Consider the following 288,358-nt stretch of genomic DNA (forward strand, 5'->3'; position numbering starts at 1 on the left):
GAACCTCAGGAGAGAAGGACCAGCAGAGGCCGGCAATGTGCCCTCCTATGTGACAGTGTCCCAGATGCTGGTGGCCTTTCTTAGGAAAAGGTATCATTCTGTTGATGCTTTAATTTAGACATTTTCATGGCCTTAGAACTGTAAATTTGTGAGGTAATAAATTCCCATTGTAAAAGCCAACCCATTTCTGGTTTGTTACATTCTGGAAGCTTTAGCAAACTGAAATAAGAATAATATAAACTACTCATTGATAATAAAACATACAAAATCAAGAAAATATCAGCTACAATAAAATTAAAATCTTTAATTTAAACTTTTCAATTTCAATCCCAGTGCCATGCAGTGGATTATCTTTGCTTCAGAATTAGTTGTAGTAACTTGTAAATTACAAGGCTCATCTGTTGAAATATTTAGGTAAAGAGCAAAATACAAGTTTGGGTTACATTTTGCTATTTTTTTGTTCCCTTTGGATTTGACACATTCTAAATCTGAATATCCATGATCCAAAATAATAAGAGCCTTCTCACATCTGCCCAAACCCTTTCTATACCACATTAAAATATACAAATTCTAAGCATTATGTTTGCATGGACTTCAGGTTTTCAATACTTACTCATGAAATGTAGGAGAAAATAATGTCATAATAAATTTTACCTGTTGTTAATCACTTATGAGAAATAAACTCTGATAACGTTTTTCCTTTTCCTGTTTCTGTATCAAATTGGGGTTTCAGTTTAACAATGAAATTTTAGTGCAGTATATTATGTATACTGTGTTTAAAATGTTAAAACAACTACATACATATATAGTAAATGTATGAAAATATACATGGGGATGACAAATAGTTCAAATTAGTTAACTCAGCTGAAAGAGGAAAAAATGGAGGTGATTGGAGAGGAACCCTAAAAGCACTATGACTAATGTTTTCTTAAAATAATAAATAGAGTAAATATGATACTGTATTTAGATCAGCACAGCTAAGTTGTGGGTATCTGAGTGTTAATTCTATTATTCTTCACTTGATGTTTCAAATATTTCAAAATAAAATTGCCCTTTACCTGGCAATAGGATCCATAAAGAATCCACATTTTAATCTACCACAGAAAGCAAGTGGCCTTTATGGAGAAAATTTTTATTTATACTAAATGATATAATGATGATCTGAACAAATGAAGAGAAATAAGTTTCTGGAAAAGGGAAAAGGTAACATTTTAAGCATGTCGCTTCTCCCCAATATGTCTATAAATTCAATTCATTTCCCAAACAAAATCTATTCATAACACCTGGGAGAACATGGCAAATTTCTATCCTAAAATGTATTTGGAAAACAAAGTTTCAACGAAAAGAAAAGTAAAGATATAATGAAAAGATACAGAAATAGAATCAATGCTTGTTTTTTGTTCATGCAAGTACAAAACAAAGTAATTAGAAGACAATACTCCTAGACAGATATGAGTATGGGAATTTTTGTTGCCACATTTGCAGAATCCTCCCTCCCTTCTTATCAATCCATTTTCTGAACACTTGTGCATAGGTTGTATACACTGCGCTCCTGAACACTTAATACATATATTTAGATGTAGTTAAATGATATCAATGCTATATTGGAGAAAAGAGCTAATTAAATGGAGAAAAATAAATTTGAATGCTTCCCTGATATTATATGCAGAAATACATTCCAAATTACCATATCTCCAAATGAAAAGCATCTAATAATACAAATTTGGCAAAGCTGTGGGGAAACACACTTACTCTGCGGGAAGGGGGTAAATTGCTACAGCCATTTCAGAGAGTAATTTAGCAGCGCTATGGAAATAACCTTTATGTGCTTTCTGACTCAGCAGAAACACTCTTTGGCACATACCCCATTCCCATGCAGATCAGTATGGAAACATGGATAATAAATGCTCAATTTAGCTGTTTTTTTCCCCCACAAAATGCTCATTTTTAGAGTGAGACACATCAAATGGTGAAAGCAAGATGAAAGGGAACAAGCAAGAAGAGATAAATAAGCCAATGAAAATAAACTGGAGATGAAGGAGGGTGGTGTTTTTCATTACGTCTAATTAATTTTGTTTATATAATTTCACTTGGCTCTTTTATAAAGTGCATCCAGTAGTAGACTCTTAAAACAACCAGATATGCAAATATCAATGATACTGAATTATAGAATTTATACTTAATGAATTTTGTAGCACTTAAACAGAAACTAAGTAATGACAGAAACTTAAAACGTGGTCCCAATTTCTACTTCTGTGAAAAGATCTTAAAACAATATAAAAGTAAATGAAAACAATATATACGAGTAAAGATTACTCTAAAAATATTTGTGTTGGGTGGGGTGCACAGGTAGTTCAGTGGTTAGAATGCCCGTCTTCCAAGAGGGAAACAGGGGTTCGATTCCCAGATCATGCACCCCACCTCCCAAAAAATAAATAATGTTGGGTCCATGGGTGGTTCAGTAGTAGAACGCTTGCCTTCCACGTGGGAGACCACGAGTTCGATTCCCAGACCATGCACCCTGCCCCCTGCCCCTCTCCCAGATCCCCCAAAACAAACAAAAAAATCAGTGTAACCAGTCAAATGTGGGATTCTCCACCTGATGCAGATAACAGCCAATCCATGACACTGGGGTTTCAAATAAGAGGAGTTTAGGGCAAGTGAAGCAAGGAGAACAGGTAGCTTATGGGCCTATAGTCTGTCTCCCCAAACTGCAGTAACTCTGATACTTTTATAATATCTAAAGATAGGCAGTTCGTGATAATGAGTGTAATGGCTTGAAATGACAAATTAGATAATTACTGGAGCATGTGAAGATTGATTACATGTCTTGTCACAGAACCTACGTAAGAAAATGGTGGCCTTAATATGATGATGGGCATGATTTCTAGTATTATAATATAGTATGGGTCACTTTATAGGTTAATATGTAAGCTACTATGCATGTTAAGTGGGCCAATTTTGGTTAGGTCTTCTTCATCTAGTAAAATCACTTAGGAATTGGAGTAGGTTTTTTCTGGGCTGACTCAAGTTCCTTCATTAATAAACATTAAGTGGTTATCTTTCTGGTCATAAGACTTCAGAGTTGTAAAACAGGCCAAGGGGGGACCTGTGGGGCCAGTCATGATGTTTTTACAATCAAAGACAAAGGTTATGTAGTTAGACAATCATTATCAAAGATCAAGGTATCTGGGTTACAATTCAGTGAGTTTCAGTAATTTCAAGTATTTCTTTTTTGGCTATTTTGCAATATACTAGAAAATAAGAGAAAGGCATCTATATAGTGATTTGGTCATCATGATTGTTAACTCTTAATTTCTTGCTTATATTAACCTAAAGAATATTTAATAGACATAGAGCTTGCAATTACAATGGTAATTTTGCTTTTGCTTTCCTAGGTTTTTATATTTCTGTGGTTTAAAAGGAAAAAGTGAAAATTGTACAATTTAAAGCAGGTTGATGCTTGCTCTCTGGTCTTCTGTCTCCATGCCATGTTTTAAAACTGAAATTACTATATAAGTGAAGAACTTTTATCTAAATTTTAAAAACATCCAAAATATTACTTCCTTCAGGACTAGTTAGTTAGCTGTTTCATGGTATCAAATGCCTAAGGGAAATAATTTTTTAACTAAAAGACTAGGTAAAGGGCGGGCCACGGTGGCTCAGCAGGTAAGAGTGCTTGCCTGCCATGCCCAAGGACCCGGGTTCGATTCCTGGTGCCTGCCCATGTTAAAAAAAAAAAAAAAAAAAAAAAAAGACTAGGTAAAGATTAATGGTTGCCATTTCATAGCTCATTATCCTGAAATGCTCCCCTTCAAGGGCATAAAATGTCCATTGGTTCATATAAATACTATTAAAGTAAGGTGCTATTCCCAGAAAACATTAGTCCGTGCTGTTTTCTTTGAAGGGCGTCTTGATTTCAAAATGAATTTCTTGCTTTATAAAAATAAAAGCCAGTTTGTGTTGCTGAAAATAATTATCACCCTATAATATTTAACAAAAGCACCACTTTTTAAGGGACAATAGATCCAGTTAACCTCATAATATCAACCATGAAGATTTATATAGTAAATGGGTCATTTTGCATGCAATAAATTTCTTCCTAATTTAATTCCTAAGCACAAGTTTTATATTGCTAAGCACAAATATGTTTTATTTCTGGTTCTACTGGAAATATTTGCAAAATATATTCTACACTTTATTCCTTAAACAGAATATGTTCAACTCATTACTTTGGAGACTACTTTATTATTTTTAATGCTTTCTTTTTGTGTGTGGCATGGGCAGGCTTTGGGAACCAAACCCAGGTCTCCAACATGGCAGGTGAGAATTCTGCCACTGAGCCACCATTGCTCCGCCCTGATTACTTTATTATTAATGTGCTTTATACATTTTTGAGGTTTGTTTTCATGACTTGACCTTATTTTCCCTCTCTCTCATGTTGCTACATATCAGAACTAGAACCAGCATGCCTAGTATTAGCAACAACTCTATATTTTCTAAATACTGCTCTGCTCTTAAATTATAAAACCAATATGATGAATTTTTTTTCCAAAGCAATGATATATGATTAGGGGATATTAGGGTTTCTGCTGTGAATAAATTATATGTCTGTTTATCAAGAAATTTTGTGAAATGTTCTAAGGCAGCTCAGAGGTATTTTTTATTGTGTCTACCTTATTGAATATGTCCTAGCTGACTGATAAGTATGTATAGGTGGATTCTGCAAAATCTGATTCTACAATTGAGAGGGATAACTTCTAAATGGAATAACATAATGACCTTGTCAAATATCTAAAGAAGTAAAGTAATAGCTGACATGGCATTTTATTGATGTTTTATTCACTATTCCCACTGAAAAAATTAAACAGAGACAACAATCTAAGTATGTACATAGTATATGGAGATCAGAGACCTAAAAGCTTAAGTTGACATTTATGAAGTTCAATCGACCATGGACCCCATCCTTAAGGAGACTGCATCAGTGGGAGATATTAATGTAAACATAATAAAATATATAATATTCTAAGTATTAAGATAGATAGATATTGACTAGCATGAAAGTTTTTGAAGAGAAACACTCTAACTGCCTGGAAGATTTAGGAATGACTTCAGACAGAAAGTGGCATTTCAGTTGGGTCTATACACCTAAAAGAAAGGCATGAACAGGCAGAGGTCATCTTGTGAGCCAAAGCAAGGCAGGAAAGAGCTCTCTTGTTTGAAAGGTAGCACTTTGGGAAGGCTCACTGGACAAGACACTAGAATGTGGTGCTACAAGAAAGGGTAGAGTCAACTTTTGAAGGCAACCAACTCTTGACCATCTGCTGATCTTGGGACAATGCTCCATTTTACACTGGGGCATAAGACTTTTATTTATAGTTTCACTGTGATTTCATATTTTTTCACAACTCTGAGCCCTTTGGTAAATTTACCAAATAAATAATCATAACTACAATTATACAGATCACTTTTACCCAGTGTTGATTCCATGAAAATCTACCAACTGCTAATTTGAATTAATTTTTTTAAAAATCATTTACCAAATATTTTATCTATAAAGATTTCATTTACAAACATTTATAGCCCTCATAATATAGACCAGTCATTGTTAAGGGCTAGGAATAGAGCAGTGAGAAAACAAAAGGGCCCTCATAGAGTTTACATTTTATACACAGGGAAAGACAAACAATGCAAATAAGCCAATAAACAAATAAATAGGTAATATAATGTTGATTATTAATAATTACTGCAAAGAAAAAGGAAGTTAAGAGGATAGGGATGATGGAAGTATAGTCATTAGGGAAGTCAGGAAAGCATTCTCTGAGGAGGTTAATATTTGAGCAGAGACTTGAATAAGGAAACACGAGCATTCTAGAATGAGGGGGATGAGTACGAAACATGGAGGGAGGCACATGCTTTCTGTAAAGAATGATAAGGTCAGTGTGGCTAGAGAGGAGCGAGCAAGACAAATGAGATGAGGGAGATAGACAGTGTCCAGGTAAATGTGGAGCCTTTGTCTGGTTGTAGAATGAACTGGGAAGAATATTTCTCTTGGTAAATTTTTATTTTTATATAATTTTCAACTAATAAAAAAGATGTAAAATAGTACATGGAATTCCTGTATAACTTTACCAGGATTTACTAACTGTATACTTTTGACCCCATTGTAAATGTGGTACATCTAGTTATGCACACACACACACACACACACACACACACTTTTTCCTGAATTATTTGAAAGTAGGAGATTTCCTACTCATTTACTCCTAAATATTTCATTGTATTTTTTCTACAAATTTGGTTATGTATCTTCCTTTTTCTTTTCTTATTTCCACAATTGTTTTGATTGTTTTAGATACCTTTCATTTCTATATACATGTTTTTAATCATCTTTAAAACTTCCACTTTATATAAAACAGTCTGATGAGATCATTACTGGCATTTGGTTAAATCTCTCTGCAGTTTTGTGGAAGTTGACATATAGGTAAGGGTGAATCTCCAATACTTCAACATGGTGTACATCTCTATTTATTTAGCTGTGTGTTAGGTCCCACAGCAATTTTGTTAAAAGTTTTCCTATGGGGGAACATAAAGCTTTACTCAGCTGGTTGAGATCGAAATGCCCTTAAAAGTTTTGTCTTTGGATTTCCTGGAAGATGGCGGCTTAGTAAGACGCGCGGATCTTAGTTTCTTCTCCAGGACAGCTACTAGGGGAGTAGAAACGATACAGAAAGCGCCCAAAGCCACAACAGAGATAAAAAAGACAGCGTACCCCATCCTGGAACAGCTGGCTGGCTGAGAGAAGCAGCTCGGGTGAGATCGCCGAGGTGTGCGGGCTTCACCAGGCGGGGCGGCAAGCGGCCGGAGTTACTCCCTTCCCCCTTCCCGGGCCGGCTGGGAGAATTGGAGAGGCGGTCCCCTGAAACCAAGGCGGCTGGCGCCCACACCACGTGCGGCCCCCCGGACCAACTGAGAGAATTGGATCGGAAACCCCCAGGCCGCGGAGAACGGTGACGGGTGGGGGAGGCCCCTTCCAATCCCGTGACTCCCGGGGAACGTGCACTCTCTCGGGCGGGCCACTGCCGTTGGCGCCCTCCCGCCACGTTTGTCGCCCAGGGCCGACTAGGAAATTCGGACGGGCTCTTTCCCGGGCTGCGGCGACCAGCAACCCTCCCTGCGTTCAGACCCCGGGCCGGCTCAAGCCGCTTTGGCTAGTGAACCCCCCGGACGGCAAGAGTTTTCCAAAGTTTAAGGTCCCACAGCACCTTTTACTGGTGGGACCCGCAGACAAACGTGTGCCACGAGCGCCACCTACTGGGCAGGATAAGAAAAACAGAACCCAGAGATTTCACAAAAAATCTTCCAAACTTTTGGATCCAATACCCAGGGAAATCTGTCTAAATGCGCAGACGCCAACAGAAGATAACGGATCACGCTCAAATAATTGAAAATATGGCCCAGTCAAAGGAACAAACCAATAGTTCAAATGAGATACAGGAGCTGAGACAACTAATGCTAAATATATGAACAGAAATGGAAAACCTCTTCAAAAACCAAATTGATAAATTGAGGGAGGACATGAAGAAGACATGGGCTGAACATAAAGAAGAAATAGAAAAACTGAAAAAACAAATCACAGAACTTATGGAAGTGAAGGACAAAGTAGAAAAGATAGAAAAAACAATGGATACCTACAATGATAGATTCAAAGAGACAGAAGATAGAATTAGTGATTTGGAGGATGGAACATCTGAATTCCAAAAAGAAACAGAAACTATCGGGAAAAGAATGGAAAAATTTGAACAGGGTATCAGGGAACTCAAGGACAATATGAACCGCACAAATATACGTGTTGTGGGTGTCCCAGCAGGAGAAGAGAAGGGAAAAGGAGGAGAAAAACTAATGGAAGAAATTTTCACTGAAAATTTCCCAACTCTTATGAAAGACCTAAAATTACAGATCCAAGAAGTGCAGCGTACCCCAAAGAGATTAGACCCAAATAGGCATTCTCCGAGACACTTACTAGTTAGAATGTCAGAGGTCAAAGAGAAAGAGAGGATCTTGAAAGCAGCAAGAGAAAAACAATCCATCACATACAAGGGAAACCCAATAAGACTATGTGTAGATTTCTCAGCAGAAACCATGGAGGCTAGAAGACAGTGGGATGATATATTTAAATTACTAAAAGAGAAAAACTGCCAACCAAGACTCCTATATCCAGCAAAATTGTCCTTCAAAAATGAGGGAGAAATTAAAACATTCTCAGACAAAAAGTCACTGAGAGAATTTGTGACCAAGAGACCAGCTCTGCAAGAAATACTAAAGGGAACACTACAGTCAGATACAAAAAGACAGAAGAGAGAGGTATGGAGAAGAGTGTAGAAAGAAGGAAAGTCAGATATGATATATATAATACAAAAGGCAAAATGGCAGAGGAAAATATTATCCAAACAGTAATAACACTAAATGTTAATGGACTGAATTCCCCAATCAAAAGACATAGATTGGCAGAATGGATTAAAAAACAGGATCCTTCTATATGCTGTCTACAGGAAACACATCTTAGACCCAAAGATAAACATAGGTTGAAAGTGAAAGGTTGGGAAAAGATATTTCATGCAAATAACAACCAGAAAATAGCAGGAGTGGCTATACTAATATCCAACAAGTTAGACTTCAAATGTAAAACAGTTAAAAGAGACAAAGAAGGACACTATATACTAATAAAAGGAACAATTAAACAAGAAGACATAACAATCATAAATATTTATGCACCGAACCAGAATGCCCCAAAATACGTGAGGAATACACTGCAAACACTGAAAAGGGAAATAGACACAAATACCATAATAGTTGGAGACTTCAATTCCCCACTCTCATCAACGGACAGAACATCTAGACAGAGGATCAATAAAGAAATAGAGAATCTGAATATTACTATAAATGAGCTTGACTTAACAGACATTTATAGGACATTACATCCCACAACAGCAGGATACACCTTTTTCTCAAGTGCTCATGGATCATTCTCAAAGATAGACCATATGCTGGGTCACAAAGCAAGTCTTAACAAATTTAAAAAGATTGAAATCATACACAACACTTTCTCGGATCATAAAGGAATGAAGTTGGAAATCAATAATAGGCGGACTGCCAGAAAATTCACAAATATGTGGAGACTCAACAACACACTCTTAAACAACGAATGGGTCAAAGAAGAAATTGCAAGAGAAATTAGTAAATACCTCGAGGCAAATGAAAATGAAAACACAACATATCAAAACTTATGGGATGCAGCAAAGGCAGTGCTAAGAGGGAAATTTATTGCCCTAAATGCCTATATCAGAAAAGAAGAAAAGGCAAAAATGCAGGAATTAACTGTCCACTTGGAAGAACTGGAGAAAGAACAGCAAACTAATCCCAAAGCAAGCAAAAGGAAAGAAATAACAAAGATTAGAGCAGAAATAAATGAAATTGAAAATATGAAAACAGTAGAGAAAATCAATAAGACCAGAAGTTGGTTCTATGAGAGAATCAATAAGATTGATGGGCCCCTATCAAGATTGACAAAAAGAAGAAGAGAGAGGATGCAAATAAATAAGATCAGAAATGGAAGAGGAGACATAACTACTGACCTCACAGAAATAAAGGAGGTAATAACAGGATACTATGAACAACTTTACGCTAATAAATACAACAATTTAGATGAAATGGACGGGTTCCTGGAAAGACATGAACAACCAACTTTGACTCAAGAAGACATAGATGACCTCAACAAACCAATCACAAGTAAAGAAATCGAATTAGTCATTCAAAAGCTTCCTAAAAAGAAAAGTCCAGGACCAGATGGCTTCACATGTGAATTCTACCAAACGTTCCAAAAAGAATTAGTACCAATTCTCCTCAAACTCTTCAAAAATCGAAGTGGAGGGAAAACTGCCTAATTCATTCTATGAAGCCAACATCACCCTCATACCAAAACCAGGCAAAGATATTACAAAAAAAGAAAACTACAGACCAATCTCTCTAATGAATACAGATGCAAAAATTCTCAATAAAATTCTAGCAAATCGTATCCAACAACACATTAAAAGAATTATACATCATGACCAAGTAGGATTCATCCCAGGTATGCAAGGATGGTTCAACATAAGAAAATCAATTAATGTAATACACCATATCAACAAATCAAAGCAGAAAAATCACATGATCATCTCAATTGATGCAGAGAAGGCATTCGACAAGATTCAACATCCTTTCCTGTTGAAAACACTTCAAAAGATAGGAATACAAGGGAACTTCCTTAAAATGATAAAGGGAATATATGAAAAACCCACAGCTAATATCATCCTCAATGGGGAAAAATTGAAAACTTTCCCCCTAAGATCAGGAACAAGACAAGGATGTCCACTATCACCACTATTATTCAACATCGTGTTAGAGGTTCTAGCCAGAGCAATTAGACAAGAAAAAGAAATACAAGGCATCAAAATTGGAAAGGAAGAAGTAAAACTATCACTGTTTGCAGACGATATGATACTATATGTCGAAAACCCGGAAAAATCCACAACAAAACTACTAGAGCTAGTAAATGAGTACAGCAAAGTAGCAGGTTACAAGATCAACATTCAAAAATCTGTAGCATTTCTATACACTAATAATGAACAAGCTGAGGGGGAAATCAAGAAACGAATTCCATTTACAATTGCAACTAAAAGAATAAAATACCTAGGAATAAATTTAACTAAAGAGACAAAAAACCTATATAAAGAAAACTACAAAAAACTGCTAAAAGAAATCACAGAAGACCTAAATAGATGGAAGGGCATACCGTGTTCATGGATTGGAAGACTAAATATAGTTAAGATGTCAATCCTACCTAAATTGATTTACAGATTCAATGCAATACCAATCAAAATCCCAACAACTTATTTTTCAGAAATAGAAAAACCAATAAGCAAATTTATCTGGAAGGGCAGGGTGCCCCGAATTGCTAAAAGCATCTTGAGGAAAAAAAACGAAGCTGGAGGTCTCGCGCTGCCTGACTTTAAGGCATATTATGAAGCTACAGTGGTCAAAACAGCATGGTATTGGCATAAAGATAGATATATCGACCAATGGAATCGAATAGAGTGCTCAGATATAGACCCTCTCATCTATGGACATTTGATCTTTGGTAAGGCAGTCAAGCCAACTCACCTGGGACAGAGCAGTCTCTTCAATAAATGGTGCCTAGAGAACTGGATATCCATATGCAAAAGAATGAAAGAAGAACCATCTCTCACACCCTATACAAAAGTTAACTCAAAATGGATCAAAGATCTAAACATTAGGTCTAAGACCATAAAACAGTTAGAGGAAAATGTTGGGAGATATCTTATGGATCTTACAACTGGAGGCGGTTTTATGGACCTTAAACCTAAAGCAAGAGCACTGAAGAAGGAAATAAATAAATGGGAACTCCTCAAAATTAAACACTTTTGTGCATCAAAGAACTTCATCAAGAAAGTAGAAAGACAGCCTTCACAATGGGAGACAATATTTGGAAATGACATATCAGATAAAGGTCTAGTATCCAGAATTTATAAAGAGATTGTTCATCTCAACAACAAAAAGACAGCCAACCCAATTACAAAATGGGAAAAAGACTTGAACAGACACCTATCAGAAGAGGAAATACAAATGGCCAAAAGGCACATGAAGAGATGCTCAATGTCCCTGGCCATTAGAGAAATGCAAATCAAAACCACAATGAGATATCATCTCACACCCACCAGAATGGCCATTATCAACAAAACAGAAAATGACAAGTGCTGGAGAGGATGCGGAGAAAGAGGCACATTTATCCACTGTTGGTGGGAATGTCAAATGGTGCAACCACTGTGGAAGGCAGTTTGGCGGTTCCTCAAAAAGCTGAATATAGAATTGCCATACGACCCAGCAATACCATTGCTGGGAATATACTCAAAGGACTTAAGGGCAAAGACACAAACGGACATTTGCACACCAATGTTTATAGCAGCGTTATTTACAATTGCAAAGAGATGGAAACAGCCGAAATCTCCATCAACAGAAGAGTGGCTAAACAAACTCTGGTATATACATACGATGGAATACTATGCAGCTTTAAGACAGGATAAACTTATGAAGCATGTATTAACATGGATGGACCTAGAGAACATTATGCTGAGGGAGTCTAGCCAAAAACAAAAGGATAAATACTGTATGGTCCCACTGATGTGAACAGACATTCGAGAATAAATTTGGAATATGTCCTTGATAACAGAGTCCAGCAGGAGGTAGAAACAGGGTAAGATAATGGCCAATTGGAGTTGAAGGGATACAGATGGTGTAACAGGACTAGATACAAAAACTCAAAAATGGACAGCACAATAATACCTAATTGTAAAGTAATCATGTTAAAACACTGAATGAAGCTGCATCTGAGCTATAGGTTTTTGTTTTGTTTTGTTTCGTTTTGTTTTGATTTTACTATTATTACTTTTATTTTTTTCTCTATATTAACATTCTATATCTTTTTCGCTTATGTTGCTAGTTCTTCTAAACCAATGCATATGTACTAAGAAATGATGATCATGCATCTATGTGATGATGTTAAGAATTAATGATTGCATATGTAGAATGGTATGCTCTCTAAATGTTGGGTTAATTTCTTTTTTCCATTAATTAAAAAAAAAAAAGAGAGAAGGGATAATTGGAGCTGAAGGGATACAGACTGTACAATGGGACTGGATATAAAGACTCAGAAATGGACAGCACAATACTACCCAATTGTAATGCAATTATGTTAAAACACTGAATGAAGCTGCATGTGAAGTATAGGTTTTTTGTTTTTTGGTTTTTTTTCTTTTTTTTTTCTTTCTATTATTGTTTTAATTCTTATTCTGTTGTCTTTTTATTTCTTTTTCTAAATCGATGCAAATGTACTAAGAAATGATGAATATGCAACTATGTGATGTTATTAAGAATTACTGATGTACATGCAGATTGGAATGATTTCTAATTGTTTTGTTAATTCTTTTTTTAATTAATAAAAAAATGATAAAAAAAAGTTTTCCTATGTACTTCATTGATTTTTTATCCTATTTTAGATGAATATTCTTATTTTCATTTTCCACTGTTTGCTGCTAGAATAAAGAAATGTAATTGAGTTTTGCATATTGACTTTGTGTTACAACCTTGATAAATTCAATTAATCATTCTATTTTCATTATTTTTAGGTTTCTTAGCATTTTCCTACATTAACAATCATGCTATCTGTAAATAAAACAGATTTACTTTTTCCTTTGCAGTCTTTATGTTTTTATTTTCTTATTATACTAAATAGGAACCCAAGAAAAATGTTGAATAGAAATGGAAAGGTTGGACTTTGCTGTCTTGTTCTCCTTCTGAGGTTAGGTGTTCAGTCTTTCATGCCTGTCAATCATGCTACCTTTTAACCAGGCTGAGAAAGTTTCCTGCAATTTCTTTCTATTTTTTGTTTGCTATGAAATTTTATCAGAACTAGACCTTGAACTTTATCAAAAGCTTTTTCTGTATTTATTGAGATTATTTTATGGGTTTTAATCTGCTAATATTATTAATGATATTGTTTGATTTTCAAATGTTAAAACAATCTTACACTTCTGGAATAAAACCCACTTGGTCAAAATTGTCCTTTTTATATATTATTGAAATTAATTTTGCCAATATTTTGCAAGGATTTTTATATCTATGTTCATGAGGAATATTTTTCTGCAATTCTTCTTTTCTTGCAATGTTTTTGTTAGGTTTGGTTTCAGAGAAATGCTGTCTTTATTAAATAAGAAAATAAGTATTCATCCTGTTTTCAGAAAATATTTGCATAGCATTAGTGTTTTTTTCTTAAATGTTTGACATAATTCACCTAGAAGATGTTTTGTGACTAGGATTTACTTATGGGAACTTTTAAAAGATAAATTTAGTTTCATTACTAATTATAGATTTTTTTTAGATTTTATAGTTCAGTGTGTCAAATTTGATATTGGTGCTTTTCTGTTAGAATACTTCATTATTATTCTGTTGATGTTCACAAGATCTGTAGGGTTACCCTCTCAGTCCTGATATTGATAGTTGGTGTTTTCACTCTTTATTGGTTTATTTCTCTAGTGTTTTATCAAGTGTATTAGTTTGCTAAAGCTGACAGAATGAAATATACCAGAACTGGAATGGCTTTTAAAATTAAGGCACCAACAGGAGGTTACCTTCACTCGAGAAAGGCTGATGCTCTCTGGAACACCTCTGTCAACCATGAAGGCATGCGGTTGGCATGTCCTAGGCCCTTGCTCCTGGGCTCTGTTGTTTTCAGGCTCTGTTCATGTGGAGTTTCTCGCTTTGCTTCTCTGGGTCTGGTTTTCATCTCTTCAAATGGGAAGGCACATGGCAATGTCTGCTGGTCTCTGCCCATGTCTAGGCATCTGCTCTCTCTGTCAACACTCCAAGCATCTCCAATTGTTTGTGTCTCTGTCAGCTCTGAGGTTACTGTTCTCTAAGCATCTGCATCTGAGGTTTCTCCAGAATGTTTCCTCTTTTAAAGGACCCTTGTAAACTAATCAAGACCCACCTTGAATGGGCAGAGTCATATCACCATCTAATCAAAAGGTCAGACCCACAATTGGGAAAAGCCACATTTCCACAGAAATAATCTAACCAAAAGTACTGATTCAAGCTTAAAAAACGGCTGCCCCCAAATTGGATCATGAAAAAGATGACTTTTCCGGGGTACATAACAGTTTTAACTAACACATCACGTTTATAAATCTATTTTTAGAACAGACTATTGGTTTTCTGAATTTTTTCTATTTTAACTCATTTCCTGTTTCATCATATCTACTTTTCATTATTTCCTTCCATTTACTTATTTTGGATTTAATTTGATCATTATTTTTTCATTTCTTAAGGTGCAACTCAAGATTTTTTATTTTTAAATGCTTTTGTGATATAAGTAAAGCTATAAATTTCTTTGCCAGCTGTGCAAAAGAGGGTGCTTTCAGGCAAAAACTATATAAATGTGACTCTTACCTTGAAAGTGTCCCATGACTGTTCCCAAGGGGGCTAGGGTAGGTGCCACCCACTAAGCTCCAATATGTGGATGCCCCATCCACTGGACATCAGGCCATGGGTGTCAAGCACTTCTCAACCTGCTTGTGTCATCCCAGCCCTCCCCCTGGTGGCCCTCACTGCCTATCATCCCCTCCTGTGGAGGGCACAATGAGATAAAAAGCGCAATAATGTCCTCACAGTGGCAAGAAAGGAGAGTCCAAAATGGTATGTCCTTGTCTCTGCTTCTGGGGTCAATCCTCATTTTGATGGGTGTAAGGGTGGGCACGCAGCAAAGCCTGGGATCCTCCACCACCCTGGTCCTGTAGGTTAGAAATCAGGATAAACCATATTTCCCTTTGAAGAGACTGTTGAGTTCAGTTTTCAGAGGGCCCAAGTAAGGCAGACAGGGCATCCAGTAAGAGAGTTATCAGGGTATAGGTGTCAAATCTCCTTTATCAGGTGGCCATTAAAGTTTTCCATAATGCCAGCAGCCTATAGGTTATGGAGGATACAGAAAGTCCATTTAATTTCATGGATCTGTGCCCACCATTGTGTAGATTGTACAGTAAAGTGGGTTCCTAGGTCAGAGGAGCTGTTATTTGGATACCTGATGGGGTGGCAAAGCCATTTTCCCAGTTGCCCCATGCACATACTGCATCTGTATCATGAAGTAGAAAGTCAAGGCCATAGCCTGAATGGGTACCTGCCACTACCAAGGAACAGGACATTCCTTAAGATGGTGGGAGAGGGTTGATACAATCCCCTTGCTATGTGTGGACCCGTGCAGCCCTTCTGAAAAGGGCCCCAAATTCTCTTTTGGGGCTCTGGTTTGTAATTGACATCTTTCTTATTGGCATATAGCAGATTTGGCCTCTTTTAATTAAAGAGGTACTCCGTGTTCCTGGGCCCATCAGTTCGTGGTGTCAGAATTTCTATGTGCAGTTCAATGGTGGATCCATCCAGCAGCGGAAGCATCCATGGGAAACCCAGCTATTCCACAGATTTCACCATGTGTAAGCTCATTGTCCTCATCCTCCAGACAGAGTTCAGGCTATGCCTACCTCCCTGGAAGATCTCCAGCCTTGTCAAGTACAAAAAAAAGCAGCTCAGTGTATCCATTATTGGCTAGGTCATTCCAATGTTGTTCATCTTGATATGGGCATGTGAATCAACATGGGCAATGAATATGATGCCTTTCCATGGTAATTGCTTCACATACTGGAGAAACTTTAATTTTCCAGTCCTGTTCCCTGAATGAACTGATCAGACTGCTAAGCCATTGGCAACCGCCCCATGAATTAGTAAATTATACACTTGGGGGCTTGGGTCTCAGTGATCCAGGACCAAGAGGACTGCTTGCAATTCAGCCCATTGGGCACCTCCAGTACCAGAGATGCTAGATAATCTGCCTGAGGAAAGAGAGGCAATGGCTATAGCCCAGTGGCTATTGCTTGGCTGATCCGTCAGTGAACCAGCACTGAGCATCTGGAAGGACATCCTTGAGTTGAGATCCCCAGGATGCCAGTGCAGGGATGATGGGGCTTTCACCTGATGTTGCAAAAAAAATCATAACTGGGGGAATTTCCTCCACTCACCCTTGCAGGTGCATCACTCCCTAGGGGCCTGGGCGAGCACAATCCTGAATATACCACTTCCATTTGATATTGTTTTGTGGCTAGATACTGCCTGGGTGAGTGGTCTGATTGCTCAGAACCCAGGATATGATAGGAATTTCTGGCCTCAGAAGGACTTGAGAGTTCTCTGTGATCCACTCTGCTTCATCAAGGGCCAAAAGTCATGCCTTAAGCTGACACAGAAAGGGGAAGCAGCACTGGGATGTGACTAGGAACCTCTTTGGCCAGAAGTCCAAGCATCTGCAAAATCCTGTTGCTCCCTCCTTCTGCCAGAGAAACTAGTCTGTGTGGGTCTGGGTAGCACAAATGTGTCACTTAAAAGGAAACAGAGGCTCTAAAGGCCATATAAGCAGGGTGGTTGAAAAAGCCACTGTTACCTTCTGTAGAACCTACTCTTTCTCTAACCACCAGTGGAAAGTACCTGCTTTCAAGTACCTGAAATACAGGTGCCAGGAGGATTCTAAGATGAGGCCAGTATGCAAATAACACAACATCTGGGACCATGGGTTTCAAAGGGGGCACTTCATAGTCTATAGTTAGCTGCCATGTCCAATCACCTTTTCAACTGGTCACACTGCACTATTATATGCAGAGATGGAAGAGCTGAATATACCTGCAGATAGAAGGTCCTTTAAGAGTTCAGCAATGTCCTCTTCCCCGTGAAGTAAATGGTACTTCCACTGATGGACATTGTGGCGAGGAGTTGGGAGCACTGGGGATGCATGACCAGACACTCACCAAATGTGATATGGCCAGAATTGTTGCAATAGGACAGTGCATCACCACAGTCACTGCTGGGAGGTACAGCAGTACAGGATATTAACTCCTACAATGAATTCCCAAGAGGAAACGTGTCCATAGAAGCAGGAAGGGCCCAACAGTACCAAGCCACAGGGTGACAGTAACCTCCTGTCCCCATATCTATGTCCTTTCCTACATTATTTGCCATCCTCTCCCAGAATGATAATAGTTTAGGCACAGCATAGGCACCTGTATCCAAAAGAACCATGAAGTTTTGTTCACTGCACCCAAATAGCACTCATACTATGACTTTGGTCCCTTGTTAGGGTATGTATTTTTAATTTAATCTGGTCTGGGCAGAGTGAGCCCTGTAGGGGTGAGACAACTCAGCTGGGCCAAACGGAGAGGGGGAAGATCTGCAAACTCTGCTTCTTCATCCACCACATGGTCCTCAGTTCCACCACAGGGGGCCCTATGGTGGTTTGAAGCTGTTCTGTACCCCAGAAAAGGCCATGCTCTTTTTTTCAGTTCCTGTGGGTGCAGCCCTGTGGTAGGCTCTTTGGTTAGGTTATTTCAATTGATATGTGACCCACCCTATTCAAGGTGGGCCTTGGTCCTTTTTTTGGAATCCTTTATGAGAAGGATAAAAAAAAAAAAGAAAAATCCCAGAAGCTCACAAAGAAAAACCCTAGAGAAGCTAGGAGATGACCCACAGAAGCTCAGAGAGGAAATCACTGGAACCAGAAGCTAAAGCAATGAAACCTGGGAGTGACGAACCAGCAGACACTAGCCATGTGCCTTCCTGTGTTAATCAGGGTTCTCTGGAGAAACAGAACCAACAGGAGATATCTGTAAATATGAGATTTATAAGAGCATCTCATGCAATTGTTAGGACATAATAGTCCCAAATCTGTAGGGCAGGCTGTGAGCTGGCATCTCCAAAGAAGGTCCTCAACCAACTCCCAGGAGAGGCTTACTGGCTGAAGTGGAAAAAGAGATTCTCTCTTCTGAATTCTCCTTAAAAGCCTTTGGGTGATTAGATTAAGCATAACTCATTGCAGAAGACACTCCCCTTAGCTGACTGCATCCAACTTGCTCAGATTTAAGTCCCCATAGCAACAGATAGGTCAGTGCTTGCTTGACCAGACAGCTGGGCACCATCACTTGGCCAAGATGACATGTGAACTTGACCATCACCCTTCCCATTTGACAGAGGTGTCCTAGATGCCAAGAGCCTGTCTTCAGAATCAAGGTATTACCTTGTTGATGCCTTGACTTGGATATTTTCATGGTCTAAGAGCTGTAAATTATATGTTAATAAATCCTTGTTGTAAAAGCCAATCCATTTCTGATGTATTACATTCTGGTAGCTTTAGAAAACCAAAACAGGCCCCAAGTGGCACAAGCAGCCCACAGCCTGTCCCCTGGTTCCAACAGCCTGTTGTATTAGTGGACATGTGCCCATTGCTGATGAGCCTGAGCTTCCCTGCCAGTCACCACAGCAGCCACGCCTTTTAGTATCAGAGCCCTTTTCCCAAATAGGGAGGGCACAAAAATCTTGCTTAATTGCAGGTCCTAGAGGAAGTACTAATATGAGAAATAAAATCAACTTGTTGCTCCACTCAGGAGGCCCCTTTCTAATAAAATCATCAATAACCCACTGTAAAATGCGAAGAAATGGGAATCTTACAGGGTGGGGGTGGGGGGCTAAATCCCTCTGGCCAGGGTAGAATATTCATAAGCCAATATCCAATTGTCACAGTGAAATTACAGTTTCCTCCTTGTGACCCCCTGTATTTTAGGAGGGATTCTGGAGAGTCAACCAGAGTGTGGGGAATGCTCATCTGACTCCATTTAGGACCCAGTCAAACAAAGATCCTTGTTCCCTGCATCCTCCTGTCTCAGTTTTAGCTACCCAAGAGTCCACTGGAAGATGGGGTTGGGCACAAGATGGCTGAGACTTCTTTACTCAGCCTGGTTAGCAAGGACACTCAAGTTCCAGACAGCCATGATAGGAAGTCCTCTCCTGTCTTCTAGCTTTATCCACCTTTCATATTCCATATCACCTTCTCCATAAAAGCCCACACTGCTATTTTTTTTTACCTCTAGTTCCCCATCTTCAGCTCTAACAGTATCTTATATAACAACCAATCTCACACTAACCTCAGAATCAGTCTCGGGTACCCCAATTTGCCAACTACCTGGCATTCATGGAGGGATTTTCAAAATCCCATTTATCATTTCCTATTCCCCAGAAAGCAGAAATAGCATGCCCTTGGTCTCCCAGCTGTGGGTGGGTACCTCTACTCATGCTGATAGGGCAGGGGTGGCCCCAAATCTCTGAGCCCCATGCTACCCAAGACACTGTTGTACAAAAGTTACACAAGAGTGATGAATACAACCAATAAATTAGCCCACTCCACATATCCCGGTGCACCCTGCTCATTGCACCTAAATCTGTGGAGGAAGTTACTGCAATGGTGCATGTGGGCATCCAAGTTCAGGGTACAACAGAAACTTTCTGCAAATGATCTCTTTATTGTACAGAATAGAGTCCAGAAAGGGCAAATCTACTTGCCACTTAGGTAGTACAAATAGTCCAAAAGAGCAGGAGGAGAAATCCCATCATGGCCTATTTCTCAGGTTGTCAGAAAACTCTCCATCAGAGTTGATAGATGGCAGCTCTGCATGCCCCCACTTAGGGTTGGAGAAGAGAGACAAATCTATGCTGTTGAATGTGGCTTTTATCTACCTCAGGGATAGGGAAAAGGCCACTGTTCTGATAAGCATCTGGGGCTACCTTCCCCAGTTTTAGGTTTAAGTTCTGGTAGGGCTATTCATTAGGCTTCACAGCTTCTATTATGTGAATGGAACATAATAGGAGGCAGGGCTAGGGGAGCAGAAGTGCAGAGGCCAGCCATGCAGCCTGTTTGTGACTTCCCCAGAGAAGGAAGTGGGATTGGTGAGGTCTGACAGTGGCCACTTAACAGGTGTCTGTGACTTCCCTAACAGTTTTTATTCTTCTGTGATGCTACTCAAGTTTCATTGCACATTTCCTCAAACAAGGTAGGCTTTTCTAAATATAACATTAAAAAATAAAGAAAGAAAAGCTAACCTTTTATTGCAACAGTTCTCAAGTTGAAGAGCTTTCCTCTGATCTATAGAGAAAGGCAAGCCCTTCAAAGTGTTCATGCTTGTTAAGAATCGAAGAGAATGCTTCCAAACGAAAAGGTACAGGGATAAAATCAAAGTTATATCAGTATACTTCTGCCCCAGTCTTTCAATATCTTAGAATCACTCTTCTCTCCATGATAATTTCTGATATTTGGAGCTCTTCAAAAATGGAAATGCCTATCTTTTAAAGTAGAGTCTAGAGAAGACAGGGAAAAATGCTGTGTAAGGAATTCTTGCTCTGGGAGCATTTGAATCTGCTGGTGGATGGAGCACATGTCCTGTACTCTGCCACAGACCAGGGGTTCTGCACTCCTTAAGACAAAAAGCAGGTAGGATTGAAGCCTCAGCTCAAAACAACTGAAGGAGAAAAGGCAGCAAAGAAACTATCAGCTCTCACCACACTGTCAGCGGAGAGTGGTACAATATTCTGAGTACTGAGTTACCTTCAGCATTAGTCTCTCAGGCGGCCAGTTCTGCTACCCATCTGTATTGATTAGCATCAGAAGAATTTTCCCCTTAAACCTCAAACAATATTTTCTAAGGAGTGTGACTGATGTGCCTGGAGAAGATACCTGGCTTGGATATTTTAACAGAAAAAGAATCAGAATAAAGACTGTGGCAACTCTGGATCTCAACCTGAAGGGTGGAGGAGAAAATGAAGAAAATAAAAGGCCATTATGGTTTAGGCAATTGCAGTGACTTCCTAAACAGGGATGAAGTTAGCAACCCCATAAAATAAAGTCCTCATATCCCATAGAGACACGTATCAATGTTTCTCTAAAGAGGCTAAAGCTAGGCTCATAAAACTAAGATCAGTCTCCACAAAGAGTGAAGATGGGTTCTTATTCTGGCTGAGAAAATACACTTTCAATACTGAACCACTACAAGAAACAAACAACTGATAATTATCAAATATTGTCATTGAACTGGACCAAGAAATGAAGGAGCCAGGTTAATTATCAAAACTAAATAATTAAAAACATATTTTATAGAGGAAAAACAATATAATTTAGCATAATTGTAGTGTTACATTTATGGATAATGTATTTTGAAAAATGCATGAATTAAAAATTGAACATTCAAAATTCTTGATATATTTGAAAATACATTTGTATATATGCGTGTCTATGAAAAACAGAATGGACAAGGTGAAGATTATAAGCTAGAAGACTGAGAAAGTAAATTTTCCCTGAAATCAAACAAAAGAATAAAGCAAAGAGAGAGAATATATGTGTATTACATATATACACATATGTCCAGTACTAATATTCATTTATTAGGGGTTTTAGCCAAAAAACAACAGAAAAAGAGAAGTGAGTAGAAACACAATCAAATAACTAAATTATTCAAAAGCTCAAAATTAATGACTAAGACCTATATCAGATGAGTGAAAATAGACTCAGATTCAGAAACGTCCTAGCCCTGTCCACTCCCATCTCTCAAGAAGTGATGCAAGTGAGCTAGAAGATAGGGATAAGGCATTCAGATCAGGGCAAGAGAGGTGAAGTTATAGCTCAGGAAAAGGGAAGTCAGACTGGGTGGCCTTAGAAGGAAAAAATAAGCTACTGCAAATAAGCCAAGAAAAGAGTCTCCCATGGAAAGTGGTTATACAATCACCCTCTAAGGACAAGTTACGTGCTCCCTTCTCTTGTTTTTCTAGGGGTTTAGCGCAGCAACAACCTGGAATAAAGATACCTTCATGCAGCTGACCCAGAGCAATATGCAGTAGGGAACCTGACTAACAGCTGGATCTGTCACCTGACCCCTTGCTTTCTCTCTCGCTTCTTTGCCAAGCCCAGAGTGCATGTGAGGAGATGATCTTCCCTGCCTCATGTTTGAACTGATACCAGAAAGTCCCTGTGACAAGGATAATGGCACAGCTGTTGGCTGGGCATTTGCATTAGTTAGGGTTCTCTAGAGAAACAGAATCAACAGGGAACACTTGCAAATATAAAATTTATGAAAGTGTCTCACGTGACCGTAGGAACGCAGAGTCCAAAATCCACAGGGCAGGCTGTGAAACCGACAACTCCGATGGATGGCCTGGATGAACTCCACAGGAGAGGCTCACCAGCCGAAGCAGGAATGGGACCTGTCTCCTCTGAGTCCTCCTTAAAAGGCTTCCCATGATTACATTTAGCTTCACTAATTGCAGAAGACACTCCCCTTTGGCTGATTACAAATGGAATCAGCTGTGGATGTAGCTGACGTGATCATGACCTAATCCTATGAAATGTCCTCATTGCAACAGACAGGACAGTGCTTGCCCAATCAGATAAACAGGTACCACAACTTGGCCAAGTTGACACCTGTCCCTAACCATGACAGTCCACCCCTTGTCAACTTGGCACCTATATATATATATATCACCTTAGACCATACTTAATTTCCAAATGAAAACAAATAAGCACACATTTTGTTGTTTTACCTGACAATACTCAACTGTCCTGCATATAAATGGAAACACACTAAATCTCTCCAGAATAGGGTGCAAATCCTTGGGCAACATTCATTCTTAAACTTGATATCTTACAACTCAAATAGTATAACATGAACAAAACAGCATTACAGTCCTCGTTTCTGTAACTGATCACGTGGTCGAAGTTCATATTTATCACTACCTTCTTCCACTACCCATTCCATGTTCCCTTTCCCCTCAGCAAGCACTTCAGCTGGCTGTGGTTCTTTTCCTGGTGGGGTGACCCAAACCTTCATTCCTGAAGTTTCAGAGCCATTAGTAGTCCTGCCTGGATTGTGTTGTTGCAGTTTTCCATTGATGTTAATCACAGGGCATGGTAGTACTAATAGACGCCCCAGGGGATCTCCTATATTCCAAGAAAACTCTTCTTTACCTCCATTATGTAGTTGCAGTCCTACTTCCTTCTGATAGTCAGGGTCAATTACCCCAGAGAATAATGTAATCCCCTTCTTGGTGTGTTGATCCAGAGGCATAAGTAGCCCAAAGTGACCAGGTGGCAATCTTAACTTCCAGTTCAGTGGTATCACTGTTGTTTCTCCTGGAGGAAGCACACCCCGTTTTGGAACTAAAACCTGTAGACCAGCAGAACTCAGGGTAGCAGGACAGGAAGCAAAAATTTTCCTAGCGGATCACTAGGGGTAATAGTGAGTGGCACCACACCCATTTTCACCCCTTGGTTCCTGGACCCATGGATCCTGGCTATGGGAGAAACAGCACCATACAGCGGACGCTGATTCAGAGCATACACAGCTTCCTGGAGAACATTGCCCCAGCCTTTCAAGTTTTTGCCACCTAGTTGGCACCATAATTGAGTTTTCAAAAGGCCATCCCACTGTTCTATCAATCCAGCTGCTTCTGGATGATGGGGAACATGATAAGACCAGAGAATTCCATGAGCATGTGCCCATTCCCGCACTTCATTTGCTGTGAAGTGTGTTCCTTGATCAGAAGCAATGCTATGTGTAATACCATGACGATGGATAAGGTATTCTGTAAGCCCACAGATGGTAGTTTTGGCAGAAGCATTGCGTTCAGGGAAAGCAAACCCATATCCAGAGTATGTGTCTATTCCAGTTAGAACAAATCGCTGCCCCTTCCATGAAGGGAGTGGTCCAATGTAATCAACCTGCCACCATGTAGCTGGCTGGTCACCTCGAGGAATGGTGCCATATCGGGGGCTGAGTGTGGGTCTCTGCTGCTGGCAGATTGGGCACTCAGCAGTGGCTGTAGCCAGGTCAACCTTGGTGAATGGAAGTCCATGTTGCTGAACCCATGCATAACCTCCATCCCTACCACCATGACCACTTTGTTCATGAGCCCATTAGGCAATGACAGGAGTTTCTGGGGAAAGAGGCTGACTGGTATCCACAGAACGGGTCTTCTTATCCACTTGATTACTAAAAGCTTCCTCTGCTGAAGTCACCCTCTGGTGTGCATTCACATGGGACACAAATATCTTCATGTTTGTAGCCCACTCAGAAAGGTCTATCCACATACTTCTTCCCCAGACCTCTGTGTCACCAATTTTCCAATTATGGTCTTTCCAAGTCCCTGACCATCCAGCCAAACCATTAGCAACAGCCCATGAGTCAGTATACAAGCGCTCCTCCGGCCAGTTTTCCTTCCAAGCAAAATGAACAACCAGGTACACTGCTCAAAGTTCTGCCCACTGGGAGGATTCCCCCTCACCACTGTCCTTCAAGGACACCCCAGAAAGGGGTTGTAATGCTGCAGCTGTCCACTTTTGGGTGGTACCTGCATATCGTGCTGAACCATCTGTAAACCAGGCCCGAGTTTTCTCTTCCTCATTCACTGTAAGGAACTCCCCAAGAGGCCATAGATCTGGTCTGGGAAAGAGAAGGTAATGTGGCAGCAGGAGTGGAAACCATGGGCATTTGTGCCACTTCTTCATGTAACTTACTTGTACCTTCAGGACCTGCTCTGGCTCTATCTTCTATATACCATTTCCATTTTACAATGGAGTGCTGCTGTGCACGCCCAACTTTATGGCTTGGTGGGTCAGACAACACCCAACTCATGATAGGCAACTCAGGTCTCATGGTAACTTGGTGGCCCATGGTTAAGTGTTCAGTCTCTACTAAGGCCCAGTAGCAGGCCAAAAGCTGTTTCTCAAAAGGAGAGTAGTTATCTGCAGCAGATGGTAATGCTTTGCTCCAAAATCCTAAGGGTCTGCATTGTGATTCTCCTATAGGGGCCTGCCAAAGGCTCCAGACAGCATCTCTATTTGCCACTGACACTTCCAGCACCATTGGATCTGCTGGATCATACAGCCCAAGTGGCAGAGCAGCTTGTACAGCAGCCTGGACCTGTTGCAGAGCCTCCTCTTGTTCAGGTCCCCACTCAAAATTAGCAGCTTTTCTGGTCACTCAATAAATGGGCTGGAGTAGCACACCCAAATGAGGAATATGTTGTCGCCAAAATCCAAAAAGACCAAATAGGCATTGTGCCTCTTTTTTGGTTGTGGGAGGGACCAGATGCAGCAATTTATCATTCACCTTAGAAGGGATATCTTGACATGCCCCACACCACTGGACACCTAGAAATTTTACTGAGGTGGAAGTCCCCTGTATTTTTGTTGGATTTATCTCCCATCCTCTGACATGCAAATGCCTTACCAGTAAATCTAGAGTAGTTGCTACTTCTTGCTCACTAGTTCCAATCAACATGACATCATCAATATAATGGACCAGTGTGATGTCTTGTGGGAGGCAGAAACGATCAAGGTCTCTGTGAACAAGATTATGACATAGGGCTGGAGAGTTGATATACCCCTGAGGTAGGACAGTGAAAGTATATTGCTGACATTGCCAGCTGAAAGCAAACTGTTTCTGGTGGTCCTTACTAATAGCTATTGAGAAAAAAGCATTTGCCAGGTCAATAGCTGCATACCAGGTACCAGGGGATGTACTGATTTGCTCAAGCAATGATACTACATGTGGAACAGCAGCTGCAATTGGAGTTACCACCTGGTTGAGTTTACGATAATCCACTGTCATTCTCCAGGACCCATCTGTTTTCTGCAGAGGCCAAATAGGAGAGTTGAATGGGGATGTGGTGGGAATCACCACCCCTGCATCTTTCAAGTCCTTAAGAGTGGCAGTTATCTCTGCAATCCCTCCAGGAATACAGTATTGCTTCTGATTTACTATTTTGCTTGGTAGGGGCAGTTCTAGTGGCTTCCACTTGGCCTTTCCCACCATAATAGCCCTCACTGCATGAGTTAGAGAACCAATGTGGGGATTCTGCCAGTTGCTCAGTATGTCTATGCCAATTATACATTCTGGAACTGGGGAAATAACTACAGGATGGGTCCGGGGGCCCACTGGACCCACTGTGAGATGGACCTGAGCTAAAACCCCATTGATCACCTGGCCTCCATTAGCCCCCACTCTGACTGGTGGTCCAGAGTGACGTTTTGGGTCCCCTGGAATTAATGTCACTTCTGAACCAGTGTCTAATAATCCCTGAAATATCTGATCATTTCCTTTCCCCCAATGCACAGTTACCCTGGTAAAAGGCCATCAGTCTCCTTGGGGAAGACTTAGAGGAAGGTTAACAGTATAAATTTGTGGCAGTGTAACAGGTTTCTCCCCCATAGTACCTGGCCTCCCCTTCATTCAAGGGGCTCAGGGTCTGTAAACTGTTTCAAATCTGGAAATTGATTAAGGGGCCGTGACTCTGTGTTTTTGTAATTCAGGTTAGACTTCTGTTCCCTTGACCTAGAACTCTTTTGTTTATACAGCTCCAACAAGAATTTAGTAGACTGCCCTTCTATTGTATTTCTAGGCACCCCATGATTTACTAGCCAATGCCACAAATCTCTGCGTGTCATATAATTTTGATGCCTCCTTTGAGTTTGTTGTCTATTATAATACCCGCGTCTACCCTGTCTTTGGTGATTAAGTGCTGCCACCTGGCTTCTGCCAACTCGGGATCCCGTCATCCCCATTGTGTTTAAGGATTCCAGCTCAGTGACAGCAGTTCCTACAGTAATATCTGACCTACAGAGAAGTGCAACCACAGAGCTCTTGAGGGATGATGGTGTTAGTCTCACAAACTTATTTCTCACTGTTCTGGTAAAAGGTGCATCCTCTGGACATTCCTGGGGTGTAAGAGCAGGCTTTGCATGATAAATCCACTCTAACATTCCAATCTCTCTAAGCCTCTGGATCCCCTCATCTACATTATACCAGGGCAGTTCTGGCATTTCAACCTCAGGTAATGTTGGCCACCTTTTGATCCATGTTTCAACCAACCACCCAAACAAGCTGTTAACACCTTTTCTAACTACTCGAGCTATAACATTGAATGCAGAATCTCTGCTTAGTGGGCCCATATCAATAAATTCAGCCTGATCCAGCCTTATATTCCTCCCACACTCTTAAAATCCATTGCCACACATATTCCCCTGATTTCTGTCTATATAAATTGGAAAACTCACACAGTTCTTTTGGAGTATAACGTACCTCCTCATGTGTGATACTTTGTACCTCACCTTTAGGGGCCTGTTGGGACTTTAGTCTAGTTATAGGTCTAGAAGAAATGAGGGGTGGTGGGGGTGGGTCATGAAAAGAATTAGAAATATCTTCCAAGCCATTTGCTTCAGTGCCTTCATTTGCAGTTTCATCTGGTGAAACAGGATTAATAACTCTAGGGCTAATCCCTTCAGGAGGAGGTTGGGTGGCCAGTTCCTCAAGGCAGGCTGGAGGTGGGGTGGCTATGTCCTCAGGGAAGACTATTACAGGGTTATCTAGAGAAGGCTCAGCATGGTCTAGGGTTTCAACCTCACCCCCAACATCATTATCAATCCATATGTCACCATCCCATTTTTCAGGGTCCCACTCCTTTCCAATCAACGCCCTCACTTTAACGGCAGACACCATGCAAGACTGAGATTTCAGTTTACGTTGTAAAGTTGCTACTCTAACAATAAGATTCTGAGTCTGATTTTCAGAGATCTCAAGTCTACGGCTATAGGAAATAAGATTTTCCTTCAGGATACTCATAGAAACTTCTACATCTGTCAGACGGCGCTTAAGCTTCTCGTTTGAAGCCTTAAGCCCATCCCTTTCACCCCTTAATGTAGACAGTGTATCTAACAACAACCAACCAACATCTCTATAACTCTTATTTCTACAAAACTCTGTAAAGGTGTCAAAAACATTATCCCCCAGAGTCTGGCTTCATACAAGCGAAACATTAGGAGAATCGAATGATGATATTTTGACTATCTCCTTTGCCAACTCACTCCATGGATTGGGAGTGTCATTCTGATTACAGGAATCAGAGTCCTTAGTGTCTCTGAGTCCAGTCAGAGTAGAAAACCATTCATAAAAACCCATTTTTAAGATTCTGTTCCTTAAGAACCACTCCTGGCACCAAGATGTATTAGTTAGGGTTCTCTAGAGAAACAGAATCAACAGGGAACACTTGTAAATATAAAATTTATGAAAGTGTCTCACGTGACCGTAGGAACACAGAGTCCAAAATCCACAGGGCAGGCTGTGAAGCCGATGACTCCGATGGATGGCCTGGATGAACTCCACAGGAGAGGCTCACCAGCCAAAGCAGGAATGGAACCTGCCTCCTCTGAGTCCTCCCTAAAAGGCTTCCCATGATTACATTTAGCTTCACTAATTGCAGAAGACACTCCCCTTTGGCTGATTACAAATGGAATCAGCTGTGGATGTAGCTGACGTGATCATGATCTAATCCTATGAAATGTCCTCATTGCAACAGACAGGACAGTGCTTGCCCAATCAGATAAACAGGTACCACAACTTGGCCAAGTTGACACCTGTCCCTAATCATGACAGCATTCTTCTTCTGAAACCTGTCGAGATGCAACAACTCTTGATGCAATGAAACTGGCAAATGGCTTAACAATCTTTCTAATTTGTTCACCAGGGAAAATGTGATGTACAATCTGTCAGCCACCTTGGCTGGCATTGCTGAGTTCACAGGACAAACCCTTCAGACTCAGCAAACAATACTCTGTAGTCATAGTAGGGACTGATAATCGCATTGCCTTAGACTTCCTCCTAGCCCAACAAGGAGCTGGATATGCTATTGCTAATGTCCTGCCACACATGGGTTACTACCTCAGGGGAGGGAAACAAGAGGTAAATAAAGTCTCATGGCAAGTTCAATGGCCGCAGAGTGTACAAACAGATTCTATGTGGGACTTCTTCAACTGTCCCCTAGGGAGCAAGGAAGTGATGGATGCAACCATTACTTCAGATAGGCCTGATCACCCTGCTTGGAGTAATAGTATGCATAAGTGAAGCTCTCCTAATGTGCTGCAGCTCCTGGTGTTCCCAAACTTTTACTGTCAACATTATTGAAGGTGACAGGCCAACAATCCCAACCTTTCTCCACCTCAGTGTCTGAGAAGGGAGATGGGCTTATATTGAGGAAGATAATGCAGAGGGGCAGGTAGGCTAGGTCTGGTCGAAAGGTCGAGGGGTGGGCTGTTGGGTTAGTGGCAGATATCTGTTAGGGGCCATCGCCCAGACCTCACCTACCACTCCCCCTTCTTCTCTTGCAAAGTCACAAGCACAGGCTAAGGGGCTGTCCTCTAGCCTTATACTCCTCCACCTTCATTTCTATTGCATGCCATTCCACAACCTGGGAGAGCTAAGTCTAATGAACAGGCCCTGCCAGATCTTGAACCTGGAAACCGGGAATAAGCAGTCCCAGATACTCATCAGAAGAGGATTTCTCAGCAGCAGGACTCCCTGTCCCCAAGGCAATAAAGGCCACAATCAACAGTACAGATGTATCTCTTTTCTCTGGTGTTACATATGGAGCTACCATCTACTGACCTTGACCTGAAACAGTTTTCTGCAACCCCAGGGGATTGGCCATGATGGGACTTCTTCTGCTGCACTTTGGACTGTGTAACTGGCAAGTGATTCACCCTTTCTTGACCCATTATTCTGTATAATAAAGAGATCATTTGCTGAATTATTTCTATTGTGCCCTGACCCTATGTCCCCACAATGTACTGTTGTAGCAACTTGCTCCATACACTACTTATGCACATTTAAAACCAGATGCTTCCAAACTACACAATGTCTAGCAATCAACCTATACAAGAATGTATCTAACTTAGAGGTCAATCCTAGACTTTGCCTTCAATGAGTGAACATCTACCAGAAATTAATTTGTGCAATACAATGGTATTTTCCCCTCAAAATAGTAGGTATGCATGATTCAATGGAAATTTGTACCACCATGGGACACAAATTTCCTACAGGAAAACTTTTGTTAAATAAGTAAGAATTTTAAGCTAGACTTAAATTCTCAAACCCAGAGTACAGCTGTCTGAAAGAATGAGTTAGAGAACGGAGAAATTCTGATACCTAGTCTACACGATTCTCTGTCACTGGATGTTAGAAGGCTGTAGGCGCTATAAGGATCATATATGAGATAATCACAGGTAGGGGAGGTATAGGCCCCAGTAGCTTTTTAAATCTTCCTGGGTGCCTCATACACAGTCTCTCTCACCTCCTATCCTGCCCTGCAGACAAGATGGGCCAGCTCTGTCTTTCTCCATTTTAACCTGTTTTTTGATCTCTTTATTGTTTAGGCAACATATTCAGTAAATGCATAAATGTTCCATTGAGGTTTTTTCTTTACACAAAATCTGTACCTGTTTCCAGTACCTTCTTCTGCCAAAGGATATTTAATTATTCAAATTGAATAATTAATAAATATGTGACATATGTATATTTGATTTCCAGTTTACCGCCACTCATTGAGTTTGGAATGTATCCATTTCTCATCAGTGGTCCCTGAGCTGGCTCATTTCAAACTTTGTGAGCATGAAGTGACTAAAGTATATCTTCTTTGATTTATTCCTGCTGGGGTTTTGGTGAGGCACTACAAAGAAATGTCATAGCTTCAACACTTCTTTCTATCAAAGGGAGAAAAAAGAAGATCACCTTTAAGAGAACTACAAAGCGCTGGAAACAGATAGCAAAGCCTCCTGACAGCAAGATTTTATAGTTTATTCATAGACTAAAGAAATGTAGAAGTTGAGATACCTTTTGAATAGCAATTTAGTTTCTTAAATTTTTTTCCTTAATGTCTATCTTTGTGCATGTAAGCACTCACTCAAGGAAACTGCCAGCATGAAGTCTAAGGAATTCACGTTTTAAAAATATTAATGGAACAATCCTAGAACAAATTATTCAGGACTATAATGTAGAATTTTTCTTCACAGAATAACTACTAAGCAGTATTAAATATAATAATGATCTTAATAGTATTTTTAATTTTATTGTCTAAAATATCACATATATATGCTAATGAAATATAATTTTTTCTGGTTTTTTGGACAAGGTAATAATACTTAACTATCCCCAACAGATAAGAATATTATATTACTTTACAAAAGCAATTTAGGGAAATTTATCACATTCACTTATTAAACCATACCAAGTATTCAGCTTCATTTTTTTTAATGAAGTAAAAATTGGCTTTGCTGTGCTGATCAAAGACTGAAATGGAGGAAGACTGGGAAAATTACCAGTGATTGCCATAGAATAGAGAATGGACAAATAGGATACTGTTCAGCAGAACTAAATTTCACTAAATAAAGTATTTAAAAATGAGGGTGTTGAATATTCAATTATTCAAAGTCTAAGTTTAATTGCTTAGACTTTCTGTGATTTCACTTCAAGTACTCTGATAACTATTTACAAATTATTGTAATCTGGCATAGTTGTGGTTTTTTTTGCAGTAAAACAACTCAATATTTCAGAATATCATGTTTTTGTAACTGTTAATACATATTTATTAGGCACCTGGTTCCTCACTGGTTCTAAATATAACTTAAAAAGCATATTATTTTCTGTTTATTCACATTTTTTGTTTATCATTTAGTTGCATTTAACATAGCTCAAAGAATTATTCATAATAATTTTAAAAATACAAACTATGGGATTAATAAATGATATCTAGATATCTGGAGGCCAATTTAACTAAATGTCAAAATAAAAGGAAACTAACAATGTGAAATATAAATCTCAGGGTAGAAAGTTATAGATGAACAGGTATATAACATTGCCACAATAAGTGGAATACTTTCAATAAAACACTCTTACCATTTGTTTCATGTAAATATGATGCATACACACATGCATGTGTATATAACCACAGAGCTGAGTTAAACTACTACAATTTGTATTATTTGCAATCATAAGATAATTTAAATTGAGAAATAATGCCACTTTAATTAAAAGATTTTAGATTAGAAATAACTAGACATTTGAGCAGTTATTTTTAAATGTTTGCAGTATGCCATTGAGATGCCAAATGTGCACTAAACAATTTCTTGTTTCCAAATTAAGTAAAACAAAGATGTATGCCTTATCCTCTATAAAGACATAATATATAAGTTTTATTGTCTGTACCTTAGTAAATTACCTATATCTTTACATGGCTATACCTTAAAAAAATCGAAGTATTAGGTTTTAAGTCAGAATTACTCCATTATCAGTAACAAACTAATATTCAACTTTTTTTTTGCCAAAGTTATAAAATAATTAGTTTCAACATTTAAAAAATTCAGACCAAATTCTATTTCTGCTTTGTTCTGTGTATCTTTGAATAGTAAGAGAAGATTTAAACTTTAAAAATGTTGTTTAAGAAGCAATAGATATGTCAAACAATAGCTTACTTGTATATTTCATTTACATTTTGATGAGATTTTATGGTAAGAGTAGTCAATCAAATGGCTAGGCTTCTCCACCAGCTTGTATGTTGGAATGCCAAGGGGCTAGCCTGATTTATATTTCAGCCCTCTACAGTATTGCCAAATCTCACAGGTATGTTAAATCCATTTAGTTCAATTATCAGATAATTCTTTAATATAATACTGTGCTCTTTGAATAGCAAAGTATATTTTGAAAGAATTTCTTAATTATGTCTGAAATGAGTGCCATGTTCTCTGGTCTAAGCAAAAATTTGATTCTGGAGTATTTGTGAAGTAAAAATAACTAAAGTTAGAATCTCTGAAGGCAGCAATCATTGTTTACTATGACCAATTACTTCTCTTTAATGCCATTAAGGATAAAGTATTTGGTTCCCGCATTGACCACAGAGATGTCTTTAAAATGGGAAGGGTAAACAGGATTTTAGGAAATGATGATAGGAGGAAGGTAATTTGAAATGGAAGGAAATACAGAGAATAGCATTTTTTAAAACAATACCTTTAGGAAACAGCTGGATTGAGAGCTATAGAAACATAATTACAATTTCTTGAACTTCCGAAAAATTAAATATATACAAGTATAAGTACCAAATTTCCATAAGCTGATATCTAAGTAATTAGCCACTAAATTACAAAATAGCATTAAAAATAATTGCTGTTACCTTTTAGTCAACCAAGATAATGGCATAAAATGCTCTAGGTGCTGTTCTCCCACAGAATCTTTGAACAACAGGCAAAAACTAGCATAGCAATCTTCCTCAATACTCTGGAAAAGAGTAAAAGTGTTGTAGTAACTGAGTGAGTGCTGAATCAAGAAAATATAGCTTTAAAAATAGAAGATGTTCATGGTGACTTTGCTGACTCTTCCCCTACTCCCTCTCCAGTGTGGGGTGTAGGTTCTTGGCCCTATTGTGAAGGGAGTAGAGTAACCTTTAAGGGGTGTCTATATGCCAGTGTGAATCTATTCCATAACAGCCTGAAATCCTGAACCATGATGGTCACATCTGGCTCTCCCTCCCAAAACTTGCTCTGCAGGCAGAAGCAGCTTGTGGACAGTTAAAGCAGTATAAGAAACAGTTAAAGCAAAGACAATCAACTTCAGGACATAAAACAGAGCACACAGGATGAGGAGAAATCTATTTCAAAGGGAGGGGATATTTTGGTTTCTGTAAATGGGGCAATTCCCCATTCCTAAGGCCATAAGTAAATACAACTCCAGGACAAGACTTAGCCTCAGAAAAGAAAAAAGATGACCTGCGTTTCACGATTGTCTTGGGCTGATCTTCTTGATAAGAGAGTGACAGTCTAAAGGAGAACACCAATGTGAAGCCAATTTTCAAAGCCTAGGAAAGTGGTTTTTGCTTTTCTACATTTGTTTTTGTTAATTCCTGACACTCAAGGATGTCTCTGTCTATCACACTACTAGCTTGAAAAAATGGTATGAACAAACAGCTCAGGAACTAAATCTCAGTGTTAACACACTAAGACATTAAAACGTACAGTGTGGAAAAAAAAAACATGACAGGACAAACCAAGAAACAGAAAACGATAGCCCATCCAAGGGAACAGGATACAAATTCAGAAATCATCAATGAAGAAAACCAGACTTTGGACATAATAGAAAAAGACTTAAAAATAAAAAACTTCAATATGCTTAAGGAGATAAAGTGAAAAAACAGAAAAAGAACTAAAGGATATCAGGAAAATGATGAATAAATGATATAAGAATCATAATGAAGAGAGAAATTTTTAAAAGGAAGCAAACAGTTATGGTAGAGTTGAAGACCACAATAACAGAAATTGAAAAATGCCCTGGAGGGTTTTGAGAGCAGATTGAACTTGGCAGAAGAAAACCCCCAGGAACCTGAAGACAAGATAATTGAAATGATCCAGGCTGAGAAGAAACAGAAAAAAGAATGAAAAAAACATAGATGAAGAGATCTGTGCGACACTATCAAATACACCAATTCATGCATTATAGGAGTTCTAGAAGAAGTAAAAGAGAAAAGGACAGAAAGAATATTCAAAAGAAACAGTGGCATAAAACATCCTGAATTTAATTAAAGAATTGAATATATGCATTCAAGAATCCCAACAAACCCCAAACAATATAAACTCAAAGAGAACCAGGCACCAACACATAGTAGTTTAACTGTTAAATCCCAAGGACAAAGATAGAGTTCTGAAAGCCGTAAGACAAAAGCGACATATTTGGTACAAGGGAGCCCCAATATGATTAAGTGTCTATTTTCTTATCAGAAAGCAGGGAGGAAAAAAAAACCCACCATCACCACCACCAACAGAAAAACAGTGGGGAAAAAAATTCAAGATGCTGAAAGAAAACAATTGTCAACTAAGAATTTTGTATCTAATGAGACAGTCTTTTGAAAAATGAGGGATAATTGAAGATATTCCCAGATAAACAAAAATTGAAGGAGTTCCTCACCACCAGACCTGCTCTATAAGAGATGCTAAGGGCAGTCAGTAAGATTTCGAGGAAAGGATACTAGACAGTGGATTGAGCCATTATAAGGAAATAAACACCTTCAATAAAGGTAACCATTTGGGTAATTATATATGCCAAGAGTACTGTATTGTATCTTTTTGCATGTAACTCCACTTTGTATCTTAGTGTTTCTAAAATGCAAATGCATAAAAAGTAATGATAAATATATGGTTTTGGGTATACAATGTATAAAGATATAACTTGCGAAAAGAAAACAAAAATGTAGGGAAATTGAAGGGTGGAAGAATAAAGTATGTGTCTACTATTAAACTTAAGTTGGTGTCAAATAAAAAATGATTGATAAAGCTTGAGGCTGTTAAATTTAATCCCTATGGTAACCACAAAGACAATATCTGAAATACACATAAAAAAGGAACTGAGAAGGGACTCAAAATATTACACTACAGAAAATCAAATAAATATGAAAGTAGGGACTTCCGGAGAAGATGGCGGCTTAGTAAGATGCGCGGGTCTTAGTTCCTCCTCCAGAAAAGCAACTAAAGAAACAGAAACAATATGAAACAGCTCCCGGAGTCACGACAGAGACCAAAAAGACAGCGTACCCCATTCTGGAACGGCTGAATGGGCAGGGAGAATCCGCTGCGGTGAGATACCCAAGGGGCGCGCGTTATCCCGGCCGGGGCGGCTGGCGACTGGGGTCCCCTCCACACACGTGGCTCCCCGGTCTGACTGGGAACGTTGGATAGCGGGGCCCTCCCCTCACGCTTGGCGTTTCGGGCCAGCTGGGCAATTAGGACCGGCACTCTCCCAAGCCGCGGCGGCCAGCGACCCCCGCCTCCACGCGCGGTTTCCCGGCCGACTGCCGTGCAGACAGACGAGCGCCACCTACTGGGCAGGAAAAGAAAAACAGAGCCCAGAGATTTCACAGAAAAAGCTTTCAACCAGCTGGGTCCCACACCCAGGGAAATCTGATCAAATGCCCAGACACCAGCAGAAAATAATGGATGACGCTCAGAAAATTGAAGATATGGCCCAGTCAAAGGAACAAACCAATAGTTCAAATGAGATACAGGAGCTGAGACAACTAATGCTGAATATACGAACAGAAATGGAAAAACTCTTCAAAAACCAAATCAATAAATTGAGGGAGGACATGAAGAAGACATGGGCTGAACAAAAAGAAGAAATAGAAAATCTGAAAAAACAAATCACAGAACTTATGGGAGTGAAGGACAAAGAAGAAAAAATGGAAAAAAACAATGGATACCTACAATGGTAGATCTAAAGAGACAGAAGTTACAATTAGTGAACTGGAGGATGGAACATCTGAATTCCAAAAAGAAACAGAAACTATAGGGAAAAGAATGGAAAAACTTGAGCAGGGGATCAGGGAACTGAATGACAATATGAAGCGCACAAATATACGTGTTGTGGGTGTCCCAGAAGGAGAAGAGAAGGGAAAAGGAGGAGAAAAACTAATGGAAGAAATTATCACTGAAAATTTCCCAACTCTTATGAAAGACCTAAATTTGCAGATCCAAGAAGTGCAGCGCACCCCAAAGAGAATAGACCCAAATAGGCGTTCTCCAAGACACTTACTAGTTAGAATGTCAGAGGTCAAAGAGAAAGAGAGGATCTTGAAAGCAGCAAGAGAAAAACAATCTGTCACATACAAGGGAAACCCAATAAGACTATGTGTAGATTTCTCAGCAGAAACCATGGAAGCTAGAAGACAGTGGGATGATATATTTAAATTACTAAAAGAGAAAAACTGCCAACCAAGACTCCTATATCCAGCAAAATTGTCCTTCAAAAATGAAGGAGAAATTAAAACATTTATAGACAAAAAGTCACTGAGAGAATTTGTGACCAAGAGACCAGCTCTGCAAGAAATACTAAAGGAAGCACTAGAGTCAGATACGAAAAGACAGAAGAGAGAGGTATGGAGTAAAGTGTAGAAAGAAGGAAAATCAGATATGATATATATAATACAAAAGCCAAAATGGTAGAGGAAAATATTATCCAAACAGTAATAATACCAAAAGTTAATGGACTGAATTTCCCAATCAAAAGACATAGAATGGCAGAATGGATTACGACCCAGCAATACCACTGCTAAGTATCTACTCAAAGGGCTTAAGGGCAAAGACACAGACGGACATTTGCACACCAGTGTTTATAGCAGCATTATCTACAATTGCAAAGAGATGGAAACAGCCAAAATGTCCATCGGCAGACGGGTGGCTAAACAAACTGTGGCGTATACCTACGATGGAATATTATGCAGCTTTAAGACAGACTAAACTTATGAAGCATGTAATAACATGGATGGACCTAGAGAACATTATGCTGAGTGAGTCTAGCCCAAAACTAAAGGACAAATACTGTAAGGTCCCACTGATGTGAACCGACATTCAAGAATCAGCTTGGAATATATCATTGGTAACAGAGACCAGCAGGAGTTAGAAACAGGGTAAGATAATGGGTAATTGGAGCTGAAGGGATACAGACTGTGCAACAGGACTAGATACAAAAACTCAAAAATGGACAGCACAATAATACCTAAGTGTAATGTAACTAGGTTGGAACACTGAATGAAGCTGCACCTGAAATATGGTTTTTTGTTTGTTTGTTTGTGTGTTTGTATCTTTTGTTTTTGTTTTTTTTCTTTTTCCTTTTTATATATATATACATTATTAGTATTATTATTTTAATTCTCTTCTCTATATTGACATTCTATATCTTTTTCTGCTGTTTTGCTAGTTCTTTTCCTAAATCGATGCAAATGTACTAAGAAATGATGATCATACATCTATGTGATGATACTAAGAATTACTGAGTGCATTTGTAGAATGTAATGATTTCTAAATGTTGTGTTAATTTCTTTTCTTTTTTTTGATTAATAAAAAAAATTAAAAAAAAAAAAAGGACTTAAGGGCAAAGACACAAATGGACATTTTCACACCGATGTTTATAGCAGCGTTATTTACAATTGCAAAGAGATGGAAACAGCCGAAATCCCCATCAACAGAAGAGTGGCTAAACAAACTGTGGTATATACATACGATGGAATACTATGCAGCTTTAAGACAGGATAAACTTATGAAGCATGTAATAACATGGATGGACCTAGAGAACATTATGCTGAGTGAGTCTAGCCAAAAACTAAAGGACAAATACTGTATGGTCCCACTGATGTGAACAGACATTCGAGAATAAATTTGGAATATGTCCTTGATAACAGAGTCCAGCAGGAGGTAGAAACAGGATAAGATAATGGCCAATTGGAGTTGAAGGGATACAGACGGTGTAACAGGACTAGATACAAAAACTCAAAAATGGACAGCACAATAATACCTAATTGTAAAGTAATCATGTTAAAACACTGAATGAAGCTGCATCTGAGCTATAGGTTTTTGTTTTGTTTTGATTTTACTATTATTACTTTTATTTTTTTCTCTATATTAACATTCTATATCTTTCTCGGTTATGTTGCTAGTTCTTCTAAACCAATGCAAATGTACTAAGAAATGATGATCATGCATCTATGTGATGATGTTAAGAATTAATGATTGCATATGTAGAATAGTATGATCTCTAAAGGTTGGGTTAATTTCTTTTTTTCTGTTAATTAAAAAAAAAAAAAGAGAAGGGATAATTGGAGCTGAAGGGATACAGACTGTACAACGGGACTGGATATAAAAACTCAGAAATGGACAGCACAATACTACCCAATTGTAATGCAATTATGTTAAAACACTGAATGAAGCTGCATGTGAGGTAAGGTTTTTTGTTTTTGTTTTTTTTGTTTTTTTTCTTTCTATTATTGTTTTAATTCTTATTCTGTTGTCTTTTTATTTCTTTTTCTAAATCGATGCAAATGTACTAAGAAATGATGAATATGCAACTATGTGATGTTATTAAGAATTACTGATTGTACATGTAGATTGGGATGATTTCTAATTGTTTTGTTAATTCTTTTTTTAATTAATAAAAAAAATATGAAAGTAGACTTTAACAGAATAATTGAGGAGCAAAAGAGGTATAAGACTTACAAAGATATTATAGAAAAATAATAGAAGAAAGCCCTGCATTCAGTGATTACTATTTTTGTAAATGGATTAAACTCTCTAGTCAAAAGGCAGTGATTAGCAGAATGGATAAAAAAGTATAACCTAACTATATGATGATTAGAACAAATTCACCTTAAATTTTAAGGCCCAACTAGGTTGAAAGGGAAAAGATGGGGGAAAAAACACATGCCATGCAAATAGTACTCAAAAGAGAGCTAGGGTAGCAATACTAATATCAGATAAAATATACTTTAAGTCAAAAACTGTTACAAGGGACAAAGAAGGCCACCGTATGCTAATAAAGGGGTCAATTCAACAAGAAGACCAAATGATAAATATATATATGCACCTAATAAGAGAGCCCCAAAGTATATGAAGCAATATTGACAGATATGAAGGGAGAAATATATGATTCTACATTAGTATCGGAGATTTCAGTACCCCACTTTTTAATAATGGATAAAAAATCAAAACAAAAGCTCAATCAGGAAATAGAAGACTTGAATGATACTATAAACCAACTAGACTCAGTTAACATATATAGATCACTTCACTTAGCAACAATAGAAAATATATCAATCATTCTCCAGGTTGGACCATATGTTAGGTGACAAAACAAATCTCAATAAATTTGAAAATATTGAAATAATAAAATGTATCTTCTCCAAGCACAATGGAATGAAGTTAAAATTCAATAAGAGAGAGAACTGTAAAGTTCACATATATGTAGAAATTATACCACACGCTCTTAAAAAATAAACCACAAGGGAAATTAGGAAATTATCTTGAAGTTGAATGAAAAGAAAAACACAATACACAACTATTCATGGATTGCAGCAAAGGCAATGCTGAGAGAAAAGGTCATAGCTCTAAATGCTTACATTAAAAAAGAACAATCTCAAATCTGAGACATAAACTCACAATGGGAAGATGTAGCAAAAGAAAAGTAAACTAAATCCAAAGCAAGCACAAGAAAAGAAATGACAAAGATTAGAGAAGAAATAAGTGAAATAGATAATAAAATCAATAGAGAGAATCAACAAAACAAAAAGTTGGTTATTTGAAAAGATCAATGCAACTGACAAGCCCTTAGCTAGATAGAATATTAAATAAAGAAAGAAGATAAAAATCACTAAAATCAGAAATGAAAGGGGGGACATTATTATCCATCCCAAGGAAATAAAAAAGATTATTAGAGGATACTATGAACAACTATACACCCACAAATTAGAAAATTTTGATGAAATGGACAAATTCCTAGAAACACTAAAATTACCTATACTACTCAAGAAGAAAACACGGATCTCACCAGACCAATAACAAGTAGAGAGACTGATTCCATCATCAAAAACCTTCTAACAAGAAAATCCCAGGACCAAATCTCTTCACTGCTGAAGTTTACCAAATGTCCCAAGGAAAGTGAACACCAATCCTGCTCAAACTCTTCCAAAAAATTGAAAAGGAAGGAGTATTTCTTACCTCATTTTATGAGGCCAACATCCCTGTAATACCAAAGCCACATAAGGATACCACAAGAAAAGAAAATTACAGACCAACATCCCTTATGAAGATAGATGCAAAAATCATCAACAAAATGCTACCAAACTGATTCCAACAGCAGATAAAAAAAATTATATGCAATAATCAAGTGGGATTTATACCACATATGCTAAGGGTGATTCAGCATAAGAAAATTAATAAATGTAATACACCACATTAATAGAATGAATGAAAAAACACTTGTCATCTCAACTGATGCAGAGAAGATATTTGACAAAATCCAGCAAACTTTTTGATAAAAACATTCAGAAAACCAAGATTAGAAGGAAATTCCCTCCAAATGTTAAAGGGCATATATGAAAAACCCACAGCTATTATATACTCATGTGAAAGACCGAAAGCTTTCCCTTTAAGTTCAGGAAAGAGACAAGGATGCCCACTGTCAACACTGTTATTCAACAATTTACTGGAAGTTCTAGCCAGAGCAATTAGGCTAGAAAGATAATTTAAAGACATTTAATAATAAAAGGAGGACTAAAACTTTCCCTGTTTGCAAGTGATATTATCATGTACATGGAAAACCCTTAAAAATTGCCACAAAATTCTTGGAATGAAGACACAAATTAGACTAATTGGTGGGATATTAAAGATCAACACATAATATTCAGTAGTGTTTCTATATGCTAAAATAAGCAATCTGAAGAGGAAATCAAGAAAGAAATCCATTTACAATGGTAACTAAAAGAGTCATGACTCTCCCAATAAACTTAACCAAGGATATAAAGGAATTGTACATTAAAAAAGAGCATTGCTAAAAGAAATAAAAGAAGACATAAATAAATGGAAAGACATTGCATGTTCATGGATTGAAAGACAAAATATTGTTAAGATGTCAATTTTACCCAAAGCAATTGATAGACGCAATGTAATCCCAATCAAAATTCCAATGGCCTTCTTTGCAGAAATGGAAAATCCAATCATAAAATGTATAGGAGAGGGTAAGGAGCCCCAACAGCCAAAACTATCTAGAAAAAGAATAAATTTGGTATTACTGATTTTAATACTTATTATAAAGCTACAACAGTCAAAAAAAACAAGGTACTGGAATAAGGACAGACTTACAGGCTAATGGAATAAAAATGAGAGTTCAGAAATGAAACTTCACATCTATGAGCAATTGAATTTTGACAAGGGTACCAAGGCCACTCAACTGTGAAATAATAGCCTTTTCAACAAATGGTTCTGGGAAAATTGGATATCCATATGCAAAAGAATGAAGCAGGCTTCTACTGCATACCATATACAGAAATGAACTCAAAATGCATCAAAGACCTAAATATAAGAACCATAACTATAAAACACCTAGAAGAAAACATAGGAAAGTATCTTCTGGACCTTGTTTAAACCATGATTTCTTAGGCTTTATGACAAGGGTACCAAGGCCACTCAACTGTGAAATAATAGTCTTTTCAACAAATGGTTCTGGGAAAATTGGATATCCATATGCAAAAGAATGAAGCAGGCTTCTACTGCATACCATATACAGAAATGAACTCAAAATGCATCAAAGACCTAAATATAAGAACCATAACTATAAAACACCTAGAAAAAAACATAGGAAAGTATCTTCTGGACCTTGTTTAAACCATGATTTCTTAGGCTTTATGACAAAAGCATGAGGACCAAAAGAAATTGTTACATGGGACTTCATCTTAAAAACTTAAAAACTCTTGGCATCCAAGGACTTTATCATGAAAGTAAAATGACAACCTGCCTAATGAGAGAAATATTTGGAAAGCACATATCCAATAAGGGCTTAATATCCAAAATATATAAGGAAATCCTTCAACTCAACAATAAAATGACAAATATCCCAATTTAAAAAAAGGGCAGGGGGCTGTAAGGGTAGTTTAGTGGTAGAATTCTCGCCTGCCATGTGGGAGGCCTGGGTTCAATCCTCAGTCCATGCATTTCCCAAAAACAAACAAGCAAAATAACAACGACTCAACAAATGATGCTGCAACAATGGAACACTCACGTGGAAAAATAATGAAATGTGACCCCGCCGTACAGAATATGAAAAAAAAGGGCAAAACACTTGAATAGACATTTCTCTAGAGAAAATCCACAAATGGACAATAAGCCCATGCAAAGATGTTCAACATCATTAGCCATTAGAGAAATGCAAATCAAACCATAATGTGTATTTCACAGTCACTGGAATTGCCACTATTAAAAAAATGGGAAATAAATGTTGGAAATGATATAGAGAAACAGAAATAGTCATTGCTGATGGGAACCTAAAATGATGTAGGCACTGTTGAAAACATTTTGTCAGTTCCTCAGCAATTTAAGTATAGAATTACCATTTTCCTGAGCAATCCCACTTTTATTTTGGTGTACACCCAAATAATTGAAAGCAGAGACTCAAACAGATATGTGTACAATGGTGTTCATAGTGGCATTATTACAACTTCCAAAAAACAGAAGCAACACAAGTGTCCATCACATAGATAAATGGGTAAACAAAATATTGCACATGTATGCAATAGAACATTATTGTTCTTATTATTCAACCATAAAAAGAATGAAGTTCTGATACATGCCACAACATAGATGATCCTTGAAGACACGTTACATGAAATAAGCCAGATGAAAAAGGACGAATATCATATGATCTCATTGATACGTGATAATTGGAATAAGCAAATTCATAGAATCAAAAGCTAGAATACAGGTTACCAGAGGATAAGGTGCGGATACAAAATGGTGAGCTAAACACTTAAATGGTACAGAGCTTTTTCTTGTGGTGATAGAAAACTTTTGGTAAGGGATGGTGGTGATAGCAGCACAATATTGTGAATATAATTTATACCACTGAATTATATATTTGAATTATATATTGACGGTTAAGAGGGGGATATCTCTGGTTTTATATATGTTACTAGGGTGTTTTTTCTTAAACCATAGGGCTATACAACACAGTGAATACTAATTTTAAAAAAAGAGACTGAAGTTAATAGTATAATTATAATAATATTGTTTCATCAATTGTAACATAGATACTACTCTAATGGAAATGTTAATAATTGGGAAAACTCTTTGTATGAGGGGGCTATATAGAAACCTGTATTTTTTTCATTATTTTTCTGTAAACTTACATCTTCTCTATTAAATTATTTTTAGATAATTGGTATTAATATACACTGAAAAAGTATTGTTGAGCCCATTATATGCTTAGTGCTGAGGAAGACAAAATAATACTACTATGACATTTACCACAATTTCTGCCCTCAAGGAATTTGAAGTCAAATTTTTAAGAAATCCTGGAGCATTGAATGGAATTCTTATTGTGAGAAGGCAGAGATAACAAAAATTACCAAGAACAAAAAAAAAGTAACATAAAAGTTCAGAGTTGGTAACTGTGCTATAAAGCAGGCTATCACATGTAAATTGTTAAAAAAAAAAAAAAGACAACATGTATTAGAATCTTGAAACTCATTATTTTAAACCAGTAATTTTAGGACTTTATTTCAATGATATTATTGGGTGTGCTGTGAAAGGTTTATGTTCTAAGAGGCTTCCTAATATTATATATATATATATAATCTAAAGATTAAGCATTCTAAGTGTCAAATAGATTACCTAAGTATAGGAAAATCTTGGAAAGAAACATTACCTATTAAAATTACATTTCAAATATATCATCTTCTCCAGGTTCCCCTCCACTTCTACAGAGTTCCTTTTCACCCTACCAAATAAATACAAAATAAAGACATTTACTAAGTATACAATTCTCTGAGAATAGAACTATGGCTTCCAGAGTGTTCCCTCTGACTATTACTATCCTTATATTTGGCTTCAGAGTGGACTTTCTCATATTTTCTACCTCTGGCTCCTTCTACTAAAGTTTATTCTAGAAACCCAGCAAAAACTTGGAGAGTTTATCTTCTTGAGTACTCCCAAGTTTTCCCACACAAATGATGATAGTGATGGTATTCTGTCCAACCAGGGTGAGATTCTTTTTTTTTTTTTTTTTTAAAGAGGGAGGAAGGGAAGGAAAGAAAGACAGAGAAGGAAGGAAGGGAGGAAGAAAGGGAAACATCTTTAAACATTTTCTTTATTTTTATTATATTTTGTTTGTTTGTTTGTTTTTTTACATGGGCTGGGGCCGGGAATCGAACCGGGGTCCTCCGGCATAGCAGGCAAGCACTCTTGCCCGCTGAGCCACCGCGGCCCGCCCCCAACCAGGGTGAGATTCTTATAGGTTGCAAAAAGTCTTTCATCTTCCAAAACTTTTACATAATTGCCCATATGTCTTCCAAATTGCCTTTATCTATTTATGTGTTCTGCATATTGCTCACTATACTATCGGTGCCAAAATGAGAAATCAACAATTTTTATAATAAGTTCACAGTATATGTAACACTATTGCAACTAACCAAAGATATCTATTATGGACATATGCAGTCAGTGGTCTCTTCTAGTGCAAGGATTAAATACGATTAAGCAAAGCAAATCTGGTCCTGATCTATCACAGCGGAAAGTTTAAAGGGATAGATGTTGAAGCTTGTGAGTAAACTCAACAGAGAGACATAGTCATACCAGTACACTGAATGGCCTAATATCAAAAGACATCTTGATTCTGGATCTTCGAAGAAGTTGGGGAGCTCATTCTTACCCATGTCTTCTTTTATAGAACATATAGCATTAAAAGTAATTTAAACATGATGTGTAATTTTTCTTTGTGTAACAAAGAAAGTAAAGTGTAAACAAGAAAGTAAAGGAAGTGAAAACACTCTTAAGTACTGAATATATCTAGAGGTCTAGAAGTGTGTGTGTGTGAGAGAGAGAGAGAGAGAGAGAGAGAGAGAGAGAGAGAGAGAGAACAGACAGACAAACAGACATTGCAACACCCAGAGAATCTGGGTCATTTTACTAGTAAACACCATAGGAAGAAAAAAATCTCCATTTATATACAAGAAACCACAACGGTTTGGGAAAATTCATAGGGGGATACACAGTAGTAATTGTGGCAAAGGTGAGTCAAGCATGAAAAGATTTAAGTAGCCAATCATTGTTTTGTGAAAATTCTAGTGTTTCAACATAGCAACAAATAACATCTGGCAAGCTCTGTCTTCCTCAGCTCACTCCTGTCTGCCTGGCATGGGCCCCCATTCGTGGTAGCCAAAGGCACAAGGCAACTACCTCAACACTGGCACCAGCAGAAGCAAGTGGTTTGATTGTACCATTCTCTCCTAAGAATGTCCAGGGATTTTGGCCTTGTCATCCACAATAAAGAGAGAGATTGTTGTCTCGCACAACATTTAGGGACCTGCGCAAACTTTCCCTGGAGTTCTCTACCTTATAATGGAGGAAGGAGAGCACAGAAGCAGAGAGGGCTCCTCACTGTGTGTCTGGGACACACTAGCCATTCTTTGGGCATTGACCTATGGAGTGTTAAGCTCAGGCTTCATTGGAGGTAGCAGTGGTGCACAGTTCTCTCACTGTTTCTATACCAGTGGTGGGTATTCAGCATCAAAGCATCAATCTGACTTCCCTATCATCCAGCAAACTCCAAAGACTCAAACGTTATTTTGTAAATACATGTTTGTGCACTGTGGAATTCTTTGGATATGAAAAATAGAGAATCATACAAAAAAAATGACAGCCTGCTGGAAATCATAGGCATGGATCTGAACTCTGCAATCTTGCCTTTGTACTCGTAGGCATCTAATGCCTCCCACATACTAAAAACATATATAATTATCTTTCCCACCAGACAGTCATTTCTTGAGTAGGATTATTAAGTTGTATTCATATTTGGGCTCCCAGATTTTCATTATATTCATGAACACATAATATATCCAAAGTTTCTTTCTTTAAAAAAGAGATTTTTCAGTGAGTTAGAGCATAAGGCCCAGAACTGAAATGCTTTCTTTCAGTAGCCAAGTAGATAACATAAATGTTTGAATCTATGGGTTTAATACAAGATGGAATGGTAAGAACTAGCAACTTAGAAAGGGCATGCCATATCTATTGATATATAACAGAGTGCCCCAAAACTTAATGGGATGAACAGTAATTACTTAAATAAATGCTTCTCTGGCTTGTCAGTGTGGTCTGAGATTAAGCTGGTTGGTTGTTGTGCTGGTATATTCTGAGCTCACTCATGAAGCCAGAATCTCCAGGCAGTTTAGCTGGGAGCTGTAGTCCCCAGAGGACCTCATGCATAAGTATGGCTGTTTACTGGAGCAAAGGGGCGACTGGGTCATTTTTCTTCACTACATAATAGACAGCTGGATTTCAAAAGCAACAAGAGTGAGCAGGTATCCCTCACACATCTTGCCTTATGTTTGTTGATTACACATTGGCTAAAGCAAGTAGACCTCAATTTTGTGACAGAAGAAACTGCAAATGTTCTGGCTATTATTTTCACTCTATGACAAAAGAAAATTCAAATTTTTAAATTTTCTGTAAACTAAAACATTCTTCTGTCCAAACAAGCCACATTTATGACTAAAGTCAGCTTCTGTCCACCACTATACCCTTGCTCTAAATGACCATAATTTTTCAAAGAAACATTAAATTGAGAAAATTTTCTCTTTCCAATTTATAGTTCTCTTGCTATATATTGAATTATGAACGTACTTTTTTCCATGGCCTCTTTTGTACTTCAGTAACAAAATTCCTTAAATGGCATCTGAGATGCTCATTCCTTATTACAAATTCTGTACTATGAGGCCTGTCATTATGGAAGTTTTCCTTTCATAGTGCCATGCATTTAATGGCACCAGAAAATGTGACTAAAAGTCTCCCTCCCACAGTTATTCTCCAATGTCTTTTTTTGCCTTATTAAAATGTACAAGTCAAACTCTTTTGATTTCTAATAATTATTAATAATTAACAGTTCTGTCAATTAGAAAAAAACATTTGTTTGGTCCCAAGCAGATGTACACCTGGTAAAAATGAATGACATATCACATAATTAGGTATCTTTATGACCCTCTATAGAAAAAAAAAATGTGCTACATTCAGGATACATTCCAAGGTTTGTTTTTGGTTTTGGTTTTTTTTAGTGTGTTTGCAATTTCAAAGAACAATACCAAATATCCTTGCATGATTTAATAGATTCTATGAACTATTATGTTAGTTGACTATTACATTCATCTCATGTTATATCAACATATAAAACTACGATGACATTTCAAATCCTGCATCAATGAGGAGGGAATGAAAATGAAAATGATAGATTCAATAACCTATGTTTTCTTTTTTAAAAGATGAGCTGCTACGCTGTCATTTATTTAAAAAGATCCCTGTGGCATATACACTGTTTTAATTTGAAATTTAATTAAACTTGACAAGCAGGGATATTTAATAGGTTTTCAGTGAAACTGTGATCAATGTCTTAAATTTCTAGAACATGCAGCACAACCTGTTTTTTAATATACAGGACATGCAAACACCTGGAGAAAATAACCTGTGCATCTCCCTCAGTCCATAAATCCCAATTTTTGAAATGTTGTCATATATCATTATTCACAAATAAGAAAATACATACAAGAAATAATAATGTTTAATAAAACATTAAATGAATGCTCTCTTTCTGAAAAGGATCTATATCAAATAGAACCATACAGATAACTGAAGGACTCCCAAGTAGTGGCATTGATAACTAAGTATCAGGGCAACTAAGAGGGGCTGTAGATTTTAGGTATATTTTATTCTGTCTTTAAATAGACTCAAGGACCAACTCAACTGAAGAGAAACAGGCCCCAACTGGGCACTGCTGGCGAGGAAAGCTGCCTGCTGCTCTGCAAGGGCCAACTACCAAGATAGTCATTGCGAAGTAAACCGTATCCTCCTGGAATACAATTTTTAACACTGTATATTTATTTCTCCTTTCCAAAAGGTGTTCTAACTCAAGACTTCTTTTAGAAAAATAAAAAAATGGAGAATAATTTAAACTGATCCTACAGAATGAGCAAGGTATTATTACCTCAAATAAAAGGCTTGAATGATAAACATAAAAAGACTACTATAAATGTGATATATCTTGTTCTCTAGGTTTATTCCACTTATTAGAGTGTTACCTTTCAATGGAGATAGACTTTCATAGTGTTTCTGTCCTAGAACTGAGTTTCATTTTCTTTGGTCTTTATGTTCTAGATTCTTCTCTATATCCCATGCTCTCCCATGGGACGTTATTACTTCTTTGCATCAGAATTAATAACCATAGCTTCTCAGCCTCATATCTGCAGTAATTCATAAATCAGGCTACAGTTTTCAATGGCTTTCTCTAACCCAAACACAAAGATTTAACCAAGGGTAGTTTTGTGTGTGTTTTCCCTATGCTGCTATGTAAATGTTCAGAGTGGTAGAATTATTGAAGATACAGTTTTGTTTACTCCTTAACAAAGCCAATGCACTTTATCTGTGAATGCTTACTTCAAAATATCTCTTATTGTTGCTGTTTGAGGGGAAGGGTGTTTACAGATGTTTTCTGGCTTTGATGTAGAAAATTATATTTATATGCAGTGTGTTAAAGTATAATTATTCTCATTAATGCTTCTTCCCCCACCTTCAAAGGCGGGAGTGTATGCATGTGTGTTTATGTGTGGAGAAGACAGGTCTGTTTTTTTTTACCTTTTTAAATGTTAATCAGGAAAAAAAGAAAGAAGGACAGTAAGCCACAAAGAAAAGATAAATTGATTTGTATAAAAAGGGCAAGGTGGTATCCAAGAAAAAAAAAAGGAAGGGACTGAAAGGTAGGAAAACTGAGCAAGAAAAGATGTGAGGAGATATATTATAGGAGCTTCTAGGAAGCTGTCACAGTTTGGATTCCCCTAAAAACTGACCTTTAGACTGAATTAGTGTTCCAGAGATTTGTTAGTGAGTGTTCTTGGGATAGACACCTGTGGAAGACAAGAAAAGAGGCAAGTTTCAGCAAAGGTTGAAATTCAAAGATTGACCCCCGCCAATTCTCTGGGGAATTCTGGAAGCTGGAAGGAGTGCTCTGAGCTGTCTTGGCTGGGGTGATGAGGTCACAGTCACACCTTTATAGCACTAGCTGAGAAGACATGGGATGTCTTGGGAAGATGGCATGACCTTGGTCTCTTAAAGCCAGGAAACTCCAGTAGGGGGTTGGCAACTTAGCGCTCCCTGCTGATAGAGCCCCCAGCAGGTGAGGAAATAAGTTTTCCATTCCTGAAGAGGAATCTGGGTGATGGGTGCAGCACAGGGTCCTCCAGAAGAAAGGCAGTGAGAGGACATTTGAGCAGCTGCTGAGTGGAACAGGACAGAAGGTGAGACGTTCAGAGATAGAGAAAGAAACCAGTGAAGCTCATAATCCTCTGCACTGTTAGGGAGGTCACAGCCAATCTGTACCAGTGCTCATCACCAGACCTCACTTACCTCCACCTCCTTCTCTGAGGAAATCACCAGCACACATGAAGGGGACATCCTCCCGGCTTCTGCTTCTCTACAACTTGGGGGAGACATTACATCTAGCAAAAAGGCCCAGCCAGAATTTAAACCCAGAAATTGGGAAGCAGCCCCCATTGCTAATAAAAGTAGGAATTCTCAGTATCCTACTGAGACCCCCTTAGTACTCCACGACCGGTGGATAAAAATCACCCACAAACAGCATATATTTGTCTCCTATGCAGAAAGGGCATGTAGGGCTGCCATCTGAGCCCAGCCTGGAGCAGTGTTGTACCACCCTGGGAGACCAGCTCCTTTGGACTCTACGCTGTGTAAGTGACAAAGAGATTTGCCCTTTCTAAGACCTTTATACTGTGCAAGTGATAGAGGGATCATTTGCTAAAAGTTTCTGTTGTGTTCTCAATGTTGTAGCAACTTGCTCCCCATACATCTCAGGAGATTTCACTGTGGGTTTATGCTTCCTTTCTATGGCTTTTCAAAGCATGGTTCCTTTTTTCAAGATCTACTGAATAAGCACCCAATTGGATCCTCAATGTTTTTGACCATCCTTCCCCTAGAGTCTGAGAATCGTTAACTTAAATATAAATGCATCAGCATACAGTTATGCATGTTGTATATCCACACTTTAATTACCTTCATCTTGATATTTCACCACCTCTAAATAAACCTTCATATTCAACATACTTCTAAGATTCTAGCCACATATTTTTTTTTAACATGGGCAGGCACCGGGAATCGAACCTGGGTCCTCTGGCATGGCAGGCAAGCATTCTTGCCTGCTGAGCCACTGTGGCCCACCCTCTAGCCACATTTTGAAAGTAAATCTGAAGCATGACTATGAAGAGGTAGCTCTGAAGAGAGACTGAGAAAACTAGAATTAGATTTCTAGATTGCCTACACCAAAATTACAGATTTAAAATTTACTGGCAGCATGATCTTGTGAAAATTTCTTAACCTCTTTATAATTTGATTTTCTCATTGGTATAATAGGGATAGCTACTTATTTCATGGGGTTGTTATGAGAATGGAATTAGTTAATATATTAGTTCTGTGCCTAGAACAGTGCTTGGCACATAATCAATGCTATAGAGATATTTGTTATTCCTACTATTATCATAGTCCATTCACATCAGCTGCAGAATCAGTTTCTAATGCCTCTTTTCTTATCTGTTAAACTAAGACTTGACAAATACATAATTAAATTATGCATTACTTTTTCCAAACCTAAAATTACTAAATTGATCAGCTTGAGTTTTAATTCTTCCTTTATTTCCAATTTTTATTAGTTAAAATCCAACATACTTAGGGTAAATTCCCTAATGCATAACATCTGTCCTACACAGAACTTTTCAATGGTTCTTAGTTTCCTGTAGAATAAAATCCAGACTGCTCTATTTTAATATTCAAGTTTTCCATATTGTTTCTTAACCTAAATTTACACCTCTAGTACCACTATCTACTTTCATTTAGCTTACAATTGAAGGGGTACTTCTTTTCCAGTATGCCATTTTCTTCCCTTTCTTTTGCTTTTCTCTTCCCTTTATCTTTTTTACATATTCTTCATGGCCCCAATCCTGTTTATTCTTAATAACTCACTTCCAAATTGTACCTTCTCCAGAAATCCTTCTCATTTTCTGATAACAAAAAGTCTCTCTGATCTCCAAAATCGTTTAAGTAAAGTGAAATATTTTAGTTACATTTATAACCTTCCACCTGGCACTGTGGTAATAAGCATGTCTTCTTTTTCTTTCCTGAATTTGGAAGATGCTTAAAGGGAAGTAATACAAACCTCGAGAAACCACGTGGAGAGTGAAGAAGTGCAACACTGCAGAACAGACACTGTTTCCTTTGTACCTCCTGTTTCTCTCATCATCTCACCACCCATCAGAAGTTTGCCTTGGAATTCTGCATGCTAATCTAGGTTTGCTTTGTTGTCTCATCAGCAACTATGCTCTGATCCATGCCCTCCACACTTACTTGGATATTCTCTAAATATCCATGTCCGTTTCAAACAAGTATCACAAAAGTGAGAATGTGGGTGATAGGAAGGCTTGGTACTCTATGAAGTATTTATATAAAAGAGTAGCTTGTCTTTCCTCTCTGCCTTCTAATGGTAGGGGAAGAATGCATCCTATTTTACCTTCTCATTCTGCCTTGGCCATGCTCAATTTTCTTGGCATTAATGGTTTAGTATCCCTGAGAATTCATTCTCAATTAAAACAAAGTAGTTCCATGGAGAGAACATTTTTTGGCAATAAGTAGCCACTGAGAATAGTAATTTCGGGCCTATGAAGAAATAAATAGTTGTGGACATACACAAATACTGTATAGAGCCATGCACATGGACATCTACATGGCTGTCTGTGTGCTTTATGTGACACCTAGAAAGGAGATTGTACATGCAGGTCCACACGCAGATCTATCTGTGTGCAGTGTTTTAGTGTTTTCTTTACATCTGTGGTGCTGACCGATCATGGCCTAACGCTTTTTCTTTTTCAAGTATACCTCCTTCTTGAATTTGCCTTGTGTTTCTCTCTGTATTTCTCCCTGAATCCCTTACTTAGCAGCCTCCAGTTTTAACCCAGTTAATCAATGATGAGTATCAATTTCCCAAGTGAAGTGATTCAAACTCTCTTATGTAAAGTTTCAAATGTGTCTCCTTTTAAAAATACATGTACTCCAGGGTGTCACAAACTTTGCCATGCATTTATCAATTTTCCAGTGCCTCTTGAGAAACTCAATTTCATAAAACAGCATGTCTGCCATCAATAACATGTTCCGCCCAACAGGAATTTCACCAATTCTCTTATGTGGAAAATAGGAGTAATATAAAAGTAATGGTACTGTAAGCAGCAGGAAAATAATTAGCAAGAACAAAAATTAATTTTGAATAGTAAATTAATTAGATAAAATTCATTTAAATTATTTTACTCATTACCAATCTATGCAACTGAATCACTCTAATGGTCATATTTGAAATAAAAATGACATTAATAATTTGAACTACAGAAGGCTATGGGAAAATTGCTAGCATGCTGATTGAAAAGTAAAGAAAAATGTATTTTATCACCTCAATTTAAAAAGAATTAAATAAATTAGCTTTTTAAATTATAATTTGCTTATGACATGTGCACTGACATAACAGCTGCCATTTTATAGTGCTTTCCATAAAGTATCATTTTATATCTCATTTGATCATCAAAATAATCCTGTGAGATAAGTTTTATTGTTCTTACTTTAAATGAGGAAACTGGGATTTTGAGAAATTGAGTGATTTGAGATAAAGTAAATATCACAGAATTGACTTTTAAAGGCCTTTAAAAGATTATCAGCTATTCAAACATAAGACAAATCACAGACGTGAAAGGGGAATGTCTGCTTAGAGTAAATGGGTAATAAAGTATTTATTTGAAAAGGAAAAGTGATCCAAGTTTTTGAATAACACGTATAAGGCAGTGGGCTAGATGTCTCAGATTTCTATTTTGTTCTTGAAGAGGGAGTAAATAATGTAACTTTGGTAGCAGAATTACTACCTTAATTTCTTTTCCTTTCAGAAATATTAATTTGAAAATTAAAATTAAATTATATACAGGTACTGTTACTACTTTAAAAATATGGATCCACTCTACTTTTTCTTGACAGTGAAAATTTTCTTTCACTGAATTTTGTATATAACCATGCCAGTAATTTTTTTTAAATAAAAAATTTCAGCACAGAAAAGTAATGGATTAATATACATTAATATTTTTGAAAAAATAAAAGACAAAAAACATGTTTTCCAAAAGAGTGGACTCCACAAGGTTTAGAGAATGAGTTGAATACAGAATGACAGAATTAAAGTGGCCGGAGTTCTCTTTCTTTGCCTATACCATAACTGTGCTATCATTGTTTATTTCAAAATCTACTACTCAGAAACCATAAAGGCTGGAGATCTGTGCTTTCTTAACTAAAGTGGAGCAGTTTGGAAACTTACAAATGTGCTTTCAAAGCAAATGCACGTAGCTGCGCCTGTGTGTCAGGGGTCAGCTGTATAACTCAAAGTTCTCTAAATTAACTTCCTCATTAATTAAAAGGACAAAAAATTAAAATGTGTTAGATTGGAGCTTCATATATTTTTATATCATTAAAATCAGCAGTAACTATAGCAATTATTGGAAAGATTTTCAGGAAGGAATATTTTATTATTAGTGTTTTTTCAAACTTCTGGTGCATGGAGGAAAAACAACAACAACAAAAAACAGACTGACTGACTTTTAATCAATTGCATTGTTTTAAAATTATCTATAGACAGTTCACCCCTTGATCACCTTTGGTGCCTACTTTTCCCACTACCTAGGTCACTTGGTATGTCATTGATACGCAGTTTTAAAAGAAAGCTGTTAACAGAATAAAATGTCATGTAAAGATAAAGAATAGAATTTTCTTAATAATAACTAAAATTTATTGAGAGCTTATTGAGTGTGAAGCAGGGACAGGTTTTATGTGGCACGAAGCATATACCATTAAGAAAAATAGTACAAAATTTAAAATACAAAAGAAGGTATACAGGGTGGGCCACAGTGGCTCAGCAGGCAGAGTTCTCACCTGCCACGCTGGCGACCCAGGTTCGATTCCCGGTGCCTGCTCATGCGAAAAAAAAAAAAGGTATACAAATGAAACTCCAATGAATTGCACAATTTAAAAGGTGAGAATTACCACATAAAATGCCCCAAATTTAAAAACATACACAAAATGTTTTATTAATTTACTGCCTGACATGATCAATCATACTTCCCCTATACCTTCCTTGATTGCCTCTTTATGACAAACAATTTTTTAATATTTTCTATAGAGAAAATAGAAAGAGAATTCAAACTTTTCTTTGTTTGATAAAAAAATCTAGTTGTTGATAGTTTGTCTTATTTCAGTTTTTTTCTGCTATGAATTTGTTACAGAGAATTCCATGTGTTTTTGAACAGTTACTACTCTTAAATATTCTTTGCATTGACCATAACTCATTACCCAAGTCCTTTGAAGGGACTTTTGCAAGTGAGGAGCCTCTGAATCTTACCTTCATTCATTTCATAGTAAATTTACCTTGGCCACCATGCTTAACTAGTTTTTATTTAAATGCAATTTTATTGAGATATATTCACATCATACAATCCATCCAAAGTATACAATCAGTGGCTTACAGTATCATCACATAATTGTTCATTCATCGCCACAGCCAATTTTAGAACATTTTCATTACTCCAAAGAAAGAAGTAAAAATGAAAAAGAAAACTGAAAACATCCACACCCTTATTTCACCCTAGTATTGATCCCTAATATTGATGTGGTATATTCGTTACTGTTGATGCATTCATTCTAGCTCATGACAGAACTTTTATTTTCACCCAATTTAAAAGAAAAGCAACAAAGCAAACCAGTGGAAACTTCTGGGGAAGATATGGAATAGAAGGCTGCAGTGCTCACTCCTCCTCCAAGAACAAGTGGATGTTTCAGAAACCGTCTGAAACACCAGTTCTGGAGCTACAAAGCCTAAGGGAGCACTGTACAGCATCCAGGGAAAAGTGGGACAAAGAAGCTGAGAAACTGCAGTAAGAAACTACAATAAAATTGTTCAGTGGCAACTGCTGGTGCCCATACCCCCTTCTTGAGGCTGGCTTAGATTGCTGGGTCTTGGCTCTTTCAGCCTCCCCCAGAAAAGGGAAGTCTGCATCAGAATGAGCTGCAAGCAATGCATATTCAAAGAAGCAAGGCCTACCTAGTGCTGTGGGGAAAAGTTTGTTGAAGAGTACCATCTGCTGGGCATGCCGGAAAAGTGCAGTTTCAGGGAGCCATCAAAAAGACTCACTGGTATCTTTCCTGGCCATCTCCACAGGGCTTATTGGAATGCATCTGAGCCCCCTTCTGGTTCCTTGGCCTTGTTCTGAATGGGAAAAACTGCCTTGGAAAGTCTTCTCTGGGGTGACCTTCCTTCCGGAATGTGCCCCTCAGCAAAAGTAGCTAGAGGTAATGAAAGAAGAGGGAAAAAGTATGCAGGCAAAATGAAAACAAACAGAACAGATCAAGCTTCCCAGAAAAGGAAGCTTTCCCCTGGGGATGAAACAATTGTGCAAATGGAGCAATCTTAAAAATTGTACCACATACTGAGGGCAAGAATCAGATGAAGAAGAGCTGAAAAAATATGATCAATCAAACATGAGCAGTTCTAGACGTCCAGAATAAGGTGAACCAAGTGTCAAAGAAGAACGTCCACACAAAGCCAATCAACAATAAAAAACCTCGGTGAGAGAGAAGCAGGCTTTCAGAGTGACAAGCCATACTAAGAAAGCCAGTGAAAGAAACAAATTAAAACTTTGGAGGAAACACAGAATTTGGAACAACTAATCAAAGATGTTCATCAACAAAGCTGTTGATATTAAAAATACAACAGAAGCATACAATAGCAGATTTGAATAGACAGAAGAAAGTATCCATGAATAGAAAAGAGGACACTCAAACCCTCAAGGACAGTAGGACACAGAGAAGAGAATGGGAAAGATTGAGCAAGGAATTGAGTGACAGCAAAGAGTCCACAAACATAGACGCCCTGGATGACCCAAAAGGAGAAGAGAAGGGAAGAAGGGCAGAAAGAATATTTGAGAAATAATGGCCTGAAATCTCCCAGCTCTTATGAAAAACGTAAATGTACACATCCAAGAAGTACACCATACTCCAAGCAGAATAAAGTACCAATAGACCTGCTCTGAGACACATATTAATCAGAATGTCAATGACAAAGATAAAGAGAGAGTACTGAGCACAGCAAGAGAAAAGTGATTCATCACACACAAGGGAACAGTAATAAGATTAATTTCCAGTTTCTCGTCAGAAACCATGGAGGCAAAAAGGCAGTCATGTGATATATTTAAGTTTCTGAAAGAGGAAAACTGCCAGGAAGAATTCTTTATCTGGCAAAATTGTACTTCAAAAATGAGGATAGTTTAAAATATTTAGATAAACAGAAACTTAAAGAGACCATCAACAAGAGACCAAAAAAACCTAAAAGGAGTTCTGTAGCTTGAAAAGAAAAGACAGAGAATTCTCACCTGCCATGCCGGAGACCCAGGTTCGATTCCCAGCCCATGTACTTCCCAAACAAACCAACAAAAAATTTTCAACAAATGGTGCTGCAATCATGGGGGATATCACATGGAAAAAGAATGAAATGTGAGCCCACCATACAGCATACAAAAAAAAAAGTAAGAAAAGACAGGATAGAGAAGCCTGCAGGAGAGTATAGAAGATTATCAGTAAGAGTCTCTAAAAATGTATAAAAGAGAAACAAAATAAGATATGACATATAAAAATCAAAAGGATAAAATAGATGAAGTAAATACAGTCTTTACAGTAATAACATTGAATGTTAATGGATTAAGCTCCCCAATCAAAAGATGCATATTGGCAATATGGATAAAAAAGTATGAATCATTTATATGCTGCCTGCATGAGGCTCAGCTTAGACCCAAGGACACAAATAGGTTGAAGGTGAAAGGTTGGAAAAAGGCATCCCATGTAAGCAGTAACCAAAAAAGAGCTGGGGTAGCTATACTAATATCAGGCAAAATAGACTTTAAATGCAAAACTGTTATAAGAGACAAAGAAAGGCACTATATATTAATAAAAGGGAAAATCCACCAAAAAGAAATAACAATCATAAATATTTATGCACCTAACCATGGTGTCCCAAAATATTTGCGGCAAACACTGACAAAATTGGAAGGGAGAAATAGACATCTCTATAATAATAGAGACTTCAATAAACCATTTTTGTCACTAAATAGAACATGTAGATAGAAGATCAATAAAGAAACAGAGAACTTAAATATGATAAATGAACTAGACCTAACAGACATATATGAACACTGGACCCCAAAACAGCAAAATGTACATTCTCCTCATGTGCCCATGGATAATTCTCCATGATAGACCACATGTTGAGTCACAAAACAAGGCTCAATAAATTTGAAAAGATTGGAATTATACAAAGCACTTTCTGCAATCATAATGGAATAAAGCTGGAGGTTAGCAACAGGTAGAGAACTGAAAAATTCATAGATAAATGGAGGATAAAAAGTACCCTTAAAAAATCAGTGGGTCAAAGAAGAAATTGCAAGAGAAATCAATAGATTTCTCAAGATAAAATGAGAACACAGCATATTGAAACTTACGGGAATTGCCGTGAAGGCAATTCTGAAAGGGAAATTTACACCCTAAATGCCTACATTAAAAAAGAAGAAAGAGCTAAAATCAAAGACCTAACTGTACACTGGAGAAGCTAGGAAAAGAACAGCAACTAATCCTAAAGGAAGCAGAAGGAAAGAAATGATAAAGATTAAAGCAGATTTAAATGAAAGTGTGAAGAAAAAACAATACAGAGAATTAACAATTCTAAAAGGGATCTGAATTGGAAAGGAAAAAGTAAAACTTTCACTATCTGCAGAGGACATGATCTTATATATTGAAGTCCCAAAAATATACAACAAAGCTACTAGAGCTAATAAATGGGTTCAGTAAAATGGTGGGATACAAGATCAGGATCAACATGCAAAATCAGTAGTGTTCCCATACACTAGTAAAGAACAATCTGAGGAGGAAAACAATAAAAATGCCATTTATAATAGCACATAATGAAATATTAGAAATAAATCTAAGCAAGGACTCACACACACACACACACACACACACACACACACACATACACACACACACACACAATTCCTAAAAGAAATCAAAGAAGATATAAATGAATGGAATAACATTCTGCATTTATGGATTGGAAGACTAAATATTGTTGAAATGACAATTCTACCCAAATTGATTTACAGATTCAATGCAATGCCAATCAAAATTGCAACAGCCTCTGATTAGTTAGGGTTCTCTAGAGAAACAGAATCAACAGAGAACCCTCGCAAATACAAGATTTATGAAAGTGTCTCACTTGACCGCAGGAATGCAGAGTCCAGAATCTGCAGGGCAGGCTGTGAAGCCAACGACTCCAATGGAGGGTCTGGACAAACTCCACATGAGAGGCTCACTACCTGAATCAGGAATAGAGCCTGTCTCTTCTGAATCCTCCTTAAAAGGCTTCCTGTGATTAGATTAAGCATCACTCATTGCAGAAGACACTCCCCTTTGGCTGTTTACAAATGGAATCAGCTGTGGATGCAGCTGACGTGATCATGATCTAATTCTTTGAAATGTCCTTATTGCAACAGACAGGCCAGCACTTGCCCGACCAGACAGGTACCACAGCTTGGCCAAGTTGACACATGAACCTGACCATGACAGCCTCCTTTCCAGAAATGGACATGCCAATTATCAAATTAATTTGAAAAGTTAAGGGGCCTGAATAGCCAAAATATTATGAAGAATGAAGTTGGAGAACCCATGCTTCCTAATGTAAAGCATATTTCAAAGTTACAGTTGTCAAAACAGCATGGTACAGGCTAAAGATGTATTTACCAGTGGGATTGAATTGAAAATTTAGAAACAGAACTTCACATCTATGGCCAGTTGATATTCAATAAGGCTAAAAAAATCCATTCAACTGTGATAGCATAATCCTTTCAACAAATGCTGTTAGGAGATTGAGATATCCATATGCAAAAAATGATAAAAAGCCACACATTTTATGCACAAATTAACTCAAAATGGGTTGAAGACCTAAATATAAGATCCAGGATCGTTACATTTCTAGAAGAAAATGTAGGGAAGCATCTTCAATATCTTGTGGCAGGCAGTGATTTCTTAGACTTGACACCCAAAGCACAAGCAGTGAAAAAAGGCACAGATAAATGGGACTTCCTCAAAATTAAAAATTTTCATGTTTCAAAGGAGTTTGTCAAGAAAGTAAAAAGGCAACCTAATCTATGGGAGAAAAATTTGGAAACCACATATCCAAAAGGCATTTAATATCCAAAATATATTAAGACCCCACATCTCAACAATACAAAGACAAATAATCCAATTTAAAAAATAGGCAAAAGAGGGCGGGCCACAGTGGCTCAGCAGGCAGTGTTCTGGTGTGCCATGCCAGAGACCTGGGTTCGATTCCCACTGCCTGCCCATGCAAATAAAAATTAAGCAAAAGAGTTGAAAAGACCCTTTTCCAAAGAAGAAATACAAATATCTCAAAAAAAGCACATAAAAAAATGCTCAACATCACTAACTATTAGGTAAACACAAACCAAAACCACAATGAGATTGTTTCATGCTTACTAGAATGGCCACTCTTAAAAACAGACAAACAAAAAACAGAAAGCTTCAAGCATCGGACAGGATGTGGAGAAACTGGAACGTTTATTGGTAGGAATGTACAATGGTGCAGGCATTGTGGCAGTTCCTCAGGAAGCTAAGTATATAATTACCATATGATCTGGCAACCCCTTTGCTAGGTATATACACAGAAGAACTGAATGTAGGGACTCAGACATTGCCACACCAATGTGGCATCACTCAATGTGGCATTAAATATGGAAGCATCCTAAGTGTCCATCAACCAATGAATGTATAAAAAATGTGGCATATATATAATCATTTCCATCATTTATATATATATATATAAGTGATGGAAATGATTGAATAGTATTTATCAGTAAGAAGGAATGGAATCCTGATACATGTGACAACAATGCTGAACCTTGAAGGCATGTTGAGTTAAGTAAGCCAGACACAGTAGGACAAATATTATATGATCTCATGAAAATGAACTAAATATAATAAGCAAACTCAGTCTAAATATAGAATATAGGTTATCAGGCAATAGAATTGGGGTAGAGGAAGGGGAACTAGTGTTTACTTTGTATAGAATTTATATTTCGGTTGATGGCAAATGTTTGGAAATGGATAGTGGTGATACCATCACATTTTTTGTGAGTGTATTCAACAGCAATGAATTATGTTAGAGAATTGTTAGGTCAGGGGAATGGGGAAGGGCACTGCAGCTTGAGCTGCGGAGACTGTGTCACCCCTCCCAACATGACTTCCGGAACTAATGAACTGCCCCTTCCGGACGTCACCTGACCTCCATCCTTAAAATCTGCCCATGCCAAAGCCCACACTGGGCTCACCTCTCTCCATCTTGGGTTTGGTGAGCTCTTCCCGGGAGTGCAGAAATAAACCCACCCACTTTAAATTTCCTGGTCTACCTTCCTTCTTTCTCACCCTTTTCCCTCCTAAATGTTTCATCTTGGTGCTGAAACCAGGGAGAGGAGGGCAGGTGCTGCCCACCTGGCCAGGGGTGCCCTGGCTTCCTCTTGGCTCCTTCTTCTACATAGCCAATGGCAAGGGATCCTTCAGCCCACCGCTGCATCCATCACGGATTGGGTAAGTCCCTTCCCTCCTAGCCCTGCTGTTGAGTCTCACCGTTCTGAGACAGCCTGTCCATAAATTACTCCCCCAAAACAGTGAATTTACATCAGGTTCTCTTCCAAGGGCTGAGGTGAATGGGGACACCCACAAGCCTCACTCCCTTTCCTGGGACTTGAAAAGTTGTGGGGATGCCCCACTTCTTGTTTCCCTCCCAAATTCAGGTCCAGGACCTGAAAGGGCCTCAAACCAGGGTGAGATGTCCCGAGGAGATGAGCCCCCACTCGTAAGAGCTCCAAGGACTCTCTCAGGGAATTGGGATGCCAACACCCCTGGGCCAGTCCTTTGTCCTTTGAGACCCATCAGTATGGGCAATATGTGCTCAAAGACCAAATCTTATACTCCTCTGGGTTGTCTTCTGACAAACCTATCCACACTGGATTTACTTCCAGACATCCGGCCAAAACGCCTCACTTACTTTTGTAAAAAGGCTTGGCCCTAATATCAATTGGATAACAATTCTTATTGGTCTGAGGATGGGACTTTCGATTTTAATATCCTTACAAACCTCCCGAGCTTTTCCTAGAGGAATGACAAATGGGCCAAAATTCCTTATGTCCAGGCCTTTTTTCTTCTGTGCTCTTGCCCCTCCCTTTGTACTTCTTGCTCTATGGCTCAGGTTCTTCTAGCCAGAGAAACCCCCAAATCCCCACTTCTACACAAACAATCCAATGCAATTTCCTCCTTTTCTGACCCCCTCGATTTATCTTCCTTTAAATGACCAGGGCCACCACTGCATTTAGGGAAATTATCCTCTTCTCCCCCACTCTACCCTTCTCTCCCTCTGGCAGCGGTTCCGCCACCATCTAGCCCTCCTCTTTCCTCTTCTCCGCCGGCAGCAGTCCAGCTGCCATCTTGCCCTCCTCTTCCTCCTTCTACACTGGTGGCTCTCCCACCACCATCTTGTTCTTCACCTCCTCCTTCTGCTCCTGCAGCACCTCAGCTGCCATCTTATTCGTCACTTCCTCCTTCCACCTCAGGAGCATTCCAGCCACCATCTTACCCTTCTCTCTCTCCTTCTGCACTGGCAGTGCTCCAACCACTATCTTGTCCTCCTCTTTCCCTTTCTGCTCTAGTGGCTCCCCAGCTGCCATCTTATCCTTCCCTACCTCCTTCTATTCCAGTGACTCTCCAACCACCACCATACCCTCTTCTCCCTTCACTGGCTCCTCTTCCACCGCCTACTCTTTCACCATCCCAGCAGCCCTGCCATCCTCACCTGTAAGCTCCCATACCTGCTCAACAAGTACTTTACTCTGCCCCCTCAGGGACGTTACAGGACCCAAAGGGCTAATTCGAATACACACTCCCTTTTCCTTGGCCAATCTCTCACACATCGAAAAATGGTTGGGCTCCTTCTCCAATGACTCAACAACCTATACTAAAGAATTCCAATATCTGGCTAATGCCTATGACCTCATCTGGCATGACATTCATTTAATCTGCTCTTCTTCACTAACTACCAATGAAATGGACTGCATTTTCAATGCGGCCAGGACTCATGCTAACCAGGTGCATATAACCAACCACACCATGCCAGTGGGAGCCGAGGCAGTACAAGATCAAGAGCCAGGGTAGGACTATCAGATTGACACCCTAGTGGGGAGAAACGGATGGATTAGGTGATACAAGATGCTTACATGGCTCATAGCCGGCATGCAGAAAGCTTCCCACAAAGTGGTAAACTTTCATAAGCTAAGGGAAATTACTCAAGGTCCTGAAAAAAACCCTGCTGCTTTTCTAAACCAGCTCACAGAAGCCCTCTCCCAACATACCCGCCTAGACCCTGACTCAGAAGCTGGTAAAACCGTCTTAGCCACACATTTTATATCTCAGTCAGTTCCAGATATAAGGCGCAAACTTAGAAAAATTGAGGACGATCCTCAGGCCCCTATTCATGACCTGGTAAACATGGCCTTTAAAATTTTTAATACTCGTGATGAATTGGAGAGGGCAGAGAAGGAATAACGGGACCACCAAAGGGTGAACTTACAAACCCAATCCCTGATTGCAACCCTGCGGCCCACTTCAACTGACAAGAAGCCGGCTATGACTAATCCACCACCAGGAAAGTCCTTCAAATGTGGCCTCAATGGACACTGGTCCCGCCAGTGCCCCAATCTTTGACTGCCCAAGGGACCATGCCCCCTCTGTGGGGAAAAGGGACATTGGAAAAGTGACTGCCCCATGGCACCTGGCCGTGGAGGGGCCGTTCTTCCAACCCCTGACCCACTGCTGGCAGTCGTGGGCCTGGCCACTGATGACTGATGATGCTGACCTCAGCAACCCTGATCAACCTCGTCAAGCCCAGGGTAATAATCAAGGTAGCGGGTAAGTCCACCTCCTTTTTAGTGTACACAGGGGCTACCTTCTCTGTCCTCCCCTCCTACTCAGGTCAATTTCTTCCTTTCCAGGTCACGGTTATGGACAGATGGCCGTCCTTCATGCCCCTTAACTACTGGACCACTTACATGTTTAATAGAAGGCTACCCCATTACACACTCTTTCTTAGTCATACCTTCTTGCTCCACTGCACTACTGGGGCGAGACCTTCTAGCCAAATTAGGGGCCTCACTACACTGGATACAAAAACCTCAAATGACTTTACTATTACTCTTACATGTGGCCTCCACTTCCACTCGGGATTCCACCCCTTCGGCTCTTCCCCACCACCTCACCTAGTAAACCCGGAAGTATGGAATACCTCAACTCCCCTAACAGCTTCCCATCATAAACCAGTTCTCATCCAACTAAAAGATCCATCCTCATTTCCATCTCGGCCACAATTTCCCATCTCCATAACCCATCGGAAAGGACTCCAACCCATCATTAACCGGCTCAAGGGGAAGGGACTTCTCATACCCACCAACTCGCCATGTAACACCCCTATCTTGCCTGTCAAAAAACCTGATGGACTAACCATTTAGTCCAAGATCTCAGACTAATTAATGAGACTGTCATTCCCATCCACCCAGTAGTTCCCAATCCATATACTCTTCTCTCACACATACCTCCTCACACTGCTCATTATTCTGTCCTGGACCTTAAAGATGCCTTCTTCACAATCCCTCTAGACCCTGCCTGTTAAAATTTATTTGCCTTTACCTGGGAAGAACCAGACTCTTCAGTGGCCCAACAGCTTACATGGATGGTATTACCTCAGGGGTTTCATGATAGCCCCCATATCTTTGGCCAAGCCCTAGCCAGGGACCTAATAGAGTGCAATCTAACTCCCAGTATCATTCTCCAATATGTAGATGACCCGTTAATTTGCAGCCCTTCTGAAAAAACTTCCACAAAGGCTACAGCCACCCTATTGAATTTTTTAGCTGACAAAGGATATTGAGTCTCACCCGCCAAAGCTCAACTTTCTTCCTCCACCGTCACCTACCTAGGGCTCCACCTCACTCCTACATCCCGACACCTAACAGGAGACAGACAGCAAGCCCTCCGAGAACTCCAACCTCCAGAAAATGCTGAACAAATTTTGTCCTTCCTAGGTTTTGTGGGGTTCTTCCGACACTGGGTCCCTGACTTTTCCCTCCTAGTGAAGCCTCTTTATGATGCAGCCAAGGTGACGCCCGTGGGACCCCTAGATGACCCCTCTACTGTAGCCAAAACTTTCTTGGTTCTCCATGACACCTTACTTCAATCACCTCCACTCACTCTCCCAAATTCTAACAAACCCTTCTTCCTTTTCAACAATGAAAAGCAAGGAATAGTGGTGGGAGTCTTAACCCAACCTCTGAGACCAATTTATAATCCATCTCTCTAAACAGATGGACCCCACCACCCTTGGATGGTTTCCCTGTCTCCGAGCACTGGCTGCAGTTGCTACCCTCATGCATGAAGCTCTTAAACTTACTCTGGGTAGGCCTCTCCAAGTCCTGTCAACACATCGTCTACAAGACCTCTTATCCCATAAATCTCTCTCTCTCTGCTCACCCCTTCCTGTCTCCAGGAATTTCATTTGCTCTTCCTGGAAAACTCAGATGTCATACTCTCTGTCTTGCCTACCCTCAACCCTGCTACTCTCCTCCCTCATCATCCCCTATCAAGCCCCTCTCCACAGCCCACTCACCTTTGCACCAAAATCATGGAAGAGCTCTCCTCCCCATGCCAGGGCCTCTCAGACATGCCACTGTTGCAAGCAGATCTCACCCTTTTTATAGATGACAGCTCAATTATAGACCAACAGGGATGGCGCAGGGCTTCATACACTATAGTTTCTCTCACCGAAATACTTGAAGCTGTATGGCTCCCAGAGGGAACCACATCCCAAAGAGCTGAACTAATTGCTCTCACTAGAGCCTTACACCTAGCCAAAAACAAAGCCACCAATATTACACGGACTCCAAATATGTTTTCCTAATCACACACTGCCACTCAGCCACCTGGAAGGAGCGAGGGTTCCTTGCCACCAAAGGCTCACCTGTAATTAATGTGAAGCTTATCCAACACTTGCTTCAAGCACTTCTATTGCCCTCACAGGTGGCCATCATCCATTGCAAAGGGCACCAAACAGATAACTCTGATATCACCCACAGAAATAACTGGGCCAGTGCTGTCGCGAGAACTGACCAAAGAACCCTCACCTTTAAACCCTCCAGCACTGACTCTTTTCTTTACTCTTCCTTCCCTCCAACCTGCCTACTCTTCTAGGGAACGTGAAAACCTCCTTGTACAGGGAGGCTGCACTGCACCGGAGGGCTGGATCTTCCTCAATAACAAGGTGGCTCTTCCAACCAAACAGGCCCCCAATATTCTTTCTCAAGTACACTTGTCACTTCATATCGGACCCAGGGCCCTCACATGGTTCCTCCAGCCCTTATTCCATCACCCATCCTTTACTCAACTCATAACGTCGGTCTGCTCCTTCTGTCCCACTTGCCAAAGAACAAACCCGCAAGGAGGGTTGTGCCCCACTTTCCCAACCCATCAACTGAGGGGCCACCTTCCAGGGCAGGACTGACAAATTGATTTCACACACATGCCCACTCACAAAAAATTACAATACCTACTAACTATAATTGACACCTTAACAGTCTGGATAGAAGCTTTCCCTACTACACGGGAAACTGCTGATGTGGTGGCTGACATCCTCCTGAAACAAATCATTCCCCACTTTGGACTACCCAACTCCATCCAATCCAATAATGGCCCAGCCTTTATTTCTCAGGTGGCCCAGCAGACCTCATCGGCCTTAGGAATAGAATGGAAACTACATGTTCCTTACTGACCCCAATAGAACAAGCTAACGGTCTTATTAAGACATGATTAACCAAGTTAGCCATTGAACTACAACAATCCTGGGTTGACCTCCCTCCTCTGGCCCTTGCCCAACTACATGCTACTCCATGGGCACCTACTTTCTTAAGTCCTTTTGAGCTAATGTATGACCGCCCATTCCTACTCAATCACCACTTGCCAGTGCAGCCTCCCCCTTTGGGCTCTTACCATATCTCATTAATCAGGCATTTGCTGTGGGAACATGACAATTGATACCTGCCACAACCAGGAAAACTAATCCCGCTGATCCTCCCCACAGTCTCCAGCCAGGAGATGAAATACTCCTTAAACTGCTTCTGCCCGGACCACTCCAACCATGGTGGACTGGCCCACACACAATGATTCTCACCACTCCTATACAGTAAAACTATGAGGCAACTCCTCTTAGCATCACCTGTCATGGGTCAAACTATAAAACAGGACGAGAACCCTACACTTGTCACCCCCTGGGGCCCATTTGTGTCCACATCACTTGCACTATTCATTCTCCTATCCCCATTGAGGGCACATCCTACATATGGAACAAAATATTCAGAATGTAAACAAACTAAAAGAGGATCTCGGCCACAAAAACAAGGAACCAACTCTGCCTTAGACTGGTTTTCTTCTCCCCTAGCAACATGGCTCCTCCCATTACTAGGTCCAGTTATCCTAATCTGTCTCTTTTTTCTCCTAGCTCCCTGTCTCCTCAACTTCCTTCAGGGATGCATGAAGGAACTGTCACAGGTAGCAGTCAACCAAATGCTCCTGCATCATTACCACTGCCTACCCTCCTCACCAGATTCCTATAGCTAACCTCCTCCCTCTACTGACCATGACAACTCCAGCCTATCATCCCACATCACCCCAGTACAGCAGGAAGTAGCCAGAAGAATCTTGATACCCTATTATCACAAAAAGGCTGGAATGTTAAGTTGGGGGAACGGGGAAGGGCACTGCAACTTGAGCTGAGGAGACTGTGTCACCCCTCCCAACATGACTTCTGGAACTAATGAACTGCCCCTTCCAGACATCACCTGACCTCCATCCTTAAAAGCTGCTCATGCCAAAGCCTGCACGCAGACTCACCTCTCTCCATCTTGGGTTTGGTGAGCTCTGCCTGGGAGCACAGAAATAAACCTGCCCACTTTAAATTTCCTGGTCTACCTTCCTTCATGTCATTGAAAGGGGAAGTTTTGGGCCATGTATGTTATCATAAGAGGTGTTAGAAGAGAAAACATTGGATTGTAGAAGAGAGTGAACCCTATTGTGAAATGATGGGCTGTGGTTAATAGTACAAATATAACAATGTTCTTTCATGAATTATAATTAATGTAGAACACTATTACAAGGTGTTAATAATCAGGTGGTACACAGGAAAAACTATACCTAATGCAAACTTTGGACTATGATTAACTAATATTTTAATATTCTTTCAGCAATTGTAACAAAGGTATCTCACTAATGCAGTGTCAATAAGAGGGGAACATTGTTTTTTTACATGACTTTCCTGTAAACCTACAATCTCTCATTAAAAATAATAGTAATAATTTTTAAAAAAACATTATGCTAAGTGAAAGAAATAAGACGCAAAATACTACGTGTTGCATGGTTCCATTGATATAAAATGTAAATACAAATACATTTATAGAGATAATTAGATTAGTGGTTATGTAGGGTGGAAATATAAGGATTGAGAAGTAACTAAAAATTGGAATATAAATTGTAAGCTTTACAGCAATGCTAAAGTTCTTAACTTGATAACTGTACATAAGATATTTACATATGTGAACACCTTTGTTCTTAGAACATGTTCATAAAAGTCTTACATTTACAAGGAGCATAATGTATACAACTTATTCTCAAGGGCTAAGAAAATAGCTAGCTAGCTAGACAGATAGATGATAGATATATAGATTAGTTTAGACAGATAAATAAAATGTGGCAAAATGGTAATATCAGTGTATCTGTGTATCTGAAGTGTATGTTGGAGTTCTCTGTATGGGTTTTGTATTATTTTTAAAAATAAAAATTTAAGAGACAAATATAAACCACAGCAACCACAAAGACACATTAATAGATATGCCTACAATCACTGTGACTAGCTAATAATTACACAGGAAAAGAAAGGCAAATGAACATAAAGTTTATTTCTGTATTAAAAAAATATAAGGAATTCAGCTCTAATTGGTTACATTGAAGAGAGTTTATGAAACAACAGAAACAAACCATTATAACCAGGAAAGCTGTATTTTGCTATTTGCATTCAGGAACATGTTTTAGTGTTTCCTACATTTCCATGAAAAAGGTAAATATGCTTACTTGCCAAATAAATGATATATCCTAAAGGATTTTTGTATCTTGATTAGGAAACACATATAGAGAAACTGAACAGGAAGTCCCACCCATCCTGCTCTCCCCAAATGAAAATAAATCTTTGAACATGAAATATAAACTACTAAACATTTGCCAAGAAAAGGAATAAGTTCATTTTTCAGTTTTCCTTTTTTTCTTTTACAGGAATAACTAATATCTTTGAAGAGAGTTAGAGAATACAGAGAGGCCAATAAGTAAAAAAAAGCTAAGTTAAATTGTCCAGAAAGAAACTACACACAGATGCTACTTGAGCAAAAACTGGAGAAGCAGGCAGGATTTCAAGAGCTTCTGACATTTTAATATTGTTTCCCTCAGAGATATGAACTCTATTTTGCAAGAATACTAAATTTGTATATATGCATTATAAATATAATGCTTTTGGAGCTAGAGTATAATAGGTTAGAGCCCAAGCTTAAAGCCAAGCTCTAACATTTTGTCACTGCATCCTCTTTGGGCAAGCTACTTTATCTCTCCTTAAGATACAATTATTCCTTTTATTATTTTTTTTTTTTTACTTTTTTTTTTTCACATGGGCAGGCACCAGGAATCGAACCCGGGTCCTCTGGCATGGCAGGCAAGCATTCTTGTCTGCTGAGCCACCATGGCCCATCCATCCCTTTTATTAAGATAAAGTTATGGGGCCAAGTGATCCCATTAGTACCCAGGAGTGCCTAGAACTGAACAAGCAGAGTGAACAGTACTGTATATTATATGTAGTTAACATTGCTATTTTTTATTTGATTTTGCAAATTTCTCTCTGGTTTTATGTTATCTTAACAATTAAGAAAAACAAGCTATTTTACATCACTGGTAATGTTTTGACACTAAGTTTAATGGAATAGTGGTCTTTAAATATATATATTCCTGGTCATTCCATAAAATTAAAGTAAAAATTTTTATTGATTGATTATATTAACTGAAGCAAAAACAGATGTGACTTGAAAAATAACAAATTTAGACAATATAAGAATACACACAAATAATTGGGAACTCTCAAAATTATAGTCAGTTAATCAGCACATATCTATTAAATACCTACTAGGTGCCAGCTTCCATTCTAACTGTAAGAATGGTGAACAAGATATTTAAGAATCTCATAATTGATTCTAAGTCACCGTCTAAATATATGAGATAATTTGGCATTGATTGTAATAATTTTGTAAATTTTTGCTCTTAAATTATTTTAAAGTGGTATGTTGTGTTTAGATTATGAATGTTAAAAAATATTTGTTTTTCTTGACTAAACTACACAGATGTTATTTATTATTTTTAAATAAACACCTGGATTTAATTTGCTAACTTTTAAGGATTTTTACAAACTTTATATATGAGACTTGTCATAGAATGAATTATCTTGTAATTCTATTATGCAATTTCCTTCAATAAGCTGCCTTTATTTTTTTCTAAGCATACAAATAAATCATGCTCATTAATACAACATCAATTTCTATTCAAAAGAATAAGGAATAAAGTTGAAATCATAATACCTTAAGGCAAAAGCATTAACTTTTTAATGGCTATTATTTAATTTATCCCTTCATGCACATGTAAACATACACACACATCCCTGTAAGATGATATAACTTTAAAAAAAACTATACAAATATATTTTTTACATGAATGGGATAATTTAGTTCTAACCAATACAATAAGACTATACGAAAAAAAACCCTCAGAAATATAATAAAGAACCATTTTCAAGTTATTGTTTACCTAAAAAAATCAACCAAAATATAAAAATAAAAACATTAAAATAAATAATAGAGTTCAGGAAGTTAGCTAGGTCCCAGATTAACCTCCCTCCCTCCCCTTTTTTTCTTCCTTCCTTCATTACTTCATTTTCTTTCTTCCTTCTCTTTCTGTATACACATGTGCACATACACACATTATATACACATTCCTATATTCCACAATAAACTGAAGGGATATTTAAAAAAAGAGGAGAGACCTGATTAAGAGATGAGACATATCATGTTCCTAGATATGATACCAATGCTGTACAGAAGTTAATTCTATATATAAATTTCATTTCTAATCAAAACATCAACAGGATTTCATTTTTACAGAAAAAAATATTCTACAACTCATCTGGAGGAATAAATAAGAACAGACAAGAAAAAAATGTTTTCATGTAGAACAATTAATAGGTATTTTCTGTACAACTTGTCAGCTATAACAACTAATCTTAAACAGATATTAAGTTTGCTTTCTGTGTAGAAACAAATAATTAAGTGTTAAGTATAGAGGCAGATCCAGGGAATCTATTACATGTTAAAGATGACATTTCAAATCATGAAGTATTAAAAATATATAGTGGTCAAGTACCTTTAACAAAGTATAAACTTACTTTAAACAAAAAAGTTTAGACTTGTACTTCATTCCATAAATTCCAAATAATATTAAATAATTAACTGGAAAGAAAAACTATAAAAACCTGTAATTGTTTTAAAAGTGAGGAATAATCTAGTTTTCATCAAAAAAGTTAAGTGGTTTAATGATATTCTAAGTTTTTAGCATCTAGGACACACAGGCACAAACCACAGAGAAGGGTTGCCTGTTGGGCAATGACCAATCAGCATGGAGAGCACAATATACAACCAAATATGGCCCTATTGCTCTCACTAGCTGACATGAAAAACAAAACAAAACAAAGCAAAACAGAAAAGATCTATTAATATAAAGGAATGTTCAGTAATGTTCTTATACACAACCAATGACCTAACTGAGGAGTCAGTTAAGGAAAAAATTCCATTCAAAATAGAAACTAAAAGTCTCAAATACTTAGGAAAGAACTCAATTAGGGATGTAAAGGATTTCCACACAGAAAACAACATAACATTGGTAAATGAAATCAAGGAACATCTAAATAGTTGGAAAGACATTCCCTGCTCATGGATAGGAAGGTAAAATATAATTAAGATGTCAATTCTCACCAAACTGATCTACAGATTCCACATAGTACCAATGAAAACTTCAACAACCTCTTTTGAACACTTGGAAAAGCTAGTTACAAAATTCATCTGGAAAGGAAAGAAACCCCGAATAGCTAAAAGTATCCTAAAAAAGAAGAACAAAGTGGGAAGATAAACACTTTCTGACTTTAAAATTTATTATAGAGTCACACTGGTCAAAACAGAATGGTACTGACACAAGCATAAAAGTATTGAACAATGGAATTAAATTGAGAGTGCAAAAATAGACCACCAAATCTATGGTCAACTGAATTTTGACAAGGCCCCAAATCCACTGAACTGGGACAAAACAGTCCTTTCAATAAATGGGCATGGAAGAACTGGATATCAATAGCCAAAAGAATGAAACAAGATCCCTCTCTTATACCCTATACAAAAATTAGCTCAAAATAGATCAAACACCTAAATATAGCACCATATAGCTTCTAGAAGAAAATGTAGGGAAACATCTTCAAGACCTAGTAATAAGAGGCAGCTTCTTAAACTTTACACCCAAAGCACAAGCAACAAAAGAAAAAACAGATAAATAGGAACTTCTCAAAATCAAATGGTTCTGCACCTCTAAAGACTTTCTCAAAAAGGTGAAGAGGCAGCCAACTCAATGGGAGAAAATATTTGGAAATCACACATCAAACAAAGGCTTGATATCCTGTATATATAAAGAAATCATATAACTCATCAACAAAAGAACAAACAACCCAATTATAAAATGGGCTGAAGATATGAATAGGCCTTTTTCTGAAGAGGAAATACAGATGGCTCAAAAGCATATGAAGAGCCCGTGAGAACTCGTGCATCAAGTCGAAGGACTTCCACTGCAAAAAAAAAAAAAAAAAAAAAAAAAAAGCATATGAAGAGATGCTCATTATCATTGGCTATAAGGGAACTGCAGATCAAGATTACAATGAGATACCACCTCACACCTATAAGAATGGCTGCTATTAAGCAAACAGGATACTATCAATGTTGGAGAGGATGTGGAGAAATTGGCACACTTATACACTGCTGGTGGAGATGTATAATGGCACAGCCACTATAGAAGACAGTTTGGTGGTCCCTAAGGGAACAAAATATCGAGTTGCCCTATGACCCAGCAATAGCACTACTTGATATATACCAAGAAGAGCTGAAAGCAGTGACACAAACAGACATTTGTACACCAATGTTCATGGCAGCATTATTCACGATTACCAAAAGATGGAAAAAATCTAAATGTCCATCACATCAACAGACAAGTGGATTAACAAAATGTGGTATATACATATGATGGAATATTATGCAGCAATAAGATAAAATGACATCCTGAAGCATATGACAAGATGGTTGAGCATTGAGGACATAACGCTGAGTGAAATAAGTAAGACACAAAAGAATAAATACTGCATGCCTCCACTTTTATACATAGATACATAGAACCTAAGGATGGGTGAATGGATAGCTAATGAGGTTGAACTCCAATGTAAGGGAATAGATGGAAGTGAAGGCAGTTTTCTAGTGGGTATATAAGTAATAGGAACATGTTGAAGGTGAACAAGATTGAAGGGGCATATAGACCTATATGTCCCACTGATTAACACTAGAAGTATAAATCAGTTTTTTCAAGAACTACTTCAAAGGTATGATTCGTGTATAAAGAGTGTTTAATTCCAGGGTACGGGGGAAAAACTGCTATTGCATGCTATGGGCTATGTTTAACAGGAAAACATCAGCAGTACCACAGCAATAGCAGAGGTAAATGATAGGGAGATGGACAAGAGTAAAGGGGAGGTTTAGATTTCCTACTTGGTGAGGGTGTGTTTTTTGGTTATCTTTCTCTTGGGAACAATGAAATTATCTAAAATTGAAAGTATTGATGGACTGTGGACTTTGGGCATTATACATGATGCCTAATGAATGCAGGTGGCTGAAAGATGCACTAACTGAGAAGTAGATTGGTGAATGATAGTGTATATATATGATCAGACATTGTACTGTTAAAAAAAAAAAGGAATGAAGTTGTGAGGCATACAGTGATGGGAATGAACCTGTGGGGCATTTGGTGAGGCAAAACAAGCCAGAAACAAAAGAACAATTATTGTATGGTATCCTTGAGAAAATGCCTATAAGAAAACGGGCCTAGATTGTAAGCTCTTATAGCAGACACATAGTCCACATGGTCATTACTATTTCTGGATTTTGAAAGGCTGTTTTATATATCTATAGCCTGGTATTTAGAGAAAGAATGAAGCCAATCAGGTCAGGATTAAGATAATTCAGAACACAGGGGTAAAGAAAGAAGACAGTGTCTACATTTTAGAGCTGCACCTACTCTTTGAGACAAAAGGAAGAAAGGTTTATTTTGTCTAGAATCTAAATTTTCTGTAGCTCACAATCTAACTCAACCTGTCTAGATAGCTCATTTGAACAACTGAAATACAGGGTTCCAGGAATAAGAATGAGGGCCTTTAATCCTGTATAGTTTAGTGTAATGCCTAGATACATCCCAGAGTATATCAAGCATATAATCAAAAGGTATTGGCAAGGTCTCTCGAGGGATAGGAGACAAAACATGGAACTATTAAACTTTACTATCGGGGAATCCTCTGATACTGTGTCAAACATTGGAGACACCCAAATCAATAGGCCAAGCCCTTCATCTTGAGGCTTACTCTTGTGGTGCTTATGTATATAGCAGAAAAGCTTAGCTTACCTATAGGTATGCCTAAGAGTTACTTCCAGAGGACATCTTTTGTTGCTCAAATGTGGCCTCACTGTCTCTAAGCCCAAATCTTTAAGTGAAACCATTGCCGTCCCCACTATATGGGACATGACATCCAGGGGTAAAGGTTTCCTGGTGACATGGGAGATGACTCCCTGGGATGAGTCTGGCCCCAGCACCATGGGATCAACAATTCCATCCAGACCAAAAGGTGGAAAAGAAGTGCAACTAATAAAGTATCAGTGGCAAAGAGAATTCAAATAGAGTTGAGAGGCTACTCTGGAGGTCACTCTTAGGCAAACTTCAGTTAGACATTGCTACCTATCATAACGTGCCAAACCCCAACCAAAACAATTGCAGCCAATCCAAAAGAACACCTAGGGCTATACATAAGATTCTACGATGATTTCATGCATGAGGGTAACTTTCCAGAAACCAATAACCTCCAGATGGGTTCCTGGATCAGATAAGTCCTGAAACTTAGAGGGCCCAGCCTCTCCAGAACATCAGCTAGTTCCATCTCCCTACCCCATATTATTGAACATCCCCTTCCAACATGAAAGAGTTAGAATAGCCATAGCCCAGATACCCCTAAAGAGTTGGATAGAAAGATCAAGGGTGATGGTTGAGTTATACAGAGAAGGTAGGTTTCAACAAATGAATATGATTGCTGAGCATTTGATTGATGTTTCTTTTAGTCTCTAGTATCTTAGAGCAGCTAGAAGTAAAAACCTAAAATCGTGAAATTGTAACCCATAACAAACTCTGAAATCTGTTCCACAACTAATTGCTGTGCTGTGCTTTGAAATTTATTGTTTTTTTTGTATGTATGTTATATATCACAAAAAAAGAAAAAAAGTGATTATGATGATTAAAAAAACATATTGATTCCTCTAGTCTCCTATATTCAGGAGCAGATAGAAGGAAAAATCTGAGAGGATGGTATGGTAGCCCATGACAAACTCTGGGATCTCTCCTGTAACTACTTGTAGAGGAGTACTCTGAAAATTATTTTTTTTTCTTTCTTTGCTTTGTATATATGTTATAATATACAATTAAAAAGTTTAAAAAATATTAATGAGTTCTATGCACTAAGTATCATTGTTTACATGAACCACTGTCCTCTTTCAGGACCAAATCAAGAGACCATGAAAGGCTGTTAAAGGAGCCAATCCAAATGACAGATGCTGTGCTCTGCCAAGACCATTGTGCTCTTTTGCTCTCCATGGTTTATGTTCAAATAAATTCAGATAATAGTGGATATAGCTAAGCTTTACTTGTGAGTAAAGTTTAAATTTATGTCAGACTCTGTTCTTCAAATCATTAATCTAGAAAAATATATAGTATAAATGAGAAGGAAATCAATTAAAATTGACAAGTGGATAATGCAAGGCATCTCAAATACACTTTTGAAGAAATGTGTATAAATAATGTGTTGGTGGATGGTGGTGAAGAGAACAGTCATGGTAGATACCAAAATTTTGAGTATCTCATACCAAGGGAATGAGATAACTGTGCTAGCATAGTAAAGTTTCCAAAAACTTTCCTTAGAAGATTCTAAAAAGCTAATGGTAGATAGGATCATGGTGTTGAGTTGGAGTGAGTAGGAGTAGATAATAAAGGTCACTTTTAACTGTAAGACTTTAATGGCATGTTTGCATCTGACATTGCTTTTTTATTTTCAAATATAATTATGATCACCAGTTTGAATTATTTTTTTTAACTTCATTCTCCCGGCCTTTTTCTTAACACATTATTTTTGGTTTAAACCTATCATATAATACTTCAAAAAGATCATCTTTTATTATAGTTCTCTCTGTATGCTGTATGTCACTATCTCTCCATTAGACTTCTAATATTATAATGCTAGAGATCATGTCTTATTCACCTCTCTACCTGTAATATTACCTGGGAAATGAATCCTCATCTATAAATTCGAAAGTTTAACAAGCTGCCTGAATAATCAATATTCTTACCTGTCAAGTAAATTTTCCTTCACTTTGAAAGTTTTAGTTTTCTTTGCTCCAATTTTCAGGCAAACAGGGATAAAGCAAATACAAGAAACACATAGTAAATTCAAATTCATATTTTGATATTTTTAAATGTATCCAATCAAAAAATGTTCTATAATAATAAGTTGTTGGTAACAGTACATATTGGGGCCATTCTGATAGCACACTTATGAAACTCAAAGGGATCCTTTAGGAACTACATATTCTTGGATTATTTTAATAGTTGTATAATATTGAAACAGTTAAATTAAATTATGTAATTATATCCTTTTGACCATATTGCTTGTAAAAGTTAAATTAAAAATAAAAGAATTTAAGTTAAAAGTAATCCAAACCACCAGCTAGCCAACTTTTCACAAACAAACAAATAAAAAGTAACTTTTGTCATTTTGGCACCTTCTATGTAAGTGCCAATTCAGGCTGAGACTGAATTTCAGCTATGCGATGAAATGTTCTCATAATATTTTCCAGGTAATCTATCTTTCATAGGGGCTTCCAGTTGCAAGATACAGTGCAGAGATGTGGTGTAATGGAAAGAGAAAAGACCCTGGCTGCCCTGAAATGCAGACCATGCCACTGACTAACTGAGAAAGACTGACTCTATGATCCTACTGGGGACAAGACTAGAACAGAATACCCAGACTTTCCAAATCAATGGCCATATAGTTATAATCATTTTTAAAACTGTGATAAGGGACTTTCAGGCAGAAATACTTATCCAGAAGCAATATTTTAATCAAAATCGTTTTGTTACTTCCCATTCATAGCTTGTGGTACCATTTAATTTGCCTCTTATAAATGCTAGTGTCTGGCATAATAAACCTGGAATTCCTTTAATGCCACTGATAGCTTCAGCCGGGCCGCGCGACCGGTACACTGGGTGGGTTTGGGGCGAGCTCGCGGGAATTAACCTGGGTAAGCTGAAGCCGGCGCTTTCCCCAGCCGGCGGTCACGAGCTAAGTCTTCACTGAGGCCAGATACAGGTTAAAGCTTTATTGATACACTCCGGGATGGGCCACCTGGGAACCCGAGGAGTGAGATGTCTGGGGTCCAAAGACCCCGGGGCTCGGACGACCCAGAGCGGGGTAAGCGTGGGGCTTAAGTACTCTCGGGGAGGGGTGGAGTCTTGGGCGCACACGTCAGGAAGGGACAGCCAATCACACAAGGCAGGAGGCAGTTGCTAGGCTGAGGGCTTAGGTTAGGTATAGAGGAGTGAAGAGAATAACAGGAAGGCTTGCGGTTTAGTGGTGAGCTACGGAAATGGGCGGTCTACAACAAGAGGGGGAAGGGGGGAACAGAGAGGGGGGTTACAGGTACGGAGGGCAGAGAGTGAATGTAGAGAGGGAGAGAAGGATTAAAAAATTTTAAGCATGGCTAGGCTCCAGTCCCTGAGAAATATGCCACACTTTAACATTTTCATAGAGAAGTCAATTTATTGACCAATCAATTATGGATACTATTGAGCAGTGGACTAGGCTCAAGGACTTAAATATAAAGGTCCTTTAGAATATTATAAACAAAGTTCTCTCTTAATTCTTTTATAAAATTTGCACTAGTTCTGAAAATTTGAAAATGAATATGACAAAAAAAGGTTAGCAATGCTCTTCTCACTGATATGATTGAGGCAGTTATGCAGAAATTTCAGATTTTTAGAATGTTTATGAAATATAGTGCAAGACACAGACAGCAAGCCACAGTTTTTTCATCTTTAAAGTGAAGGGTTATACTACATATGACTACCAAATTTTTGACACCAGATGTTATGGTTTTTCAAAGATTAAAATTTTTAAAAAGTGGAAAACCTGGGCGGGCCATGGTGGCTCAGCAGGCAGAGTTCTCGCCTGCCATGCTGGAGACCTGGGTTCGATTCCTGGTGCCTGCCCATGCAAAAAAAAAAAACAAAAACAAAAAGTGGAAAACCTAATTCTCTTTATCTACTTTCTAGATAATGATGATAGCTATTATATAATGTTTTTATACTACCATCTGACAATGATATAGACTGTTTTCTATATTCTTAAGCCAAACCATAAATTTCTCTGTCAATATAAAGTTTCTCCCACAGATAATCAGAGCAAAAAGGCCTAGCTAGCAGTTTAGTGTAAGAATTAAATTAAATATAATGTGAACGGAGCTCCAGGACTCAGTCCTTCCACCAAAACAATTATTATACAACAGGCAGGAACTCTCTGAAAGAACTAGTTTGAAGCTCTGGAGGCCAAAAGAACACTGTACAGCATGCAGGAAATAGCAGGAGGAAGAGGTTGATTAATTAAAGAGCAGTGAATTGCTCTCTCCATGTGGCAGCTACTTGTGCCCAGCATCATCCTAACTCTTGTGTCAGGCTTCTGTGGAGTCCAATCCCTGACTAATTGCTGGTAAGAGAAATGGACATGGAAATCCTCTTCCCCAAGAACAAGGGTGGACAAGGCTGATCTCTGAATAAGGTTTTAGATTAGCGAATTTGGATTACTGGGCTCTGGCACAGAGGGAAGTTATTGTTTCAACTTGCCCTGGACAAAGGCAGTGGTAGCCACTGTTCCAACCCTCCCTCAAGAGGGGTGGTGATGGAGACTTAAAGATGCGTTCTCAGAGCTGTGGGGACAATTAGCTGAAGGGCTGTATTTGCTAGCAGGGCAGGAAAACTCATCTTCAGGAAGTCACTGGAGAAGCTTCTGAGCCCTTCCTGAACCCCTCCTCAGGGCACATTGGAACCAGTCTATAACCCCTTTGTAAGTTCCTGGACCTGTTCTGTCTGGAAAAGACTGACTTAGGAAAATATTCTCCACTGTGCCCTCCTCCCAGAATTTGCCCTCCAGGTAAAAGTAGCTTGAGACAATAAAAGAATATAAAAAATTACTGAAGCAGAGAGTCTGGGGGAAAAAAGGCCTGCCAGCATCATACACTTGGGAAAGAGAGGTGTACTTTCAGGGGAGCAGGAGAACTGTAAACAAGGTAACTTCAAAACAACAAATAAGCAAAAACCCAGGACCAGACAATGGTCCAGAAAAGACAGGGAAAACCCTGCATACTGCATTTGACTTGGGCAGACATTCTTGACAGGGGGGCTGAAGCTCAAGGAAATCGCTATCTTCTCATCAGCTGATTACAAAAGCAAGAAACAGACATCCCAGGGAAGAAATTCTAGAGTTAACAATTTAAAATATTATAATATACAGTGTACAAGAAAATAGTACAAGAGAGGCAAGGAAAAAGGAAATGGTGGCCCATTCAAAGGAAGAGGATAAAAATCCATTGAACATCAACAAAGGAGATGGGAATGTGGACATACTGAACAAAGTCTTTAAAAAATGGTCTTAAAAATGGTGAAGGAGATAAGGAAATTTCAGGGAATGAGCTAAAGAATATCAGGAAAACAATGAAAATCTCAGTAAAGAGATAAAAATTTGAAAAGGAATCAAACAGAACTACTGGAGTTGAAGACTACAAGAGTTGAAATGAAAACTACCCAGAAGGATTTCAAGAGCAGATTGGAACTGGTAGAAGAAAGAATCAGTGAACTTAAAGACAAGACTCTTGAAATAAGTCAGGTTGATGAACAAAAATAAAAAAAGAAATATTAAAAACAAAAATAGCCTGAAGACACCTCTGGGACACCATTAAGCACACCAATATATGCATCATGGGAATCCCAGAATGAGAGGAAAAAGAGAAAGGGGCAGAAGGAATAGTCAAAGAAATAATAATAGAGAATTTCTAAGACTTAGCAAAAGACATGAATATATACTTCCAAAAAGTTTAGAGAATTGCGAACAGGATAAACATGAAGAAAAATACACTCTATATATACTGATTACATGACCAAATGCAAAAGACAAAGAGAATGTTTTTAAAGCTGCAAGAGAAAAGCAACATGTTACAAAAGAGTCCCATTAGATTTGAGTACTGATTTTTCATCAGAAAATATAGAGGCAAAAAGGCAGTAGGTTGAAATAATTATAGTACTGAAAGAAAACAAAAATAATAATAATTTTATAACTGGTGAGACACTCTTTCAAGAATGAGGGAGAGACCTTCTCAGATTTAAAAAAAAAAAAAAAAAAAGCTGGGGAGCTCATCACTGGACCTGCCCTATAAGCAATGCTATAGGAATTTCTCTGTCCTAAAAGGAAAGGATAGTAGACAGTGGTTCAAAGAAATATTAAGAAATAAAGACCTGTAGTAAAGGTAACCATGTGAGTAATTCTAAATGCCCAGTATTATTGTATTGTATTATTTTGTATGTAACTATGCTTCTTACTCTCTATAGGTGCTAAAATGCAAATACATAAAAATTAATGATAAATATATGCTTTTGGATATACAATATTGAAAGATATAAGTGCTAACAAGTGCAAAAAAAATGGTAGGGGAACAGAGGAGTAAAGGAAAAGTTTATATGCATGATCTAAAAGTGAAGTTGGTATCAAACTAAATATGCTTGTTATATTAAATTTTAACACCATGTCAAACACAAGAAAAATAGATGAAAAATATATCTAGATATAAGTGAGAAGGCAGTCGGTATGGTACAAAACAAAAAGTCAAACAAATATAAAGTAGCATTTATGGAAGTGAAAGGCAAAAAATATATCACTGGCAAATAGTAAAATGGCAGAAGAATGTCATGTGTTATCAGTAGTGACTTTAAATGTAAATGTAATAAACTTTCCAGTCAAAAGGAAGAGATTGGAAAAAGCATGATCCAATCCTACATTGTCTTCAAGAGACTCCACTTAAAGTCAAAGATACAAGTCAGTTGAGGGTGAAAGCATGGAAAAAAATGCACCATGCAAGTAGTAAACAAAAGAGACCTGGGGTGGCTATACTAAATCAGATAAAATGGACTTTAGGTAAAAAACAATCATGAAGGACAAGAATGGTCATTATATGCTGATAAAGAGGATGATTCAACAGGAAGATGTATCAATAATAAATATAAATGCATCTAAGAGCAATGTTAAAAATATATGAACAAATGCAGACACATTTGAAGGAAGAAACTGACAGTTCTACATTAATTGGAGGAGAGCTTAACACAACACTCTCTATGGATAGGACATCAGCAAGAAGATCAATGTGTAAGTACAGGACTTGAATGATGCACTAAGCCAACTAGCCATGACATACATATAGAACACTATACCCAATGTAAACATGAGGCACACTCTTCTCAAGTGCCCATGGATTTTTTTCTTCAGAATAGATCATAAGTTGGGTCACAAAACAAGTTTCTATAAACCCAAAAATATTGAAATCATACAATGTATAGTCTCCAACCACAACAAAATGAAGGTAGAAATCAATAACAGGGAAAAAATGGACAAGTATGTGGAAATTGAACAACATACTCTTAAAAAATGGGTTAAAGAGAAATAAGTAACTTTTATTAACAAATATTTAGATAGACTGACAAAAAAGAGAGAGAATTTTACAGAGGAATTGTAGCAATCATTCCAAGAAGATTTAAATACAATTCTCCTCAAACTCTTCCAGAAAATTGAAGAGGGAATACTCCCTAATTGATTCTATTAGGCCAACATCAACCTCATGCTAAAGCTGTATAAAGATATCACAAGAAAAGAAAACTATACATAAATAAATCTTAGTAATATAGATTTAAAAATCCTCAATAAAATGCTAGCAAACCAAATCCAAAGCATATTAAAAGAATTATATACCATGATCTAGTGGGATTTATTGTTGGTAAGCAAGGGTGGCTCAACATAAGAAAATCAATTAATGTAATACACCATGTTATCAGAATGAAGGAAGAAAAAAAAACATGATCATCTTAATTGATAATGAAAGGGCATTTGAGAAAATATAGCATCCCTTCAGGTAAAAATATGCCAAACTTTAGGGATAAAAGGAACTTCCTCAAGATGTGTATTAGTCAGGGTTCTCTAGAGAAACAGAATCAACAGGGAACACACACAAATATAAAATTTATAAAGGTGTCTCATGTGACCGTGGGAATGAAGAGTCCAAAATCCTCAGGGCAGGCTGTGAAGCCGATGATTCCGATGGAGGGTCTGGATGAACTCCACAGGAGAGGCTCGCCAGGCGAAGCAGTAAGAGCCATCTGTTCTGAATCCTCCTTAAAAGGCTTCCAGTGTTTGGATTAACATTACTCATTGCAGAAGTTACTCCCCTTTGGCTGATTCCAAATGGAATCAGCTGTGGATCCAGCTGACATGATCATGATTTAATTCTATGAAATGTCCTCATTGCAACAGACAGGCCAGCACTTGCCCAACCAGACAAACAGGTACTACAACTTGGGCAAGTTGACACATAAACCTGACCATGAAAAGATGATAATGGGCAAATATGAAAAGCTCACAACTAACATCCTACTTAATGGGGAAAGACTGAAAGCTTTTCCACTAAGATCAGTAAAAAAAACAAACAAGAATGCCTGCTGGCACCAATGTAACTTTCCCTATTTGCAGATGATATGAAGAAAGTTCTGGAAAATCCACAACAAATTTCATAGAGCTAATAAATGAATTCAGCAAAGTGGTGGGGTGGAAGACCAACACTCAAGAATCAGCACTGTTTTGGAAAGACTGGAAGTGCCTAAATGGTTAATAAATGTTCCAACCCTTCATTGCTTTAAATCCATTTAAGGACAAAGCCAGTGTTCATGGACTTTAACCAAACCAAGAATACCATTTCCTGAATTTACTCTTTCACTGTGTTTGATGTAGTTGAAAGTTGTTTTTCCTCAAAGGTATTTAACAAGTCCACCAAGTCACAGGCAAAATTCCAGATTCTGACTGAGTTTCTACCTTTGGAGTTATGCTGCTATTTTTACCTTTCAGCTTGGGAGAAATGGGAGAAGTACCTCTGAATATTTACTTTGCAAGAAAAGGAAAAGCTATGGTTATAACTTTATTAGAAACCATTAGCTTCTATCAACTTCTGTAGTTAAGGATTACAGAAATAGACTTTGATGATGAGAAAACAAACTGTTAAACAACAAAAAGGTCACATGTATGATAACTTGAGATAAATGTATTCCAGCATGGAAAAAATTAAGTGTTTCTATACACAAGCAATGAACAACCAGAAGAAGAAATCAATAAAAGAATTCCATTCACAATAGCAACTAAAGGAATCAAATATCTAGGAATGAATTTAACAAAGGATTTAAATACTTGTACACAGTAAACTATAAAACATTGCTATAAGAGGGCAGTGTGATGGTGGCTCAGGGGCAGAATTCTCACCTGTCATGCCAGAGACCTGGGTTTGATTCCCCGTGCCTGCCCATGCAAAAAAAAAAAAAAAAAAAAAAAGTTGCTATAAGAAATCAAAGAACCAAATCAATGAAAAGACATTCTAGATTCACAAATTGGAAACCTAAATATTGTTAAGATGTCTACACTACTGGTTTTTGTTTGCTACAGCTGCCAGAATCGCAATATACCAGAAATGCATTGGCTTTTATAAAGGGGATTTATTTAGTTACAAGTTTACAGTTCTAAGGCCATTTAATATCCAAACTAAGCCATCTAGACAGAGATACCTTGACTCCAAAGAAAGGCCTGGATGGCATCTGGGTTTCCTCTATCACGTGGGAAGTTATGTGGTTGGTGTCTGCTTGTCCTATCTTAGTGTCATGGTTAGGGACAGGTGTCAACTTGGCCAAGTTGTGGTACCTGTTCATCTGATTGGGCAAGCGCTGGCCTGTCTGTTGCAATGAGGACATTTCATAGGATTAGGTCATGATCACGTCAGCTACATCCACAGCTGATTCCATTTGTAATCAGCCAAAGGGGAGTGTCTTCTGCAATTAGTGATGCTAAATCCAATCATGGGAAGCCTTTTAAGGAGGACTCAGAGGAGACAGGTTTCATTCCTGCTTTGGCTGGTGAGCCTCTCCTGTGGAGTTCATCCAGGCCATCCATCGGAGTCATCGGCTTCGGAGCCTGCCCTGTGGATTTTGGACTCTGCGTTCCTACGGTCACGTGAGACACTTTCATAAATTTTATATTTGCAAGTGTTCCCTGTTGATTCTGTTTCTCTAGAGAACCCTAACTAATACACTTAGTATCACATGGGAAGGTACATGGTAACATCTGCTGAGCTCCTCTCATGGCTTCTGGTTTCAAATGGCTCTCACAGATACTATGGGTCCTTCTGGCATTTCCCTTTACATCTCCAAACATATGTTTCTGAGCCTTCTCCCTCCATGACCTCTCTTAAAGACTCCAAAAAACTAATTAAGATCCACCTTGAATGGGCAGAGTCACATTTCTACCTAATCAAAGGTCCCATCCACAATTGAGTGTATTTCATCTCCATGGAAGTAATTTATCAAAACATCACACACACACCCAAAAATCACACCCACAATTGGGTGTGTCACATCTCCATGGGAACAACTTAATTAAGAGGTCCCACCCTATGATATTTAATCATGGTTAAAGAACACGGCTGCCCCCACAAGATTGGGTTAGTTGATACATAACAGTTTCAAACCAGCACACTACCCAAAACAATTTATAGATTCAATGCAATCCCAAACAAAATTCCAATAAACTTCTTTGCAGAGATGGAAAAGACAACCATCAATCCTTATATGGAAATGTAAAGGCCTCAAATAACTAAAGCCACCTGGATAAAAACATTAAATTGGAGGATTTGCTTTCTGATCTTAAAATAAATTACAGAGCCACACTAATCAAAATAACATAGTACTGGCACAAGGAGAGACATTAGACAAATGGATGAATTGAGAACTCAAAACTAACCCTCACATTTATGGCAAGTTGATTTTTGACAAGGAACAAAGATTACTCCATTGGAAAAAAACAGTCTTTTCAACAAATGGGGATGGGAAAACTCAATTTACATTTGCAAAAAAGAAGAAGGTGGACTCCTACCTTAAACCATTTGCAAAAATCAACTCAGAACGGATCAAGGACCTTAATATAAGAGCTTGAACTATATTAAGTCCAAGAAGTAAAAGTAGGGAAACATCTTCAATAACTTGTGTTAGGCAATTGACTCTTAGATTTTACACCCAAAGTACAATCAACAAAAGAAAACAAAATAGATAAATGGGACCTCATCAAAATTAGAACCTCTTGAGCCTTGAAGGACTTCATCATGAAAATAATATGGCAATCTATATAACAGGAGAAGATATTTGGAAACTGCATATCCTAGATAGGTTTGATATTCAAAATATGTAAAGAAATCCTTTATCTTAACCACAAAAGGAAAAAAATCCAAATTAAAAATGGGCAAAAGACATGAATAGGCATCTCTCCAAAAGAAGATATACAAATGACCAGAAAGCATGAAAGATGTTCAATATCCTTAGCCATTAGGGAAATGCAAATCAAAACTATGAGATATCATTTCACACCCTTAGTGTGAATGAAGTCCTGATACATGTGATGAAATGGACGTACCTTAAAGATATCATGTTGTGTGAAATAAGCCAGACAGGAAAGATCAAATATTATGTGATCCTACTGTTTTGAAACAATTAGTATATAAAAAAAAAAAACATGGAGTCAGAATCTAGAATATAGGTTACAAGATGGGGATAGGGAATGGGAGGTTGAGGCTTAAAATATATAGGGTTCCTATTTAGAATAATGGAAATATTTAGATAATAGATGGTGGTCATGGTAGCACAATATTGCAAATGCAGTTAACTGAAATATATAGCTCAATATGATTAAAAGGAGAAATGTTAGATTGTATATATGTAACAGAACAAAAATTAAAAAAACAAATCCATGGAAATACACTACACATACAGGGAACCCTAACTGAAACCATGGAACTTAATTAATACTACAACTATTATAATGTGCTATTATTGATTGTAACAAAAGTTCTATACCAATGCAAGGTGTTGGTGGTGGGGTGGTGTAAGGAAATCCTGTATGTTATGCATAATTGTTCTGAAAACCCACAACTTATATAATAAGAATTTTTTAAATTAAAAATATTAAGCTATGTGTCATGACACCATTTCCTAGCCAAAATGAACACTAGCCAAAATGAAACAAAAAGTCATTTAAAATCAGGCATAGAACATATGCAGTTGGGGGACAATCCCAAATGTATAATGAACTCATAATTTATCACCTAGTGTTTGCTTTGCAAACATAATTTATCACCTAGTGTTTGCCAGTCAATTTCCTCAGTGTAGTTAGTCACTGACCTTGGAAACATAGGTTGTCTTCCATAATTTACATCAAGCATCTTCCCTCATCAGTCCACTACACTGTTGTTCTTACCATAACTTGGCTTAATTCAAGCCAACTTCTTAATGTGGGAGATAGAAACAGTTTTTTTTATCTTAAATATAAGAAGATTTACTGTAACGTGGAGAGATGGAAGTGGGAGGAGGCCACACAATAAATGGGAAGTTTGAAGAACTGGTTAGAAAAATGGGAAGAATCCAAGGGAATCTCTTGAGGGTTATGCAGCATCTTAGAAACAATCACATAGTAGATGGTCAGCCTGGATGTTGTGCCCCCACTGCCATAATAATGACCTGGAATACTGTAAGCATTGAGTGAACCAGCGGCTCAGAAAGAGAAACTAGCCTCTTCAACAACAATATGTCATTGATATAATGAAATGTGATTTTCTGGAAGGAAGACAAGAAGGTATTAGGAAGAAAATGAGAAGTTGTATTGCAGGAAAAAAACCCATATCCACTATACCTAATTTGTATACCCAGCTCTGCTTTATATCCTGCAATTTAGGTCATTCATTTAACCACACAACATTTATATATTAAATTTGCTTGTCATCAGCTGTATGGTTTAACATGTTTTTGCTTATATCAAGTTACAAAATGAGAAAGCACTTTGTAATATTTTTTTAGTAATATAAATTTTAGAAACTTAATTTCTGACAAAAATTTGCCAATAAAAAATCATATATGTCAAACTTTTGGATAATTGCAAGCTGATTTCTCTGTAGACAAAACATTTGTTATCCAAAAACGAAAAAGGGGCAGAGCCCAGATGTCTAGATTGGTCCTATTGCATTCTTGCACAGAGTAAATTGCCAAGAAGTTAGTATACAGGACAGGTAAATTTTGGTGAATTAGGAAATGCATTAGGCCTTGCCCATGGAAGACATCCATAGAAGGGTGTCTGAATTGGGCTTCACCAAAAGAAACTGAGAAAACAAAACAAATGTAGTGTTTATATGAGCAAGGGGGTCACCAATTTTTTTGATTGTTTGGTCTTAGAATCAAGGCATGAACTTTTTTTTTTGCATTTTTGATCTCCCAATGTTATTTGAATTGCTTTCTACTAGAAAATTTACTGAATTTATTGAAGCTCAAAATGGGTTTCTGGTGAAGATTTTACATCTATATTTTCCAGTTCTCCTGGAACCTTTTGACCATCTTAGTTTATTGAAATAATTAGCTTTCCCATGGAACCCCTGGTTTCTTTTAGCACTTAAAAATACTTCTAGGGAATGAGGTAAGACTTGGGATCTCCCTTCCATAGCTAGAATAAACAGCTTTTATAGTAAGATACCAGACCAGAGAGCTTCTCTTTGTGGTAGTCCAGTGTCTGTAGTTCAAATAGCATCAAAGTGAGGAGAGGCCTCAGAAAATCTCTAGGTATAGGATTTTGTGCCTTAGAAGTGGTACCTCTTTGCTTTTTCATACTTTTTGCATCTGAAGAAGTTATAGTTTACTGGTCTCTTCTCAAATGTATGATACTTATTTACATAATCTTAGAAACTTTTCAACCCTGTCCCCTTATTATTGAGGAGTGTCTCTTCCCTAGTTTGTTCTTGAATTGTTCCTACTTAATGGGAGCATATAAACCAACTAGCTCTGACAGCAATAGCATGTCAAAGAGTCACTGCATTCATACTATTGCATGGGGTACAGACCAAGCTCAGTCCAAGTAATTTAAGACCTGAAATTCACTAATCAAAGGAATTCCAGGAGTTGACATTTAAGAAGGTCACTTTCTCTGAACTAATTCATTGACTCAAATATAAAGTTTAAAAATCAGCTTTAATGGTTTTTGAATGGGAAAAAATGTTAATTTTCTGATCAAAGGGAAATGGAATAGAGAGAAGTCATATCAAACTCTCTTCATGTGCCAACTTGGAAAAATCATTAAATTCACAAGAATTATTCCAAGTTATAAATCTACGTTTCTGAGCCTAAATAGTATTTGTTAGATTTAAATAAAATTTAATTCATTATAATTCTTCTTTATCTTGTGTTTTTTCTTATTATTTGCCCTTGATAAAAAGACAACTTGTAGGGGATATGATTGAAATGTTTACAATATTTATAAGCAATTGATTTTCCTGTATTACCACTATTTTTATAGAAAAGAGCATTCAAAATGTATATGAATAGTACCCAGAACTGAATAGAGTCCATTTTAATTTATATATATATTAAATCATCTCTAATCATTTGAATAATTGTTTTCAAAATTTAAGTCACAAACTTTGAGAGTACATATTTTGGTGGTTTGGTTGCTTTGTTATTTTTAGAACTCATACTGATGCCTACTCAAGGTCCAAGAAGTATAATGCTTCATTTAGAATTGATCACTAAAGATGAATTGTTGGTTTCTATCCTTCCTGAAAGACCTCAGCAATACTATGTGGAATATTGAAGGCACATAATAGAAAATAAAACTTATGATTCTGATAAGAAAAATTTCCACTGTAATACTTTTCCATATTGCTATACCATTTTAATAATAATTTTATTAAGGAAAAGGGAAAAGATTGAAAAGCCAGTTTGCCATAAATAAAAGAATATTAATCATGACACACTTCTCTCACCAATATTTAACTTAGGTAACTGAGAAAAATTTCTAAACTTCTTAATATCTTCATAGTTTATAAATTTTAAGAAGTTGTGTCAGAGTTCAAGACATACACCTTACTAAATGATTTTATGACCACATATTGGTCCATTAGCCTATATCCCACAGGGTCTTACTGTAAGAATTTGAGAGTTTTGCCGCGCAAAGGAGGACTCCAAGAGACGTTCTCTCATGCAACATGCAAGGGGTTTATTTACCACACATGCGTGGGGCTCACTGAACACGCAGGAACAGAGAGCCCCGAACCTGGGTTTTGGGAAGCCTTTTGAGGGCCAGGATAAGGGTGTGGGGTTTGAGGGTTGAACATTAGTTACAGGTTCTGCTTTATGCAGGAAGTAGATAACGAACATTTTGCAAGAAGCAGGTAACAAACATTTTTTGCGCATGAGTCATGGGAGCTGCTTCTTGCAAGAAGCAGCTGTCTTGTGCAAAACTCCCTTACTCAACCTTCTCAGTTGCATTCTTAGATAAACTTTCTCCGGGCAGTTACAACCTTGCATAACCAAGGCAGCAGAAAACCTTGCATAACAAAGGCAGCAGATAACCGCCCCTGGGAAGTCCCGGGTTGTTTTAGCCTGATGGGGCCCATAACTCTTTTCTTTATAAAATCCTTCTTTACATAAGAAAAGTTAGCTACTGTTAAGTTTTATAAAATCCTTCTTTACATTACTGTTTCTTCAGCTAGATCCCTCCATTTCCCAAACTTGTATCTATGCACATTAAAAATCTCAAAAAGCTTTCTTGATATCTGTAACATTAAACAAGGAAACTACTCTCCAACTTGGAGGCAAATCTCCATTTCTAAAAAGATTTATTTCCTAATAAAAGATAATATGGAGAGGATTTTGGGGAGATGGTAGAATAGAAAGCCCTGAGAATCAGTCCCTCCACCAAAATAACTTTTGAACTGGAAGTAACTATCTAAATCAATCACTTTGAAATTCTGGACTCTAGGGGAACATTATACAACATTCAGAGAGAAGGAGGAAAAAGACACTGATAAATTGTGGTAAAGACCATTGAGTTTCACCCTCCCTGCAGCAGCTAGCATTTCCCTTTTCCCAGCCACATAGCAGGCAGCAGTGAAGACTGGAGCTCTGGCTGAGCCCCTCACTCAGCTTTCTGGTGCCAAAGTGGGACATAAAGAATCAGTTCTCCAAAGTCCAGGGATGTGTGGTCTGATTCCAGATTTCTACCTTTGATCAGCTACTTCAGATCACCAGGGGATGGTTTTGAAGATGGAGATTGTTCCAACTCCCTGTGGCAAAGGTGGCAGAAGAATCTTTAAGACAGTAACCTTCCTCAAAACTATGGAGTTAAGAAATCACAGCTTCAAAAGCCATAAACGAAGCTCCTAGAGCCCTTGCTGGTCACTCTCCCTCCCTCTGAAATACAGTGTGGAGGTGGCCAGTGATCCTTTTACAGGTCCCTGGTTCTATACCTGAGGGAACAGAGTGGCCCCCATATGCATATTGAGGTGAGTTTCTTCTGAGCGTAGAGAAGCTGCTTGAAGATATCTAGTACTTTTGTGAGAAACAATTAAGTTGAAATGGCCTGGGGCAAATGATTGCTTAATTAAATCACTGGAAAGAGCATGCAGGAAAGGGAGGAGTTCTGTTTAAAGGGAGCACAGAGGTTGTCCACTCAAATGCCTGTGGACAGAAGACAGGAAAATCCTGGGGTCTCAAGTTAACACTGTCTCAGGAGAAGAAGCAGGCTCCCCAGCTCAAGCTCCACACAGGCTCAGATAAAATACAGAAGATAATACAATATCCATTCACCTCAGACAGATTTGGTCCATTGAGGTCTAAGCTCTGAAGGAGATGACCTGCTAAAGTAGAGACAATTTGCAAAGAGAATGAAAGGTGCTTTTTGCATTCCTTTGTTTTTATTAGATTCTAGCATTCAAGAAAACCTGTAACAAGACTATCTGGATACAATTAAAGGGACATCCAGGAATGAATCCTAAAGTGAACACTTTAAAATATTAAAATGTACAGTGTGCCAAAAAGATTACAAGACAAACAAAGAAACAGAGAATGATGGCCCATCCAAAGGAACAAGACGAAAAAATCTAGTATCCATCAATGAAGAGAAGCAGACTTAGACTTTCTGGACAGAGACTTTAAAATAATTATCCTCAATATGCTAAAGGAGATAAAGGAAAACACAAACAGATAACTAAAGGATATAAGGAAAACAAAGAATGAATCTCTCCAGAGAAATACTAGAGTTGAAATAAAAAATACTATAGACAGTTGGATTAGAGTATAGAGTAGATTGGAGATGGCAGAAGAAAGAATTGATGAGCCTGAAAACAAGACAACTGAAATAATTCAGACTGAGGTACAGAAAGATAAAAGAATAAAAAAGGATGATCAGAGCCTAACAGTCCTATGGAACAACATGAAAGCAGACTGGTATATGTATTATGGGAGTTGCAGAAGGGAAAAAAAGAGAGAAAAGTGTCAGAAAAAATATAAAAAGAAATAATGAAACAAAACTTTGCATATTTAAAGAAAGACATGAACATGCACATTAGAGAAGCCCAATAAACCCAAAACAGAATAAATCCAAAGGGAACTGCACCCAGACACATAGTAACAAAAATTTCCAATGCAAAGGACAGGGAAGTTGTTCTAGTTTGCTAGCTGCCAGAATGCAATATACCAGAAACAGAACGGCTTTTAAAAAGAAAAATTTAATGAGTTGCTAATCTACAATCTAAGGCTGAGAAAATGTCCCAAAAGATACCCTGGTTCAAGAAGTCCAATGAAGTTCAGGGTTTCTCTTTCAAGTGGACACATGGTGAACACAGTCAGAGTTTCTCTCTCATCTAGAAGAGCACATGGTGAACACGGTGTCATCTGCTAGAACAATACACATAATGTATCATATAATAATCATACTGTCAGATGTAAAGGACAAGGAGAGATTTCTGAAATCTGAAAGAGAAAGCAATGTGTCATGTTAGATTAGAATGAGTGGTGACTTTTCATCCAAAAACATAGAGCAAAGAAGACAGAGGGTTGAAATATTAAAACTGCTGAAAGAAAACAACTTGTTAAGAGAGAATTTTATATCTAGCAAGACTTTATTACTAGCTGTGTTGGTTTGAAGATGTATTTACCCCAGAAAAACACACCCCTAAATATAATCCATTTCTGTGGTGTTAACCCATTGTAAGTAGGAATTTCTGATGAGGTTACTTCAGTTAAGACGTGCCCCACCTCAGTCAGGATATGTCTTAATTCTTTACTGGAGTCTCTTTTTAAATGCAGTGAATACAAAGGAAGGGAAAGTCATGGAAGCAATAAGCTGAAATCAATGAAATATGCAAGAGAAGGAAGAGACCAGCAGATGCCATCATGTGCCTTGCCATGTGGCAGAGGATCCAAGGATCCCCAGCAGCCAATCTTCAGGAAGAAGACATCACCTTGATAATGCCTTGATTTGAACATTTTTCTTGATTCCAACTATAAGTAAATAAATTCTTCTTGTTTAAGATGAAGTAATTCATGGTATTTTGCTTAGTGCAGCCTAGAAAATTAAAACAAAGAATGGGATACTGCCAATGCAAATACCAAAAATGTAGAAACAGCTTTAGAACTGGGTATAGATTTAGACTGGGAGAATTGTGAGGTGCTTTTTGATAGAAAAGGTCTAGATTGCTTTCACAAGACTCTTAGCAGAGATATGGACACTAAATGTACTTCTGATGAAGCTTTAGAAGAAAATGATCAATGTGTTATTTAAAACTGGAAGAAAGCAGACCCTTATTTTAACACAGGAGAGAACCTGGAACAACTGAGTTCTGATGTCAAATGGAAGTTGGATTCGAGAGCAATGAACTTGGAAATTTAGCTTGGAAATCTACTCAGCTAAATGTAGAATGTGCAGCCTGGTTTCTCCTTGCAGCTTATTACAAAATGTGAGGAAAGGGACAAGCTGAAATAGAACTTCTAGACCAAATAAACCAGAAATTGATGGTTTGGAAAATCCTGAGCTTCCTGTGAGTTCCCAAAGAATAGTGCTGCATGTGGGGATTGAATCAAACATGGATCCTCTCATGCATTTCAGTGCAAGCCAGAATTTGCAGTTATCCATGAAGGATTTGTGGTAGGTTCTTTTTTTCTGTTGATTTGGAGCCCTGTGTACTACGTGTGAAACTGATGAGTTTTTGTGAGATCTGTATGAACAGAATCACTACCTCCCTGGACTAAAAAGGAGAGATTGGAGGAATAGTCACTTCAAGGTCAGGTCCATGGAAGATAAAGTCTGACTGAAGACATCATTTTGGGCCAAGAGAACAGGCCAACCCATGTGTTTGGAAAGGATGGGTCAGCACCTGTTCTTAAATATGGTGGGCCTTCCACCCCATTCAGGAAGAGGGCTAACACTCTAGTGTTCTCAGATGTTGATGCTTGTTCCCTGGGGACTGCAGAGAATCTGTCTGCTTTCCAGCATTCCAAGAGGGTTGAGCCTGTACCGTTGAGATTGCATAATCTGGCAATCACCTTAATGCTCTTTCAAGGCTCTAGTAAACTAATCAAGACCTATCTTGAATGAGTCGGAGTCACAACTCCATGGCAATAATTTAGTCAAAAGTTCCATTCTACAACATTGGATCAGGATTAAGAGAACATGGCTTTTCTGGAGTACATAACAATTTCAAACTAGTCCAATCTTTTTGATGTCTTGATTTGGACATTTTCCTGGACTCTACCCTAAGTGGATAAATTCCCTTAGTTTAAGATGAAGTATTTGATGCTATTTTCTTGGAGCAACCTAGGAAACTAAAACACTAGCTATTAGGGAAATGCATATTAAATCCACAATGAAATACCACTTAAACTCTCTAGAATTGCTACTGCTGAAAAAACAAACCATAGGTGTTGGTGAAAATATAGAGGAAGGGGAACACTCATTCATTGTTGGTGGGAACATAAAGTGGTGCAGCTGCTGTGGAAAACAGTTTGATGATTTTTCAAAAAGGTAAATATAGACTTAACATATGGCCCAGCCATCTCATGTCTAATTATATATCCCAAAAGATTTGAAAGCATGGACTTGAACAAATATTTGCACATCAATGTTCATAGAAGCATTATTTATAATTGCCAAAAGATGTAAACAACCTATGTACCCATCAACTGTTGAATGCAGAAACAAAATGTAGCATATAGCTACAATGGAATATTATTCAGCTGTAATAGGGAATGAATTTCTGATACATGTTATAACATGGATAAACCTTGAGGACTTCATGTTGAGTAAAATAATCCAGATACAAAAGGATAAATATTGTATGATCACATTGTCATGAAATAACTGGAATAAGTAAACTCACAGTGTCAGAATCTATAATATAGGCTACCAGGGTCAAGGGAGGAGTAGAACATGGGAATTAATGCCTCAACTGTACAGATTTTCTACTTGGATTGATCATAAAGTCTTGGTAGTAAATGCCAGTAATAGTAGCACAGCATTGTGAACATAATTAACAGCACTGAATTATACATATGAATGTAGTTAAGAGGAAATTTAAGGTTAAATGTATGTGCTTAGAATAAAAATTTTATAAACATCAACATAGAAGTGTACAATACAGTGAACCTGTCTAAACAATGGACCATAGTTAATAGTATAATTATAAAGTGTTTTTTCATGAATTTTAGCAAATGTAACGTGCTAATGCAATGTGTTATAGGTTGTTATATGGGAACTCTGTATTTTATGCATGATTTTTCTGTAAACTTAAAAAGCAAAACAAAACCAAACAAACAATAGAGGATAACCTGAACTGCTGTTTAGCCATTCAGAAAGATTTTTCAATAGCAATCCTATTTTTTATGGAAACTTTGAATGAGCCTAAATGACTGAGTTGATTTACATATATTTTGCATTGTTTCCTAACAATCTATTTTTTTTCCTGAATTTTTGTTTCTCATGCAATTTAAGGATGACTTGATAGGTATCCTATTTTAGAAGTTTTTGAAAGGGAACAGTTAGAATACATTGCTGAATATATGGCAAACTAAAAGTCGGAAAAACTTTATTTGATTAGACACTGTAGTTATCAAATATTACAAAAGTCATTTAGAAGTATTAAGAGAGGCAAGTGTTCCATTCTTGGATCAAGTGTGGAGAAGGATATAGGAAAAGGGCAAAAGATAGTTTTCTATTTGATGTGATTCCAGAAATAGCAATATTTCATCTTATATTCCTACTATGACTTCCTAAAGTACTATACTGAGAAAGAATTGGAGGCTAGGGAGTCAATAGAAAGGAAAATAGCATGTCTATTAGCAAGGTCTCTCTTCTAAATAAGTAGGTGACCTGGCAGCATGTGAGGCAGGTATTTTCATACCTAATTCAGACAACTTCTTGCCTGAAGAAACGGGGGGGGGGGGGAGGGTCTTTAAAGGCTCTATGTGATTTTGCGTTTTATATGCCAAGTTCCAACTAATCTGAGAATTATGTTTACTCAAACACATATAACTAAAAAACAAGTTATCAAACCCATACCTTCTAAAATACACCAGAGGGGAGCTTATATCCATGGTTAAAACCTGAAAGTTTTGCAACAACAAAGAATGCTGAAGGATTGACTAAAATTTGTAGTTATGTTAGCTAATTTATTCACATAAATGCCCTATGACTCTAGGCAAGCCAAGTTTCATATATGGTAATTGGCTTAATTTAAAATAAAAAAATTTATCCTCTCTTTCAAAATTCCAACTGTTATATTTATAAAAGCATTTTTAAGTTTTTATGCAGAACATTTGTTCTGCAAGACAGTAAAAGAGTATATGTAAAAAAGAAAAATATGTTTCTCCAAAATCCCCATGCAATGTTGCGAATTCTCTTGGTCCTATATCTTGCTCCAGCTTTTGCTGATGGGATCACTTATAAACAGCCTTCAATCAGCTTCATGCGACTGAAATCAGACAGTTCCTCACCCTGACCTCAAATGATGGATTTATCACTTCCTGACTGACTAATTCTACAATGCCAAGAATGACGAGGCATTAACACCCATGCAGCCACCATTGGCCAACTGTTGCCCAGACAGTTAGGAAACGCAATTCATAAGGCTTCTCAGAATGCTCTAGTGTGAATGAGCACTAGTATCCTATAATATATTTTAGAATATATATTTGCCTCAGACTCTACTTTGAGAGATAATTAGTTAAGACAGTTGTAATGAGGAGTGGTGCGAGAAATTGGATACCCAGGATGAGATTTGGAGGTGGATGAAGATCACATTTCTAGGTTTATGTGAGTGGTGATAACCACTGACATGAAGTAACATCATGATTATGAGATTCTCACTTATAGCGAGATAAGGTGCCCATGGAATATGAAGCAGTAGTGTACAGAGTCACCTTGAGATTTAAACAGTGTGGGGACTGGGGTCATTATCCAATTTTTAACTGCTTTAGAATCTTTGAAAGGATAAAATGACAAGTGAAGATAAGATATTATCAACTCAAGGCATATTGTGTAAACTTATGTATTTACAGTGCTATGGTGTTTAAGGACACCCATATGCCCTTTAATCACAGGTCACACTATGCTAAAAATCAGATATATGGTCTGAGTATAAAGATTGGAGAGCTACAAATGTATGGATTTACTGCTTCTACAGGTTTTCTCTTTTAAGGTCAATATTTCGATAGGAAAAGAGTAAGACTCTGAGTTCTGAGGTGAGAAATTTGCATGGACAATTCTGAGAAATTCAAAACCATATATTTAAATGAACCCCTTACTTTGTGGAATTTTAGGAGCGGCTTCCTACCTTACCAGAGGATAACAGTCTTACCTTGTTTGGAGACATTAAATACATCTCACCTGGAGCAGATGCCTCACCAGATGCTATTGTTCTATTCAATATCTGCATTTCCACAAACTTTATTGTCTACAGACCATTAATTAAGATCAAGGGTGAGTACAAACTTAGCAGGAAGATTTGGGTCACGGTCCAGATGGGGATAGCAACTCCCGTCCTAATGGAAATGCAGGACCTAGCTAATGTATACTGGCAAGAACGAGAGGAAACATATTTGGTTATAACTTGAAGTACTGAACCAGAAAGGGCAGAACATGAGACTGGAAATGGAAGAATTTTATTAACTTGTGAAAACTGACCCTTGATTCAGGGTTCAGTGACCTGGCAAGGACACTGGGAACCAATTCTAATACCATGCTGGGATCATTCTTTTGAAGTTTGCACACAAAGAGAGAGGAGAGTAAATGTGGTAAAGATGCCAATATTGCATTGGCAGAGTACTGATGTAGTCAGAAGGCTCAGAGAGGTGGACATTTAAGAACAGATTTGTTATGAAAGAGCAGAGGAGCATCTATGTGATGTTACTAAGGCAACAAGGAATGCATTGATGGTATGTTGTGTTGTTGAGGGGGGCGGAGGGGATGGTACACAGACATCTTTGTAAAGCTCAGTGGTGAATTCCTGTTCAGACTGGAGTAAGCAGATGGAACTGGGCATCTCTTTCAAAGAATTCCAGGATGGCAGAGGCCAGGTGGCAGTGCTTAACCATCAGAGACAAAATAGACATAATTAGACTAATGGGCAGCATGTTCAGAGTAGCAATCAGGGTTCCTTGGCTCTCAGAGGTCAGTGGGACTGATTGAGACATCACGGTGTTCCAAGCACAGCTTGCAGTGTTCTTATTAACTTGCAGTAACGAGAAAAAATATGCTTTCAAACAGAAACCTGATAGCCACTACAATTGGATATGATAGTTTTTAATCCAGGTTCCAGATATAAATTACTCCAAAGATCCAATATCTATTGATTTAAGGGCACTCTAGGTTCCCTTAAGGAAGGACACTGCAGTTATACCAGTAGCATATAGGATAAACATTCTCTTAGCTTTTCCACAAAGGAATTATTATCTTTGACCATTTACAGAGAAAATGGGTTTTTGAAGACTGTAGAATACAGAATCTAAGCTGACATTCACAAAATGCTATTTTAGACGCCTCTTTAAGTGGGCATGATGGAAGCCAGTCGAACTTGTTTTGATACAAGTTCATCTCAATACTTAGTCCAAAGTGTCCCTAGACTTACCATTATTTTCCTGGTCTCTGAATTCATGCCTCATAACATCTGACAGAACCTTCACAAGAATTCCCAGACCAGTGAAGTAAAAATCATTACAGAAAGAAAGACCAGGAAGTCCCACCTCCGCTAGAGACCCAATCTGGTTAATTTACAACCATACTTTTTTAAGAGATGAAACTGCAGAAATTAAGGCTATATTCAAATTCTTAAAGAATGCAGGTGTAATGGTACTCAGTATCCCCATTTGATTCACTGCTGTGGCACCTCAACATCCAAACATATGCTGGTACATGATGGTGGGTTTCCATAATTTAACTGAGTGGTAACCTCAAGCTCAGCTGCCAAGCTAGGTGTGATAACTACTATTTTAGTCCTTTATAAAAGAACTCCAATAAAAGGATTAAGACTATTCCTGAATGGGGTGGGTCACACCTTAACTGAAGTAGCCTCATCAAAAGATCCTACTTACAATGGGTCCACCACACCCACAGGAATTGATAAACATTAAGAACATACTTTCCTGGGTTATATAGAGTTTCAAACCACCAAACTCCAACATCTGAACCCTCCCCAAAAATGTTCCTTCCATCTGAAAATACGTTTATTCCATCTCAATATTCCAAAAGACTTCAGTCATTTCAGAAAAATGCTAACAAGGTACAAAGTCTCATAAAAATCAGCCCACATTCTCAACTCTACAAATGCCCCACCCATCCACTCACTGACCCCCATCATAGCCGACAAGGATGCAGCCTTTGATGGCACAGTAGAAGGTCGTGTGACCAAGGAGAAGTACAAAATATGGAAAAAGAATACTCCTTTTCCTTATGATTTGGTCATGATCCATGCTCCAGAGTGGCCCAACCTCACTGAACAGTGGCTTCCAGATGTAACAGACAAGAATGAAAAGATTTCCACATTCATCACCTTGTTCTGGGGACACACATACATTGGATGAACAGAGCCATCTTGTAATAGTCAGTGTGCTGCAACCGAATAATGATGCTCAGTATGATGCATCAGACTATAACAGAGAGAAAGGAGAATTTAGAGGTTTGGTCTCAGTTAGTGGAGATAACTGAGTGGAAACAGAAGTCAAGATCATCCATGAAGGAGAAGTGAACAGGACCTACTACATGATCCAGAACCTTTGCATCATTGCAATAAAGACTCCATCCAGTGATGCTCTTGTTTTTGACTACATGAAACACCCTTCTAAACAAGAAGGTAGTACAACCCAGACTTGTGTCTCTATGGCCATCAAAAGGAAGGCTATGGGTATTCTTGGAACCCAAATTTCAGTGATTGAGCACTTATTTAAGGCTTCAGATGACCATACCATTTGCTTATGGGACATCAGTGCCATTCCAAAAGGAGGGGAAGTGATGGATAAGAAGACATCTTTACAGGGCACACAGCTATAGTAGATGTTTCCTGGCATTTGCTTCATGAGTTTCCATTTGGGTCAGTTGCTGATGATCAGAAAATTACAATTTGGAATTCTTGTTCAAACAGTATTTCCAAACCAAGCCATTCAGTTTATGCTCACACTGCTGAAGTGAACTGCCTCTCTTCCAATCCTTATAGTGAGTTCATTCTTGCCACAGGATCAGCTGACAAGACTGTTGCCTTGTGGGATCTCAGAAATCTGAAATTCAAGTTTCATTCCTTGAATTACATAAGGATGAAATATTCCAGTTTCAGTGGTCACCTCACAATGAAACTATTTTGGCTTCCAGTGGTACTCATCATTGGCTGAATGTCTGGGATTTAATTAAATTTGGAGAGGAATAATCTCCAGAAGATACAGAAGGTAGGCCACCAGAGTTGTTGTTTATTCACCGTGGTAATAATGCCACGATACCTGATTTATTTTAGATTCCCAATGAACCTTGGGTAAGTTGTTCCGTATCAGAAGACAATATTCTGCAAGTGTGGCAGATAGCAGAGAACATCCTGTGTAATGATGAAGACCCTGAAGAAAGTGTGGATCCAGAAGGACAAGGATCCTATATGTTGACACTTGTGGCTTTAAACTCCCCCTTTTTTTCTTTCAATGCTGAGACTGATTTAATACTGGTTTTGAGATGCAAATTTACTTGTCTATCCCTCTGTAGTTTACTATCACCGATGCTACTAGCTCAGCCATTGGATGTTTTCTAAATACCAGCTGGGGGACTTGATTCAGCAAAGCCACAAAGATATTTAAATTTTCTTCAGAAATTTTCTAGAATCAAACCGTGGTCTGAAGTAGACAGAGAAAGGGGAATATATGTGCATGGTAATTTTTCTTTTTATGCTATATTCCCAAGTTTTTCAGATTCCATAATGTTAGAGTAGATAAGCAATAGAGCCACTTTGGGAGGCATCTGAGCCATGAAGTATAATACTGCAAGATGTGTTTATTCAGAAAATAGGGGAGACATTCAAGTCATATAGATTACTACTCTAAGTTAGTTATACCTGACTTTCAAGGATGCACATTTTCCTATGTAGAACAATCTTCTCTCAGTTAAGTCACAACTTTATTTTACACGTTCCTCTTTCCCATATATTTTTACTTATTAGAGCATTTCTTGAGCAAAAATCTTTCCTTTCTGTGAAATGGCTTTTTTTTTTAAACTTGGGACCATCTGGTTGTAAAGACACGTTTTTTACCCTGCAGTTATATTACAGGTAGACTGCCAGTTAAACTAAGAATGACTCAGTAGCTCATATTTGTTTGTAAAATTAAATTAATTCTGGATAAGAATTTGCTTTTTTTTTTAGGACTTAGGCCTTCACCACTAGTTTGGTATCATCATCCCTTTGAGTGACCTGTTTCACCAACAGGCCTATTATTCTCTGTGACTAACAGTGTAAGTGCTTATAATGGAATAAATTACTTTTCTACATTAAAAAATCTGTTACAGGGTGGTCTGTTCTGGGGCACAATTCCCTTCAATGTGTGGAACTATGAGACCTGAGAGAACAAATTATCTCTTTCCAGCATACAAAGGAGGGACAGTAATAGGATAAACAGTTCCATCCCCAGAAAGAGAAAGTGGAAGGAAAACAGGGGCACAGGTCCCAAACAATTGCAAAGCCCTGCAGAGCATACTCCTTTAGATTTCAAGTTCTGACAGTCAGCTATAGAATAGAGTTTTACACTCCAGGCCTGAAGAAGCAGCAGCCCAATCCTTTCCAGGCAGCCATACTCTCCCTGAATACTTGCTGAAGGTTCTACCCTCATCAAGCATCACCATGGGGGGCAGGCTGTAGGCTCCACCCTCATCAAACACTGGGTGGCGGCCAAGCTCTTCACAATTCCCCAGGCATCTGAGAAAACTGGGGTTGTAAGACTCTTCCTGAACAGTATATAAAGGCCCCCCTTCTTCAACGCCATGGTATACTCGCCCTTTCTACACACATGGGTTGGGGCTTGCTCTCTTGACCTAAGAAGATGTGTTTACTCCAGACCTCAGTTTCCATGGTAAATGCCTTTTGAGTCATTTTTCCTTCTATCTGTCCCTTTTCAGTCCAGGCTGGCAGCAGTTCCTTACATACAGGTCTCACAAAAAAAAAACTTGTCATTTTCACATAGGTGTCCAAGCCCTCAGGCAAAAAGCTTTCCACAGATCCTTTCTAGATAACTGCATTTCCAATCCTCACTTGCATTGAAATGGCTGACTTGTTCTATACTCAGAATTTTCCGCCCAACAAATTCTGGTTTCTTTGTGGCCAGGAGTTCAATTTTCAGATTATCCCTTTCCTCTCACATTCTACTGTAAGGTACATGGAGAAATCAGGCAATATTTTCCACATTTAATTTGGAAATCTCAGCTAAATATCCAATCTTGTCACTTTCAAATCCGGCTTCTATCTGATATCAGGACTCAATTTTGCCAAGTTCTCTGCCACTTCAAGATAAGGGTCACCTTCCTTCTAGTTTGCGATGCCACATTCATCATTTTTGTCTAAGGCCTCATCAGAAGTACCTTTAGCTTGATGTTGAGAAAATTGCCCAAATCAAGGCATAATGAGGATGATGCACTCTTCCTGAAGAATGGCTGCTGTCAATCCTGGACTTCTCTGTCACATGGCAAGGCACATGGTGGCATCTGTTGGTCTCTCCTTTCTCTTCCTGGTCTTATTGATTTCAATTTCTTGCTACTGTGGGGTGCACGAGCTCATTCCTTCCCTCCCTCCCTCTGCATCCATCTCATTTATAAAGGACCCCATAAGAGGATTCAGACCCATCCTGAATGATATGGGTCACACCATAACTGAAATAGCCTCATCAAAAGATCCTACTTACAATGGCTCCACATCCAGAGAAAGAAATTAACTTTAAGAAAAAGTTTTTCTAGGGTACATATAGTTTCAATACACCATGACTACTAAAACAGATCAACATAGTCTGGGCACTTTAATTTGGAGAATGCATTCATCATAATCTCTATCACAAAAAGATCAAAACCATTCACTCTTTCGTAGGAAAGACAGAGGGCCTTATCCAGTATGCCCAGAGCAGGTTGGCTGTCCTGCTCTCTGTTCTTATATAGTGCAGAACCCTTCTTCATCTTAACATTCAGCAGAACAGAACACTAGTTCTTCATTCAATCGGGTAACTATAGCAATATCAGATACAATAGATTTTTAAACAGAATATCACCAAAGGTAAGAAGGATATTTCATAATAACAGTACTAATACATCAATATGTATTAATACATAGACAACTAATAAAAAAGCTTCAAAATATGTAGAATTTTAGGGAGATCTAAACTCTTTCAGCAATTGATGAAGTTATCTCCGACATAAGGAAAGGCATTGATAATATGAACTACACTACCAATCATCTTGGCCTAACAAGTATCTGCAGAACACTAAGAACTAGAACTGATGAAAATGCATTCATTGCAAGTGAACACGGTATGTTCAAAAGAATAGACGTGCTATGAAATAAAACAAGCTTCAAAAAATGTCGAAAGAAATCATACGGAGAACATTCTAAGACCACAATAAAATTAAAGTAAAAAAATAATACTAGAAGATATCTAATAGAGCCCCTAATGTTTGGAAATTAAATGACACACCTTCAAACAATCTATGGGTCAAAGAAGACATCACAAGGAAAATCAGGAAATATTTCTACAAATGATAATGAAATACAATATATACAACTACATATATCAAACATTGTTGGATACAACTAAAGCAGTGCTTGGAGGGAAATTTAAAACTATTATGTTCATATTTGAAAAGTACAAAGGCCCCAAATCAATGACCTAATGATCCACCTCTAGAAGCTGGAAAAAAGAAATTAGTTGAAGGAACAAAGAAATGGAGGTTAGATCAGAAATCAATGAACTATGTGACAGACAAAAAAATTGAAAAAAATTATGTTAAAATTTGATTCTTAGAAATGATCAGCAAAATTGACAAAATATCTAGCAGATCAATGAAGAGATAAAATGAGAGAACACAATTAACTATAGGTGTGAAAAAGTGGTTATTATGACAGATCATAAAGACATTGAAGGAATGATATGAGAAGGGCATGAATAATTTTATAGCCATAAATTTGAAAACTTAGATGAATTGGAAATTTTTTTGAAAACTAACATTAAATCTGATACATGATTAAACAGAAAAGATGAATATCCCAAAATCTATTTTAAAAATTGATTTCCTTATCAAAACGTTTTACATAAAGAAAATAGAAGAACCCGGTGATTTCACTGGTTAATTCTATGAAATATCTAAGGGAAAAATAATGGTAATTGTATATAAACTCATTCATGAAAGAGACAAAAGGAAGCATTTTCCAAATCTTTTTTTTTTTTTTTTCCATTACATAGGCAGGCACCAGAACCGAACCCGGGTCTCCAGCATGGCAGGTGAGAACTCTGCCACTGAGTCATCATAGCTCACCCTCCAAATTATTTTGAAGCCAGCAAAACTCATACCAAAATGTGACAATGATATCACAAAAAAATTAAATTACAGACCCAAATCCCTCGTGAGCATAGATGTAAAACACTTAATTGAATATTACCAAATAGATTACAGTGATATATTACAAAGATAATGTGTCATGAAGAAGTAGGGTTTATCCCAGGAATGCGAAGTTGATTAAACATTTGAAATTATCAGCTGCAATAATAAATCATTTTTAGTAAACAATGGAGCAAACCATATATTTACCTCAACATATGTAGGGAAAAAATGAAAAAATTTCAACAGCATTTCACAATACTCTTAGCAACTGGTGAAATAACTACCCCAAAATAAGGAAAGAACTTTTTCACTTTGATAAAGAGATGTAGCAAGAAACAAACAAAAAACAAATCCCTATAGCTAATATCATACTCACAGTGAAATAATGAATGCTTCCAAGTGAAGGCTGGGATCAAGATAAGACTGCCAATTCCTGCCACTTCTATTGAATATTTTACCAGAATTTCTAGCTATTAAACTAAGATGGCTAGAACAAGAAAAAGGGGATTAAAAAATATGGAGATCTTATATGAATAAGTAAAATGTTCTCTCTCTGTAAATTAAATGCTTGTTTATTTAAAAACCCTAAGAAATATGCAAAATAACTCCTAGAACTAATAAATTCATTTAGGAAGGTTATTGAATGTATATAGCAAATATATTTAAATATATAATTAAAATCAGACAAAATTTATTTATTTATACACTAGCAGCAAATTATTAAAAATTAATAAGTTGAATTCATTTGCAATGGGATAAAATGTATAAAACACTTAGCAAATGAGTTTAACCAAAAAAATGTGCAATATTTCTGCACTGAAAAGCACAAAATATTATAGGGAGAAATTCAAGAAAATACAAGTAAATGGAGAGATATACCTGTTCATGTATTGGAATAATCTATATTGTTAAAAATATGAATTTCCTACAAATTGATATGTAGATTTAGATGCCATCCCAATCAAAATCTAAGTATGTTTTTTATGTAGAAGTTAGGAAGCTGATTCTAAAATTTATGTGGAAATGTAAAGAACTTAGTGTACTCAAAGCAACCTTAATAAAGAAGATTGCTATAAAGCTATAATAATTGAGAAAAGTAGTATGGCATAAAAATCAACAGATGAATCAATGAGATGGAACAGATAAACCATAAATAGACCCATATAACTGTATGGCTATTTGACTGTCAATAAAGTAATAAAACAATCTAATGAAAAAATGAGAAGCTATTCAACAAATGGTATCAGATACTGGATATACGTATCAAAAAAATGCACCTTGACCTTTAACTCACACAATACACAAAAATTAAATAAAGAGAGATCATAGACTTAAATATCATAGTTAAAACCATAAATCTATTAAAAGAAAATATACTAAACTATCTTCATTGCCTGAATAACATAAAATAATAGCTATAGGGGCGGGCCGCGGTGGCTCAGCGGGCAAAGTGCTTGCCTGCCATGCCGGAGGACCTCGGTTCGATTCCCGGCCCCAGCCCATGTAAAAAACAAAAAACAAACAAACAAAATACACTAAAAACAAGAAGTTGTTTCCCTTTCTTCCTCCCTTCCTTCCTTCCATCCTTCCTTCCTTCTCTCTGTCTTTCCTTCCCTTCCTCCCTTTCTCTTAAAAAAAAAAAAAAATTAAAAAAAAAAAAAAATAATAGCTATAAAAGACAAAAAAAGATAAATTAGACTTTATCAAAATTAAAGTCATCTGTTCTCCTTAAAACAACATCAAGAAAATAAGTAGATGAACCATAAATGGAAGAAAGTATTCACAATACATATATTTCAAAATAAACTGCTATTCATGATATATCAAGAACTCTTACAGTTAATGATAAAAAAAGATGAATACAAAATAAAGGGCAAACGACACAAGCAATCATTTCACAAAAGATGTATAGAGCTGGCCAATATATACATGAAAAAGTATATCTTTAGGCTTCAGGGACAAGCATTTTTAAATTGAAATGTGAATCCATTACATAACCACAACCATCAGAGTAAGGGGTCAGTCGTCTCTAGTAATGAGGAGTCGGGAGAAAGTAATGGGGATGGTCTTAGCCTGAAAGAGCAAGGATTTTCTCTTGGAAGATAGGGAGAACAACAGTCTGGAAATAATTGTGGGGAGCTAGATGACTAGATGACACTAATCAACATCATAGATTCTGAGTTACAAGGAAAGTGAAAGATTAAACAGGCAGGTACAAGTTGAAGATATACAGGAGTATGCTGATCACGGAACAGCAGTTTTAAAGCATGTCATAGAGTTTGGTAAGTATTATAGAGTGTGGGATTGTTTCAGAATTCAGAGTTGTAGTTAACAGATGACCAGAAAGTTCTTGGATGAGGGATCCTAACCATGGTAAGTTTAGAACTGGCACCAAGCCTGCGTGCTGACTGTCCAGCTGCCATCTCCCTACTAGCAGCTAAAGTTGCAGAGGTTTCCAATCTGGACAATGAACTTCTCAAAAATGAGTAAGAATTATTTATAAATATGCACTGTTGTTCTATAAAATTATATACCTTTGATGCTAAATAAGATTAGTCATTCAACATTTAAAAAACTAAATTTAAAAGAAAGGAACAGATTTGGAAAATAAATAAATCATCAAAAATGAACCAAGTTAACAATCAAAAGTGCATATAATTTTGAAGATGAACCTTAGAAATGAGAATAATTTATCAGATATTTCAAATGCCAATGAAATGTTTGTACTATATTTAGTATTAAACATTTCCCTAATTCTCTCTTATTTAATTAAAATATTCTGGCCTCAATAGACATATATCAAGTAAAATGTTCAGTATGGATAAAATTGCAGTGGCTAACACATGGTTTACTATAATAGCTACACAGATTTTTACTTTAAAATTATACACCATAAGAAAAATTACTATTAGCTTAATTATATTTAGATCAGAACTTTATGTAGACTTAGATTAAATCAAGTAATAAACTGCAATTTTGCTATTGACACTTCAGTATTCTTCATTATTTATTTCTTTTAGACACTAAATTTATACTTAACCTTATTGATGTTAATAATGAACGATTTTGGTCTCTGCTATAGGAAATTAACTAATTATGGTGTTTTATGTTTCAGTAAGGCAAAATGATGTTAACCACAGTCCAATATTCCTCATAACTCTTAAGTTTGAAGGTTTTTTATGTTTTAACATAATAATTTTTGAAAAGTAGATTTAAGGTTGAACTTACAATAAACATATCTTATGGTTTGCCATTCAGTCTGGATTCATGCATGCTTTCCTAGTGTCCCACTGGTTAGTACCATCTTTCACTCTAAATGTGTCCAAAATATATGACAAATTATCTATACCCCAGGTAAAATACTAAGGATACTTAAGGTTGAAACTAAAATACATACATGGACTTTTGAAATAAAAATAATCTTTCCTAAGCTGCCACTGTCCCCTTTGTGTCTGCCTCAAACATGCACCTGTGGTCAAACCACTGTGGGCTGCAACTGCAATAGACTCGGGTCATGAAGAGAGAAGGATGAGGCAAAAGAGACAGAAATCCTCTTTGGAAAATGAGTATGGGAAGCACAGGACTTCTTAGTGTGACCCCAAAGAAGAGGGACAAAGACAATCAGCAGAAGAGAAGGATAAGCAAAAATGCTATACACATCAGGAGAGGTTCAAAATAACTGCTAACAAGCAGGGAGGTAATAAGCACACTATTCATTACATTCTTTTTTCATCTAGAGGAGGATGGGAAATATTTTAACCTCCTACAATGAATCCAATTTATTCTTATTATTTCGATTATTATACTGTGTAAAATGATAAAATTGCCTGCATAATAACCATTTGCCTCCCATTCAAATATTTTACCTCCAAATTTTAAACTAAGTTCATCCTTAAAATGTAATTGTAAATATTGCAGCATCGATAGCAGAATTATGATGCATTTCTTGATTTAATCTTAAAAGTCTACATAAAACTTTGACCTTAATAAAATTCAGCTAAAAGTAATTTTTTCTTATAGTGTATTATTTTAAAATCAAAATCTGTGTTTTGACTTCACCAGGCACCCACAGTAGCCTGCCTCAGGGTCAGGGGGTAGGCACTGGTCACTGCAAGAAGTTCTCTGTGTGTGGTTAAAACAAGTCTGCTGGTTCCCTGTTCCCCACAAAGAAGCTTCCAGATGCAGGACTGAGAGATAACTGCCCAGCTGGCTGTGGAGGTGGGAGTATGTGAATGTGCCACTATTCCAGCATCTGCTCCAGCCAGCACATAACTGTTGGTCCCAGGTGCAGTCACGATTGAATAAGCTCACCCTGTCCTCTCAGTCATAATTTATCTATATTTTTTCCATTGAGGTCCTGCCTATTTAATGCAGAAGTCCCTCTCTGGCCACTCATACCCTAGAATCACTGTTCTGGTTGTTTTTTTGCCTTTTCTCTAGTTAGTCCCTGGCAGAAAAATTAACTCTGCCTATCCTATTCCACTCTCTTCTCAGAAGTTTGATTTTCATTCATTTTTATAGCTGGATGATATCCCTTTGTATCTATAACCACATTTTGTTTATCCATTCATCAGTTGATGGACATACGGGCTGCCTCTATCTTTTGGTAATTGTGAATAATGCTCCTATGAACATCAGTGCACAAATATCTGTTCTAGTCCATGCTTTCAATTTTGGTGGCTATATACCTAGTAGAGGGATTTACTATCTTAAAGATGTTTAGTCTCCCAATCCATGAATGCAGAATGTCCTTCCATTTATTTAAATATTCTTTGATTTCTTTTAGCAATGTTTCATAGTTTTCTATGTATAAGTCCTTTACATCCTTGGTTAGATTTATTCCTAGATATTTGATTCTCTCAGTTGCTATTTTAAATGGCATTTTTTCTTGATTTCTTCATCAGAAATCCTTACTAGTGCATTGAAACACTTCCGATTTTTGTGTATTGATTTTTTATCTGCCTCTTTGCTGAACTTGTTTATTAGCTTGGGTAGTTTTGCTGCAGATTTTGGGGGACTTTCTACATATAGGATCATGTCCTCTGCAACTAGTGAAAATTTTACTTCTTCCTTTCCAATGTAGTTGTCTTTTATTTTTTTTCTTGCCTAGCTGCTCTAGCTAGAACTTCTAGCACAACATTGAATAACAATGGTGACAAAATTACATTCTTGTACTTTTCAAGATTTTATAGGAAAAGCTTTCAGTCTTAGCTATGGGTTTTTCATATATGCCTTTCATCATGATGAGAAACTTTCTTCACATTTTTCTAAGTGCTTTTTATCAAGAAAAGAGGCTTAATTTTGTCAAATGCTTCTTCTGCACCAGTCAAGATGTTCATGTTGTTTTTCCAGTGAATTTGTTAATTTATATGCAATAATTCATTTTGTGTTGAACCACCTTGCATACCTGGGATAAAACGTACTTCATTGTTGTCTATAATTCTTTTAATGTGCTATTGGATTCAATTTGCAAGCATTTTGTTGAGGATTTTTACATCTGCAGTCATTAGAAATATTGCTTTGTAATTTTCCTTTCTTGTGGCAACTTTATCTGGCTTTAAATTAGGATGATATTGGCTTTATAGAATGAGTTAGTACTCTCTCCTCTTGATGTTTTTGAAGATTTTGATCAGGATTGTATTAATTCTTGGATGACTGGTAGAATTCACCCATGGAGCTATCTGGTCCTAATCTTTTCTTTGTTGGGAAATGTTTGATAACTGATTCAATCTCCTTATTTATAATTGATCTGCTGAGATCTTCTATTTCTTCTAGAATCAATATAGCTTATTCATGTGTTTCTAGGAAATTGCAAATTTCAAATAAGTTGTCTTATTTGTTGGCACACAGCTGTTCATAGCATCCTCTTATGATCCTTTTGTTTCTTCTCTCTTTTTACCTTGTCAGTTCAGCTAAGGGTTTGTCAATTTTATTGATCCTCTCATAGAACCAACTTCTAGATTTGTAAATTGTGTATAGTTTTTTTTCTCAATTCCATTTATTTCTGCTCTAAATTTTATTTCTTTCCTTCTGCTTGCTTTTTGTTTAGTTTGTTATTTTTCTACTTCCTCCAGGTATGCAGTCAATTCTTTGATTTTACCTCTTCTTTTTTTTCTAACGTAGGTATTTAGGATTATATATTTCCCTCTCAGTACTGCCCTCACTGCATCCCATAAGTTTTAATACGTTGTGCTTAAGTTTCCTTTTATCTCAAGATATTTGTTGATTTCTCTTGCAGTTTCTTCTTTGATCCACTGATTGTTTAAGAGGGTTTAACCTCAACTGTTTGTTCATTTTCCAGTTCTCCACCTGTTATTTATTTCAAACTTCATTGCATTATGATCAGAGAAAGTGCTAAGTATAATTTCAACCTTTTAAAATTTATTGAGCCTTGTTTTGTCACCCAACATTTGTTGTGTTCTGGAGAATGATCCATGGGCACTTGAAAAGAATGTGCATCTGATGTTTTGGGGTGTGATGTTCTGTATCTGTCTGTTAGGTCTAGTTCATTTATCAATTATTTAGGCTCTCTGTTTCGTTATTCATCCTCTAGTTGTTCTATTTATTGATGAGAGTGGTGTATTAAAGTCTCCAGCTATTGTTGTAGAGGTGTTTCTTTTTTCCTTAAGTTTTGCCAGTGTTCACCTCGGTATTTTGGGACACTCTAGTTAAGTGCATATAATGTATGATTGTTATTTCTTCATGGTGGATTTTTCCTTTTATTAATATATAGTGTCCTGCTTTTTTCCTTATAATAGATTTTCCTTTAAAGTCTATCTTATCCCTTATGAGTGTAGCTACCTCAGCTCTTTGTTTACTATTTGCATGGAATATGTTTTTCCATTCTTTCACTTTCAATCTGTTTGTTACTTTGGGTCCTAGGTGAGTCTCGTATAAACAACATATAGTTGGACATGATTTTAATCCATCCTGACAATCTGTATCTTTTGATTCAGTAGTTTAATCAATTAACATTGAATTTTATTACTGTAAAGGTATTATTTAGTTCAGCCATTTTTTTTTCTTTTTCTTTTCTTTTTTTTTTTTTTTTTTCACGTGGGTAGTCACCGGGAATTGAACCCAGGTCTCCGGCATGGCAGGCGAGAACTCTGCATGCTGAGCCACCATGGCCCACCCAGTTCAGCCATTTTTTCCTTTGATTTTCATAGGTCATACCTTTTCTGTCCCTTTCCTTTATTGTATATCCTTTTCTGCATAATTGATCTTTTGTGATGTCTCTGACTGATCATTTCTCATTATTCTTTCTATGTGTGTGTGTATTTTGGGGGGGGATGTGGGGGAGAAGTGCAGGGTCTGAGAATCAAACCCGTGTCTCCAGCATGGCAGGCAAGAATTGTACCCCTGAGCTACCCTTGCACCACCCTCTATGTATTTTTAAAATACTTTCTTTACGGTTACCTTGGGGTTTTAGTACATAACCTACATTACATACTAGTAATTTGAAAAGATACCAACTTTGGCAGCAGTAGCATATGTATTCTCTGCATGTTTCCTCTCTTTATGTTTTTTTGTTCCAGATTGCCTGCTTAGATTTTCTGCCTTTCTCATTTCAATTGTATTCCAACTCCTTTAAGAATTAAAAAGTAATTTGTATATTAAGGATGCAATACCATTGGGTTTTGTATTTACCCTTTTATTTACCTTTTCCAAAGTTCTTAGCTCCTTCACAATTCCCCAAACCACCGTCTCCTGTCTTTTCCTTTCTAATGAAGAATTCTTTTTAATAATTCTTGAAGGGCAGATTTTTTTTTTTTTTTTTTACAACTCTCTCACTCAGTTTCTATGTATCTGTGAAAATTTAAAACTCCCCCTCATTTTTGAAGGACATTTCTGCCAGATAAAGAATTTGGGGTTGGCAGGTTTTTTTCTTTCAGTATCTTAAATATATCATAACACTGCCTCCTTGCCTCCATAGTTGCTGATAAGAAATTGGCAATTAGTCTTTTTGAGGATCGTTTGTATGGGACGACTCAGTTTCTCCTGTCACTTTCAGAATTCTCTCTTTCTTTGGCATTTGACATTTTGAGTAGTATGTGTCTCAGATTATATCTTAAGATCATTCTGTTTGGAGTACCCTGCACCCCTTGGACATGTATATCTATTTTTATATAAGAGATGGGAAATTTTTAACCATCAGTTCTTCAGATATTTGTTCTGCCCCCTTCCCCATCTCTTCTCTATTGCAATATCAATTTGCATATGTCTGTGACCCTCATTCTGTCACTCACACTCCTCAGACACCTCAGCTTTTTCTGTTCTTTTCTCTGTACTTCTAAGTGTATAATTTCAATTGTCCTGTCTTCTAGTTTACTGAGTCTTTCTTCTGCTTGTCCAGATCTGCTGTTGTAGGCCTCTAGGATATTTTTAATCTCCTTTCATCCCCATAATTTATGTTTCTTTTTTATACTTTAAATGTTCATACATTGTCTTCTTAATATCCTTTTGCTCTGTATACATATTTTCCTTCATCTTCTTAAATCGATTTAGGAGATTTCTTTGAACTTCTTTTATTAGCTGTTCCAAATTCTGCATCTCATCTGAAGTTTTAATTTGTTTCTTTGACTGAGCCGTAGCTTTCTTTTTCTTAGTATGGCTTGTGAATTTTTTTCTGATGTCTGGAAATTTGATTATCTTGATCAGTTCATTCTGAAGGTCAGCTTCTCCGTCTTGTCTAGGGCTTTACTGCTGATGACTTCTTGCTAAGGATCTTCTTTGAAGACTGGTCGAACTTACTCTGTAACGTTAGAGTGGCCCATGATTTACTGTTCAGATTTTCTTAGCTCGTCTTCATCTGATTCTTGCCCTGGGTATGCAGTAACATTTTTAAGTTTGATACTTTTGTGCAATTGTTTCACATCCAGGAGAAATCTTCCTTTCCTCTGTTCCTTCTCAGAGAATCTTTATCTGTTTTATTTGTTTTTGTGCAGAATTTTCTACCCAGCTCCTATGATTTGTTTAAATTCTATCCTTCACTCAGTACCCCCTTTTCCTTACAATTTTCAGTCCTAGGTCCCCATCCTGTCTTGCAGCAGTTCAGTTATATCCCCTCCTTTTTTTTCTGTGAGGATTTTCTCTCTCCAGTTTCTTCCCCTTTACGGTATTCTGCTCAGGGAACCCAGACGGTTTCAATCCAGAAAAGTGAGTCAACCCCAAAATGTTCATTTTGTGTTTAGATAGTCCAAACAATAGAAACTGGACTGAGTGTTTGCAACTCTTGCCAATGATTATGCCATAGTCTCTGTGACCCCCATCCCCAGGGGCCCTTTGCTATGCAACGTGCCTCCAAGGCTTAGGTTCTGCCCTGGGTCTCTGCAGACTTGGGTCCCTATACCTGGATATGAGCGGGGTTCTAACTCTCTGCTGTGAGTGGCTCGACAGTCTGCATTCATAGCAGGAGACACCTGGCCCATGCTCAGCCTCTGTGCAACTCCCATTTTGCATAAGACTGAGTGAGGGGAGGGGTCCAGACTGGAAGGACCAGTATGAAAAATTCTTGCCTAATCCTGGAGATTATTTTTCTTTTTCTTTGATCCTGCTCTTACAGAGTTCTCCAGGCTCTACCATCCTCCACAGTTCTAATCATTAAGTGGGATTTGCCCTTTTATTTGTTGATTCTTAAGGGAGACGTTTCCCAGAGATGTGTTATGCCACCATATGGATGTCACCATCTATTCATACATTTTGAAAGAATACCAGTATAATCCGCTAAAAATCTTTTAGTATAATCTATCAGAAATCATTAATATTAGCTATCCACCATTTCTATCTCAGATACATCAATACTCACAGCACGAAATCGATTTTCAAGGTGCCTGTAAAATAAATTAGTAATTTATATTGTGATTTGAGCTTAATATTTTCTTTTCTCTAAAGTTCACATTACGACGTTCCTTTTTTTTTTTTTTTTAACATGGGCAGGCACTGGGAATCGAACCTGGGTCTCCGGCATGGCAGACGAGAACCCTGCCACTGAGCCACCATGGCCCACCCACAAAGTTACTTTCAATTTTCCTTAAAATTTATTTTGTCATTTCTTGTAGAAAGTCAGAAGTATAAATTAAAGGACCTAAGATTTTGTTTGCATGTGTATTTTTTGCTCATAATATTTACCCTGGTATCAAACTGAGGTGGTATGCTTATATCATCTCATTAGTTTCTCACAATACTGATTATCATTATTTTCTCCATACTTGCAAATAAGAAAATTGATATTTTGAAAGGATAAATAAGGGTCCCAAAGTTAAATATATAGTGAATGGCAAAACCAGAATTTAAACTAGTTCTTCCTTTCATATCCTTGTGGACCTTTTCATTATAGGAATGTAGGTGGAAAACTAAAAAACAGCTAAAATATCTGTTAAAGACTGGTCAATAAATTATGGCATGGCATTAATAGGATAAAGGATTATGCAGCTATTAAAACATGAGATTGGCAAAAGACAGAGAAAGAGAGAAAGAGAGAAAAAGGTAGGAAGATAATACTAGAAGCTGATAACATTGATTATTTCTAGGAAGAGGATTGGGGAAGACTGCGAGTGTCAGGCAAAGAGAAAGTTTCTATTTTTTTATTGTATATATATAATATAGATTTGTATTTTATATGTGCATTATTATATATCTACTAGTTCTTTAATACTGCATGAATTATTTTTATAATCTATGCCATCTTTACATTTTAGTATTAAAAAGAAAAAAGAAACTTCATATATACTCAAGACATGTCTGTTGGCTCCCCAACCTTTCCTTTCTCCACTGAAACACAGTGCATCTAAATGCTGTTCTACCTCTTAATAAGCTATAAACAGTTCATACAAGGAAAGAAAAATCATTCTGTTAATTTCACCTGACAGCTGGCTCCAGGTGTGACAGCAATCAGGCTGGCCAGTAGACTTTCCTGACAACACATTATCAAATGGAAAATGGTTCTTCTGCAATTTCGGTGACTCATTCCTTCAACTTGGCCATAGTGTCACTTGTGCTTGAACTGTCCCAATAAAAGAGACATCTATTTTCTTTTCATTTGACTCTAAATAAATAAATGTCATGAAATTAAAAATCAATCATTATGATTTCTGGAAGATGATATTCTTGTCTGTCTCTTATTAGTTGCTGTGGTTATGATAAATATCCTTATTTCTAATGGGAAAGATTTGACTGCATAGGCTATGTGCCTCACCAAAATCAGACTGTATTGCTGTATCACATCCTGATTCCAATTCCAAGTAAATGCTAAATGCTCTGACATAATAATTGGATTAGGAATTCAACTTGCTTTGGTCTTTGGTTCAGAGAAAGTCAATTCAACACACTTGAAAGAAATCTTTCTAGGCACAGAAGAAACAGATCAGGTTAAATTGTTTCAGAGAAGGAACTTAGTCTAATGTGAACAACAGCAGAATTTTAGCTATTAAGTGATTACACAGTATTACCAGTGACTTTGCAAAATGACCATGCTCCAATTATAGAAAGACATGGTTTTACATGCAGGTATAATGTAGATCTAGGAAATTAATATTTAAAATATCTTACAAATTGTATTGTGCTGGTTGTGATCAGCCCAGGTATTAAACTTCTAGCTTCTTTTCTACCCACATGCCCATACACTCACAAGCTAATCTGCTCAGTGCTGCTGGGGAGAGGGCAGACTCAGTGCCCAAGACATGTTCCTTCCCTTGAACTTCTGCTCAGAAGCACCTATTTGCTCTCCTACCTGATGGAATGCTGGATTACGTAGAAACGTAAAAAACCCCTTTTCCTCCCAGACTTTTGAACACAGTCACTCTCAGAAAAGTTTTCTTTTTCTTTTCCCCTTTCCCTAATGCATGAGTGCAAATCACACCACTGCACCCATGAGAGGAAAAAGACAGCGTGCGAGAACGTCTATGTTTTATTATTACTCTAACCACTTTAGTTACAAATCTCAACTCATTTTAAGAGAAACATGAACATTTTATTTTTACAGTAATTGCTACCAAATGTACTCTGTTTAACCATTATTCATGTTGAGTATTTAGCTTCTTTAAAAATAGTTCTAATTCTAAAACTTCACAATCATGTTCTATAGAAAAATCTTCTTTTCCATTAAATATTAGTTCTAATTATTTAAAAATGCAATTCCATTCCATTGAAGTGTCGTCTTCTACCCAGAGAAAGTTAGCATGGTGACTGGTGTGTGAGCTAGTAGCTAGGAGGGTTGCATCTGCTTTTTTGTCCCTTAATTCCCTGCACTTATCCTCTGTGGTTGGAGGGGAGAAGATGGGAAAAGGACATAAACATTGACTTCCATCATGGTCTACAGCAAGGCTTCAATCCCTTTTCTCTTGGTCACACTCTGCTGATCTAACCTCATGCCCTTTTTCTCAGGGTGGGCATATATTCACATCAAGAGACAATGTCAAAGAACTTCCACCTTTAACTGGCCAGTGTGAACTCCGTGATATTCATTTGGCAACTCCTAACTTTGAATCCAGGTTATTCCTTGAATTTGTTGGTTTCTGTTTTCAAATGATAGGCATCTTTGGCTCCCCACATTCCCCAATATAATCTGTCACTATGGTCCCAAAATCTAGGTACTGGGGCCACAGAAGGCCTTATTCTATAAGATAGTCCTTGCCCCAATAGACCTTGTGATTAGAAAATTCTTACTTTGAGATCAATATCCAGAGCACTCCTTCTTGGTCATAACCTTACACAATGTTTATGATAATTGAATCTCCCAAAGAGTCAAGATAGAAAATAAATTTAAATCCTAATTTTTGTTTAATATTACTACAATCTTCATGCTATAAGCCATAAACCAAGACACCTTATTCATAGATGAATTTATGTAAATGTGTAGCACATAAGGTCACGTCAATCACATTCCCTAACTGCACACTTCTTATAAGTCCAGCATAACTTATGTTATGTATTCATCCTTTTGTTTAATTCTGAGTGACAGCAATTTAAGGATTTCTTTAAAGAACACCCAGCTCTGAGTCTTTAAATATAAGTAGGATAAAATTCAGAAACTCTTATTCCCCCCTTGAGAAATGTCATAGAAAATGCTAGGTGGAGTGTTAATAGTGTATTTACCTGAAAGTTCTTTTTTATATACTTGTAATCATTCGAATGGCAAAAATGTCTGATTTTATGACTTTTAGCACCCAGCTGTTAGTTTTCAATTTTTTAATTGGACTGGAGATATTTATTTCACTATTGTTGATACAAAAATTAGATTTTATATATTACTTATACTATATTCACTTTGTTGGCAATTTAATGCTGCCACCATAAGATTTTCTACGCTTTTGCAGTCTAAACACATAGGCTTCTCATAAGAAAAACTTATAGGCTGCTAATATTCTATTATGTTGTGTTATGCTATATTGTGCTATTGCATATTATGTTCCATCATGCAACAATATTTGATTATAAGAAGCTAGAAAGCTGTATTGTAGGATACACATATTTTTAAGTTAAGATAAAATATATTTTATAAGACTAATTATCATTATTTAATATTATTATGAGTATTTTCAGAAGTATTAGTAAAGCATTTCTTTCTAAATTACCTCTTGGGCTGTCAAATGTGACATGAAAAGCTTCATGGCTTCCTATCTCAGCAACTGTGGCTTATCTGCTTTTTTAACTAAGATTTAATATTATAGACTCTTAGAACTAACTAAGTTAGTTTTAACTTTTACTTTCCCTCCAGGGAATATAGTGTAAGAAAAATCTTTTACCCTAATATATAAAAGAAGAAATAAGTCAAGCAAAAGACAAAGGCATTTAATTAAAATCTTACATTAAAGAGTTCTAGAAATGTTAATAAGATCTGAATTAAAAAGTACCCTTTGCATTTAGTGACGGTAAGACTTGGGTAATTCTATTTTGGGGGAGGGTTCAAAGTAGAGGGCAGATGATAATAACATATGAAAAATGTTACAGGGAATATGAATAAAGTTACATAAATCTTTCAAGAAGTGATAAGAAAGTCCATACCTAGAGAAAATCGGAAGGAACCAGAAGAGAGGAAGAAGTTGAAGATACAGTGAAGGAAAGAGATGATTTGAGAAATCTGAGTCCCTGAAAAGAAAGAAGGGAGACAGATTGAAAGGACAGATGGAGGTTTAGGGCCACTATTGTAACCATATGGGAAAAGAAAAGATGGGTGCTGTGGATCAAGTTGTCTTATGATGATGTGTCATGTGAACACAAGCTCAGAAATAACAGAAACTTTCAAAACAAAAACAGAAACAAAGCAAAAGACTGCTTTGCTAGTTAGCTAGCATGAAAGGTCCAAAAGAGCAGGGGAAGAAATCTCATCACGGCCTGTCTCCCAGGGCATTAGCTACCCAGCTTAGGGTCAATAGATGGCAGCACTACAGGCCCACTTTGCCCAGGAGAGGAGAGACATTAGCCAAGAGCAGGGTATTTATACAGCTCAGGAAGGGAAGGGTAGGGGCCTTGCCATGGAGAGTTCCCAACCTGAAAAACAGTTGGGGCTGCTTGTTCTAGGGTTTCCCAGTTTTGCTCAGGCTTTTTCATCAGACCCGCCGTCCCCTCTGGACAGATAAACTGAAACATGTGCACAATGTGTTGAAAAGGAGATGGGTATAGGCTGGGACTGAGAGATGACCACAAGGTGTGTCCCTGACTTCACCTGCAGATACAGATAAATTTTTGTGGGTAGGTTTGGTGATAAAAAGCTGAGAAGGTTTCCCACCACCGTAAAATAAAAGGCAAAATTATTTGCTAAGACTGGTGGGAAAGCAGGAGGTCAGAGGTTTAAGGATTGTTGGCCTCTTGGAAGAATAGGAAAGTGCTAACCGAGGAAATATTACGGAATTTGAAGCTAGCATTGAGAGCTCAGACCAGACTATAACCCTATAGTGGTGATGATACACGAGGTCAGATGATTTTCCATGTTGTGGCTTTGTTACCGGGAGGTGGGGCCTGAACAGATGCTGAGTTAGATTCCATAAAAATGTAGTTGAGTGATGAATTCCAATTCTGACTTAGAGAGGTAAATGGATAAGCAGGACCTGACAAATGAATGAAGCTTAAGCTTCAGAACCCCCTTCCCTTGCACAGGCCACTTCTAAGGCCTTGCAAAGAACCCTAGCAATTTTGTATTTGCAAAATTTATAAATTTATACTATTTTTCTTAAAGGGGGCCCTGAAAATTGTTCACAATTATCACAACCCACAATCAGAGTGTAACCTCAAGAGAAGACGACAGTAGTAATAGGTTGGGGGCGGGGGGAGGGAGTCTGTGAAGTGGACTTTCTGATGAGAATAAAGTAGAATGATAGAATTTTGTGCTTGGGAAGTGGGGTGAGTGAAATCATAATTACACAGTGAACTATTTAAGGCAAACTTTAGATATTTGCCCCCGTTCTGTCCTCAGAATATTTTTTCAATTTATCATAATAAATAAGTTCACTGGATCTTTTTTTTTTTAATTTTTCAAACAGATAAATATTTATGGTAAACAGTGACCTCAAAATAAAATTCCATTTTGGATTTACTTTGAGGAAGATACTTATATTCATTGAAGGACCAAGATACTTCTCATTTCCTGTAATAAGAGCCATATAGCTACTGTGTTTCCTTGTTTTGGTTCTCAAGTTTAAAACTAAACTTGAAGCCCAAAAAACAATAACCTTAAAACATGAACATGTATTATTCATATTTCCCCTTTATTTTTTAATATTTGTATTCTTGTTGTTTTTTGTTGTTGTTATTATTTTAACATGGGCAGGCACTGGAAATCTGACCTGGGTTTCCAGCATCACGGGCAAGAATTCTGCCACTAAGCCACCATCACACTGCTTATTTTGACACTTTTGCAAAAGGATTTAAACTATCAGTAGACAAAAGAATAGCTAAATGAGCATATAAAGAAACATAGTTAATCTCAATAAGCAACACATCTTTAGTGTTCATATAAATGAATTATGCTAAGTAAGCTAATTCACTAAATGAATTTAAGTGAAATTTTACAGAGCTAAAAAATTTTTCTTCAGTAAATGTAAATATTTTTGACAGTTAATCAGAGCAAATAGTCATTTACAGCAAATTAGGGAAAGGAACCCTAGCTAGGAATACTGCTTAATTGGTATTAATGCATAGATAATATAATATCATTAGTGCTCCTACTGTTTTGACTTCTTGGCTAACAAAATCAAGCTATTATTCCAAATAAAGTGAGAAGCATTTTTCAATTAAGCCATGACTTTATGGAGATTTACATTAGCAAGAAACCCTTTCATGGGGAAGGAGACTGGAAGAGAATTCATGTGACTTACTGCTCACTCTGCATTTAACTTTCTTCTGAGTTAACTTTCATTTAACTAATCAATTTTTCAATTTGCAGCATCCATTCAATCCTTCATTCAAAACTTCAGTTCACAGATTTTTGTGGGTTTTTTTAAAAATCAAAATTAGTATTATAAGAAAATGCTCAGTGATAATCTTCCTGTCTATTTTAAATGCAACATATCACAAAATAAAAATTTCAGAATTTTTTCTAGGACAAAATTCTGCTGTATATAATTGATGATGAATGCAGAATATATAAAGTTTTCTAGTGAAAACTGATAGGGTCAGTTTTTTGTGATTGAAATTTTATCCTTTATTTCTTCAAGATTATTTATGTCAGAAATAACTTCCTATTGAATGAATACTATAGAAAAAATATGTTCTCCTTTAGGTTTTGGAGACTGGCAGACAAAGTAATTTTTGCCTACACAGTTTTCTGTGTATGTTCTTTGACATTCTGCCTATTGAATTCAAAGAAATCTTTCTTTAAAAAAGTATAGTTAAAAATAACAGTTATAAATATGTGATTAAATGAACTGAATCGAAGTTAACTGTGCATATTTTAATTTTTATATCTTTTTTGGTCAATAAGGTATCTGCAATTTGACATTTACTCCTGTGTGAAAGGGTTAGTGTAGGCTGTCAGCCTCATGAGATATTCTATTGGCAGGTATTGGTATACTTTTTTAGAAAATGCAAATCAAATCATGTTATTCTCTTGTCTAAAAGTTTTTCATGACCTTCCATGGCTTAAAGGATAAAGGCCAGATTCCTTGCCAAGGCATATAAAGCTTGATCACAGCCTTTCTACCTAGCAAGCAATTTCCCTGGCCATTTCCCCTTTTATGGCTTCCCTGCACTTTGAATTCCTTTTTTGAAAATCCACTAAGCATAGTCAAATTTCCCAGCCTTAGTACACACTGCCCCTACTGCCTGTAAATGGCCCACCCCACTTTTGGCTATCTGGTGAGCTGCTAAACTTCACAGTTCCAGCTCTGTCACTTCCTCTGAGACAACTTGTTGAACTTGTAGAAGCAGAGTTAATCACTTTTTCCTTATGTCCTCTTAACACTTCATAGTTTCCTCTTGTGTGTCTATCTTTCTCATCGCTTTGGAAGCTGCTGCATTGTCACGGAGTCACATCTTGGATATATTTAACTCTAGATAGTACAGTTAGCACACAACCTACTTGTGACATTCAAACTTACTGTCTCACAAAAATCTATGAATTTACATTAAGATTACAGAGACTTAATATTCAGCAGAATGGAGGAAACCCTTGGGTGATGTGAATCAGGTGTTGGCTGCTCAGTACGTGGCCTACCCCCAAATGTTCTATACTATTGTGTATAGTAATGATTCTCCCACAAGACGAAATACAAAGTTCATTTCCCATTGGAGTTTGCAGTAGGCAGTGCCTGGTGGTAATGCCTCTTACGCCAAGCTTGTGAGACAAGGACATCAGGAGAGAAGCAGATGATTGCAGAAGCAACAGTAGTGGCATGGAGGTAGCCTTAGCAGAAGAGGTAAGAGCTGCCTCTGCGGTGGCAGCTAGAGAAGGAATAAAGGTAGTTTGGCTTCTATAGACAAGATTCTAAAGCACTGGATGTGGGTCTAAAAGGACAACTGAGAAACTTATAAGGTTACTTATAAGGCATTTTTATTCATGACAGAAGCAACCCTTTCAAAATACATAGTCTCAGCCATTTATAAAATAATAACAGCTTAGACTTAATAAAAAAAAAGCTGAAAGAGTTCATAGCTATATGGTCCAATTCATTCTTCTGACATATAAGAAACCTAAATTCTAGGGAAATTATATAATTTGCTCAAGGTCACACAGCTACTGAAAAAGCTAGGCTAAAAGCCAGGTCTGTACTTTCGTACGATATTTTATGGTGCCATGATGTTTTCCAAGTAATTTCTTACCCATTTTTAAATTTTCAGTATGATTTGAGAGTCTTTGGGTTTTTTCTACTTAAAAAGAGCCCCTTTTTAGAATAGAGATGATATAAGAGCTTCATAAATGTCATATATAAACACTATCATTAAAGATAGTCAAAGTGTAGTTTTGATATTTAAATAAGCAGAAATACAGAATGCATAGAATAATATACACCCATATTGAAATAATTATAAAACTTTGATAATACATTTCCTGGAATCCTATTATATATTAATTCATTCCACAGATGTTTTTCTCAAAAATCTCTTCATTTCCTGTACACTTACAGTTTTTAAAATAAATATTTGGTCAGTTTATAACACAGGCATCAGATCGACTTGGTAACAATCAACTCCAAATAAACTTCATTCATGGTATTTATTTGGAATCAAATTTTTCACACAAGTTATGAAAGTTCAAAAATTATGAGTTAGTGGAATTTACATACCTCTTTTTTTATTTAACCCAGTCTGGATTTAGTAAGCCAAACATTTCCCCCATGTCTAAATATTATCTAATATCTATATATTATCCATTATCTAATGATCTGGAAACTTTAAAAGAATTTTGATGGGGCCTCTTCAGCCAAAACCACCATCACAGAGAGAACTAAAATTCTCCCATAGTGGGAGTTGTTAGGAAGCTCCCAGTTTCCTTGCCCAATATAGTTCCATTCCATCAGCAGCTCAATTGTAGCATCCAGCCATTACACAGCTTTACTGAATTGCCTTCTTATGAAACATCTTTTCTAAAGTTTGAATAGGTGCTTTCTATTTCTAAACACTTTCTCTTTTTGTTCTTATTTCCAATAAGAGTTGAAATATTTTACATTCCAAAGGTCTTCGTTTGCAACAAAATAGGCAAAACTGTTTAGACTGTGTAGACTTCTGCTTAAATGCAAAGAATTGTGAAAATAGTTTATGATCAAATTCTACAGGAAAAATTCAAGTCAACTAGACAATACGAAATTGGTAAATGTGAATTTAAATTCCAGAGGCTATTATTAAAAAGAAGTATGAAAAAAGAAATAAATAAAGATGAAAGTTGAAGACCATCAGAGCTAAGTTTAAGTAAACTCTTCCACAAAGCCTCTCATTGTAAGCAATGAAACCATGGAACTATATAATTTATAATACTAATGTATTTTATACACAGTAGGATTAATTCTAAAGTTTCTGCTTCTAGCTAAAGGAGTGCAAAAACTTGAGACGTTGGTTTGTCTAGATGCATCTTTTCCCTTAGTACTTTGCACCATTTACCTAGTTTTATTTCTTAATAGTTGTAGAAAGTGTCTCCGCCTTTGTATAAGTTAGGGTGATATTAGCTGCAGAAATAGAAAGCCCAAATTTAGCAGCTTTTAAGTAAGGTAACCTATTGCCTCTTTCAACAACAGCAACAAAACAGAAGTAGCTCCAGAGATGGTTTATTAGTAGTTCAGTGACATCATCATAGACTCAGATGTTTGTCTGTCTGGGATCTGTGTGCCTTTCCAGGAAATCTGGAATTGGCCTGAGCTGTTTTACCAAAAACAGGACTGCACCTCCATTGCACAAAACCTTAATCAAAGCATGACACATACTGATGAATAGTGTTGCTTTGTGACCACAGATCTAAGATGTTTCAGGTAGTTTTCTAGCAGCTTGTCAGCACTGTTTATACAAAACAGTCAGATTGATGATGTGCACCTGGTCTTGAGAGAGATGATGTGCACAGAGACTCCCAGAGGCTCTGCCACTGGGGCTGGCTCTGTAGCAAGGATATGCTTAGGTGATCAGAGTACACGAAATCCTGGCTCAGATTCTTATTTTGAACACTGGTTTTGAGAGGTTCCATGTACATGTCAAGTAGTTCCTGATCCAAGAGAAAGCATATGGTAAGGTCCTTACAGAAAAAGCAAAATTGCATTTTGCACCTGGTCTCTCTGGAAACCTTGTGTGAGGTTGATTTTAATGCTAGTGTTCTATTGTATCCTTTTCCTGCAATATAAATATTGTCATTTTGGGTCCTGTGACTCAGGGCTGGACTAGGGCGAGGCATCTAAATCACCTAGGGGGCAAAATTTAAGATCTTCTCAGAATCCTGCAAGTACAGAATATCTCCTTACATTTTGTAGACATCTCACCCACATCCAGCCTCCCTGTGAATATTTTTTGTAAATCATGTCTTGTATAACTGTCACCATTTACGATCAGCTTCACGCTCAGACTAGTTTCTATTTTCACAAGATGCTACGGAGAGCCGAGGCTCCATGTTTCATGTTCCTATACAGCAGGAGAGGAAAACTTTACACCTCCAGTGAACTATAAATCCTTAACTCCCTTAATTTGGACATATTATCCAAAATACTAGGAAATGTCAAGCCCTGGTGGGTTCACTAACCAGGATGACAACGTAGACCTCTGTTAGGGTCTATGTCTGGAAACAAAAACAGACAAAATCCAAAATTACTTTAAGAAGAAGAGAGGAGGTTTGTGGTAGCTTGAGCAGCCAAAAGTGTCCACTATAACTTTTTACTGGCACAACTGTTAGCTTAAAAGGAGGTGGAGAAGTTCAGCTTATGTGTCAAATGCCACATACTTCAAACTCAAGTTAATGCTCTATATTTCATGTCATGACTGAGCTTATAGACTTAATTAAGTAAATAAAAGTTTTCCTAAGAAACCTTTCCACATCCAAGAAAAATATATACCATTTATATAATGATAGATTGTTATCAAAATGTGGTAGCTAATAACACAGTCTAAGGCAAATAATTTGAATTATTGGCACCAATGTTTGCTGAGATTACTGATGCAATTATCATTTTTTCTTCCACTATTTCACAGAACAGGATAAATTACATACTTCAATATTATTAATTTCCTGTTGTAGACATGCTTTGTTACATGGTTTTAAAATTATAGCTAAAATTTAATCTAAAGATTTATTAAAGATAAAATTATTCCCATTAAAATCTTACTCATTGGGTTGAAGCTGCTTCAGATTTATACACTGCATGATAAGGACACAATTCAAAATTTTCACAAAACTTTAAAAAATTATATGCTTCACCAGCTACTGTTCAGTTCAATTATTATTTGAGTTTTACATTGTGTTGGAGAACTACAAAAATGTCATCATGGCTATGACATACATACAATATAGAAGGTGAGAGGGTATTTTCACAAATAACTAACAATACAGGATAGAATGTTATAGGTTTATAAAACAAGAAGAAAGTGGGGTGCAAGGGTAGTTCCGTGGTAGAATTCTCACCTGCCATACAGGAGACCCAGGTTCAATTCCCGGTCCATGCACTTTCCAAAAAAACAAACAACAGCCAAACAAACAAAAATTCAAGAAAAGGTGCTACAATAACAGGATACACACATGGAAAAGTAATGGAATGTGATCCCCCCATACAGTATACAAAAAAAATAAAAACAATAAGAAAGTAAAAACATACAAGAAAAATGTAGCGAGAGATTGCCTACAAAATATACAGGGTTTAGCAAAAGAACCATTCATATAACTTAGAAATCCTTGTTAAAATCTTCAAATAAATATATTTTAAAAATTTTTCACTACGTAAGTAGATACATGTACACACTAACAAATCAAATGTGCAGAGGAGGATTGTATATTTGAAAGTGATTAAAATGGGAAATTTTGGGTTGTATAGATGTTACCAGAGTAAACTAACAACCACAGAACTGCACAACTCAGAGTGAGCCCTAACATGTAAATTATGGACTATAGTTATTAGATACTAAAATAATACTTCCTCAATTGTAACAGAGCTACCACATTAATGAAAACGTTAATAGAGAAAGTTGTGGGGGCGGGTAAGTAGGAACTCAGTACTTGCTGCATGAGTTTTCTATAAACCTGTAACTCCCAAAGAAGAAAAAAATTCAGAGATACTCAGGATATAGAAAAATAAGCTACCCTACCCCTTATCAACCCTATTCCCACTTTTTAGACTTTCTGTTTTGGCCATTTGTTAAAATTTGGGGTGATTATAGCTAACACTCTACATATTTTTTTTTACTTCATTTTTTATAAAGACATGCCTTTTGGTTTGAAGAGTACTTATTTTACTTGCATTAGACTTCTTTCCACCACCTATTCCCTGTTATGCAGAGTATTTGAAAAGTATTTTTTATTTTGGATCTTTTGTTTACTATTACAAAAATTTTAAATCCTCTGCTTAAATCTCTAGTGACTCTCTAATGAATCTCTTGGATTCATTACCAACTTCTCATATTGTACCATAAGATTAGACTCATCCCTTTCCTTCATCTTCCTTTTTCATCTTTGCCTGTGCTTTTGTCAGGATACTATCACTTCCACATTCTGTCTTGTTTTCATGCCTTGTCAATAATTTAACTTTAAAAAGTGAAAGCCAGTAGGTAACATTTGAAATACATCATTACATAAACATATAAATATTCACCACCTCTCCAAGTTTTATTCCACGATTACATTTTTTTCTCCTCTATGATCTGTCACGACTCAGCACCACCTAAATCTGAGAGTTTCTAATGTTAAGTTTGAATAGAGTGTTTTCTCTCTCATTCAACGGTTTAAAATCATGTTTCATTTCACTGTGCTTCATATTTGAACTATAACTTTCTTATATAGCGCTTTCTTCCTCGTTGAGTTTCTAATTGACTTTCTCCCTTGCATTATGTGACCTTTACCATACCCCTAAATTTCAATCATTTAATTTACATGATGTATTCTGGAGATTCTTTCTATTTGATCCTCAGTGGCCTGCTGTTCCGACCTGCATGGGCCACTTCGCACCCCCTGTATAACCTTCAGCTGAGCACTTCTTCTGGCCCTCCCTGGTTTCCTGTTTCTGATTCCCCCATAACTTCCTTACCAATGATACGTCATAGAAGAAGCATGTGGGAAATTTACTTGCAAACTCCCTACACAGTCTGAAATCATCTTTATTCTACTTCCACATTTTCTTGGGTTTGGTTGGGTAAAAATTCTGTGTGCTAGCTGAATTTTCCTTAGAAATGTAAATTTATCATACCCTTGCTTTCCCACCTCCAACCTGAATTATGAAATGGTAAGGACAAACAAAGAGATTGTGTCTCAATTCCAGGAGCCATAGAAAAAAAATCACAAATGATATCATAAAACCATATTGGGAAATAGTAGCTAGATCATGACTATATTTAGAAATGTGGCCCAGAGGTGAAAAAAATCAAAATTACCTGGCTATAATTCAAAAATAAATCTATTAAAGAAAGAATTTCTGGATTTAAAGGATGCTGCCATGTGGATATCTTCTAACAAAGATAATGAATTATCCAAATACATTTTTGTATTAGTGTGGAGAGGTATAAAATAGCTCTCAATTTCATCAGGATCTTTGGTATATATATAGCTCTGTTTTCATGGACATATGATAAAAAGTTTATCCAACCCATTTGGTCATTATTTATGTTGAAAGATTATTCTACTCTCCTTCCAGCTTTTGAAAATGTATTGTAATTAAATATAGATTCTTCAGACAATCTATAAAAATTCCAGTTACAGATTTATAATTGCTTAGAGAAATTTCACGTGCTACTTTTTAAATTTTGTTGAAATTTCACATCAGTTCTAGAATATATGCTTCTTCTTGAAGAATATATTTAGAACTGAAGATAGTGACTGTATAATGGTAATTGTTTAAGCCAGGTGTTGTAGAAAGATATTGGAAATTAATCCAACAAAAAGCTCTACCAAGATCTATATGTACCTCAGGGTTCAAATTCAGACTGCTTCTATTTTATCCTGGCTTTTTGTTTAATAGTCTAAAATTTGTGCCAAATCACCAAAGTGTACTTTTAACTGTGATTAAGAGAAGCAAGCTAATTTTAATTTCTCCTTTAGGACACATGCAATCTTCAAATTGCTTTAACAAAATCCTTATTATGTAATCTTTTGGACTCTTTCTTTTTTTGTTTCTATGAATTTATAGCTATTTTTACTTTTTTATTTTTACAAGATGGAAACAATTGAAAACTAATGATTGCCTTGACTCTATCATTTATTAATTGCTACTTGTCCAATTCCAAAATGGAACAGTTTTCAAATTATTTTGAGACTGAGTCATATCAATTTACCATTTCATTGACATTTATTTCACTTTATTTTCACACTTGTTAGATATTTTTAAAAGAGCATGTTAAAATATTACTTGTCTGAGGTACATGCATCAGGACTGAGGCTGTCACTCATTAAGTAATTAAGTAATGGCAATACAAACGCTATTTGTTTCTAAAGCAGCCTGCAAGTACCCTCCTATTATACTTTGGCAATAAGACTAACTGGCTTCCTTCTATAACGATTTAATATGTATTTGGATTTTTAACTGCTGCTATGTGTCAGATTCTAATTATTGACAAATTACTTTTTCTCAATTAATCTAATAAGGTTTTCCTAATTATTTTCCATTGATTTGTTTAAAACATTTTCTGAGAGTCCAATAAATATTATAGCACATTAATTGATTTTACTAGAAGAAATTGTATGTAACTTGTATTATCTTTCCAAATGGATCTTCAAGAATTATAAGTTCAACATAGCTTAACACACAGTTTCAGCAATTATTTTCTAAAATTCTCAGCAATAGCTTTCTTACCTTAGTTTCTTTCTATATCACCTTGTCCAGTAAACCCCATCCTTGAATGGATCTATCAGTATAGTGCTGAAAAGTACTGTTTTAGGGGGACACAAATTGTCTTCAGCCTGAGCTGTATTCACTTCTCTACCTGGCAATGCTTGTGGTTGTCTCTAGTCAAATCCTGCTTCCATTCCTTCAGTAACTATCCTTAACTCCCAACTTGTCCTCACACACCCAATTCACAACCTCTCTTCTCTCAAATATCAGTGTATTCTTACACAGAGCCAAAGTGGGTCATCAAGTTAGCATCCTGCTAACTATGAGATGTAGTTTGATTGGCACGTGCTCTTCCTCATTTCAGGAGGAAAAGTGACTACCCACCTGATCCGAGCCAGTACGTCTTCATGACTTCTCATTATTCCACCTGACACTTTGCATACTTCAAGGCCTATAACTTTTCTTTTCCAGTCTCTTTCCCTTGAACACGTAAACTTTAGAGCCTTGGTTCTCAACAGAAGTCTCTCCTGGAATGCGTGCCTTCCTGAGGCTTGTTACACAAGGTTATCTTACAGGTGCCTTTTTTGTTTTAGGATCAGAGCTCAACATCACCCATTGAATTAAAACCTGCATTTAACAGGTTTTAATTCCTGTTAACTCCTGCTATTCATATTCACGTTAATGTTTGAGAAGTAATGACTTAGGAGAGTGGTTCTCAGCACAGGCCTCACATTAGAATGCTTTATAATTGCTTCTAAAATTTGTGTCAATGCCCAGACTCCTTGCCACGCTACTTAAATCAGAGTATCAGCAAATGGTGGGCCCCACACATTGTTTTCATTCGTTTTCCTTCCTCCCCTCCCTCACTCCATCTGACCATTTATTCCTTCCTTCATTCGTCCCTTTTAAAGGGACGCTAAAGCCAAACCAGCATGGAGAACAATTAGATGACTGATGATGGTCATATATGCAGGGTTTCTACTCTGCTATTTACAATTTATGCTACCTGCATGATTTACTTAATGTGTCTGGTTTTAACCACTCTCTTAGTTTCTGGCTGCGATGGCAAATACCACACAGGAGTGGGCCTAAACCATGGGCATTTTTTGGCTCCAAGTTTCAGAGGCTGGAAGGCTTGCTTGGTAGCATTCTGGCTGGCTGGCAATCTTTGGACTCCTTGGCTTTCCTACCACATAGCAGTGGATTCCTGCTGACTTCTGGCTTCCAGCTTCTCCCTGTGGCTTACTCTTTATAAGGTCTCCAGTATTAGGACAAAGACTTACGCTTTAACAGCTGGCCACCCCTTAACTAAAAGCAACATCTTCAAAATATCCTAGCTACAAAGGGCTCACACCCTTGGCATTAAGAACATGTCTTTTTTCTGGGATACATAATTCAATCTACCATACCTGTCTTGTAATTAAACTGGAATGATAATATCTTTGGTCTACGCATAGTGCTTACAGTAGTATGTCATAGAAACTGACTCAGAAAATGGTAACTGTAATTATTAAAATTATACTGGGCTTATTTATTATTTATATTTGGTATATCTAAATAAGAATGGTTCCTGTTTTCTTCAGACTTCAAGGCTTTTATCAATTTAATTTGGTTCCAAGACTCCAAAACATGACTTGGATTGAAAGGCTGATCTTTTGGTTTTTTTATACTTTTTTTTAACATCAGAGAACATATTGTGGTTCTCTGGTAATCTTAGAAAAAGTCCTTCTCTTCCATTTATTAAAGGCTTCCAACAACTCCTGTTCAGTTTTCTGAGATATAGGACTTTGTCTATCCCCCACCCCTCGTTTTTTTCTGATAAAATAATTATAGTTACATATCACATATCTTTTGCTGGTGCATAATTGAGATTGTTATGCAGTTTTATACTTCTCCACACAATTATCAAAATGTATTTGGATAATATCCTCTCTTTTGTTTGACGATAGCTAAAAGGCTATATCCTTTAACTTGGGAATTTTCCATTTATATACTTATAGCATTGTTTGATTTTCTGACACCCCAACCCCCAGTCCAGGCCATACTTCTAAATATAGTCATGTACCTGCTACCTTTTATGCTTTTAATGTTATTTTCTATGGCTACGGAGAATTGAGAAACAATCTATTTCCACTGTCTTTAAGAGTACTCAGGAAAAAAGGATTCAGAGAAGTAACAAAGGAGAAGGAGGGGTCGCAACAGAGAAGGTAGGATTTAACAAATGAGTATAACTGCTGAATCATTATATTCAATTTCTTTTAGTCTCTAGTGGTTTGGAAAAACCTGAAATTGTGGAACTGCAACCCATACCAAAGTTGGAAATCTGTTCTATAGCTACCTGTTAAAATGTACTTGGAAATTTATTGCTTTTTTGTATATATGTTATATTTCACAATAAAAAGGTTAAAAAAAGAATACTCGGGAAAAAGAAGAGTAAAGCTCTAAGAAGCTCTAAAACTTGCTGTTTAAACACTGTAAGTCATTGGTTCCCCTGGTTATAACTTAACACTGTTAATGTGGCAATATATCATGCAGTTTCTCAGATTTCCCATCTGTTATGTTCCTTTCCCTGGGGACCACTCTATTTATCAACAGTTGTGTGGCATAGCTACCCAAATGAACATTCAATATACTCTCTGCACTGAGAAGCTTCCCTGGTGCATTTTGCACGTTCTCCCATATGCCCACCCCTGTGTGACCTAGCTCTGTTATCCAGGGTGTCTACTCCATGTCGTCACTAAAATGTTAAAAGTGCAAAGACTTTCTCATCTCAATCATGTATCTGAAAATTGTACTCAAATCAAGTTTGCATTTTTCCCCACCTCTGCTTTCTGCTCTGATTCAGCATATTGGTTCCAGAAAATCTGCATTAATCTACTTATAAAGAGAACTTGAGCCACTACAGTAAGTCTTTTGAAAACGCTGCAAGAGTTAGAAGAGCTACACAACATCTCATCTCTGAATGACTACTAATAGTTGGTGACATTATAGACATTATATGATAGGAATGCACCCACAATGCTGTGGGGACGTTCTAGAAAAAATAGGTAGTTTCATCCAGAGAGAAGATGATGTCAAGAAAAGGATATGAATATCAAAGTAAAAGTGTGAAAGAAAAGGAAAAAAGTAAAGGTAATATGGTACTGAGAAGGCCCTATTATCCAACATTATTAAACTGATAGATGCTTAGCAGAAACCCACTGAAAACCGAAGAATTTGAACAACCTCAAACATAGGCCTCAGTCGGTACTTTCACTTGGGAATTGGCAAATGGCTAGTTGCATATCAAGCAAAAGAGCTTCTATTCTATAGCTGAAAGTAATATGATTTTATAATAAGTTAACTATTAGCTTTCATGCCTCAAAGGCAGATACTTTGACAGGTGACAAAAAGTTAAAATTGTCAAAGCATTATCCCCACGCCTTTCATGTTCCAACCAAAAAATTAAAAAGTCAGAAATTCTACTGTTAGAGGTTCAGTATTCTAAATCAAATGTTCTGAAGAAGTTTCATGGGATTGATAAGCTTTAAGTTTTCTTTAGAAAATTTTCAAGTAATTTGTCAGGTCCCCACTTTCTCCTGAACTGTTGCAAAGAATTCCACCACAAAGGGCCGTGGTTGGGCAGCAGCACCCTCTGTCCTCCATGAATGAATTGTAAATGGCACCGAAATTTCCCCCTCACATTGGGTCTCACTCTCAACAAGTGCCAGCCAATTACATTATATTTTCGGGGAGTAGATAACAGACAGGGAGAATCAGAAAAGGATGATCCAAAGTGATTCTGAAAGTTACAAAACCAGAACAATTTGTCTTGAACATGCAGATTATAGCATCAATTTTTAATACAAACCATATGTCCAGACAGAAAAAGAAGGTTGTGGTTTTCTTTTAATTGCTTTTAAGCAGACTCAAAATCTGAAATAGATCTGTGGAATCAACAGCAGACATACTGCCAATTTTATTATAAACATACCTCCAACAACTTGCAAGTAACTTTTTCAGATAAACTTTTTTTCCTTTTAAAATATGAAACATTTACTTACAAAAGTGTGTGTACCTAATATATATTCTCTTTTTCTTTTAGAAAACACCAATAAAATGAACACATGTTTTTTAATCATCCTAGTTAGGAAATAAGAGTTTTACTAAATGACTTTAAGCTGCCCCTCTTTGATCATATCATTTCTCCCCAACCCACGAGAGAATTTTATATTAATTATTTACTTTCCTTAGTTGTTTATTAAAAATGTATGAACTTCTAGGCAATATAATTTCTGCATATTTTTGTTCTTTACACCAGTGAAATCCGAAAAATGTGCTGTTTGCTGAATTTTTTTTTTTGCTTCAGTTTTCCTAAATTCAACCAACTGATGCATACAGCTGCAGTTGAGTCTTCTTCACTGATCTATATTATTCCACTGTACAGATGTAGCATGGTTTCTTTATTCTTCTGTATATCAACATTTGTTTCAATAGTTGTTGCTATTAAAACAATGCTGCTATGCCTTTGTCCTGATTCAAGTGTATGAAATTTCCTGTGGAGAATATTTATGAATTAGAATGGACTAGGCTATGTCGGGATAATAGACAACCCCACAAACGCTAGTTACAGGTTACGAAAACTTATCTCTCATTTACACCGAATATCCAACATGGGTTGGAAGAAGCACTTCGTTCGTTGTCACTCAGACACTTGTGCTGACCAATGTTTCATAACTGCTGAGACCAGGAAAGGAAACCTGGTAAATGATAAGCTGGCTCTTACGGTTTCTTCCTTGACAACACATCACTCTGCTCACATTTCATTGGCCAACGTAAGTCACTCAGTCATACCTAACTTTAAAGAAGGTGGGCAAGCGTAATCTTACTATATCCTTGAAGAAGAACCAGAAACGTTGTTTAAACGTTGACTAATGGTTACCATATACTCTTACCAATAGAAGCACTGGATCATTTAACAAGGGCATGTTTAACTTGATTAGGTAAAATACGTTTCTAAAAAGACCAATTTATCCAAGAATTAGGCGAGCATGCCCCTCGTTGCACAACCTTGCCAATATTTTGCATTGATGTCTTAATTTTCTCAATTGTGACTCAATTATATATATATTTTTCTGAGTTTTAATTTTGATTTCACAAAATTCTAATGTGGTTGAGTGTCTTTTCATATTTTATGAGTCGGTTTTGTCTCTTTTGCTGCCAAATGCATTTTGCCATTTTTCCATTTGGATTTTATATTTTTGTAAAGAATCTTATGAAAGGTTTAAAAATCATAAAATTAAATATATTCAGACATGTAGATTATAGCATTCTGTCTCATAAAATAGAGCATATCTCTTCAGTCTTGAAATGATTTTTGTCTTTTTCTTGAATATATATTCTCAGTTCAGTTGCTTCATTCTACATTTTCCTTTTGCACGTATATGAAAATTTATTTCAGAACGCAGTCCTCTTTCATAGTTTTCCTTTGTACTTTTTGTTTGTTTTTGCTTTTTCATTTTTTAAATTTTTATTAATAAAACCAATCACATACAATATGAACATTCTTATTTTTTCATCACATAGTTGTATATTCATCATGATTATTTCTTAGAACATTTGCACCAATTCAGAAAAAGAAATAAAGATAAAACAGAAAAAAAATTCATACATATCATACCTCTTACCCCTCCCTTTCATTGATCATTAGCATTTCAATCTACTAAATTTATTTTAACATTTATTCCCCCCTATTTTTTATTTATTTTTAATCCATATGTTTAACTCATCTGTCCATAACGTAGATAAAAGAAGCATCAGACACAATGTTTTCACAATCACACAGTCGCATTGTGAAAGCTATATCATTATACAATCACATTCAAGAAACATGGCTACCGGAACACAGCTCTACATTTTCAGGCAGTTCCCTCCAGCCTCTCTGTTATGCCTTAACTAGAAGGGTGATAGCTATTTAATGAGTAAGAATAACCTCCAAGATAACCTCTCGACTCTGTTTGAATTCTCTCAGCCATTGACACTTTATTTTGTCTCATTTCTCTCTTCCCCCTTTCAGTTGAAAAGGTTTTTTCAATCCCTTGGTGCTGAGTCCCAGCTCATTCTAGGATTTCTGTCCCATGTTGCCAGGAAGGTCCACACACCTGGGAGTCATGTCCCATGTCGAGTGGGGAAGGGCAGTGAGTTTGCTTGTCATGTTGGCTGAGAGGGAAAGGTCACATCTGAGCAACAAAAGAAGTTCTCTTGGGGGTGACTCTTAGGCCTAATTTTAAGTAGGCTTAGCCTATCCTTTGCAGGACTAAGCTTAATATGAAATAACCCCCAAATTGGGGGCTCCACCTATTGCTTTGGTTGCCCCACTGCTTGTGAGAATATCAAGAATTCTCCACTTGGGGAAGTTGAGTTTTCCCCCTTTCTCCCCATTCCCCCAAGGGGGGTATGCAAATACTTTTTCATTCACTGTTCAAATCACTCAGCGATTTATCGGGGCACCACTCTGGACAAACCTACAAAATCTCATGCCTACTCAAGGTTCCATGAAGTTATGGTGTTCAATTAAGCTTTCCACATAAGTTATTTTAGGAAACGCACTAGTAGAAATATAAATTTTGTGTCAAATAAACATTTTTTGCTTTAGTCTCACACATAAGTTTTAAAATATGAATTACCATCTATTTTCAACACCCTGCATTATTCACATTCCTTTGTTCTTCCTCATGCAAAACCATTTTTAAATTTGTACATTTAGTTACTACCATTATACACTCTAGGCATTCCTAGGTTATACCATCTCAGTCTTTATCATATATCTTTCCTTCTGATTTCATTTGTCCCCCCAGGCCTCCTCCCTCTATCATTCTCACATTCAGCTTCATTCAGTGTTCTAACAGTTTTGTATTACAGTTAGGTAATATTGTGCTATCCATTTCTGAATTTTTACAATCAGTCCCGTTGCACAGTCTGTATCCCTTCAGTTCCAGTTACCCAATATCTACCCTATTCTCTATCTCCTGATGGTCTCTGTTCTTAACTGAAATTATCCAAGTTCATTCACTAATGTTAGTTCATATCATGAGACCATACAGAATTTGTCCTTTTGTTTCTGGCTAATCTTACTCAGCATAATGTGCTTAAGGTCCATCCATGTTGTTACATACTTCATAATTTTATTCTGTCTTACAGCTGCATAATAGAGGAAATCTGTGTAAGGCACTTGAAATATAATAGTGAACAAAATGGAAAACACTCCACACTTCCTACCCTCACAGAATTTGTGTTTGGTGAAACTGGCCAAAAATCAAGTAGGAAATATATGATGGAGCAGATGCAAAAAAAGAAGTGCTATAGAGAAAATTAATTATGGGGAAAGAGAATACAGATTTCTTGAGTGGGGTGGTAGGCAGTGTAATTTACATAGGGTCATTGTCAATAAGATAATTTCAAGAAAAAATCTCAAGAAGGTGAGGGAGTGAGGTATAGGGGATTGATAGAACAGCATTCCAGGCAAATGGGACACATCTGACATACTCAAGATGATAACGTGACTGGAGCTGTGCAGAGGCTGTGAGGTTAAGAGAATTAGAACTGATGCTGAAGAGATAACAGAGGAACAAAGGTTGGAGAAAGTTGAAATAATTCACACAGAAATCCTCAATTCTACCAGATTTAACACCCCCCTTTCTTTTTATAATAGTTACAAAAACAATCAGAATTGTTGTTGGCAACTCAGATACTAAAATAGTGAAGGTCATTTCTTAAATTACCAAACAGAACTAAGTGTAATCACTAAAACAAATGCTAGTGGCATTTCTGGAACATTCAGGATGTATTACAACTATAGGAAAATACCTCAACTATATGTAACTAGAATTAGTTTCTAAGCTCAAAAACATAAACAATTCTTTCTCTTTTATGAAATTATTATTGCATTTAAAAGCTGAGGAGGGAACAGGGCAACTTACTGTTCAGGAACAATCCACAGATTGTAGGACTTCTGGAATCCCTAGCTCTTGGTCATTAAATTTGAGTGGAAGCTGCCCACCCTTCTCCCTCTCTTCATTATAATAATCAAAACTGCCCCATACTTTTCCAGAATTTCCCCAAGAGGGCAGTCAGTGCCAAAGGTATAGTACATTGAAAGACATTTGAGCTTGTGGCTGATCTATCTTAATAGGATTGTTCTCCTTGCTGAGTCGAGAATAGACTGTAGCAAGATGAAAAGAGAAGCAAAGATGGGGTCTGAGGCCACTGCAGTGATCCAAGTAGGACATGATCATCATTTGGACCAGATAATAGAAATAAATGGGCTGAGAAGTGACTGCAGTTTAGATATATTGAACATAGAGTTGGCAGAGCTTGCTGATAAATTACATGATAAGAATAGGAGGATGAGAGGAGACAAATAATATCTGTTTATCCTAAGACAACAGAAAGGATAGATGTTATCATTTGCCAACAAAGAGGAGTCTTCAGCATGATTGATGCATGGGGTTTTATGTTCTGTATATTTTAGCCATTGCAAAATAGGCATAGTTTTCATTCTTTTCACTGTTTTGTTCCATATGGCAATGTTTGATAATAATATTCACATCCTAGTATAATTACAACTGGCAATTATCAGTGGGTTATTGCAGCACTGTCTGGCTTTCAAATGTTTGCATGTAAAACAATTTTTTATTTAAATGATCAGGATCAATTAAAACTTTTTTTCTATCTCCACTTAGGTATCTTATTTCTGATACCTAGAAGCAAAAGTCAGCTTCTAAAAGTTTAGTTCCATCTGTTCCCTGATATTTGGAGATTAGTAACCCCTGGCATCAGAAGAAACTATAACAGCTGTGATTTTGCTTTTGGTATGCTTGTTATACTATCAAGATTCCAAAATCCTAGGGTATCACAATGTCTCTCAAGGCCAAATTCATTTAAACCAAAGTCAGTAGAATATTCCCTGGAAATTTGGAGAAATAGTAGTTTAGGACCACATTATCCAGTCTTCTGAGCATCATCCTTAGTTCGTGACTTTTGGATATTGACATTAATTTCACAGTTAAATTAGAAAGTCTCAAACCAAATAATGACAGCAAAAGTAAATTTAATAAATAGGAATAACAACAATAAATCAGATGCTTTACAAAAATTTCCTTTTTCCTGATGGGTGTAAGGCAGGCATGAAATTCATTCCTTACACCCGTATATCCCTATAGCACATCTGCTCCATGCCACTGCCCATTTGCTTACTGGTAAATTCAGTCAAAATCATGTTTTATGGACTCTCGTCTCTTCCTGGCTTTTAGAAAGTTTGTAATACCTGGTTTTGAGTTCACAACAAATGTTGCTTTTCTAAATTCACATAACTTATTGAAGTAGGGTGTTTATATCTCTACCATGTCAAGTTTGAGCACAAAAATGTCTTGTTGTGACTCCCAGTGCTTTTGATGGTCTGTCCTGCCCCCGCTATTTGCCCACCCCAGCCAATATTCTCCTGACACTCATTCTGAGGGCTTATAATCTAAGAGCTCATGCGACAGAGGCCATGAGTAGACAATTTCATCAAAATATCACCCATTCTTTCAAACTACTGTGAATGTCGTTTATCTCTCACAGCCTGGATCTATTCTTTTTTTTTTTTCTTTTCTTAACATGGACAGGCTCCAGCAATAGAACCCAGGTCTCTGGCTGGATCGATTCTTTTTTAAAAACAAATTCTGGCAGAAGCTCTTTTCTGAAGGTAGTACAACGGTATTTTGAATTTATTTTTAAATTCTTAAGTACAAATGTGAAACTATCTTCTGGGATTGGGAAAGACCTATCACCACTTTTTTTTATTCCTTTGCAGCAACACCAAAACAAAGTTAACTGCCTTCTCACTGGTAGATGTTCTTACAATGCAGAGGAAAAGTAAAAATGTTTTACCAAAAGTTTTATTTCAAAATATTTCCCTCCTGTTTGGAAGCATGCTATATGCTACATTTTCTTGAGTGCGTTATCTATGAGTAGGGTTTTGATGACATATTATATAGTTGTCATAACTATGAGTATTTCAATTCCTCTTTTTGATGTGAATTCTTTAATTGTGAAGCCATTAACACTAAAGAGTCACTTTAGAAAAAGTAGAATCAACTATTTCTATGAAACCAAGAAATAAATATTGGGTGCTAGTGGCCTGCTTTAAAAGCTCAGACAAAAGTGATGAATGGAGTCTTCTACATATTTAGATTTCAAAATGCTAATAAAGTTCCGAGACTCTCAATAAACATGCTTCATCATAATGTAAGACTCTTTCAAGTAATCAGTAAAGGACATGAATACCACAAAATCAAAAGCAAACAACTTATATATGTTATAAATTATTTACTGCCAGCCATTAGGACAGGCTTTAATATAGTGACACTATTTGTCACACAAATGGAAGTGTATTATGTAAATGCAGAATATGGGTTGCTACTGTGAAAAACTGCATGACATATGGCTCTGGTTACAAGTACTTTACAAGTTAATTGGAGAGATAAAAATTTCTAGAAATATGTAATTCGAGGCAGCATGTGTATGTGCATGTGTATCATGTAAGTGGTACAAATTCTGTACATAGAAGCATACGCAGGAAGAATCAATTCTGGCTCGAGTGATCAGAGAAAATATCTCAGACAAAATATGCATTACCTAAATACTGAACGATTGAATTTTATTTTTAAAAAATTGGTGATTAAAATTAATGTCATGTTGAGAAATGTCATTAACCCTTCCAGGACAGAATTCCTGTGTTTTTAAAACCTATGGTCCTATTTATAAATAAGCTGAAATTAAATACCCTGCTTTCCCAAGACTGAGGGATTTGTCTGACTTTCCATGCTAAAACCAGGACAGTCCTAAGCAAACTGGAAATGTTGTTCAATATAGCTGAAATAGGTTTTTCCTACCTTCTACCTTTTCCCTAAATATTATTCCCATTTCTGCCTGCCTTCTAAACTTATTTTATAATTGCTTCAGAATAAGTCTGAAACTTCATATCTTGCCTATTTGTAAGCAGGGACAAAGTCAAAAGTGGTTTTGTTTCCACTTTTTTTTTTAAAGAAAATTAAGGACATTAGAAATTATAAAGACAGAAGTCCAGAATAGAGAAGGAATAATCATGGAAGTTCTGAAAGTGGATCAATAAGAGGCAATCTTGGCCTTCAAGATTCTTTTCTGGACAATGGAGGAAAGGAGGTTATTACTATTATTTAACAGATTTTTTTGGATAAAGAGATGCATTAAACAGAATGCAGAGACTATATAAATGAGCAATCTCTCAATTTAGTTGAAATCTTATGGTTTTCCATTTTATTTTCTTCAGAATGCCTTCTTTTCTTTTAGTTCGGGAGATGAAAGGGATAGGTCAAGTTGATTTATAAAGTTTTCTCTAATACTGCATAAAGTCAAGCTCCTTGTTTTCTCTGGAGCATTTTTTTCTATATTCTCCTTCATTAAACTCTTTCTTAACACCCAAACTGCAATCCATTTTTCTTTCTGTACTTTTCTGCACTTGCTTTCCCAGCGTCCTTCCTTTGATCTTGCTCTATATCCATCTGCCAAAGCTTGGTGTGCCCCAAAGGTTTAATGTTGTAATTTTCCCACTTACTCATCCTGACTCATTCCCACCATCACTTTGAGCAAAAAATGCCAACTCATATTTTTGCTTCTCATCAAATATTTGTTTAGTTACATTAACAATAACAGAATTATAAATGTCATTTATCATCTTGATAAGATGATATTTACAGATTTTGTTCCCATACATTCTAGACAGAAAAATAATTGGGCATTTCTGAAAATGACTATTTTATTTCTTCCTGATAGGCAATAAACAATCACTATTAATTTGATCTGTAGCAATACCTGCATGATAAATATCCAAAATATTCTACCCTCTTAAATCTATAGTTTTAGTAATTTGTTTTTCTTCATTCAAATGCTTCAAAGTTCTCATTTCATACTTTTTTTAAAGTGTTATGTAAAGAATAAAATTGTACATGTGGCTATCACTGTTGTTTTAAAGAGTTAAAAAATGAGACCAAGCAATTAAATAACTAGCTACAGGTTATGCAGTTTGTTAATACAAAGCCAGGACTAGATTTTTATGTTTTCTTCCACCTCTTCATCTGGCTGCCATCTTTTCTCCTGCCCTTCCCTTATCTTTAGATTCTATCCTTCTCTTTCTTTTCCTCATGTTCTCTCCAGGATAACCTTGCTCACTCTCATGACTTTAAACACCTTCTTTATGCTTATGATTCTGAGAGCCATCTTCATCCCAACGCTGTGTACTGAGCTCCAAACCCTCATATCCAGTTGACCACTGGACGCTCCACTTGGATCCCACAGACTGTCAAAACCAGAGCCTCCCTATCCTCAAAGGAGGGGAAAAAAACCTCAAGACATAAGGTTAATAAAGTTACCTTTTTATTGCTAAACCCTACTTCCCAGTATGAAAAAACATATTTTTTCTATGTGTTATTCTCTACTTAGAAGTACCACAAAAAATAAAGTGTTTTTAAATTTTCTTCCTTGTGGCTTCAATAAGAGCCTAAAATATAGCCACCAGTAAAAAAGAACAACCATTGTATTAAAATAATCTAGACCAGGATTCATTCGTTTTGCAAATAATTTTTAAGTTATTACCAAATCCCAAGAAAGTAGTGCTACTGCACTGGTAAGCAAATGAGACAGGAATGTGCAGTAGATGGATGAAGGGCCCTGCCAACAAAAATAAATAAACAAACTCTTTTCATTTCCTCTGTCACCAAACTCTTTCTCCTTTGAACTAAATCTCAGTGAATGACCCATAATATATATTGCCCAAGCCAGAAACCATTATATAATTCTCAACTCCTCCCCTTCCCTCACCTCTCATGTACAATTAAATTATGTCTTATTTTCTCCAATTCCTTAAAATCTTAAACACATCTGCTCCTTTTCATCAGCTCTTCTTCATTTTAGAATTTTTTCTCTTGCTTCCTGATATTTGCACAGGACATTCCCTGAAGGGGAAAATACACAACTGGCTATCCATGTAATTTAATATCATTATCCTTTGGTTTAAAGTTAGAAATAACTTTTAAACTGAGGGTTAACCTGGGTTAGTTCCCTCTCCATAAATTCCATCACTATTGCACCTGCTCCTATCACGGCACTTATAGTGCTGGACAGTCAGCCTGTTTACTTGTCTAACCCTTCATTCATCTACTGCACATTCCTGTCTCATTTGCTTACCAGTGCAGTAGCACTACTTTCTTGGGATTTGGTAATAACTTAAAAATTATTTGCAAAACGAATGAATCCTGGTCTAGATTATTTTAATACAATGGTTGTTCTTTTTTACTGGTGGCTATATTTTAGGCTCTTATTGAAGCCACAAGGAAGAAAATTTAAAAACACTTTATTTTTTGTGGTACTTCTAAGTAGAGAATAACACATAGAAAAAATATGTTTTTTCATACTGGGAAGTAGGGTTTAGCAATAAAAAGGTAACTTTATTAACCTTATGTCTTGAGGTTTTTTTCCCCTCCTTTGATTTGAAGAGCAAATTGAGGGATATAAACTAGCAAAAGTATCTCAGTACATATTATCAGTTCTGCCACTTTTAATTTATTTATGGTTTTGGAAAATTGATGCTCAAGAAGAATGAAGACATTTAACAACATTAATGCACAGTTATAAATAATATTTGTGGATAACAGGAATGGCAACTCAAAGTAAAATGTGAAGACTATAAATTATTTTTAAAATTCTTATACTAAATAATAATGAGATGAAAGTGACATACCCAGCCTGAAGAGTGGTTGCCTACTATATTTAAACCTATTTGCAATTCTGGCAGGCCAAACAGTCAAGGAGTTATGGATGAATCTTTTACAGAAGAGATCAGCAATCTGATCCCTAATGGACAGAGAGACAAGAAACTTCAGAGAAAACTCAAGTCAGATTTCTTCTGGCTTGTCTTAGCATTAAGAGCAATAATAACATGTTAACTCTAAGTAGTAAATGCATAGGATAAAATTCAAGATACAGAAGTATAATCCTGAAGTGTTTTAGAGGTTGATTAGATGTGGAAAATATACTTTTAAAATGAATATCCTGCTCTAAACATATTCTCAATATCAGGCAATATATAATATTTTAATATTTGAGATTTTATTAAGGATTTAATATATAAATATTAAATTTATATATATTAAATAAATATATTTAATTTAATATATAAATATATTAATAAAATTTTATTTATATAAATATATAAATAAAATTTAATATATAAATATTAAATTTATATATATTAAATAAATATATTAAATATTTATTTATTTCTGATTAAATAAAGTATATTTTATCAGAAATAAATGGGTCACCCATTTTACTAGGTGGGGCATCTGCCAGGAAGTAGGAGTGGGGGTTTGGGAAAAAGTCTATGTCTTAGAAAAGGTAGCAAAATCAGAGTGGAAATAAATATTAATATTTTCTCTTGCTTTTTCTTTCATCTTCCTACAAAACTTTCTTCAATAAGGCAACAATTAAAAGATACTAAGAAAGAGATGTGAAAGGCAGTACCCACATAGTAAGACATTTATCAATGATTCCTACATAAAAAAAAAACAACACATGTTCAAATTAAAGCATAATTAAAATGCTTTTTGGGGGGGGGTGGCGGGACCTTTCTAAAGATTAAGAAGAAGACATTAACAATGTATGTGTCTGTTAAATGCTTGTCCCAGGTAATACAGATTGACATTTAAAATGTCATTCTGCTGTTGATTCAGATCCCACCCAGAATCCCAGGATATTTTTTTCAGGGCTCAGCACCAAGATGCCAGCCAGAGGGGACATCTTGCCTAAGTACTAAATCTCTGACTGGTCATCCCCAGTGGCCCATTTTGGTTTCAAATTGTTGAGGATAATTCAGGAAACTGCCAAATAATTCTCAGACGTATATGGGTATGGCAATTCCTCCTTTATCTGCCACTTCACCTAACTGATGGCAGGAGTCCTTTTGAAGACTCTTACCACCCCTCCCAGCACCACTCTGGTAGCCTTGTACCCATTTCCTGATTGCTTATGGCAACTGGGAGATGTTACAGGGTCAAAAATTCTTACTAGTTCCTCTATTTTCAAAACTAAAAGTACTTACCCCCATGATACAACAAAAGGATGTAATGATTTGTGTATGTTTGTAGAATGGGGGGATACTTGTATGAATTCTGGAGAGATCATAATTGAGAATCACTATTCTAACACGCAAAAGCTATGTTTTATTCACATCAGCAGTTGAAAAGCCTATTTTAAGCTGATTGGCCTGGAGAAAGTTATATATAAGGTGTATATAGTTGACTTACAAATATTAAAATTTATATTCATAAATATCACAGGTGTTAACCTCATTCTTTCCCATGATACTAATCTCTAAACAGACCTTCTTTCTAATATGTGGGTGTTTGTATTTCTGAAATATAATACGATCAATTTATGAGGCCATATAAATAGTTTAAAAATTGATGAAATTCCATGAAAGCATTCAATAGTCCTTCCATATCCACTGCCATTTAATAAATAGGTGCCATTTATGAAACTTCCAGAGCTAGACTTTGGTTTGGATAGCTAATAGCCAAGCCCCATCTCAAGAAAATACTAAAAGACCACAGTACAATGAACAAGGTAATTCATTTTCTTTAGTCATCAATCACAGGTTAAGATGAAAGAAATAAATCTAAATTCTGAACAAAAGAGAAAAAAGAATATAGGAAACATAGGGGCAGTGCCCCAGACTCGAAAACTTGGCTTATGAACAGTCTGTTCAAAATGTTTCTGTCCATTATCTTATTTCTCAATTCCTGGTTCCCAACAGAGCTGCCACAAACATGTACACACAAGAACACAAATGATGCTTGTCCACTCTCCCTGCTTACACTTTTGAGCCTCTGAGGATGATAGAAGTAAAATGGAGGAACCTATATCTTGTTGACCAGAGGGTTAGACAGCATACTTCCTACATAGAGAATTTTGAAATAAATGTATTCAAGTTGTCATTTGAGAGTTAAATTATAAATCAACACAAGAGCACCTAGATGTACCAAGCAGCAAGATTGAAACTATCCAAATACTAAAGGAATAAAATATCAAACACAAAATGGTCACAATGAAAGCCATGACAAAGTAGTGTTACCAATGCCTTGCAAGTCCATTCACGTCAATTCGATTATCTTGTGATGACATATTTACCCCTTTCCTGAGATATGTATTAGGACATTTGAGCTTGCAGCTATTAAACAATTAAATCACAGCACTCACTATTATTGCCCTCATTTCAGGCTTACCAAGCAAGTGTCTGAGAACTTTGCTTTGCTTCCTAGTTACCTTCTTACCTCCTAAAGAGGCAGCTCAAGCCCTCATTAACACTGGAGCCTGCTGACAGTGACATTTCTCATTTTAATTTACTATACTGGAATCCTTATTCAGATAGTTCACTATTTTGTGGTTGAATTTCCCTCAAACAAATAATTGTGGTATACTAGCAAAACGGCATTTCTGGGCATGCTTGGCTGAGGCCAGGCATAGGATTAGGTAAATATCATTTTATTTCATCTCTCAAAATCTAGGCTTTCCAGGAAATCTCTGGTCTCTCAGAGTACCTATCTTTGAAATTTCAAAAATCACTACACTTTGTGGACTTGTTGTGTATATTAAGTGTATTATGTACGAAACCAACCTAGCCCAGTGCATTTCTATACTGTTCATGTAAAATTACTTCTGATTCTGAAATTCAGAGATCGGTCCACAACCAATTTAATATTGTAGCATGATGGTAGCATTACTACTTCAATTGGGGAAATATAATGTACAAGCTAAAGCTGAGTAGGCTGTCAGTCAGTTGTGATTTCAATGGAATACACTTTCCTTGAATATAAAAGTAAACAGAGAAGAATTTTGGGAAAGATGGCAGAGTAGAGACTCCAGGGTTCAGTCCTTCCACCAAAACCACTGTTAAACAGGCAAAAAAAATCTGCCTGAAACAACTATTTTGAAATCCCAGAGGCCAGAAGAACACTGCATAGCATCCAGAGGAAGAACTGATAAGTTACCATAAAGAACCATAAATTTCTCTTCCTGTGCAAGGCAGCAGCTGACACCCAGCCGGCACCCATCCTGCATCCTCATGGCATGCAGACACAGCGTCAAGTTCCTGATGAGCTTGTTGGAACAGAAAGGGACATAAAAATCCTCTTCTCCCGGAATGGGGTTGGGCATGGCCAATTGCTGATCATGTGTTTGGATTAGCGAATTTTGTTTCCTGGGTACTGGCTGTGAGGACAGCTGTTGTTTCAACCCTGCCCTGACAAAGGTGGCTCTGACCACTGTTTCATCCCTCCCTGGACAGGGGTGGAAGCAGTAGAGATTTAAAGATACAGTGCTTCCTCAAGGCCACAGGGAACGGTTAGCTGAAGGGCTGCATTTGTTGGGTAGGCCAGGAAGGCTCAACTTTGGGGAGCTGTTGCAGAAGAATTTAGCATCCTTCCTGATTCCCTCCCCAGGGCACTTTCAAGCCGGTCTGCACCCCCATCATAGGTATCTGGCCCTGGGTTGGCTAGAAAAGATGGACTTGGGAAAGTTCTATTCAGGGTGACCCTCCTCCCAGAATTTGCCCTCCAAGAAAAACAAGGTGAGACAACAAAAGAAATGTAGAACACTATACAGTCAGAGAGTGTGGCACAAATGCTTGCTGTTCTAGTTTGCTAGCTGCCAGAATGCAATGTACCAGAAACAAAATGGCTCTTAAAAGGGGGAATTTAATAAATTGCTAGTTTATAGTTCTAAGGCTGAGAAAATGTCCCAATTAAAACAAGTCTATAGAAATGCCCAATCTAAGGCATCCAGGGAAAGATACCTTGGTTCATGAAGGCTGATGAAGTTCAGGGTTTCTCTCTCAAGTAGAAGGGCACATGGCAAACACAGTGAGAGTTTCTCTCTCATCTGGAAGGGCACATGGTGAACACAGTGTCATCTGCCAACTTCTTCTCCTGGCTTCCTGTTTCATGAAGCATCCTAGGAGGCATTTTCCTTCTTCATCTCCAAAAGTCACTGGCTGATGGACTCTGCTTCTCATGGCTATGTCATTCTTCTCTGCTCTCTCTGAATCTCTTCATCCTCCAAAACATTTCCTCTTTTATAGGACTCCAGAGACTTCTCAAGACCCACCCAAATGGGTGGAGACATGTCGTAACCTAATCCAGTTTAACAACCACTCTTGATTAAATCACATCTCCAGGGAGATGATCTGATTACAGTTTCAAACACACAGTATTGAATAGGGATTATTCTGCCTTTATGAAATGGAATTTAGATTAAAACATGGTTTTTCTAGGGGACATACATCCTTTCAAACCAGCACACTTGCTCACTTCAAATACCTGGGAGAGAGAAGTCTGTCTTCTGGGAAGACGAAAGGATAGCCAAACTCTAGTGAAAGGAGAACTACAAAACAACTAACAAGAGGGAGAGGATGGTGGCTCAGCGGCAGAATTCTTGCCTCCCATGCTGGAGACATGGGTTCAAGTCCCAGTGCCTGCCCATGCAAAAACAAAAACAAAAACAACTAATAAGAAAAAGCCTGAAACAAGATAGAGGTACAGAAAGACAAGGAAAACCCATCTACCTGATAGGAGGGCTGAAGCTCAAGAGAATCTGTGTCTTATCTACAGTCTCTTACAAAAACAAGAAAAAATCACCCCAGGGAATGAATTTCAGAGTTAACATTTTAAAATATCACAATGTACAGTATGTATCAAAAGAGCACAAGATAAAGAAATAGGAAATGATGGCCCATCCAAAAAAAAGTAGATAAAAATCTAAAATACATCAATGAAGAGATGAGAATGTAGACACACAAAACAAAGCCTTTAAAAAATGATCTTAAAAATGCTCAAGGAGATGAAGAGAAGTACAGAGAAAGAACTAAAGGATATCAGGAAAACAATGAACTTGCAACATGAGAATCTTAGTAAAGATGCAAATTTTGCAAAGGAATCAAACAGAACTACTGGAGTCTAAGGCCACAATAAGTGAAATAAAAAATGCCCAGGAGGGCAGTGCAATGGTGGCTCAGTGGAAGAATTCTTGCCCATATGCTGGAGACCCAGGTTTGATTCCTGGTTCCCGCTCATGTCAAAAAAAAAAAAAATACCCAGAAGTTTCAAGAGCAAATTGAAGCTGGCAGAAGAAAGGATCAGTGAACTTGAAGAAAAGACACTTGAAATGAGTCAGGCTGAGGAGCACAAAGAAAATAGAATTTTTAAAAGTGAAAATAGATTAAGGCATCTATGAGATATCAAGTGCACCAATATATGCTTTATGGGAGTCACAGAAGGAGATGAAAGAGAGAAAGGAGCAGAGGAATGTTCAAAGAAATAATAACTCAGAACTTCCCAAACTTAGCAAAGGATGTGAATATGCACATCCAAGAAGCTGAGAGAACACCAAACAGGAAAAATGAAAAGAAATACACTCCTTCATATACTGATTACACTATTTTACCCATTTTTTTCTTTTATCCATGATGGAGTCCCAATTGGATTGAGTGCCAGTTTCTCATTGGAAACCATGGAGGAAAGGTGGTAGTGGGTTTAAATATTTAAAGTGCTGAAGGAAAAAAAAAAAAACTGCCCACCAAGAATGTTATATACAGTGAGACATTTTCAAAAATGAGGGAGAAATGAAGATATTCTCTGATCAATAAAAGCTGAGAGAGTTTATCACTAGAACTGCAATGCTAAAAAGAATTCCTCAGGTGGAAAGAAAAGGACACTAGACAGGGTTCAAAGAAGCATAAAGAAATAAGGACCTGCAGTAAGGGTAACCATTTGGATCAATATAAATGCCAGTATTATTGTGTTGTATTCTACTGTATTGTATGCATTGCATTGCATTGTATTGTGTTGTTTGGTATGTAATTACTATAGGTACTAAAGTGCAAATGATAAAAATTAATAATAAATCTAGGTATCTGGACAAACAATGCACAAAGACATAAGTAGTAAGAAGTACAAAAAAATGTGGGACAGAAATTTATAGGAAAAGGATACATGCATGCTATTGAATGTAAGTTGATATCAAGCCAAATATGACTGTTATATATTTAGGATGTTAAATTTTAATCCCATCATAATCACAAGGAAAACAGATGAAAAATATCCAGATAGAAATGGGAAAGCAGTCAATATGGTACAACATAAAAATATATATATATAAAAGAAATGAAGGACAATAAAGGTATAAGACTTAAAAAGGCTAAATAGCAAAATGGCAGAAGCCCTGTATCATCAATAGTAACTTTAAATGTAAATGGATTAAACTCTCTAGTCAAGAGACATAGATTGGCAGAATGGATTTCAAGAACCAGGGATAAAGTTTATAAAGGACTTACCTTAAAGTTAAAGGTTGAGGGTGAAAAGGATGGAAAAACATATACCACACCAGTTAGCAAAAGACTGCTGGGGCAGCTGTGCTGGTTTGAAGCTGTTATGTATCCCCAGAAAAGACCATGTTCTTTTAATCTATTCCTGTGAGTATAGACATATTGTGGGTGGGACATTTTATTAGGTTGTTTCAATTGAGATGAGACTCACCCAATTCAAGATGGGTTTTAATCCTTTACTGGACTCCTTCATGAGGACAAAAGAAATAGCCAAGAGAGCTCAGAGAGAAATACAGGGAGAGAAACACCCAGAGAAGTTCAGAGGGAGCTCCCAGAGACAAAGTATCAGTGGACACCAGAGTGTGCCTTCCCATGTGTCAGAGGAACCCTGGATGCCAGCAGCCTTTCTTCAGGGTCCAGATATCATCTTATCATCAAAATGACACCTTAATTGGGACATTTTCATGGTCTTAGAACTGTAAATTGTAAGTTAATAAATCCTCATTGTTAAAAGCCAGTTCATTTCTGGCATATTGCATTTCAGCATCTTTAGCAGACAAACAATAGCTATACCATTATTGGATAAAATAGACTTTAAGTCAAAAACAGTTTTGAGGACAAAGATGTTTATTATATACTGATAAAGGGTACAATTCAAGAGGAAGCTATAGCAATTATAAATATATGTACTCATAACAGAAGGGCCCAAAATATATGAAGCAAACATTGACAGATTTGAAGGGAAAAATTGGCAGCTCTACATTAATAGTAGGATGCTTCAGTGCATCAATTATAATGGAAAGAAGATCTAGTTAAAAGATCAATAATGGAGTACAGGTCTTGAATGATATACTAAACCAGCAAGACCTGACAGACACATATAGAACATGCATCCAATGAAAACAGAACATACATTACACTCAAGTGCTCACAGATTATTCTCTAGGGTAGACAATATGTTGTGTCACCAAAAAAAAAAACTCAATAAATTCAAAAATATTGAAATCATACAATGCATATACTCAGACCACAATGGAATGAACCTAGAAATCAATAACTGGGCAATAAATAGAAAAGTCACAAATACATAGAAATTAAACCACATACTCTTAAGCAACTAGTGGATTAAAGAAGAAATCTGAAGCAGGAGGTACATGGGTAGTTTCATGATAGAATTCTGGCCTGCCCTGCGGGAGACCTGGGTTCCAAGCAAAACAAACAAAAACTGAACAACCAAACAAAAATTCAACAAATAATGTTGCAATAACAGAATACTCACATAGAGAAATAATGAAATATGACCACACCATACCGCATACAAAAAAAAAGGAAATTAGGAAATATCTTGAGGCAAATGAAAATAAAAATACAACATACCAAAACTGATAGGATGCACAGTGAAGGTAGTACTAAGAGGGAAATTTATAGCTCTAAATGCTTACATTAATAAAGAAGAGATGCTTCAGAGACCTAATCTCTAAACTGGAAGTACTAGAAATAGAATATCAAACTAAACCAAAAGTGAGCAAAAGGAAGGAGGTAAAGGTCAGAGTAAAGATAAATGAAATCGAGAATAAAAGAAAATAGAGAGAATAAACAAAAACAAAAATTGCTTTTTTCAAAAGATTAACAAGAGTTCGATTCCCGGTGCCTGCCCACGTAAAAAAAAAAAAAAAGATTAACAATTTCTGCAATCCTTTAACTAAACTACCAAAGGAAAAAATTAAAAACTAGAGGATACAAATAAGGAAAATCAGAAACGAAAAGGGGGGACATTACTACCCATACTGCTGAAATGAAAAGGACTATAAGAAGATTCTATGAACAACCTATGCTAATACATTATGCAGATAAGAACAAATTGTTAGAAACATGCAAACTACCTATATTGACTCAAAAAGAAAAAACAAATTCAACAAACTGATTACTAGTAAAGGAATTGAGTCGGTCATCAAAAGCCTCCCAACATAGGGACCAAATGGCTTTACAGGGGGATTATGCCAAACATCCCAAGAAGACAACTCCAATTCTGCTCAAACTCTTCCAAAAAATGGAAGAGCAGGTAACACTGCATGACTCATTCTAAGGCCAACATCACCCTAAAAACAAAGCCAGATAAAAATAACACAAGAAAGGAAAACTGCAGACCAGTATATCTTATGACTACAGATGTAAAAATCCTCAACAAAATGCTCAGAAACCAATTCAAAGCATATTAAATAATTATATACCATGATCACATGGGGTTTATCTCTGGTGTGCAAGGTTGGGTCAACATAAGAAAATCATTTAATATAATACACCACATTAACAGAATGAAAGGGGGAGAAACACATGACTATCTCAAATGATGCAGAAAAGGTATTTGAAAAAATATGTCTTACTTGATAGAAAACACTTGGAACACTGGCAATAGAAGCAAACTTCCTCAACATGAAAAGGGCATATATGAAAAGTCCATCACTAACATACTCAAAGGTGAAGACTAAAAGTGCTTTCACTAAGATCAGGAAAAAACAAGGTTGCCCATTGTCACCACTGTGATTCAACAGGGTACTGGAAGTTCTTGACAGAGCAATTAGGCAAATAATAATAATAAAAATAAAATTAAACACATCCAGATCAGAAAGGAAGAAGTGAAACTTTCTATATTTGCAGATAATACGATCCTATAAACAAAAAATCTACAAATATGCTTTTATTTTAAATTCCATGTAACTCATGAATTCACACAGAATGCTGTTGTGGATTTTTGATGCACTCTTTTACTTGCATGCCTATATGGCTACAATTCAGTCATGACTCAGCAAATGGAGTTATATCCCAATCATCTAGGCTAGTTCCTACGAAATGATTGCTATTATTTGATTTGTGATATATTAACTATTTCTCACTCTCTTACAGATTATATTCATCAAAATGAAACATTTTGGCATCAGCACCAGACATGGCACAACTGCATTATTAACAATATCTCAATCACTTTCCTAAGTCTAGGAAATATGATGCAAGTCCTGATTTGTAGCATTTGCTAATGTTCATGCTATAACATGGCTTATTTCAAAATATCAAGGAGGCAGTACTGAAAGTGGAGTTGGGAAGTGATATGTTATACCATACCACCACAGTTTTTCTATCATATAGTTAAAGCAGATGTCAATAATCTCAAGGGCATATATAATCACAATCAGTTTCATTGAATACCTTTTGCTTATTCTGAAAAACATCCTAAAGTGATTTTTTCCTAGATTATGTAGGTGCTAATTTTTCTCACTCATGCTGAATTAAAAATTTAATTACTGTGCACTTACATTTGACTAAGAGTTTAGTTGGGGAGAAGATTCTAGCCTCAAATCATTTCCACTATAAAGTTGAGGTTATTACACCACTGACTTCTCTTATTATATCATTGTTCTAGTTTGCTAGCTGCCGAATGCAATATACCAGAAACGGAATGGCTTTTAACAAGGGGAATTTAATGAGTTGCTAGTTTACAGTTCTAAGGCTGAGAAAATGTCCCAATTAAAACAAGTCTATAGAAATGTCCAATCAAAGGCATCCAGGGAAAGATACTTTGGTTCAAGAAAGCTGATGAAGTTCAGGGTTTCTCTCTCAAGTGAGAAGGCACATGGCAAACACAGACAGAGCTTCTCTCTCAGTTGGAAGGGCACATGGCAAACACGGCATCATCTCATAGCTTTCTCTCCTGGCTTCCGGTTTCATGAAGCTCCCCAGGAGACATTTTCCTTCCTCATTTCCAAAGGTCGGTGGGTCGTGGACTCTCTGCTTAGTGGTGCTGCAGCATTCTCTGCTCTCTCTGAATCTCTCATTCTCCAAAATATTTCCTCTTTTATAAGACTCCAATAAACCAATCATGATCCACTCAAATGGGTGGAGATATGTCATCCCTTAATCCAGTTTAACAACCACTCTTGACTAAATCACATCAACCAGGGATATGATCTCATTACAGTTTCAAATATACAATATTGAATAGGGATTATTCTACCTTTATGAAATGGGATTTATATTAAAACATGGCTTTTCTTAGGGGGCACACTTCCTTTTAAACCAGCACAATCACCCTGTTCTCTTTTTTCACCAAGAAGTCCAATATTCGAGAATTTCCTTTTTTTTTCCTCAGGAGGTGTTTTTCACTCCATGGAAACATCTCAGAAATTTTTCTTCGTCATTGGCTTTCTTGTATTTTATTAAAATGTATAACCTATTTTATTTTTATCTACATGTGTGTATGATTAGTTTCATTATTTTCTCTTAGTGCTAATAATGGTTTTATTCTTTTTGGTGAGGGAATCTTCATTTTAAAATTATTTTTATCTCATTATTCTCTCCTGATATTCCTATTTAACAAATTTTAGAGCTACTGGATTTATTCTCACTGCTGAATTATTGGTCTTACTTTTGTTTTATATTTTTTGTCCTATATTCTGGGGCTATCTTTGTCTTTGTTTTCACTCTAGAGGGGGATTTCTGCTATTCTATGCAGAAATCAGTAAGACTGGGGATGCAAGAATAGTCTGGGTTTTGATGTTCTTAAACACTGTAATTCTAGGTGTCACTTATATGCCTAAATTCTGTTTTCTGCATTTTTTTATTCTAGCAGTAATATTATTTCCATGTATTCAATTCATTTTCTTAGATTATTCCTTTAATTGCAACATTATTACTGCAATGTTATTGGCTCTTCTATTGCACATCATGGCCAATATTTTCTTAGTGTCATATCTCTGAGAATATCAATTATCTTAAAATGATATTTCTGAAAAAAATAAAAAGGTTACTTCTGAGTTATTTAGTTTTCCATCTTGTTCTATTTTCACTCAAGCTTTTGTGTTTCCTTGGTTTGGTAGTACTAAGTTACTCATGTATATCTATAAATGTTGTACCAGGTTAAGAAAACTTTGGATTTCTTTGCTGTTGTACATGGCTCTGCTCATACATGGAAAGGCTCTATAACCTAGCCAAGTTGACACATAAAATTACCAACACAACTTGTAGGCTGAAAACTACAAAATGATGAGAAGAAATTGTTTTTAAAAGAAAATATAAATAAATGGAGATATGTACTGGGTTCATGGGTTGAAAGACTGAACATATTAAAAATTTCAATTCTCCCAAACTTTTATAACAGCTTTGTATGCAATTCCTATCAAAATCTCAGCAAGACTTTTGAACTTATACAATCTGAGAATATCTAAACCAATTTTGAAAAAGAAAAAGAAAATGGGAGTAAGCAGTATACTTTATTTCAAAATATATTATATAGCTGTAATAACGAAGAATGTGGTTTTGGTGGAAATATAGACACAGATCAATGGCACAGAATAGGGAACCCAGAAATAGGCCAACATAAATATGTCCAAACATTTTTGACAAAGGTGCAGAACCAGTTCAGTGGAGAAGAGATAGCCATTATAGCCATTTGAACAAGTAGTGCTGCAGCAAGTGGACAAAAAAAAAAAAAAAAAAAAAAAAAAGGAATTCTGACCTAAGTTTCATAACTTATAAAGAAATTAAATCAAAATGAATTACAGATTTAAATGTAAAAATTGAAAGTATCAAACTTTTAGATACTCAACACTTGAAAAAATTTTCAGGATCTAGGGCTAGTCAAAGAAGTTCTTAGACTTGACACCACCAGCAGGATCCATAAAAGAAAGGATAAATTAGGTTTCATCAAAATGAAAACCTTTTACCCTATAAAAGAACCTGTTAAAAATATGAAAACACAAGCTGCAGACTAGGAATACATATAAAAAGAACTCTTAAAACTCTACAGAATAAAGATATAATTAATTAAAACAACCCAATTAGAAAGTGAGCAAGAGACATGAAAAAACACATCACCAAAGAATATATACAGATGGTAAATAAGCATCTGAAAAGATACACAACATCATTAGTCACTAGTGAAATGGAAAATAAATCCCCAATGAAATATCATACTTATAATGGGTAATTTTTTTTTTAAGTGACAATACTAAATGCTGGTAAGGATGTAGAGAAACCCAGTTTAGCCATATTTTCCTGGTAGGAAAGTAAAATGGTACAACAACTTTGGAAAACAGTTTGGTTGCTTCTTAGAAAATTAATCATGCAACTATCATACAACCTAACGTTTGCACTCCTGGGCACTTATCCCAGCAAAATGGAAACTGGTGCACATGTAAGTCTGCACACAGATATTTAGAGAAGCTTTATTTATAATAGTCAAAAACTGCACACATAAAAAAATACAAAACGAAAAAACAGATATCCTTCAATCAACAAGTGAATGATGAAACAAAATGTAGTACACTGAAACATGAGTCACTTATCTGCCTAAATTCTGTTTTCTGCATTTTTTTTATTCTAGCAGTAATATTATTTCCATGTATTCAATCCATTTTCTTAGATTATTCCTTTAATTGCAACATTATTACTGCAATGTTATTGGCTCTTATATTGCACATAATGGCTGGTTATATCGCAATACAATATTTTCTTACTGTTATATCTCTGAGAATATTATCTTAAAATGATATTTCTGAAAAAAAATGGTTACTTCTGAGTTATTTAGTTTTCCATCTAAAGTGGTTTCAGTTTTTATGACTGAGTGGTTTCAGTCATAAAAAGTGGTGAACTATTGAAACATAAATTTCTGGTGAATTATTCAGAATAAAAAAAGCCAATCCTAAAAGATTATGCAATGCCGGATTCTGTTTATATCACATATATGAAATAAAAAATGATAGAATTGGATAATAGATTAATAGTTATCAGGGGATGAGGAGGAAGTGGGAGGGAGAAAAGTGGTATGGCTATAAAATAGCAACATGAGGGCTGCTTATGGTAATGGAAGTGTTCTCTATTGACTTTCAATATCAATATCCTGTGATCTAGTTTTATGATCCACTTTCTCAAGATGTGTCCATTGAGGGAAACCGGATAAAGGGTGCAAGGGTCTTCGTATTTCTTCTTACAAATGCATGTGAATGTGCAATTACATCAAAATAAAAAAGTTTACTTAGAAAAAAAGATGTTAACCTAAATGTTAAACATTTACAACTGTATGTATAGATTTTGGGTATTTTAACTTATTAATATCTGTATTAATTGAATTTTCTAATTGTATATTATCTTTAGAATCAGCAAGGAAAACCAAATTTTTAATTTTAGAAAGAAATGATAAAATATGAAAGAAACAAAAAATATCAAAGAAACAAGTAGAGAAAAAGACAAAAAACATGGAAATGTTTTATGGGTAAATGATAAATTTCAGGTGGCACTAGATAGGGTAGCCTGTACAATGTTTTATTTTATTTTATTTTATTTATTTATTTTTTGCATGGGCAGGCACTGGGAAACAAACTCAGGTCTCCAGTATGGCAGGCGAGAACCCTGCCACTGAACCATTGTCGCAGCTGTAAAGCATTTTCTAAAACAATATAGATGAAAGGTAAATAACATCAAGAAAAACTGTCTCTACAGGGGAAAAATAACATTTAAAAAAAGATCATTCTTAAAGTATATGAAAACACATATATTTTATATGTTTTTTTAAGGGAAACTTGAGAGTATCTACTCATTATTTTTATGAACTAGCAGTTGTGACTTAACTGGAATAGACTTTAGAAGAGCTAGCAGGAAAAAACACAGTTGGTTATCATAATAATTTTGAAACTGGATGAGAGAAGTTTTGAGGAAAAGCTCTTTCACTCTTAAGAGCAATGGAAATCTAATCTTTTTAGAATTAATTACAGGAAAGATCCAGCCTTTAGAGCAGAAAACATAAAACATACAGATTTCATCATCGAGTAGAAGAAACTGATGCTAGACAAAGCAGAATAGAGAATCCCAACCACAGACACATTAGAGATATAAATATAATGCAGTGAAGGTTTCCAATTTAGATGCAGGAAGGAGAAATTGGTTTCCACTGAGAAGCAGTAGAAAGAAGATTTATAGGGTAAAGATGCTACAGTATCTTTTGAACATGCAATTTAGGGTATGAAATTTCAGTTCTAAGTGAAAGAAGCCCAAATCAAAATAGTTTAAGCTAAGCATGGTTTGATTGGAAGGATACTGTGGAAATTACTCTCAGTGCTTGACACCAAGGAGAGAAGAAAGAATTCTTCCTGCTAGTTCCACTTAGAAAAATCCAGGGAAGGACTCCGCTTGTCCTAATTTGAGTCCTATGACAGTTGCTGTACTAATGATTTAGCCAAATGGATGAGTACGATGATTGACCATGCCTATGTCACTAACCCAACAGGGAGAGGAAGGTCTGGGAAGAACAAAACAATAAAAGCTACAGGGACAAAATTATGAGCGGAATTATTAACAATGATCAGCCTCATAGGAAAATACCTGAACCAAGGAGAATATCTTGATTTGAAGAAAAGAGGGAGCAAAAAGGTAAGAGTCTTTCTCTTCCTTTCTCCCTCCCTATACAAATAAATACTCCTCTCTTCTTTTATAAAAGAATGATATTGGGAACTTAACGGAACTGACCCAAATGTTTAGTTGGAGAAAACTGCAATAGACTCCTTCCCCTGCGCTTAATTACTCTAGAGAACATAGAAGCTAAAAACAGGGAGTCTTTTATTACAAGATGTGAAAAATTAGCCAAACAGGTAAATTATTCTTTGCAAGTCTTGGTTAACTAGTAGATTGATTGCAAATGATGGGTTGTATTTATTTGTCTTTGTGTATTGTTAATCACTCACTGCAGGTAGGAAGGCTCAAAAAACAGCTCCAATGCCACGTAAGTAAAAATAGTGTGAGATTGTTCAAAGAAATGGAAGCTGAGAGATGTTTTTTGGAAACTCCAAACCAATCAGAAGAGGTGTTTCATTCGGCAAACTTTTTAACGATTAAAAACTAACAAAACTACCATGCATTGTTTCTTCTTCCCCTAAGATTAACTATTTCATTTATTCATTGTATTTCTTTTGAATTTGAATAAATTTAAGTTCAGTCAACTTTTACTGTTTTGTTATTGGCAATAAAGTTTAAGAATTAACCTTATATCCCTTGCTGTGGGCTATTGTGATTTTAGTATTAGCATCTGGAAACCTATTTTCACCCCTTTGAAAAGGTGTTAAAAATAAATTTTCTAGACAGAAATATAGCCTCATGCTTAAATGAATTAAACTATCTTCTATACCTAGCAGGCACTATAAATAATCCATTAAGAGTTTGGAATTTCATTTCCACATAACTTATATTATCTAAAATACAGCTGGTTTATTATATCACCCCAGGTTCTAAAAGACATGAAAACTTCAAGGTCTGGGTCAATGACAATTCCATAATAGATTCAGCAAAAGTAATTTAGGGCAAGCCTATAGTAATGTAGAGCTAGTATTTGTTCTTCATATTTCATTACGCTAATGTATTTTTTGCAATGGACTATATGCAAAAATATCAAAGCCCTTAGTTTAAAATATATAAGAAAAATTCCATAGGTAGAATTATTTGAAATGACAACAGAAGGAGGAGAAAATAGAAACAAATTAAAAACTTGCACCAAAATGAAATACCTACCTAAATCTTTTCTTGATAATTGCTTGAAGATTATATAATAGAAGAAAACTAAAGTGCAAGTCAGTAAAGTTTTTTAAAATAACCTGAGTAATCGATAGCATTGTCAGTGATTATTGTCAGAACAATACTTAGGGCCGTTTTATAATTTTGTGAAAAGCAGGTAAAGAGGTTTGGGAAAGTGAAAAAAAAAAACTGCATTTAGGGAAAAGGTAAGGGGTTCTATAAACACAAATGTTTTCAGATTTCCAATACCTTTTCACTAACTTAATAGAAATATATTATCTTGTTTGTGCTTTTTTCATTTCACTGACCTTAATTGAGTATCTTCATAACAGCCCTGTGAGGTGATTTGATAAGAGGCACACAGTTTAATTGAGGGAAAATTAAGAGGATTTCCACTGAAAGAATTTAGCCTAGAACCCCAATCTTTTTTTTAGAAACCTAATATGTTTTACAACTTAATCTGTTCTTAAGAGTTGTAGATGTAGAGAGAGCAGTATGAGACACCAGCAGTAACATCCCCAAAACTGGGTGGTACAAGGATAGCTCTGTGGTAGAATTCTTGCCTGCCATTGGGAAACCTGGGTTCGAGTTCCATAGCCTGCCCGTGCAAAAAAAAACCCCGAAAGCTTAAATTTCTTCAGCCTACATTATATGTTCTCCACAAATTCTATTTTATTCCATTCTTCTCCATCAACACCAAATACCGCTCTCATTTATGGATAAATTATTTGCTAATGAGTGGTACACAAATTTATAAAACATAAGGTATCTTTTATTAAGATGCTTTAAATAATAGATATTCCTTGGTTGAGTTATTTCATGAATTTTTATGGAAATCAAGTACCAGAGTTGCTATGGGTAACAATCTCATTATTTAAATTGTAATTAATTACCCAGAATTGATTGGACCTTTACCTTCAAATCATAGTGCACACCCAGATTCAGAGATGATAAGAAATATGGATTCATCAAATATCATTCTTTAAAATATGAATTTCATGCCATAATCCCAAAACCCTCATTGTCTAAGTAAATGTCAGTGTCTTCCCCCACCACACCCCATATTCTAGTGTCCTCAGGGTAAGGGTTTCAGTTATATTTACACGTCAATTTAGGTAAGAACTAAAACAAGGCTGGTCCTCAAAAGGGATGCAATTGTATACCTAACAGAGGTCTTAGATAGTTCCACAAAATTTAATAGCATTGTAAAGATTGTATATCAGTGCTTGTTTTTATAAGATTGCTTACTTAACAATATTAACTCTAACCAGTCAAAGTTTCTTATTTGTTTGTTTTTATACTCCCCCAAGAATTCAAAAGTCTATTTACTGTAAAAAGTGATAAGAAAGGAAAGTAGCATCACTTGCAAAACACTTTATAAACTTTACTCATTTTTATCTCATTTAAACATTTCCCTGATACCAATCTTGCCCCTTTAAAAGTGTTTCCAAACACACTATAATTCAAATCACCACAAACAGTCAAGAATCTGTACTGGGAAACCATTTCACTCTTTAGGTAGCTACTGTGGCATCACCACAAAAAGGTGACTGGCTGCCTCAATTCCTAAGCAAAATTAAAACAATTCAGAGATATATACAATGCTTCTACAAATGACAAAATAAGAGAAATAGAAAAAAATCAAGTTTCAGCAAATAAGTGATAAAAACATTGCTGTTTATCATTCTTTTTAATTGTCCTGTCATCCAAATGCCACTTTCCATAGGTGGAGAGCTTGGTACACGGGATTGCTTGTGAAACATAGGATGCTCCTCACCGTTCTGTGCCACATAACAGTTTTCATAGAATTGACTGGGACTAAAACTCAATTAATTTATCTTCTTGAGCAAATACAACATTCTAGTCTAGATACAATTTAACAAATGGTACTACCAGAAATATTTCTCATGCTAAAATTGCTGGGCCTAAAGCATAAAAAAAAAATCTGAGAAATAATGTGTTAATATTTGGATATATTAAAAAGACTCTCTGTTAAGCACAAATATTTAATTTTTATGAATAAATTGTATTTAATAAAACTGCCTGATATGGATGATGAAATCCAAAACTGATGCTCATGCTATGACTTCTTCCCATATACCCATATATTCCTTTTAAAATGGGGAGACCAAGATTGCTAATGTTGTTGAGGGCATGATTAGAGAAATGTATCTCGCAAAAAGTTGCTGACAAGGGGCCAAGATGGTGGCTTAGCAATGTGCGCGTTTTACTTCATCCTCCAGAACAACTACTAAATAACCAGAAACAATACAGAACAGCTCCGGGAGCCACGATAGTGACCAGACACACAGCGTACCCCAGTCTGGACTAGCTGGACCGGCTGCAAGTCTCTGGAACAGTGAGTTCCCCAAGCCACGGTGGCCAGCGCCCGACGTCCCTCCCTCACAGGCAGCTTCCCGGAGGGAAAGAAAGGAGACTCTAACAGTAGCAGGGACTGAGTCCAACCAAACAACAATTGTGGCATTAATAAACAAATTCTGACTACTGAAAATAGGCCTCCAGCTCAGGTGAAACTGGTCAAGGCAGAGGTCGCCTATAGGCTAACCGAAAAAGAGGAAAGGGTACGAAACAGGCTTCTGTGGCTATTTCTATGGAGGCTTGGCTGCCTCTGGATTCAGCGGTGGGATTACCCAGGCTGCAACTGCTCCAGGCATATGCAGAAATGGACTGCTTTCAGGGCTGTCTCCCACCTGAGCCTTCCCAAGGGGAGGAGTGAAACACAACTTAGGTGGAATCCCTCTCTCAAGGAATTCAGACCCCAGGGCTTGGCAATTTGAAGCCATTAAAACCAGCCTACAACCTCTCCTCTGTCTCCACCAGGCCCCCAGCAGGGAGAGCCTTCCAAAGTTAAAGAAGCCACATCTTTTGCTGGTGGGACCCACAGACAGACAAGCGCCACATACTGGGCAGGATAGGAAACACAGAGCCCAGAGACTTCACAGGAAAGTCTTTCAATCTGCTGGGTCTCACCCTCAGGGAAAACTGATGCAGATGCCTCCTTCCCCCGATAGGAGGCCAGTTTAGTCCAGGAAAACCCGGCTGGAGCCTGTAATACCTATATAGACCCTCATAAGGGTGGGGAGGGAAAAGGCACCTTACAAGCAGGACAAGAAACAAGAAAACAAGAACTGAAAAATTACCCTCTGTTAAACAAAACTTAAGCTAGAGGCCCAGAAAAAGCTGAACTGAAGGTCAAAGAACAGATAGACAACAAACTCATCTAGTAAGAAAACCCTAGGTAAGATAAGTGAAAGCAATCTCCAGAATAAACTAATTAAGGTAATTAAATGTCTAGACACCAGCAAAAAAAATAACAAATCACACCAGGAAAATTGAAGATATGGCCCAGTCAAAGGAACAAACCAATAGTTCAAATGATATACAGGAGCTGAAACAACTAATTCAGAATATATGAACAGAGATGGAAAACCTCATCAAAAACCAAATCAATGAATTGAGGGAGGACATGAAGAAGGCAAGGAATGAACAAAAAGAAGAAATGGAAAGTCTGAAAAAACAAATCACAGAACTTATGGGAATGAAAGATACATTAGAAGAGATGAAAAAAACAATGGAAACATAAAATGGTAGATTTCAAGAGACAGAGGTTAGGATTAGTGAACTGGAGGATGGAACATCTGAAATCCAAAAAGAAACAGAAACTATAGGGAAAAGAATGGAAAAATATGAGCAGGGACTCAGGGAACTGAATGATAATATGAAGCGCCCAAATATACGTGTTGTGGGTGTCATGGAAGGAGAAGAGAGGGGAAAAGGAGGAGAAAAACTAATGGAAGAAATTATCACTGAAAATTTCCCAACTTTTATGAAAGACCTAAAATTACAGATCCAAGAAGTGCAGCACACCCCAAAGAGAACAGATCCAAATAGAGGTTCTCCAAGACACTTACTAGTCAGAATGTCAGAGGTCAAAGAGAAAGAGAGGATCTTGAAAGCAGCAAGAGAAAAGCAATCCATCACATACAAGGGAAACCCAATAAGACTATGTGTAGATTTCTCAACAGAAACCATGCATGCAAGAAGACAGTGGGATGATATATTTAAATTACTAAAAGAGAAAAACTGCCAACCAAGAATTCTATATCCATCAAAATTGTCCTTCAAAAATGAGGGAGAAATTAAAACATTTTCAGACAAAAAGTCATTGAGAGAATTTGTGACCAAGAGACCAGCTCTGCAAGAAATACTAAAGGGAGCACTAGAGACAGATATGAAAAGACAGAAGAGAGAGGTGTGGAGAAGAGTGTAGAAAGAAGAAAAATTAGATATGACATATAAAATACAAAAGGCAAAATCATAGAGGAAAGTACTACGCAAACAGTAATAACACTAAATGTTAGTGGATTGAAATCCCCAATCAAAAGACATAGACTGGCAGAATGGATTAAAAAACAGGATCCTTCTATATGCTGTCTACAGGAAACACATCTTAGACCCAAAAATAAACATAGGTTGAAAGTGAAAGATTGGGAAAAGATATTTCATGCAAATAACAACCAGAAAAGAGCAGGAGTGGCTATACTAATATCCAACAAATTAGACTTCAAATGTAAAACAGTTAAAAGAGACAAAGAAGGATACTATCTACTAATAAAAGGAACAATTCAACAAGAAGACATAACAATCATAAATATTTATGCACCGAACCAGAATGCCCCAAAATACATGAGGCAAACACTGTAAATACTGAAAAGGGAAATAGACACATCTACCATAATAGCTGGAGACATCAATCCCCCACACTCATCAATGGACAGAGCATCTAGACAGAGAATCAATAAAGAAACGGAGAATTTGAATATTACAATAAATGAGCTAGACTTAACAGACATTTATAGGACATTACACCCCACAACAGCAGGATACACCTTTTTCTCAAGTGCTCATGGATCATTCTCAAAGATAGACCATATGCTGGGTCACAAAGCAAGTCTCAACAAATTTTAAAAGATTGAAATCATACACAACACTTTCTCAGACCATAAAGGAATGAAGTTGGAAATCAATAATAGGCAGAGTGCCAGAAAATTCACAAATACGTGGAGGTTCAAGAACACGCTCTTAAACAACCAGTGGGTCAAGGAAGAAATTACAAGAGAAATCAGTAAATATCTCGAGGCGAATGAAAATGAAAACACAACATATCAAAACTTATGGGACGCAGCAAAGACAGTACTAAGAGGGAAATTTATTGGCCTAAATGCCTATATCAAAAAAGAAGAAAGGGCAAAAATTCGGGAATTAACTGTCCGCTTGGAAGAACTGGAGAAAGAACAGCAAACTAACCCCAAAGCAAGCAAAAGGAAAGAAATAACAAAGATTAGAGCAGAAATAAATGAAATTGAGAACATGAAAACAATAGAGAAAATCAATAAGACGAGAAGTTGGTTCTATGAGAAAATCAATAAGATCGATGGACCCTTAGCAAGATTGACAAAAAGCAGAAGAGAGAGGACACAAATAAATAAGATCAGAAATGGAAGAGGAGACATAACCACTGACCTCACAGAAATAAAGGAGGTAATAACAGGATACTGTGAACAACTTTACGCTAATAAATACAACAATGTAGATGAAATGGACAAGTTCCTAGAAAGGTATGAACAACCAACTTTGACTCAAGAAGAAATAGATGACCTCAACAAACCAATCACAAGTAAAGAAATTGAATCAGTCATTCAAAAGCTTCCCAAAAAGAAAAGTCCAGGACCAGACAGCTTCACATGTGAATTCTACCAAACATTAAGAAAGAATTAATACCAACCCTGCTCAAACTCTTCAAAAAAATTGAAGTGGAGGGAAAGCTACCTAATTCATTCTATGAAGCCAACATCACCCTCATACCAAAACCAGGCAAAGATATTACAAAAAAAGAAAACTACAGACCAATCTCTCTAATGAATATAGATGCAAAAATCCTCAACAAATTCTAGCAAATCGAATCCAGCAACACATTAAAAGAATTATACACCATGATCAAGTAGGATTCATCCCAGGTATGCAAGGATGGTTCAACATAAGAAAATCAATTAATGTAATACACCATATCAACAAATCAAAGCAGAAACATCACATGATCATCTCAATTGATGCAGAGAAGGCATTTGACAAGATTCAACATCCTTTCCTGTTGAAAACACTTCAAGGGATAGGAATACAAGGGAACTTCCTTAAAATGATAAAGGGAATATATGAAAAACCCACAGCTAATATCATCCTCAATGGGGAAAAATTGAAAATTTCCCCCTAAGATCAGAAACAAAACAAGGATGTCCACTATCACCACTGTTATTCAACATCGTGTTGGACGTTCTAGCCAGAGCAATTAGACAAGAAAAAGAAACACAAGGCATCAAAATTGGAAAGGAAGAAGTAAAACTATCACTGTTTGCAGATGATATGATACCATGCATCGAAAACCCTGAAAAATCCACAGCAAAACTACTAGAGCTAATAAACAAGTACAGCAAAGTGGTAGGGTACAAGATCAACATTCAAAAATCTTTAGTGTTTCTATACACTAGCAATGAACAAGCTGAGGGGGAAATCAAGAAACGAATTCCATTTACAATTGCAACTAAAAGATTAAAATACTTAGGAATAAATTTAACTAAAGAGACAAAAGACCTATACAAAGAAAACTACAAGAAGCTGTTAAAAGAAATCACAGAAGACCTAAATAGATGGAAGGGCATACCATGTTCATGGATTGTAAGACTAAATATACTTAAGATGTCAATTCTACCTAAATTGATTTACAGATTCAACACAATACCAATCAAAATCCCAGCAACTTACTTTTCAGAAATAGAAAAACCAACAAGCTAATTTATCTGGAAGGGCAGGGTGCCCTGAATTGCTAAAAGTATCTTGAGGGAAAAAAACAAAGCTGGAGGTCTCACGGTGCCTGACTTTAAGGCATATTATGAAGCCACAGTGGTCAAAAAGCATGGTACTGGCATAAAGATAGATATATTGACCAATGGAATCAAACAGAGTGCTCAGATATACACCCTCTCATCTATGGACATTTGATCTTTGATAAGGCAGTCAAGCCAACTCATTTGGGACAGAACAGTCTCTTGAATAAATGGGGCCTAGAAAACTGAATATCCATATGCAAAAGAATGAAAGAGGACCTGTATCTCACACCCTATACAAAAGTTAACTCAAAATGGATCAAAGATCTAAACATTAGGTCTAAGACCATACAACAGTTAGAGGAAAATGTAGGGAGATATCTTATGAATCTTATAATTAGAGGCAGTTTTATGGACCTTACACCTAAAGCAAGAGCACTAAAGAAAGAAAGAAAGAAATGGGAGCTCCTCAAAATTAAGCACTTTTGTGCATCAAAGAACTTCATCAAGAAAGTAAAAAGTCAGCCTACACAATGGGAGACAATATTTGGAAATGACATATCAGATGAAGGTCTAGTATCCAGAATTTATAAAGAGATTGTTCAACTCAACAACAAAAAGACAGCCAATCCAATTACAAAATGGGAAAAAGACTTGAACAGACACCTACCAGAAGAGGAAATACAAATGGCCAAAAGGCACATGAAGAGATGCTCAATGTCCCTGGCCATTAGAGAAATGCAAATCAAAACCACAATGAGATATCATCTCACACCCACCAGAATGGCCATTATCAACAAAACAGAAAATGACAAGTGCTGGAGAGGATGCGGAGAAAGAGGCACACTTATCCACTGTTGGTGGGAATGTCAAATGTTGCAACCACTGTGGAATGCAGTTTGGCAGTTCCTCAAAAAGCTGAATATAGAATTGCCATATGACCCAGCAATACCATTGCTAGGTATCTACTCAGAGGACTTAAGGGCAAAGACACAAACGGACATTTGCACACCAATGTATATAGCAGCATTATTTGCAATTGCAAGGAGATGGAAACAGCCAAAATGTACATCAACAGACGAGTGGCTAAACAAACTGTGGTATATACATACGATGGAATATTATGCAGCTCTAAGACAGAATAAATTATGAAGTATGTAACAACATGGATGGACCTAGAGAACATTATGCTGAGTGAGACTAGCCAAAAACTAAAGGACAAATACTGTATGGTCTCACTGATATGAACCGATATTAGTGAATAAACTTGGAATATGTTGTTGGTAACAGAGACCATCAGGAGATAGAAATAGGGTAAGGTAGTGGGTAATTGGAGCTGAAGGGATACGGACTGTGCAACAGGACTGGAAACAAAAACTCAGAAATGGACAGCACAATACTACCTAACTGTAATGCAATTATGTTAAAACACTGAATGAAGCTGCATGTGAGAATGATAGAGGGAGGAGGGCTGGGGACATAAATGAAATCAGAAAGAAAGATGTTAAAGATCGAGATGGTATAATCTAGGTATGCCTAGAGTGTATAATAATAGTGAAATCTACAATGTACACATTTTAAAAATGTTTTGGCATGAGGAAGAACAAAGGAATGTCATTATTGCAGGGTGCTGGAAATAGATGATAATTAATACTTTAAAATGTCACCTTATGTGTGAGACTAAAGCAAAAAATGTTTATTTGTTACAAAATTTATATTTTGACTAGAGCATTTCCTAATATAACTCATGTAGATAGTTTGATTGAATGTCATAAGTACTTGGAATCTCAGGTAGCACATGAGATTTTGTTGGTTTGTCCAGAGTGATGCCCCGATGAATCCCAGAATGATCTGATCAGTGACTGGAAAAGCACTTGCAAGCCCCCTTCGGGGAATGGTGAGAGTGGGGAGAAATTCAACTTTCCCAAGTTGAATTCTTGATATTCTCATGAGCAGTGTGGACAACCAAAGCTATAGGCTGAGCCCCCAGTCTTGGGGTTTGTTCACATGAAACTTAACTCCACAAAGGATAGGTCAAGTCTACTTAAAATTTAGGCCTAAGAGTCACCCCCAAGAGAGCCTCTTTTGTTGCTCAGATGTGGCCTCTCTCTCCAGCCAATATGATGAGCAGTCTCACCACCCTCACCCACTCTGCGTGGGACATGACTCCCAGGGGTGTGAACCTTCCTGGCAATGTGGGACAAAGATCCTGGAATGAGCTGAGACTCAGCATCAAAGGACTGAGAAAAACCCTAGAATGAGCTGAGAATTAACATCAAGGGATTGAGAGAATCTTCTCGACCAAAAGGAGGAAGAGTGAAATGAGACAAAGTGTCAATGGCTGAGAGATTCCTAACAGAGTGGAGAGGTTATCCTGGAGGTTATTCTTATGCATTAAGTAGATATCACCTTTTTGTTCAAGATGAAGTGGAGAGGCTGGAGGGAATTGCCTGAAAATGTAGTGCTGTGTTCCAGTAGCCATGTTTCTTGATGATGATTGAACAATGATATAGCTTTCACAATGAGACTCTGCGAATGTGAAAACCTTGTGTCTGATGCTCCTTTTAGCTACTATATCAACAGAAGAGTAGAACATATGGAATAAAAATAAATAATAGGTGGAACAAATGTTAAAATAAATTCAGTTTGAAATAGTGGTAAATGAAAGCGAGGGGTAAGGGGTATGGTACATATAGTTTTTTTTTCTCTGTTATCATTTTATTTCTTTTTCTGTTGTCCTTTTATTTCTTTTTCTAAATCGATGCAAATGTACTAAGAAATGATGAATATGCAACTATGTGATGATATTAAGAATTACTGATTGTATATGTAGAATGGAATGATATCTAAATGTTTTGTTTGTTAATTTTTTTTAATTAATAAAAAAATGTTAAAAAAAAAAGTTGCTGACAACCATACTTCCTAGGCCTGTACTAGGTGAGATACCATTAAACAAACAAACAAGAAATCTCTTATATTTATTTCTTCATTCATTCAAACAACATGTATGAGCACTATTATATGTTGGGCATGGTCTAAATATAAATACAATCAAGATTGAAATTATCAAATTCCAGCCCTCAAGAATGTCACAAGGAATGAATGAATGGCTACAATATAATGTGGGCTGCAAAAAGGAATGATCAATTAAGTTTGGGTATTGACAAGTATTTTGCAGAAGAGGTGGTATAAGAGCTGAACCCTCCAGGACAATTTTCCAGGGAAAAAAAAACAGGAAGGAAAGACAGCTACGAGCAAGGGCCATGGAGTTTGTCACAACATTATGGTGAGAGCAAATATCATTAAGAGAATTGTTAGAAAAATCTGTCTTTAGAATGATTCAAATAAGCTACTTAGGCACTTGACTTCCTCATCCTTTCTGATGTGAAGGGCTTCCTTTCTACTGTCAGAAGCAAGGATGCTGAAGTAGATTAATCAGGTTTATAGTAACAGAGATTTGGAGGACACTCTGTGTGACTTCCTAAAATAAATTGGCAGCACAATATAAAGCTCCAAACACTTCAGAAAAGCCTATCTATTCAGTTACCATCAGCTGTCAATCTCCAACCTCTCAGTGTTAACTGTTTGCAATTCTACTCACAGGTTGCACTTGACAATGACTCTTTCGTGGGGCAAAAACATACATAGCACAAGTACACCCACACACACAGAATGCGGAGAGACCCATTCTTAGAGCACCACTTTCCTTACTAATGTCATAAAATGATTTAGTTGGAAATCTTCCTTTTACTTGAGCCACCTAAATGGGGTTTTCATAGGTCAAGCACTCAGAATCATTCAAATTAAAAGGGGCTTCTACTCAAAGTTAGAGTTTTCCATTCCACCATATGGGGTAGTCTCCTTCTCACTTGATATGCCTAATAACCTGAGGTGGCAGGTGTCATTAACACATTAAACTGCCAGATTCATTTCTTTGTTTCATTAGATTTTGCCTTGAGAATTCTAACTGTATTATCCCGTAATATGTAAAAGAGATTTGTAGTCAAATGTGTTTGTAAGACTTTGGTTTCAACACTGATAAACAAGTTAACTCTACCACAGAAATTTTAGAGCCTTTACTGTGTTAATATGCTATAATGAATTATGAATCTTTTTGAATGGAACATATATGATAATATACAGTGTTTCCCAAATACACATGATTCCCCTTTTAGGCAGAGAAATTGGGTAGGCTAATTTTACTTAGGAGCAGATACTGGGAAAGATTTCACTGTGCTCCTCTTAACTTTATCTCCAATTATTACCAACATGAGCCTCACGTAAATTAGCACTAAAGCTCAGTTGTGTTAAAAAATCTCCACATTGTAGGCAGGCCATGGTGACTCAGCAGGCAGAGTTCTTGCCTGCCATGCCAAAGATCTGGGTTCAATTCCCAGTGCCTGCCTGTGTAAAAAAAAAAAGAAACAAAATGGTATACAAGATAGAAAACACTTGGTAAGTTATTTCTAAGCAAACTGAATAAAGGATAGAACAAAACTTACTTTTTAAAATTTTGTCGTAAATGAGACATTCTTAGTAAATAATCTCTATCCTCACACTGTTAAAGTCACATCGGTTCAGTGAATGTAAGTCCCTGAGGCAAAAACAATACATGACCATTTTCTCATTCAAGTGCTTGAAACTAACCTACAATAATATAGGCTACTTGAGATCGCTAGTTATTGCTACCAAAGGTAAAATGTAACAGCAAATTAATTTTTCTTAGGGTACAACAATATATTTTTTTACTAAAAGAATACAATCAAATAGAATAAAATTCTAATGTATGTAATTATTAGGCAACTTCATTTTGAGAAAAAAATTACTATTTACTTTGTGGTCTAAAAATGGATATTCTTGATGCGTAAAATTCTAATAAAGAAAAGTTCAATTATTCTTAACTCTTTCATTCCACAATTGTGGAAGCCTTGTAACCACTGCCTTACCTTTGCAACCATATATATGTGTGTAGGTGTGTGGTATGTGGGTGTGCTTGTGTGTATGCACTTGTTTTTACCCTTATCTAAAGTTTATTAGTCATTTTGATAACTAATTCTCAACATACATTCACATCTCACATCATTTCCTATTGAAAGTCATACAAAATAATGAATTTCCTTCTATTTTTCCCCACGGAACTTCTTTATCTATGAGCTAATAATAACCAAGCAATGAGGGATTTTGTTGAATCATTGCAAATAGAATAATTTCTTATAAATGCTTGGCAAACAGGGCAGTGAACCAAAGGCTGGTTGATGGCATTCAAAGTGAAATAGAGTGCTAATAATTACCGAATTGTGGCTTCCTCCCAGTGATGTTGGTTTTTTATTGGATCAGTCCTCCCACAGATAACAAAATATTACAAAAACTATGTGAAGGTGCTGGAGAGGTATCAGAGCAGACAGAAACAGGAGTATGGTTGACAACTGGGAAAAGGGAATAGCACTGTGTGAAGTTCCGTTTTGTGTGACCCTTTACCTGAGGCCAAGCAGTTATTGGTGCCAAGGGGGACAACTGAATTCAGACAGGAAATCCACGCTGTTATTTGCTGCGAAAAATGGAGTAAAGATTTAGTGTGGCTATGGCAATTGGAAAGTAAGGGGAGAAATACAGAAAAGCAAAGAGACAGAAAGGGAAAGTCTCAAATTCTGGATATGAGCTCTGCTGAAGCACTAAACTACACATGTATGGGCCAGACCATAAAACAGCCAAGCTAAGGGTTCAAAGAGCTAAACAGAGACTTTGTTGCTACATATCAGAGGGGAAACAAGGTTTGGAGTTTAGGTTCAGACAAGTTAGCTGCCTGTTAAAACAAAAACAAATTTAAAAAATAAATACTCTTCTGAGGGATATAATAAAATCTAAAATCACTATAATATCTTTGTCCAAGCTTCCAGGATACAACCCAAAAGTACTAGAAAAACAGCAAAACAGAAAAATGGAACCCACATTCAATTTAAAAATGGCAATAAATGATATCAATCTTAAAATGACTTGTGTTTGTAATTAGTGGGCAAGGATTTTGGAACTATGATCAAGAAGTGAAAGAAAATATATTTGTCTTGAATTAACAAAGGAAATTTCTGCAGAGAAATAGAATCTACAAAAGAAAAATCAAATGGAGATACTAGAATTGAAAATTACAATTTCTAAAATGTAAATTAACTATCAGGCTTCACAATAGACAAAAGTAAGAGTCGTATACAGTCTGACAATAGTGCATGAGAAATGATCCAATCTATAGAACAGGAAAAACAATATTAGAAAACAATTAACAAGGTCTTAGGAATTTGTAGAATTATATCAAAAGGTCTACTGTAGGTATAACTGGAGTCACTGGAGAAGAAAGAGTATAAAACAGAAAAAAATATTAGAAGAAAGGGTGGCCAAAGTATTCCCAAATTTGTTTTATAAAATGTACTAATTAAAGAAGTTTAGCAAACCAAAGCATGATGTTTATATAAAAAAAACTGTTCTGATGCACATAGAAAACTGCTATAAATCAAGGATAAAAGGATTTTCATAAAATCACAGAGAAAAATGAGGCATTATGTGAAGTGGAACAATTAGATGCATGTTTGCGGATTTCTCATCAAAATGATGAAAACTCTAAGACATGAAAACATCTGAGAGGAAAATCTTCCAAATAACGAGGACAAAAACAAAAAAATTCAAAATAAAGAATTCTATACCTAGCAAAAACATCATTCAAGAATAAAAATGAATAATTTCAGACAAACAAAAACTAATGAAATTCAATAATAGCAGATTTACAATACAGATAACACTAAAGTAAGATCTTTAGGATGAAGAAATGCCAGCTGGAAACTTCAATATTCAGGAAAAGACAAAGATAACCAGAAATGCCAAATATGTAGGTGAAAAATTTAAAAACAGAAAAGAAATACAAAAATTGAATTAATATTTAAGGAATCTGCTGTACATGGAGAAAGCAGAGTTTTGAGTACTTGAATGGTTTGGGTAGATTTATTCTCTAAATAAATTGATTTATTTATAAATTCATCAGAACATAGTTTGTCTTGATGTCTAATAAAATACAAGGTTTATATTACCTTGTATTAATCTTCTGTTTTTTGACCCAACATTTTCCCTAATGTTACAACCCCATTAACCCTTGAAAAAGAATTAAAATTATTAGGAAGCTCACCTATAGAAAAACCTTCAAGTCATGTCAGAAAATATTCAGGAGGTTGCATTATTATTGAGCCCATATAAAACCCCTTGCTTGAATTTATGTTTAGCCAGGTAGCAAAAGGAAAAATATTCATTTAACTAAAATTTATTTTGTGATAGAACTATATTTTCTTTTATCCTTAATTAAAAGGGCTATGACTGCCATGATTCTGCAAAGCAAACCAAAAATCCTAGTAAATTTTTAAATCTCTTAAGTTTCCCCCCTATTGTTTGGTTTAAATGTACTTGTATTTCTAGTTCTCATTGTTTTTGAAAGGAAATAAATTTGCATTTTAAGGTTGAGAAATATGAATTCAATTTTATAATATTAATGGTATAGATCAGCAGAAACATATAAGAGAAAGAAAAGAATGGTTAATAAAACAGTACTCTTCAAAAACCCAGAAAAACCTTTTTTCTCAACTGGCTTTTGATTACTTGGAAAAGCCTCACAAACTTTTTTTTTCACTTTTTAAATTCAATTTTATTGAGATATAGCCACATACAATACAATACATCCAAAACATATATCAATATGTATTATCACATAGTATTATCACATAGTTTTATAATTCATCACCACAATCAACTTTAAAACATTTCCATTTCCCCCCCCCAAAAAAAAATCCCATACCCATCATCCCCCATTTCAGTTTGCTAAAAGCTACCAAAATGGGGTGGGCCACGGTGGCTCAGCAGGTAAGAGTGCTTGTCTGCAATGCACGAGGACCCGGGTTCGATTCCCGGTGCCTGCCCATGTAAAAGCTGCCAAAATGCAATATACCAGAAATGGGTTGGCTTTTATGAAGGGGATTTAAGTTGCGAGTTATGATTCTGAGGCTGTGAAAATGTCCAAATTAAGGCACCAACAAATGATAACTTCTCAGAGGAAAGGCAACACCCAGGTTCCTCTGTCACGTGGTGACATCTGCTGGTTTTTTTCTCCTGGGTTTCATTGTTTTCAGCTCCTGGTTTCACAGGCCAACTCTCTGAGCTTCTATCTGTTTCCAAGATCTCCAACATCTGTGTCCAGACATCTGCTCTGTCCGTCAGCATTTTTAAGACTACAACAAATGAATTAAGACCCACCTGGGATGAGCAGGATCCCATTTCCATCTAATCAAAAGGGTGCAACCCATAACTGGGTGGGCTGCATCTCCATGGAAACAACCTAATCAAAAGATCCCACCTAAACCATAGGTCTGCCCCCACATAAATTAGGAATAAAAGAACATGGCTTTTCTGGGGTACATACGAGTTTCAAACCAGCATATTCTACTCTCAAATCCCCCAAAAGACATGTTCTTTTCATATACAAAATACATTCATTCCATCACAATATTTCAAAAGTCTCAAATCATTTCTGTAATAGCATAAATACAACAAAATAAAAAATAGTAAAAAAATCTCATCGAAATCATATGAACAGCATGGTCTGTTCAAAGACAAAAGTTCTCCTCTGGCTTTGGACCTATAAAATTCAGAACAAATTATCTGCTTCCAAACAATCCAGGCCTTTCCTATTCATCTCACAATTCTTCCAGAATCTTCCCCTTATCCATGTAAAAAGCCATTCCAAGATGTTTGGTATTTGCAAATCATAGCACCCCACTTCTCCGGTACCAAAATCTATTTCAATTTGCTAATGCTGCAGGAATACTATATACCAGAAATGGATCAGTCTTTTACAAAGAGGACTTATTAGGTTACAAATATACAAAGAAGGGCAGTCATAGGATACATTTTCTCATTTATGTAGGGTAATTCTGGAAGTAAAACAGGGGTCAAAGGCCCCAAATGGTTCCTAAAACCTGCAGGGCAAACTCCATTAGATTCCAAAGTCTGAGAGTCATTTATCTTTGGGACTTGAAAGAGTGGCAGTCCCACCCTTTCCAAGGGCTTATATAGCAGCCCTGTTCTCTCCAAATATTGGAATGAGGGATGCAACATTAGAGAGCAGTGGGGAGACCAGCTTTTTCTTGGCTCCTCTCTCTCCAAGCACTGGGGCAGCATCCAGATTCTCTGCCATGTATGGAGCATGTAGTCAAACCCTCAGAACAATGGGACAGGCTCCCCCCAGTCCCCAGGAAATGTTCTTCATGCTCTCTGAGGTCTTAGGCAGCAAAATTCTTCCTGAGCAATAAATCAGAAGGTCCAACTCTCTGCTTCTGAGGTCAACTCCCTTCTTCACATCCAAGGATGGGTCTGCTGTCATGGCTTCAACTCTCCTGGCTCCAGACTTTAGCTTCCATGGTTCTGCCTTTGAGGTCATTTTTCCTTCACTGTGTCCCTCCTCTGCCCCTTTTATCCAGACTGACAGTGGTTCTATTTATACAGATAATGAAAAACAAAATTGTAGCATGTAGGATACAGGGATCAAAGCCATCAGATAGTAGGACTTTCCACAAATCCTTTCTGAATAACTCCATGTCCAATCCTGGCTTTTTCTGAAATGGCTGACCGGTTCCATGTTTGGTTAAATCCTCTTATGGGGCATTATTCTCTGGGGGTCTCACATCCAAAAGCTCAAAGTTTTCCAAACCTCAGTTTCTGGTTTGTTTGTACCCAAGATTTCAGTTCCCAGCTTTTGCCTTTCCTGTCACATTTTACTTTAAGCTGCAAGAAGAAACCAGGCTGCAATTGCCACATTTAGTTTGGAAATTTCCTCAGCTAGATATCCAAGCTTGTTACCTTCCAATTTTACTTTCCATCTAACACCAGGACTCAATTTTGCCAAATTCTCTGCCACTTAAAAACAAGGATCACCTTCCTTACAGTTTGCAATGACACATTCATCATTTCTGCCTAAGGCTTTATTGGAAGAACTTTTAGAGTCCATATGTCTATGGACCAGTCTCTTCAAAGCAATCCAAGCCTTTCCTATTTCTTCTTCTCAGAATTCTTCCAGAATTTTCCTCTTACCCATGTGAAAAGTCTTTTCAACATGTTTGGTATTTATAAACCACAGCACTCCACTTGTCTGGCACCAAAATATGTTTCAGTTTGCTAATGCTGCCAGAATACAATATACCAGAAATGGATTGGCGTTTTTGAAGTGGATTTATTAGGTTACAAACTTACAGTTCTAAGGCCATGAAAACGACCAAATTAAGGCATCAGCAAGACAATATGTTCACTCTAGAAAGGCTGATCACTTCTAGGGTTCTTTGTCATATAGGAAGACATATGGTGATGTCTGGTGTCCCTTTGCTCCCAAGATTCATTACTTTAAGCTCCTGGTTCCAATGGCCTTCTCTCTGAGTTTCTTTGGGCCCTCACTTGAGCTTTTCGAGGGCAAACTCTGGATTTCAGCTTGGAGCTTAGCATCTCCAAGCTTCCGAGTCTTAGTTTCATTCCTCTGCTCTCCATATTGTTTCTTCAAGCATCTTCAAAACCCTGTATCTGAGCTTTCTCCAAAATGTACCCCTTAAAGGACTTCAGTAAGCTAATTAATTAATTCAATTCACCCTTGAATTGGTGGCTCATATCTCCATGAAGACTGTCTAATCAGGAGGTCCCACCATGGGTTTGCACCCACAAGACTGGATTAGAATGAAGAGAACATGTCTTTCCTGGGGTACATAACAGTTTAAAACCAGCACAACACCCTATTGCTGACCCTTAGAATTGGTGTGATACATTTATCACTGTTGATGAAAGAATATTAAAATATCACTGGTAACTATAGTTTGCAATAGGTACATTCTCCCACGTTGTACTCTAATATTCACTCCTTGTAAGAGTGACATACTTGTTCTAGTTTGTGAAATAACATTTTTATACTTGAACTGTTAATCACAGTCATCATATGTTTACATACAATACTGACTATATGTATTGTAAAACACACAAGCCCATGCTTTAACCTCTAGCTTTCCTTCTAGTGACACATGCACCTTTCAACCACAATCACACATAATTCAATACTGTTAATTACACTCACCATAATATGCTACCATCACCGCTTGCATCTCCAAACATTTAAATTCAAACTAGTTAAAGATTCTGCACATATTAAGTATCTGTTCCCAATTCCCTAGCCTCATTTTATCTCCTGGTAAATTATATTCTAGATTTTATCTTTATGAGTTCATATATTATAATTAGTTCATATTAGTGAGATCATACAATATTTGTGCTTTTGTGTTTGACTTATTTCACTCTACATAATGTCCTCAAGGTTCATCCATGCGGTCAGGTCCTTCAGAATGTCATTCCTTCTTTTTTTTTTTAGCTGATTACCTTCAGTTTATTATTGGCTTTTTGGCTACAGTAGTACATTAGGATTTTTGCAACTTTATTTATTAAGATATGTTCACATACCATATAATCATTCATGTATATAATCAATGACTCACAGTATTATCATATAGTTGTGCATTCATTACCAGTCAGTTTTAGATCATTTTCATCACTTCAAAGAAAAAAAAGTAAAAAACAAATCCCCAAATATCCTATACTCCTTAACCTCCCATAATTTATTTCATTTTTTGTCTTTATTTTCTTACTTATCTGCCCATACATGGGATAAAGGGAATGTCAGTCACACGGTTTTCACAATCACATGGTCACACCTTTAAAGCTATATAGATATACAATCATCTTTAAGAATCAAGGCTACTGGCTTAGAGTTCAACAGTTTCAGGTATTTCCTTCCAACTATTCTAATACATTAGAAACTAAAATAGGAATATGTATATATAATGCATAAGAATAACCTCCAGAATGGCCTCTCAACTCTATTCAAAATCTCTCATTCACTGAAATTTTATTTTGTTTCATTTCTTTTCCCTCTTTTGGTCAAGAAGGCTTTCTCAATCCCACAATGTCAGGGCCAGGATAAACTTCAAGTCATGTACCACACTGCCAGGGAGATTTATACTCCTGGGAAACATGTCCCATGTAGTGGGGAGGTAGTGAGTTTAGTTGCAGAGTTGGCTTTGAGAAAGAGGCCATATCTGAGCAACAAAGGAGGTTCTCTGGGGTGACTCTTAGGCACAATTATAAGCAGGTTTAGCTTCTCCTTTGCAGGAATAAGTTTATAATCAAGGGCTTGGCTTATTAATTTGGGAGTTCCTAATGCTTATAAGAATATCAAGAATTCCCCAGGTGGAGAAGTTTAACATTTCCATGTTTTTCTCTAGTCCTTCAAGGGGACATTACAAATAGTTTTATTTTCTGCCCATATTACTCTGCCCAAATTACTCAGGGTATTACATTAACCTGTACAAAGTAACAAGATCTCATTCCCTATTCACGGTTTCACGTAATTATGTCATTTGAATAAAGTTACCGTAAAGGCTAAATTAGAGAGTGCCACAGAAAATACAAATTTTGTATCAATTAACATCCCTTCTTTTGGTCTTCAGTACAGAAGTTGAAGTTTTAAAATATAGTCAATATTGGCAGAGTAGATGGGGTCCCCTGTAAAGCTATATGTATAGCCTAGGGATTGCCTAGGCTATGCAGCCCTGAGGATGGGATGCAGGTCCATGCCTGGCTGTAAACTCAACCACTTAGCAATTACAGAATCTTTGGCATGCATCTTAACCTGTTTAAGTTCTCCATTTTCTGAACTGAAAAGAGATGATGCTAGTAATTCCTGTCTTACCTCCTTAATAGGTTACCCTGAGGCTCAAATGAGGGAATGAATATGAAAGATCTTTGAACTATAAATTTAAGGAAGTAGAATCCCCTGCCTCAGGAACAGGACAACCTCTAAAGCAAATGATTGACTAAATTTAAAAAAAGGAAAAAACAAAGCAAAACTGGGAAACTTTCAAGGGGATGAGGGAAGAGCTAGTTGATTATTTCCATTTTGCTTGAATTTTATGTTCTTGACCTACAACTAGTCTTTCCCTTGCGTATTAAGCTTTTCAGAGTCCATCTAAAGCTTTCAAGAACATCAAATCAGAAGAAACACTGAAGATGATTGAAGAGAACAGCCACTGCTCCATTTTCATAGAAGCATTGAAGTCTTTGCTATCAAATAAGGAAAGCCAAGATTGCCAGGCCCAATGTACATGGTTTCTAGACACACTCATCAAATTTTGAGCTCAGAAAGCTATTAAGCAGAAAAATGCCAAATAAATACCAAACTCCTAAAGCATTTTACCTGCTTGACTTACAACAATGGCAGTATACAAAACTTAATTTCAGAATCAGTGAAGGCAAAGGTCACTGCCCATGTAATCATACAGGCCTTGCACATAAACGACTTCCAGATTGAACTGGCAGTGGGAAGTCTTCAAAACATACTTGAAGCTCAGTAAGAAAAGAATAACCAAGATAACAAAAGCATTGAGGCTGAAAATACCTAAAAGAAGGGTGGCACTGGCACCTGGCAGGGAAGAGGATCACAGACTGGGCTCCCTGTCTATCCCACTGCTTCCAGCTCAGACCACAGACTGTCAGTCAAAGTAGAGGAGAATTACCTAGATATGTGCTCTTCACAGAGAGCATTTTGGCCATGTGGTAGCCCACTGTTTCTCTTCATTTCCATTTTTACTTTTAAAAAGAAAGGAAAAATGATGTTTTGCTTTGGTGTGCCTATGAAGCCAGTAGCCAGCATCTCAGCTGTGGTTGTCTTAAACAGAAATATAAAGTGATGGCCAGATCAGGAAAAAAAAATGCAGTCAATATCATCCTTTACCCTGTATACTGATTTATCTTAGTCCTAACCAATCAGCTTCATATCTCTAATTGAAGTCTGATCTCTTTTTCACCTTAATAGATGCTGTGTGAATAATGTTGACTTTCAGAGCAGCAGAACTCTAACTCTGAGTCTCAGGTATCATACAGACACCCAAAGTTCCAGAGAATGACAAGGTTATACACAAAGAGCTCAGCATCTCAGAATTTAGAAATAAGTTACAACTCAGGAACAAGGTATGACTGCTGTAACAGCTTACAATCTAGGAACCTTTGCAATAAGCCTTATTGAACGTTCTATACTCCTTAATTGTCATTTACCAAATCTCTGCCCAAGTTCTCTCCCCTGATTACTTATGCTCTTGAATTCAATTCTAAGAGTTTGCACATTATACTTAATCAATATTAATGAGGCCTTACAATATTTATCTTTCCAATTCTGGCTTATTTCACTCAACATAATGTCCTCAAATTTCATTCACCTAGTTGCATGTCTCAAAACTTCATCCCTTCTTGCAGCCATTCAATCTTCCCTTATACACCACAGTTCCCCATTCTGTTCATCAGATGATATACCCTTAGGCAACCTGATCCATTGCAAATCATAAATAGTGGCACGATCAACACCAGTGTGCAAATGTTCATTCATGTTCCTGTTTTCAGTTCTTCCAAAGTATATACTTGGAAGTATACATATACTTAATAATGGGGTTGCAGGAGCATATGACAACGCTATACTTAGCTTCCTCTGCAATCATCACACTTCCTTCCAGTGGGACCACACCATTCTACTTCCTACAAACAATGAATATGTACATCTCTCTCTCCACATTTTCTCCAGCACTTGTATCCTTCTGTTTGTCTCTTAAACAGTTTTATTCACATACTATATAATCCATCCTAAATAAACAACAGTAACTCATCACATAGCTATGTATTCACCAACACAATCTATATGAGAACATTTCCATTTCTTCCACAAAGAAGAAAAGGGAGAAAAATGAAAAATAACAAATAATAATCAATAAAAGGGAGAAACAATACCATGAATCTCATATCCTTCCCTTATTAGCTTTAGTATATTGCCTTTGTTACATTTAATGGAAGCATATTACAATGCTACTGTTAACTATAGAGCCTAATTTGCATTGGTTATTTTTTTTCATATACTATCCTGTTTTCAACACCTTGCAATGTTGACATCCATTTGTTCTCCCTCAAGTTAGAACTTTCCTATATTTGTACATTTAACCTCCATCACTGTCCACTTTAAGTTTCACTAAGTTATACAGCTGAAGTTTTTATCCTCTATTTTTTCTAGTGTCCCTAGCCTTCCTCTTTCACTTTCAACCTATTTTGTCCTTGAGTCTAAAATGAGTCTTTTGAAGTCTACATATAGATGGGCCCTGTTTTTATTCCATTCTGCCAATCTATGTCTTTTTTTTTTTTTTTTTTTTTTTTAACATGGGTAGGCACTGGGAATCAAACCCCAGTCTCTGGCATAGTCTATATCCGTAAAGACAGTACTTCTACCATTTTGTCTTTTGGATTTTATATGTCATATCTTAATTTTTTTCTCTTTTTTGCCCTTACTAATAATCTTCATTTCTACATTCTTCTTCAAACCTTTCTCTCTTGTCTTTTTATTGTCTGCCTGTAGTGCTCCCTTTAGTATTTCTTGTAGAGTAGGTCTCCTGTTCAAAAACTCTCTCAGTGTCTGTTTATGTGAAAAAATTTAAAGTCTCCCTTATTTTTGAAAGACAGTTTTGCCAGATATAAAATTCTTGGTTGGCAGTTTTCTTCTTTTGGTATTTTAAATATATCATGTAATTGCATTCTCACTGTCATGGTTTCTGATGAGAAATCTGCACATAGTCTTATCAAGCTTCCCTTGTATGTGATGGATAGCATTTCTCTTGCCGCTTTCAGAATTTTCTTTGTCTTTGATATTTGACAATCTGATGTGTAAGTTTCTTAGAGGAGGTCTATACAGATCTAATTTAGTTGGGATATGTTGCACTTCTTGGATCTGTAATTTTATGTCTTTCATAAGACATGGGACATTTTCAGTGATTCTTTCATCTGTTATTCTTTCTGCCCCCTTTCCGTTCTCTTCTCCTTTTGGGACACACAACACCTACATTCATGTGTTTCATGTTGCCATTCAATTCCCTGAGACCATACTCATTTTTCCAGTCTTTTCCCTATCTGTTCTTTTGTGTGTAGGAATTCAGATGTCCTGTCCTCTAGTTCACTAATCCTTTCTCCTGCCTCTTCATATCTGCTGTTGTATGTCTCCATTGTTTTCTTCATTTCTTCTATTGTTACTTTCATTCCTATAAGTTCTACCATTTGTTTAATCAGGCTTTCAAGTTCTTTCATGTGGTCACCCAGCTTCTTCTTTATATCCTTCACCTTTTTTTGTCATATTTTCCTTCACATTACTGACTTGGTTTTTTATTTGATTTAGAAGATTTGTTTGAAGATCTTTAATTAGTAGTTTCAACTCCTGCTCCTCATTTGAAGTGTTAGTTTGCTTCCTTTGACTGGACCATATTTTCATTCTTCCTAGGATGACTCATGATTTTTTGCTGGTGTCTAGGCACCGGATTTCCTTGATCAGTTAATTCTGGAGGTCTTTTTCTGTCTTTTACCTAGTTAGCTTTGTTCACTGTTTGTTCTTTGACATTCAGTTCAACTTATTCTAGAGCTTTAACATAGCTTCTGTTTTAACGTATCTTCTGTTTAACTTATAAGACTTTTTTAGTTCTTTTTTTCTAGGTTTTGCCCTACCAGATAGGATCAACCCCAATCAGACTTGCCTAGAGAAAGCAGGCCCAGGACCCAGAGGTGAGTGTAATCAGGATCAAGTTTCCCTAAGTATGAGACCCAGTAGATTCCCAGGTTTTCTGGTGAACTCTCTTAATTCTGTGCTTTTTCTGTCCTGCCCAACAGGGGCCACATTCATCCTGCAGCTTCCCATTGGCTTAAAGTGCTATAGTGCCTTTAATTCTCAGCAGACCCTTCCCCTGCCATGGGCATAGTTGAGACAGAGGCTGAGGTAGAAAACTGACTTAAGCTGTTTCTGTTTTCCAGTCCCTGGGGTCTAAATTTTCTGAATGAGAGATGCCACTTGTATTGGGCCTTGCCCCCCAACTTTTCTTGGGGAAGATACACCCTTCAGGAATTATAACTTTCACTTCACTAATTAGTCTCTCTGACATACCTTAACTCTGCCCTTATCTGAGACACTACTAACAACTAAAAATGCCTGAGATTTTGTTGAATGTGCTGCTAAAAAAGTTTTTTAAAAAATTCTTTTCAGAGCCAGTCCCCTGCCCCCTGAGTTCACCAATCAAGAGCTGAGTTGGTACCTAGATCTTTGTGCCTCTTTTATAGGGGAGCAGCCCTTTTCCAGTATTCTGAGCTCAATCGACAGCAAACTCTGTTGTTTTTGTTTTTGTTTTTCCTATCAGCCCCATCTCTTCTCTGCTGGGAGAGACCTTAGGGTTCATTTCATGCTTGCTCTAGATTTATCTGTGCTCAAAAGCTTTTATTTAGCAGCCCAAATTTGTTATTTAAGTCAACAATTGGAGCTTGCTTTATCTCTCCTTGCCTTTCTCCTAGTAGAGACTCCTTTTTCCCACAGGGAAGTGTGTCCAAAACCGCCTGCCATGACAGTGGGGGAGGGGTGCCAGCCTCCACAGTCCAGAAGACTTTGCTTACAGTTCTGCACTGTGATTTTGGCCCTTTCCCCCCATTCTGTACTGATGTGTGATGTTTGTCCCCTCATACAAGTCCCCCAAACAGTTGTTCCAGACAGTTCTTAGCAGTGTACTAGCTGCTCTCAAAGACTGATTAAATTCTACATCTCCCTACACTACTATCTTGCCCTGTCTCTCCCTCACAAACTTTTAAACAACAGATTTGCTTATTCAAAATATAGGCATAATGATATTTGCACCCTCTACTTTGCATGATCTTTCTGAATAACAGATGGGTTAATACCTAACTGCATATAAAAAAATTATAGAACAAAACTGATAATACTTCTACAAATACTTCTGTATTATCAGTTTTGTGCATATGGACATACATTTTATATAAATACGTATTTGCTTAATGAAAATTTTCATTAAATTTTAAATGACATTTATGTAGTATGGGTTCAGTTACATTTAGTTAATACTTCTGTGACCTGCTCTTTCTTTATGAAATAGAATCTTAATGGGTAAATGCAAAAATTTCCAAATATTTATCCTAGTATCTGAAGTGGCAGAGCAGATAATCAAAACTTTTTGCAATAGAGATTTTAAAGGTCCAGAGACAGCTAAAGGGGTCCATGGATTCTTTGACATTATACACAGAAATGTTTGTCTTTGCCCTGCGTTCATTTTTCTGCATCCTATACAAAAGTAACACAATTCTCACTTGGGTTTTAAGCACAATTTGTTTAATATCCTAAGAGGATGTATTTTTCAATTTGCAAATGCTAGGAGTTACTAAAGTACCTTGAAAACTGTACAATACTACACGTCAAAAAATATCAGTGACATAGTATCTTCCTTCTTATCTTACATACACAGATAGTTGCATGCGTGTGAGGTGAGTTAATCTTATTCAGGATTCAAGCATGACCACTTAAATACTTTCTCCATGATCTATAATAACTTAACATGAGCTTCAGGTTATACTGTAAAATCAGTTTTGATCCATATATTTCAACTTGTCTTTTTATACATAGTTATGTTTCTATTGACTAAGTTTGCATTTTTATGAAATTTTTATTTCACATTCTAATAGCATAGTCATTTTGTATACTGCATAAAGTACTAGAAATGTATAAATGAGTGCTGTATTTGCTTACCATAATCCACGTGCTGTATTTGCTTACCATAATCCAGTAGAAGCTACAGTCAAAACTCTAAGCTCACAACTACAACTTTATTTCTGTAAATATGCAAGTGAATACATTTATGAAAAAGCTAGGTAAACGATAAACTTGAGTTCTGTTATCCCTTTCAGAATGGAACATAGCATGTAATTTGATGAACAAGAGAGGAGAGTTGGCTCTTCCTTCCATCCACTTCTATGTATAATTCTTTCTCTTGGGTTCCATTCATTTACTTGATTTTAGGTAGAATATTCCACTTATCTTACTTCCTCAACTGAGGTATTCCAACTTCCCAGTTTAAGTGGAGCAAGAATCAAAAATGGGGATTACAAGCCCCTGAACATTCTACTCTATTCTTTCACCTTTAATATTCTATCCTCTATGCCAATCTGCACAATGAAATCAAGATCCACTTCTAGTCCCATCTTATTCCCTGACCCAACTCATGCTCTTCCTTCTGGTCAGTTCTAACTTTCTCCTCATCCTTCTTATTTCTTATGCCCAACCCAGACACTCTAGTTGATACCAGTGAAAACTGGTATCAGGAAGCATGAAAAGGAACACCCAGGAGTTTTGGTTAAAAATTACGCTGTGTTCACAAAAATGGTATACTCTGTGGTTATTAAAATTAAATGGTAGATTATGGAAAGATGCTTTAAATAAATAAATCCAGAGAGCAATTTAAATATTTAATTTTTGTAAAAATAAAATTGTACAAGTGAAATCTTAGAAAATTAAACACACAGATATTTTCAGTTAACTATTTCTAAGCGGTAGGATTATGGGCTTTTCTTTTTAAAATATTATTTGCAACAAGCAAATCACTATTTTTAGTGATATATATATATATATATATACATTTTTTTTTTTACATGGGCAGGCACCGGGAATTGAACCTGGGTCTCCGGCCTGGCAGAGGAGAATTCTGCCACTGAGCCACCATCGCACCTCCCTGAATATTTTTATTAATGTATTTATTTATTTTTCAGAAGAAGAAATGAGAAAATCATTGTCCTTAATCCTATTTTTTAAAAAAACATGTCCATGGACCCAGAGGTAAATCTGAGAAATAATTTCAGGCTAAATTTGGAAAGCAACTCCTAAAACATCCTACTTCAAACAATTAATATCCAGTCAACCATGGCTGGAGTTAAAATTTCATTTCTAATAATTAATTTTAATTCAACCCAGGCTTTAGATGATCAGTTTTAAGGCATATATAATTGGAAATTGTTTATATATGATATATAATATTTCCATGTAACATAATGGAAGATATTGTATATTATACACAATTTATATTCTATTATATATTTTCATATACATGTGTGTGCAAATATATGCATACATCTGTATGTAAACCAAAAATTTCAACAAATAATAGAAATAAGCTTATAATGAAAAGAAACAGAAAATAAATTTGATTATTTCCTTATTTATAATATCGAGTATTCCTGCCAGTCCTGTATAGAATTAAGTAGTATTTATTCTTACACAAGCAGGATAAGAAAGGAATATTCTTTCCCCATTAGTATTGTTGATATATAGTCATTGATTTCCCTCAACATGAAACAAACACTATTATTTCATGGCTGAGAGGAGCAAGGTAACTCATGGGAAAATTTTATGTAATCAGGTTGTAAATAGCACTTATTCTGAATTAGATCCAAGGGAAGTAGTGGTCAATCAAGCAAGTTTTACTATACTCAAATCACTGGGATTGATTGGTTCTAACCCAGCACACTAGGTAAACATTAGCACACCTCCAAATACAGATGCACACAGCCGACGACCATATATTTGGTATTATGCAGAATCATAAGCAACCCTCAGCGACAACCCAGAAATAACCTTTCAAGAAACAGCCTCTAATAAGCTTCCCACACTGTCTGGAAGACAGACTTGAGAGCTAAGACAACTGCTTAATGTCATTTCTGGATTTAGCCAAAAAGTAAGTGAACAAAAGCAACACAAGCAGGATAAGAAAGGAATATTCTTTCCCCATTAGTATTGTTGATATATAGTCATGAACAGACATCAATAGAAATATGAATGTTAAATCATCTTCTGGTAAGATCTCAGAAGGAAATAATGAACATAGTACTGGAAATGGGAGGAAAATGATCTGTATAATACAGCGGCAGAAAAGTTGGCTGTCTTGCATCTTACAGTTATATAGAAAACAGAAATTGTAAGTGATGAGTGTGACTATTTAGCTGAGGATATTTCCAAGTAAGTGTTGAAGGAATGGTCTGGTTTTCTTCCCCCACCCACCCCCTTACTTTCTTTCTGCATAAACTGTGAATAAAAGACATAATTTGAGGAAATGACTGTCAAACAAAAATAAACCAGAATTTGGTAATTTTGGAAATTTTCAGCATATCCAGACTGAAAAGGAAGCTAAAATTAGATTTACAGTTTGGAAAACATTTTTTGGAGAGAAGGCTAAGCATGTAGCTGGGCACTCTTTTGTTGAAGAGATTAACATGTGACTCAATAATTCAGTCAGCTATCCTACTAAAGTCCAGGAACAGAGAATAGATTTTCTGGGAAAGATATGTGCGGGATTCTTTTATCTAATTGTGTGAATCCCCACGAAATACACTGGAGACCCACAAGATTTTTGAGAATGTTGTACAAACAGAAACACCGCCAGATTGGATTGAAATAGGATGAAGCAAGAGATTGTTGTTGGGCTTCCAAGTTCTACAGGACAGAAATGAGTTGGCAGAGTTACTTGGCTGCACATGTGCTATTGGAATGTCCATGATGATTATCCCATCCCACCATTGTATCTTGTTAGCAGAGAACTTGTTTTCTGGTTTCACAAATCCACATATGGAGACGAATTTTGTCCACAGAATGGATCATACCCAGTGTCTCACCAATAACTGATCTAAATGATTCAGATGATGAATTCTGGACTTTTAACCTGATGATATCCAGATGACATTTAGATTTAGAGTTGATGCCATAATGGTTTGAGACATTTGGGGATGTTGTGATGGGGTATGGGACAGACATAATTTGCAGTGGATAGAAGGCAGATGGTACTGGGCTGAATGGTGGCCCCCAAAAGACATGTCCATATCCTAATCCTCCAAAGCTGTCAATGTTTCTCCATTTGGAAGAAAGTGCCTTTGAAGATGGAATTAAGTTAAGAGTCTTTCTTTAATGAGGAGATCATCCTAGATTATCTAAGGTGGATCTTAAGTCTAATGACAAGTAGCCTTTAAAAGACACACAGAGGAGAGATGCAGAGAGAGAGAGAGAGAAAAAAAAAAAAGGCAATGTGACCATGGAAGCAGAGATTGGAATGATGTGGCAAGTGTCTGAAGCCACCAGAAGCTGTAAGAGACAAGGAATGGATTCAGACCACCAGAATTCTGAGAACAAATTCCTGCCTGTTTTTGAGCCACTGAGATTGTGGTTATTTATTACAGCAGCTATAGAAAACTAATAGAATACTGTAGTCCTTGACTGGAAACTGGGGGAGGAATCCCATTTTCTTGGCCATGCATGCCCATGGAAGAATTTCTATCAGGCTAAGTGGGATGGGAGGGTATGGAATAGAGCTGACTGTGGCTCAAGTGTCTCAGATTCTCATTGTTCTTACAAAGATTTAGTACATTTCCTTAAATAAGTGCTGTGGGATTTTTGCTGTATGTTCTTTCGACAATTTCCACATGATTTAAATGTTTAAATGGTTATTTTATTCATAATTTTCACCAGTTATGGCAGTTTTGCTGAGGAGCAGTTCCACAGAGCAAATATTGCCATTTCAGAGACAGATACCCCAAAATTGGCTTTTACCACTACCTAGTTCAGAGTACACCACCACAAGAAAATGCAGTAGGGTTCAGGTCAAATATCAGTGAATTTGGCAACATAAGGTATTATTTCCCTATGTGGTTTTATAAAATCTAAATGCCTTACTAGTCTATTTAAGTTGAAAGGATGTAATTCTCCTTTGCAAACTCATTCTGCAGGGACATAAGAATGCAATATACTCAAAATGAAACATTCTTCAGCATCTTTTTATCAAGCATTTTAGAAAAGATATTTTCAGATAATGGGATCTTCCTGGCCTTACAATTTTCTAAGCAAAGTCCCTCATATTTTTTGAGGATATGCAAAGCTGCTTCTGAAGAAAAATAAAAAACTCTTAGCTCTGCCTTTTTATAGTCTTTATAAGCATACAAGTTGGGTAATGTTCCATCAGGACTAAAATACGTCAGGCTCTTAAGTTTTTATAACCTCAACCAAAAAGATAAAAATCTACATTGCCATCTGCTTGCTTTTTATCTAAATAATGCACATGTCTTTTCAATCAGCCACCCAGGATTCTTGATTTTTAGGTGTTCTTAGGGATGTTAATATTTTATTGTCTTTTCCCAGGTCCTGCTCAGAGCTCCACAGAAATTATTGATATTCAGAGAACAATCGCAAGACATATGCTAACGATTCATTTCGTTTAGATCCTCAAACTTTACAACTCTGTTCACAATTCAGTTCAGATCTTCAAAGATTGCAAGAATGAAATACATACTGTTCAGAAAAATATTCGACCTATGCTTTCAATTTTCACTAATGTGTATGTTAAACAAACCTTATAAATGTCTTTGTTTCTTCAGTAATACATGCATTAGAAAAAATCACATCATTCAATATCTTTTTCTCACTGCTGGTGCAACTTCATTTTCATGTAATAGTAAATTCTGGCAGGTTCTCAGGAACTAGGTGGCTCATGAGCTTTCTTAATTCTACTCCTTAATATTTAATTACATCATAGAGCTGTTAAGATTTATTTATAGTTGAAAATCATTTTGAATGTGAAGAGTGTCACAACAGGTTAATCATTATTAATTTATGTGGAGAAATGCAAGACACTATGAAATAATCTTGAACTCTTTCCAAGACCAGGTGCATTTAAAACTTTAAAAAATACCTAAATACTATGATAAAGTCCACATTATTCTAACCCATAAAGTTATATTTCTTAATCCAATAAAATATTTTATTATTTTTTTAAACCTAAATTTTAGTAATTATTTAGATGTTTATTTTTCAATACAGGACTCAGTGTAACAGGGTTTGGGCAGACCCATATTTGGGGGGATTACACAAAGGAATATTGTATCTTCCCAAAGCTCTATCACTAGTTTACATACCTGTTATAAAAGATATGATGATAGATGCAAATGCTTTCTTCTTAAATAGCTTGTGTTTTTTAGAAGAAAATCTAAAGCAGTTAAACTCTAAATAATAAAATTAATTTCAAGACAAACCTAGACCACCACGTTTGGTATGAGTAAGAGATTTCAAGCATCTACTTTAGAAATGGTTGAAATTTCAGCTATCTACATTCCAGTATTCTCTGCGTTTCTGAGGAACCCATTCATTGGTCTCCTAAATAGTTTTCCTAAATTAATGCTCTGTGAAATTTTATTGTCAAGTTCTTTGGTTTCTGACATTTATATGTAAAATGCCTTGAGAGGTAGAAAAATGTAAGCTTCATATTTTATTTACAAGTCCCTATGAAATTTATCTGTTGAACAGGGATAATCTGAAGTAGATAGAAGTCTGGACCACTCCTGCTTTTAAAGGCTTCCAGTGTATTAAAGACATGACAACAAAGATGTCATGTTAAATTTATAATATATCTTATATATTTTACATGTTTATAAGTAACAAGTTAACCCCTTAGATCCTATACACTCACAAACATAGTGCATTTGGAGACAGAGTTAATAGTCTAAATTTCAGGCCTTTTCTGAAGGTGAGACTGGGAACAAATGGCTTTCCAGTCCCCTGTTAGTGACCCTCTTAGACTGAATAAAGTCAGTGTGGCATTTACAAGATGGAAAAAAAATGAAAGTCAGGTTTTGTAAAATAAATACTAAACTACTTTATAGATTCAATTACTGTCAAGAGAAGTATTTTATTATTCATCAATGTTTCCTGCTTCTAATTTTCATGAACATAACGTAAAAATGTTCAGCTTTATAAAGGTTTCACCCATATTTGTTCTTACTACATTTTATTCTGTGAAAAGACACTGTTCTAAATTTTAGACATTCTGTACAGAGAAGTCATGCAGATTTAAGTGTAAGTAAAGTAAAAAAAAATTTTTTTTTGGCACTGGCAGGCTCTGGGAAAGTAAGCTAATTTTAATATCATAATATTATATCTTACTTTATGAATGAAATATTACTGAAAATCAAATGGCTTAAATATCTAAAAAGGAAAATAAGGACAAAGCATGTGTGTGGTATAATCCAATTTGAAATTAATTGCTGACTTCTGTTTTAGGATGTCAAACATTTGAGCCTTCAAGCTGTGATTTGAAAAGTCTTCTCAATACGGTACATTTTTCTGAGTTCTTAATTGGTAATGATCCATTCATGATTATAAATACATGCATAATATATTCATATATGCATGTAAATATATCAGTTATAAAACTAGAAAATTATTGCAGTCAACTTTAAATATAGTTCATGCTTTCAAATTATGCTAATGTAATAATTTCATCACAAAGGATTTATATGGCAATCATATGTACAAATGCAGGCTTAATTCACGAGAATCAAATAACTACTTGACGCCAAGGCCAGTTATGTATTCAAATACATTTTGCAATTGAATTAAATGATACTTTTAGGCAAAGCTGTCCTTATGCTATATTTGGAAGATCTTCAGAATTAATATTCCCCCTTTGCATAATAACTTCTAACAGTACTCTTTATTGCAAACACAGGAGGAAATATTAAATAAATGACACATTATGCCATGTTATTCATTTTGATTTGATTTTGTTTTTGTGTATGTGATTTGACTTTGTTTATCTAAACAAAAACCACAAAATAGCAAAGTAACAAATCCGAAATTTGAGGCGAAATTCATTCTTACCTCTTAGAATCCTGTTTTTAAACTAAATCTCAAATGAAGGAGTAAGAGTGCTGAGCTCATGACTAATTGAGTATGTGTTAGAAATGTCAACTTACAAAAAAAGTCCAAGTGTATCACACATCAATATTATATGTGTTTTCATGCCTCTCTCTCTCTCTCTCTCTCTCTCTCTCTCTATCTATCTATATATATATATACACACACACACATATTCTTTCTATATTATTAAATAACTAAAGGCAAAGATTATTTTTCCTTTATAATCAAACCTTTTCACACATATGCATTTAAAAATCCAGTATTATAACTGTCCATTGATAGATAAACAAAGTGTCAAAATATATTTGTAGGTTACCGAGAACTTGGTCACAACTTGAGCCAGTATTAAAATTATAGAAACAAAATGGAAAGTTTCTTTTATGGAAAGAGTAAGCAATTATTAGGCATTAATGCCTAACATCAGATGCAAATCATTATAACATACTACTTTAGCACATCTCACATTCTCAGAGATTTCATTTTCTTAAGTTCATTTGGGGCTTACATATGGTTCACGTCTATGCTATGCCTTTTTAGATAGATATTGGAATTCATTCCAGTGTGTAAACTAAGTAATACAAATTAATCTGAAGTAATACTTTAATAATGTTTATTAAGAGTATTATCATTGCCACAGGAGTTGAGTGGATGTTAAAATAGAGGCTAATTAGTACAAATTTCCATCTGAGTTCATTACATAAGGAGGGTCTGTTCTAATCAAATGTCTCAAGCATAAAAATTAGTAAGAGATAGAAAAATTATATAATTTAAACAGAAGCATATAACCAGGACTTTTTTTTTTAAGATGGAAGTGTCATTAGTTATGTTATCTGATCTGAGCACAAACACCAACGAACAAGTTAGATTTATTCAGAAGTGAGAGAGCAGTTAATTCAATTTGTCTGTCATTCCTGCGTACTTACTACAGGTGCAGCCATAGTGATATAAAATACATGAGATGTGTCTCTGAATCAAAGACCTACATGCTCTCACAGGAATGGAAATCACTGACAATTCCTAATCACTCAAAAACCACTGCAATTTACTAAATTTTCAGAAAATGGAGGGATTCATAAAGTTGCCTCACGTGTCCTCTAACTGCAGAACTGAAGAGTTCACAGGCTCGGCATAAGGTTTCCTGTCAAGAATCAATCTAGATTAAGCAAAGAAAGGGGGGGGGGGAATGGAGATATAATCTATTTCACATTTGCCTTTCTCACTCATAATCATTTCTATGAATCAATAGACTGAAATGTCTGGAACCAACACCTCCATTAGTTATTTACAGACCCAGTACAGTATTGATCTAGGTCACTACATTTATTTCTACATATACCACCTTCTGAGAAATTGTTTTCCTACGATCACACATTAGACCATAAGCTTATAGAAGTTGGAGATATCTTCAGCACCCCAAGAATATGGTAAATTCTCAGTAAATAATTCATTAAAAGAAATATCCACCGAAAGAAAACATGCTTCACCAATGAAGATTGACAAGATTCTTTGACATAGGGTTTAAAAGTAGGGTAGACTTCATGACTACATCTTGCACTGCAAAAGAATCCACTCTAAGAACTGGCATTGACATTAAACAGCTGCACTTGGTGATCAATACCATCTGTTCCCTGCAGTGACATTTAAATTTGCTTATTGTTTATAGAGGTAGAAAGAGTAAAGCATTGCACAGTTTTATTAAATAGTATAGCAAAGATATTTTTGGTTTAAATACTATTCAACAAGATAGAAAATTCATGTATAATTATTAAATTTGCAATTGTCTGAACTATATTAAAGCTGGCAAACTAAATTTTACTCATTTTTCCTTTTTATTAATATTTAATTGTGATTATTTAATAAACAGACATATGACCTTAAAATATCTTTATATTATTGAAATGAAAATTCTTGTGAGGCTATATCTTAATTAGCTAATTTGAACATGTGTTTTAAAGTTGTCATAAGCAGCAACTGTATATACAATCTTTGAGAAAGTGTATTCATTTTAAATTAACTACAATGGTGGGTGTTGCAATTTAATTAGGAGTAAAATTCTAAAAATGGAATAGAATCTATTGATTGTTATACCCCAAATTCTTTATTTTTTACTGTACTCACATATGTCTTTCATACATAATTTTGTGCCCACGATATTTATACACCTTAAAATTTGAGAACTAATGTACTACTAGAATAAAAGGGAAAAAAACAAAATGAAAGTCTCTATGCAGGTACCAAGGCTTTCAAACCTTTTGATAACTTTTTAATCCATAGTGGATAATGGAAGGGGAGTAATGTATGTAAGTATATAGGGTTCCAATAGATTGACTTCACTTTTAACCTCTTTGTAACATGTAGATAACAGAACTTTATAAATTATCACATTTCTGGAATAAGTGGGGATGGATAAAGAATTCTAAAGAGTAATGTTTTTCTTAAATGATTTATTCTATTATGTATTAATGTTCTTCTTGTTTCATTTTAGTGAATGTTAATAAAACATTTTGAAGCCACCTACTCTTGATATTCCTTGAACATACCCAGTATTCTTGATCTTTACTTTTCTGTTATCCTCTTTAGAAAAGGAAATTATGCACATGTTCTATTTCCTGTCTTCTATACTTTACATATTCCCTTTCATCAAACTTACAGTGTTGTTATTAGTGGATTTATTTCTCCTGTATGCCATCAACTCTGATGTTTTCAAAAGTATTAATATATACTTATCTAATGTAGTTTTTATTTCTGTAATTGTCTTATCAGTCTCTTCAATTTTTCTAAACCCTACTATCTTACTCTTGATCATTTGGGTTGTTATAGTATTGTATTGTTTAGCAGTATAATACAGGCCTTCTAAATAACAGATCAAGAATCAAATAGAGAAGGAATAGTGAGCTGAGGTAGTTTTCCCTCCAATTTAAAATTTCCTCAGAACTTTCTTATACTTGGGGACATATAATTCCTTAATTTTCACTAAAAGGTAGGCAATTAAATTGGCTGAACTTCTGTTTGTGGAGTTAAAGTACATTTGTAATTGCCCAGGTGACACTGGTTTGAGGAAAAAAGTACTTGAGATACTTCTATTTTTCAATGATAATTCTATACAGGGAAGTTCTCAGAGGTCAGAATGAAAAAGAAGCCTCTGAAGATGGACTACTTGAATTGTTCCTTCCTTATTTAAGTTCTCCATCTCTTGTGATTCTTCAGTGTGGAACTGGACATCTATGGGGATATTCTCCACTTTTTTTTTCAGAGCCCAATCTAGTCAAAAAAAATAAAATAACAGTTACTGAGCCTTTCAGTGTTGTTTAACTGGTTTTTATGGAACTCTGAAGCTTGCTCTTGAGAAGTTTTAATTTTGTTATTGATGTCCCTACTAATGCAGCCCCAATTTCACTGAATGGATGAATACGGGTGATGATTTGGGAAGAGGATCCAACCATTTCCTGATTTCATTATAGATGGTCTCTTTGAAATCACAGTCTCTCTCTGTGCCAGTTTGAAGCTATTATGTACCCCAGAAAAGCTGTGTTCTTTTTCCTGATCCAGCGTTGTGGGGGTAGCCATGTTTCTTTTAGCCCTGATTTGATATTGTGGGGTGGAAACATTGACTGGATAATTTCCATGGAGATGTGACCACTCAACCATGGGTGTGATCTTTGGATTAGATTGAGATGTGACTCTGCCCATTCAAGGTGGGTCTTCATCAGTTTACTCAAGTCCTTTAAAAGAGTAAACATTTTAGAGAAAGCTTAGAACTAACAGAGATGCCTAAACATGGAACTTTGGTGATGCAGAAACCAGCAGACTTCACTATGTGCCTTCCCATGACATGCTAAGCAAGCCAGAACTCAGAGTTGTGTTCTAGAGGGACAAAGTGAAGGCTCACACTTAGAGAAGAAACCACTGGCATCAGAAGCTGGAGGCAATGGAAACAGGAACAAAGTCCAGTAGATGCCAGTCATGTGCCTTCCCATATGATAAACATAAGCCTTTCATGAGTTAATATATCATTCTCTACATGCCTTAGTTTGGACATTTTTATGGCTTTAGAACAGTAAACTTATAACTTAATTCCTTTTTTAAAAGCCATTCCATTTCTGGTATATTACATTCTGGCATCACTAACAAACTAATACAGTCTCACTCTTTCCCTATTTTCCTTTGTCCCTTAATCACTCTTGCTTCATCTCCCTCCCCTCTTTTTCCCCCCATAAAATTTAGTGTAAATTTTCACAGCAGTTATGAAATATTACAGAAGGCAGAAATTCACACCAAATACAATTAGATGTTGAAGTCTCTAAATGGTTAATAGTGCCAATAATTTATAAATATTAATTAATTCCAATTAATTATAGTGGGAGATGGAATCGTCACCTCTGATTGGTTCCAGGAATTGAATTAGTTGGTGATCTTTTATTATTGTGGCCCCTTTTAGAACTACAAAGTGCTAAAGAAACAATAATGTTATCTTTTGTGTGACCAAGAGATAAAAATAGATTCAGAGCCATGTTCATTTTCTTACATTTTTTCCTTCCCAATACTTAAGGAGAAAATGCAGTACAGTTCCCAAAGAGCAAGTTACTGTGAAAAATGAATATGAGTACATATCATTCCTGCCGCACAGGAGATGCACAATCTCAGACAAAATGCCTGGGAACACAGTTCTCATCTATAAAATGGCAACATCACTTCTTACTTTGTTGGCTTGCTGAAAGAATTAAATGACGAGCATACGTAAGGTACCTAGAACTATGCACTGCAGGTACTCAGAATGGTAGACATAATTATTATCTACTTAGGGAGAAGTTTCTCTGAGATTGCATATGTCTGGGGGCGGGGAACTTATTCTTCTTTTGTCATTTTGTTTGAGAGGAACTCATCACATCAGAGCTAAGGATTTTAGGTACTAGGCATCATTTGGTATTTAAGTGAAATAATTTTATATTACCACATCAGAAAACAACTTACACAAGATATGGAAGGAATCTGCTTATGAAAAAAATATGTTCTCCCCCTTTAGGGAGCAAAGCTTAGCGTTGAAGAGGAATCATAGTAAAGGTGTTGTCTGGACTGGAATAACACCCTAGCACTGGTGCAGTGTTGTCAGGATTCTTTTGCAGGGGGCACTTAGCCTCTCTTTTCAAAGGTTTTATTCTATTGTCTGTTCAAACTAGAGTTAAAAGGTAAATGCTTTTTTAATGCATTCAAGCCAATAAAAACGAGAAAATTTTATTACTATTATATTCTTAATTAATGACTTCTTGGTCCGTGTTAGCCCCATACCTTTCTATCAGCACAGAGATGTTTAAACCACACCCATCTTCTTAAGAACATAGCCCCACTCCCTGTACCCCTAAATGTGTCTCAAAATGTTACCCATTGATAGGGGTCCATACATTTTCCACTTACACCTCAGAAAGGACATACATTGTTAGATAAAATGATGGCTATAATATGAGGCCTCCACCCCATCCTCTATGAAACCTAGTTTCCATTTTAAAAAATATTTAATTTTTTCACATATAAAAACAACACAGGATCTAGATAAAAAGTTAATCATATAGTATGTATAAAGTAGAAAACTTTAAATCACCTATAATATCTCTATAAAAATAATTATTGGATCCTGATATTCTTATTACTATTATCTTTACAATGCTATTTTCAAGGCTATGCTATCAGGCTCACATATTCCTAGACCATTGTGAGAGTCAACAACCTTTCAGTGAACAGTGGGGGCTTATCCCAGGATAAGGTTGTCTCAACATCTGAAAATTAATTAATGGAATACATCTCATCAGGAGAATAAAGGACAAAAAAATATCAATCAATACATAAAAAGCATTTGACAAAATCTGACTTCCCTTCTGCGCCAGTTTGAAAGGATCTATGTACCCTAGAAAAGTCATGTTTTAATCCTGATCCTTCTCATGGAAGCAGCCATTTCTTCTAATCCCTATTCAGCACTGTATATTGGAAGCTTGATTAGATTATCTTCAGAGATGTGACTCACTCGATTGTGGGTATCAACCTTTGATTAAAGTGAGATGGACTCCACCCATTCTATGTGGGTCTTGATTAGTTTACTGGAATCCTTTACAAGAGAAAACATTTTTGGACAGAGTTATGAGAACCATGAAAACCCATGCAGCAAGAGATCTTTGGAGATGAAGAAGGAAAACCAAACTTATAACATGAGAATTACAAAATATTGCTGAAAGAACTTCAAGGATATGTTTTAATGTAATTATACGTTTAATATGCTTGTATTATTCTGCTCTATTGACCATTTTATTACTAGAGATATTTTTTTTCTAATATTTTCTGCATCTTAAAGTCTCTTTTGCTGTTATTAATATAGTTGCTTCCACTCTCTTGGGCTTTTTGTTTGATGTTACATCTTTATCCAATCTTTTACCTTCAATTTATTTTTATCTTTGAATTTAAGTCTCTCTTGTAGACAGCAGATTCTTGGATTCTGCTTCTTTATTGAAATTTTTATTCCATTCCCCTTTTCCGTAATTATAAATTGTTGAATTTATGTCTACAGTTTTGTCTCTGTTTGCTTAGTTCTTTTAAAATCAAGTCTTCACTGCTGCTTTTATTTTTTCCTTTTTCAGGTGAAAACATGAACACAGTCCCCAACTATGTGGTCGAGTTTCCCGCGTTTGGGGAAATCACAGGGATCAGCACACCTGGAGTGCAATGGATGAGCCTCACCCTGGGAAAACCACCTTCGTGATCATAGTATCTCCCCCGCCCAGCATGGCAGGTAAGAACGCTGCCACTGAGCCACCATTGCCCACTCTCACTTTTAAACCTGTATTTCTCTTTGTTAATTTTTAATGCTCACTCTAGGCATAATATGCATCATTTCTAGTTAATGCTAGTTAATTCTAACTTTGAATAAAGTAAGTTTACATCAGTTTATTTTCAATTTCTGTTTCTATCATTTGTGTTATTGTCAATTACATTACCTCTAGATCTCTAAGAAAAACAATATAGTGTTATATTTTTTGCTTTAATTAGCCATGTTTTTTAAAGAACTTACAAATTTCAGAAAGAAAAGAAATTATACATTTATATGAATATGCATATGTAAACAGCATTTTATGTTTATTTGAAAATTTACCATTTTCTGTGCCAGTATTCCTTCCTGTGGAGTTGAGATACCATCTGGTGTCATTTGTCTTATACCCAAAGAGCTTTCTTTAATATATTCTCTAGTGGGTTATTTTAACAATAAATTCTCTCAGTTTTTGCCTATCTGGAAAAGACTTTATTTCACCTTTGCTTTTGAAAGACAGTTTTGCTGCATTTAGAATTCTTAATTGATAGTTTGTGGTTTGTATCAGTATTTCAAATATGTAATTCCAGTAACTTTAACATCCATTGTATCTAATAGAAATCTGGCCATTACTAAATCCCTGCCCGTTTGTGCTTTTTTCTTCCTCCATGCAAGATTGTTGTTTTCGTCTTTTGAAACTTAACTCTAATAGGTACATATATGGTTCTCTTTGTGTTATCCTACCTGGATCTCATTGAGTTTCTTATACCTATAAATTAATACATTTCTTACATCTATAAATTAATACATTTCAGCATAGAATCTGCTGTCTACAAGAAAGACACTTAAACATCAAGAATTTTTTGGTTCAAGGTTTTGAGGCTTGAAGTCCAATCTAGGAAGGTTTTGGCAATTATTTATATTTCTTCCTCCTGCTATCTATCCTCCCCTTTTATTGGAATACTTGATACTGCCCCATAGATATGTGAGGCTCTATTATTTTCCCAACAGAGAGTTTTCTCTGTTCTTTAGATAGCATAATTTCTACTATCTAGTGGAAATTTCACCAATATTTTTCTGCCATCACATATCTGCTTTTAAGTCCATCTAGTGAATTTTTCATTTTAGGATTGCGATTTCTAATTTTAGTTTCCCATTTGGTTATTTTTATAGTTTCCATTTTTCTGTTGAGATTCCCTACTTTTTGATTCATCAGTAGCATACTTTTATTGAATTATTTGAATATATATATTTAAAACTTTGTGAACATATTTAAACCAACATCTTTGAATTCTTTGCCTGGGTCTACTCAAAATCAGTTTACAATATCTCCTTATATCCCTGAATATAGAAAATACTTTCATGCTTCTTTGTATGTCTAATAAATTTTAGCAGACAAATAATCATTGTAGGTGTTTTAGTTTCCTGGCTGCTAAATCAAATACGATGCAGTCAGTTGGCTTAAACATCAAGAATTTATTGGTTCAAGGTTTTGAGGCTTGAAGTCCAAAATCATGACATCATCAAGGTGATGCTTTTTCCCAGAAGACAATCCTTGGTCCTTGACCTTTCTGTCTCATGGCAATGTCACAATGGCAGCCTCTTTTGGCTTCTACTTTCTCTTTCAGGTTCCATTCACTTCCAGCTTCAGGCTGTTCCATGTGGCTTTCTCTTTGTGTGTCAGAATTTCATTCCACCTATAAAAGACTCTACTAATATTTTGAAGTCAAATCTGAGCTGTCTATTCCTAATGTTTATTTCCAGCCAGTGATATGACAGAGATTTCCTCAAGTGCCAGAAACTAACAGAACAACCATAACAAATAAACAAGCAACCAAAAAAACACACCTTTCACAAACTGGCTCAGCATTGGCTGGGGATCTCTTTCAAAGTTTAACCCTCCTATGGAGAAGATCTGCCTGAAGCAAAAGTATGGGAATCTCTGTCTTTTCTGATCCTACAAACTGTCCTGGGCTTGCACCAGATTCTAGGACATCTGCATGTTCCCTTTCTCCATATGAAGTAGACCTTCTCTCACTCCTAGGTGCCTATTTTATGTTTTAAAGCTGGCAATCATTTGTCCCAGGTACCTTTGACTTGTGTCTTATACTGCTTTAGCTTTCTGCAAGCTGCTTCTGCCTGCAGGGCAAGTTCTGGGAGGGGTAGCCAGAGACAAGTTTCCTGATTATAACTTTCTGGCTGCCACCTAATAGATTGACACTGACATACAGTCACCCCATATATATGGGGTCACTCTGCTCCCTCCAGAACAGGAGCAGGAGCCCACAATGGGCATACAAGCTGGCTCCACACCCCACAAGAGAGGGTCAACCAAGGATGCCCTGAGCTTCTCCTACCACTCTTAAAGTTGTTTTTCCTTGATTCATCACTTGCCCAGGTGTTGCAGTCCTTTAACTGTTTTATGGAATTTTGAAGATGATGGCTGTGCCAGTGTTGCTAGTTGTTCAAAGATGCCGTGGGGAATAGCAACCTGGAGCATCTCATGCCATTCATTTTGTTTGAGCAGCAATCCTGGCTTAACTTTCATGAGGAATCTGTCTTGAGCAGAGGATGATCAGTCTGACTCATCAGTGAAACAAATTACCCACAAAATATTGGGCAGAACTGATCCACAGCATAAAAACAACTAAAGCATTCCTAAATAACATGTAGGAATGGAATGTAAGGAGAAGCCTCTGCCAGTCTACCATTGAGAAATTCCTAGCATATCAATTGTTATTATCACTTCCGATATCTGCTAATATTTCATGTGTGTGTCAGAGAAAGAAAAACTAAGGTTTTTTGGAAAGTATGTCTCTTTCTAATAAGCACTAGGAGTGAAATAACAATATGCTAGCAAATTACTTAAATTATGCCAGAGAAAAGACAGAATGAACAAAGAGCCAACTTGGGACTGAGAATTTGTTATAAATACGAAACACAACAGAAGTATATCACGAATAATAGATGAATAAATGAAAGAATGAAAAATGAACATGCACAAAATATCATCTAGTTGCCAGACTTCACATTAGGTATTTTTACAAGTGATCTTAATTATGTCTCTCAACAATTGGATGGCTTAAAAATTATTACCTCCATGTTGTAGATAAAATCATTCAAGCTCAGAGAATGATTCAGCTAAGATCAGGTCATCAGAAAAGGACAGCTCCATTTCTGAAAAACAAGTCATCTGGTTGCAAGTTATTTTGTTTCCTTCATTCCTTTCTACCTCTGTTCTCTTACAGGCTCTCCTAAAAGGCATACATGTCCTTGGGGAACACGAGAGCTCTGAGGTGGCTAAGAGGAAAATAATAAAGAATAATTTCATCTGCATCTCAATTTAGCCTGGAGAAAAGCCCCAATCAAAAATTTCAACAGAATTCTTCTTGGAATCATTTGGCTTCTGTATGTTTTAGAATGAACTTGGTTACTGTATTCCATTCCAAGCCAATCAATTGTGAAAAGATTAAATGTTTTATTATATGTTAACAATTTCATCTATCACTTCTTTGCAATTATGACCCCAGCTCTCCATGAAACTAAAAGAATATGCTTAAGAGATAAATTGTATAACAAAAACTATAGCTTTTATTTATAATTTGTTACTCTGAAAACTGATTTGATACCACATTATAGAACTATAGTCATTTTGTACTGAGTATAAATACAACTGTTTGTTTTTCTTTAGTACTTAGAAATAGGCCTAGAAGCAAATATATCATAAATATTCATAAAAGATTATTTAAATGACATAATTCAGAAGCATACACAGAATGCCAAATGTTAACCTGAAAAATACTGACTACAAAGAAAAATGTTAGTGTCTAAAAACAAAAACATTGATTTAAAAAAACAAAAAACTTTTTCTGAAGTGAAATAATCAAGACTCCCTATAGAAAAATCTGAAAGTCCAAAATCTAGAACATAATACAAAGACAAAATAACCTTTACAGTATATTCTGAGGAAAAACAAATATTTACCTGCATTTTCATGAGGCTATATTAAATTTGATCTTTGTATTTACAAATAGATTAATCAAAACCATGTATTCGAAAGCATAGAAATTTGGGGGCAGGCCATGGTGGCTCAGCCGGCAGAATTCTCGCCTGCCATGCCAGAGACCCAGGTTTGATTCCTAGTGCTTGCCCAGGCCAAAAAAAAGGCATAGAAATTTGGACTTCTTGAAATATAGTTAATACAATTTTCCTTGTTATGTTGTAAAATTTCACAGAGATTCCCATGAACTTTCATAGTTATGAAAGAAGCATATATGAATCAAAATACACAAAGAGGTGCTTACTTAGTATTTAATTTTCTGCTGTGTAAATGCTAAACAAAACACTAAAGGAACTTGCTAACAATGGCAATCATTAGTAATAAAACAAGTATTTAGGCAATTAAAGATGAATTAAGCACATAATATGTGTAAGAAAAAATATAAAAATATCTATACAGTTTCTGACCTCTAATATATCAATATATTGGATTTAAAAATTGGATATTTAAATTTCATAGGCCATATTTTTATGTATTCTTAAGATATTTAAATGTAAGATGTTTTTAAAAGTTGAAAATAAAAGCCATAACATTAAATATCTATTGCTCATTTTTCATAAAAAAAAGAGCTATGTATGTTCCATAAAACATTACAATATTTTTTTCTTTCCTTTTCCAAAAAAATACTTCTCCAAACTGCCTGCAGCATTTAGGGCATTCCTCTTTTTTGTAGTGGTAGAACTGAAGACAGCTAAACATGAAATTCGGTCTGACTAGCAGCTCTCGTCTCAAGTCCACATCACAGTGATTCCTGCTATCAATCAAATCGGAGGGGAAAGCATCCTCTAATCAAGTGTTTGCACATGGACTACTCAAGATTTTGTTAACTAGCAACAGCAGCTTTTTAGGCTTATATGAATTTGTTTCCATCTCTCCAAAAATGCCATTCTACTTTGCATCTATAGGTCTGCTCTGGTGGGCTGACTGTATGCCAGTGAGGTCCTTTACATCAGTAAATTTATCACGTAGGCTGACCATGTCTAAACATTTCAAATCACACTGGTTGTTACCATAAGGTAATAAGGTAATTAGGAAAAAATGGTTTCAAAGCACAGAGGTTGCTTGAATTTATGAAATTGAAGTTTGGATTCTAAATACAGTGCAGTGTTAGTAAAGAAATTGTTCTGTTGAACTTCACTGCCTTTTTCTGGTGACTTTTTTCCCCCATTCTGAAGCACTTTTATTTCTAGAGTCACTTCACTGTTAGAATTTTTGTCACAACTCACACATAATGTTTTATCAGTCTATCCTTTTTTAGGCTCTTTCTAGCCTCTTCAATGATTGTCAAATAGTTTTGGGAAAATATAAATTTCTGTTTTATTATAGCCCTTTTATCCAGTCTCACCCTCAACATATTTCTGAGTTAGAGAAAGATCTTTTATTTGTTCCACATTTTGAAAGTACGATTTTATATCAGGCCAACATTTTAACATATTTTCTATGTCTAGCAAAAATGATAGTCATTGTATAGGCACACGTCTTAGGAGCCTATTCCTTCCATATTAATAAAGTAAAAAGTCTGATTATGTGTTCCTTCATGCTTTGAGAAAACTTAAAAGCAACCAAAAACTTCATTATAAAGGTCTCAATGTTGCAGATAGGCAAATCACACTCATTTTCAGCAGTGTATTATACAAGGTATGCAGGACATTTTGCAGGCAAGGTTTTATTTTTGTGTGTGTTTATGATTAGAGGTTTACACGCTAAATGGAAATTGCCAAAATTATACATGCAGTGTCTGCTGAATATGCAGATAAAGGAGCAAAGTCTTGTTTGTATTTGGATGAGATATCAACAATCTTTGTTTTACCTCTTCTAGAGTTTCATTAAAATCTCTGAAGAAGTTAAGAAGACTATCTGAAACTTCACTTTTCAAATCAAAGAACCTAAGTGCTAAAAGGAACATTTTATTGTTACTGTGATAACACATATCACTTGTCACACTGTAGAAAGCATAAGCATTGATAAGATCCAACAGAGTTAAATCTACACTGTAAGAGGCTGATAAGTCTGTCCACATCCTCCTTTTCTTCACTTACAGGATATTATAGTTCCAACTGCTGAATTCACCAATGTAATTTTACACAATTTCAGAAACTACTCAAGAGAAAAATACACAAATGCATGTTCATTGTTGCAGCACATCCAAGATAACTCGGTGGCCACTTCTGAAACTGATCATCGGTGTTTGGGGTGCGGGGTGGTGGGGAGACAAAAAACTTTTGATTTAAAAGCATTTTCCTATCTCATGCCAGACTTGTGAGATTCGGTCTCCAAGTGTGCTTTCATATATCCTTCTCCATCATTTCCAATGTCAAATTCTTTTCTGCATATTGTCCAGAAGGATATGATTTGGTCATTTATCTCCTTAAAGCAGATGTATGTCTCCTTCCATCTGCCATTTATATAACATAGTTGCTGAGCCTTCTTTTTTTGGTAATATCTAGAAAATGCTGGTGTTGGCTCTGTAGTTGTTCTTGCTTTCATGGTCTCAACCCTTAGAAAACATGTCATGATATTCACAACGTTAAAAATTAAACTAGCACGAGAGACTTTAACAAACAGAAAATGGCCAGGACGTATATAACCACAGAACTCTAACCCGCAAGCTCTGCCACAACCATCCTGGGGAGCCAAACCATAATGTTAGCAGCAATCATCCTGGAGGTGTCAGGGCATGGTCAACAACCATCAGCTTTCCTAAACAGTGACCCTGCTTCCAACTCAGGACCAACCAGAGAAAGCCAAATGTTCCCCCCAAACCAGTCACATAGGATTCCCCACTTCCAATTAACCTGTGTCCCTGTCAACAATCTTCAATCAGAACATAACTTAAGCCCCACCCCCCCAAGTTTTTTCTACATTATAAAGGTTTCCTACGCCCCTGCCTGCCTTTGAATCTGTCAACACAAGTGATAGCAGCCGATTCCCTTACCATATATAGCAAGGTCAGACTAAATAGCTTCTGTTTGTTTTCATGCATTTCCACAAGTACTGCCTCAATAGAGAGCACAACCATTAATTCCCAGGCAAAGTCAAAGACAGATGGTTAATGCTCGTGATTGCAAGGCACTCAAGTTTCACACTTAAATCTTATCCAGCAAAGGATTATCCATCACTGTGAACTGCAAATCATGGTTGTCAACTACAGAAGTCAGGAGCACAAACCAACACCACCATTATGAAAGATGGATAGTCTACGCCATGCTTGTTTACACTAAAAACAGTTTTGCCTTCAGTCCCTTTTTTGGAATCAGATTTATGACTTTGGTATTTTCCCCATAATCTTTCTGATTGAAAAAAACAAGAGTTTGCCCCCTGGGAAAGGAGTTTTCCAGGATTCAATACTTTTAGTGCTAAGACTGGTCAAATCTGGAAAGTCGGTTACTGTTATCATTTGTTTTTGTTTGTCCTCTTATCAACCAACCAGTATTATAGGCTAGAAAAAATAAAAACCAGTCAGCCTTCCATGATTCTTATTTCACTCATCCTTCATTAACAACCAATTTGCAAGTCTTCTTAATTTTAATTCCTAGAAGCTGGTCCACTTTGAAGCCGATGTACTGTAAACAGGGGGCTTCTCACATGCAGGAACCCCTTCTAACGCCTTAGGGGAAGTGCTAACAATGCATTCATATGCTTGCATGTTTAACCACCATGAGCTCAGAGGCTGTCCCCACAGTGACTGCCCTTCCATCACACTCCCTTCACGTCGGGTAGTGTTTGGGGTGGGGATGGGGGCACAGAGCATGTTTGAACTCCAGCTAAAGTGTGTTTGAGTTGGAAATACTGGACTTCAGGTAATTGAAACATACCAATGTGGTTCATAGTTGCTTCTGTGAATGATTACATGGTTGCTAGCATTCCTGCTTTAGCAATGGCTTCCTGAAGTACACCTGCCACCCAAAGTACCTGTCCACCCAGCATCAGAGCACAAAGCTGAAGGTCCAGTGTCTTATCTCACTATGTGTCCCTGGCATCTGGCACCAGAACTATGTGGGTATAGAAGAAATATGGTTTAACATATACAGAGTCAGAAGCTAATATGTGGAAAATTCTTGTAATTATCAAACATAATTTTTAAAGGCTATTTGATTCGCATAAATGCCTCATCAAAACATAAGTTGTCTCCTGCTTTATAATGCAGCATGCATAATTATAAATTCACCATACTCTTTTACTTCCTTTCTTTGAAGAAATTGATCAGAACTGCTATGTTTGAAGGACACAAACTTGCAGCAGTAATATATGCAGCAAATACAACTGTGTGTAAAGCCACAAGCTTTTTACATCCGATCAATAAAAAAAATTTATAGATAAGTTTTAATCTCATCCTGATCTCTCTATAGAAAAATGGTTACAAAATTATTGTCACATGAAGATATTAAAGCATATGCATCCAAATGTAGAAGGAAAAATATTATAGAGATATGGAGGCAGGTAATTCATTAAAATATTATTTTCTGGATTTTATGAAATTTGTATTTATCTGTTTTTTAAAAATTAGTCATGTTTTAGGATGCTTTTCTTCCTTTTAAATATCTCTTTACTTCTATACCTAATTCTGTATTTGCAATTTTGAATGAGTTTTCTTAGAGAGGGCTCCCAAATTTGTATACGCTCAAATCTTCCGAAACTGGCTCCTAGCATCCCTGCAATACATCTCCAAACTCTACCCTCCTCACTCCAGTTCAGAAGTTTTATTCTCTCACACTCAGACCAAACTCCAAACAAAATGTCCCACTCCCAGTTCTCCTCACTCCAATCAATCTTCCTGCTGTTGTCAAGATTATTGCTCTAAAATATAAATTTGCTTTTCACCATGGGACAAAAGCAACATTCTTACAAGGTGCCATTAAAATTCTACTCTTAACATTTGCTATCCCCAAACTGTCAGACCCACGTCACTTTAACTGCGACCTCATACAGAAGTATCCATCAAGCTTTTGAGCAAACTGTTTCTTCTCACTGTGAGTTATGGTAAGATATGACTAGTCCCTCAGAGTCCAGTTCTAATATCACCTGCTCAGTGATGATTTGCTCAATTTACCCACCAGTTCCATGCTCCCAAAACACCTGTTGTTGTTTTTTGTTTTTTTTTTACTTCAGCACTTTTCACTTCAAATGGCATTACTTTATTGATAGATATGTATTTCATACTAACTGGTGTTTCTTTTAAGTGGCATATTTACATTAGCACTGTGTCTTGAGTCAGGATGGTGCTCAAGTTAGCATTTATTCATATATTCATTCATCTTACATACACATGGAATACCTCCTATAAGTGCAAAACATTCTCTGGGGCACTTAAAATGAAACACATAGTAGGCATTTAATAAATATTACTGGAATGAATGAATTAATTGAACTTTGTTTTCTCATAAATTAAGATAATATTTCACCTCTAGTCCCAGTCCCTTCATGTCATTGAAAAGCACTAATACAGAGAGCTAACAGAGAATGTTTCCTCTTATGTTCAAAGAGGCAGCTCTGATATAAAAATAGGACTGAACTAGGAGCATAAGATCAGGATTTAGTGTCTACACTGTATTTAATGCCTGTGGATCATGAACAAGTCATGTAAACATCTCTGGTAACAATTTTCTCTCTTTCAAATGAAGAAAGTAATTCTTATTTTATAAACATACTTCAAAAATTAAATGATATAATATAAGGGTGTATTAGTTATGTTTAAGTATCAACTTGGCTAAGGGGAATGCCTTCCACAATGAGTGACATTTAATTTAATTAGCTGGAGGCTTAAAAGAGAGAGGTCAGAAGACAGCTCAGCAATTCAGACCCAGATGTTTGGAGATACAGAAAGGAATTGCCCTGGGGAAAGCCATTTGAATCCAGAAGCTGGGAGGGAAGAGCAGCTGACATTACCCTGTGAGCATTCCCATATGATAGAGAAAGTCAGAGAAAAGCCAGCTGGCTTTCCTCCAAAGAACTGCAAATTTATAACAAAATAAATTCAGTTAATAACAGCCAGTCCATTACCAGTATATTGCATTCTGGCAGCATTAGCTAACTAAAACAAATGGGAAGTGCTCTGTTAACCATAGTTTTACACAAGTGCTAAAGTGCTATTGTTTTCAAATGAAAGGCATTATTACTCTTCTTTTATCTGGTAACAGCACTCAACAAAACTTTCAAAAACAAATCATTGTTTTTACTGTATGCCAACTATCATGTGGTCAATCTATCTCACTTCTCAGAGATAAGATTGAACTGAACCTGAACACAAAGACTTTTTGCTAAATAATAGCCATGGCTCAAAAAGTAAGGGTCAAATCAGAACTATAACTTTGGGTATGATAACTAATGCAGGACATTTTAATAACACATTTATGCTCAATATTTAGAAGACAAAAGAAAATGTCTAACATCACAATTTTAGTAATTATAAAACTTATCTAAATATTTTTTCTCTCTTTTAGGAGCACCCTTTCTTTTGGGAACTATGTACAGATGCAGGTCTATTACTTCCACTATAGAAGGAAAGCACCTGTGAAGATATATACTCACATTGCACAAGACTTCTGTTCATCAGAGGTAAGAAAAAATGTGTTCCTTTATTTCTTTTTAAACATGGGTCTATTCTTATAGTTATCATTTAGGAATCTGGTTTCATTGGGTGTGGGGGGGTTCTCTGTGATATTTGGAATCATTTATGAAGTACTTAATGGACATAGGGTTAGTTTATGCCAATGCAAAATTTACTAACTACAAATTGTGTACCATTTGTTAAGCATACAAAAAGAAAATAAGTGCAACTTTATATGGTTTAAAATAATGAGTGTCTTTTTTTTTTTTTTAACCTCAACCCATTGTTAGGTTTCAGAAAATAAAACTTGACATACAAAATGGATTCTGTGGCATGGAGGGCCCTTAAGTTTCTCTCCCTCAGCAGCTCCTCTGACAAGACCTAATGTTCTGGCAAGATCAGTGAGCATGAACATATTGACACCCCACTTGCCAGAGGCCAGACCAGATATCCATGAGCATGAAGTCATGATCTACACCAGCCTGATATCTCCTGGTGATGCCTGCAGCCACACATCACCCCCAACCCTCTGGCCATGGTTTTTCTTTAAAACCACAAGCTATCAGAAAGAGAGTTGGAGCCATTTTTCCTTTCCTGTCAATAGCAGGTTTTGCTGGCTCCTACCTGCTTGCTCTCCCTTTGCTATCAATCTGTTTCTTTCCTTCTCAATACACTATTAAGCTTTAACTTGCTGTATCATGTGGAATCCTTAATGAATCCATGCCTAATATAAATGGTGCCAAAACCCAGGATGAAGGTCTGACTAAAGCCTTAGCTTTCTGGCCCCTCAGGGCTACAGGATCACCTCTCAGTTGACCCAGTTTGGAGATGGGACTGAGGCTTGAGTTTCCAGCCCCTTGGGGATAAGGGAGCAGCCTTACAGTTACTCTGATCCCCAAACCAGCATGATCTCTACGGTTTCCATGAGATTGATGGCTTGAGTTTTTGACTCAGACCATTTTAATATGACACCAGCTCACATCCACAGCATTCAAGTGACTACGATGAATTTGGCCCTAGGTAGCTGACATATTTCTGCCCAGATCCTCCCTGTAAGAGTTTTGTTTGGTGTTGCAGGAACATCCCAACCTGCCTCAGTGCTTACAAAATCTCAGTACTTAGTCAAATCTCTCCCATGTTCAGGGAGTTTGATGCTCATGGAACATGATGCTCAGGGAGCATTATTTCCCAGTGCAGCAGTCAAATCAGCTTGAGGGATACCTTAAGCTAATGACTGCACATACTCCTGGTCTCTGATGACAAACTGGGGATACCTGCTTTGTTGTTGTGAAGGATCATGGATCTGGGTGGTTAAGCCTCACTTCGATGTCCTGGAAACATCCCAACCTGCTTTAATGCAGCATCTATTTCCATCCACCCCAGCAGCAATACCTCAACCTGACATCAACCTCAGTGCCCCTAAGGCACTCCAGCCTGTTTTAATGCAGTGTTTATTTTGGCCCACTTAGGCATGGTTCCCTGACCTACTTTAACATGGCAACTACTCTGGCAACCATGGGCAATGCCCTATCAATTCCTGAAACCTCTCTCAGTAAAGTCCAACTAAAGGAAAATAATAATAAATTAAAACCAAACAAAAACTTCTTTTTTCTCTGCAATTCAGCTCAGCCACAATATTCTTTAAAACAACAAAAATGTTGCCTCACAACATGGCACTCTTGATTAACAAATGGTCTGAAAGTTCCTCCTCCCAAACTTAACTTTATTCCTCCGTGTTACTCTATTATGCAAGTGTTTCATTTCTCTTTGATTGTTAACTAATATATTTGGTATGTTAAATATTTAATGCCTATTTGTTAGCCAATGTGTTCAGTATAATTATTAATTGGTATGTTCCTACATTAATGCAAGTCAGATATTCATAACTGATTATGAAACACCAAATTTCTTTTAAAAAGGGAACCTTTATGCTGTATTGAAAATTAAAAGCATTTTAGTTATAAGTCTATAAAAATGTTTTATTTCTATAACAATCTGATGTCACTATAATTTAAAATGAAAATACTACCACAGTAAAAAATTGAATGTATTATTTCATCCCATTTTTACAAAAATAAAGATGGGGTGAAATGTCATATTAGTCCTTTATTTATCCCTCTCAAAAATATTTCTGTATTTCTGTTTTTCTTTTCAAATAATAAATATCCTATTTATGTTTGTATGCATTTTCAGTGTATAGTCTCATACCTCTGGATACTACAAACAGCAAATTAAGAAAATTCTGAACAAGCTCTAAGCCTAATAATATCTTTCTGTCTGTGCAACCAATTAAAAAGTTTTCCTAGATTTTTATTTCATTGGTAACAGAGACCACCAGGAGATAGAAATAGGGTGAATATTGGGTAATTGGAGCTGAAGGAATACAGATTGTGCAACAGGACTGAATATAAAAAACTCAGAAATGGACAGCACAATACTACCTAACTGTAATGCAATTATGTTAAAACACTGAATGAAGCTGCATGTGAGAATGATAGAGGGAGGAGGGCTGGAGGCATAAATGAAATCACAAAGAAAGATAGACATTAAAGATTGAGATGGTATAATCCAGGAATGCCTAGAGTGTATAATAATAGTGACTAAATGTACAAATTTTAAAAATGTTTTCATATGAGGAAGAACAAAGGAATATTATTACTGCAGGGTGCTGAAAATAGATGGTAATTAATATTTTAAAATCTCACTTTATGTGTGAGACTAAAGTAAAAAAATTTTATTTGGTGCAAAATTTATATTTTGACTAGTGCATTTCCTAATATAACTTATGTAGATAGATTGATTGAACACCATAAGTACTTGGAATCTCAGGTAGGACATGAGATTTTGTTGGTTTGTCCAGAGCGATGCCCCGATGAATCCCAGAGTGATTCAATCAGTGAGTGGAAAAGTATTTGCAAAGTCCCCTTTGGGGAATGGTGAAAACGGGGAGAAATTCAACTTCCCCAATATTCTTGATATTCTCATGAGCAGTGTAGACAACCAAAGCTATAGGCTGAGTCCCCAATCTTGGGGTTTGTTCACATGAAACTTAACCCCACAAAGGATATGTCAAGTCTACTTAAAATTTAGGCCTAAGAGTCACCCCCAAGAGAGCCTCTTTTGTTGCTCAGATGTGGCCTCTCTCTCCAGCCAACATGACGAGCAGTCTCACTACCCTCCCCCTCTCTGCATGGGACATGACTCCCAGGGGTGTGGATCTTCCTGGGAACATGGGACAAAGATTCTGGAATGAGCTGAGACTCAGCACCAAAGGACTGAGAAAAACCTTAGAATGAACTGAGACTCAGCATCAAGGGATTGAGAAAACCTTCTCGACCAAAAGGGGTAAGAGTGAAATGAGACAAAGTGTCAATGGCTGAGAGATTCCAAACAGAGTCAAGAGGTTATCCTGGGGGTTATTCTTATGCATTGAGTAGATGTCACCTTGTTATTCAAGACGTAATGGAGAGGATGGAGAGAACTGCCTGAAAATTAGAACTGTGCTCCAGTATCCATGTTTCTTGATGATGATTGTATTATGATATAGCTTTCACAATGTGACTGTGTGATTGTGAAAAACTTGTGTCTGATGTTCCTTTTAGCTACCCTGTCAACAGACAAGTAGAGCACATGGAATAAAAATAAATAATAGGGGGAACAAATGTTAAAATAAATTTAGTTTGAAATGCTAGTGATCAATGAAGGCAAGGGGTAAGGGGTATGGTATGTATAATCTTTATTTTTCTGTTTTCATTTTATTTCCTTTTCTGTTGTCTTTTTATTTCTTTTTCTGAATTGGTGCAAATGTTCTAAGAAATGATGAATATGCAACTAAGTGATGATATTGTAAATTACTGATTATATATGTAGAATGGAATGATCACATATTAATTTTTAGTTCATTTGTTTAATTTTTTAAATTAATAAATAAATTTTTTTTAAAATAACTGAACTTGTCAAATAATGATTGTTAGAAATTATCCTCAAATAAATCCTTTTTACAACTGTCAAAAAAAAAGTTTTCCTAGATTTAAACTTGGGACAAATTCAATGAGCTCATTATATTTCCTAGAACTTAATAGTCAATGTACTTTTAAAGTTCTTCATAATTTAAAAATATTATAAAAACAATAGAAGGAATTGAAGAATGAATTTTTGAATCAAACAAATACAGTTTTATCCTGCTTAGGTAAGTTCTACTTTAAAAATCATAAAGTTTAGTAAAAATATAATGGATTTTTTTGCAACTTTAATTACCTGAATTTTAAAAAAATCTAATTTTTCTTACCTAGCCATTTGTTACCTAAAGTATAAAAATTTGGAGTTATAACAACTTCATTAATGTCAGTCTGTCATAAAAAAAAGCAAATCTTAGCTTCTAAGGGTTTATATTCTACTTAAAATACACACCTATTAAGACTTTATATAAAACAGTGGTAATAAAGGAATAAAAATTCTGAAAAAATATAAGAGGCAGAGATATAAAAATGACCTCAAAATTTCCTCATAAAAATAATACATGTAAAACCTTTAAATAAGAAAGTAGAATTTAAACAACTAAAACTCTAAGCGAGTTTTTAAAAACTGTAACTTAATTCTGTAAATCAACACTTTCCTGGCATTATTTAGCAGTTAAAAATTAAAAATTTTACTAAACAAAATTTTTAAACAAATTATAATCATTTATGTGTTCTGAGTATAAAGTATATTAACGCCTGGCCATGTTCTAAACACCAACATAAATTTCTTCCCTTCCTCCATTATTTTATAAATCTCTATCTCTTCTTCCCTGTATAAATATTATTATTGAAAGGAAGTATACAAATTCAAAAGCTTTATAAATGTATTATCAAATTTATTTCTAGTTGTATGCAGTTTAAATAAATAAAAACTATAGGTAAAATAATTGCAAAAGGTAATAAAAACTTGGAGGAAATGAATTTTGTTATAGTCATTTTTAATAAGTTCTGAATAATTGTAAAGTTATAAAGAAGTTTATGAAAATGAGTTCTGTCATGAAATGATTGTAAAGAGTTATAAAGAACGAGTTTATGAAAGTGAATTTTATCTGTCATAATCAGTACTAACCAAAAATTTAATAGGTCTGTTTATCATATGTTTCAAAAAAAAAATTAAGAAAAGGAAAGCTTTTGTGTTACACTAAGTATTCATTCAAAACTAAGGTTAAATTTTTTCTGTGTTCTAGTAACATGAATTGTAAGTATGCTCTAATATAAACTATTTTGAAATACAATTTTTCTTAACCATCCAAATACTGTGTCTAAAATATTTTACATCAAAATAATATTCTTATTAATGTTTATGCTGGCATTATCTTTTATTTCAGAAAACAAGTCTTCTCACTGTTGGGAAAAAACCTGTCACAATTTGTTCTTTCACCTTGTATAAATAAGGTACTAAGGTACTAAAATAACTTAACCTATTGCATAAAAAGTATTTGAAATATATTATAATAGTTAAAATATTTATCTTGTTACTAATTTAGATAAGCAAAATATTCATATATTTGAACATTGCATAAATTCATAAAATTTGACAATATTCTCACTATCAATGTTATATCCTAGTAATAATCTATATGATGTTAAGCAATGGTATAATGTTATCAATCATGGCTTTAATTATTTTAAAAGGCTACAGATCATTAAAACAGACAAATTGTCTATTACACTGCTTTGCTCTAATACTTCTCTAAAAATATGTGCTCAACTTTGAAGGAAAAGTTAAACAAATATATACATTATATTTTATCTGTTAAATAACATAACTCTGGTACATGAGTAAAAATGTAATAGAACAAAACCTCTACTATGATTTTTTAATATAAAACAACCACCTAATGTTTTTATTTCTAAAAAAACTTCATTTAAATCTCAGATTTAAGTATTAACTATTATCATTAAAATCTGAGGTACTTTACTATTTATATAACCCTCAAACTCCAATTAAAAATGTAATAAAACTGATATAGTTAAAACCAAGATAAATCAATATACAAGGTAAAAAATAATATTGCCTGTATTTTAAAGCTTTAACTTTTATGTAAGATAAGAAAAATGTTTATTTTGTCCAAAATTCACACTATCTAATTTAGTCTGCCCAGTAAATTAAACAACCTAATTCAACTTTATTTAATATTAAAACCAGAATAAGGAACAAAATATTAATGTTATGTACAAATTAATGTTTTAAACTCTGCATTTCAGAGTGTTTGGGGCAAAAAAATAAAAGTCTGCAAAGTCCCTAAAGGAACTAGAAAAGATAAAACTATTAGGAATTTCCTAGGAAGCCAAGGTCTCAATTTTAAAGCTTGCCCTTATAAAACTTATTTCTATGATGGTAAACTAAGCCTACTTAGAATTAGTACCTAAGAGCCATCTTCCAGAAGATCTCTGCTGTTGCTCAAAAGTGGCTTCTCTCTAAGCCAAACTCTGAGCTTACCCCTAATGTGGGGAATAATTTCCAGAAACATAAACTTGGCAACTAACAGCATGAAATGCAACTGACCTTATCATCTCGGAATATGGCTGGCCCTGGCACTGTGAGACGTAAACTCCAAAAACAAGCCTGGCCCTGACATGGATGAACTGAACAAAAGGGGGAAAAGAAATAGAGTTTCAATGGTTAAAATATTTCAAATCAAGTTGAGAGGTTTTTCTGTAGGTTACTGTCATGCAAACTTGAGCCAAATATTACAAATTGCCACAATATGGCAAATCCTAACCAACAATGTTTCTAAAAACCCTAAAAAATATCTAATGCTCTAAAAAAAAAAAATTTAAGTTTGTTTCTCAGAAACTTAAAACCTCCAAATTGTTCCAATGCGAAGAAGCCCTGAACCTGAAGATGCTAAACTCTTCAAAAATAACTTATTTCATCAATTCAGGGGAGGGGCCAAGATGGCGGCTTAGTAATGTGCGCGTTTTAGTTGTACTCCAGAACAACTACTAAATAACCAGAAACAGTACAGAACAGCTCCCGGAGCCACGATAGTGACTAGACACACAGCGTACCCCAGTCTGGACCAGCTGGACCAGTTGCGAGTCTCCGGAACAGTGAGTTCCCCAAGCCGCGGAGGCCAGCGCCCCTCCCCCACAGGTGGCTTCCCGGAGGGAAAGGAAAGAGACTCTAACAGTATCAGGGACTGAGTCCAACCAAACACCAATGGTGGCATTAATAAACAAATTCTGACTACTAAAAATAGGCCCCCAGCTCAGGCGAAACTGGTCAAGGCAGAGGTCCCCTATTGGGCTAACCGAAAAAGAGGAAAGGGGATGAAACAGAGGCTTTTGTGGCTGCTTCTACGGAGGCTTGGCTGCCTCTGGATTCAGCGGTGGGATTACCCAGGCTGCAATTGCCCCAGGCATATGCAGAAACAGGCTGCTTTCAGGGCTGTCTCCCACATGTGCCTTCCCCAGGGGAGGAGTGAAACACAACTTAGGTGGAATCCCTCTCAAGGAATTCAGACCCCAGGGCTTGGCAATTTGAAGCCATTAAAGCCAGCCCACAACCTTTCCTCTGTCTCCACCACACCTCCAGCAGGGAGAGCCTTCCAAAGTTAAAGAAGCCACAACATCTTTTGCTGGTGAGACCGGCAGACAGACAAGCACCACATACTGGGCAGGATAAGAAAAACAGAGCCCAGAGACTTCACAGGAAAGTCTTTCAACCTGCTGGGTCTCACCCTCAGGGAAAACTGACGCAGGTGACTCCTTCCCCCTGATAGGAGGCCAGTTTAGTCCGGGAAAACCCAGCTGGAGTCTGTAATACCTATATAGACCCTCATAAGGGTGGGGAGGGAAAAGGCACCTTACAAGCAGGACAAGAAACAAGAAAACAAGAACTGAAAAATTACCCTCTGTTAAACAAGACTTAAGCTACAGGCCCAGAAAAAGCTGAACTGAAGGTCAAAGGACAGATAGACAACAAACTCATCTAGCAAGAAAACCTAGGTAAGATAAGTGAAAGCAATCTCCAGAATAAACTAATTAAGGTAATTAAATGTCTAGATGTCAGCAAAAAATAACAAATCACACAAGGAAAATTGAAGATATGGCCCAGTCAAAGGAGCAAACCAATAGCTCAAATGAGATACAGGAGCTGAGACAACTAATTCTGAATATACGAACAGAGATGGAAAACCTCATCAAAAACCAAATCAATGAATTGAGGGAGGAAATGAAGAAGGCAAGGAATGAACAAAAAGAAGAAATGGAAAGTCTGAAAAAACAAATCACAGAACTTATGGGAATGAAAGATACAGTAGAAGAGATGAAAAAAACAATGGAAACCTAAAATGGTAGATTTCAAGAGACAGAGGTTAGAATCAGTGAACTGGAGGATGGAATATCTGAAATCCAAAAAGAAACAGAAACTATAGGGAAAAGAATGGAAAAATATGAGCAGGGGCTCAGGGAATTGAATGATAATATGAAGCACACAAATATACATGTTGTGGGTGTCCCAGAAGGAGAAGAGAAGGGAAAAGGAGGAGAAAAACTAATGGAAGAAATTATCACTGAAAATTTCCCAACTCTTATGAAAGACCTAAAATTACAGATCCAAGAAGTGCGACGCACCCCAAAGAGAATAGATCCAAATAGACGTTCTCATCAATTCATCCCTTTGCCTTTTGGATCTTATTAACAACTCACTCCTCCTTAATTATTCTCCTATTAATTTTCCTCCTTAACCCCTGTCTCTTATGATGTCTGTCTAAGTTTGTTCACAGGTCAACAGCAGCCATGACTGACCAGCAGAATTCTGAAAACATACTCCTGCTACAACAAAAATTTATAATCTGCTCCTGCTGCAGCCCAATTAATGATGCCTTTGCTTGGCTCAAAGCAATTTTTCCTTCCCCAACTTTGTCCAGACACAGCAGAAGTAGCCATAAAGAGAACACAATGTCCTTGCTCCCTCCAAAAATTGCTTTGATCTAAGCTAAGGCATCCACCAAATCCAATCCAAGTTCCAGTCAATTTTATTAAAATACAAAGGCAGGAATATCAGGTCTCAGAAAATAAAATGACATACAAAATGGATTCTGTGGCATGGAGGACCCTTCAAGTTTTCTCCTCCAGCAGCAACTCTGTCAAGACCTGATGTGCTGGCAGTATCAATGAACAGGACGGTGCAGACACCCCACCTGCCAGAGACCAGACCAGATATCCATGAGCATGAAATCATGATCTACACCAGTCTGATATTTCCTGGTGATGCTGCAGCCACACACCACCCCCAACCCTCTGGGCATGGTTTTTCCTTTAAAATCACAAGCTGTCAGAAGAGTTGGAACCATTTTTCCTTTCCTGTCACTAGCATGTTTTGCTGGCTCCCACCTACCTGCTCTTCCTTTGCTTTTAATCTGTTTCTTTCTTTCTCAATACACTATTAAGCTTTAACTTGCTGTATCATCTGGAATCCTTAATGAATCTATGCCTAACACCTATCTGTACTCCCCCTCCCTTTTTTGCTGAGAAATCCCTGGCTCTTCTTTTAGGAAAATAGTTATACCTGCACTTACACACATTTCATAGTTGAATTAACCTCCCCACTCACATTTTCTGGAGTGGGCATGTGACCCAGACCCATGTCAACAGAATCTCTATTTCATGAACAGAATTAAAACTTAGAGCCCCTTTCTTTTTAGTGGTGGAGCTGAAAATATATGAGCTTTGCAGCTACTGGTGGTCATGAATGCAGCTAAATTAAAAAAAAAGCCACACAGAGAGATTACAGGTAACAAACATGCACAGAGAAAAAGAGACAGAACACTACAGGAACTGGAAAGATGATGAAGTAAGACACTAGAGATCAAATTCTACTGCACAGATTGAAATTTCAGAGTTAACCAAAATCATGTAATAAAAACAATGAAAGAAGAGGGTAGGTCCAAGCAATAAAGCTACAGAATTAAGAGACTTGAAGAAAGATTCTAGGCTAAGTGGTTGCTGGTGCAGAAAACAATCTCAAGGAAACAAAGGATACTCCAGGACATGTGGAGATTTTGTGTACTTCTGTGATGCCAATTACATTGAATGTAAGGCTTCTAAGGTCAACTCTGCTGTTCTGATCAGTTCACTTTGAATCAATCACCAGACAATAGGAAGTCTCCATTCCCTGTGGCATACTCTGTGACTTGGTTCTACTTGAAAGCAATTCATAGTCTTCTCCTTATTTCCTCTTCCAAAATGATGTGAATACTAAGATTCTCATGATTCTTAAGTTCCTTACAGCCAGGGGAAGCCATATGTTCCAATTATGGCCAATGGGATATATGTGGATTTCCCTGATTGTAGAAATTCTGGGAAATATTTTAAAAGGGACAGCCTCAGCTCACAAACTTCTGTTAGTCCCTGGCCCTTTTCATCCTTCCTCCTTTTTTATTGCCTGGAAAGGATAAAATGCCGTTTTGAAATTATGAGGATGCAAGTACTATGCTAAACCTGGTAAAGCATGAAGATAGCTGTCCTTGTTGCTTGTTAACCGAGAACAGCCATGGCCAACCCTTAATGACCTATCTTCAGCCATTTTATTATGGAAAATGAATAACCCCAAAGGTTTTTAAACTACTATGAACATGAACATTGTTAATTACAGCCCAAAGCATCCCTGTTATATCGACAAGGATTTATTTCCCTGCTAAATTCATTGAACCAGGTGGGTCCTTCTCCTTTCTCCCCCCACCTAAAGCACCTGCAGCATTAGCAGATTATCCTAAAAATTTCAAGAAAAGCCTTCTTCCTTCCAGGACCCATTGCCTTTCTCCTAATGTATTTTGGTGGTAGATGGAGGTAAGGCAATTATATGTTTGTGGCCAGTTTTCCCTCTTTTGGAGTGGCATATTTGGCCAGTCCAAACACTGTGAATGTTCATAATGTATCTCCAGTTAGTGAAATAGTAAGGAACAAATATATGATTTAAATGTACCTACTTGATAGCTATTCTATAATGAAGAGATTATAAACCATTTTTTATGCACCATTGAGAAATTTTAATTTTCCACATCTTTAACCTTAACATCTTGGTTTATTTAAAATCAGATAATTCAACTATTTCAAAATTGATTTTATTATGTAGGTCATAATACTGCCTTAGCCTGTCGGAGCTACTGTAATAAACACCACCCAATGGGTTGGCTTCAACAATGGAGATTTATGGGCTCACAGTTTTGAGACTAGAAGTCCAAAATTGAAGGGTCAGCAAAGTGATGCTTTCTCCTAAAGTCTGTAACATTCTTGTGGCTACCTGGAGGTTCCTTGGCTTGAATCCTGCCTTTCCTTATATAGCCATGTCCTCTCCTTTCTCTTCAGATTCCTTTGTCTTCTGGCTTTCCACTGGCTATCTCCCTGTAGAGCTGCTAGTAACCCACATAAAGACCCATCCTCATTCAATTACATCTTAACTAAAAATAACATTTTCAAGAGGTCCAATTTACAATGGGTTCACACCCATAGGACTCAGATGAAGGTAAAGAACATATCTAAATTGAGATGTAGAATTGAACCTACTATAGACAGGAATCTTTGTATTTTTACTCCTTCTTTCCTTCCTTCATTCCTTTTCCTCCAAACATTCTGTACCCACCAAACAGCAAAACTCCCCTTTACCTGAGAAAATAATTCTTAAAAGTTGAATTTTGACTTTCTTCATATTAAAATTGATCTAATATCAAATATGATCAGAATCTAAAACTGGCATTACAGTCTTAGAAATCAAATTTCATTTCTTTTTAGAGGGATTTATTTGTGTGTTAGATTAGAATTAAATACATATTTGTTTTAAAGTTAAAAAAACTAAACAAAACTATATTGTAATCTTTTTCCCTCTATCAAATATTTCTAAAACTGGCCAAAATATCTCAGTCTTGACATTAGTATAGCGATTGTGGCACTAATTAACTCATCTTCAGATTACTGGTATAGCTTTCTTTCACTACCGTTTCTCTTTACTTTTCAATCTTTCACAGTGAGTATGCATTCCATAGGCATTATATTGATATCTAATTTTAGTAGCTTCAGATTTCTTTTTCATATATATAAAATTAACATGATTGATAATGGTCGTGTTCCTCATCTGCCTTCCACTGTTATCACTATGTCCTCAAAGTAGACATATTTGACCACTTACATAGTAAAAAGAAAAAAAAAATCATATGACCTTTCCCCATATAGGCACCTGACCAAATTTCACACCATTCAAATTTTTCTTCCTATAAACTATGTGTGTTCTTGTCAACCAATAGACTGCTCTATAAAAGCAAGTCACAGTACATTTTTCCTCATCTCTCTTATTCCTCATCCTTTTCTGCTTCTTATATTTTTTAGCTATTAATTATAGTTACATCTCTTCATACATTTTGGTTCCATGAATCTGTAGATTTCTTATATGAAAATCTGCAGTTTTCCTCTGTCTCATAGTCCACTAAGTTCCTACCTAAATCCCCAAATCCATGTTGCTTTCTCTGATCTTAACTGCATTACATAAAGAGATAAGTATACACTAGCTCAACTAATCTTTAAAATCATGTCAGTAATATAGCACTTATCCATAGTAATAGGATTATATGTTTGAAAGATAGTTCCCCAGTTCCACTACATACTTCATCCTAGGCTTTTAGAACTGAGTCTGGCACATAGAAGGATTTTAATAAACATATTGTAACTTGAATTTGATCCTAATAAAATTGGGGGTTGGGATCTTCTACTTCTTTTATAACCCAAAACATAGTTAGCCCTGAAAAACAGGAAATGAGGCTAAGATTGAAACCTGGCATTAAACTTGATGAATCCTTGATCTTTCCCTTCAGAAAAAGGAGTAAGTACATTCCCCATTATTCCTTCCACTATTCACAACAAAAATACCTGGGAAATATAAATAGTTATCAGAGGACTTTGAAATTTGAACAAAAGAAGGTGAACTTAGCCAGGAGATTTTATGATTCAGGTGAATCCTTGGATCTTTTATTTGTTTGCTTTTGTCTCCTATATATTCCAACTTGTGTGCTAGAAAGGCCCACAAACCAGAAATGTAAATGGGTGTAGACAAGAGAAGCCCCAACTAAAACATGTTCATTCTACACAGACTGTAAAATAGGCAGCTTTTACCTGTACCCTGGTTCTACAGCCCTGAGAGCCTATGGGTAGAACCCCGTCTTTCATCTCTGTCCTTTACAATGGAGGCAGAACCTCTCTCTGTCCCTACTGTGCACTGTGAAGACTGCATATCAGAGTCCTAGAAACCATACCCACATTACACCAATGTGAGTGTAAGCAGGTCCTCCCCCACACACACACTGAGCCCTGCAGATGCAAAGAGTGTGGATGAAGAAGCTATGTGGATCATTCAAACCCTGCACCAACTGAACATCAACAAAGAGGCAACACTAGGCAATGTGAGTCTGGGGAATGGAGTCCTGTTGACTCTTCTCACCTTGCAGTAACTGAATGACAGCACAGATTAAGAACCCCATTCCTCCTTTACTCCCATTTAGAGAGAGAGGCAGATGAACAAGGAAAGGGAACTTCAGAAAAAGTTCTTTAAATCTGTGTATGAAGTGTATGCAGACAATACATGAAAACAGCCACAATCAATGCAGCAAAAGGTTTGAGAACTGACCTATAGAGTAGAATATCACATAGGTTTCAGATTGGCCTCTGAGAAGAAAATAAGCAGAGCAAACCAGAACAGCATTGCAAAGGCTGTAAACACCTAAACTATGACCTCAGCACCTAAACTATGACCCACAAGTGAGCCATGATATAGATTCTGAGCTATGGCAGGGGGCCATCTTCTAGAATGGAAGATATAAATGGGAAACAGTAGTATATTCTTTAATATACTACTCAAAATGTCCAAGATACAATCCAAAATTACTCACAATTTCAAGAATCAGGAAAATACCAATTTGAATGAGAAAAAGCAATCAGCAGATGTGAAAAATAAGATAATTCAGACATTAATCCTCAGATGAGGATTTTAACACAGCTATCATAACAGTGCTCTAACAAGAAATTAGGAATACTCTTGAATCAAATGAAAAATATACAATTTTGATTTTAAAAATTAGAAGATATAAAGAAAGAACAAACGACAATTTTAATACTAAAAACTACAGTAAAAAAAAAAAACATACCTCACAAGATGGGTGTAATAGCAGAATGACTTGTTGGAGGAAAGATTTAGCCAATTGAATAATAGATCCATATATATTATCCAATTTGAATAAAAGTGAGAAAAAATGGCCATTCTTCAAAAGTCACAAACTATTAAAATGTATCAGGGATAAAACAGATAACTTGAATGGGTCTATAATTATTAACAGAATTCAATTTCTAGTTAAAATATTCTTAAAAAGAACACTCCAGCCCAGGTGGATTCAATGGAGAACTAAAACAAATTTAAAGAATAACAAAATTCTACCCCTAACCTATCAGAAAACAGAAGCTCAAGGAACCCCAGCCAACTCATTTTATGAAGCCAGCATTACCTTGATACCATAAGTAGACAAATTCAGTACAAAAAAACAAAATTACAAACCGATATTCCCCATGACTAGACAGGCAAATATCCTTAGCAAAATATTAGCAAATAGAATCCAGCAATATGTAAAAATAAACGTGCATAATGACAAAATGGGCTATTCCAGGAATGCAAAGCTAATTCAGTATTTGAAAGCCAATTGATGTAAATTCTCATTTTAACAGAAGAATAAAAAATGCATGCTCATATCAATTGATGCAGAAAAGACATTTACCAAAATGCAATACCCATTCATGTAAAAATTTTCAGCAAATGAGGCCTAGGCTGGAACTTTCTCAATCTGACAATGAGCATCTATCAAAAACATACAGTTAATATCACATTTACTAATGAAAGACTGAATGTTTTCCCCCTAAAATAGGGAGCAAAGTAAAGATGTTGGTCTCATCACTGCAATTAAACATAATATTAGATGTTCAGCAATAAGGCAAAAAAAGGAAGTCAAATGCATGCAGACCGCATGCAGACCAGACAAGGAAGAAATATAATCATTCTTTTTCATAGATGGTATGATAATGTACAGAGAAAATTGCAAAGAATCTATTAAAATTAAAACAAAGAAAAACCCTCCTAGGATTAATAAATGAATTAAACAAGGCCACAGAATATAAAATTCTGATACAAAAATGAAAGGTGTTTCTATATAGAAGCAATAAATAATTGGAATGTAAAGTTTTAAAACAAATGTCATTAACATATCCAAAATATGAAATATTTAAACATATATTGAACAAAATATGTACAGTATCTGTTTGCCTCAGACTATAAAGCACTAATGCTAGATATCAAAAATGACCTAAGTAAATGAAGAGATATATCATGATCATTGATTAGAAGATGCAACATTATAAAGTCATTAATTCTCCTAAAATTGATCTATAGAGTTCAATAAATTTCCATTAAAATCTTAACAGGATGTTAATGTAGATGTAAATAAGATTATCCTAAAATTTATACAGAAAGGCAAAGGAATTAGAATAGCCAAATACTTTGAAAACAAAGAATAAAATTGAAGAAATTACACTACCAGATTTAAGGTTTTCTATAGCTACAGTAATCAAAACAATGGTATGGATGAAAGTACATACACACATGTCAATGGAGTAGAAAAAGAGTCTAGAAACATTCTGCACAGTACTGCCAAAACATTCCACACAAGTACTGCCAATAGATTGGTTACAAAAATGCAGAAATTAATAGAGAGGAGGACATCCCTATGCAAAAACTGAAACTTAACCAAAATGTCAACACTTCTGCAAAAATTAATTCAAAATGGATCACAGACCTAAATGAAAAAGCTAAAACTATTTTTTAAATTTTTTGAAGAAAACAGGAGATAAAGCGTTGTTACCTTGAGTTAGAGAATGTGTTCTTGGACATGACATTCATTAAAGAATATTCAAATAATTAGATTTAATTAATAATAATAGTGGTAATAATAATACCTTTTGCTCTGTGAAAGGTCCAGTTAAAGGGCTGAAAAGAAAGTCAAAAATTGGGAGAAAATATTTGCAAATCATCTATGTTACAAAACACTTGTATCTAGGATATGTAAAGAATCTTCTAAATTCAACAAATAATCCAATTAGAGAATGGGCAAAGTCTAGAACAGACACTTCACCAAAGAAGATGCGCAAATAATCACATGAAAAGATGTTGAATATCATTAGCCATTAGAGAAATTTAAATATAGCTTTGATGAGATCATATTATGCATATATTAGAGTGGCTAAATTAATAATACTGATAATACCAACTACAGGAGGACACAGATCAACTGGATATCTTGTACATTGTCCGTGGGAATGTAAAAGGGTACAGTGATTCAGGAAAACAGTTTGAAAATTTCTTATAAACACATACTTAACATCTGACACTGGGAATTTATTCTAGAGAAATGAAAACTTATGCTCACGTAAAAATCTGTCCATGAATATCCATACCAGTTTTGCTTGTAATAGTGAAAACTAGAAGCAATTTAAATGCCCTTAAGTAAATGTGTACAAAATGTGGTATAGTCATGCAATGGTAGATTACACAGCAATAAGTAGGAATGAACTACTGCAACAGGCAACTACTTGAGTGAATATCAAAGGTATTATGTTAAATGGCTGAAGCCAGACCAAAAAACAATATATATATATATATATATATATATATATTGTTTTCAATATATATATATATTCACAATATATATGTGAATCACACACTGTATGATTCCATTTATATTAAATTCTAAAAAGAATCTAAACCACAAAGATGGATAACAGACCCATGGTTGCCAGAGCCTAGCATTGGTGGGGAAGATGTAACCATAATGGGATAATACAAGTTTCTTTGAAATTATGGAACTGTTCTCTATTCTGATTTTGGTGGTATTTATATAAATACATGCCTATGACAAAATTTCATAGAACTATTCTTTTTTAAAAGTACATGGAAAAACGTGAAATCTGAGTAAGTTTTGTAGCTTAGTTGACAGTATTGTATCAATGTCAATTTCCTGGTAACATACTACACTTATGTGGATGTTATTAGGGGAAATTGTATAAAGAGTTCATGTGAAATCTCTGTATTAGTTTTACAACTCCTTGTGAGTCACAGATTGCTGCAGAATAAATAATTAACATATGAAGAATCTAAAGTTATATGTGTCATGATTTCATTTATATGACATCAAAATGACAGAACTTTAGTGCTAGAGAATAGATCAGTGGTTGCAGGTTAGGGCTGGGGACATGGAGTGGCTATTATGGCATCAGAGAGTTTCTTTTGGGTGCTAGAACAGTTTTCTAATCCAATTTTGGTGGTGTGCACATGTGATAGAATGAACAAAAAGGCAAAACGAGTACTATGTAAAAACCAATGAAATCTGGGTAAAGTCTGCAGTTTAGTTAAAATGTTGTACCAATTACCATTCCAGGACATGGTTTTGATAATTGCACTATGGTTATGTGAGAAGTTATCATTGGTGGAATTTGGGTAATGGGTTCACAGAAACTCTGTACCATTTTGAGACTTATGAGTCTTAAATTATTTAAAAATAAATGTTTAAAAAATTGACTCAGCTTTGAACTATAGAGTGGCATTATTTAGTGTGAATTCTTAACTCTGAAGTCTATTTCCTGCTCCTATCCTATATCATCTATAGTCTAACAACCTCATTTCTCATTGAGAAGCATTACAAATAATAAATGATGTGCTACTGAAATACTCCCCCTGACTGTAAAGCAATCATATTATCGCTTGGCAACCAACCTAGAATTATGGACATGCAGTTACTGAGAAAAAGTTCAAGTAGAGTTGATATTTTTTACTTTTCCCTGAAATAGAAGGATGTTCATGAACACAGGATGGAAGAATCATAGTTTTACATAAATAGGAGCATTTGTAATTTGCTGAACTAATATAGGGAATTTTTTGTCAAGCTTCCAAAACAGTATTAAAAATCACATTCTGAAGCATTTGATCAATATTTAATCAACATCACATAAATAGGTCAATTTTAAACAAGCACCGTTAAATCATTCTCCAAGTAACCTACTATTCTGTTTCAATGAAATTATTATATTTGGTGGAAATGTGTATTAATGGTGATTTGCAAAACTCTAAATTCTAGCTATATAAATAAGCAAATGAGAAACAAACTGCTAAACTAAAGCAGTATTTCCTTCCACCACACAGGCTAGGCAAATGGCTTCATACTACTGCTAATCCTAGATAAAACTATTCTCCCAAATTAACCTTTTAAAACTTTCCTTAACTCATACATTTTGAAAATTCAAATTGTAACTGTTTTATGGAACAAACAGTACCTCGAAATACGTGTTGAAAATGTGTTAATTTGGTGATTTCAATAAATTTATTTATATCAAAAATTTGGAACTCACATATAAAAACTGACAGTACTGAACTTTACCTGAGCCCTATGCTCCAAGAAATCAGTTATGATTAAAGAAATCCTCCTGGACTTTTATTTTCCAAAATCTCATCACGCTTTTGTGTGCTAGGAAATGACTTAACATCAAAAAAAAAAAAGAAAAAAAAAAAAACCTTCCTGATGTGACTTACATAAGACTCATTGTCCACTCTTTTTCATGACTCCCAACACAGACCCTCCAAATTCTCATTCTCTGTCTCAAGATTAGCTTAGATTAGAACTGTTTTGTCCCCCTGAAACTAGCTAGACACAGAGAAAAACCATTTTCTGTTCAGCTAACTTACTGAGTCTTCTGATTGCAAAACAATCTCAACTATAAATGACCTCACCTGTAACTTGTCCACTATTCCTTATTAAATTCTAAAGCAAGGCAGTGCAACAGTGGTTCAGTGGCAGAAATCTCACCTGCCATGCCAGAAATGTGGATTCATTTCCCAGAGCCTGCCCATGCCAAAAGAAAAAGAAAAAAAAAAAACAACTCTAAGGCATACAAACATGTACAGATATTTATATGTCAAGAATGTCTGTATGTTTGTTTGTTAAGGCCTACAATAAAAAATATTTTTTTAAAAAATGCCTAAGGCAAAAACACCTTGCAAACACGATAGCCATCAGAGATGGGGTGCTCTCCCCCACTGAAATATCCTAAATAAAAACTCTCCTTAATTGTCTTGTACACTTTGTGTTTGACAAAATAAAACACACTGTTCTGAATTGCAAGTGACTTCATTGCAAGATGTAAATTTTAAATCAATTTCTAAGCTACCAGCAAAGTTTCTTATTAATGGACTCAGAAATACTGCAGGGTAGAACCTAAGCTGTATAAAATGGCATGCCACTTTGAAAACACTAATAACATAAGCCCAGTAAAAGCAGCTTAGATCTCAAGAAGGCTTTCTGAGAGAGGCAGAATGTGTTATCAGAGAGTAGCTTTGTAGGTCAGGCAAACAGGAAGGAGATTTTTTCTAAGACTGTTATAGCAAGTTATCACAAATTGGACGGCTTAAAACAACAGCAGTTTATCATCTCAGTTTTAGCTCCTAGATATCCAGAACGAAGATGCTATCAGTTCCGTGCTTCCTCTGAACTTTGCAGAGCTCTGGCTATGGCTTGCCCAGCAATCCATGGCATAACTCAGTCTCTGCTTCTATCGCATGGCTATCTTTCCTCTGCCTATTTCCTCCTGTGTCCAAATTTACTTTCCGTACAAGGACATCAGTCATATTGAATTAGGCCCAACACCCACCCTAATCTATCTTGAACTCATCTTACCCAACAGTACCTTCAAAGATCTATTTCCAAGAAGAATCACATTCCCAGGACTGGGGATTAGGCTTTGAACCTATCTTTTTCAGGGACACAATTCAATCCATAAAATAATTAATTGCTGGGGAAATCGTGGACAAACCTAGGAACCATCTCCCAACTCTTGCCTACCCCCTCTCCTTTTCTATTGTGTGCAGATGTTTAAATGTCTCCATTCTGCAGTCTGGGGGAGATATTTGGTCTAATGGAGCATTCTGATCATACCTGTTTTAGTTTGTAAACTGCTGGGATATGATATACCAGAAACAGCATGGCTTTTAAAAAGGGAATTTAATAAGTTACAAGTTTACAGTTCTAAGCCCATAAAGCTGTCCAAAGTAAGGCATCCAAGGAAAGATACCTTCATTTAAGGACAGCTAATGGGTGTGGAACACCTCTGTCAGCTAGGAAGGCATATAGCTGGCATCTGCTAGTCTCTTGCTTCTGGGCTCTGTTGCTTTCAGTCTCTGTTCCTGTGGGGGTTCCTCACTTTACTTCTCCAAGGCTGACTTTTATCTCTTGGCTTCCCTTGGCTCTCTTCAGGTTCTGGCTTGCTTAACATCTCAGGATGATGTCTGCTGGGCCCCCAGCATCTTCAAATATCTGTGTCTCTGTTCTGCAAGTGTCAGCATCTGTGTCAGTTGTGCTCTCTACAAAAAGTTTCCTCTTTTAAAGATTCTGGTAAACCAGTCAAGACCCACCTGGAATGGGTGGAGTCATGCCTCCATCAGTGTGGGAGATACCACCTATGGCAGTTATTCTTTGTCCCACAAAGAATCTGCGGTAAAAGAAAACTCTTTGACACAAAGTCAGAAAGCAAGGAAGCTTCTGCCCCAAGCGAGAACCAGAGCCTGGAGTTTATTTTCTGCTATCTATTTATCAGGTAAAGGGTCCATTTGGAGTTAAGCTATCCATTAAACACCAGGGGAGGTTCCTATTTGCCTTGAGGATATCTTTAATTTTAAGAACAAAGTAGGAATTTTCCCATGGGAGGAGGATAGTTCCAGATAAGCAAATGCCACAGTTAAGCAAGGTAGACAGATACGCAAGTGGCACAACAAAGTAGACAAACATCTTAAGCTGTTTTCAGCTTAACAGACAAACAGGCAGACAAGTGCAGTGGTTTTCCACTATTTGAGGACAGGCAAACACAGAACAAGCTTACAAATACTTTAACCATATCCTCCCACATGTTGGTCAAACCACAGTTGGGCATGCCACATCTCCCTGGAGATAATCTAATCAAAGTTTCCAACCTGCAGTATTGAATCAGGATTAAAAGAAATGGCTGCTCCTAAAAAAAAATTGAATCAGGATTAAAATATGGCTTTTCTGGGGTACAAAATACTTTCAAACTGGTACAATAACTTACCCTCCAAACCAGGAACAAGCAGTTTTAACTGCTTATCAAGGCAGAAACTGTCAGTGGCAGGGACCCCTCTTCCTGGATTTTATAAATAGTCCCCTTTGAGCAGGTAAGATTAGTCTCTCCTCTCTAACATGAAGTAGGATATGCAGAGCTGCCTCCACCAACCCCAACTTGAACACTTGGCTATCCTGGCAGTTCTGCCACAATAGGACCTCTTTCCCTGATTTTTTGGACCCTTTGTGTTACATAAATAATAAAGCAGTTGTGTTAGTTAAATTCAGTTGTCAACTTGGCCAGGTGAGCATACCTAATCTTGTTGCTGCGGACATAAGCCAACGGTATGTGAACCTCATCTGTTGCCAGTTACATCTGCAGTTGGCTAGGAGGCGTGTCTGCTGCAATGAGTGAGGTTTGACTTAATTGGCTGGTGCTTAAGTGAGAGAACACAATGTAACACAGCCTAAGCAGCTTGGCATTCCTCATCTCAGCACTTGCAGCTCAGCCTGGGCCTTTGGAGATGGAGAAATAAATCACCCCGGGGAAAGTTGTTGGAACCCAGGGGTCTGGAGAGAAGACCAGCAGAGACCACCCTGTGCCTTCCAAGTAAGAAAGAACCTCAGTGGAAAGTTAGCTGCCTTTCCTCTGAAGAACCAACAAAATAAATCCCCTTTTATTAAAAGCCAATCCGTCTCTGATGTGTTGCATTCCCGCAGCTAGCAAACTAGAATAGCAGTCATCTGCTAAGAGTTTCTGTTGTGCCTGAGCCTGAATTTCTACAACATAACATACACCACCTAGTTTTACAATAATAAATTAGAATTAGATTACTAATATTTAAATTTGTAATACTTCTCCAATAACTATTCCAAGTATATTTGGTATAGATTCAGTCCATTATATCAACCAGACTGAGATATGGGAAAAGAGAAAGAAACTTTCAGGCTTCCTCTTCTGCATTCAGTAAATATATGAGAGAGTCTAAAGTTGAAGTTTCTTATTTGCTTGATTTTCCAAAGACAAAAACCAATAAGCAAAAAAAACTGGATGGGTTGTCTGGGGTGCGAGTTGGGGAGAACTGAAAAAAACAAGTGCCATGATGTACCTAACATGAAAGAGAAAAGGATCATATTCATCTTTGAGAGGAAGAGGTGGAAGTGGCAAAAATTATTTGGTAGAAATACCTTGGGGAAAAAGTAGCTTTCTTGACCATAAGAAAAGGGAAGTGTTAACAGGATATAATAAGCTTTCATTCATAAGGATGAAAAGGCCATCTTTTGATTGAAATAAGATGTTAATTTTGAGGAATCCACCTCATCACTCTCTATTATTAGTCACCAAATCCTGCATTTCTTGCCTCAATACCTTTCAAATTTACCTCCATCTCTCCATTTCCATGGCAAATTCCACAGTCCAACCCACCATCATTTCTCACTTACAACACTACACTGCTCCAAATCAGATTCCTCTGATACAATCTTGTCCAGGGCCCTAGCCAAATGCCCCTTTCCCATTATGTGATTTCCCATCATGTGATTGCAAATCGATTTTTTAATACACTAAATACCTTCAATGTCTCCCATTGTTCTTATATTTTAAGTCTCAATTTCTTAACTAGACTTGTCATTAAAATTCTTCCCACTCCTTCCAAGCTCATTTCTAACCACTCCCATCACTAAATGTAATTATTCACACTGTACTTTCAAATTCTACAACTGATCTTTCTGATCAGTTGAGAACAAATAATACTTTTTCTGCTTTTTTTCTGTGCTCTTCTTTTTTCATTAAACTGTTTATTTTTTACATAATTTCAAACTTATAGGGTATTCACAAAAATGACATCAACTCCATACAGAGAATTCTAACCTACCACCAACTTCCCTCAGGTACCAAATCCACTAACAGCAAATGTGGAAAATTGTTGAATCATTCTACCTATCCATCCATCATTTTTTTTGACTGTTTGAGAGTAGGTTGCATACATCATACTTCTTGAACATTTACTATTTCCATGTACATTTCCTATTTATCCTTATGCTCACTTTCAATTTCACTTCTTCAGAGAAACTTTTTGTGAACATTCTTATCTCTAAAATCAAGTTCAGTTTCGACTCACATAGTTATCATTACTTTACTCTTATGGTACTCATCAAATTATAAATAATAAAAATTAAAAATTTAAGAGGAAGATATCAAAGCTGATTGACAATTATGTTTGCAAGACAATTTTTTAAAAATGAAGACTTGAGGTGGGATGATGGCAGAGTAGAAGATCTGGAAATAAGATCCTCCATGTAAATAGCTACTGAGCAGGCATGAAATATCAGAATCAACCACTATGAAACTCCAGAGTCTAGGGAAACACTGCAGCACCCACAGTGGAGGAAGAGCCTAGTAAATTACATAAAGATGTCTACAGGGTATAGACAGATGAATAAATATATATGGATAAAGAATAAATACATAATGGGGTGACAAAGGGTAAAATAAATTGGGCAGATGGAAATATTAGTGGACAATGAGAGGGAGAGTAAGGGGTATGGTATGTATGAGGTTTTTTTTTCCTTTTTATTTCTTTTTCTGGAGTGATGCAAATGTTCTAAAAAATGATCATGGTGATGAATATACAATTATGTGATGACGCTATGAGCCACTAATTGTATGCCACGTCTGGAATGTATGTGGGTGAATATTTATCAATAAAATATTTTTTTAAATATGAAAGAACTATGGAAACAATTTAAGGGTTGTACTAACTTATTAAGTGTTCAAGTAAGAAAACACAAAGAAGAAAATAGAACAAGCCCCAAGAGTCCTTACTGGCCCCTTCCTTCCCCATTCTACAACTCAGAGTGAAGACAACTTGCACCCTCATTGTGGGCCCTTGGCACTGTTCCAGAGGGTGCAGAGTGGTCCCTACATGTATACAAGGTTGCAGGTATGTCAGTGCCAATCTATTTGGTGGAGGTCTGAGTGACTGAGCTGGGGAACATGTCTCAAGCTCACCCTCCCAGGGTTTGTTCTGAAGGCAGAGAAAATACATATGGACACCTGGGAAGAGAGTGAGAAACAATTAAGTTGAAACAGCATGGGGCAAAGGACTACCTGCATTAAGGCACTCAAAAGAGCATCCAGGAGGGAGAGGAGTCTGTTTTAAAATGAGTAGAAAGGCATACACTGACGCTCCTGTGACACTAAACAGGGACTTCCTGGAGCCTCTAGTGAGCATAGGCCCAGGAGAAGAAGCAGTTACCTCGCTCCAGATTCACATAGGTTCAGATAAAACAGAGTGCACCCTGTACTTCTTGTTTGCCTTAGGTTGATCTACTTGACAGGAGGGTTAAACTCTAAAGGAGACCACCAACTAGAACAGAGCCAGTTTGCATAGAGAGGGGAAGGTACATTTTAACTTAGTTTTGTTTATTTTGATTAGCTCTTGCAATTCAAGAAAATCTCTACCATTTCACTAACTGGATACAAACTTAAGGAACAGCCAAGGGAGTAAATATTTAATGCTTTAAAATATTAATATGTACAATTTTCAACAAACTATTACAAGACAATACAAAGAAACAATAAATGATCGCATATCCAAGGAAGAAGATAAAAAATACAGAATCCATGAAAGAAGAGGACCAAACTTTGGAATTACTGGAAAAAGACTTTAAAATAATGATCCTCAACATGCCTAAGGAGATAAAGGAAAACATAAAGAAAGAACTAAAGGATGTGAGAAAAACAATGAACAAACCATATGGGAATCTCTCCAGGGACATACTGGAGTTGAAGAACATAATAATTGAAATGAAAAATTCATAAGACAGTTGAAACAGTAGATTGGAGATGGCAAAAGAAAGAAAGAATGAACACAAAGACAAAACAACTAAAATATTTCATGCTGAAGAGCAAAAAGATAAAAGAAAAAAAAAGAAACAGTGTCAAGAGACTTTTAGAACACCATCAGGCATACAAATACAGACATTATAAGAGTCAAAGACGGAGAAGACAGAAAGAAACAGAAGGAATGTTAAAAGAAATAACAGCAGTAATCTTCCCAAATTTAATGAAACATATGCATGTACACATTCAAGAAGCTCACAGAATCACAAGCAGGATAAATACAAAGACAGCCATGGCCAGAAACATAGTAATCAAATTGTTTAATACCAAGGACAAGGAGAGAGCTCTAAAAACTGCAAGAGAAAAGCAACGAGTCATGTTCGTGGGAGTAAGTGCTGATTTCTCATAGTAATGCATGGAAGCAAGAAGGCAGTGGTATGAAATATTTAAAATGCTGAAAAAAATACTTGTCAACCAAGAATTTTGTATCTGCAATACATTCTTTCAAAAACGAGGGAGATATTAAGACAGTCCCAGTTAAACAAAAGCAGATGGAATCTATCCCCATTAAACCTGTCCTAAAGTAGTGCAAAAGGAAGTTCTTCAGACAGAAAGAAAAGGATACTAGGCAGCATTTCAAAACAGCATAAAGAAATACAGATCTGGTAAAGGTAATAATACAGGCAATTATAAAACCCAGTATTATTGTATTGCATGGTTTGCTATGTAACCCCATTCTTGTTTCATGTAGATGCTAAAATTCAATTACTTAAGAAGTATGTTAAATTGATTTCTTTGGGCACACAAAGATATGATATGTACAATAGAAGTGGGGTATGGAGGGATATAGAAACAGTATATGTATATGTTATCGAAGATAATTTGGTATCAAGCAATTATGATTGCTATACATTTTAGGATGTTAAATTTAACCCCATGATAACTACAAAGAAAATACATGAAAAATATACTAAGAAATGTATAGAATGATAGAACATCTAGACAGAAGATCAATAAGGAAATAGAAGACATGAATGATATTGTAAACCAGCAATACCTAATAAACAAATGTAAACTTATCCAATACCAGCAAAATGCACATTCTTCTCTAGTGCACTCAGTAAATAACAGGCCATACCTCAAAACTAGAGGATCCAAAAAAGAGAACAAACTAAACACAAACGGAAAGGAAAGAAAAGGAAATAAAGATTAGAGTGGAGATAACTGAAAATCAACAAGGAGAATCAACAAAACCAAAGTTGCTTCTTTGAAAACATCAATAAGTTTGACAAACATTTAGCTAGACTGATAAAAAAAAAAAAAAGACAGAGAAGGCAAAAATCGGGATCCTCTTATGTATCAAAAAAAAAAAAAGGATTCTACAAACTGTATACCAACAAACTCCTTAACCCAGATGAAATAGGAAAACTCTAAAAAAATACAAACTACCTACACGGACTCTAGAAGAAATAGAAAGTGTCAGTAGACGAATTAAAGGTAAAGAGATTGAATCAGTAATTAAAAACCCGCAGCAAAGAAAAGTACAGAACAAGATGTCTTCACAGGGAAATTTTACCCAACTTTCCAAGAAGAATTAGCACCTATCCTGCTCAAAGTTCTCCAACAAATTGAAAATTGTATGAAACCCAGATTAAATTATCATAAAAAAATAAAATTTAGACCAATATCTCTTGTAAATAGAGGAAAAATCTCCCCAAAATACTAGCAAACTTAATCAACCAGCACATCAAAATAATTATACATGAAAGTCAAATGGGTTTCATCCCAGATATGCAAGGGTGATTCAATATAAGAAAATCATCAAGCAGAACACATCACATTCAGAATGAAGGGGAAAAATACATGCCCATATCAATTAATGCAGAGAAAGAATTTGACAAAGCCCTGCACTGCTTCTTGATAAAAGCACTTAGAAAATATAGGAATAGAAGGAAACTTCCTCAACATGATAAGGAGCATCTATAAAAAACACACAGCTAACATCCTACTTAATGTTGAAAGATTGACAGCTTTTCCTCTAAGATCAGAAACAAGACAAGGATTTAACTTTGTACTGGAAATTCTATCTAGAGCAATTAGTCAAAAGAAAGAAAAAAAAAGTCATTCAAACTGAAAACCAGAAGTAAAACTTTCACTATTTGTAGAAGCCATAATTCTATATACAGAAAATCCTGAAAAATCCATAACAAGTCTTCTGGAACTACTAAATGTATTCAGAGAAGTGGCAGGATATAAGATCAACATGCAAAAATCAACAGTGTTTCCATATGCTAATCAATGAATAATCTGAAAAAGAAATTTTAGAATTCCATTTACAATAGCAGCTAAAGGAATGAAATATATAAAAATTAAATCCAACTAAGGTTATAAAGTACCTTTACTCAGAAAACCATACAATAGTGCTAAAGTATATCAAAGACGATATAAACAAATGGAAATTCATTTCATGTTCCTGGATTGGAAGACACAATATTGTTAAGATGCCAATTCTAACTGAAACAATTTACAGATTTAATGCAATCCCAATCAAAATTATTTGAAGAAATGGAAAAGCCAATAGTTTAATTATATGGAATCACTTCTTGGCCTTTTGGCTAAGATAAGTGTAAATTACATAAATGATAGTAAGGAGACTTGAATAGCCATAGACACCTTGAAAAAAAATGAAGGTGGAGGACTTAACACTTCCAAATCTTAAAACTTATACAAAGTCACAGCAATCAAAACAGCATGGTATATCACAAGGATAGACAAACAGATCAATGGAATTGAATTAAGGGCTCAGAAATCAACACCCACATTATGACCGACTACTGGTTTTTGACAAAGGGGCAAAGACCCTCAATTAGCAGAGTACAATCTCTTTAACAAATGATGCTGGGAAAACTGGGTGTCTCCATGCAAAGGAATGAAGGAGGACCTGTTTCACAACATGTACAAAAGTCAACTCAAAGTATATATAGACTGTCATGGTCAGGTTCATGTGTCAACTTGGCCAAGTGGTGGTACCTGTTTGTCTGTTTGGGCAAGTACCGGCCTGTCTTTTGCAATGAGGACATTCCATAGAATTAAATCATGATCATGTTGGCTGCATCCACAGCTGATTCCATTTGTAATAAGCCAAGGGGAGTGTCTTCTGCAATGAGGGATGCTTAATCTAATCACTGGAAACCTTTTAAGGAGGGTTCAGAAGAAGCAGGCTCTCTTCCTGCTTTGGCCTGCAAGCCTCTCCTGTGGAGTTCATCCAGACCCTCCATCGGAATTGTCAGCTTCACAGCCCGCCCTTCAGATTCTGGACTCTACCTTCCATGGTTACATGAGACACTTTTATAAATTTTATTTATGAATATTTATGAATATAAATATTCATGAATATTTCCTGTTGGTTCTGTTTCTCTAGAGAACCCTAACCAATATACAAACCTATATATGAAAATCAGAATGATAAAACTCCTTGGAAAAAATGTAGGGAAGAATCTTTGGCACCCTGTGTTACGCAATGGTTTCTTTAAAATTTGATACCCAAAGCATAAGCTACAAAAGAAAAAATAGATTAATGGGACCTCATCAAAATTTTTAAAATTTGCACAAAGGACTTTATGATGAAAGGAAAAACACAACCCACCAATGGGACAAAATATTTGGGGACTATATTTCTGATAAGGATTTAGTATACAGAATATATATGTAAAAAAAATCTACTACTCAACAATAAAAGGACAATAATCCATTTTAAAAGTAGGTAAAAGAAATGAATATAAATTTCTCCAAAGAAAATATACAAATGGCCAGGAAGCACATGAAAACATGCTCAACACCACTAGCAACTAGGGAAATGAAAGATCTTCAGCAAAAATGACTAAATGGGTAAATGTAAAACTCAGTTGTACTGTATCCTAAATATGTCTACCCTTTAATTCCCAAAGAGTTAGAATGTAATTAAATAAAAGAGCCATATGTCCAGATAATGGATATATAAAATATAAGGAGATAATTTGGGGCAAAAACAACATAAAGAGGGAAAGGAAAGATATGGGAGCAAAGAACATGTTTAATATTGAACTTAAGTTAGTGTCTTTTAAATTAGTAGGTTATGAATGTAGATTGTGTAATATAAACCTGAGGGTAACCCCAAAGGAAGCACATACAAAACCTACAAGGGATCAGTCAGACACCTCACAAAGGATCAACTACACCACAAAGGAAGCTGCAATAAAGGAAAAGAGAGACAAGAACAAAATCACAAATACCAAAGGACAAAATGGCTGAAGTACTAACTTTATAGTAATAACACCAAATGCTAATGGATTAAACTCCTCATTAAAGGACACAGAATCACAGAATGGATATAAAAAACATGTCCAACAATATGTTTTTTTACAGGAGACTAACCTTAGATCCAAAGACATAAATAGACTGAAAGTGAAAGGATGGAAAAAGATAATCCATGCAAATAGTAATCATAGAAGCTGGAGTAGCTATACTAATATTGGACAAAATAGACTCTGAGTCAAAAGGTATTACAAGAGACCTGGAAGGACACTATCTACTAATGAAAAGTCAGTTCAACAATATATGAAACAATCATAAGCATATATGTATCTAACCATGGTGCCCCAAATTATGTGAGGCAAACATAGACAAAGCTGAAGGGAGAAATAGACATCTCTAAAATATTTGGAGATTTCAATAAACCATTTTTTGTTACTAAATAGAATATCTAAACAGAAGATCAATAAGGAAGGAGATAACTTGAATAACATGATATATGAAGTAGACTAAACAGACACATATAGATCATTGTACCCCAAAACAGCAGGATATGCATCCCTCAAAAGTGCCCGTGGATCATTCTCCAGGATAAATCACATTTTGGCTCGCAAAAGAAGCCTCAAGAAGTTTTAAAAGATTGAAGTTATACAAAGAATCATCTCTAATCACAATTGATCTTGTGTTAGATAATGGTATCTTAGACTTCATATACAAAGCACAAGCAACAAAAGAAAAAAAAATTAATGATACCTCATCCAAATTTAAAACTTTTGTGCAAAGGACTTCATCATGAATGTGAAAGGACAAACCACTCAACTGTAGAAAATATTTGGAACCCAGATATTTGGTAAGGTTTAATATCCATAATATTTAATGAAATCCTACAACAACAGTAAAAAGACAACCAACCAATTTTTAAAAAGGACGAAAGCCTTGAATAGACATTTTTTCAAAGAAGATAAACAAATGGCCAAAAAGCACATGAAAAGATGTCCAACATCATGAGCTAGTAGGGAAATGCAAATCAAAAGCACAATGAGAAACCACTAGGACACCAACTATTAAAAAAAAAGAAAAGTGTTGGAGATGATCTGGTGAAATAGGACACTCATGTATCTCTGGTGGCAATGTAAAATGGTACACTTGGTGTGGGGGAGAGTTTAGTAGTTCCTCAAAAAGCTATGCAATAACCACTTCTAGGTATATATCCAAAAGATTTGAAAGCAGAGATTCAAACAGATATTTGCACACCAATCTTCAGAGTGGTGTTATTCACAATTGCCAAAAGCAATCCAAGTGTCCATCAACCAATGAATGGATATATATAGTATATGCATATAATGGAATATTATTCAACACTACAAAAGAAATGAAGTTCTGAGATGTTGCACAACATGGTTAAACCTCGAAGATATTACGTTGAGGAAAATAAACCAGACACAAAAGGACAAATATTGGATGACCTCACTTATATGAAATAATTAGAATAAGCAAACTCAAGAGTCAGAATCTAGAATGTAAATTACCAGGGGCTGAGGTGGGGCAGGACATGGGGAGATAATACTTAAATTGTACAGCTTCTATTTGGGTTGATTGTAGTTCTGGTAATGGATGGTGTTGATAGCAGCATAATATTGTAAATTTAATTAGCAGCACAGAATTATATATTTGAATATGGTTAAAGGGGAAATTTTAGGTTATATATTTACTAGACTACAAAAAAATTTAAAAAGGACTATATAACACTGTTGCACAAAACAGGGACAAGGCTTCAAGCCTCCTGGAATGTTACACAGAAACACAACAAACTGGGGCCAAGGCTCCGATGTTTCAGGAAGTAGGTTTTATCATCTATGGCCATAGGGCTCAACCAAGTAGCCTCTGAAAGTTCTGAGCCCTGAACAAAAGGTTAACATCAGTTTTTATAGACAGGATGACATGTTAAAGATAAGGTAAATGATTGGCTGGCTTAAATTGAGAAGGGCACAAAGCTGGGTTACAGAATCGAATGAGCTGTTAAGGGAGGAGTCCCTAGCCCAGGAATGTGTCTTGTCTTGCCTACTTGCAGTTTCGTCTATTCCTGGAGGCTAGGGGAGGGGGGTTGGGGATTTTCCACAAAGGAGGCAGCCGAACCAGAAGAAGAAGTGGGTAGGGGAGGCTGCCTGATGCAAAGCCTGCTTGCTACAACACAGTTGTGATGGACTACAGTTAATAAAATAAAAAATTGTTATAAAATAATGAATGTTCCACATTAATGCAAAGAGTTCATAATAGGGTATTTTATTAGAACTTTGTATTTTATGCATGATGTTGCTGTAAAACTACAATTTCCCTAATATATATGTTATACATATATTTTTAATTGGCAATTATTAACACATAGATGACATTAGAAGTAATGGAACTAAATGTAGAACATGAACACAGAAGGAGAGAAGAGGTTTGCGTCTTAAGTGTGAGGTACTCTGATATGCAGAGATGAAGAAGAGTTGAAAGAGAAAATGAGAAAAAAATGGTGGCCATTGAAGTAGAAGGGAAATCAGAAGAGTTCAGGATATTTTGGTATGAGACACATAGTGAAGCAATAAAATAAGAAAATAAATCAAACAGTAATAAGGGCTAGTTTTAATTAATAGCTCTCAAAATTAAAATATATGTCATGTTTATAATGACTTTAATATTTACCTTTCCTCACCTGTAAAGAGAGTGATTTAACTGATAAATTCTGATGTGGACTGATATTTTCACAAAACTGTAACTGAAGAATGACCCAGATAATTTTACGAAGGGAAAATATTTATGACAACCTGTGCTTCCAAGCAGTACTGCAATTCTTATTGAAACAGAAGCATAAATTAGTAGGGTAATAATTTATTTAAAGACACTTTTATAACACAAATCAAGTCCAAAATCTTAGAAACTTATTTAACCAAATATTGCAATCATTCATCACTTTGATTTTATACCTGGAAAAGTGTTCAAAGTCCAGGACATAATCAGAACAGTAATAAAATGCAAACAATTTTCTTAGAATTTAGCAAACAGAGTTGGACCAATAATATAAAAAGGATAAAATTGAGCTTTCTGGAATAAGGTAAAAAAGATTAATAAATATTATGTATTTCAAGTAAAGCTGAAGTAACTAGGAGAATGAAAGTACTTAGGTAAATTAAATGTTTGTTCCCCCTATTGAAATAAATCAATTGCTGCTTCCTAAGGAAATCAAGAAGACAATCAATAGTCCCGGAAGCAAAGTGCTCAGTATATTCACCTTCTTTTATGACACATTGACAGAAGAACAAAGAGCAGTTCGGAAAACACCATTTTTTTCCCATTCATTTATTTTGATCTTCAACGTAGCTGCACAACCACTTCCACTTACTTGTATTTACTAGCCAAACAGTAAGATACAGGTCAGGCAAAAGGGAAAGTTTCTAAGTTTGAATTTCTACAGCTGGTCTTGCACAGAAACGAGTACATAAATGCCTAATCATTCAAGTCACTTAGTCGGTGCGCTGAAACTAGAACTGCCAAACCCAACAAATAAACATACAAGACTTCCGGTTCAATTTGCATTTGAGATAAACAATGAATAATTTTTACCACAGGTATGTACCATGTGATATTTTGGATCATACATATTTTATCTGACAAACAACTGCAACCTCAGACTTTTTGAAAGAGAGTTGGTGTCACAGGTGTAGGCCCAACTCCATACTTTTTTCAACAGAATGAACATACAGGAAATGGGAAGATTAGCGCCTCCTGAGGAGAGATCATTTGTGCATAAAGTTTTGCTACTTCTATACAAAACTCATTCAAATGTATTTGAGATATATATTTCACTCTCAAATTTCAGTGGAAATATGGAGATTTTCTTAGTTTCTCTAAAATGGAGCCAGTGACCAATATCAAGTAGTTGAAATAACATAGAATATGATTTACATACTGGAAAATTAAGAACAGACCTATAAATCTAATCAAAATCATCTTTGGGATTTAAGAATTATTGCATGCATGTTTTAAAAAAATGTGTAGTTTTAAAAGAACACTAGTTCATTTCAGGCTCTTCATAGGTATTGCCATAGAGAAGATTGACACTCTAAATGAAGTTAAAGATATCGGTGTGGTAAAATTATCTTAATTCCTATGGCTTAAGTTGTATGAATGAAAATGTTTCAGTTCTCACTGATGCTTTAACTTTTATTGAGATGAGTCCCAATACTTCCCTTGTTGTACAACTGTGGTGAACTAGGAATACCTCCACTAAGGACATTTCCATTTCAGGCACTATTATGTAACAGGTGACTTTGCAACTGAAAAGAGCCCTCAACCAAGGAACTCCTAGCTAAGTCTAAATTTTGGATAGAGGCTCAAGTACAATTGTACCTGGTTTATAATATCTGGAGGGTATCTTTAACTTGTGACTTCACAATGCAGTGATTAACAGGGCACAGTCTTTGGTGACAGTGCTTCATTCAAACTAGGCTCTACTGCTTTCAAGTTATGTGATGAGGCAAGTTACCTAATACTCCCATGCTTTGTTTTTTCCTCTACAAAAGAAAAGTAATGGTAATGCCTAGAAGGTAAAGAATTTGTGACGACTGAGTGAACTGCTATAAAGCAGAGAAAATATTGTTCGTAACAAAAGCTCAAATGTTATCATTTAAGGAAAAATTACAATATATAGGTTTGTTAAAAAAATAACTTTAGCACATATGCAATAAATATTAATGGTATTAAGCTCATTTCACCCTCACTTTACTTCCAAATTATTGACAGTTCTAAGCTTGTTCTTTTTAGTCATACCCCTCCATTGTTTCTATCCTTGCCTTGTCATAATCAATCTTTTTTCCTGAATATAGCAATATCCCTAGAAGAATGCTGAGAACAGATGACTCTCAAACATCCTCTGAATTCACTTGTCATGATTGAAATGTATGAATTTTTTTATTTCTAACTTTAGCACCTAGGATTCTGTTTCTGAAAAGTTTTATTTTGTTCTGCTTTGCTTTTGCTTGTAGCTACATTTAGCCTTGTTTTGCCCCATGACTGAAAGAGATACTTCACTGTTTAAGTAATAAACAGGCTTTTTTTTTTTCAAATCTATTATTCTTGGTTCTTGGGGTACAGTCTAAATTTGTATTGGGCTTAATCATCCTCTAGGTTGAGGCTTATCTATTCTCCCTTCTTCTATTTGTACACACTTCTTAGGGAATTTTTGCTTCCAAAGACAATCATTGGGGTCCTCAATTGTGAGTGTGCTTAGGTACGTCAATGACAGCAGTCCCAGTGGACACTTCCGGATATGGTGAGAGTACCTCGGCCAGTTACCTTAAAACCCAATCTACTCCTTAATTTAATTGAATGAAATGGATTTATTTTAAGTTTGAAAAATAGGAAAAGGCATAGTTTAGGTAACGAAGGAGAGACTCCTGTCTCCAGACAGTGATGTATAGCCACACTGGTGTAGTGTTGCCAGTGACTCTCTCAAGAGACGTCAGATAAACTCACTGCGAAATTTTCCTGTAATTTCTTTTCAAAAGTTGGCAACTGATTAAATTTGTTAAAAGATTTTGAGATTGCTTTAGGTGGATTGGTTTAAGCGGAAAAAGATACTGAGCTAGGTGTGATAGTAGCAATGATAACAAGAAACCCCAAAAACGGAGTTCTCACCCAGACATCTCTGCACCTGCAAATCCCACTTTGAGCATCAGCCTGTGAAGTCTGAGATTTAATATTTTAAGAAAAGCTAGTTGTTTCCACATATGGCATTGAAATGTCACCTTTAATGATCATGTACAGTCCCTGGGCTCAGATGTGGAAGATATAGCAAGCAGCTATCACAATGATCAATTAGGAATTGTGTGCATTATATTTATTTTGTCCTTACATCCTTGGAATCTGGTCTAATACTTGGAACCTTTTCTAACCCTTGGAACAAGGTGACTTGTCTGGTTTCTCAGCCTTCTTAGCTATTCTTTCCCACCCAACTCTGTGGTCATTTCCTTTTCCCCCTCTGAACAGTATTCTCCTTTTCAAGCAGGGCTAAAATACAATGGCTATGCAAAATGTTGCTATAATTCAAACTGCTGCTATTTCAGAAGAAGAATCCAATTCAACTCTTTCATTAAAAAAAAAATCTGACCAACTGCTCTCACAGATGGTAATGTAAGCAACATATGGGTTGCTCATAAAACAAAAATTCTATCACAAACACCTTCAAATTTATCAACAATATGAGGAAACAAGGTTTCCCTTGCCCTATTAAAAAAAAGAAAGGTTGTAGCAGAAACATAACTGAGAATATATCACTACCAACATTCCTAATATTATAGTAAAAAATTAGACTGGAAAATATGCTCAATATTTTTGAAACTTACTCTATTGTAAATGTCAGTTCATAATTTAATATATATAAGGTCTAAAGACTTATTTTTGTCTATTCATTCAAGCATACATAAAGAAAAATTATATTTCTCATTCAGTTATAAAATTTCAAGAACTTTATATTTTCTCACCTTAGTATATTCATGCCTTAGCATAATAATTCTGGTATAAATGTTTTATCACAGTGCCTACAATATTTTGTCTCAAAATTGTTTGTTACTCTTTACTTTCTTCACTTATATTTACTTACTCTTTCAACAGCATAGCCTCTTTAAAAGGTTTATATTTTCTCGAGAATTTGTATTTTCAACTAAAAATGTATTAGTCAAGATAGTAATAAGAAGAAACGTACTGACATTTTAGTGTTATAAATCCTGAAATAAATTTTTAATCACATTTTAATGCTTTTATAGACTTGACTATGTAAATATTGGTCTATATCATATCAGAAACTCATTGACTATATTGTGATATCATTAGCAAATGCTTTTTTAAAATAGAAGCTACATTTACATGATGCCAAAGTAACTTAGGAAAAGGGAAAATTTCAATCTGTCTTCTGCGCTTGGGCTCTTCTTGCCAGAAACATGATATTTTCTTTTATTCCTCTAGAGGTTCTGCATATCATCTAGGCATATCTTAGGGCATTCATGGCTCCCATTCAGTACAGGACAATATTGATTAAATGCAAGTACTTTGGAGGTCTTAGTCATTGAATAGGAAGTGGTTTTGGTGATTAATTCTGGGATAAATGTTGCTTAATATTTAAAAATAATTTTAGACTTAAAAGAAGAGGTACTCAATACAACAAACAAATATGAGAGGTATGAATAGAGAGGAATGATTAATATATTTAAATTGTGATTTTAGTAAATTTCAGCTCTGAGAGAAGTAATCAGATTTTTTTAAAAAATAGAAATGAACTAAACTGCAAGTGCACTGAAACATGAGTATGGAGTGTCTCCTGTATGTCAAAAGCTTTGGGGATGCATTGTCAGATACATCTCATTTAGTGTTTGTCACTATGGGTTTTACCATACCCATATATTAGGGTTAGGAAACTGAGGCTCAGGTAGATTAATAAGTGAATTTATAAGTAAAGATTAATAAGTAGACTCTTTTCCCTCAGGGCTGTGGCTGTCTTACTTTACTATGTGAGGAAGCAAACAATATGAAATTAAATGGCAGTATCAGACAGGCTATGAGTAAAAACCAGATAAAACGTGCTAAGTAGTATGGACCATAAATATTTTGCACAAATATTGGAGGTTTGGTATGGATTTCTATAAATTATGATAGGCTCCAATGAGAGATAACTCCAAAAACTAAACAAAGAAAGTCTTTAGTTTGAAATGCACAGAAAAATGCATAAACAAATGCATAAATACAAATTTATCTCAGAAGTCATAACAGTGTTTCCTGAAGGAAAATTAATAGAAAGACAGAAAGGTAAATATAAGCATGCATACTAATGGAGGTTTAGATAAATCAAATTCTTTAAGTATCAGAAGAGAAATCTGAAGGAAAATTTCAGTTTCTATGTATGCATGATATTAAGACTTTAACCAATTATTCTTCACAATTTCTGAAAAGACAATAAAAATGCATTCAAGCTGCAACATTGGAAAGTTGTTTTAAAAAACACTGAAGTATATTAATAGGTTTTAGAAGATTATAAATGTTTTGAGATAAGTTCTTTAAAATTGGAAATGTTTGCCATGTTAAAAAAAAAATGCTGTTGTATTAAAAGAAAAGGAGACAGGTGTTAATAGTCTTACTACTCTACCAATTATTTTGAAAATCACATCAAAGTTTCAATAAAAAAAAATTCACCTTAGCACAAAGTTTTTTGTATGTGTCTTGTCCATAATTATTATGATGATTCACACAAAAAAATTGTTCTTTCAGGCAACTGTATTAAATTATTATATATATCTGGAGGGATAGATTGGTTGTAGAGGATGCTGGGGTCAGGAAACATCCTTTCCCCCTCAGATCCAGATCCCTGATTAAGTGGCTTCCCCTAAACTAATGAAGACCATAATCCTTTCCCAGCCAGGGTACTAAGTGAAAGGGAGGGAAGACTGGGTCAATGAAATCCTTTGTACGGGACAGTACAACAAACTCAACTGGGTTGAACCCTATGCACCCTCTGCCTTGGGCCAAACACCCTCAGTGGGGCAGAAGATTGTCTAGTACTCAGTCCTGTGCAAGGTACCCCAGGAAGATGGGAAGACAGAGGGTCAGAAATGCCTCAGGCATGGCCCTCTAGACTACACCATTGGATGAGAAAAGGAGGTGGCACAAGAGGCAATGATGCTGTGCCCCCCACTCCTCTACCCCACTCCCTAGGAGTTACACAGGCATCCAGGCACCCTGGCCTTGGTTGAAACCCTTCCAGGGAAAAGTGGGTATTGGGTTTCTGGTCTTGGCACTTGTAGTTAAGAGAGCAGGTTTGGATGTTATTAGCTGTGACTTAATAAAGCTATTAGATGCCCATCTTTAACCTGAATTTTTCCATTTATATAATGAAGATAATATTGTGATACTTCATGGATTATTCTGATGACTAACTAAGAAAATGGAATGAAATATTTAGTACCATATGTAGCATATAACAAATTCAATGTTTTGTTTATATGTACTTTATGATATGTAGATAAACTTCATCAGGAAATACTTTTTAAAAACTTCATTCCAGGGAGTGTAAGCGTAGTTCACTAGCAGAATTCTCGCCTGCCATGTGGGAGACTCAGGTTCAATTCCTGGTCCTTGTACTTTCCAAGAAACAAACAACAAACAAAAATTCAACAAAGGGTGCTGCAATAATGGGATATTCACATGGAAAAATAATGAAATTTGACCCCACCATACAGCATACCAAAAAAAAAAAAAGTCATTCCAAGTAAAGGTTAAGAATTAAACATCTCTCACCCCAGAGAACAGTCTTATCCTAAAGGGAAATAAACAAAGAAGTAGAAAACATTCTGAAGTTGGTATTAGAATTAGTCAAAATATAAAATAATGGAGATGGACTCAACTATAATGAAAGTGTGATTTAAAAAGTTTTCATTAGCAGATGTTTTAAAAACAAAATCTTATCCTGTATAACAATCTATAAAGTAAATGAATGGTGAATGTCCCAGTTAAAAAAAAAAAAAGACATTGGAGATATGGTGGTCATAGAGTAAGTCCATCCTGCTTGTTGGAAAAGGGAGCTTCCTCCTCTCCCTATCTCTCTCTAACTTTCTATCAAATTTCCCTAAGATAAATCATAGGTACCTCACAATATATTTTTAACTGGGAAAACAAACAGCCATACACATAAAGTTCAATCAAAAGTGAGTCAAACTTGAAAAGAAATAAATACCTGAACAAGCCAATCACAAGTAAGGAGATTCAATCTGTCATCAAAAACCTCCCTACAAAGAACAGCTCCAGGCCAGATGGCTTTACAGGAGACTTTCAACAAATATTCCAAGAAGAATTAACACCATTTCTGCTCAAACTCTTCCAAAAAATTGAAGAAAAGAGAACACTGCCTAACTCATTCTATGAAGCCAAAATCACTATAATACCAAAACTGATAAAGATACTAAAAGAAAGGAAAACTACAGGCCACTCTCCCTAATGAAGACAGATATGAAAATTCTCAACAAAATACCTGCAAATTGAATCTAACAGGACATTAAAAGACTTACACACCACAACTAGTGCCCCCTTATACAAGGGTGACTCAGTACAAGAAAATCAATCAATGTAATACAACACATTAACAAATAGAAAGGGAAAAAAAATCCCATAATCATCTCAATTAATACTAAAAGACATTGGACAGAATTCAGTGTCCTTTCTTGATAAAAAACATTTCAAAATGTAGGAGTCAAAGGAAACTTCCTCAATATGATAATGGGTACATATGAAAAACCAAAAGTCAACATCCTACTGAATGGTGAGAGTCTGAAAACCCTCATTTTAAGCACAGGAATGAGTCTAAGATTTCCACTGTCACCACTGTTATACAACATTATGCTAGGTTTCTAGCAAGAACAATTAGGCAAGAAAAAGAAATTAAAGGCATCCAAATCAGAAAGGAAGTAGCAAAACTTCATTATTTGCAGATCCTATATGTGGAAAATCCTGAGAAATCTACAACAAAGCCACCTGAGCTAATAAACAGATTCAGCAAATCAGTGGGACACAGGATCAACATGCAAAAATCAGTAATATATATACACTGATAAATATACACTGATTATATACACAAGTAATGAGATAACTGAGAAGGCAATTAAGAAAAAAATTCCATTCACATTAGTAAATAAAAGAATCAAATATTTAAGAATAAACTTAACCAAGGATGTAAAGGGCCTGTATTTAGAGAACTACAAAACATTGCTTAAAGAAATCAAAGAAGATCTAAATGGATATTAATTCCACATTCATAGATAGAAAGCTAAATGTTATTAAGATGTCAATTCTACCCAAATTGATCTACAGATTCAACGCAACACCAATCAAATTGTAGAACTGGAAAGGTTAGTTATTAAATTTATTTGGAAGGGAAAGGAGTCTCGAATAGCCAAAAACATCCTGAAAAAGAAGAATGAAGTAGGAAGACTTATACTTCCTTACTTTAAAGCTTATTATAAAGCTACAGTGGTCAAAACAGTATGGCACTGCCACAAAAAAGACACTGATCAATACAATTGAATTGAGAGTTCAAAAATAGATCCTCAGATCTATGGCCATTTTATTTTTTGAAAAGGCCCCCAAATCCACTGAATTGGAGCAGAAGAGTCTCTTCAAAGAATAGTGCTGGGAGAAGTGAATATCTATTTTCAAAAGAATGAAAGAGGATTTCTACCTCACACCCTATACAAAAATTAACTCAAAGTGGATCATAGACCTAAATATAGGAGGCAGTATTATAAAATGCCTAGAAGAAAATAAAGGGAAAGATCTTCAAGACTTAGTATAGGAGGTAGCATCTTAGACCTTGTACCCAAAGCACAAGCAATAAAATGAAAAACAGGTAAATGGGAAGAGTCAACACTTCTGTGCTTCAAAGGACTTTATCAAAAGGGTGAAAAGGCAGCCAACTCAGTGGCTTATATATCTGATAAGGTATTTGATATCCAATATATATAAAGAAATCCTACAACTCAACAATAACAGGACAAACAACCCAATTACAAAATGGGCAAAATACATAAACAGGCATTTCTCCAAATAAGAAATACAAATGACTAAAAAGCCCATGAAAAGGTGTTCATCTTCATTAACTATCAGGGAAATGCAAATCAAAACCTCAAAGAGATACCATCTCATACCTCTAAGAATGGCCACTATTAAATAAACAGGAAACCCCAAGTGTTGGAAAGGACATGGAGAAATACAAACACTTATTCATTGCTGGTGGGAGGGGAAAATGATTCTGCCACTGTGGAGGACAGTTTGGCAATTCCTCAGAAAACTAAATATCAAATTGGTGTACAATCCAGCAAGTCTGCTATACATAGATGATCCGAAAACAAAGACACGAACAGACAATTGGTGCAATGAGGTTCACAGTGGCACTGTTCACAATTGCCAAAAGATGGAAAGAATTCAAATGCCCATCAGCAGATGAATGGATGAACATAATGTAGTATGGGCATACAATGGATATTATGCAGCAGTAAGAAGAAATGAGGACATAAAGCATGCCACAACATGAATGAATCTTGGGAATATAATGCTGACTGAAATAAGTGACACAAAAGGATGGATATTGTATGATTTCACTAATATGAACTAACACAAAAGGATGGATATTGTATGATTTCACTAAAATGAACTAACAAGAATACGTAAATTCAGAATCTTAAAATGTGCAATACAGGGCACCTAGAGATAGAAGCTATCTCTAGTGGGGAGGCTAATGTATTCAGAATGTATAACAAGGTTGGACCTAAAATGTTTGGAAATAGATATGGGGTGAAGGTTCAATATTGGGAATATAAGGAATAGCGCCATATTGTAGGTGAATTTGGTTGAAAGGGGGTTGTTTTAGAGTCATGTATGAAACAAATTAACACAAATTTAAATAAGTTCCTGCATAATTTAGTAAAAATGTATGACACTGGTTTAAAAAGTTAATAATAGAGTAGTATGGGGGAAAAGTAACTATAATCAGTGGTTTGAATAGGTTACAGTAATACCTTAAAATTCTTTCATTGACAGTAACTGGTATACCACACCAATACTAGGGTTAATAATACAGGAAGATAATGGTATGGGGTGTTTTTGATTTTGTTTTTTTGCATGTGTTTATCTGATAATTTTCTTTTTGGAACATTAAAAAAAAGACTAAAATTGAGTGTGATGATGATTGTACAACTAGGTGATGATACTGTGACATATTGATTGCACACTTTGGATAGAATATGTGAAAAGTGAATATATCTCAATAAAATCTGAGCACACAAGTGAGTCAGATTTTTTCGCCCTCTGAGAGCGAGTACCCTCTACATTATAACCCAAGGAAGTTAGCACACCAATAAAGGGTTTGTGTTAACCCTGAGTAGTGATTGTAAAACATACCTGTGATCACTCTGGTTTGGCCAACATGGAGTAAAAGAAGCTGGGTTTACTTTCCCAGCAGAAACAACTAAAAATCACAGTTAAAATATATGAATGATTTGTAAGATATTGAACATCATGAAATGTGAAATGAAGGACTGTGATCCCAGAGAGATGGAAAACAAATGAGGTGAGCCCTACAATTGGCCCAGAGCAATCAATACCCAGAGAGAGCATCCTGATGCCATACAAAAAGAGAGAGCTTGGCTTTATCCCAGAGTCCAAGGAGATCAAGAAAACTATAGTTAGCTGGTCAGAGGACCAGAAAGGAGGGATCTATAAAGAAAGAACTCCAAATACCTGCAGAGACTGTCCTTTATTTTGATCAAACTTGTCCTAGCCAGTGCATGCATGTGAGAAAACTTCAGGAGGCAGAGGAAATAGCCACTTGAAAGAATTAGAAAAAAACAATCTTAGAAGCACACACAGAGTCAAGAAGGAAGTTTATTCCCCCAACAATGGTTAGCAAACCTCATAATTCACAGAGCATCAAGTAAAGAACTCAGACGGGTTTTGTCTCAGTAGTGGAGGAAAAATTAAGTCAAGACTGAATGCTGTTCTATAACAAAGTAACAAAGCTTAAATGCAAGCTTTGAAAGAATCAAACAATTAAAAATAACATCTCAAAGCTCAAGAATAATGGTCTGGATACAAAAATATTCAGCATTCAAATAAGTAAATTACAATATCTTGTGTCCAATAAAAAGTTACCAGACATTAAAAAAAAAAAAAAAACACAGAAAAATATGACCCATAGTAAGCAGAAAAGTCAATCAATTTAAACCAACCCTGAAAAGACACAAATGATAAAATTAGTCAACCAGAACATTGAATAAGTTATAATAATAACTAATCATAGGATCAAGAAACTATAGGAAAGATTGAATTTAAGTAGAGATATGCAGGATAGAAAAATATACAAACTAAGCATATAAATATAAAATCCACATTGTCTTAGTTGAAAAATACACCGGTTATCTGAAGGACAAGTTAGACATTGTAGAATGAAAGTGATACCAGATGGATCTACACAAAGAATGAAAAGCAGCAGAAATGGTAACTCTATTGGTAACTATATATGTATATGATATCTTTGTAATTGATAATTGTTTAAAGTCAAAAAACATAATGTATTATGGAGTTTATAAAATATATGATGACACTGTAAGCTATAAACCTTAAAGTGACCACTAAACAATTAATGAAGAGTTATAACTAATGAACCAAAAAGATGATAAAAATGGAATCTTAAAATATACAATGGAAATTAGTGAAAGAAGAAACAATGAACATAGAATAGCTATATAGGCAAATAGAAAAGAAACAGCAAAAAGGTAGGTTTAAAACTAATCATATCAATAGTTACATTAAAGGTAAACAGTTGAAACATCCCAAATAAGTCAGAAATTGTCAGAGAAAAAGAGCTGGACCCAACCATATGGTGATTACAACAAACTCAATTTAAATATAAAGACACAAATTGGCTTAAAAACATAGAAAAGGAGATACCATACCAACACCAACAAAAATAATAGAGTGTGGTTATTTGATATCAAAGTTGATTTCAGAGCAAAGAATATTACTATAATAATGGGCCATTTCATAATAATAAAGAGGTTTTTGAAAAGGAAGCCTAAATAGGATTAACCTAAATAGGTTTATTATAAATAACAGAGCTTCAAAAACATGAAGCAAATTCTGATAGACCTACAAGAAAAAATATATAAATTCACAATTTTAGTCAGTTCATCTGTCTCAATAATTGTTAGACTAAATAAAAAATCAGTAAGATAGCAAAAACTTGACTATACAGATCAACAATTGGCCTTAATTGATAATTTATAGGAGATTCCATCCAAAATCAGAATACACATTCTTTGCAAGTACCTTTGTCACATTTACAAAGGTAGACCATATTCCAGACCATAATACAAGTCTTAATAATATCCAATAGTTGTTAAATCATACAAAATATGTTTTCTGACTAAAGTTATAGATCATTATTAGAAAGCTATCTGAAAAATCCCCAAATATTGGAAATTAAAACACTTATAAATAACTATGGGTTCAAGAATAAATCAGGAGGAAATAAAAAACCATTTGAACTGAACAAAAAGAAAATGTGAAATAGTGAATTTTGTGGGCTGCTGCTGAAAAAATACATAGAGAAAAATTTATTGTACATTACCAACATTAGTAAAGAAAGGATTCAAAGCAATAACATTGGATTCCACATTAACAAATAGAAAATTAGAGCACATAAAAAACCAAGTGGAAATCAATGAAATAGAAAACAGAAAGTGAATAGTAAAAGAAAAAATCAATGAAACTAAATTCTAGTTCACTGAAAAGATAAATAAAATTTATAAACTTCTACCTACAATAATCAGGCACAAGAAGAGGAGACACAAATTACCAATACAAGATATGAGGGAGGTGTCATCAATATACATTTGAAGATAAACTGATAATAATGAATATTAAGAACAATATAATGGCCATAAATTTGAAACAGATGAAATGGACAAATTCCTTGAAAGGCTCAAACCACCAATGCTCACCCCCAAGAAGATTTCATCTGATTCACCCTATATCTCTTTTTAAAATTGAATTGGTAATTAGAAACCCTCCCACAAAGAAAATGTGGGGGCCAGATGGCTTCACCAAGAAAGTCAACCAGTTAATAGATAAATCATACCAATGTTCCCAGAATGTTCCAGAAAATAGAAGGGAGGAAATACTTCTCAACTTACTCCATGAGGCTAGCAGTAATGTGATCCCAATACCAGGAAAGAAAATAAAACATTCCCTCATGAACATAGATTTAAAATATATATATTAACAAAAACCTAGCAAATGAAACATAACAATATCTAAAAAAGGTACGACAGCATGGTCATATGGAATTTAATCTAGTAGTGCAAGTTTTGTTAAACATTTGAAAATATATCAATGTAATTCATTATTCACTAAAACAGAAAGGTCATAATCTCAGTAAATGCTGAAAAAATATTTTTTAAATTTTTAAAATTCTAAAATTTCTGATTTAAACAAAAAGCAAAATAACCTCCTAGCTAACTGGGAATTGAAGGAAACATCTTTAACCTGATTAAAAAAAGAAAAAAATCAACAAAACCTGTTTGCATCATACAAATGCAAAAGATTAATGTTTTCCTCTAATATCAGGAACAAGGTCAGGATGTCATCTCTCATCTCTTCTATTCAGCACTATATTGAAGATTGTAGTTGTCAAGAAAAAGAGATAAAATCATGTTAATGGAAAGAAAAACCTAAAGTTGTCTGTATAATAAGATAGACAACCTTGCTACATAGAAAAATCCTGTGGTATGTACAAAATGAAAAAGCTACTAGACCAAATAAATATTTTTATCCAATTTACAATATACAAGAAAATCATTTATATATTTATACCTGGCAAATAAAATCAGATAAATTTTTTAAATACCTTTCACAATAGCATCAAAATAATAATTACTTAGGAATAAATGTGACAAGAGATATGCAAAATTGTACACTTACTATACAACATTGCCAGTAACAGAAATACATAAAATTTATATATGGACCTATATAAATGTGAAGATCCACCATGTTCATGAGTCAGAAAACTCAATATTAAGATGTTAATTATCTCAAATTGATCTATAGCTTCAATGCAATCCCAATCAAAATCCAAGTAGTCTTTTTAAAACTAGAAACTGACAAGCAGATTCTAAAATTCATACGGAAATGCAAAAAAAAAAAAAAAAAAGCAGATTAGAGTCTTTTGTGGATGGGGATGGTAGGGAAGATTACAAAAAAGAGCACAAGGAAATATTTATTGTATTGATGGTTTTACAGGTACACAAAATATTAAAATATCAAATTATACTTTTAATATATTTATTGTATGTGATACTTCAATAATGATGCTAAAAAAAGTCCATTAATTATTTGATACTTCTCCCTTCATAGATTGAAATCTACGTCCCTACTACTTGAATATCGGCCAGCCATAATTATCTAACCAATAGAATTTGGGAGATTTGTAGCTTCATGTCTTTGAGGGTTTGGTTTGAAAAGGTGATGTTGCTTCCACCTGCTCTGCTGCCTGTCATCTGCCCCCCCACCCCACTCCCCCACCCCCCCCCACTATGCGCTTCCTTGGAGCTTAGCCACCATTTTGTAGGCATACCAAGTCACATGGAAAGACACTATTTAGGTATTCTGACTTACAGCTGCAGATAAAACCCCAGTAAACATTCTTTAAACTTGAGTAAACAGCATGTCAGATGACTGCGGTTCCCAGCCTTTAAGCTGCCCCAAGTGACACCCCGTAGAACTGCAATGGGCAATCCCTACAGAATCTTGCCTGAGTTACAGGTTACTGAGCAAAATAAATATGACTGGTTTTAGCCACAAAGTTTTGGGGAGGTTTGTTACATAGACATGGATATATGGAACAATTACTTAACTTTATCTGCCCTTTCTCAGTCATCTGTTGATATAATAAGACCATTGATGACTTTTCCCAAGTGTATGTGTGTAAATATATACATATATATGTAGAGACACACACACACACATATACATACACACAGGAGAGAGAGGACATTGAGCACTTAAAATGTACCAAAGAACAGTATTCTAAAATCTATCACCATATGTCCTTAATATGAACATTTCATGCCAATCATCTTTTATTTCAAACGCCTGGTTCTTCTTTAGGATAAATCTTACAGGATTAAGGTTTACTGCATTTGAATTCTAATAAGAAATAAAGCAGGAAAAAAGTATATCTGCATTGGATTTAATCAGTATCAAGTCTTCCCTCTAAATCTTCTGGGTTAAAATAGATTTAGAATACTTTTGTTTTCCATATGTTATATGCTGGTTTCTGTTTGTTCATACATACTGAATCTCCAACAAAAATAATGTATTCTCCCACTTTCATTTTTGAGACCTGATATTTATGATTCTTATGACAAAGATTAAATTATTTTGAGATTGGTTTGCATTGTAAGTTGACTTATTGCAGAGACACTTATTAATACTTGATCTAATAAATTCAATCTAATTTCTAGGGTCACCCCTCCTCATGTTCTCATATCTAGAATAGCTGGCCCTTACTATAACCACTTATTTTGGTAACCACTAGCATCAACTAAACTCAGTGTCTTTGAACTCAGATTGTAAAATAATGGCACCTTCCCACCATTACTCAATTGTATTGATTCAGGGTAGTCAGGAGAGAATTCATATAAGAGATGGCAATAATGTGTATTATTAAAGTGGGGATAAACTTTTAATAGGTATTTTTTAGCCATATAAAACCATAAGACATTTTGTAGGGCAAAAATGATTGAATGACACTAATTTCACATAGTTCTACTTTATTACACATGAAATGAAGCTCCCTAGTCAGAGTAAAGGTGTAAGTAAAAGTACAGGTATGAGAAAACTCTGGTGTTAAGAAATAAGAGAAATGTATCATATTGCATATTATCATAGAAATGAGTACTTTTGTTTAAGTGAAGAGCATTTTTAAAACTATGTCAGAATTGTTTCAATAGGAAGTAATGGACAACCAGACAAGTGAAACTATAAGTTACTTCTTTTCTTAAAATGATTATCTCCAATGACAGGCAAACTTAAGAATATGAGAATGCGTAGATGTCACTAAATCATTACTCTTAAGAACATAAGATTATGTACTGATAAGTTATACAGCATGTTAACAAGTACTAGTGATATACAAAGTGCTACCCTACTTTTATTGTTATTTAAAACATATAGCATGGATGATGACAGCCTTTCCACAAACAGTACAGAAGGATTATCCTAGGTTCTTAAGGCAGCTATCCCAAACGATGGAAGGACGGAAAAATCAAGTTAGATAGAGGACAGGTAACTGATGGCAAATGAAATATAGATAGATAACTGATAGAAAGATAGGTGATTGATAGTGTACTCTGTACATACATGCAAGCACAAGATATAATAACTCTGAGTCACCACCATTCAGACTTATGCAAACGTGAAGCTTGCTTTTTTTTCTACTTGGCTCTAAACATCTATTCATATTTGGCAAGGAGCAAATTAAATTTAGATCCATCAGGCAGAATCATCCAGTCAAAAATATTTTTGACTAGAGAAGATTAAAATCTCACTAATTTCTTCGAAAGGTCCAATTTACAAATAGGTTTATACCACAGCGACACAGTTAAGATGAAGAATTTGTCCATGGACAGGGTACATAATTCGATCTACCATAATAGGAGAGAATTCCTGCAAATATAATGCAGGTTTCAGCTACCTTCCAAAATTTTCTCTAAATTTACAGGAAAACTACCAGTCCTCAATGGGATGTGAAACCTAGATCCAATATCCACACTTATGTAGCCATGGGCAGGTAGGTCACTTGTTCTCTTTGCACCTCAGTTTTGGCATTAAGCATGATTTAGCGCTGAACAGTATTTCACTATGGTTTTCAACCATGACCTCTCCCCAGATTAATTCAGTACTTCCTTGTTAACCATAACAGGAGCTATAGGGGAAAGGCGGTGTATTGCATCTGCTACAAACAGACCACATTAGGAATAACTTGGAGAGGCAGCACAGCACAGCATTGACACTTCCAGTATTTCTGGAAGAGACAAAATTTGTGAATCTCATCTGCAATAGCATAAGGTTAAATAGATCATTCTAGACTTTACTAGCAAAGTTTAGAGATGAAAAGGATGGGGTCTGAACTGGATTGCCTGGATGTGAATTCTGTTATACTACTTACTGTGTGTCCTTGAGCAAATAACTTAATTTTTCCATGACTCGGTTTCTTCATCTGTATAGTGCACTCAATATTGGTGCCTTCCTGATAAGGTTGTTGCACAGGTTAGAAAAGTTAATTAACGTAAAATACTTAGAAGAATACTTGATAAGTAGAAATATTTTAACAAATATTAACTCTTTTTTCACTAAAAAGTGAGGACAATAAGTGTCTTTATTGATACATAGAAATATTTTAACAAATACTAGCTATTTTTTCACTAAAAAATAAGGACAATAAGTGTCTTTACTAATTACATAGAATATCCTCACAATGATCTGACGGAAAATTAAAAACACAAATTGAGAATTATATAATTTGAGATTAGGCAACACACATCTATATGACAATAAGTTTCACACCAAGATGAAGGTCTTTATTTAGTAATTCTGGAGACCAAACCTACTTGTTCATGACAAATGTCCAAAGGAGAGCTAAAATTATAGCTTAGAGTGCTTTGTAAATTATGGACAGCTGAATAAATAAGGGTTCATTACTAATACCCAGTTTACTGTATATACTTGCTCCTTGGATTACAGATATCAGATGCAATGTGGAAAATCAAGATCCACATATGCATTTTAACTTGAGATGAATTAAATTTACATTAAAAGGTGTATTTCCCAGTTAAGGAGATGTGAGTTTCTAAGAATAGTGTATAAAATATCATCAAACTAGATATGAGAAATTTCATTCTAGAGAAGTATGATTTTTCTACAATTATTTGAAAGAAAGGAAGGTATGGAGAAAAAAAGAAAACTGAGTAGTAAATTTTTTCTCCAGCTTTATTTTCTATTTTAATTTCTAAGGCAGAAGAATTGCCTATTAGCTTCAGGATATGATTTTATTCTGTTAAGCAATATGTTGATCATTTTTTTTGAAATTAACATTTGGTTACCAATCCATTAGATTGGTATATAATTCCCAACAGTTTATTAATTTGGAAGGGTTTATACTGAACTCCTGATGTTGAGAAATAGAGAAATGAAGGCATATTTGTGGCTTTAAAAGATTTGGGAATATACAAAACTCCCAATTAATATTTTCTAAGTTTCAAATTTTGAATTATAAAGGCAAAAGCTTACTGATTCTCTTCACATTAAACACATTCAATCAATAGATACTCAATCAATAGAATGCCCTGTATCAAGTTGCTTAAATAGCATCTCATCTGAAATTTTTGACTTTCTGAAAATGTTTCCTGAACAGTTAGATCACTTTTATAAATGGAGATTTTAAAAAAGAAGCCACCATTTTCATTAGTTATAGTAATCACAATAAAAACTAACATACAAATTTGTTTATATCTGAAGAAAACTCACTTTTAACTTAAGATTATTTCAAGATATTTTTCATGGAACATTCGTTATTTTCAATAGAATTTACAAGTTTTGATACATTTTACAAAAGAGACATTAAGCTCATTGCACACAGTATAAACTGTAATCCTGGCTAGAGGTAGTTGATTCAATTACCGAAGAAGGTAAGTAACCTAAATGAGTGGAGAGCCTGCTGTTTAGGGGAAAGAGATGATTGCTTCCTTTAAGTGAAGCAGCAGCTTTTAAACTCCAAAGTCCTGTTGTTGTGTGGGACTGTTGGAATGTATATCCCAAACAGATAAATTTCTACTTCATCACAAGAAACTGGAAACCCGGAATTTCCTTGTTTTTTAATGTTGGCAACAACGCTAAGGCATTCCAATTATAATTCAGGCAAAATAAAACATTCCTGCAGGCCAAATCGAGCCGGCTGGCCACCAGTTGCTGAGTTCACATCAACACTCAAATTCTCCGGCCTCTGCATTTTTGTTCATAACCTTCGCTTAGCAGAGAATGTTCTCCCCACTCAGAGTCCTACATGTGAATCTGCCCAACTAAAACACCTACTGCCTGCATGAGGCTTTTCTTGTGCATTAAATCTGGAAATAAGGCCTGCTCTCTCCCTTCTTGTCTAATGTTTAATTTGTAATTACTCATAGCATATAACTTGAAAACAATTGTCTTATGACTGTGTCCGATTCTAAGACTATAAATGCAGGAGTGATTTCTTAATGAATGTGATATTCTGCACTCATTAGCATAATACCTTGCATGTAATAGAGGCCAAATACACAGTGACTGAATTGATTACAGTGTTCCTGTCTCTAAAGTAAGCTGATGTAGAATGGTAGATATCAAATGCAGACATTACAAGAATTGACAACATTTTAAAATAATAACTACAGAATATGAAATATTTATACTTTCAACTCCACCGGAATTCATGAGGCTAGGATATTGGGGCAATGCAGAGTGTATGAGTATATACAAATAGAAAGTTAGGATTAAAGCATGTTTTAATAACCACCAGGGACAATTCTAAGTTAAAAAAACATGTACAATGCCCAGAAAAGTAAAAACTGTTTTTAACAAAATTAAAATTTAATATATTAGGACTCTCTCATGTGATATTAATACAAGATACAGCTTTATCAAACTGAGTTCTTTGTATTCTAATAGCAATCTCTAATTCCATGGCTTATTGTTTTTCTTTAAATTATTTGGTATTGGCCTTCAATTTGACAATGATAGATTATCTTCTTGAACTTTGAGATGGAAAAATTTTATTGAGCAAGACTCCTACTTCTATCCTTCTTCATTGTGCCATATTTCAAACCTCACATAAAGAACAAAGATGTCAGGGTACAGAAATAAGTGCTAAAATCACCTGTGAAGAAGATATATAATATATAATATGGTTACCAAGAGTATTTTAATAACAAGTTTATTAAAATAAGACTAATAGCAGCATAACAAATTCAGTAAACTACCCATGGCATTCATTATTTAGGGAATGTCTCCAAGAACTCATGGGCAATGAGATCTTAATAAGCTCTAAATAATAATGTAGCAAGCTCTTGCAAATATTCATTTCAATCCATTTTGTTTTAGACCAGACAATGACAATCTAATGTCTTAGAACAATATTTGTTTCATGTAGGCTTATCTAGTTTACAAAGTATTTCTCATATATTATCTCATTTGATGTCTACAGCTTTGCTAAGGAGAAGAGGTGAAACCTGCTATCAAGTTTAGAATGATAAAATAGAAAAATTAGGTGACTGGCTGAATTTTAACTAATAATAAGCAATGAAGACTGGGCTAGACACCGGGTCTCCTGACAGCAACTTTAGTGTTCTTTCACCACCGCTTTAACTTCTCAAAGATTTAGAAGGTATGCAATCCTGGAGCATATTAATATGCCTCTGTGGTAGAGGGGATTATTTTGTCTCTGTTTTCATTTAGACAGAACTTTACTAAAATTAACAAATGTAAATTTTAAAATTCATTTCTGCCTAATAGGACCTGGATAAGGAGTTTGTTGGTATCTTCTTCCCATCTATCCTAACTTCTCCAATAGCTCCAGATTTTGGTGTAGGGAACTGAATTTATTTTTGGGGAAATTGAATCTTCTCAGCTCCATTTTTGGAGCAAGTGACCTGGGCTAAGCCAATTAGCCTTCCCTTTCCTGTTTCCAGTGATTGGTCCAGTTGAAGTGATCTCAGCTGCTCCAGTTAAAATGAAACCATGGGATCTTCTATGAATTACGAACAAATTCACTTTCCCACCATTGTCATAACCCCGGAAGCTGCTCCAAGCCAGCTCAGAAACACCAGAGAAACAAAGTGTAAATGAAGCCAAAACCTTGTCGGGTAAATCAGAGATAGAAACAAACTGTGCTCTTTGTAGCCTTGCATGACCTGTTTCAGTTGCATGATCCAGGAAATTATTTAAGCAATTGCAAGTCAGGTTTTTAGTTTTTGGCAACTGACAATATTATTACTGTTAAGGAACTTGACAGCTCTGCACCAAAAGTAGTTCCAGTCTTCCTCAGTAATCTATTTTTAGATTCAACTGAAACAGCTGAGATACAACCAAAATCCTCAATGCTAATGTCAAGGAATATGTGATGCTTACTGAACTTTTGTGTACAGATTCTGATAGGAGTCTTAACTTCATGTTGGATCTTCAGCAAAGTCACAAGGACTCACTGTCATCTCTGTAGAAGGAATCTTTTAGTTCTTAATTCATACTCTGGTCACAGAGTATGAAATAAATTTTGCAGGCACATTCATTCTATCCTATATTGGTCTGTCTTCTCTCTATATTGAGGCTCTACCAACTCCCTAACTCTTCCAAAATCTTGCTCTCCTACTGCCAACCCTCCCCAAAAGTGTCTCTATCATCTGTATTTATGCATGCTCCTGGTTTATGATCTACATTTTTATTTCATCACTGTGGACTTTTTCCCTACTTTCTGACTCAGCAAAAATACATGGATGTAAACTGATATACTTGAATGTTCTGGAGGCCCAGCACTCCCATCCTCCCTTTTGATGACGCTGGCTACCCCAAACTACGAGCACTTGGATCAGCTACAAATTTCAAGATTCTTAAGTTATGGGGTTTGAAATTCATCATGTGGGTATTAGAAATTTCCAAAAGATAATAACTTAGGATAGGTGCTTCTTCCCCTTCAAAACCATGGAATAAAGAATATGGAGATAGAAATGGAAGAACAGATGTTGAATGCTAATTATTTGAAAGGAACGAGGTATTTTGCATTTAACCTCATTCTCTTTTTGAAGAACAGAACATTATGAGCACTTTGGAATAATATGAAACATGAGCAGTAGATATGGAGGAGCATTCTGAGCTTTGCCCAGTTCTTCACAGGGAATCCTAGAGTTACCCAAATATTTTTAACTGAGGTCTTGGAATGGATAGAATTTGCCATCAGAGCAAACCTCAAGACCAGGACTAACTGCCAAACAGATTCTAGCTAAACTCCAGAATTTCATTTATAGCTCCCCCTCCTTCACTTTAAGAATACTCATTTGTTATAGCACCAGTCTGTATGTGAATTGAAACCTTTAGCTTTGTTTCTAGCTATTTTAAAGTCAACATAATTATGCTTTTTTGAAATTTACAACATAGATGTTTACTGAATTGTTTTATGAATGCCCTTGCTGACTATTATTATATGGCTGTGTGACAATGTTATTCAGCTACTTGGCCTTGAATTCTGGAAAGGCTGAATAGGAAAAAAAAGGTCTAACTAAAAGTAGAATTGAGTTCATACAGTTAATGATCTGATCCCTATATTTTTATGGCTGTTGGAATTTCTTTGTAAATATGTTATCTGATAGCCTTACTTTTCAACATCTAGGAAGTACATGACGGGTGTCTTTAAAAGAACAGACTGCCAAGGTTACTGTTAGCATATGACTATCAACTTTTAAAATGATTGATGTTTATTTGACATCTCAGTGCTTTATCTCAGAACTTCTAAAAATGTAAAATGACTAAATCCTTAATGCTAGATTGCAATCTATTGCTATTGCCCTGTGGAATGATAACTAGAGTCAGTTAAATTATGATCTATTACCATACTTCAATGAAAATACATCCATGTGGCCAACTGGCAAGGTAGCAGCCAAAAACTTAATCATCATAGGCTTTTGGTTTAAACATATAAGAAGCTATCTCCCTTGCACTTATAATTCCCCCTATTAAAACCATTTGGGGAAAAAATGAGAAATTTTTCTTCCTACATAATTTCACCCACACTACTTTGATTATATGCTTTCCAATAATAACCATAGTTGCTCACAGAAGCCTAGGGATGTTATAACCATCAATCAATGTCAGAGCTAGAAGTAAATGAATCAAAGGATACAGCAATAAACTCTGAACTGCCTTCCCTATGACACTAGTCAGTTACTTCATAGAGAAACATTTTAGATTAAAGCAAAATGCACTGAGTCTTTATCAGGTTCAGACAATGGATTGTAATGATTGTCCAGAGTAAAAAGAAGAAGGTAGGGAGAGAAAGGGGAAAGATAATATTATTTCAATATCTCATATGTAAAAAGATTTATCTATAACCTCAATTCCCTCTTCTTCCATTTCCAATCAAATCAGCACAAAGCTTAGGATCTAACTCTTCTGAACTGAAATGTAACACAGAAAGAGTTAGGAGTCCTTTGGCCTGCAGATTGAAAACAAGTGGAGCAATTTGTTCTGTAATGTGCTATTCTTAGGCCCTGCCTTAATTTCTACTTGTTTTAATGCAGTGAGGGAGAAGAGATAATGTTCTGGGTTATTCCCCTCTCAAAGAAGGATTACTTAGTACAAGAGCCTCAGGACATGGGAGAGAGGGCATACAAATTGAGAAAAGTTGTTTCAAAAGAGGGACCCCAAAGAGGCACCCTATGAGGACAATAATGATTTTGTTATTTGTTCCTCCCACTACAAATCCCAAACCCTAGCAGCATGGCTCAGACGCATCCTTGACTCACATCAGAAATTTAGTAAGCAGAAAGACCTTTGAGCTTCCTGCAGTGTTTCAAGTGTGGCATTAAAGTTTCTCTTATCTACAGCTGACATGATGGGCCTTAAACAGGTGTGTCTTGTTGAAAAGAGCAACACTGTAGTTTCTGGTAGCAAAATAGTCCTTCCTGCAGAATCTCTAGATTCCTTTAAATGCCCCTCAATCAGCTCCTGTGTACCTTTGAATCTTACAGTTCAAAGGTACACTTAACACTGCAAAACTCATGAAATAAGCTGCTATGTTCTCTCTTAGAATGCTCCCCCAAAATGTATTAGCTTTAAGCTTTCAATATTTGCTTCAAGAAAGCAAGCCTGTGCCACCCTACAGGACATTATATAGCTAATTATCTCCCTAGATCTCTCTCTCAGCTCAGTGTGAGCTTTCACATTCCATGAGGGCATTGTATAAAATATTTAATCTCTCCCTATAACAGAGGTTGCAATGGAGATCCAATAACTTTTTGCTGGCAGTAGTCAAAACATGTTAAATCCCTTGATAAAACCAAAACATTCCTCTCACAAATCACCTCTCCCAACAAGATAAAGGAATGTCATAGTGAGTCTTCTAAGAGAAGTTAACTCAGAAGTAGATGGTCTATGGTGTATTTCTGCTACCTGAGCAGAAAGCCCTCTTATCCTGGGGAATCAGTGCCATTTAGTAAATGGACTACATAACTCAAATGTACCTCACATGGTGCTGAATTAGATACCTACTTTCATATGACATGAATTTCCAAATATATCCATATTTTCATAAACCCCATCCTATTCAAACTTCCAAGTTTCAATATCAGGAAGAAAATGAAAAATTATGATACTGAAAAAGGTGATTTTTAAATAACTGTTAGGATTTTCATAAGCAATTCAAAATAATCTAAACAAATTCCATTGCAATAGATTTCAAAGGGAATTTTAGATTCAGGCTCCAGAGTCAATATTCCATTTGGAAACAATTAAGGCTCTTACAATGATGGCTGCTCCTTTGGTGATTAGATGAAGTGTTTCATCCAAATTGGTGGTTTGGGGAAGATATCTGACTTTTTCATATTTCTGGAATTCTGATCATTTCACGAACTCTAAAATGTATAATCTTAAACTGAAATTTCAAATGAGGGAACTCTTGCCATTACAATTTTTATATCCTTCCCTAGAAGGTAAATTCAATCACCCTTAAACTATTTGATAGAGAATTTTTTAAAATGATCTCCAAATGTACTTAATTTGTTTTCATTAAAATAAGTCCTTATCCCCTGATTATAAATATTTTTGTAACTTAAATATCAGCTTAATATCATAAAGCTTTTTCAACAGATTATAAAAATAACTCATTCAATTTAATTTCTTTCATGAGAAGCAAGCAGGCTTTAAGTGCACTTTTACCACTACTATGCCTATCCTCTCTTTCATCTTATCAAGAAAAGGCTAATAATAGAAAAGGCACTTTGCTCTGCTCATTGATCTTGCCTTGATTCTACAAATAGATTCTGACTGTTCCACAAGTGTAGTCTCAGCATATAACCTATACTATTATTGCAGCTACAAATGCTATACAATTATATTACTCTCGGACTCAGACTCTGGGAGAAATTCCTGGCAGAGAAAATTCTCTTACTACATGCTATAGCACAGGAATTAGTCCCAACACTGCTTTTAAAATAAGTAATTTACAGACAAATTTAGGTTTATATCCTGTAGCAAATAGACAAAGAAAACATTCTCTTGATTTATTATCAAAAACCAAGACTTCTCCTGCCATGCCGGAGACTTGGGTTCGATTTCCGGAGCCTACCCATGTAAAAAAATATAAAAAATAAAAAACCAAGACACTATATGAAAAAAACAAATTAACTGGTTGTTTAATTATTGCCAGAAAGAACTCAGTATCAATTAAATGAAAAATAGTCATGATTTTTGCCAGAACTTACCAATGTTTAAATTAATAGCAAATTCCTCTTTCCAACAGGTAGGTTAATTCTACTATCTTGATATATTTTGGTACAATTCATCCTCACAGCTCCACCAGGATACATCCTTACCATCACCACCACAAAAAAGGCAGATATTGTGGATGTCAATGAACAAGGTGATCAAATTATAATGGCATATCTAAAAAAGACAAATTACATCAAAATCAGCTCTTGCGTGTTTTATGTTGCAGTATTTTGAAATTTTCCCCAAAGAACATGACAGTGAGAAAGTGCTCTTTTGAAAATAAAAATGGCCCTGTCCGCAGTACCTGCTATAGTTCAATTATCTTCGAAAAATAAGATGGTTCTTTACCAATTATCTTGGCTTTGCTATGACAAATAGCACACAGTGGATTGGCTTAAATAATCAGAATTTATCGTCATTTTGGAGCCTGGATAGGCCTACTTCCTCCTGGGGTTGGTAGCAAGCTGGCTGGCCGGCTGGCAATCCCTTGTTCCTTGTCTTTCTTGTCAAATGGTGATAGCCTCTCTTTTTTTTTTTTTTTTGGTTCCCTGACTTATAACTTTCTGCTGACTTCGGGCTTCCAGTTCCTCCCCACTGCTTTCTCTTTACAAGGCCTCTGGTAACAGCTCAAAACTCACCCTGATCCGATTGGTCACACCTGAACTAAAAGCAGCATCTTCAAAAGGTCCTATTTGCAATGGATTCATATCCAGAGAAATGAGATTAAGAACATGTTTTTTCCTGGTTGCATAACTAAATCTACCATACCAATTACTTGTACTTCTTTATAAATACATTTTCCTTCTCTATATTATCCATATAATCCCTCAATTTTTGAGGCTATTTATCATGTTTATTTTAATTTTTAGACCTGTCTATTAATCTGCTTCATTTAATAATAGGATATTAAGTGTTTCATCTTTTTCATAGATGCTCTATTTAACCCCTGTCTGACTACTTTTCCCCATGGGCTCATTTTCTCTTGGAAGTATCAAGATATTTTTGTTGGTTGTGTTTATCTTGGGGAAAATGTCAAACCCAGGAACCTATTGTTCCCACAAGTTGAAGCTGACGTCCACATTTGTCACCCACTGACCCTGGTCATATATTTCCATCCTCAGTACTGCTCTTATCCAAGATGTTTTTCTTCTTGAAGGTTATTGCCTAACCCTTGAAATTAACAGGAGAGAGAAGGTGAAAGGAACAGTCAGAAACAGGCTGCTCTCAAATGCACCTGTAAGTATGGACATCTCATTTTAGCCAAGATCTGGAATTTTCCTCTTGTAACCCTCCAGCTCTTATGATATTGGACTAGCATTTTTTGAAATTTATTTTATTTTACATATCTGTCTAGCTATCTATATTTTATGTGTGTATATATGTAAGCATTTATGCAATTATGTGTTTTTGTCTCACTGTGGTTATGGAAAGACTATAATCTACGCAGGACAATGTTGTAGGGAGAAATGAGCATCTTTAAAAATCTTTCCCCAACCTATTCCTGAAGTGTGACACCCAGAATCCCCTTACACTGAGCTCCCATTTCAATGCCACACCAGGTCTGAACACCCTCTGTATCACTAGGAGTTTCTAGCATTATTGTATTCCTCAGGTGTGTATATATATATTTTTCCCTCATTTCTGGGGCAGCTCCAAGTTTGGTCTGAGAAGAAAGCCAAGAGACTTGCAAATTTGCCACCTTGTTAGCCCTTGTCATTTATATAATTTAATGTTGAGTCACTTTAAACCTACTTTGTAATTAGTCATTATCTGATCATTTACTTGCAAATGACAGAAAGGATGTTTAATACTAGGTCCCAACCCCTTCATATTATACCACTTTTTGGTCCCTGTGGATAAAATAGTCACCATTTCCATTCCCATCTCTTCCACAGGAGCCCAAATAAGAGCAGCATCTCTGACTCCTTATTATACAAGTTGATTCGTGTATAATATCCCTTATAACCCTTTATAATATCTCTTTTGCTCATAGTAAAATTCCTAGTTCAGATTTAAGTCATCTATAAAGGACCATAATGAGAAATATAAATTATGGCCAAATTAAGTGGATTGTCTCCAGGCCTATATGAAAGGGGAGAAAAAAAAGGTTTTTTATATACAAATTCACTGCAAGAATCAGAATTTATTTTATTTAGAACTTTTCCCAGGTACTGTCATAATATGAAATATATGACAGTGATATTTGGACATATTAAAGATATTTGTATTGCATGATTAATATGATTTTAAATGTCATTTTAGTTTAATTATATTCTCATAAATTGCCTATTGGATTCACATTTCTAAACAGCAGCTGTTTTGACTTTGTTAATTACCAATGAGCTCACTTACCAGGTAGAATTAAATTGTTTCTCACTTGTTTATAATTTATAGTAAAAGATCCACTGATTATTTATATAACTTTTCAAAAGATGTATGTGCCCAGATTATCCTCCATCTTTTTGAAAATTATGTATATTTATAATAATCACCTTAAATCCAATATAAAAGAATTTAAGTTTAATTTGTTTTGAAATATGTGAAAATCTAACAATTGGCATATATTGTTTCTAAGAAAAGCACTAAAAAGGAAAAATATTTTCCTGTACAATGTTTCAACATTCCATATTTTCTGTGTTTGTGTTTCTTTGTTGCCTACTGTTTTCCTACTGCTGGTTATTTTTACAACCCATATGTAGATGAGTTTCAGTATTCAAAGTCAGTGATCCCTTTACTGACAAACATTTCTTGAATTCCAACTGTGTGCTTGATATTATGCTAGTCACAAGGAATACTGAAACAAGTGGGAGGGGACATATACATTTGAATCATATAATAAACAAGCAGAATATGGTCCTTTTTAGGTTAAGTACTTCCAATGCACAATATAACATGAAGAACAAATATCTATGTAGCCATTGCCCAGCTTTAACATAACTGAACACTTCGATGAATTTGTTTCATATTTTTTAAAATAAAGAATTACAGTTAAAATTGAAGCCCTTGTAAACCTCTGATTTGCTCTCTTTCTTTCCCCAGAAGTAAACACTATCTTGCATGTCTGTTTAATTATTGTCATGCATAATTTATACTTTTAATATATATAGCCCAGAAACAAAACATAGCATTGATTTGCATACATTCATACTTTTTGTAAATGACATCTTACTTTAAGTATCTTTACTTAATTTGTTTCTCAGTATCATGCATTTGTAAATTATCTGCATGAAATTTTGATTGCCGAATAAAAGCACTAGTTTTTACATATGTTTCCCTGTTAATGTGTGCAAGATTTACCTACTGTGAAATCCAAGAAGCAGAATTACTCAGTAGTGTATAAGGTTACTCAGAACCCTCTTCAGAGTGGTTGTACATTGTTATACATCAACTTGGTATAAAAGTTCATGTTTTTTTGCAACTTTGTCAACTCTTGTGTTTTCAGATTCTATATTTTTTGCCAAACTGACGAGCACGAAGCAATAACATTGCTTTGATTTGTGGTGAGAGCAAGTCCATTTTCATAGCTTTATTAGTCTTTTTGTTTTGGGGGTGGGGGGGCGCATGGTCCAGGAATCCAACCTGGGTCTCCCGCACGGAAGGTGAGCATTCTACCACTGAACCACTCGGGCCCCTTTTTAGCCTCTTGATTTTCCCCTTGTGTGTACATCTCCTATTCAGATTCATACACTAGTTCTCTATCGTACTGTCAGGATTTTTAAGAGATTTTCTTCGTGTTTTAAACACTAAAGGTCTAAAAGCAAGGGTGCTTCTTAATGTCAGCTGAAGCACCACAGTAGAGTAATTTGGATGTGGCTTTTAAAAGTTCTTATTTAGAACTTTTCCCAGGTACTGTCATAACGTGGAATATGACAGTGATAGCCATGATAGTCTGACAGTCGTGAGAACTATCAGTTATATACAAAGGATTTAGAAAGCCTGGTACCTAAAAAGCCCACAATAGCATTAACCACTGTCATAATCATTATCATCATTTATCCCTATCCTTATCTACATCCTCATCTCATCCTCATCTTTATTAATATTATCATTATTTTATATCAAGCTACCATATATGGGTGAGTCTGTTTCAGCTTCCATATTTAATCACCAATTTTCTTTTGAGTAATGGATCACTGGTTTACATTTTCCAATCTCTTTATTTAAATTATCTGTGTGATTTGATATACATTTTTGTATCAAGGTTAATCATTATTTTATTCCCCTCCTGAGCTTGCTTTCATCATGTTTTGTTGGTAGCCCTTCAATCTTGATTTTTTAATCTATTTAGTTTTATTTATATTTTAGTTAACATAAAAATCTAATTTATTTTATTTTTTCCATCAAAAGGTAATTGATTTTTTACTAAGATATATTGTTAATTGCTATGCTTAGTGTAGTTTCTTTATTGCACACCTCTCTGCTAGCTTCATTTCTCTTATTATTATTTAGTACATCTCTTATAATGAAAATTTTTTGGTGGTAGCCTCTTATTTCTGTAAATATTTTGTGTTGCCCTTATACTTGAATGATGGCTTCATTAGCTAGACAATTCTAGATTAACAGTTGCCTTTCCTCAGTACTCTGATGGCATGCCTTTACTCTCTTCTCGTGCCTGTGACAGTGACTGGTATCTGCGGCTGCTCTGTGTATTTTTATCCCTTTGTAGGTAATATATACTTTCTCTCCTGTTTCCTTAAAATCTTTCTCTTATATGAAAGTCATATAGATTTACTCTCTAGGTATGGACTTATTTTTAAATTTTCTTCATATTTAAAATTCACTTTTTAATCTATCATATCTTCCTTTGATGTGGTAATTCTCAGCTATCATCCCTACAAATATAGTTCTCCATCATTCTATTTATTATATACCCATTCAGCATGAAACTGCAAAAGGTTAATAGGCTGGTAATGAAAATCCAAAATAGAAGACAAAAAAATAATTATTAATTAATTACGTGGATGTTCTCAAGTTTATGTTATTTTGTGAGAGAGCAGGACTTTTCCATATTGCCTAAATATATTAATTAATTCATATAATGTCTATGGATATTTATCCACGTAATGGCAAAAAATATTTCCTCTTTTTGCTATATTAAATTTTCAAAAAATCACACAACTTGAAAAATACATACTTTATATTAACTTATTACAGATATGTGTTTGCTCAGCATCACAAGTGTATTATGGGACATAGCAATGGTTAGATGAGAAGGGAAAAAATACTCTACGCTGTTCTACCTACTTTAAATATAATTGCTACTTTGTGTAACAACATTTAATTTTGGTCTAGGCCATATATTTATGTTTGTCTTCTCTTATTTCTAAGATCATATATCAAAATTTCTTTTCAAAATTACCACCTACAGCTATGACTACAATTTAATTTATTAATTTCTTCTAAAATATGGATTTAGTTTAATCACTTTTGAGGCAGCAAATCTACTGCATGTTAATAATGTACTACTTCTCTTATTATTTTTTAATGTTTTTATATAATTTCTACTCTGTTTTTATTCACCATGTCCATTTTTCCCACTATTATATCACATACTTGGCAACAATTATTTTGATTAATTTACATATACATAGGTATAGCTGCTGGATTTAGAAGTTATTAAAATAATACTTTACATAAGTTTTGCCCCTTGTTCAGAAAACATTCACACACATTACCACATTGGATTCTCAAACAACGTGAGATGGATAAAGTTTAAGTGCTCTCTTCCCCACAGTCTATAAATCCAGTACAGTGCTCTCAGATAGTTATGTCTATTTACACATAGCAGCAACAGAAAATAACAACTGGATAATTTCGCTAAAAAATTTTTCTGAAATTCTAAAATATTGAAGCAGAAGACAAATGGACAATAGCTAGCAAGATACAATTACAAATTTCAATAAAGATCATGAATTACTTAACTAACTTTAAAAAAAATAAAAAACCTTAGGAAATTAACAAGATGACTGTGTTAAAAGAGAAAAAAATATACTTATATAGTTTTCTGCTAAGAATGTTGGTAATTAATTTCAGGTAAGAAGGTAGACGGATTTTTGAAATACTTCTTTGGACAGAGTGAAATTCTAATACAAACAGACACAAAATTATTTACTTAAGGAAGTTTGGCAGCAGTTTGGATATGGGTCAGCTCATATATTACATATATAATATTAGACTTTGGGCAAGTAAAGATGGCTATACCTTTGCAATCTATAACGATCATATGTGTAGATAACTGTGAGTGTGTGTGTGTGTGTGTGTATGATATATGTGACACATATTTTTGCAAAGTTGGTGACACATGAAAAAAAAACAAAAATATGGAGCCAAACCAGCTTGCTGCCACACACGTGAGGTGAGGCAATTGTCTAAGAATGGCAAGGGATAGGCATTTGAAACTGGATAAGTAAGGAAACAATTTGGAGGACATTTTTTTCATAATCTTAATTATTTCATACTAATTTGTTAACAGATTTAAAATATGATTAGCTTTTCATATATTTTCATGTATTATAAAATGAGTTAAATAATTTAATTACATGTGAAAATTTTCAAGTCAAAATTATTCAACATTGAATATATTTTCAAAATCTCTATTTCCTTTATGGACTGATATTTATTCTTAAGGTCAAGTATTTGCCTCTCAACCTTTATTGTTTTCCATTTGCATTACTATGTAAGTTAAATGAAAAAACCTGCAGAAAATAAGAGATATTAAATGTAAGATATGCCTGAGGATGTGATATTGAACACAACCTCTGCTATTACTACCAGGATGAATATAAAATAACAATGCTGCTTTCATAGATGGATGGATAAAATTTTCTAATAGGCTTGTCATAAATGATAGATAATTATACTTACTTTATAAGGTTTCTGTGAGGAAAAACTAATAAACTACCAAAAGTTCTATTCAAATTTAAAGTTCTTCAACACTTTATTACCATGATGGAAATTGTCAAAAGCTATCAAAAATGAATATGATTTCTTAAGAAAATTAAATATAGCAGAGAGAAAAATAGTCTAACTGCACATTCTTTGGTTTTTCAAACAAGACCTTGCTTACCTGTTAATAAATACTCAGGCCACATTCTTTGTAAGAGGTTGGGCATAAGCACATTTAATGGCAGAGACTAATTCAACAAAAACACTGTAGCAATTACCATTAATTCAACACCATCATTAAATTTGAAACAATTTGAAAACATAAACATAAAAAACCCAAACATTAAAAGTATCAGATGATTTTATGGCTAAAAATGTTCACTGCTTAGCCTTTGAAAAGTATGTTTAGTATGTCTCATTCCAACCTCTAGAGCCTTGTCAACATCCTATGTGGCCCTATATTGTAGGCATAAGGTAGAAAAGATCATTAATCAAATTGTTATCATGAATATGTATGTATAAATGACAAATGTGTGTGCAGGGGAATTCTGAATGGATGTGCAGGTAAGATCTAGATGACAAATGTGAAGAAAACTCTAAAGCAATACTAAAACTTTTAGTCCTTTATAAATTCAAAGGATGACTTTTAAAAGTACACCACCCCCTCCATTTGGCTAATAGAGAGTAGACATCAAACATTAAATTTAGTCATGTTAGTACCAAAGAAGCAAAACCATAGTTATTGATGCGGCCCCTTCCATAATGGAAATGCTATTAAGTATGATGATCCTGTGAGGGCCACGGTGGCTCAGCAGGCAAGAATGCTTGCCTGCCATGCCAGAGGACCCGGGTTCGATTCCCGGTGCCTGCCCATGTTAAAAAAAAAGAAAAAATGATGATCCTGATTAAAGGTATAAGGGGAAAATCATACAATCTAAGAAACAAAGAATATCATACTATTTTATTCGTCGACTAATGTCAATTTTTGACATTTTCATTTTCTTCAGTTTTTTATTTCAGATAACCATGACCTCAAAATTAAAATAATTTTGTTAAACTTCTTTTGAATATCTGAATCTTGTGAAGTCTTTTGTCCATTCCTTTTTGCCACTTTTAACAGTATGGGGCAACCTCTATGGCCCTTTGTCAACTATCCCAGGGATACTATAAATGAAATGGAAGAAGATGGTCATTAGCCAGCTCCAGAATTTGCCTGGCCTGCTCTCTTCCTAAAATCGACCAGCTGTTATACCTTGATTGACTTTATTCTGTTTTTCACATTATGCATCTGAGTGTGTTGTTTGGTTGGCCGCCTTACTTTGTTTCAGGGACCTCAGCTAACATTACAGCTAACAGCAAAATATACTTTCATCAACTTTCATCATCAAATACCATATCACCTCCAAAATGATTGTTTCTCTACTACCAACTACTTCCCCCACAAAAATCTATGTCTATTAGTCAAATGGAAAACATAACCTTTATTTTTTTATGTTCTGAGTGAAACTACCTTTAATCCCTTGCACAATTTAAAATACATGTATATTCATAAATAAATATGCACACATATAGTGGTGAGTACATGCATGTGTGTGTATTTGTGTCTGTGTGTTTATAGAATTCTGCAGATGAGACTCCCTCAGAGCTAAAGCCATTACCACCATCACACAGCACAGTGCTTCTGACAGGATGGAGCACAGCGAGTAGTTGAATGGTTATAACTTAGTAGTCATTTGATACTCAGTTACCCACATAGAGATATGTGTGCACTCAAGACAGGATTTCCTTTCTGCCAAGGTCAAATTGGATCTCCCAACTCACAAGATGAATGACAATGAAAGAGTAGTGTTGAAGCCAGGCATTCAAGCAATTTGGACCATGTGGTAAAAACATCTTCAGTGACAGAAGTAAAGCAGCAAGAAGAAACATCAGAAAGAACCAGAGGAGCCTCAGTGGTGACTGAGGGAAAAGAGATGCAGCAGAGACCAGAGCCTTCGTGGAGAGTCACAGTGTTTTCCACTGACTAAACTGCTGGCTTACTGCTAACATTCTGAAAGCACATAATAAAACCAGAATCCATTGCTGAGGAAATGAGAGGAAGGGAGGGAATTGAATGAAACCAGCACTGAAGAAGGGAGTGATTCCAAGTCATGATTGACCATCAGAATCTCATTCAAAATAAACTTCCAGTCTCCATATCTGGACAGACAGCTTCAGTAGGCTTTAGTTAAATAGAAATAACCATGTAGGAAGCAGTGGCCAGGGCAATTCGGGTTTTACTCTGAGAGTAATGGGAAGCTATTTTAAGCACTTGAAGCAAGGAAACAATTTAATGTAGTTTATATTATAAAAATCTGGCTATTTTGTGGAGAAGAGTTTGTGACAGAAACAGAGACTAATGCAAAGTCTTGCTGGAGTCCAGGAGAGATGTGATTGTGGCTATTAGCAAGGTGGAAATTAGTCAATGGATTTCAAATATGTTTGGATATAATTGACAGTATATTATGATAGGTCAGCATATGGGGATTAGGAATGGAATGATTCAGGGATAATCCCCAGGTTTAAAAGAATGATACTGAGATATAAATATAGAGAATAACATGAACTATTATTATCCTTATTAAAGTAATGACTGAAGCAGTCAAACTTCAATGCAAGATGATTAGAGATCATTTTGGCCCTGACAACAATGGGGGCCTATTCTGAATTCTAAAGATGAATTTTATTTTTAGGTCTAAGGAACAGCATTTATGGAATATAATTCTGGAAGTACTACAGTATTACCCTTTCCCACTGATCGTCATGATGCTATAGTTTTTTTTCTATATAATTTGAAATGTCCATCAGAGAGAAAATGATGTTTATACAATGAAGCATATATTTTGAAAAATACATATTATCTTTAGAAGTGCATACTAATGAATACTACACATCATTTGAGAATAGAGAAATGTCTTGGCAGACTTCTATAGTCTCTCCCTTTACTAAAATAATTCCCAAAAGATTTTCTTTGATATATCAATAGGTTACATAAAAATAAAGTTTGCTGTCAAATATATTTTTTTAAGTAAGTTCTTTCTTTAGTTTAGGATTTTATATTGTGTTTCTATGTTGATGTGGACATGATAAAGAGGTTCGTAACATTTTTCAAACTAAAAAATTACTCTTTTTGAAATGCACATCCTTCTATGATGCTAGAAAGGTAAGGTGTTTTCAGGAGAAAATAAAAGATAAAATAGGTGAAAGGGAGATGGGCAATGTTGTCTTCTTCTCTTGGAAAGGTCAATAGCCATTAATTTCTTTGGTTCCTGTCTACTTCAGAGTGGTCTCAGCTCCATTGTATCTCTTTGCTCTCGACTTTTCCTCCTTTTGGGCTCTCCTGTATAAATGGTAAGATGACACCCAGGGCTGCAGCCCTGTGTAGGTGGTACTCTGGATGGGAAAAACCTAAGGTAAGAGGCTTTTGGTGCTCTTGGTGTTGGAGCAAACAATCTGACTTCTTGTTGTAGTTCTCATGCTCATTTCCTTGCTTTATGTTAACTAACTGGCTTTTTTCATCACAGAACAATGAATACAAGACAAAAATGGATTTAGGTAATACCTAAATACTTCCTGGACTATGATAAGCACTATAAATAATATATTGTTACTTATTGCTATCTAACTGCATCGTCAGGCCAAATGAATCCTCCAATCTGAAGTTATCTGTAGAGCTCGTCTGTCACCATTCTCTAAATAACTAACACACAACAATAGTATTTCTTCTCTTCTTTCAACTGTACGGTAAGCTCAAGTTTTCTCTCTCATCTATATTATTTGCTTCTTCCACACTGAGATAATACATATCAAATATTTGCTTAATTTAATTTAAAGAGCACTCCTAGTTTTAGTTACAAATATTGGGGCATACTGTTCTCAAAAGGTATGCTTAAAGGCTGGTTCAACCCAAGAAAATCCAATAATGTAATACACTACACCAACAAATCAAAGTGGAAAATCCACATGGTCATCTTATTTGATGCAGAAAAGGCATTTGACAAAATTCAGCATCATTTCCTTGATGAAAACTCTTCAAAGGAAATGAACAGAAAGAAACTTCTTCAAATGATAAAGAAGAATATATGAAAAGCCCATAGCTAACATCATACTCACTGGGAAAAGATTTAAAACTTTTCTTCTAAGATCTGGAACAAGTCAAGGATGCCCACTATCACCATTATTATTCAACATTGTGCTGGAAGTTCTTGCTAGAGCAATTAGGCAAGAAAACAAACAAAAGACATCCAAACTGGATAGGAAGAAGTAAAAACTTCACTGCTTGCAGGTGGTATGATCTTATATGTAGAAAATCTGGAAAAAATTTTCAGCAAAGCTACTAGAGCTAATAAGTTCAGCAAACTAGCTGGATACAAGTTCAACATACAAAAATCTATAGTGTTTATATACACTAGTAATGAGCAATCTGAAAAAGAAATCAAGAAAAAAGTTTCATTTACAATAGCAACCAAGAGAATAAAATATCTAGGAATAAATTTAACCAAGGATATAAAGACCTATACATAGATACCTACAAAACCTTGTTAAAGAAATCAAGGAAGACCTAAATAAGTGGAAGGATATACAGGGTTCATGGATTGGAAGACTAAATGTAGTTAAGATTCAATTCTACCCAAGATGATTTATAGAGTCAACACAATACCAATCAAAATCCCAACAATTTAAGAATAGCAAACAAACCCCAAAGCAAATTTAAAAATATCCCAACGTGCTCTCTTCGGCAGCACATATACTAAAATTGGAACGATACAGAGAAGATTAGCATGGCCCCTGCTCAAGGATGACATGCAAATTCGTGAAGCATTCCATATTTAAAAAAAAAAAATCCCAACAATTTATTTTGCAGAGAGAGAAAAATCAATAATCAAACTTACTTGGAAGGGTAGGGTATCCTGAATAGCTAAAAACTTCTTCAGAAAGAAAAATGAAGTTGGAGGACTGACACTACCTGACTTGAAAGACTATAACAAAGTTATAGTGGTCAAAATAGCATAGTACTGGCATAAAGATAGATATACTGACCAATGGAATATAATTGAATGTTCAGAAATAGACCCTTTCATCTACAGGTAATTGGTTTTTGATAAGACTGCCAAGTTCACTCAACTGGAAGAGAACAGCCTTTTCAAAAATGGTGCTTAGAGAACTGGATATCCATATCCCAAAGAATGAAGGAGGATCCCTAACTCACACTTTATGCAAAGATTAACTCCAAATGAATCAAAGACCTAAACATTAGAACTAAAACCATAAAACTCTTGGAAGAAAATGTAGGGAAATATCTTAAAGATCTTGAGATAGGAGGTGGTTTCCTAGACCTTATACCCAAAGCACAAGCAATGAAAGAAGCATAGGTAAATGAGATCTCCTCACAATTGTATATCTTTAGTGCATCAGAGGACTTTGTCAGGAAAATAAAAAGGCAGCCTACTCAATGGGAGACATATTTGGAAACCACAAATCTGATAAGGGTTTAATATTCAGAATAAATAAGGAGGTCCTACATCTCAACAACAAAAAGACAACCCAATTAAAATATGGGCAAAAGACATGGATAGATATTTTTCCAAACAGGAAATACAAATGGCTAAAAAAACATATGAAAAGATGTTCAACTTCACTAGCTGTTAGGGAAATGCAAATCAAAAGAAGGAGTTATACCTACTCACATCTACTCGAATGGCCATTATCAAAAACCCAGTAAACTACAATTGCTGGAGAGAATGTGGAGAGATGGGTACTTATTCACTGTTGGTACCATCCACTGCTCTAGATGGTAGTTTGGCAGCTCCTCAGGAAGCTAAGTATAGAATTGCCATGTGATCCAGTAATTCCATTATTAAGTATATAGTTGGAAGAGCTGAAAGCAGGGACATGAATAGACATTCTGTATATTGATGTTTATAGTAGCATTATTCACAATTGCCAATACATGGAAACAACCCAAATGTCCATCAATTGATGAGTGGATAAACAAACTGTGGTATACACATATGATGGAATATTACGCAGCTGTAAGACCAAATAAAGTCAATATGCATGCAACAATGTGGATAAAACTTGAGGACACTATGCAGAGTGAAATTAGCCAGAAACAAAAGGACAAAAACTGTATGGTCTCAGTAATATGAACTAAACTTAACAAGCAAACTGAGTTAAATTTAAAAACATAATATCAGCAGATATACTAGGGTAGAGACTGGACATTTAATGCTTAAGAAGTGTAGAGTGTTTAACAAGATTGATTGCAAAGGTCCAGAAACGGATAGCACAATACTGTGATGGTAGCACAATATTGTAAGTATAATGAACAAAGCTGAATGTGACCATGGTTGAACAAGGAAGGTGAGTATATGTCACAAGAAAGAAAGATAAAGGATAAAAAATTAGGACTATATAACTTAGTGAAACTTAGAATGGGCAATGATGATGGTCAATTGTACAAATATAAGAAAGTTTTTGCATGAATGAGAACAAGTGTTCTTGTCACTATTACAAGGTATTACAAATAGGTAACATTGATGATGTGGTAGTTAGGTTCAGGTGTCAACTTGGCCAGGTGATGGTGCCTAGTTTTGTTGCCATGGACTTGAATCATTAGTATGTGAAACTCATCTATGGCTCATTACATCTGCAGTTGGCTAAGGGGAGTGCCTTCTGCAATGAGTGATGTTTAATTTAATTTGCTGGAGGCTTAAAAGAGGAAGCTCAACATAGCACAGCCCAAACAACTCAGTATACCTCATCTCAGTACTCACCACTCAGCTCAGATGCTTGGAGATGCAGAAAGGAATCGCAATGGGAAAAGCTGTTAGAACCCAGAAGCCAAGAAAGAAGGCCAGCAATCATTGCCTTGTGCCTTCCTGTGTAAGAGAGAACCTCAGATGAAAGTTAGCTGCCTTTCCTCTGAAGAACTACTAAGTTTTTAACTAAATAAATCCCCCTTTATTAAAAGCCAATCCGTCTCTGGTGTGTTGTATTCTAGCAGCTTTGGCCAACTAAAACAGACAATATATGGGAAAATATACAACTAATGCAAACTAGGGTCTATAGTTAACAGTAACGTAATATTCTTTCATTAATTGTAACAAAGGCAATATACCAAAGCTAAATGACAATAAGAGGGGGATATAAAAGAGGCAATGGGATTTTTTTTTCCTTTCTTCTTTCTTTTTGGAAGGAATAGAAATGGGTGGGGAGTGTATAACTATGTGATTATTCCCGGGGCCATTGATTGTACACTTAGGATGGATAGTATGGTGCATGAATAAAACTGCTTAAAAAAATAAAGCAGAAAAGTGGGGATGGCACAGGGACTCAGAGAATCAACGAGACTGGAGTGCAAAGCCGTAGCAGGACCCAAGACACAGACTGCACCAGACTTGACTATTCTCCATCTGGATGCTCAATACTGCCATCCCCGGGATTACAAACATTTGAACTTTGTCAACACATAACTGGACACCCCTGCCCCACCACCAGACACTCCACTCTGTCATTGCCATGGTATAAAATCTCTGTCTGGCTCTACTCCAAACAATCCTAAATTAAAACATATTCTTCATAAATTTCTATATTTTAAAGGTTGTGTTTCACCTGATGAAAATTAAGTACATATTCAATACACCAAATGAATTAAAAAACGTTTTTATAAGCTATCGTGAATTTTTAACTAATTATTATATTTACAAATACTGTTTAGTGTGTGTGTGTATGTGTGTGTATGTAGTATGTGTCTGTAGATATTTTAAGAGTTCTTCAACTTCATGATACATAGCTAGAGAATGTAAAGGAAATGATCCAGAGATAAAAAGCAATGATACTTCATTGACATTTATGTTTCAATAGGAACACAAATGGTTTGGGAAAGAAGACAGCAAATAATCGTGTAAGTAAAAACACTTAAACTCATAATAATGGTCAACAGAACTGGGGAAGAGGTGGCTCTTTAAATCTGTGAATGCTCTTTAAATATATACACATATATATTATATGTAAATATATAAAGAGCAGTGACATTTGATAAACACAAAGGCTTTAAGAGAAACCAATGAGTTTAATTTTAGAGAAGTGATATGGAAATAATAACACATTTTTCATATCAGTGAGGCATGCATTTGAGTGGAAACATTTGGATTAATTGATCTAAATATTTCCTTTTGTGTCAAAGGGAAAACATGTCAGCTATTAGCCGGCCTGAGAGGTCAACCCATGCCACATAACAGAACAGCCATGACTAGCCCACACCAATGAGGAACCAGGTGATCTTGCCCTCTGTATCCCAGTACCTAGGCCCCTTGAACTCAAAGGTCATGCGCAGGTAGTGGTATGAGACTAAACATTTAACAATTATCTTTTTTGAATATAGTTCCAACATGAATGTTGACTGATATTTTAATTTACATTAACAAGTAAGATGTAGGTGAAACAACAGACATATAAAAGAAATTCAGTAATTTGCCAATAATGTGAATGACATCTGTGCTTAATTGGGTCATAGTTTTTGAAAACTGGAAGAATAATTCCTCCATTTTTATGCTTTTTACATTGTAACATCTACAAAACAAAATCCTTTCAAGCTTATACTGTATTATTAGCATTTTAACCCTTTCCATGTAATCTGAGACCTTATACAAATCTATTAAGATGTTTCTAGTGGATGCTATATCTAGTTTGCACATGTATTAAAACTATGAATTCAACTTTACCTCATCTTTTACCAAAGAAACAAATGAATATAATGATATGATACAGATGGCATATATTTAGGCACAAATATAAAATAACATTTTCAATTACTATGGAAACTGCCACTTTGTTAAAAGCTGTTTTATTAAGTAGTAAGAAGCCAATATAGCATCAGTTACTACATGTGTGAGTATAGATCTCTTTCTGGTCAGGATTTCCCCGAAAATCTAGTGAACATATAGATAGACATGCAATATTTGTATTAATTATCTAAGGGTTCAATACTCTCAGGATAAAAAAAAATGCACATAAACATACACAGGCACTCAATTTCCACAGTTGTTTATTTACTGAAAAGCAAAACATGCTAAGTTCCCTTTCCATAACCCAAATAGTTAATATTTCAAATAAATGAATAGCTCAGTGATAATCTCTAATACAATTTAGAAGTTGCTATCATTTCCCAACAACTTAAACCAAAATATCTAATCAATTCAATGTTCTTAAATGTAATAAACCTGATGTAATTATTTCCTTTCTTTTTTAAAGTGTAGCTTGGTGCCCAATGTGGCTCATTAAAAGTTATGATATACCCTACAAATAAAATCTAGGAGATTGCATATTAGAAACAGATAATTAAGTTAATAATAAGATGAAAAATTCATTTTGAGCTTCTAATCAATCAGATCCCAAAGTAAAACAGGTATTTGAAGCAAAATAATATTCTGAGTATACACACATTTTTAAAAATAATAAGCCAATTTGCTTCATAATTTTAGCAGAGGTAACACTATTAAATTCCAAATCACAAAAGAAAATTTTCTCTCACATTCATACTGAAGCAAAAATCACATTAATAGCATTGTCTAAACACAAAATTTTGAGTAAAAACTAGTATGATAATACAAAGTGAATAATGTAAATATTTCCTATTTCCTAGGCCACAATCTAAAATACTGACAGAAAGCTAGAAAGCAAATGTAATATACATGTGCCTGAATGTATAAGCATCAGTATTTGAACATCCTTCCAATTTGGGGGGGTGGGGGACACTCCATCATTTGTACGTTCACACTAGGTAGCATTTTGAATTGCAAGAGAGAAAACCAAGGAGTCGGATAGTATCTCTGTTGTTCCTGTATGATCAAAGTTATACCCATGACTTATGCTGAGGTAAATAGTACTCATACCAGTAATTTTGATGGTAGGATGAAGATTTGGGTATAGTTGAGAAGTCATTCACAGTGCAATCAGTGAGACTGATCTTCCTGTACCGTGAAAGTGCCAATGTCTTCCAAACTTTTCTTGCCTCTTGAAAGTGGCCAAGTGTTTTAGTTTCCTAGGCTGCTGAAGCAAATAATATGAGAGGTGTCAGGTTCAACAATGGAAATTTATTTGCTTATGTTTTTGAGGCTAAAATGAAGTCCAAATCAAAGCACCATCAAAGTGATACTTCATCCTTAAAGACTGGTGTTCTGGGGCTGGCTGCCGGTGACCCCTGGTTCCTCTGTTAAGTGATGATCAATGCACATGGTGGCCTCTCTTGGCATCTCCATTTTCTTCTGGGTTCCAGTGAATTTCAGCTTCTTAATTCCATGGCTTTCTCTCTGTCTGTATGAACTTCACTCCACTTAAAAATAACTCATAATAAGATTAAGATCATCCTCATTGGGGTTGGCCACCCTTCATTGAAGTATCCTCATCAAAAGGTCCTACTTACAATGGGTTCACATGCACAGGAATGGATTAAATTTAAGAACAGGGGTACATACAGCTTCAAACCACCACACCATGGTTCCTGCTGTCCAGCCTATTATTATCTGTCAATATCCCAAGCCAAATTGTCCAGATGGTTGATTGGCTCTGAAAATTACTCAATAGCCATCAAAAATATCATTTTTGTCATAAATGAGGCTTAAGTTAGAGGTATTTTCTGTTTCTTAAAAACAGTCTTACTGAAATACATATGTAGTAGGAAAATAGTAAAAATGTGAGTGATCATATGAAAGATAATGATAAAAGTATGCCATATCAAAGTAAAGATAGATAGGATAGAAGATAAAGGTAAGTATATAGAAAAAGTTGGATGAATTAGGCTTTCAAAAGTTCCTTGCTTATAATAAATTATGCAATATTATTGACTCTTTTATCATCAATTCAGAAAAGTTTCTCTGAAATAAATGAAATAGTGTCAGAAACTGTAGAAGGAGAGGAAAGAAGAGATGTTAAGAAGGAGAGAAAGAAAGGTACTTTGGTAGTCCTTACAGAAAAGTAATTCTAGACATGTGGCAATGCTTTTTGGGAGAAAAAGTAACCAAAAATAAAATTAGAGCAAAACTGATATTAGGCATCCTGAGAATACATTCAGAAAATTGTTAGGGCATAGGAAGAGAAGGGAGAGTAATGCATACCACTTAATAGAAGGGCTTTGATGCACAGACTGTGGACCCAGGACCTTACCTACACTGAAATGGGATGCCAGAGAAAAACTCCAGGGGGGTAGTGGTGGGTTTGACATGCTCAAAATAACCCATGCTAGGACAGTATGAAATGAAAGTAAGTTGCAGGGTCAGAGCTCAGTGGATGAGAACAATATTGAAAGAATATAATGTGAAGTGACAGTTGCAGAAGTAATCCTAGAAGAAATGAAAGTAGAACAGTACTGAGGGTGAGGTAAGGGGGCATCTGGAAGGAATTATATGAGGTAGCAAGGATTTTACAACTAAATATGTATGTCAATCCAAAGAGAGAGGCATTAAAAATCACTTTATTTCCTTCTTGAGTTGTCAGAGAAATGACACCTTTTCATCCCGTGGGAAGTTATACAAGTAGGGAAAGTCTGTAAAAATGAGGGGAATCTATCTTTACCAGGTATAGCTAAAGTTGACGACAGAACATCCAATCAAATTTGAAGTGCAAACAGATACTATAGAAAACTGGGCAAAAACCCTAAGCCTGAGGTGGAGGGGTAGGGTAAAATTTATCACTAAATCAGTGCACTTGAATCTTATAGATATGATCAGTGTTGATCACTCAGAGTTCAAGATATACTCCATCCCCTTGCTGTGTCATTAGATGTAGTATATGTTCTCATAGAGAAGGAAGGGAGAAAACAAGAATCTCAAAGTTAAAATATGAAGAATAAGCTTCTCAGGCTGGCCATATGAACGATAAAGACTTTTTGAAATTAAAACCTATTTGTTCGATCTGAAGGTTGAAAGAAAATAATTAATGCCTTTTGTTTTCAGTCAACAATTCTGCAAAGTGTCAAAACACATTTCACTTTTAAAGCATTCAGCTTATTATATAAAATCCTTGACAAAAGTTCACTGTGGATACTTTAGCTTGCCTTTTTAATTAAGAAAGGCAACCTTGGATACTATTCACAAACACATCAACTGTTCTAAGTAATCAAAATTTTAACAAAGAAGCTTTAAAAAATAGGAAAAAATTACATTCTGTAACACTAAGTAGCCTCCCTCTTAGACAGTTAAATCAAATAAGCAAATAATGTGGTGAGAGCACCATATCTGACATTTAAGATGAATCTTTAAAATAGTATTTGCAGTTTTACAACTGCATTCTGTGTGTAACTGGACATTAAAATCCTAATTTGGGAGTATGTAGAATAAAATATCTAGGAAAATAAAGTGCAATAGGAAATGTCCTAAGAAAGAGGTTTTTTATATTGGTTTGTCAGAGAAGTCTCTTTAAAAATATTACAATAGGGCCACGGTGGCTCAGCAGGCAAGAATGCTTGCCTGCCATGCCAGAGGACCCTGGTTCGATTCCCGGTGCCTGCCCATGTAAAAAAAAAAAAAAAAAAAAAAAAAAAAAAAAAATATATATATATATATATATATATATATATATTACAATAAGCTGTGATCTAAAAATGATTAGGATCTGCCAAGCAAACTGGAGTCAAAAGGACATTCCAGATACATAAAATTATTATGTGTGAAGACTTCAAGGAACAAAGATCTGCAAGCCACTGAAAAGTCAGAGAGGATTAGAATGCAATGAGTAAGGAGAAAAAGTGACATGAGATAAATAGGTAGGGCTAAGGCCTTATAGATCATGCTAAGGATTTGAATCACATGCTAAATATGAAAAGCCAAAGACAAGCCTGGTTGTTGTGTGCCATATGGAATGGAGAGCAAAAATGAAATTAGGAAAACCAAAAAACCCATTGCCATGACCAAGGAGAGATAATGGCTGGTTGGATTGTGTATTGGAAGTGAACAGTGAGAGAAGTGGTTGGATTAATGGAAAAGGACTTACTGGTCAATTTGATTCCAGAGTTCAAGGTAGGGAAAAACAATGGAGGACAATGCCAATACTTCCAAACTGAGCAAATAAATGAGGCAGGGATATTGGTATAAGATGGTAGTAACAAAAGAAAGCAACTAATGAATAGCCAGGAACTGTATGGAACAACAGCTGGAGGACATCGGTGACCAGACACACATCATACACCAGTCTGGACCAGGTAGAATTGCTGAGATCCCACACCGAACTGTAAGTCTTTCAAGATGCAGAGGCTGGCACCCATCCCACATGGGCATGACAGGCTAGTTTCCCTAGAGGAAAGGAAACAAACTACTAGTAGCAAAGAAGTTAGCTCACACAAGCTCCAATTGTGAAATTAATTAACAAATTCTGACGACTGAAAACAGGTCCTGAGATCAGATAACCTGGAGTAAGCCTAAAGGAACCAGGAGTTTTTGCTCCAGCAGACAGGGGGTCAGATGGGAAAAATAAATAAATAAATAATAGATAAATGAATAAATAAAGCAGAGGCTTTTTGAGTTGAACAGCACAACATAATGGAACAGGACTGGACCCCAAGAAAAGGGGGCACTTAAAGCCTGGGAACACAGATTCACATACAGATTCAACTCTTGATTGGCAAACCCAGGAAGGTCCCCACTTTGAAAAGGCTTTCTTTTTTTTTTTCTTTTCAATTTCTTAACAGCTTAATAGAATTACAAGAAATCTCAGGCTCCAGAACTATCTCAGAGAAGGGCAGAATTAAGGCATGTCTGAGAGAAAAAGTAAATAGGTAAAAGGGGTAATTTCCTAAAGGGTGTATCTTCCTCAAGAAATGGGGGGCAGGGCTCAGCTCAAGTGTAGACTCTCCTTCAGGGAATTCAGATGCCCAGATGCTGGAAAACAGAAGCAATCAAAACCTGCCTACTAACCTCAATCTGGGTCTCAAACACTGCCCTGGCACTGAATCCCTTCTGAAATTAAAGGTACCTGTTCACATTGTGCTGGTGGGAAGCTGTAGGCTGACAAGCATCACATACTGTACAGGATAGGAAAAGAACAGTGACTAGAGGTTTCATAAGAAAGTCTGGAAACCTGCTGGGTCTCATCTTCAAGGAAACTTGATACTGGTGACTCTCTTCTCCTTAGGTATGGGCCTGTCTGGTCTGGAAA

The 288,358-nt window shown here is 36.0% G+C and overlaps 1 non-coding gene and 3 pseudogenes across 1 annotated transcript; 3 read left to right on the forward strand and 1 right to left on the reverse strand.

The window, feature by feature from the left end:
- Positions 1-63,824: 63,824 nt before the first annotated feature.
- Positions 63,825-101,166, forward strand: LOC143675820 (histone-binding protein RBBP4-like; annotated as a pseudogene).
- Positions 101,167-103,822: 2,656 nt separating this feature from the next.
- On the forward strand, positions 103,823-180,376 carry LOC143675821 (DNA-directed RNA polymerase I subunit RPA49 pseudogene; annotated as a pseudogene).
- An 18,678-nt stretch (positions 180,377-199,054) lies between these two features.
- On the reverse strand, positions 199,055-199,204 carry LOC143678516 (U1 spliceosomal RNA; annotated as a pseudogene).
- Positions 199,205-278,933: 79,729 nt separating this feature from the next.
- On the forward strand, positions 278,934-279,040 carry LOC143678379 (U6 spliceosomal RNA). Its single transcript, XR_013173191.1, has one exon. It is a non-coding gene; the product is annotated as a U6 spliceosomal RNA (small nuclear RNA).
- The last annotated feature ends 9,318 nt before the right edge of the window (positions 279,041-288,358 follow it).

This window comes from Tamandua tetradactyla, chromosome 3, assembly GCF_023851605.1.
Source record: "Tamandua tetradactyla isolate mTamTet1 chromosome 3, mTamTet1.pri, whole genome shotgun sequence".
Taxonomy (NCBI): Eukaryota; Metazoa; Chordata; class Mammalia; order Pilosa; family Myrmecophagidae; genus Tamandua; species Tamandua tetradactyla.